Raw genomic sequence first — 245,490 nt, forward strand, 5'->3', positions numbered from 1 at the left:
ACCCCTTTTGGTTTGCCAACTTAAAATCTGATTGGTTAGAAAACACTTTTCATGGCCATAAATTTTTATGCGACAAGGCCTGCAGAACTGATTTTGAAGACATACAGGTAGATTTCTGACCCTAGTAACAGATGATGACTGAAATGTGATTGGTGAAATGCTTAAATACAAAATCACACACCGCGAAGCAGTGCAACAGGGGAAAAGTAATGAAAGGAAGATGAAATACAAGTTGGAATTATTTAATAAAAATTCAAGGACAAAATATAATTAACATCAGCCCGTGATTCTGATATTTTTAGGCAAGCAGAGAAAGCTTTTCAGGCCTTGACGGTCTGCCAGTGGTTTTAGTCAGGGTGTGATCAAGTCATTTACTTTTGGCTATTACGAGTACAGTCAGAATCGTTCAAAAGAATCAATCATGTCTTTTAGCGGTACACGAGGTCATGTACCTGGTCAGCCTGGATCCAAACGTGCAGTCGATCCACAACGGGTGGAATGGTGACAAACATCAGCATCCGTTAGCAAACAAAGTCAGCTTACACTGTCTCCATTTTGCCATCACCGGCCGTACACCGTATGCCAAGTAAGAAAAACATCTTGAAGTCATAAACAAAGTCACACATTATGCACACACAAAAACAGATACACGTGGGGCGGAAGGGTTAAGTGTGCACCTATGGGCGGTGTTGCGGGGTGTACCTTTGCGCGCTGACCTCGGGGGGGTTATCTGTAAGCTTCCTCCACACCTTGCCGCTTGCGCAAAGCAACACAGTCGCCATGGTAACAGCAGCAGGGACAATATGTGGCCTGTCTTTCCTCATGCGCATCCACACACGCAGCTTCTCGTGACCACATAAATGCACAGAGGTTTAGTATAGCGGACAGACATGATTCACATACACGCGCACACACACACACACACATTAATACACGCACACCTCACCATTCACGGGTCCTCCCACTATGCTCTCTTAATGAAATCACAAGCACGGCATACAATCAAGCCTCTGGGCCTTGTAAGATGGGTGCACACAAACCCATTTCCAGTTGTTATTAGCATGCTGTGACGAGACAGCCGTGGCACACATTCACAAACAACACAACGGCACATAACCTGTCATCTCATCACCGCTGGATCACCTGGATTTATTTCCGAGAAGGTACGGATGTGCCTGTGCAACTTGACATTAAATTAAGGCATCATATACTCCAGAGAGGCAAATCATGATAATACACTCAAAAGAAGAAAAAAAAAGTTAAGGATGGCGAGTGGAGGAAGAAGAGGGAAACTCTTCAGTGGTGGCGGCTAAATAAATACATGGATGGATGTCGAACAGAAAGCATCGAGGAAGGCAAGAATTGGATGGATTTGACACGCTCCTTCTTCACGTCTGCTCTTCATGCTTTTCTTGCTTGAGGCTTCTCATCCATGATTGGTCGGTGAGATCTGCAAGACAGAAACGGAGGAATACAAGAACAGAGTGCCGCATTTCAAAATCTGACACGAGTGAGCAGCACAAGAACTCGAGTAGTCAAGTGCTAAATATGATTGTGCAAAGGAGCTCTGAAAAACGGGGTCAATCAAAAAAGCTCGAAAAGACTACAGCCTGCTTTTTCAGTGGCTTACCAAATCAACCATAAAGTGGAGAGCTTCAGGCTATCTTAACTAGTTTATTGGAACGCTTCGTCCACGGCTACACAATGATGTGACAGCCTACTCATGAAGACCGCCGCAACACGAGACTGTGAATACCCAACCGTGAAGTGTTACTTGATGTAAATGTCGATCCATTGCCTGTGCATTAAATAAAATGCTTGTGTTACCGAGCAAAGACATAATCAGAAGAAATATTGTCTTGAAAAAAACATGAGATGGGTATTATTGCACACGGAAAGGGGTATGGTTTATAATACTAATACTAATCATAATAAAAAGAATAATAATAATAAATAATAATCGGAATGCCTTTCATAGTCCCACAGTGGGGAAATTTGCAATCTACAGCAGCAAATCTGAAAGGGGTACGGTGGGGGGGGGGGATGGTTGAAAAGAAGAAAAAAAAGTCTTGCATGTACAAAAAAATGACAGAAGACTGAACAGTACAACTGCACAAAAATGTTTCATAAAAAGAAATGTACATAGTGCAAAGTATAAAAATGCAGTATAAAGCATATGATATATGTAAATGTATTTGCTCTACATATGGCTGTGCATGCTACCTCATAGTAATAATAGTAATACTACTACTACTACTAATAATAATAATAATAGTAACAATAGCAATAAGAAGAAAAAGAAAAAAGATAAGGAATATTAATAATAGTAATACTAATACTACTACTACTGGGTGTACTACTACTACTACTACTAATAATGTAGTAATAATTATAATAAAAAAAAAGATACAAATACTAATAATAGTTACACTATTACTACCACTACTACCCCTAATAATAATAATAATAATAATAATAATAATAATAATAATAATAATAATAAAGGAAACACATTAGCTATCTAGCTATCTATTAGCGACCTGGCTCGCTATTAGCTAGCTAGCTAGCTATCTATCTATTTGAGTTATTCCGGGTTGAGTGAATGCTGGCACGTATGGCTGCCGCTGCCCCAGAAAAACTTTATCCTGTGACTGTAAAGTGACCTTGAGAGTTTTGAAAAGTCATAATAATAATAATAATAATAATAATAATAATAATAATATAGTTACGAGTAAATGTAAACTGTGCAAGTGTAGTGTGAAAAGGATGCATGAGCTATAAATATATATTAATAATAATAACTATGATAATGACAATGATTGTATTACGAGAGCGGCAAGTTAAGTGAGGAACAATATATTTTCACCACTTGCTCTGCCACAAAAAGTTCCAAACCGGTTGCCTTCAACCTTGGAAACGCTGCTGTCGCTGGGTAAAAATAAATTTAAAAAAAAGAGAGATCACCATTAAGAACTGCGCTAGTTGCTGCCGAGAAGAAGCAGCTCAGAGCTGAGCCAGTCGCTGCAGGGTGCGACTAGTCACAGCCTGTGTCAATACACATGCAAGCGCACAATCACAGGAGGAGACGCAGGGTGACAAGGTTAGTGAAGCATTAGCTTGTGGCTGCCGGGGAGGCAAGTTGGCATGCAAACTACCTCCATGCGCGCCTGGCAAGCAGATATGCTGGCGGGCAGGTTAGTTGCTTGCTTGCCAAGTACATCGGAGGGCATCGCAGCCCGTGCCACCGAATTGGAGATGAGCGGCAAATGTGACAACGACACTTAGTTTTACTGTTCCGCTCGCGTTGGGAAAAAGAAAAGGCAAAGTGTGCTTGTTTGCTTACTTGCTAGCAAGGGCAGTGTTTGTGTGGAGGCGGTTTTATTTGAGGGTGAGCGCGAGGGCGAGTCACCCGGATACGCGACGATTTGATAGGATTTTATGTCTCATGCATAGTGTATGAAGTTGTTCCGAGATTTTTAAGTGACCTCAAGCACCACAATTGGCCCATCGCCATCCACACTTGGATAATTTAATGACAGGGGACTTTTTTTTTTGCCTGACATCTCCAGCAAGGGAAGAGGGCAGCTCAAGGTGTGCCCTAGATTAAAGTCTACACTGCTCTGTTATGTAAACGCCACACACTGAAACACTTGAACAAAACTGCAAAAGTCTACTGTGGTTAGAGGGGTTGGAGTGTTAAGATTGTGGATTTGGGGTCCAAATTTCATCACATTAACTCATTTGCTGCGATTCCCAAATTTATTCGGGAATTGAAAAGTGTGACATGCAGCGAGCGACATTCCCCGAATTAGTCAGGTTTTGGATTTTCTTCCGGGGGTGCCGAAAAAGCGCTGCTCATACCTCTGTCAATGTTTTTCCCTTCCACGAGGAGGCAGCATTTGCCTTTTGTCCATGTTAGTGCTTTGTTACAGCTTCAGCTGTTGTTAAAGCGCTATATAAATCAATATACAGTAAAGTCTCGTTATATCGATATCGGATATATCAATAGTCCCGGTTATATCGATATTTTTTCGGGCTCCCTTGAATATCGATATAACGAGACTTTACTGTATGTGTATATATATACAGTAAAGTCTCGTTATATCGATATCGGATATATCGATAGTCCCGGTTATATCGATACTATTTCTATGCACGCACGGAGAAAATTACATGCAAACAGGGTCGGATATATCGATAGTCCCGGTTATATCGATATTTTTTCGGACTCCCTTGAATATCGATATAACGAGACTTTACTGTATGTATATGTATTGTATTGTATTTTGTACAGTCGCTTCCATTTCAAGCTCAGATAACTCCAGACCAATATAATTTAGGGATTAACTCTTTCTTTCTGATGAAAGAAGAGAGTCTATGGTTGCTTACGCTGAATTGAATGTTTATGTAGTACTAAAACTCAATATTCTGTGGGTCCTGCAATTTTAGTGAAAATGACAACAACCCTGGCACTGGAGTGGACACATTTTTGCACATCGTCAGGCAAAGAATGAGTTAAATTATATGTAGTTCCAAAATGTAAAGTCTCGATTTTGTATTATAGATTAAACTCAAAAGTCGAAAGAAAAACTTTGTTTTGATAGCACTTTTTTAAGATGAAAGTTTGTTCATATTAGATGGAAACAGCTTACCCTTATTTTTTTCCCCACCCCCACCCACACACAACAAACACACAGCAAAGAAGCAATTCCTCCCCCTGCTAGTTTCAATCCAATTAGTGAGCGATGTGAGGTGTCGGAGAATTGTTGTGTTGGTTGACTGGAAGTCTAATTCAAACGGCAGTGGTGTCAAAGCAACAGGATTCACGTTGCGGGCTGCGTTAACACTTCCGCTGTCATCAGCTAACAAGCAACAGAGACGTGGGCAAGCACACCTGAACACACACGTGGCAACATATAAAGAGACATTGACACTGACATAGGTGATGGGGAGAAAATTAATAAATAAATAAGAGACTCGCTCACTCGACCCTTTCTCTGTGAAAAACAAAAATAATAGACAACTAGAAAATCAATAACTGTCTTCTCTGCTCAGGGTAAAAGGCACTCAGCTTGGTTTTCTCTTGGGAGGCCAAGAGACAGTTACCAGGCAAAGATTGTCAATCAGACACTTTTCGTAGAGCTATGGTTGTGTGTTTTATTTATTTATATATATCTTTTTTTAAACTAAACACAAGGTCACTGATTAGACTCGCTGTTAGGCCATGTTGTGAGTCAATTGGTTTTGTCCTTTACAAGCACAGCACACAAACAGGTCTTCAATCATTTTGGATGTATGCTTGACGCACGCATTGGTTTGATTGGCTGACCTAATTGATTTCATTTTCACTTAGGGCAAAAATGATCCCAATGTAACGAGACAGGAAGTTGTTAAATATGGAATATGAAAACAGATTTATATTTTGGTTGTTGAACATTGGAGACTGTTTTTCTAAATTAGTTTGAAATGTTGCTAGTGTAAAAATGACCACACTTATCCATTCTTTTTTCTCTACCACTTGTTCTAATTGTGGTTGCAAATTAGGGCACAATCATAATTTATTTTTTCACTTTACAATGAGATTGGTAATATTCAATCGAGGGTAACAACAACAAAAAAAAACAACATTTGAAACCCTATGCAAGCATGCTTGGGACACCACTTTGTTAATAATAGTAAATACAGTATCACTAATTCGATCTGCCGGTATGACTAAATGAACAAGTTTGGCCACCGCTGAGTCACAACTCTCCAATAAAGTGTGCCTGGCTTAAAATGAAGAAAAGAACATGGTAGCTGAAACGTGGCAGAGAGAAATTGATCACGCAATACATTGAAGTGGAAAGCAGAGGCAAAAGGCGAGACGTTTAGCTGGCTGTATGATATAGCTTTCAGCCAAATCTGTGGACTGTGTGTGTGTGTGTGTGTGTGTGTGTGTGTGTGTGTGTGTGTGTGTGTGTGCGTGTGTGTGTGTGTGCGTGTGCGTGTGTGCGTGTTTGTAGGAGAAAACTTGATGTGGTCTGTGCCTTCACAGGATGGTCGCCTTGGTGATGATGGATGACGGAGAGGTGGGATGGAATACAGAGAGATAGAGACACAAATATTGATATTCACACATGCTTGCCTAGGTCAATTTTCTACTTTCAAGTGTGTCACCAAGCGCAGTAATCTGAGAGGAAATTCAATAAATAACAAGCTTGCTGCAGCGCCATTGCAGCTACAGCAGCCTAACAAACAGCAAATCAAAATGCACATGCGCACTCACCCCCCCCCCCCCCCATTCCCCAAATAAATACAATTGCAGGGTTTTGGTTATCGAGGACTGATCAGATTCTGCTAAGCCTAAAAATTTCAGCATGTACAGTATTGATTGTACATGTATCGAGTAATCCAAGAATATTCGACTGTATTTTGCTTTTTGGTGCAACATGAGGTTTTCAGACCAGACAAGTACAGCAAAATACATTGACGTGATGGAAGGACTGCTACAATGTGGTTTTTTTTTTTCGGTCAGGGGCGTTCCTTCAGTGACGTCACGTACGGACTCGTCACCAACTCAAAAACAAGACTTCCTGAATATTCAGTGCAAGTCTTAAAGGGTAAAATATAGCTATATGCGGTGGAATCTTTGTAAAATACGCTCAGTAGAAGTCATTTGAAGCCATTTTACAAATTATGGACACAACTTGTCCGGAGACGTCGGTTGTCCTTTAACTAGTGCATCCAAAAATTGGTCGTAAACATCGGCTTTAATGATGACAACATTGAAGTCTATATTTGTCAGTGACATTAAATGTCACTAATCACCAAATCAATTTTGACTTATATGTGCGTTTAGAAATCCCATTCACTTGTGGCAGAGAAATATTCCATAATCACTGTAAAACTGGAGTGGCACTTAATCGTGCATCTCTGAGGACAGCGTGCACTCACACACCGGACTGGACAAAATGCTTCCTCCAGGAGACTGATGGCTTTAAGTGGGTAAAGCGTGTGGAATAAAAAGGCAAGTGTCTCTCAGTTGCTGTGCGCCCCCGTACATTATTTTAAAAAGGCGCAGCGATACCATTTGCGTCCAGCAAATGGTTTCCAGTGGAGCCTCATTGAGTGTTGTGGAGGAGGGTGATGACACTTGCAGAAAGTGGTGGTCTGAGAAACATTTGTTCTTCAATGTGACTTTGACAATGGGGGGTTTTTGTTAGATGTTGAAAGAGAATAGATAAGGACAAGAGAAAAGCCTTTCAATTCATGGTCTGATAGTAAGATTTTCCATAAACGTGATTTTGACAGAAAATTAACAGTTTAAGATTTAAAGGACAACCGACACCATTTTTTGTTTCCTAACTGACATCAGAAAAACGTTTCATAGCATCGAAAATACCCAAAACACGCAGGATGATATTTTTAGTTAAATGCAAAACACCAATAAAAACGATAGGGCCTAAACTACCAGTAAGACTTTAGTTTGCTGACGAAGGTTCTTGGATAAGAAACGAAACGTCCGACACCTTCAAAGAAGTACAGATGACGGCTGCAGAAACCTTGTCATCGATGGACCACTCCTGTACGACTGAGAGCTTACACAGACGGACCAATAAAAATGAGTTAAAGTGTTGATAGCATTTTATGCTTGTGTGAAAATGAGAATAATAGTATTCATTACTTCTCGTCGTTTGTAATTGCACCGATACTGCATCATGATTTTCCAATGATCAATATTTGACTTCTTTTCACCGTATGTAATTAATCCAGAAATTCTCTTTCATACATTGCCTTGGGTTCTTCATCTTCCCAAAAATTCCAACATGACGATTAACCACATAGTTATTTCATGATGTATAATTTAATTTGCTCCTCATTACAAAGAGTGAAGTAGCAAAAAAAGAACCTGGCTCCTTTCGAAAATCCTTCGGCACATACACAAGAACATTGCCTTTAAACTGTCAGAAGGCTTGTAATGTAAGCTTTTGTGTCGACTTAACATTCAAATCATAGTTGAAAAAAAGTGTCATTTACATACACTGTATATTACATAATTATTTACATAACACGTCAGGTGTTTTTGCAGGATTAAAAAAAAAGTTAATGGATTCAGAATTAAGCTATGAACTCAAAAGTGCCTGTCACGCAATAATAAGTACAATTAATCAAATGCTTATAGATAAAACCAACAGTGTGATAATAAAGGGCAATTAACTTTATTCATAATCTAGCCAAAGGATCTGGGGCTTGTCATCACATTCAGTTGAGCTTTAATGCTTCATCTTATCCCGATGTGTCACAATACTGAAACTTTTATAAAATTGTAAGTGCTGTTTGAGTGTCGACTCAGTCAAAACTGCAGTATTAATAGAAAGGCAGACTGGACACACATACATACTGTATGTACATACGTACATACATGTGTGTGAGCATGTAGGGGCAGGTAGCACCTGTCATAGTAAGCAAACCTTGCAAAGATGTGACAGAGTTCCATGGCCAGCAGTGCAGATCAGAACTAATGCACTGGCTAATGTGACAAAGTGTGAATTGACAGGCAGTGGAAGAGGTCTTAATAAGGCTAGATGGTATGCGGGGGAAGGGAAGTGAAAGGAAGAAAAAAAATACATCAACAGTGACAGCAGCAGGAATATTCGATGGCCTGCATAATGGCGAAAAGTCAGTTGTGATTCATAAAAGCTTTGAAACAGTCAACAGGTTACATTTACTTCACAGTATTTTCAATCTCACCGCATTGACCACATCTTTTTAAGTTTGAGCCGAGGATAGTGCACTCTTTAGAAGTGTAAAGGTCAATTTGAAAGTCCAACTGTTCAAAAGATTAGCGCGAGTCAGTCTGGGAAATGACGATATCATCTCATGGCTTATCCTCCTATAGAAAGGTTGAAAAGTTGGCGAGAATAAAACGATTTTGACCTTCCAGGCCTTTGGAATTTTAAGGAAACTTAAATGATTTATCATCCGTGCCGTGCGTGGAAAATAACAGCATGAAGGACAACCATGAAAAATTGTCTAACCTCGTAAAATATGGCGTGACATACATCGATTACACGGCTGCTGTCTCATGTACGGCTACAGAATTGTAATTTTTTTTATATGATTGGTTACATTGGAAAAAAAAAACAATTGACAGAATACTGTATTTTCTGGGGTCTAAGGCGCACCTTTAATAAATGAAAACAAAAGTATATAAAAGGTTTCAAAATATATGGCACACCACATTATAAGGTGCTACACTAGAGGCTTGGGTTACACCCCCTGTCTGAAACTCATGACAAAAAGTTACCGGACCTGTTGTTTAAGAATCTGTTGTAAATTAGATGTAAATTCTTGCTTGTTTGGGGTTAATGTGTAATGTCATCACTACCACTTTGTTTACTTGAGATGTGCACAGAAGAAGGTGGAACAAAAAAAAAAACCAACTGTGAAGTCAAAAGCATTATATTGCTTGCTGGAAATGTAGCTAGATACAAGAGCTTGCCTTTATGAAGTCTTAATTTGAATAACCCCCATCACTCCCTCCCCCAAATAGCTGCATTTAAAAATACACATAAAGTGCTTTATCACAAAAGAACACCATGCGAGTGGAATTCTTTTTGGAATTGGAAGGCTTTGAAAACACAGAATGTGTTCATCATGAGTGTTTGTCGTCATTTTGTGTACAATTTAAACAACCAAATTCCCCAGCTATTGCTTTGTGCCTTTTATCTCCTTCATATCGTTGGCTTTTGTCATTGGTATTGTTTGTTTGATGGAAAAATGGGTGAAAAATAAGCACTTTGGAGATAAGATGCGAGTACGAAAACTAATAATGAAAGTGTCACGAGGGAGCCGAATGCATCTCTCAAAGCCTGAATAGACAAAATTGATTTCGATAGACAAATAAGGGTGTAATCTTTCTATCAAAAAAGTCCAAACACAAGAGGCGACTGGAGATTTAAAAACTGTCAAATGAGCAGTCCCCCTTGGAACTAACCACAGATAAAAGACTGTTGGATAGAAAAAGTTGCAAATATTGAAAGGATTTGCTGGTGTCTGAGTATCAGCGTCAGCGGAGAGCGCCGATGCGTATGTGGAACTGTCGCGGCTTGGAATTGAGGCGGATTTACGTGGGAGAGGAGATGTGAGACAATCTCTTCTCATCAACGGATGCTACAGCTTCGCGTTTGTTTGCAAAGCTTAGCTTATAGCAGACCTGCACATTCCACCATAACATCCCTGATCTGGTGAAAAGAGGCTTTTAGCCTCTCCTCGTTCATCTAGAACTGCTTCATGCAACGAAGAGGGTGCAGAAAGTGCTCAAGATTGAAGACTGTGTCTTTTGTGTTGTGTCACATTATTTGTTATATTGTTTTTTTTGTTTTGTTTTTTTTACTTCAAGATGGCGCCGCGAGAGTGGTTGCCTTTACAGCAGCTCCTGTATTTTGTTTTTGCTACTGTGAAATGTAAATTTCTTCACTGTGAGACTAATAAAGGCTCATCTAATCTAATCTAATCTAATCCAATCTAATCTAATCACTTAATGTGATGAATGTGGTATCATTTTCAGTTAATAGAAAGTCTCTTCCTCCTCAGGAAACTGAGGTCTTTTGGAGTTCAGGGGTCACTCCTAAAGACTTTCTATGACTCTGTGGTGGCATCAGCCATCCACTATGGCATTGTCTGCTGGTCAGGCAGCATCACCACCCGGGACAGAAAAAGACTGGAGCGCTTTGTCAAGCGGGCCAGTTCTGTCGTGGGCTGCTCGCTGGACTCTCTTGAGGAGGTGGGCAACAGACGGACGCTAGCTAAACTAAAAGCTATGACGGACAGCCCCTCCCACCCCCTCCTGCCCATCCTGACAGCTCTGGGTAGCTCCTTTAGCCAGAGACTATTACACCCGCGCTGCAAGAAGGAGAGGTACCGCCGCTCGTTCCTACCGACTGCTGTCAGGCTTCACAATTCCCAATGATCACATGTGGAAAAAAAAAAAAAAAAAAAAAAAACTGGACACTTGTAAATATGGGTTGTTGCAATATATCTAAATGCATCTCTTGATTCTGCACTATGTACAGTCTTGTTTATAGAACGGTTTTTGCACATCTACATTTGCACAGTATACAGTTGACATTTTTATTTTGTTATGCTTAGAATATCTTGTTTTCTATCCTTTCACTCCCACCCCAACCCCATCCCTCTTCAATTGCTGCTGTGGACTGCAAATTTCCCCATTGCGGGACGAATAAAGGTATTCTGATTCTGATTCTGATTCTGAAAATGGCTGCCTCGTGAGATGGATTTAAAATGAGTGAATTTTGCTGCTAAATTTCTATTCATTCATATTGTCTTCTTTGGACTCGTGAAGGGGCATAGAATATAGTGAACTTTTTGATGTTGACTTCCCCTTTAAGACTAGCAGCTTCCGGGTCGAGTAAACGCTGGCGTGAATGGCTGGCGCTGCTCACCCGCACCAAAAAATCTCGCGAATGTACAGTGTCCTTGAGAGTTTTGAAAGGCGCTTGGAAATTAAATGTATTATTATTTGAAAATGTCCCCATTGTGGTATAAATAAAGGTTTTCTGATTCCGATTATTATTAGCAGCGATCGGGGTTAGCCTCAAATTGTTAGCTTTTGGCTAACGTTGTTCTTGCCTGCTAGGTCCTAATTGCGAATGTGAGAGCACTGTCCCACTGGAGCATGCTGGTAGAATGATTTTTAGAATATCGGTCACAATCCGTATTACGGGGATATCTAGTTTAGCATACTGTGATTTCTCAAAATACCGACAATTTGTAGCAGTCAGAAGCTGTTGTAAATTAATATATTTTCACACTCATGTGACAGTCATGACGCTTATCTTAAAGTGCCGAAACAGTAAATAAAGGTTTAATCATCAACATTTTGATGCTGGAATGAATATTTCATTTAGCATGTCCTCGATCAAAATTATGTGGAAGTCCATTGCAGATAATCTTCAGCACATAAAGTAAATCTAAAAACTTAATTGGATGACAGTTTTGCCGATGCTTCTGTCACGGGTTACCACCCACACAGGAAGCCTTTCGCCTACCTTTCTGGCCTGTTGCACACACGTCATGTACTGTTTAGCCAAACTGGAGCACTGCAAGGTTTGCTGAGGGTTTTCTTTGTAACACTGGAGCACTTTGGCCTGTAGCTCGGTGCACACTGGCACAGTCTGCCGGGGCCTGCGTACACACAAAGACACGCACAGATCAACAGAATGTGGGGCAAAAAATGGGTCCCCCAATTAGTTCACAGGTTGTCCAAGTGACAATTTGTTGGAGTTCTCAGTTTTGTAAGAAGACAATACTGTATATGGGTATGCAAATGAAATACACACCTGCTTGTTTGCTTATTGTATTTCAAGTGTGCTCGTGAGAGAATTATCAAAATGTGGATGGAACAAACATTTTAGATTGACACAGGGTGGTTAAAGTGACACAATTCAAACATTTTACCCCAAATGACGACATTAGCATAGGTGGCGCAATAGCGTAAAGAGAAAAAGCAGAACAGGGTACAAAATACCCTCTAGTTACAATGATGACAAGTGGAATTTGTGTTTAATTGGATCCAGAGCTGCGTGGCTTCATTTGATGTTGTGTGACAAGCTGACTTCCTTTTGACCAACATTTATTTACATACTCTTATCTGCCTGTTCAAACACTTTGCTCATAGCACCACACGAAGCAATTGCCAAATTATGCATCTGTCACACATGAAGGAGCGCAGGTCTCCCTGCATTCACTGACAAATACACACAATTAATTTGTTAGCGTGCGCCCGCGAATTACGTCTGTGTGGCGAACGCGCCAGATAAAGTGTACACACACTGAATGGGGGAAGAAATTGCTCTGCAGCGGCATGTGTGTTGCGCGTTGCGCGTAGGGTGTGTATCTGCGGTTGTGTGCGCGAGTGCGCAGTGGAGGGTGGAGAAACAGGATTAAATTAATCATTGGAGGAGAGAATATTCATGAAATGAGAAGTGAATGCAACCTGAGCGGAGGTGAGAAAGAGAGGGAGAGGTGGAGGAGTGGAGGTAAATGTGGCAGTGACGTATTAAACCACAAACTATTTCAGCTTTGCACAGCCCTTAGGGGAAAAAAATGCACTTCACATCTGCTACATTCCTTCATGCACTTCTTTGCATCATCTGACAAGGTTATTTGGGAAGGACGTTGTCCAGGAGACGTTGTGTTGAAGATAACATTACATTTGTGGGCTTGCAAGCGATTGGCTGCATATTAACTTATTCACTGCCATGTCTCGTCACGTCAGTTCAAGTTTGTGGTACTTCACCATCGGGCCTCTTCCTCAGCCTTTAATAATTTTGTGTCACCGTTTAACTCATTTACTGCCATTCCCGCATTTATTGGGGAATTGAAAAGCATGGCATGGAGCGCCATTCTTAAATTTGTGCTGATAAAGTGCTGGTCAGACCTCTGGCAATGTTTTTCCCTCTCATGAAGGGGGCAGCATTTTCTTTTTGTCCATGTTAGTGATTTGTTACAGTTTCAGCTGTTGTTAAAGCAATATATAAATCATTGCATTGTATTTTGTACAGCCACCCTCATTTCAAGCTCAGGCAACTCCAGACCATATAATTTAGGAAATAACTCTTTTTTTTATGAAAGAAGAGAGTCTAAGGTAGTCCTAAAATTCAATATTCTGCGGGTCCAGGAATTTGAATGAAAATGACAAAAAAAAAAAAAAAAAAACTGGCACCGCAGTGGACACATCTTTGCACATGGTCTGGCAGTGAAAGAGTTAAAACAACATCTATTTATATTTCTTGAGACAGTTCCTGATAATGACAATGGTCCCCAACATAACACGGTCCACTAAATGTTTTTAATGGAAATGCTGTATGCTCAAAAGCAACAGTGGCGATATGCCTTAACCCTCAGTCTCCAGATCTGAAATAGATGTGTAATATTGAAGGAAGCACTGACGTGTGAGATGGTATTGTTGTGTTTAAAATGCCAAATGATGAAATGCAGAGAGTAAGATAATGTATTCACACATACAGTAAAGTCTCGTTATATCGATATTCTCGGGAGTCCGAAAAAATATCGATATAACCAGACTATCGATATATCCGATCCTGCGCGCATGTAATTTTGTCCTAGCGTTCATAGAAATAGTATCGTAATAAGCGGTACTATCGATATAACCGATATCGATATAACGAGACTTTACTGTATCTAAAAAAGACTACAGTCCATTTCGTTTTGTCTCAGCAACATCCCAGATTGACAAATCCAGCTCAGGTTTGTGTATCTTCCACAGTGAGTTTAAGATGGAGCTGCATCAGGTGTGTAAATAGTTTAAAACATTGATGCTAAGGTTTCCGCGGTTTACATCAGGAATGCCAGTAAATGTACGGGCAGATGAGCACCGTAAATTTTGGTGGGGTATGGAGGGGGGCACAGGATGAACCATGATATAAGGTAACACAATCTAATACTAACAATACAGTGATGATGTTGATTGTGGAAGTTTAGTCATCTGAAACCTCTTTGGAAGAGTTTTTCAAGCATTAGAATGATTACAGCAGGGCTTGATGTCTGACTTTAAATTCTGACAGTTGTTCCGTGTTGTGAATGAATCACTAAAAGGAGGCGATAACAGCTACAATAGCCCCAAGGTAATAATCCGAGCTCAAGAGGGGAGTAGGGGGGGGGGTAAATCTTTTCTCTATTCATGAAGAGAAACTTTATGACAGCAGGAGTGTTCTAATAATGGAATCTGAAGCAGAAAATTGTCTCGCCTAATCTGCAGCAACTGCCTCGTTTGACTGAAATTAAAGGTGAGCTCTTATTAGAAAACTATTGGGCGCTTGGGTTTGTTTGACAGCGACGATTTTGCACCAAAGAAGAAGCAAAACAACACATGGGCGTATTTCCGCCTGTGATGTTTTGCATAAATATGTGCAGAGTTGGCGGAAGAAAGATGAGCTTCCAATCATTAAAGTTTCCCATTCTTATTTGTCTCACCTTGGCAGCGTGTGGTTGATGCAAAGAGAGCTTAGGTTTCTAAATTGGCACAAGTGTGACATTGGGGAATAAAGCAATAAGAGGAAAAGGCAAAGACTGTTAAGGCGTTACATTTGATTATTCCTTCTTTGTCTAAGTTGCTGCTGTTTGTGTGTGAACGGTTATTAACGTGAGATGACAAGGATTTGCACTCCTTTCAAGCAAGAGCCGTGGCTTTCTATCTTGCATTTTTTCATATTACGCTGGGTGAAGGGGAAGAAAGAAGAGGATCAAAGATGTCAGGGCAGGGACGAGATTAAAAAGGAATTAGGGCGCATGCATCTTTTTTTGTACAAAAGCTTTGAAAGGAAGTTAGGCGGTCGTGTCAAAAGGATAACATTGGAAACAATACGTGTCAGTTATGAAAATTCCAGCTTGCAAACGCCACATAACATCACTGGCTAATACATAGTTGTGAAAACTGTCTGAGGAGTCCCCACAAAGTACGTTAGGGTGCGACGACTGATTTATTTTAGGGAAGTCCAATTGTGATTTCTCCCACTCTTGCCAAGTGATGCACTTACGAAATGTCAGTCTCCAGGATTGGAACAGGTAATAGAAATGTTCTGCCGCGGGTCTAAAAAAACGTTGAAGCCAGCAAAGATTGTGAATTGATTAGCGATGCAGTTTTGCAGAGCTGCCAGCCTTGTGGAAGTGAAAACATTGCCAGAGGTCTGACCAGCACTTTATCGGCACCCCCCGCAAGAAAAACCAAATCTCGAATAAATTCGGGAATGGCGCTCCATGTCATGCTTTTCAATTTCCGTATAAATTCGGGAATGACAGCGAGTGAGTTAAGTTTGTGTTGACGTATATTTTGAGTTGAACACATTTTGTATTTAAAGGTTCAATGGGGGTCTAACTTAACCCATTTAAAACAGTCAATATGGATGTCATGGACAGTAGGAGTGCGGAAAGAAGATAGTGTAGGAGGACAATTTGCACCGTTAGCTGCACTGATTGATCCCCCACCAAACTCACTTTGAGGGACTGTAGGGAAGTGCGGCGATGGAAGGGGATAAGAAGAGGGTTTCATTAAAACAGGTGACATTCAGGAACAAGATAAGGTGCACATGTCGCAGGCCTGTTTGCGTGTGACATCTATTTGCTGATAACATTTCAATCAGTAGAACTTCAGTGGTCGACCGATTCACTCAAATTGAGCCTGACTATCTGGCATCACTTGCCTTTTTATTTTCGAGCATTTCAATTCCACGGCTTGATGCTGTATTTTAAGCATCTACCCTTGGAACAGTGCCTCGGAAAAGTGGCTGATATATATGAAACATCTTCCACTGTCAAACGCTGTTTTATAAATATAAGGCACACAAAAATGGAGGAAATGGAGTCGGTAGCTGCTGACAGTAGTTGCGAGACCTGTTGTCACTTAATGACTTGACATTTAAGGCGCACTTGCGTACAGTATAATGTTTTGAGGAGAATTAAGGCTTTTGGGTGTGCCTTATACACCGGGAAATACGGTATGTCTATTTTTGAAAAAACTTGATTACGTCACTGATTTTTTGATGGCCAAAAAAAAGTGCATTTTTTTGGAGGTATTTTTGTGTTCCTGGCCAAGATTCATCCAAAAAAATGACAACATAGGTAAACAAATGTCATTTTGATTTTCTACTTTTAAATCAAAGTGAGGCACTCGATGAACACCAAGCCTCATTGAATGCATCGGTTCAAAACAGGCACGCTAACAACAAAAAAAAAAAAATTAGGGATATTTTTTAGGGATATCAGCGAATTGGGCATTTTCAGAAAGTCCCGCCCGCAGTTCGTGACCAAGACGTCTTGCATTGCTAGTGAATCAAAACAATGGCTTCAGATTCGGAGAATATGCTTTCTTGTTACATATCCAGTTATGAATATGATTCAAATAGTTCTGAAGAGGAAAGCATACATATTTGCAATCGATTAAATAATTTATTTGTGCCATTTTGAGGCAACATTGGGGGTAAATCTCTCACCCAAAAAAGAGGCACAAAATGGCGGCCTCCCGTGGCTACCTCCGTTTCCACAGGCTTATAAATTCCTTATATGGCGCTTGGATGTAACACGAGGTGCAACACGAGTGCTTGGGTGCAACACGAGTTCCCCAGACCAAACAAGTACAGCAAAATACATTGACGTGATGGAAGGACTGCTACAATGCGTCTTTTTTACGGTCAAGGGGGCGTTCCTTTGGTGACGTCACGTACGGACTCATCACCAACTCAAAAACAAGACTTCCTGAATATTCAGCGCGAGTCTTAAAAGGTAAAATATAGCTATATGCGGTGGAATCTTTGTAAAATACGCTCAGTAGAAGTCATTTGAAGCCATTTTACAAATTATGGACACAACTTGTCCGGAGACGTCGGTTGTCCTTTAACAAAGCAGCATGAGCAAAAAAAAACATTTGCCAAGTAGAAATGGGAGCAGCAGAGAGAATGAAAATGTTGACAAGTGAAATTGACGTGATAAAAGATGAATTTAGAGCACAAGTTGGAAATGGAGGCCAACACAATGCCAGAAGAAAATACGGAGAATACGGCTTTTCTTAGCCTTTCAAAACTTCACCCATCCTTCTACGGCGAGTAAATAGAATAATTACTGGATGGTCAGCGTAGTGTGAAATGACAGTGACCACGGCACAATGAATTGCTGACCAAATGCAGACAGAACATGACAAGCATACAGACGCCTGAATACAGTGTGCCCTTGTGCAAAATTGTCAACGTTGGCACTGCAAAATAATAAATAATAAGATGAAGATTGTGGCGACACAAACTGTCAGTAAAATTGCACTCAACTTATCTTGTAACCTTTTTTTTCATACAGCAATGAACAGTACCCTGACAAAACCTGTCTAATCGTGTCAAACAAATTTTTGGATTAAATTGTGCGGGCGATGGGGCAAATTGAGTGAATAGCCATGAATGCTAATGAAATGCAAGAATGTGAAAGTAGACTTCCTGTCTGCAATTGTTTTTTTTTTCAGGCATCAGAGGAGCACGATGGACAAATAGATGTCAGCTTATTAGCTGCTACATGATTATCATTGGCAGATACACAGAAAAAGGGAATGTGAACTGGATTGGCCTTTCTCTTCTTTCCCAGAAATGGCTAGACAGGGTGAAAACTGGCATCGCCTGCAAACGGGCAGTGCCAGTTCGGCAAGATTTAAGCAGTGGATGAAGCACTTTCTTTTAGTTTTTTATTTTGAAGCAGGTGAGCTTGCAGCGCCGCTATCCCACGTGAAAACATGTTTTTTTAAGGGATATCAGCAGACTGCAGCTTCGCACTGACCCAACCATTGAAAAGACTGACTCTGTTGGCATTTTAATGCTATATGGGCAAAAAATACAGATGACGCGAGATCAATCAATGTTGAAAATTAGTTCATGTCAGAACATTCTGGTTCACAGATTGGGATATTATGTCAAACGTCTCTCCAGAGCAAAGAAATAATGTTCATCACCAACAAAGGAAATTGAATAACAACCCAAAGAATAGGGTGGGACATTCCAGAAATATACTTCATCAAGTCATCAAATATAGAAAGTTAACCAAATTTGGCCCTGCCGTAAAAGTCAGTAGGGTTACCTGATGTGAGCCTCTGCTTTGGTGGCTGTCCGGTTGTACTGTTCAGCCGTCTGCTGGTAAGCTTCAAGGTTCTGGTGGCAAAGAAAGTGACATAAAGAAGTATGAGACACAGATCATATGAAATTACTGTTGATATTCTACCACTGATATCACCCCGAGCATACGCAGCTTTTCATGATGCGAAGACTTCCATTGCACATAAGAGAATATCACCGTACGTGTTTACATGAAAATGAATGAAATGACAATTGGTTTTATGATAGAATTTAATATAAGCATGAATAAGGTAACAAGATCAGATGCTCACGCATCCTCAAAAGAATGTCAAATGCTCCCTAAATTGAAGACCTTTGAATCCGCAACAACAACCAGCAAATGGGAATGCCGATGGGCAGCTGATATGCCAACAATGCGTTGATTCATGTTGGGAGAGTGGTATTTAAACTGCAATTACAGCACAGAAAGAGCTTTTGCCATGCGGGCAAGGTCAGATGCAGGCCTCCTTGACGTGAATAATCAGCAGTTTCAGCGTTTAGTGCACTACATTCTAATCTTAAACACTCATAAGAGAATTACAAGGAAAAATACAGTCACTTTCTATCTTGGACAACGTACCTAAACGTCACAGTCAATTAACCAAAAGATGTGATGGGGAATTTTGTCAAAAGGCTTTGGAAAACAATGCCTCCATAAATTTATCACTATTTTAACTCATTCTTTGCCAGACGATGTGCAAAAATGTGTCCACTCCAGTGGCAGGGTCTTTCTCATTTTCACTCAAATTGCAGGACCCGCAGAATATTGAGTTTTAGGACTACATCAACATTTGATGCAGCGTAAGAAACCTTAGATTTTCTTCTTCCATCAGAAAATGTTAGTTAATTTTATTTGGCTCTAGTTATCTGCAATGGAAATGCTGTACAATGGAAAATGCTGTCCCCTTGTGGGAGGGAAAAACATTGCCAGAGGTCCGACCGCAATTTGACGCCCACGACCCCACAAGAAAAAACAAAACAATTCGGGAATGGCGTTCCACGTCATGCTTTTCAATTACCAAGTAAATTTGGGAAAGGCATTGAATGAGTTAAATTCATTAAAATTAAAATGTTTTAAATATTTCAAAATGGTGTCATAGTGCATCACAACACATTTTGGTTTATCCCTCTTGTCATCACCCCACAGCATTCGCACGTTTAAACAAATAAACGTGGCCCTGGTGCTTTTACTTAATTGTCCCCAATATTCCTATACACATGCAGATAGCAAAGGAAGATAATTGAAATAAGTGAGCAGGCAAAGAAATTTGATCAACAAAATGTTTTTTTTTTGCTTTCCCCCTGTCTTCCATTCTCCGAATTCCCCCTGGTTATTCTCATATTTTTTTTTTATTTCACACTGATCCACAGATCCCAATGTCTGGTGTTGGAAAAGATTTCAGTCATATCACAGATACAGTTTCCTTAATCCCATCGGCAAGTATGAACTGCGATGTAATAATCTGCCCTTGATACTTGGCTGATCTCTTCACAGGTAGTGATATTACAATTCGAAATTATTTAGTGACCACTTTTCGCGCAGGATAGTGAAAGTGTCGACATAAAAATTCCCTTTTTTGTTTTAACCATTGAAAATCCTTCAATAACTACTTTCAAAGAAAATTGTGTTAGAAAATAAATATCAGATCAATCACAGAGTTATTTAAAATAAACCTTTTTTACAAAGGAGTGAATAGGCCTGATATTTGGAATGCCAACAAGCAAAAATCAAATGTAAAATGGGCACATTTTTGCTTGTTTAAAAATGGCTCATTCATTAATTTCTGAGTGCTGAATAAAGATGACAAACTTTTAATGTTGGTTTATTTTAAAGAAACCAATTAGGGGGTGTTATAATTAATATAGTACCCATTTTTGTATTGTTTTTGACCGAATTTATTATATTCATTTGAACCTAAAAAAATTGGGTCAAAATGGAAAGACCCATTTCCTGTGTGTGTGTGTGTGTGTGTGTGTGTGTGTGTGTGTGTGTGTGTGTGTGTGTGTGTGTGTGTGTGTGTGTGTGTGTGTGTGTGTGTGTGTGTGTGTGTGTGTGTGTGTACAGCGAATTGTGTTGTCGTCGATTAATTTCTTCTGCACCTGTCTTCATTAAGGTCAAAGGTTCGTTGAGAGGAAGGATACAACTAGTTCCTGACTAGTTCCTAGTCAGGTGTCGAGGAAAAATAACCATGAACGCACATGTTCTCAACTCTGAAAAAAATGATAACTCGTTCATGTCATGATCTGGTTGGCGAGCAACGGGTGGCGCTATCGGCCCCGCCTGCACCTGCACAGGTGCTTGTCGTCCCGATCAGTGGCGGATTGCCACGTTCGGATTGTCGACCAACGGATAGCGCTCGCAATTACTGGTCGTTCCCAATCAGTCACAGTTAAAAGGACTCCCAGCACGACCATTCAGTGTCGGGTCATTGTATGCTTTGTATGCAATTGTATGCATTGTGCAATTGGATGCATTGTATGCTGTGCATGTGTTTGTTTAACCTTGGCGGACTTTTACACTTGGTTTTCTTTTGATACTTTGTATTTTTCCCGTTCAGATGACTTTGATGTTGTACATTTTGTTCCTGATGACTTTATTTTAACACAATTTGACAAACACGACCTCCTGCTCCCTCCTGCCTGCTTTTTGGGATCCGCAACCGCCATCACCACCTTGAAAAACGTGACAGTTCATTACCCTGTCAAGCATGTTTTGGGATAAAACTCAAACTCGCAAAGTGAGATTGTTTTTTTCTTCACTAGTTTATGACCTTGACTTTCTGCTAAAACTGAAATTTCGGGAAGGACACTATGATTGTGTTGACTCCCTGATACACAGTATCTCCTCATTTGGGAATACCAAAGCAGAGGAAATGGGGGATGTTTGCATGAAGCGACATTTAGCATGAATATTATTATTTTTTGTTGTTGTCGTGTTAGCCCAAAAACAGACTAACAACCCATGCTCAGCTCTTTGACATCAGAGGAATGTCACCGCTATCAGTAGCACGCACAAAAACCAAGCTCTCCACGGTCATTTGCACATTTGGGGACAAAAGCCCAAGAGAGACAGTCAAGAGGAACGATAACCCTCAACGGAAGGAGGCTATGATTTTGGTGGCGGGGGGGCGTAGGAAAAGCTCACGGAGGATTAGTGTGGGTGCATGGTAGATGAGTGTGTGGGTGTAATCTTGCATACATGCAGGTGTCTGAGTAAATCTATATGTGCGTGAACGCTTGTTCCAATGATGCTTGCATGCAGACGACACTCCAGCAGTTTTGGATTGAGATAGGATGATGTCAGAGTGTGGCGAGGGTGTTTTTTTTTCCTCTCCAAGCTCCCTATACTCGGACGAAGACAGATTTTTTTTCTCACAGAGGAAGGTGCTAACAAAGCAGGGCAGAGGGGATTAAAAGAGATGAATTTTAAACCGACACTTGTTTACAGAGTCACAGGCTTTGTTGTCACAGGAAGACATGCTGAACCTGAACAGATTAGGAAGTCCTTCATGAATACAAAAGAGAGCAGTAGTGCTAGGGATTGTCTCGTTATGTTTGGGGTTCTTGAGGTATCTATTCGTAAACTAACCTCTACAAATGGTGGCAGAAAGAGATTGATATATCACAACTACTTGGGCAGTGACAAGTCAAACCCGCCACTATACAAACAAATACTGTAAGCAGTTGCACACACTCATTTGTGCTCAGGTGGACCCAAAATCCATCTATACCAAGCTATAAACAAGCTAATGTGCGTTATCATTCATCCCTTTGGCAAACTCAAACCGCAGCATGTTTTTATCCATCTATTCAAACACAGACGTGCACAGCTATTGGTTATACTAAGTAAAATGTTGATTCAGTGAAAGATCACACAACAATTTGCAAGGAAGTCTGCAACTAATCTCGTTGCTCTTATCTTTTGACATACGCATATGGGTGAATATGTACCGTAAATTCCTTACAATTAACCATTACCTTTTTTTTCTCCCCTTGCTTTAAACTCTGCGGCGTGAATGATGCGGCTCATTTACGGATTTTTTTACAGGCTAACGATCGTCATGCTGCCAATACATTTAACGCCAATACCAATACTTCCCATTAGCATTTCGTAGTGTGCATTCACGAGAATGCACACTTATGGCTTTGTCTTATGGCTTATGGCTTTTCTTATGGCTTGGTCTCAATGAATTTAGAGACAAAACACGCTAACTAGCAACACACACCATCCATCCAGTTTCTGTACCGTTTATTCCTCATTAGGGTTTAGACACGTACAATTTAGGAATGAACTCTTTTTTTCTGATGAAAGCATTGAATGTTTATGTAGTCCTAAAAGTAAATACTCTGTGGGTCCTGGAATTTGAGTGAAAATAACAAAAACCCTGGCACTGGAGTGGACTTTTTGCACGTCTGGCAATGAATGAGTTAATCTTGAGAAATTACAGAAATTAACTTTTTTTTTTTTTCAAAAATCTTTTATGAGCATCTTTCTATAAAATTCGAAATATAGTAAGTGTGGCCTATACAATTAATTTATTATTACTATTTTAAATTTTGTGGATGTAATTCATACTCGGATGGGTCCAATAGTCTGGAAATTACAGTAAATATATGGAGGTTTGTGTATTATTCATCACTGTCTCAGAGAAAAATACTGAAGGTGGGGCATAGTTGAAACGTATCTTTGCTGAAAAATGGATACGATGAGCATGGATATGAGTTTAGGACAGAAGAAAACTTGATGCTTTGCTCTTTTTCAGCATTTATGAGCGTGACCCAAGACAGTAGATCACAATTGAATTTTTAAGAGGCCATTAATTTCATTTTAAGGGAATTTTCCACAGGTATGGGAAAGTGAAGATAGGCGGAGAAAGGTGGAGAGGGCAGCGAAGGAGACCTGGATGAATTAAGTGCTAGATTGAAAATGGAAGAGAAGAGAAGGAGGGCGATAGATGCCTGCTCAGGAGGGACTGTCTGCTTAATTCATAGTCTATATAGCTTCTTTATCTCTTGCTTTCAGTCCCCCTCTTTTTCAACCCCCCCCCCCCCCCCATCCACATGCAGGTCAGCTGCGAGCAAGCAGGGGTGGAAAATGTCTAGGAAAGGGGACTATGGCAGCAAAAGCAGAAAGATAGAGCATCCTTCACTCTTCTGCCAATCATTCTCCTCCGTCAAGCGCTGCTTGGTGTGCCGCTCGCATGCAGGGAGCCATGCCATCTGACTTAACTATGGAGACGGATTTTTTTTTCTTCGGTGGGTTCGAGAAAGCTCGTGCCAGGGACCAGATAAGGTCCCGAGATGGGTCCGTGCCGGAAGGCGCAACAGCTGGTCTCAAGTGAAACACTCAAAAAACGGGTTAAGAGTGGAAGTGAGGACATAGGATGAGCGGGGTAGCGATAACGTGTATCAAGGTACCAATGGAACAAATGTCATATCTTGGTTTATTCCAATTAATGCTAATGATTGAAAATATGCTAACATATTTAAGTATCAACAGCACTTTTCCCCTTCAGCAGTCAACTCTTAAAGTATACGTTCACATTAGCAATAACCTATATCACGGGTGTCAAAGTCAAGGCGCGGGGGTCAAATCTGGCCCGCCACATCATTTTATCCTGTCCGTAAAAGCAAATGAAGCATGTCAAATTCCATGATGCTGGCTAAAGTACAAACTAAAAAATGTAAAAATTTCCCATGTAAACCACAATCACAGATCTGACAGGTAGGTCACGCCCCGATAGCAACATCAGCTGAAAATGGCGCGTCACAACAACATCCGTGACACTCTGACGAAGGCGGAAGTAGACGCCGAAACATGTCAGGTATTTGAACGCCGACAATTACACTGTCTGTAAGATAAGAATCTGAATTACACAATCACAGTCATTACTTTTATGGTCAAATTTGAAAACCAGTTACCCATTAATTTGTTGTGCACTCTACATGTAATATGTGAAGGGGATTAAACACTCTAATGGCTTCCCCAAATTCATAACAGCCCACGTGAGGAAACAGTCACTACAATGTGGCTCGTGGCAAAACCCTTGACCTATCTGGTATTTACTTTCAGTGTTTTATATAATAAAAAAGGAACACCACATTTTGCTTTGGCATCTACTTCTAAAGGCCACCATCCATTTTTAGACTGCCTTTCTGTGCTCTCATGTCCCCTTTTTTTCATTCCCGTGTGCTGATTTCAGTCTCTTGCATCTTTTCCTTTACTTTGTTGTCCATCCATCACTAAGAGCACGAAATCATCCACCAGTTTCAACACCAAAACTTAACAGCCATTTAACAAATGTACCCGGTAAAATGGAAGTGCGTACGTAGCCGCTGTGCTTGTGGCTTTTACAGGGAGCAAAATATGAACATAATAGTGTTCGAGTGGAAGAAAAAAAATGTCAGAATTGTTTAAAAGCACCCCACAAAGTGTGTCTTTTATTCTTTGCGACACATTTTCAAAGAAAGATTTCAGGGTCGCTAGCTAAAGGACAAAGTAAAGAAGTACATTTGATTAGGCAACCGCGGCTTTCCCAGTGAAACGGTCTCTTGAGTGCTGGTTTATCGGCACTGAGTTCTGACTCTCACACTCTCATCTGCCCGCTGAAACTTTCAGTTCATTTACATTTTGACTTTGCGAGGGAGGCTTGACAATCCGAGAGGGAACAGTGTCTCTTCTGTCTTTGGGTGAGATTTCACTCTGCGGGGAGTTAGAATTGATGTGATACTCTCAAGGCATGATGACGTCCCTGTGAATCCCTGCACCATTTTTGTCTCATTAGAGGGAGAACACGTCAACATTTAAGAGAGCAGTGGTCTTTCTTCATAAATCAGGCACAGTTTAGTTGAACGTATTGTTTAGCTGAACGTATTTCAGACTGTTGCTGCGGCAATGTATTCCTTAAACATCTTTTGCACATAAGATGTTCATTGGTGAAGAACACGTCAATTTGATGAAAAGGTTTCTTCAGCCGTCATCTGTACTTTTTTTGAAGGTGTCGGACGGAGCAGTGTCCGGCGCCGCCATGTCTGGACATTAGGGATATATATATATATATATAGGGCCGATACTACCAGTAAGACTTTAGTTCGCTGAGGAAGCATCTTGGAAAAGAAGCGAAACGTCCGACACCTTCAAAAAAAGTACAGATGATGGCTGAAGAGACCTTTTCATCGATGGACCACTCCTGTACGACTGAGAGCTTACACAGACGTAAACACATCAATTTGTTTTTAAAAAATTGCATTGAGGTTAAAACACTTTTTTCTTAAGAAATGAGTACTGATGCCTAGTTTAAAAAAAGAATTATGACTAAAAACATGGAAAATGTAATTTGAGAAGAAAAAAAATCTATTTCTGAAGTGCTCAAACTGATAACCTCCCGAATTAATCAATACCCAAGAAATAGCTCACATCAAAAATAAAAAAATGTCGCAAGCCAATCAGGTGGCTAGCGGATATGCTAACACTTTGGCTAATGCTAAATGCTATGTTGGTTGATAGTCCAACAGCTGTAAACAAATCACTAAACTTGCCCAATTCTTTGCTCACCATTTTCCAAGACAGATGCTCGCTGACTTGGTCTTGGATACTATTGGAAGTTGGATGGTTTGTATCACTCTTGGGGGGCAGCGGGGGCTATCATAACACGATATAGCTTTGAGTTCACATTTTAAAACGATACAATGTGGGAATAAGTGAAAGAGACGATGCTTGTCACTTGTGCTGAAATTGTCCAGTCCTTTTACATCGTATAAAAAAAGTGACATTTCAGCCGCTCGCACCTGAAAATGGCTGTCATGCCCCTGCCGATTCATTGAAACATGGCGTACATTAAAGTGGCGGAATCGAATGAAGTAATGAAGTCAAATATCAATGTCGTTCTTACTTTCTTCTCTAGTATCTCAATTTGATCTTCATAGAAGCTGGAAATGCTGGCCAACTCTTGTTCCTTCCTCTCCAACTGCCTGGCCTGTGGGACAAAAATAAAGCATAAGAACCTGATCTTGAGAAGGAAAATTAGGAAAACTGATCAAACCCGCGACCTTCAGGATGGAAGAAAATGGGATACAGGGTGCCACCCTGAATATTAATGAAGCTAAAACAACGTTGCAAAATATCGGGTGTCCCATTTGACACCATTTGAAAATGTCAACATTTGAATAACAATGTGTCCTTGGCAAATGACGTTAAATGGACTTTACATTAAAGAATACTTACGGATCACTTTGAGCATAATCATCACAACTCACCATCTAATATGTTAATGCAAAACACTTTTGGTGGAATCAGATTTCAGGAGGCAAACATCCTATCCAATTAATACATCTATGCAACTGTCCAGAAAAGCAAGGTTGGGTGGGTTTAGCTTCATTGGATTGCCTAAGTAATATAAATCTAATCATGGGATACATTGTTGTTGATTTTGTTTTCACCATTGTTTATTCTGAAATGATAACCCTTGTCTGGACCCAACAACACAAAACATACAGAATGTGGCCTGTGATGACAAACTGAATCACGTTTTTCTTCTGAGCACTAAAAACATCTACTGAATGCAACATGACTTACATAACGACTTGCGGTGAGATGAAACGCTTTAACATGACCAGTGAGTCCAACTTTTTTTTTTACAGGTGGGAAGAAGGCTGAAGAAAGAGACGTGGATTTTGAGGCAATGGCAACATGCAAGCCAAGCAAGATAGAGTGTAAATGTTATTGAGGCTCTCTGTGTAACTCAAGATGGAAGTCTAACTGAAGGCACGACCGTGTGACGGACGGATACCCCCAGCTGCTGACAGATGACGAATGACGGACTGGCAAAATTTAGTAAAATGCGTACTTTGAATATTTAATTATAAGAAATAATGATATGACACAATGTGCTGCGTGCACATGCACAGGTAATGATCCACAAAAGGGAAGTGCTTGCCCAGCTTTCTGCGCTCTTTGTTGATAACATGCTCACACAGAGATTGACATTACACTTATTGTAATCCAGTCTTATCCCAATTTAACAGGCATCTGCATCCCTAAAGAGCACATCTGCAAATCCTTATACTGTGCTGCTCACTGCACTTTTTTTCCTTACCACAGAGGCTGTTTGATGCTGGAGAACCCGTGTGTCTGTGTGTGTGCGTGTATGTGTGTGTGTGTAAAATCACCTCTGCCAGCAGCACAGATGATGTGTAATTTTCTGGCTGAATACCTCCCAAAGTGTTGTTGTGTGGAATGGTGCTGGAAACACACTCACAGCCTCGCTTTAATGCACAATGAAAACATGACATTTGGATAGAGTGCGTGTGGGTGTGTGCGCGTGTTTGCCAAAGAGAGAGAGAGAGAGAGAGAGAGAGAGAGAGAGAGAGAGAGAGAGAGAGAGAGAGAGAGAGAGAGAGAGAGAGAGAGAGAGAGAGAGAGAGAGAGAGAGAGAGAGAGAGAGAGAGAGAGAGAGAGAGAGAGAGAGAGAGAGAGAGAGAGAGAGAGAGAGAGAGAGAGAGAGAGAGAGAGAGAGAGAAATAAAGTGAAAGAGATAGATGTAGGGATGGACCAAGAAAAGGCGAGAGGCACTGACAATAGCAGTGTTTCTTACCCAGGCATCTAAATCGGCAGGCTAGGAGAGGAAAAAGGTTCAGGGTTGAGTACGAAAGTAGAATAAAGTCAATGGGATGAGAGAAATGGTTGGGGTAGGGAAATAACCGATGGGAAAAGCATCAAAAAAGGTATCATTTTAAAAAAGGAAAAAGTTGGGGATGATAAAAACAACCATTAAGAAGTCTACTGAAAGAAATGTGTCAAATTTCGTCAATTGTATATCATCATATAGTTGAGAAATAAAATGGTTTGGATCCACATACATTGCTGCAATGATTATATTTTGGGCCAATAATCGACTAAATAAAATTTACTAAATTCACCAGATTAGTACAGGCAATTATAAAATAACCAACGGAATAGTTTGGACATTTAATGGCAGTTTTATGGGCATAACAATCTTTTTTTTTTTCACTAATTACAAGGGAAAAAAGGGGTGAATGCTGTGTGACTTACTAGACCAATTGATTACCTGTTCATTTGCTCCAAAAAAAGCAGTGTGCTTCACATAGACGGCTGATTTGGTGCAACGCCGCAAATGTAAATGCATCCATATCGTGAAATGTTAGTAATAGTACACAATAATAATACTATCTGATTTAATCAAGAGTGCGTCCATCCGTGTGCACCCGGCATGGCAGTGAGCCATCCACCTACGCCCCCGCCGTAGTTAACCTTCTGTCTTTGCTAATCCGCTTTGAACGAAACCCACCTCCTCACACTCCAGAGATATAAACATCCGCTAATATAAAGTCGACAAGATGCAAGCAGATACTTGATACTCCATATGTGAGACTCCTTTTAAACATGGGCTAATAAAGTCAATGTTGGCTATTGAATTATTTTGTGGCTCAAGCATACAGTATAACTAAAAGGCCACCCAGCCGACAATAAAAAGAAAAGCTGAGCTATCACCTGCTATGCGCATACACAGCTAATAGCCCCCAAGACAGTTGAAGTCCACGTTTTGGATCGGCATGATTGTACGCTTCTGCGTAAATGTAAGATATACCCTTACTCTGGGAAAACCGCAGGCCTGAAAATGGTTTTTCAAGCATTGTTAAGCAGTAAACGTCTTTGTTTTCTGACAAAACACACTGCTGACAATTTATAAAATATAAAAATTAAATTAAATCTACTTTTTCCTTTGATAACTTTGCTGCTCTGAATTGTGAATTTCTCCCCTGGGAGACCAATGATGTTATCTAATCTCAACTAAAACTAAAAATAAAATAATTAAAAATAATAATAATAATAATAAAATAAAAATTAAAATATAATACACATAAAATAACATTTTAATAGAAATTAAAGTAAATTACAATCAAATACATAACATTTAATGGGATATATAATGAAGATATGAATAAAGTTTCCATTGATATACTGACTAAAAGACAATGAGTATGTCATTAGAATATTTTTAAGTTTGCAGTTTTGGGAGAGTTTAGGCCATTTCCAGGCTTTTGAAGAGACTATCTTTTTTTTCTACCGAATACGCACCTGCTTATACGTGTCTTATCGATTTAGTATGCATTGTTTGTGGTCAAGAAGCTAAACTTCAGGACTCACTTTACAATATCTAACAAGGTCGGACCAAAAGGTCACGCATGTGTGGGTGTGTGGGTGTGTGTGTGTGTGTGTGTGTGTGTGTGTGTGTGTGTGTGTGTGTGTGTGTGTGTGTGTGTGTGTGTGTGTGTGTGTGTGTGTGTGTGTGTGTGTGTGTGTGTGTGTGTGTGTGTGTGTGTAATGAAGGACACACCCTGCACTTGTCGCCCATTCTAACTTCTCATGGCCAGTTGCCACTATCATTGTTCTTTGTACGATGAGGAACTCTTGATTAACATGAGACACACGAATAGAGATGCACAACAGAAAAAGACATCAGCTACATATGAAAAAGTGGAACATCGGAAATGAAACCGGACAAAACAAGAACAATTTTAGCATCGAGTAAGTGTTACCAACCAATGTCCAAATCCGACCCTTTATTTCTTTCCATGTCAACAATTGCTCAAATGTTCAAGTGAGTTTTGATTCTCCAGCAAGGCAAGACGTCTTGGGGTGACACCACAAACAAGGGGGTGGGACCTTCTGAAATTGGCCACTTCTGGTTTCATATTTTTGCAGTTTCAGCTCACTTTCAGTCATTTTTATTGGTGTTTTGCATTTGAATAAACATATCATACTGCGTGTTTTGGGTATTTTAGATGCTATAAAACGTTTTTCTGATGTCAGTTAGGAAACAAAAAAGTGATGTCGGTTGTCCTTTAAGTGTTCCAGCTCAATCAATATCACTTAAGGGAAAAGTTCCAGAACAACAGGTCTTACCCTGCTGTCATCTCACCGATGGGAGATGTATTCCACTCCTACATGTTTTGTCCTTTGAGCCGCCAAGATTTGTGCCGGGGCGCTACCCGCCTCCGTCACAGCGCCGCACCGATCGAAATCTTACTCTTCCTCGTCAGCAAATCACGTGTGATAGACCGAGTGCGTGTACAAAGGGTTTAGCGGCATTAATATGAGAAAAAAAATGTCACACCGGTGATTAGAGGGGCTGATAACACCCGGTTTCACCATGTGTGAATGAGTCTGGATTATTGTTAGAATTTAGTGGCCGCGTGATTCACGAGTTGAATCAGAATCATTTCAATGAACGACAATGTTACCAGTGTGTACTTGAATGTACACAACGCTTTCCCCCTCACATGTTTTCTTTCGTCTTTCCCCTCTCTGTTTATTCTCTCTCCCTCACCTGCACCCTAGCCTGTGTCTTTTCTAACAAGCAACGCGGGCTATCTAGCTGAATGCCTGTCGGATTCAGACATCTGAATGGATTATATAGTGTGCGAGATAGCCCATCCCTGATGGGAGTCTCAATTTGAATCCTCTTGCCAGATGCTTCCAAGTGATTGCTTGTTCCAGCCACTGCTGCTACCTTACTAGGTTTACTAGAATGCTCCGATGTTGTCTCTATCATAGCAAAATGTATTGACTTATCATCCATGTGGGATTCTAGCAGGGCCCCGGTATGCTGATTTGTGTGACCAATTTTGCTGGAATGCGTTCCTCTTTTGTGTTGTGTCACCCAGAAACAAAATGCCACCAAGATGGTATTGTCAATTTTGAGGGAATACATTTGTGGGTGAAAAAAATAAAATAAAACAGGGAGTATTCGCGTGTTTTATGTGTTAGTAGTATGGGGAGAAAGAAAATGGAGCTTTGGTTGTATCATGTGTCAGTGTTGGGATGTCGCTTTCATTCATCAACGATGTTTCATGATGACATGTACCTGGAGAGAGCGGCGAGACACATTAGTCTCACATTTAAATTTATCATCCTGAATATTTGGCAGGCCGCATACTAAAAATATGCCTTTGGTAACAAAGAGAGGACAATCGGCTAATTATGCGCGGCTGTGGCGGAGGCACGTATGGAAATTTCAGTGTCTTCAAACATTTTTTTATATAGCTTTGTTCGTATCATTAGAACAAGATTTTTTTTAAAAAAGGTTTGGATTTTTCAAAAATGCAAACAAACAAAATCTCCATCTTGAAAGATCATTCACATGTAAACATGGACTTTGTCAAATGCCCATCCTTAATTTCAACTGGCGCTTTTCCACCGTGTGGTGTGTGTGTGTATGTGGGCCAGATGGCGATGGCTGTGACAGCTATGTAAATAGAGTGACTTCATACCAAGACAACAGAGTGTATAACTCTCCTGTGACTTCAACAAAGAGGACGAACCTGACCCAGAATACTAATGTATGCAGACGATCATCTAGACACAACTACAAATGGCTTTTAATACTTTCTCCATGAGTTCCCTGTATGATTGTCACACAGATGATGAATTAACTAGCCATTTCGGTCTAAGAAAAATTAAAATGAATATTCTTTGCTGTCTAATACATACCCATGTTTGGACAAACGGAATGTCACCACATTCATCCACATAGTGTGCAGTACATTTTTGGTGATGCTTGATTTCATTTGATTGACGGCCATTATATAACATATATCAGGTAATAGAAGAGATTTTCAGTGAAACACACACCAGTTGTGCCCAGCCTTGTTTTCATGTGCCCAGAGGCGTCCACCCGCTACTTAACTGTGTGGCATCACAGTGTTTAATCATCGTCGGAGTGGACAATGTCACACGCTTTGATCTCAGGCATAGCTCAAAGACAAGGGCACAAGGACAGGTGGGAAAGGCACATATAAAAAATGGAGAGGACACTGCCCAACATCACATGTTGCTGTGCAGAAAAAGAATTCAGACCCTTTATGAGAAATGATTACATGATTTAATATCGCCATCTAGAGGCTACTGACGACACTTCAACTTTTGCATGCCTTGCTTCCTCTGTAATTTTTCGGTAAAACATTGAGGTGAAAAAAGTATGACTTCCGTCTGACTACAGAGACAATTAATTTGCAACTTTCCAAAGCTGTTGCAACACAGTGAAAATATGCGCTGACCAAATCGACATTTAGCGACTTAGCACGGTGTGACTGAAGTACCCAATTTCCCATCAACTGCCCACACAACAGTCTGGCTGAGGTGTTAAAAGGAAAGAGGACGTGTGAGCGAGAAGGGACATCATTATGACCAAATGGGCATGTCACCTCTCATCACATGCTTCATCTCGAACAGAGAACAGTCCTTTTTTTTTTCCTTCTTTGATAAGTTGCGACTGCAAGTTGTATGGAATTTTAGACATGTTTGAAACAAGTCAGTAATATTTCAATGCTACATCAGATCAACCACCAGATTGAAGCAAATAGCATCATGACAGAGACACAAAGGTCTTGTCATTCATGCTGTTGAACCTTTATTTTCAGCTTCGAAATTACTACACGGTAATGTATGCCTCCCTAACCAAACAAAAAGCCTTTCAGACTTTCATCTATCCATTTTCTTATCCGCGTATCATCACATGGCATTTGGAGCCAATCCCAAGTGTCAGAACTCGGCGAGGTAAGGTTGCCAGCCAATTGTGAGGCACACATGGACAAACAACCATCCGCGCTCATACTCACACCAACCTCCAGGGACAATTGAGAGTGCTGCATTAAAGGACAACCGACATCACTTTTTTGTTTCCTAACTGACATCAGAAAAACGTTTTATCGCATCTAAAATACCGAAAACACGCAGTATGATATGTTTAGTCAAATGCAAAACACCAATAAAAATGACTTCAAGTGTCCAAAATATGCAAAAAAATTGAGGTGCGAATTGGGCGTTTTCAGAAAGTCCCGCCCCCAGTTCGTGACATCACACCAAGACGTCGTGCCTTGCTCGAGAATCAAAACAATAGCTTCAGATTCAGAGAATATGCTATGTTGTTACACATCCAGTTATGAATATGATTCAAATAGTTCTGAAGAGGAAAGTATAAATGTTTGCAATCGATTAAAGGTTTTCTGGGTCGTTTTGATGGCTCAAGACTGATGTGTAGTGTCACAGAAAATGCAGAAGATGGCGGCAGAGCTCCGTTGGAAATAGGTGTATTATTCAGCTTGGAATTTTTGTCAACGAATATCAAAGAGTTGTCTCGGTGTAACATACAACGATTCACCATTGCGTTATTTATGTGTTTTCCTTCTAGTTTTGCCATCAACACTGATCAAACACTAAGTTTTCAGACCAAACAAAGTACAGCAAAACGCATTGAGGTGATGCAAGGTATGTCCTTTCTCAGTCAGGGGCATTCCTTCAGTGACGTAGGGTGAGTACTCATCACCAACTCAAAAACAAGACTTCCGGAATATTCAGTGCAAGTCTCAAAACGTAAAATATAGCTATATGCGGTGGAATCTTTGTAAAATAAGCTCAGTTGAGGTCATTTGAAGCGATTTTACAAATTATGGACACAACTTGTCCGGAGACGTCGGTTGTCCTTTAACCTGCCATGCATATTTTTGGAACGCCAGAATATATGTATTTTTTTTCTTGCACAATTTGGTGATACGGTCTGGAATGCAAAAAAATATTGCAAAGACAACAGTCAACGCTTTTATGGGGTACTTTATGTCTGCTCGGCTTGCGTAATTAAAATAAGGGAGATGAATCTCTGCCATTGATAACAGTTTGGGGAACTGTTTCCCTTTCAACTGGACTCAAATGCATTCGAAGAGCACATTTAAAAAGAATAGTTGACCAGCTTACTTGGCAATAAAATTATTTGCAAACATAAGTGTCCAGCCAAGCTGTGGGAACACTCAAAATGAATTTAAACAGCTGCGATAAAATAGAAAAGGCAATGATGCTGTATTCGTTCTGATCATTACATTAGGGAACAATTTTGATTTTTTTTTTCTCCCCGTGCTGATTAAAATTAAAATTGCCGACGCCAAAATCGTTTTTTTTTTTCGAGGACGTCTAGTTTTTCATTCAGAGATGACCCTCGGGATGAAAACAATTCTGTTGTAAGAAGACCTGATTACGACTGGATTAATCTACCTCTAGCAACTTTGTGCAGTAACAATTGCAATTGCAGTTCCCTATAGGTTAGAACTCTCTTAACATGGTATCAATGGGCACAGACTTATAAATTCCATTTCATTTTATGCAGGGTTTATCTTCATTTTTAAAGCTTGAAACGATGTCATCTTGGTGTTTTATTTCTATGCATATATAGATATTTCATTGTTGTTAAGAAAACAGGGGTCTTGTCATTGCAAAATGTGATCTGATAGAGAGAAATAGAGAGCAGATGGCGCCGCAAGAATGGCTGTCTTTACAGCAGGTCCTGTATTTTGTTTTTTTCCTTTATTTCTTTCTTTCCTTTCCTCTTACTTTCATCACTGCGCTGCTGTGAAATGTAAATGTCTAATAAAGGCCAATCCAATCCAATTCTGCACTGAAAAAAAATCAATTACAATCGTTATCAGACCTAACTTGACCAAACAAAGATGCATTCCCCCATGTAATCTTTGTTCACGATATAATGCTGTGGATAGTGACATCGATGCAAATGTGAATGATTGAAAGTTCAGGATTCCAACATACAACATCGAAACAGAAGAGGGAGCTGTTGTTCAGTAAGTAAAATGAGATTTGACAAACCATGACTGGTAATAACTCCAAAAATGTACATTGCATGTACAATTATGGTGTGTCTGATAGAGTTTTTTGTAGGGTTTGTTTATTCTGCATTTGGGTTCTGTATACTTCTACGTGTTTAAGGAATGTTGTAGGGGAACACACTTGATATTCAGCTAAATTTGAAATCAACAAAGTCAAAGTGACCACAGGAAGTACCCTGAATTGTGTTCCAGAAAGACAGAGTGACTCACCAGGAGTTTTGCTTTCTCTTGTTCTTCACGGGCCTTCTCTTTCTCAATCATGAGCGAAGTGCTCAGACCATCCAAATCCACCGAGGTTGCAGTGCCTCTATCCCTCTGGGCCAGTGCTGACATTTGCTCTTGCACCAGTGCCTGCTGATTCTTAAAGCTGAATTCATAAATATAACCCAAAGATAGATCATCTACAGCCGGCTGGTTATCTGGTTAGATGGCTCGATAGATAACACTTACTTTCGACGAATTTCTTCCTGTAGTTCTTTGGCAGAAGGGCCGGGAGATTTTAAACCTGGAAACGAAAAGGTGAAACGTACAATGGTGCTTCGTATTACAACAACACAGCTAAAAGGAATAACAAATAGAACACAAGAAGAGGGAAGATAGAGAGAATATAAGTGACAGCGACATACTTGATGTTTTATGATTGTCTTGCTTAGTTGGCGGCCTGTTGGTACTGGAAGACCCTTGAGCATCTCTCATCCGACTGAGAACATCATTTGACAGCTGGAAAACAGGAAGCAATGGACTCTTTGCATCATGGTACAGTATTACCAACATCTTCATTGTACTTGCAGCAAAACAGGACTTCACTCAACCACTCACACATTTAAATGGCTGGTCATTTAAAGGACAACCAACATCCCTTTTTTTTGTTTCCTAACTGACGTCAGAAAAACGTTTTATAGCATCTAAAATACCCGAAACACGCATTATGATATTTTTAGTCAAATGCAAAACACCAATAAAAATGTCCAAAATCTGCAAAAAAATTGAGCTGCGAATTGGGCATTTTCAGAAAGTCCCGCCCCCAGTTCGTGACGTCACGCCAAGACGTCTTGCATTGCTGGAGAATCAAAACAATGACTTCAGATTCGGAGAATATGCTTTCTTGTTACACATCCAGTTATGAATATGATTCAAATAGTTCTGATGAGGAAAGCATACATGTTTGCAATCGATTAAAGAATTTATTCAGTGCCATTTTGAGGCAACATTTGGGGGGAAATGTATCACCAAAAAAGAGGCAGAAAATGGCGGCCCAGCTCCTGTGAGGAATTAATCAGCCCGTTTCCAAAGGCTGATAAATTCCTGATATGGAGCTTGGTCGCCCTCTTCTGGCGGCTTTTTGGTTCAACACGAGGTTTTCAGACCAGCCAAGTACAGCCAAATGCATTGATGTGATGGAAGGACTGCTACAATGTGTCCTTTTTTCGGTCAGGGGCGTACCTTCAGTGACGTACCGTATGGACTCGTCACCAACTCAAAAACAAGACTTCCGGAATATTCAGCGCAAGTCTTAAAACGTAAAATATAGCTATATGTGGTGGAATCTTTGTAAAATACGCTCAGTAGAAGTCATTTGAAGCCATTTTACAAATTATGGACACAACTTGTGCAGAGAAGTCGGTTGTCCTTTAAATGTGTGAGTTTGTCTTGCTGGTTGGTGTCTGAGCCATCTAAATGAATCAAAACTGGTGACCATGGGTTTGACAGATTATATTTTGTTTTGTTGCTTCCGTGAAAGCTTTATTTGCCCTTTATTTAAAAACACCTTTCATGTTCAGTAAACAACGTAAAGGCCCCCGTTTCAGCGTGTTAATCATCATGATCCAGTGCCCACGTAATGGAGGTCAAAGCCGCAGTTTACTTTCACTACATGGTAATCGTAGCCTGACCGAGTCATTTGTCGATTGTGCCAATTCGCAAGCAGCAGTTGTCAATAAAGGGACGTTCGAGTGCATGAGCAGGTTCAAGTGAGGACAAAGAAACCCGTCAGCCAACAATGATGAACAACAGTCCACTCAAGCATCAGAACTAAACAGTGGACAGTTACCTTCACTCCTTCAATAACAGTGACCTTCTCTTCGTCCAATTCGAATGACACTTTCCTCGCGGCGCTGCCATTTCCTCCCATTTCAAACGATTTCTACGTTTCACTTCGCGCGTGTGTGTTTGCGTTCAGCTTATTATTTTTATTTAAGTTAGCTTTATTTCCCGTCAAACTGGCATCCACTTGACAGCGGCTTCACTCGGCCGCCAGCTGGTCAAAACGGTCCAATCAAGGTCACTGCGCCCACACTATTCTCAAAGCCAATTGGTTGGATAAAGTCACATGACAGGTGAAGGGTACGACGGGAAGTGTAGTATTCAGCTACAGTCCACGTCTCTTTCCGGAGCGGTCATTTGTTCGATCCAACAAGAAGAATTTACGCATTTTACAGATATGTTGACCAGATACGAAAATACTTTTGGAAGGCCAACCATTTCATTATTTGGATGTTAAAATAACTTTGACCTGATATAAATGGAATACTGTGCTGTATTGTGATTTCTGGTGATGATAAATATGGGGGTTTTGTTAGTTGTATATAATTATCCAAATCATATTTGGAGGGAGAAAAAAATCGCAATAATTTAACACTCTGATTCGTGCTATTGATTTTATTTTATTTTAAATGCCCAGGTAAAAAAAAGAAACATTTGAAAATTTCATAAGGGACCACAGAGTATTACTTATTTTTATTATGTATGTCACATGAATTCATTTAACGGGAAAGTGTTATTTTACAAACAATGGAATCAAATTTAGAGAAGCATTGTAGAGCAAATCTGCAAAATGATAAAGCAGATAATGTGTACTACTCCAGTTAAGTAGCATCGTTCATCTTCATATGAATCAAAAACGTATTCGGCCAAGTCGAGAATGTTTTTTTCTTTGTTGTTGCTCCACAAACAAATACATTCAAATGTAACCTTGCGCTATGTTTTCACCATATCCTCGGGTTTCCACTGTGAATACTATGTAGCTTTAATACAGGGATCTTTTCACATTTTCAAGCACTCATACAAACAGTGATAGATGGGATAAATAAAAAGCAACTTTTGTCCTTGAGAGAGAAAATGCAGTTAATCAGGCATTTCCGGCTCAGGTGAAGAGTACAGGGTGGGTGAAAAGGTCTAAGACCATGGCTGGTAATTTATTTTTGTTCAATGTCAGTCAACAGTCAAGATGGTGTAAACTAAACCGCAGAATCTATTTTAAATCCACTTTCTTTTTACACAGCAACACACAACACGTTCACTGAAGAGAATAGTACTTAGTTCAAAAGGTAAAATATACCTGTCAATACTACACGATGTTGCCATGATTGTGGAGAAATGGCAGTTTGGACACACAACTGATACCTGGGAGCATATACTGTTTTGAAAAAAAAAAGGTCAATGGGAATGTACAGATGATACCGTGTCTCAAATGATGTTAAAAAAATGTAATGAAGAAATTTTCCTCACTGAGGACAAAGTGATTGCTGAAGAAAAGCGGAATGAGTGACCTGCTGAGAAAAAGTCAGCTTGAACGTAGAGTTACAGCAGCGTGGTACACTGGCAACAGTGCTTCAAAAAAACTGTCAATTAATCAGGAGCCACAACATAAATGGATAGAAAAGGATCTCTCCTTTTTTCATCCAGAATAATACGGCCTTGGTCTCATAAAAACACCACATTTACACTTTACTTTTCACTCTTCATTTACTCACACTGGAGTTCAAATACTTGACACCACCCCCTATAGAGGAATTAGACGTTAATTGGCCTCCAATGATCAGCTTCAATGCTGTTGATGCTGCTAGATCCAAAGGGTCCCGAAACAACGTCGTCGAGATGAGCGCCAACCACTGAACTGCTGGGACCCGAGCCGTCAAATTGAGTGGAGGAATAGTACAAGCCTTGATCAGTGAGCTCCCGGCGGCCAAGGGTTGATGCTACAGTCGGTGGAAGATTGACATCGCTTTCATCTGCCTCGTCCACTTGTGACTTGTAGGAGAACAGGATCTTTGGTTCTGAGCTGCGGGGAAAGACAAGACAGATAAATGTGGGGAGATACGTTGTTTTTGTTCATCTATGCAGCTCGTTTGTTACAATGACTCTTTTTACATACCCAAAGAATCCTTTGAGGAATGTGATGTAGATGAGTGGTGCGAAAGCAGAGAAGTAGAGAAAGGTGGTGACGTCAACACAACTGAATCAGAAAAAGAAACAAGAGTAAGAGTTAGGACTTAAAGGACAACCGACGTCTCTGGACAAGTTGTGTCCAGAATTTGTAAAATGTCTTCAAATGACTTCTACTGAGCGTATTTTACAAAGATTCCACCGCATATAGCTATATTTTATCTTTTAAGACTCGCGCTGAATATTCCGAAAGTCTTGTTTTTGAGTTGGTGACGAGTCCTCACCTATGTCACTGAAGGAACGCCCCTGACCGAAAAAAAAGGACACATTGTAGCAGTCACGTCATCACGTCAATGCATTTTGCTGTACTTTGATCTGAAAACGTCGTGTAAGACCTAAAAGAGGCAGAAGAGGGCGACAAAGCTCCATGTAAGGAATTAATCAGCCTGTGGAAATGGGCTGATTAATTCCTCACACGGAGCTTGGTCGCCATTTTCTGCCTCTTTTTTGGTGATACATTTCCCCGCAATGTTGCCTCAAAATGGCACGGAATAAATTCTTTAATGGATTGCAAACACGTATGCTTTCTTCTTCAGAACTATTTGAATCATATTCATAACTGGATGAGTAACAAGAATGCATATTCTCCGAATCTGAAGCCATTGTTTTGATTCTCCAGCAAGGCAAGACGTCTTGGTGATATCACGAACAAGGGGGCGGGACCTTCTGAAACTGGCCACTTCCGGGTTAAATTTTTTTGCAGATTTTTTTTATTGGTGTTTTGCATTTGACTAAAAATATCATACTGTGTGTTTTGGGTATTTTAGATGCTATAAAACGTTTTTCTGATATCAGTTAAGAAACAAAAAAGTGATGTCGGTTGTCCTTTAAGGTAGTGCATGTAGTTGTAATTGGAGATGTAATAATTCATGGATTTTCCAACGAGAAGGGTGTGTGTGGTGTTCCTGCCTGCCTATCAAGTGTAAAATTTGACAACCAGGTCATTTTAGTTTAACTATTTTAGAAAATATGCCCATCAGTGAGCAGCTATTGTTGTGTACATGAATGGCTAATTTTCATAATTAACCACAACCACACTAAATTCTGCCCATGGCATACTAAAAATCCACAGACAAGTTTTTATACTAACCAGAGCCCCTCGATAATTCCTGCACACAGAAGGGCACTGCCCAGACCCTGGATGAAGTTCAATAAGGAGAGGGTGGCAGCATAAACATAGAAACTCTTCTTAGCTGCAGACGAAACACAATGAAAGTTGATCACAGCACAATTTAGGGGGAAAAAATGACATGCTCTTTTGTCAGTGTTACTCGAAGACCTTATTTATGTACAGTAAAGTCTCGTTATATCGATATTCAAGGGAGTCCGAAAAAATATCGATATAACCGGGACTATCGATATATCCGACCCTGTCTGCATGTAATTTTCTCCGTGCGTGCATAGAAATAGTATCGATATAACCGGGACTATCGATATATCGAGACTTTACTGTATTTATGCAGTAGTAAAAAAATATGTATTGATCTATCTATCCATCCATCCACTTATTTTTTTTTTTTACTTTATGCCCATAATTCATGTGCAGTGTGCTTTCTGTCAACAGAATTTTCAGTTTGTTAGTACACTCTGTGTGTTGACGAGAAATGTATCATTCACAAGCCAGAATGTATGACTGTGTTCACATTTGGACACAACATTATTCATGGTATTGTTTGTTCTGCTTTTGGATTGTTTTTTTTTAAGGCGCATCCTTGGCTGTTTACTCAGCAGGTCTACGAATACACAGGCTGAGCACAAAGAGCATATTTTGTTCTAACGGCGACTCAATCCATTGCAAAGCGACACTGAGTGTCGCTCGATTGAGCCGCCCCACTCTGTCCTACAACCGCACAGTATCGCTAACATTGTATTTGTTCCCCCCCACTTTTTTTCAGTATTCATGTTGTCTTACTGAGCCGGAAGCAAACTGAATCCTACTTTGCCAATCGGTGGCATTTCAGAGTGCTTCTCGGGGGAGGGACAGTGCACATCGCTCTATTCCAACTTACATGGCAGAGATATCCTCTCCCTCACTGGAGTTTTCGGCAAGATCACAATCAGAGAGTATACCTAGGAAAGACAGTGACAAGACACGTATTTCACCCAAATGATGCTCAAGAGTGATATCCAGCATGTCCATGTAGTTTTGCTTTTCCCCCTGATTACTAACCAAGAAGAAGAAGCAGGAGCTGGCCAACCAGAAATGACGCCCTCCATGTCCATAGATGTTGAAGTCCTCAGCGGACAGGTGACTGTCCGGGTAATAGATCTCTAAAGTGCCCTTGGTGGAATGCATTTTTATATATACTTGGTAAGGTTGGAGGTAACTGATTTCATCACTACATAACAGATTTCAGTGGAACATCTAACATTGAGATCCCTTAAAGGACAACCGACGTCACTTTTTTGTGTTTTAACTGACAACAGAAAAACGTTTTATAGCATCTAAAATACCCAAAACACGCAGTATGATATTTTTATTCAAATGCAAAACACCAATAAAAATGACTTGAAGTGTTCAAAATCTGCAAAAAATTGAGCTGCCAATCGGGTATTTTCAGAAAGTCCCGCCCCCAGTTCGTGACGTCACGCCAAGGCGTCTTGCATTGCTTGTGAATCAAAACAATGGCTTCAGATTCAGAGAATATGCTTTCTTGTTACACATCCAGTTATGAATATGATTCAAATAGTTCTGAAGAGGAAAGCATACATGTTTGCTATCGATTAAAGAATTTATTTGTGCCATTTTGAGGCAACATTGGGGGCAAATCTCTCGCCCAAAAAAGAGGCACAAAATGGCGACCTCCTGTGGCCACCTCCGTTTCCACAGGCTGATAAATTCCTTATATAGCGTTTGGATGCCCTCTTCTGGCCTTGTGGCAGCTTTTGGGTGCAACACGAGGTCCCCAGACCAAACAAGTACAGCAAAATACATTGACGTGATGGAAGGACCGCTACAATGCGTCTTTTTTACGGTCATGGGGGGGGGGGGGGTCCTTTAGTGACGTCACGTACGGACTCGTCACCAACTCAAAAACAAGACTTCCTGAATATTCAGCGCATCCTAAAAAATAAAATATAGCTATATGCGGTGGAATCTTATTAAAATACGCTCAGTAGAAGTCATTTGAAGCCATTTTACAAATTATGGACACAACTTGTCCGGAGACGTCGGTTGTCCTTTACGGTTGTAACATTCAGATATTTTACAAACAATTCATAAATATATTTCTCATAAATTATACGGTACTTTGAGAGCCTAAAATGCTTTTGGGTACCATGTTAGCGTACCTCACATCTCAATGAACATTGAAGGACCAAGATTGATCAAATGAAGGACTCTGGCTTTGGTCGATAAAATAAGAAAGTGGACTGTGTTTGTCTTTCGATGATCCACTGGTAACTTATGTATTAGATAATACTGTCAGCGTTTGTCATGTGAAGTTACCTGTGTGATGGAGTATGCCAAAGCGAGCACCGTTGTGATAGCCAGCACCCGCTTTATACTAGATCTACTCTCCAAATGACCTGGAAATGCAAAACGAGTCACACGACACGAAAATGAAACCTGCAATTGAACACTGGATCAAAAAAATTAAAAATACAGTGCCTAGAATACTCGACATGTGAAATGCAAAGTGAAACTATAAAGCAAACCAACCGAATGCCAGTCCGAGAATGACAACGCTGAGTTCAATGGCCAGTAAGAAGAAGCGGGTGATTTCCCATAATACCTTTGGGGGGGGGGGGGGGGGGGGGGAAAAAGAGAGAAAGAAGAGCAACAGAGACCAGGAGAATGCATTGTTGTTAAAGAGCTAGCTGTATGTTGTAACTCACAAACAGCATCTGTGTAACCAACTGAACAGCTGAGTTCTTCATCTATTTTAGCAAGTCCAGCAGTGTACATACCGCAGATAGATCTGTTATCGATAAATGTTACGTGAACAAGTCACACAAGTCTTTTCTTATTTATGCAACAACCTCACAAAGTCTTCAGGAGACTCCGATCAGGCCCATTGGCTGACATTACATGAAAGAAGCAAATGTCTATATCATGAGACAGCTGCTTGGAATTATTACACAATGCAATATCACCACCGAAGGCGCTAGCGCCGAAAAAAAAGGTGGGAGTGTTTAAGAATTATACAAACTAGCCATTACATGAGCTATACTTGTACAGTATAATCATATTAAAAGGAAACAGCAATTTATACTTGAATAATGCTCGATTTAATAATAAAGGAGATTTATTATTATTATTATTGTAGTTTGCAGTGGTATAGAGCGCTGCACTGCTATTTCCTTTCCATGTCCTTACTTTGTCGATGATGGTAGCAGAGCTGGATGCACTGACAGTCATTGATACAATGGCCCGGGTAATCCCAACTGCTGCTACGACAAATACCTAAAACGAAAAGAAATTCTTAGAAGACCAAATTAACAATGTAAGGTAAAAAAAAAAAAAATCGAGGTTTTGATCCCCGCCAAGTCTACCTGTCAACCGGTTATGAGCATATCTTTTGTATGGTGGTAAAGGTTTCATGAAGGTAATAGTTTGAGCTTGAAACAAATTAACATATGTTTCTGGGGAAATAACTTTGAGGCCAACCAGGCTTGCATTTTAGTTCGGAGGAGCCACTGTATTCGATGCTAGATTTTACGTTTAAAAACCTACCAGCAGGTAAAAGGTGATGAAGATGGGGCTGGACGTGACTCGTATCTTTGCCCTTGCTGATGGCAGCTTCCACATCAAGAAAACAAAGAAGGCCACATTTGGTATGAGGAGGGTGATGTCCCAGAAACGTACCCTAGAAAAGAAACCATACAGACATTGAGCATCATTATCGTCTGGATTTGGCTTTTTTTTTTTTGGTGTGGTCATTTAATACCTGGAGTCACCAACATCTTCATACAGAATTTGGAGACATTTGTGTGGCTTGCTGATGTTAGCTTCAGAATCAGGTAGCCATGTGGAGAAAGTAGACGTATTCCCTGGTGGTGGTGTCACGATGCTGCCATTGTATTGCGCAAACCTAACCACAGGAGTGGCTAGCATGGTTTTTCGCCTGAGGGACGGAACACAATACAAAAACGCAACGGAATAGACAGCAGGTCAGGTATTTTTCACATTGAATTCTTTGTTGATACCTCCCAGCAATGCACACATCATACCATGCATTCTCATCATTCATACAGAGGAATGACTTTCGGCGTTTTGTACTGCGAATGCACCTGCTCAGATCTGCTTTAAAACGTTGTTAGTACCCCTAATGTTCATGCGAGTGCGGCAAAAACAAACTAAAGGAAAAATGTCAGTCGTTAGGCTTCTACTTTGTATTATTTGTGTATGAGAACGATGTCGTAACAAACAACTTCCTCAAAAGATCTGGTGATTTAAACGCCCCATAATGTTGCTGTAATTGACCCAAAACTAGCAAAAGGAGCATAATCGTCACTCCATTTGCACAGTTTTGTTTTTGGACACATTTGGTTTTTAGACAGCGTTCACTGTTAGCCGACGTTGCCAGCCCGCCATGTTAGCCATCTAAACGCACTTTGTTAAATGGCATGATTGATTTTAGGACTGATCTAATAGCAACAAACATGAGAGATTGCGTGTATGATTCTCTGGCGCTTTCGTTTGTACTGTAACAAAAACGGAAAATAGATTGTAAACGCAACGACGCTAATTCCGCGATACAAGTTGTTTTACCTTTTCGGAAGACTCCGTTGTGCTGGAAACGTTGCAGTAAAATGTAGTGTTATCACACGGTTCACATGTTGCCCTACTAAATACACACGTCACTAAAATGGTCGATAAACCGGGACATGTTTTTTTTTCCTGGCGAGTTCGCTGGATTAATATGCCCGATTGTCAAATGATATTTTGCAAAACATCGTTGCAAACCTCGCGAGATTGTACAGTGACGTCACTCTGAAGTTTCGTCATGGTACCATATGAGGCAGACGTAAACATGTGAAGAAGTAAAAACGTATGGCGTATTATCTGATCAATCAAATTTAAACAATACGAATTAAAAAAAAGTTCGTTCTAAAAAAGGCTCTGACAACAATAGATTTCAGGTGATTTAAATATGTTCATACAATCTCCAGCATACCCCCCACCCTCGTGACCCTAGTGACTGGTGAGGTAAAGCGGTTCGAAAAAGGAATGAACGAATAAATAATTATTTGGGTCGTTCATTCAAATCGTATCTTTAAATTACAATTATAAAAACATATCTAAATCCTTCCCCATTCTAAACACTGAAAACAGAGATTTACAGAAACAAAAGTTGCCGATAAATTATGCTTACCACTCGTATGTTCAAAATTTTAGAACATACGAGATTTCACTTATTACAGGTACTTTTTTTAGAATCTTAAAAAGTATCTGCGCTAAGTTAAACCTGTAAATGAGTGTTTTTTTTTTACAATTATCACTTTTGAGCTTTTAAACGGAGAGGTGTATAGTGCAGCCCACTCACACATATTTTTCATAATAAAAAAAGCATTTGTGTCATTTAATTTGCGTCAAAGACAATACCTGTATGTCATGCATATTAGCATATTTGACAATAAAGCTGACTTTGACTTTTTTGAAAGCGCTGATTTAATGCAATCGAAATTTGCAGGTAAACCGTGTTTGCCACACCGTTTCAGTAAACCGAATATTACGTTGGATGCTAAGTTCAGTAAACGCGAGTCGTTGAGGGGTCACGTGTTACTTTATCTTAGGTTTCGCCTTCCAACTAACATTGACTCGGACAAATCTAAACGTGCGTTTGAATAAATCAATAAAGACGTCATCATTGTATACACTTTGTACGTGTACAATACCTCTAAATTCTCTGGTGGCAAAAGTCTGTTTACATTTTGCTGCATTTGAAGCAACGGGTGTGTCGGTCACTCATTTAAAACATCATCCACGCAGACTGTGCCCCCGCGACTGTTAAAATGAATAATATACATTTTTTTAAATTTAGAAATGCAAACTCACTGATTGAAAGAAGCCGTGGAGTCGTCGCATCAGGTGTCTCATGAGGAAATAGCTCATTCCATGTGTCGTTCGCGAAGAAACCGGCTGTAGGAGCCGGCTCTTCGAAGTAAACGACTGGACCCGATATTGATACACATACGTATATAGACATACTGTATTCATCATTTATTGTGTGGTAATCGAAGCTTACTTAAGTTGTTTTACTGTAGTTGCAAGTTTAGGAATATACAGCATCATTGGAAGTATTTGTTGGCCTTGTTTTGAGATGGGTGTTTGTTTATGTACTTTTATTTTTTGTAGTACTCCATGTTTTATGTTCAGAAGAACATAAAGCCATATACATTTAAAGAAATGATATATTGTATGTTTTTTTACATTAGTAATTCGTTTTACATATAATCTTGCACAATTTTTTGAAGTAAATTATTTTAAGCAACAAAAAAAACTGAGGATCCATTTGGGAGCCGAAAGAGCTTTTCTTTTTGGTGACCCAATCCAAAAGAAACAGCTCTCTAAAAAGAATTCCCATCACTACCGTTGACACAGACACCTGGCGATCAGTTTATTTAGGTACAATCTTGCAAAGTGCACTTCATTCAAACGTATGAAAAAGGCCACAAACTTTTATTAAAATCGATATATTTATTTCAAATTCATCTATTTCTGTACACACATTTCGTTTTCAAAGCAGCACATTTAACCAGCTCCAATACATCCCACCTTTCTGTTATGAAACGCATGCACAGAAAAAAAAAATATTAGTGTCATTAAATAATCTTAAAAAAACATTGCAGTTTAGCTCAATTCTTGGTTCGGTGGCAGTAAGTCACTATAAAAGCATCTCCTCATTCACAGTTTACAAACATTTCGAAAGGTCGTAGTACAGAAGAAAAAAGCTTCCTTTTCATTGAAATGTGTTGTTTGGTCACATTTTTTTTTTCTTTCAATTTGCTATTAGAGTCACTCAGTCTCTATTCCATTACAGTGTATATTGAATCAACCATTCCCAGGATACAAAACAACCATGCATTTTGTCTGCAGGAATAAGAATGTTCAAATTTAAACTCTACCATGTCTATATCCCCAACAATTAAGAGACAAAAAAAATCTCAGATAACATAAAATAAGTGAATAGTAGATGCAACACAGAAAGAACACAATTCCATATGCATGCAAGTTATAAACCATCACCTAAAATGGAATGTCATGTCACTGCTTTGTGCTTTATTGCCCCACCACATCACATTAATCGATAGTAGCTACAAATTTGGCATTGCATAACCCCCCCCCCCCCCCCCCCCCCCCCCATGCTGATAGATGTGACGCTGTTAAAGCATAATTGGAATGAATGTCAACGCAATGAATAAAAAAAGGCAATATATTGCGTGAAATTTTGCATCTTGAGGATGGACATTGAACTGACGGGAGGTTGATTTGACTGGTGAGTTCACTCAAAGGAAGGTATTAGGCATTCTAGGACAAAATGTGTCGTGACACATTGCTGTAAATTTCAAGGCAGACAATGGTTGCATATTTTTGGCAGGGAATAAGAATGGTGATGCTAGAGTAGTGTGTTGAGGTCCACTTGTGGCAGGGGCTCCTTCCAATAGGTGACGCTGCTAAATTCAGGACACACAAAAGTGGAAGAGCCACTCTCATCCAGCTCGGGGAAGAAATGCTCAACCAGCTCACCGAGGTGACTGTAACTGCACCGGACAGTCAAAATACGGTCAGAGATGGATGTTTCAAAGTGTTCCTTTACTACGAATATGCCGGATGAAACTTACGAGGACTTGTTTCCTTTGGTCATCTCTTGAATCAACTCTCCTTTCGGATTGACAGTAAATATCCTGGTGTTGAGAACTCCCACCTCCGTGTAGGCGTAAGCATCCTGCACAAACAATTCATAAGTATTCAGTATTACTTTCAAATCAGCGAACACGCTTCCTTAAAGGACAACAAACGTCTCCGGACAAGTTGTGTCCATAATTTGTAAAATGGCTTCAAATGACTTCTACTGAGCGTATTTTACAAAGATTTCACAGCATATAGCTATATTTTACGTTTTAAGACTCTCGCTGAATATTACTACGTCACTGAAGGAACGCCCCTGACTGAGAAAGGACATACCTTGCATCACCTCAATGCATTTTGCGGTACTTTGTTTGGTCTGAAAACTTCGTGTTGATGGCGAAATTAGAAGGTAAACACATAAATAATGGTGAATCGTTGTATGTTACACCGAGACAACTCTGATATTCGTTGACAAAAATTCCAAGCTCAATAATAAACCTCTTTCCAACGGAGCTCTGCCACCATCTTCTGCATTTTCTGTGACACTACACATCAGTCTTGAGCCATCAAAACGACCCAGAAAACCTTCTTTAATCGATTGCAAACATTTATACTTTCCTCTTCAGAACTATTTGAATCATATTCATAACTGGATGTGTAACAAGAAAGCATATTCTCCGAATCTGAAGCCATTGTTTTGATTCTCGAGCAAGGCAAGACGTCTTGGCGTGATGTCACGAAGTGGGGGCGGGACTTTCTGAAAATGTCATTTAAGTCATTTTTATTGGTGTTTTGCATTTGACTAAAAATATCAGCCTGCGTGTTTTGGGCATTTTAGATGCTATAAAACGTTTTTCTGATGTCAGTTAGGAAACAAAAAAGTGAATTCGGTTGTCCTTTAAATTGCAACCTTTTGTCCGTTTGCCAAATTGTCCTCGGTCATCATCTAAAAATAGAAAATAAGACACACAATAGATGGCGCTGCTTAACCTGACTATGACTTCTACCACCAATTGACTCGTTTGAGGGAATTAACACTTGGGATGACTGAGAGGGAAATGTTGCAGCGTTGCATACATTGGTCCTGTTCCCAAAGGCTGCGTAGAAAGGTTGTCTCTTTGGGTTGAATAAGTCCCTGATGTCGCTGAGGCAGGCGATTTTAAAGACTTCAGGCTTCTTCTCAATCACCTCCCTGCATCATAGATAAAAGACAATTCACAGGCATTTAACTTCAGATGGAGCAATAGGTTTTGCTTGCTGTACAAACAAGTGTTAGAATTACAATTTTTTTACAAAATTCTCTCCATTTATTTATTTTTTATCCTGCTTATCCCGTTCAAGGTAGAGAACGTTTGCACCTGTGCAGTGCAGAAAAGAGACTGCTTGGAGCCAGCAGTACCGGGCCTTTGGGAAGAACGGTGCCTTTGTCGTTGACCCACTGTAGGTAATTCTTCGTGATGGCGGCCATGCCGATAGCCCGCGCAGAACAATACAGGAATTTGTAGCCATTTCTGCAATGACACAAACAGTCATTTAAATAGATCTGCAAAACCGGTGTCTTACATTATAGTTGACCTACTGATGAATTTTGTGGTAGAGTTTGGCAATATCTTTGTGCGTCCAGTCTTTGCCAAATTGAGGCAGGATGTGTCCCAGAGCATCAGACCTGTCAGGGAAAAATAACATAAAATAAAATAAAATAAAATAAAATAAAATAAAATAAAACGTCTTTGAGCATTATTCGGTGCGAATATGCTTGAGTCGGAAGACTCAATTTGATCTATCACGCGTGTAGAGACAGCTGCGTTTACTTTGTGATTGTGCCGTCTATGTCTGATATGATGATGCGATCGTCCCAGTTCCACAAATAGATGGCGGCCTCACAGCGACAGGTGCCCTGGTACTGAGTGGTCACACTAAATATCACCTTGTTGACTCCTTCGCGCAGATTTAAGTTCTCCTGTTATGAAGTATAGTGACAAAAGAAGTGCGGTGAGGAGTCTCAAGGGCAAGCAAACATCATTATTTCATTGAAGGGGGGCATGCGGGCGACTCACAATTTTGCACATAGAGGAAAAATGTTATGAAGACACTGAGGCATTGCAATAAAATGTGAAAAAAAAATGTGTCTACTTACAATCTGTTCAGATGTCAGACGAAGTGATTTGCGGTATATTTGAGTGAGACACTGAGTGGTGCGAAGTGTCTCAGTTGACATGCTCGAAGTCAGAACGGCTTTGTGGCCAAGCCTTGCCATCGCATCTTGATCCGCATCATCCGTTATGGCTCTTGTAGGGGGTGGAAAAATTAATGCATTAAAGCACAGGTGTCAATGTCAAGGCCCGCGGTCCAAATCCGGCCCGCCACATCGTTTTTTTCGGCCCGCGAAAGCAAATCAAACTTGTTAAATTCCATGATGATTGCTAAAATCTGAGCCAAAATTTCATATTTTTGGATGTCAACCACAATAAGTCATTATTCTTGACTTCAGATTTGAAAACGAGTTATTCATTAATTTGCTGTGTGCTCTATATGTAATATTTGAAGGGATTTAAACATTCTAATGGGTTCCTCAAATTCATAACGGCCCTCTAGAGGAAACCATAACTACAATGTGGCCCGCGGCAAAAAATGACTTTGACAACCCTGCATTAAAGTGATTGGGCTTGTCGTCAATTATACTGAATGATATTTAAAAGACAATTTCCTGTCCTTTAAGAAAATAAGGTGAGCGAAAATATTTGACAAACTGAGTGCGTCATTCTACAGCGCTGTGATTGATGAAGCTCTTTCATTAGATGTTACTGCTGTCAACTGAGGATTTAATGAACCCTTGGCTTAATTGGATGCCAAAATATGTTCCAGCAATGGAAGTACACATTATTAAATGTTACAGGTTACATTGTTGATATAAATAACCATACAATACTGCGTTAGGGTCCCCGCGCTGTATTTCCTGGTCGTCTTTCTTCGAGGACTCTTGCTGAAACACCAAGAAGAGACACCAAGAGGCATTGTCAGTAAATGTGCTATGAGCAGTGGCCTCCATGTTTTAAAACACAAAGAGAGCAACCTGGTTGTTGTCCATGTCTCGTCGCCTCCAGGAAAACCACCATCTTCCAGACTTCTTGGGCATTTTGTACTTAACTAGTTTCTGAACAGTACTCTGAGGATGGAGAATAGAATATTCACAAATAAGTACTATCACATTGAGTGAATTGTGCATTTGTTACATCACATTATTAAAGAGCTTTGTCATGAGATTGATTGAATTAAAGCTAAAGTCCAAACCAATATTTCAAATTGTCGTATGTAAGTCACAATAACCTTTTACTTCAGATTTGAAAACTAGTTATTCATTCACATCACTTGCAGGGCGCTGGGGGTTGAAGTGCTGGTCAGACCTCTGGCAATGTTTTTCCTTTCCACAAGGGGGCAGCATTTGCCCTTTGTCCATGTCAGTGCTTTGTTATATAAGCGCGATATAAATCAATATGTATGTATTGCATTGTATTTTGTACAGCCACCCTCATTTCAAGCTCATATAATTCCAGACCCATATAAGTTAGGAATTAACTCTTTTTTCTGTTGAAAGAAGGGAGTGTAATTTTTTGTGTGCTGAATTTAATGTTTATGTAGCCCTAAAACTCAATAAACTGTGGGTCCTGCAATTTGAGTGACAATGCCAAAAGCCTTGGCACTGGAGTGGACATATTTTTTTTGCACATCGTCTGGCAGTGAATGAGATCAAAACAAACCAACCTTGGGTAAATTGTTCTGGAAAGCTGCCATCGACAAGACCATTGGAGCAGCCACCGCCCAGTTATAATAGCTGTCAAACATAGTCAAAATTTTGACTACAGTTGAAGAAAATATATGTGTATTTTCATTGATGATTAAAAAAAAAACTCTTACTTGGAGTTGATACGTATCACGAGGCTCGGATCATCGACGATCCCAGGATTGCTGACAAAGTCCTCGTACGACACCGAGTGCTCCAGAAATTTCTCTGGATATACAGAAAAGGACATACAGTAAAGTCTCGTTATATCGATATTCACGGGAGTCCGAAAAAATATCGCTATAACCGGGACTATCGATATATCCGACCCTGTTTGCATGTAATTTTCTCCGTGCGTGCATAGAAATAGTATCGATATAACCGGGACTATCGATATATGCGATATCGATATAACGAGACTTTACTGTATTTGATAATATGAGTTGAAGCGTCAATGCTGAAATCACACCAAAATCACACTTACCTTTGGTGATTTGGCTGGTGTTGCCCACGTGTCCGCAGAGTGACATGCTGACCTCTGTGGCGTAGGAGGCAGAATCGGACAAGTATTCCGTACCGCTGTCCAGCGCGCCGACAGATTGCGGTGAATGACTTGGTGAGCCAAAGCCTTGCTCGACGACAGGAGGGAAACTCTCCGTTTCACTGCAGATATCACAGAAAAAATAGAGGAAAATACTTTTTCATGACACTGTACACAAAAATCCAACTTTGGCCATCTTACTTCTTCGGGAAGTAGAGTGCTGCAACCTCGGGGTCAAGTGAGGTCAAATCATCCAGGTAAATGCCGGTTTGTCCGAGATGATGATTTCGTCTACCTACAAAAGTATGAACATGCTTATAAAATCCTGACTTCATGATTGCATATGAGCAAAATCCAGGCAAAAAAATACTTTGCCGCTCACCTTTCTTTTTGTCTTGCTGCTCCGGTTTGGTAGATGTGTCGGCGCAGTTTCCTAACACCTCATCGGCTGTCCAGCTGACCCCATCGTCTCTGGCTTCATCTTTTGGAGTGGTCAATTCTGCCGTTTCAAGTCTACCGTCCTCCTCCCCTCCCTCGACGCAAGGATCGATCCCGCTGTCGCCCTCACTGACGGGCGCGCTGGCAGTACAGTATTGATCCCTGTTCTCGGTCTGCATCATGGCGGAGGATTCCGCACAAGCGACAATGCCGTTGTCAGCGATGTTTCTTTCGACCAATGTGTGTTTTGTTTGATGACTGTTCTTATCATTTTGGTCTTCAGCTGCTTCTTTCATGCCAACATTTGGGCCATGATGGACTGTATGATGGTCTTCATGGGCAACGACTTCCGAGTCATCCTTCTCTGACTTTGAAATGTCGCAATGGGGTGATGTGGTCAAGATTTCATCAAAGTTCAGGGGCAACGTTTGTAAAGCGCAGTTACTCAGGTCAAGTGATTGAGTCCTAGGTTGCGGTCTGACCACAGTAACCTGGCCCGCTTTGCTACAATTGTCCACAGGCTCGTTGCCCATGTCAAAGGAGTCTTGCCGCTGAATGGTGCGAAAATGAGACGAGTTCGACTGCTGAAGCTCCACGGATGGTCGTTCCGATTGACGTGGCTGGACAAGGTGAAAACAGACAAATGGATGTTGTCTATGAGCGTCTGAAGGACTTTTTCACGGCACATAACTGCGTCGAGTCTTAGCATACCGTAGGAAATCCTCCCCAGTTCCACTGCATCAATACCCCAGATGACTCGTGGTTTTTGACCACAAGCTCGGAATCACTCTTGGGAGAAGACGGCCGGCTGTCAAAAACGCTGTCGGGATAAATAGGAGGAAATGTAACAGCCTGGCAATATCAATTCTACACATGAAGAGGTGACTTTCCCACTTTTCAACAGGTGACTGATCTCCATCCGAGTGTCGATGAGTATCTCTGACCCCCGAATCCTCAGCGGGCTCCTCAGACAACGAATAGTACACTGACTTACTTGAACGCACAAAACAAAGCACAGTGACGACAGTGAGAACAAACATAACACAATGTATGGGTGGGCCATGCTATTTTCAGCCAAGCGATGAATATGAAATGAGTTTTGGTGTGGAGCGTGGAGTCATATTTTGAAGCAAAAAGCATACATTTAGGTCATTAAGCAATTTGAGATATCACGAATGATGATGTCACAACTCTGCCACGTGGAGTGAATGAACAGTAGGCTACTATCACCACAAATGTCTAATTTATGCTTTGCGTTTCAAGTGGGTTGAGCAGTTTGTCGAAGCGCAAGATAACGTCTAGGTTGGATATAACCCTGAACATTCAGACTTCGGTCACATTACAAAACATTCCATGCAAATCTGATAATATGAAAAATGTGAAAACAAAAACATAACAAAATAAAACAAATAAAAACAAATAAATAATGAAAATATAAAAAGAGTATTTAAAAAAAATTATTTAATTAAAAATTCAAAATAAAAATATAAATACAAAATAATAAACTTCTTTCTTTTCCTTTCGGCTTTTCCCTTTAAGGGGTCGCCACAGCGAATCAGTGTCCTCCATCTTAAGAGGTTTTGGCCAAGCTTTAATAATAAACTAAACATTAAAAATTAATAAACACTTAAAATATAAAAAATAAAATACACAATAAAAAACAAAAAGTAAAAATAAAAAATAAATACATAAAATAACTACAACATACAAAATAACAAATAAAACGTTACATAATCTAAAAATACAAAATAAAAATAGTAAATACAAAATAAAAAGAGTAAATACAAAAGAATAAATAAAAAATCATAAATTAATAAATTAAATAAAATAAAAAATAATGTTAAAAAATTAAATATATAAAAACATAAAAAATACGTTAAAAAAATAAATAACAAAAAATACAATGAAAATAATTAAAATAAAAATACAAAATACATAAAACATAGTAAATACAAAATAAATTAAAAATCACAAATTAATACATTAAAAATGAAAATATGAAAACATTGAAAAAAAAAGCATGAACAAAAAAATTACTATAAAAATACAAAATACATAAAAAATACAAAATAAAAAATACAATTCTGAGCCACTCATTGTTCACTGACCTGACTTGCAAAACTGTGGCATGGTTATCTCTATCTGGACTATCTTGTCCGCTCTGATCTTTGTCCCACTCCCTGTCTTTTTCTTGCTCGTCCGAAGAAGAGATACACTCTTCTCTCTGGTGACTATCTGAGCGCACGCGTTTACGTCGACGCCTCTTCCTGCGTGTTCCTGAACCAGAGAGGGAGAATCCGTCGTTGGTCTCCTCGTTGTCTTCGGGGGCATCAAAGGGAATTGGGGAAGTGCACAGATGGGCTGGGACTTCGGACTGTAAGAAATGAGGAAGAGCGAGAATTGAACTCAGAATCTCAGAACTATTTAGAGTCATGTGATGTATATGTATGTATATCGAGCCGGGCCTTATATATCTTTGATCTCACCTCAAAGTTTTCATTTTGTTCAACAAAAAAAGCTTCTCCATTGTCTCCTAGCTTCATGTGCAGGTCCACAGATTCTCCATTGATCTCAATGTCCACCTAACAGAACAGTGAGGGCCATCATTAAAGCAGAAAATAGCCACTTTAAAAATGGAACAGAGGGGTGCTCAAACAAAATGGAGAGAAATTGGAGAGAAACTCAACTTACTATTTTCTCTTTGGAGCGAAGCACGCCGAGTTTGCCGAAACGGACATGAAAGGGGGAACACTGGAATGAGCCATCGGGTTGACGCACCACGATGACGTCGATTCCCCCAGTGAGAGTGGCGGGGTTAAGGCCGCAATATAGCTCCTTGACCGTCACATATACGGTCTCTGCCAACTGGCCCACAATATTCATGGTTTGGGACTGTGTATCAAAAAGAAGACGGAAGTCCGTTATGAACGGGAATAACACAAAATGACTCGTCCGTTGACAGTAATCTCTTTTTGAAATCAATTTGAGTACCTCCAAACAAGTCTCTCAAAAAGTCAAATTATAACCATAGAAACAGCTATAGAAGACATTACTGCGCCAGAGGAAGAGACCTACATCTTAGTTCAATGTGTATATAAAATACACTAAAAACACATGGGTCAAAAATAGCTACTTAAACATTTAACTTAAAGGACAACCGACACCATTTTTTTGTTTCCTAATTGACATTGGAAAAACATTTTATAGCATCTAAAATATCCAAAACACGCAGGCTGATATTTTTAGTCAAATGCAAAACACCAATAAAAATGACTTAAAGTGTGATAAAACTGCAACAAATTGAGCTGCGAATTGGGGGTTTTCAGAAAGTCCCGCCCCCAGTTCGTGACGTCACGCCAAGTCATCTTGCCTTGCTCAAGAAACAAAACAATGGGCTCACGTTCAGATTCGGAGAAGATGCTTTCTTGTTACTCATCCAGTTATAAATATGATTCAAATAGTTCTGAAGAGGAAAGCATAAATGTTTGCAATCGATTAAAGGAGTCCTCCCATATCAATTCGAGCCGTCAATGACAGGAATGTAGCATACCAGACAAAGGCAGAAGATGGCGCCCAAGCTCCGTTGGAAATGGACTGATTTGTCTGCTGGGAATTTGTGTCAGCGAATATCAAATAGTTGTCTTGGTGCAAAACACAACGATTCACCATCGCGTTATTTATGTGTTTTCCTTCTAATTTCGCCATTAACACGCATCAACACGAAGTTTTCAGACCAAACAAAGTACCGCAAAATGCATTGTGTGTCCTTTCTCGGTCAGGGGCGTTCCTGCCGTGACGTCACGTAGGGGATCGTCATCAACTCGAAAACAAGACTTCCTGAATATTCAGCGAGAGTCTTAAAACGTAAAAATAAGGTATTATATATATATATATATATAGCTATCAATCACAAGCCAATTTCGCCATCACGTAATTGTTCGGCTCAGAATTCAGAATCGCCAGCATTCCCCTCAGCAACCTACAACAAGCTTCAACAAGCTACTCCACATCTTTGCAAATTTAGGATACTGAAATTTATTGCTTCCGCTATTTCTGTCATCAGATTTCATAACTTAAAATTTTTGTTTTAACTTGAAACGTATCATTGAAAAGAATTGGATTCACGCTCACAATAAATCAATGTTATCTAACCACTTTGCATTACAGTGTGTCATGAGATATATCGGATATCCAGGAAATGTTCACTTCACGCAAAAATGATTTGAGCTTTATTTCAGCTTTTCAACCATGACTGACATTCAGCGATTGAGCTGCTGAAGCCAAGTCTCTCGGATTTGTGCAAGTTTATCCATTTTTGCTTTCAAGTAAACGAGGCCAGATTTCACTTTGAGTACATGTTCTGCTTGACCACATCGTTTTTATATGATGCAAAACTCAGGTCTTACCCAAAGTGAAGGATGCAGATGTTCTTTCTCAACCGGGCTACAATTCTTTGACCTTCTCTCTCCCATACCGCAGAACCATTAAAATCCCTCACCCATAAACCACACCGAGCTCCGATTGCCAAGATAACCCTCATCTATATTTTTCATATTACTCGAGAGTACCCTAATGATAACTTTTGACTTGCTTGAATCACTCTAACGTAAGACGAAGGAAAGGTTTTTCCCACATGCTCCACTGGAACTCCAATTTGCCCAATTGCAATGACACTCCTGTCAAACTGGTGATCAGTCCCGTAAATGATGCTGTATCGTGAATTCAGGGTAAAATGAGGCGGCTATGAGAGAGGCCTAGCACATTCATCCAAACACTTTTGCTTCCTCTGTGTTGAGCTATTTAACGCAGCACCCAAAGACACCCACTCTCCTGCCACACATGGCAGCTAAACCAGCATTTTCCGAGAGGCTTCGACATTCTATTCAAACCAGGCAAGCGTGGAAATGCGGCCCATACAACTCATCAGTCAGTCATCAGTTTCTGGACTTGACTACAGCTCTCCCTGGGGGATGAGTGATCCGTGGGAATTCTCGGTCCATTTGGGAGGAAGTCAGGCAGATATTTGGGACATAACAGACACCGCTGCTACTTAAAGAAGAAAATCATTAGAGCCAGTCTAGACCAAAAAAAAATATATATAGCACTTTCATAGCTATGCATGAGAATATCAGTCCACTTGAACAAACCGACTGTGGTATTTAAAGATAATGAAATAAATAACCTGTATTGTGAAGCAGTTTGTGTAGGTTTTCTTTTTTGAATAATAAAATTCACATTCAATCAGATTTTATCCAGATAAAAATAGTAAGACATCTTTTAATGGCTTATATAACACCAAATCAGTAAACAACACAACATAAATTGACTGTAGACCTACTTTGTTTTTTTAGCGTTATTATTGATTTGTTGGTCTGTTTGGTTTAGTTCTCTTTTTTTGGTGATTTGTTTCCCCCCTGCTGTGTGAAATGTTATTGTTTTGTTTCATTGTTTATGTGCTATGTTTTGTTTTACACGTGCCTGTTGTGTTTAGTTTTACTTGTGATGTATTTGTTTTTGTGATTGGTTATATGTGGCTGTGTTTTGCACTTCAAGGCCACCAGTGTATGAATCAGTTCAGATACTTAATGATGAATATAAGTAACGATAATAGAGATTACCCCCACCACCGTGGTATCCAACTTAAAAACAATTTATGAAACTTGTTTTGAATAACGCCACATACATAGTGATTGCAGGTGAGGTTCGACAACCAATATTATCATTCAACAAGACTAAAATGTGTTCAAACTAACTAACAAACTGCCCTGCAATATTCGGCGCTAAACTGATTACAGTACACGACACAATAAATCAAAAGTTCAGTCATAACCTCTTATCACACCTTCAAAGCTGGAGCCACATCAACGGTCATTTGCACCGTTACAGTACGAAGATAAAGGGTCTCAGAACAACGTTGTACAACGTAATCGCTGATATTTTGACTATCAAATGTCGAACAAGATCCAGATTATTGGTTACCAAAAAATGACCGAAGAATGGAAAAGCTTACCTTTTGGAAACGATGTTCAGCTTGTGAGGGCGTCAGCCATTGTAGATACTTCCGTGTGTACGAGTAAGACATGTGACGCCAGGAGCCAATGAAAAACCGGGAATGCCTTCGGACACGCCCATGAGTTTTAAGCGTCAACAAAGCGTCTTAGCAGGAGTTTGGCCTGCCGAATTGGCTAATGACTGAAAAAAACAACACTTCTTGCTCGATAAACGCATTTTTACCACATCTACATAAACACCTCACTAGCAGACATAGGTTATAATTTTTAAAAGAACATCAAGTTAGTGTATTTTAGAAGTGTGATTTTGACTGCAGTGTTGTGAACCCAACTCATTGTGTGAGACAGAAAATGAAGTCATGCTTCTTTGTACTGAACTTTGTGACGTTCCACATAGTGTATTATTTCTTTCTTTCTTCAAAATGCTGCCTCTTACAAAAATATTGTCTCATTTTTTAATTTTTTCGAATGGCCACTTGGCACATTATGAGAAAACGGCAGTAATAAACAATAGGAATATAAAAAATATAAGCATCAATACCATCGCAAAAGAACAAGAAAAATGTCAGACCAAAGATCAAAGGGAGGATAAAATTAAGATTATCTTACTTTTTCTTACTTTTCAGGTGAATGCATTTGGATTGGATATGCCTTTATTCGTCTCACAGTGGAGAAATTTATTTGCAGTTACTTTATAACCGTTTGAATGACAACTTTGCATTTTGATTTAAATAATGCTGTTATTTATGTATGATGAGTGATATAGTTTTAAATATTAATACGCCTCCATTGGACATGTGTTGAGATTTAGCAATTGTACTAAATCAAACAATTAATCTACTCTGTCCTATGTTTTACTTGTTTGGATGAACACTTGTAACCTACCGTAATTTCATGTTTGTCATGTTGTTGGGGAGATAAGTGTAGTTATGTACGATGCTGTCATGTTTGTAAATTGTTAAACTATTTTATCCAGCAGAGGGTGTTATTGCTTTTGAAGAACAACCTAGACTCGTTCATTGCCGTTTTTTTTTTGCAGTGGCGGAATCTTACTGCATACTTTTAGTAGTAGTATTTTTATTATTATGCTTTATTATTATGCTTGTTAATTAATATTTTTATTATTATTGTTGTTAGTAGTACTTTATTATTATTATTATTATTATTAATAATAATAATAATTAAATTATGTATTATTGTTATTATTGTTGTTAGTAGTACTGTAGTAGTAGTGATAGAATGATTATATAGCAGTGCTATATTGGAATTAGTACAACATATAATGCAATAGGGCTCTTTTATGCCCTAGAGCAGCATTGCTCCATGGCATAAATCAGGGGATGTTCATGTCACAGTGGTGGCAAAGCAAGGTGCCTATTTAAAGGACAACCGACGTCACTTTTTTGTTTCCTAACGGACATCAGAAAAACGTTTTATAGCATCTAAAATACCCAAAACACGCAGTATGATATTTTTAGTCAAATGCAAAACACCAATAAAAATGACTTAAAGTGCCTAAAAAGTACTTCAATTTGAAACCGGAAGTGGCCAGTTTCAGAAGGTGCCGCCCCCATGTTCGTGGTGTCACGGTAAAACGTCTTGCCTTGCTCGAGAATCAAAACAATGGGTTCGGAGAATATGCTTTCTTGTTACTCATCCAGTTATGAATATGATTCAAATAGTTCTGAAGAAGAAAGCATACATGTTTGCAATCGATTAAAGAATTTAGTCCGTGTCATTTTGAGGCATCGGGTGGGAAATGTCGCACCCAAAAAAGGCAGAACATGGCGACAAAGCCGTGTAAGGAATTAATCAGTCCGTTTCCAGCTTTGTCGCCCTCTTCTGGCTTTTTTTTTTGGTGCAACATGATGTTTTCAGACCAAACAAGTACAGCAAAATATATTGACGTGATGGAAGGACTGCTACAATGTGTCCTTTTTTCGGTCAGGGGCGTTCCTTCAGTGACGTCACGTATGGTACCAACTCAAAAATAAGACTTCCGGAATATTCAGTGCGAGTTTTAAAACGTAAAATATAGCTATTAGCGGTGGAATCTTTGTAAAATCTGCTCAGTAGAAGTCATTTGAAGCCATTTTACAAATTATGGACACAACTTGTCCGGAGACGTTTGTTGTCCTTTAAGGGAACTGCTGTCCTGATAACTCAAACACTGATGCCTCACATAGTGTCTCTGCATCTGCTCACAACACGACCACGTACCGCACCTCCTCCTCCTAAATATTTAGGCCTTCTTCTCTAAATAAGGCAGCCTTATCGTAGTTCCTGTCATGTCAGCGTAGTCTCCCCCCTACAACCATCTTCGCTTTCGTCTGTGTGGCGGTCGCAAGCTGCAGCCTGTGCATTCTTTTGCCTTGTATGGAGAAATGGCCTGGCCCTGAGATGTCTTTGTACAGGCCGGGCCGATCTCTCCATTGGCCGGAACAGGAAAGGGGAGGGTCCGATGCTGTGAACAAACTTTTCAGTGGGACTGCCTGCTTCCCTTCCCACATAGTGCTGCGTCTGGAGCGGTGGACAAAGAGCGTTGGAGGGAGTCCCGCATAGTTCTACCTGAAGTCAAGGTCAGAATGAAAGTGGTTTTCCTACTGCATCGTACGTGAAGTGTTGAGTGTGCTTTGGATTCTGTGGGAATGTGCCAAGAGTGAAGATCTGGTGGTTGCAACACGGGGGGCACGCGGATGGGTGGCATTGTTGTTGGGAGACTGGATGAAACGGAGCGCGCACTACTCTATGTGCATTTGGACCCTTCCGCTGTGAAATTCCTATGACCCATTTAGATCTCTTTTACTCCCCCCCTGGCACTCCACACTTTAGTGTTTTTGGAACTCCTGACCTTTGAACTCCACTCCTCTTTAGCAACATCTGTGAGTGTTGCTTGTGTCCGAGGAGTTGCGCTCGGATTAAAAAGATAAAGGTCAAGAGCTGTCATTCTCAACTGGTGGGTCAGCACACAAATTTGGGGGCCACGCACACACTGTCGCTATGAGTTTTGTCATCTACTCTGTCTTCTTCATTAAAAAAATGTATTCTGCTGAACTAACTTCAACTGTGATGGAGACAATAAAGTCCTATTATAGTCTATAGTGTTCTCGACAGTGATACGTTGGCTTACGAACTTAATTGGTTCCCAGACAGAGTGTGTAAGGCGAAAAGTGTGTATCCCAGAAATTAATTTCCCATAGGGAACCATTAAAATGAGAACAATCCGTTCCCAGGTCCCCATAAACATAATTTTCTACTTTCTAATTTTCTAAGCCTTAAAACTACACAAAATATACATTATTTTGTGTATAATAAATGTGCTATGATATTATAATTAAAGAAATAAACTGTACTGTATAATAAAGTTGTTTTATTTACCTTTGTGATGGTCGTTGATGGCTTGATGTAATCGAGTGGCCGGTTTCATCAGCATTGAACACTTGATGAGGAACGTAGCCTTCTTCTTTCACCATCTTGAGGAATGATACCTTGTAGGTGCTTTCTCTGTGATAATTTTACCTTATTCCTCATCAATTGTGTTCTGTTTAGCTGGGTTGATAGCTTTTTGCATCAAGTGTACAGACAGCTTGTGCGGGTTATGTGTGGAGCCCGATTGATGGGTATTTTAACCTTGAAGTCTACACTGTGCCTTTGAACTACCAAAGTTGAAACGAGTCCAAATTTCACTGTTTCCTATACATTTTGTCACTCTTTCTCTGTCGTCTGCCTGTGTCAATAATGTTTAAACAACCTCCCCTCACTACTACATTCTTGACCAATCACGTGGCTTTAATCGAAGACTAGGGGCGGGGAATAGAGAACACAAACAAGCCGGCTGCCATTTTCTTGTTAGGAGAACGGGCTCGTTCGCGAACAACACATCATTCATTGTGGCAGCTCCGTGTGTATCCCGAAAAATAGTTTGTATGCCAAGGTAAAATTTTCATAAATTTAACGTTCGTAAACCGAAAAGTTCATAAACCAAGGGGTTTGTAAACCGAGGTAACACTGTAGTTCATTCTGGACCCTCCCTAGTGCCTTTTTTCCCCAAGTGTAGCGTCCCAAAATGTGATCAGTTGTAAACGGTCTGTTCTCGCCACTCCAAAGCATTGATGAAGGCAAGGCAAGCCAAACTTAGCTCTGTTGCCGAGGTTGAAAAGATTAGCAGTCCTGTTTGTTGACCCACCCCACCCCCATTCTGCATAGCTGAGCCTGACTATATCGGACTGCACTCATTGATCATACTCTATCCCGAAAACAGTCTTTTACTTGTTCCACTACAGCCAAAGCGATAACACAATTAGAAGGCCTCAAATTGGATTGTTTACATTGGTGCTATTTCAACTTTAACACACGCACGTATGGAGCAGTGATAAAAATCTAAGTGGATGAGAGACGGTGTTATCTGATTGTGGAATTTCATGGTTACTCAAGGGATAACTTGGAAAGTAGATGCAGGTTTATTTCCAGTTTAATGTAATCTTGCAGTGAGACCTTCGGAGACTTGCACAAACGTCGATTTTGACCAAATAGGAATGAATCGTCATTTTTTTTTATGTCTGCGTTATTGCAAGGAACGTATGGAAGTAGAACTGGTTGTCCTGTGTTAATTACACAAGAACAAAGTTTGAAGTTAAATGTTATCATGTGATTTTTCACATTTCCTAAATTAATATTAGCAGTCTGAAATAATGGAAGAGAGCAGGAAAGCATAACAGGAAGAGTCTCGCTTTGCAGGCCAGCAGTGAGTTCAACATTTTGGTATGTACTTTCATGCCAGTAATCAAATTATTTATTCAAGCGATAAAGTCATATCACTGGAAGCTATTTTTTGAAAGCATTTTTATGATAAGATGACAAAAGTAGTATAATAGTTGAAGTGTCCAATACGGGTTTTGCTAAAAACGAGCAACCACTGCTTATTTATTGATTGAACATGAAAACCAATGATCTTTAAAGGACAACCGACGCTTCCGGACAAGTTGTGTCCATAATTTGTAAAATGGCTTCAAATGACTTCTACTGAGCGTATTTTACAAATATTGCACCGCATATAGCTACATTTTACGTTTTAAGACTTGCGCTGAATATTCAGAAATTCTTGTTTTCGAGTTGATGACGATGCCTGACGTGACGTCACGTCTGGAACGCCCCTGACTGAGAAAGTGACACACAATGCATTTTGGGTACGGTGTTTCGTCTGAAAACTTTGTGTTGATGGCGAAATTAGAAGGAAAATACATAAATAACGCGATGGTGAATCGTTGTGTGTTGCACCAAGACTACAGTATTTGATACTAGTTGACACAAATTCCCAGTAGACAAATCAGCCCATTTCCAATGGAGCTTGGGCGCCATCTTGTGCATTTTCTGGGACGCTACATTGGAGTCCTGACGGCTCGAATTGACACGGAAGCACTTCTTTAATCGATTGCAAACATTTATGCTTTCCTCTTCAGAACTAATTGAATCATATTCATAACTGGATGAGTAACAAGAAAGCATCTTCTCCGAATCTGAAGCCATTGTTTTGATTCTAGAGCAAGGCAAGACGTCCTGGCGTGACGTCACGAACAAGGGGGCGGGACCTTCTGAAACTCGTCATCCCAAGGTCATTTTGAAGTAGTTTTGGGACACTAACTCATTTTTAGTGGTGTTTTGCATTTGACTAAAAATATCATATCCATTTTGGGTATTTTAGATGCTATAAAACGTTTTTCTGATGTCAGTTAGGAAACAAAAAATGGTGTTGGTTGTCCTTTAAAAGTCCGCAATGCAACGTATACTTTTCCAACTACTTATGTCATGATTCGCTTGATCAAGTGTTCAAATGTATAAATATCAATCATCTCGGCAAGTCTCCTAAAGTTGAATATAACCTAGGAGATGTAATGTCAGGCAAATTCGATTGTTTCAGATTCAAATCACCGTAAATACTTTACAAAACCACCACCATACAAAAAGTACATACTGTATATTATTGGTAGAAAGGTTAAAATGCCTTTGAGGGCAGAATGGGAGAGTCGCCATCTTCTTGATCCGTAACTAGTTGAAACTGAACACAGTGGTCCTGTTCGGGGACACAAATAGGTTGATGTCACCCTGGTGTGACTCATCCAATAAAATGGACCCGCTCCGTCCTGCATATACCTGAATGTACTCTTTTGGCCTTGACAGCACACACATCCGAGAGTCGAATATGATTGACAGGTCTATTTGTGGGTGGATGTCAAGTGAAGCCGCCGTGGGGATGTGTCATTTTCACACCAATCACTGGAGAGAGACTGTGAGAAGATGCGACAATGATGATAACCTACACTGTGCAGTGCATTAAGCACTGCACAGTGTTGGCACTAGGATACGTATTGGCAATTCTGTTCACCTTGATTAATAGATTTAATTCGATTAGCTACAATAAAGCAATCATATTGTGCTGTACAAGTGGATAAAGCTAAGCGAAAAAGGTTGAGGGCAAATCCGCAGCTTATCATGTCTATACCCTAAAAAAGAAAAAAAGAGGACAAAATTACATGGTATAACTATTTTTTTTACGTAACATCATGACAGTCACACCCACAACACTGATTGGACAAGTGATGTCATGTGATCAACTGCAGTCTGTGATTGTCAAACGCGTGTCATAACAAAATGACATCTTGAGTGTGTCGAGTGTGTGATAACATCCATGGCAGATGGTTCGTCCAACCAAAGACTGATTCGAATCCTGAATGCTCGATCGAACCCAAGTTAAGAACCACTGCTCGAAACACAGCATCTAAAATGTTATGCAGAAGAAGAACTTCTTTAATCGATTGCAAACATTTATGCTTTCCTCTTCAGAACTATTTGAATCATATTCATAACTGGATGAGTAGCAAGAAAGCATATCCTCCGAATCTAAACTTTTCGACCATAATCCGTTTCAGAAACCTGTTCGAAAACCGATTTGTTCAAAAACCGAAACAGCACTTGCCATTAAAATCAATGGTAAAAATCTTAATCCGTTCCAAGTCTAGAAAACAACTTTTTAACTATTTTATCGCATAAACCGGATACAAACTTAATAATAGAGCAGGTCATGTGTAAAATTCTATAAAAACAAACTTATTTTCACCAATTTTCTTTCTGCCATGGGGCGTGTTGGCACCTATCCCAGCTGTCTTTGGGCAAACACAGGGCAAACTAACTTTTCAAACCATCCTCTGCTTGCTTTAAAATCATACTACGTATTCAGGAGATCTTAACCAAATATGTCAGTGTTTTCGCAAAAATAAAACAACAATATTAATGCGTCGGTCACAATGAGGAAGACGTGACATATAAGGAAGTGACGTATAAGGAAGCAGAGGGTAGTCGAGTGATGCATTCAGATGCACTCAGTTTGGTTTAGTACCAAATTTCGGTTGTATACCGGGGCATAAAAATATGACATTTTTGGTTGAAAACCGAATGGGATGACAACCGAGACCTTCGAAAACCGAGGTTTGACTGTACTTAAATATGACTAATTGTTCATATTCAGGCCAAATTCAGCTGCCGCCATGTCGAGCAAGCGCGCCAAGGGGAAGACGACGAAGAAGCGCCCCCAGAGGGCCACTTCCAACGTGTTCGCCATGTTTGACCAGTCTCAGATTCAGGAGTTTAAAGAAGCCTTCAACATGATTGACCAGAACAGGGACGGCTTCATCGACAAGGAGGATCTGCATGACATGTTGGCCTCTTTGGGTACACGCCTTTCAATTTCTTTGGACAACCTCGATATCACCCATTGTTGGTTTCATCAGATTGTCATTTTCTTGCCATCAGGCAAAAATCCATCTGATGACTACCTGGAGGGCATGATGAGCGAAGCACCGGGACCCATCAACTTCACAATGTTTCTCACCATGTTTGGAGAGAGGCTCAACGGCACCGACCCAGAGGACGTCATCCGCAACGCCTTTGCCTGCTTTGACGAGGAAGGGTCCGGTGAGTCGATAGGTTTGGGTCACTGAAGTCAAACGTATTTCTATGAAGGTCGAAAATCCTGCACAGAGGCATGTTAGATCTGGTGTTTTGCAGATAACCACACATCGTTCTTTCCTTTCCTCTTCCTTTCATTACTTTGCTGCTGTGAAATGTAAATATCTCCACTGCAAGACTAATAAAGGTTAATCTAATCTGTGAGGAATGAATCAGCTCGTTTCCACAGGCTGATTCATTCTTTCCATGGAGTTTGCCTCTCTCTACTGGCGGCTTTTGGGTGTAAGACATGGTTTAAAAAAAAAAACAGTACAGCAAAATACATTGATGTGATGGAACGACGCTACAATGCGTCTTTTTTACGGTGATGAGGCGGTCCTTTTCTGACGTCACGTACGGACTCGTCACCAACTCAAAAACAAGACTTCCTGAATGTTCAGCGCGGGTCTTAAAACGTAAAATAAAAATGAGGCCCAGTAGACGTCATTTGAAGCCATTTTACAAGTGTCTTACGCCCTTTGGGTGGGTGCTGACACACCTTTAAATTAAATCCAAGCACCTCTATAATTTGAGAAATGTTCCTGAACCTTTGCTTTTAACAAGCAAAAGATCTGTTAAACCCATTTGATAGTTTGTCGAAACAGAATATTTGATCACTAAATACACGCCCATCTCTTCCTTACATTTTTAGGTAGCCAATTTTTGTTTTTTCATTTTGCCCCATAAAGGTGTGATCCACGAGGACCATCTGAGGGAGCTGCTGACCACCATGGGCGACCGTTTCACAGATGAAGACGTGGACGAGCTCTTCCGTGAGGCGCCCATTGATAAGAAGGGCAATTTCAACTACGCAGAGTTCACCCGCATCCTCAAACATGGCGCCAAAGACAAGGATGACGAGTAGAGAAGAATGCGAATTTGACCACCAACTTGCCTTCGTTACCCCGACACATAATCGATTTCTATGTCCTACTTTTATGAAGTCATATAAGTCATATCATTTTATAAAGTTTGGTAATGCGTTTGCTTAAATATTTGAACCCGCACGGCAAAGATATGTAGCAAAAAATGAGTAGTATATTTTGGCAAGATTTAGTCGAAAATAAAAATAGAAATGGCCCCTGATGGGAAATATCCCTGCACTGTTTTTTGTATGATAATCAAATGTGGACTTGATGGGGTGGGATTAAAAGAGTTTGTAGTTAAAACTCCAATTTCACCAGCTGGTTGGATGCTTTCGGTCAGGATCGATCATGTGTGCCTTAAAATTGTGAAACCGTAAAGTGGAAATTGCTCAGATTTATTTTTCGCCATCTGAAGCTTTTTTTGATTTATTAAAACAAATGGATCATGTCTGAGAAGCAAGACACTCAATTAAAAAAATATATATATATAAAATTCATCATCGCCTTAAAGTGATTTTTTTGTGCAACTTTGTATCTCTTGTACGGTAGAAAATTAAAATCAATTTGGTGACTGAGTGGGATGACTTTGATCACATTATTAAAGGACAATCGACACCATTTTTTTATTTCCTAACTGACATCAGAGAAACGTTTTATAGCATCTAAAATACCCAAAACACGCAGGCTGATATTTTAAGTCAAATGCAAAACACCAATTAAAAATGAGTTAGTGTCCCAAAACGACTTCAAAATGACCCCGGAGATGCTGAGTTTCAGACGGTCCCGCCCCGAGTTTCGTGACGTCACGCCAAGTCATCTTGCCTTGCTCAAGAAACAAAACAATGAGCTCACGTTCAGATTCGGAGAAGATGCTTTCTTTTTACTCATCCAGTTATGAATATGATTCAAATACTTCTGAAGAGGAAAGCATAAATGTTTGCAATCGATTAAAGGAGTCCTCCCATATCAATTCGAGCCATCAATGACAGCAATGTAGCGTCCCAGAAAATGCACAAGATGGCGCCCAAGCTCCATTGGAAATGGACTGATTTGTCTGCTGGGAATTTGTGTCAGCGAATATCAAATAGTAGTCTTGGTGCAACACACGATTCACCATCGCGTTATGTGTTTTCCTTCTAATTTCGCCATCAACACGAAGTTTTCAGACCAAGTACCCAAATGCATTGTGCGTCGCTTTCTCGGTCAGGGGCGTTCCTGTCGTGATGTCACGTCAGGAATCGTCACCAACTCGAAAACAAGACTTCCTGAATATTCAGCGCAAGTCTTAAAAGGTAAAATATAGCTATATGCGGTGGAATTTTTGTAAAATGCGCTCAGTAGAAGTCATTTGAAGTGATTTTACAAATTATGGACACAACTTGTCCGGAGGCGTCGGTTGTCCTTGAAATGAGACTCTCCTGTTTTTTTTGGGGGGGGGCATTGACTTGAGGTACCGGAATTGACAGAGCCTTAATATGACCGTCTTAAATTATGTATTTTCTGAATCTAATGCTAAAATCAAAACACCACCCGTTTTATTTGCGATACTACAAAATGCAATGACAGCGACTGTATGAAAAACTGAGCTTTTATTCCTTTGAAACTCTTATACAAAACACACTTAAAGTTTAAGGCATATATTGCACAAACTATTGAATCAATGAAAGATCATAAAAACAAAAAAAACAGGGTGTCTGGGGGGACATCAATCCCTCAGTCAAAAGTTTAAGGCACAAAAGCCCGTCATACTGCTAACGGCCAGTAACATTGCGAAGATGTTTGAATGGGTTTAGCAGTGAGGAAACGACAATCTTTGAGATAAATATGCCATGACCAAACTACAATGACTTGACCTTGAAAATATTTACATACAAAACCATTTTTTCCAACTGGAATGTCAAGCATCTAAAAGATACAAAAAAAAAATAACATGCTATCTAAAACCTGTCCGTCTAATTCTTTTCACCAGACATTTCCAGAATCACAAGTCATGTAGTAGTAAAAATAAAAAATAAAACAAAAATGATACTTTAATACTTAGTTCTCTACGCAAGACCTAATCCTGGCGTGACCGGTGTAAAATGAGGTATACATGCACATCTGTCGACAACAAGAACAAAACCTGAATAGAGCTGACAGTAATGAGATTCAAAAAAATAACAAGAAGGAACTGGATGATGAGAGGACAAAAAAAAAAAAAATGTGTCCATCTCGGCGCATATGCAACATACGTAATGGTACAAACTGGCCATGGTTCAATGATTGTGGTAAACAGGAACCTCGCAATTCGGCTACAGTATCACTATGCTGTCGACGTTGAGTTCTCACAAAATATATTGCAGGTATTCTCAAGACAGTTTCATGGAAACTACAATTTCATGAATGACTGGACATTTCTAAAGCACAGATGGGGTTGTAGGAGGTGGGACGTAAAGAAACGTACAATATACCTCAATAAACAAAGTCAGTTGTGACAGTCAACTTTGGCTAAACATGAAAGATCACAAGAAAAAAAAAACACACTTGTCAATTGCCTCAGACAAAAAAAAAAAAAAGGCGCCAAGTGTCACGGTAAGCTGCAAGAAAAGCATGATGTCATCAAGCGGCAACACTTGACACCACGGTTGGCTTCAGTAAACAGAGCCTATGTGACCGTCCGTCCTTTTCATTCCGCAAGCACCCCCCCCCCTGTCCATCCCTTCAAGGACAATACTGTTGGAATGGATGACAATGCATCACAGGCACACACAAAAAAGAAACTCCTTTGGCTATAAAATAAAAGACATGGCGACTGTAGAACGAGATCCAAGTGGTACATCGTCAAGGGACAAAGTCATTATTGACTCCAGTTAAACCCCATGAGAGGAAAAACATCCAATGAGGATGATTTGAATTGTAAAAAAAAAAAAAAAAAAGAAAATCTTTTTAGTGTCACAACACTGAGTAAAAAAGAAAAAGAAAAATATAACACGTTTGAAGAGATTTTGATCCATTGGAGAACGATTGCTACCACAGGCATGGCAAACCGCACGCGGCTATTCGTGTGCACCGAATGGAATGCTCAGAGTGACGCTAACAGCAAATGTGTGATCCTGAAACACTTTAAAGAGGAAGCAAAGTCAAAAATATGTCTTCATAATATGTGCGAATATGAATTCTACAGCAAAATCCATTTGGGTTTATCCAGTACGGTGGTAAGGGAGGGGGGGGGGGATCCGAGCCAAGATTCGGCCACTCCCACAGCACGAATGAAAATTGGAGGATTTCATATTCCACATACATGGACGAATGAGGGGCACAGAGAACCGATTGAGAAGATTTTTTAGGGGAGGGGCTTCTAAAAAGGGGTGAAGTTGCTTGAACCAGCAGCTTGATAAAAGAAAAAAAAAAATCGCTCATCTAAAAATAAAAGTCCCGGATCTCGTAGGACTCAGCGAGAAGTGGTCATGAAATTCAGTCCGTTTTCTGTTTTCAACAGTCCGCCCCCACCCCCCCAAAAAAAGGGAAGCCCCTCCGTTCTACTCACTGTGTGCAAGCCGTGTGTTGGGGGCCCCACGTCGCACCAGTGATGGGCGCCGTCACAACCTGTAGCGGGCCGGACTGTCTGGCGTCGGCGTGGACCATGCTCCACATGCTGGGCATCACCGCCGAGTTCCTCTGTGAAGCGCCGCCGCCACCGCCGGCCGCGGTGAGGTGCGAGGGTAGACCCAGGAGAGGCGCCACCGTCGGCCTTGACGCTTTGAGGACTTGAGGCGGAACCTGGCCGGAGGTGGCGACGGGCAAGGGCAGAAGAGAATGCGGGACGGGCGACTGGACGGTGAAGGGGAAGAGCTGGGACTTATGGAAGGGCAGGAAAAGCGGGTTTGGCAACGAGGTGACGGTTGGAGAGGCGGCGGTGGCGGCGGCTGGAACGAGCGTCACGGCCGCTGGTACGGCCTGGTTTGCGGAGGTAGAACCCGGAGCTGGGACCGGTACTGGTCTCGTCACAGGTACTGGAGGACTATTGGCGGTTGGAGTGGGATCGGTTGAATGTTTCTCAGACTTTGGTTGCCCAAATACCGTCACCAAGGTTGGCGCGTGAGCTGGGATGAGCTGCGACTGCTTGGGGTCCTTCTCCGGCGGACTCCAAATGACTTTGGGCGCAGGCGAGGGGGATAACGTGGGGGCCGAGACCAGGACTGAAGCTGCCGCAGGAACGGCGGACGACTCTGGAGTATTTGAAGCTCTGGCTGCCGCCGACACAGCCATGGCCTTTTCCATCAGACTCTGCACTCTGCACGGATCCAAGACTTGCTGGCTGTCTTCGGGAGGGGGCGTCGGACCCATGTCGCGAGCGCAAGGGCTACATTGCGACTCCAACTTCTCAGTCTTTACGGGTTCTTTCGGGATCTTGGGGCTCTCCTGGATCTGGTTCAGGTTCTCCTGCTCCGCTGCCCTTTGCAGCGCCGCGTCAACCAGAAGCTTCAGATCGCTAAAATCATGAGTGGGGATGAGCTCAGGCGGCGTTGGGGGAGGGGTGTTGAAGAGACCACCAGTTGTCGTCGTTGTTGTTGTTGTTGTTGTTGTTGTGTTGGCCCTTTGCTCCTCGGCCTCCATCAGCAGTCTTTGTGTGTCGATCCTCATCAGCGCCTGAACGGAAACGTCCTTTCCGGGATAGCCCGCCCCGGTCAGAATAGCGGTAGCGGTATTTCCCAGGACGCTGAGGTCCAACGCCGGGGTCGAGTGGATGACAGACGGGCGCTGTTGAGCGGAACCGGTGGTTGAGTGGCTGTCGGCGCCGCCGGCGGACAAGTGGCCCTCGTTTTTGCCGCTAAACTTGCGTGAGACGGTGAACTTGGTGGGGTCTTTGCCATCTTTTCTCAGCAGGTCAGGCAGGAGACGGCGACGTGCGTTAATGAACCAGTTACATATCTGGATGAGAGGAACATGGAGGTGGACATTAATACGAGTCTTGAAACGGGATTGTAATTAACTCATTCACTGCCAGACAATGTGCAAAAATGTGTTCACTCCAGTGCCAGGGTATTTGTCATTTTCAATCAAATTGCAGGACCCACGGAATATTGCGGATTAGGACTACATAAACATTCAATACAGTGTTACAAACCTGAGACTCTCTTCTTTTATCAGGAAAAAAAAACAGTTAATTCCTAAGTTATATGGATCTGGAGTTATCTCAGCTTGAAATGTCCCCAGACAGAGTGTGTAAGGCAAAAAGTGTGTATCCCAAAAATTGATTTCCCCTAGGAAACCATTAAAATGAGGATAATCCATTCCCAGGTCCCCATAAAACATAATTTTCGACTTTCTAATTTTCTAAGCTTTAAAACTACAAGAAATATACCTTATTTTATGTATAATAAATGTGCTATGGTATTATAATTAAAGAAATAAACTGTACAGTATAATAAAGTCGTTTTATTTACCTTTGTGATGGTCGATGGCTTGATGGAATGGAGTTGCCGCTTTCATCAGCATTAAACACTTGATGAGGAACGTAGGAAGTGTACAGATGGCTTGTGCGGGTTATTTGGGGAGCCTGATTGATGGGAATTTTAACCTTGCAGTCTAGACTCTGCCAAAGTTGAAACAAGTCCAAATTTCACCATTTTCTTACTCTCTCTTAAACCATTTTCTTAAACCACCTCCCCTCACTGATGCGTTCTTGACCAATCACGTGGCTTTAACCGACGACTGGGGGCGGAGAATAGAGGACTAAAACAAGCCGGCTGTCATTTTCTTTTTGGAGAACGGGCTCGTTCGCGAACGACACATCACTCAATGTGGCAGCTCTGTGTGTATCCCGAAAAATAGTTTGTATGCCAAGGTAAAATTGTCATAAATTTAACGTTCGTAAACCGAAAAGTTCGTAGGCCAAGGGGTTCGTAAACCGAGGTATCACTGTATAGCGCTTTAACAACAGATGAAACTAGAACATGAACAAAAGGTAAATGCTGCCCTCTTATGGAAGGGACAAAACATTGCCAGAGCTCTGACCAGCACTTTACCGGCACCCACCCCACAAGAAAAACCAAAACCTGAACTAATTCGGGAATGGCGCTCCACATCCCACTTTTCAATTCCCGAATAAATTGGGGAATGGCAGTGAATGAGTTAAATCGTGACACAAAATCATTAAAGGCTGAGGAAGAGTCCCGATGGTGAAGTAACACAAAGTTGGGCTGACGTGACCAGACATGACCTCGCTCCCTTTTCGCAGCGCAACCTTCCTGAAGACACATGGCAATAATGAAAGCCTGCGCTCAAAATATTGAACCGCAGGGAAAAGCAGGCCAAAAGACATTCCAGCGAAGCGACTACATGATGAAAACTTGTGGCTCAAGCACATCTTGATGATGAGACGGGGAGGAAATGAAACGTCGAAGGGGCTTGCTGAGCAGGGTCTGACTCATGAATGCTGGTTATTAAATCATTAGCTCCGCCGATAATGCATTGAATGCAGTCTTTTCAAACATTAAAGGACAATCGACACCATTTATTTTGTTTCCTAACTGACATCAGAAAAACGTTTTATAGCATCTAAAATACCCAAAACACGCAAGATGATATTTTTGTCAAATGCAAAACACCAATAAAAATGACTTAAAGTGTCCCAAAACTACTTCAAATTAAACCCGGAAGTGGCCAGTGGCATCTGGACTGAAATGTAGTGTCCCAGAAAATGCAGAAGATGGCGCCCAAGCTCTGTTGGAAATGGGCTGATTTGTCTGCTGGGAATTCGTGTCAACTACTATCAAATACTAGTCTTGGTGCAACACACAATGATCCACCATCGCGTTATTTATGTGTTTTCCTTCCAATTTCGCCATCAACACGGATCAACACAAAGTTTTCAGACCAAACAAAGTACCCAAAATGCATTGTTTGTCGCTTTCTCGGTCAGTGACGTCACGGCAGCTATCGTCACCAACTAACGTCTGTGTAAGCTCTCAGTCGTACAGGAGTGGTCCATCGATGAAAAGGTTTCTTCAGCCGTCATCTGTACTTTTTTGAAGGTGTCGGACGTTTCGCCTCCTATCCAAGAGGCTTCGTCAGCAAACTAAAATCTTACTGGTCGTATCGGCCCTATTTATATATCCCTAATGTCCAGACATGGCGGCGCCGGACACAGCTATGATAGGTCCCTACACTCAGGTTGGGGGGAGCAGAGGACCACTCCCTGTGACCCCACTGATTGTTCCTACATTCCTGACTAACGACTGGCCTGTTTGCCCCCCTCCGCTACTTTCTTCTTCAAAGAAGTACAGATGACGGCTGAAGAAACCTTTTCATCGTCACCAACTAAAAAAACAAGACTTCCTGAATATTCAGTGCGAGTCCTAAAAGGTAAAATATACAGTAAAGTCTCGTTATATCGATATTCAAGGGAGTCCCAAAAAATATCGATATAACCGGGACTATCGATATATCCGACTCTGTTTGCATGTAATTTTCTCCGTGCGTGCATAGAAATAGTATCGATATAACCGGGACTATCGATATATCCGATATCGATATAACGAGACTTTACTGTAGCAATATGCGGTGGGCTCTTTGTAAAATACGCTCAGTAGAAGTCATTTGAAGTGATTTTACAAATTATGGACACAACTTGTCCGGGGGCATCGGTTGTACTTTAAAAATTCAGAGTGACAAAGATTAAAGCGAGTGTATGGGCAGCATGACGTCATCCGAAGGGGGCGTATCATGATTTAGAAACTGCGTGTTCAAGGTTAGCGCAAGGCTAGTAGAGGATGTTTCCCCAAAGTCGAGAGAACTGAACAAAGCAAAAACTAATCGAAACTTATCTGCAGAAAAAAAAGGGGGGCTGCAATCCTCATCATTTCATCTGCATCTCTCAGCCAAAACAACAAAACCCGCCCGCCAGAAGCAATCCACAATCCAAACATTACTTAAAGAAAACGTTTTGAGTGAGAAAAAGTGTTGACAAGATCACTATTTTGATGAATCTACGATTAGTTGGTGATAGTTTTGTTGACACTTCAGAGGCGTGGTCATGTGTCAAAGCTGAATTGATTAAAGGTTCGCTAACAGTTAGGGTGGGGTTTTTTTTTTGTGCTGCTTCAAAAACTATTGCAATTCACTTCTCCTTGGTGTCCCTCAGAAACTTCTCCACAAACTTTAACTTGTCCAGAATTCTTCAGCGCGGATCATCACCAGAACCTCATCCTTTCACCACATCACCCCGCGTCCTCCAAGAGCTCCACTGGCTCCCGGTCAAATATACAATCAACTTTCTTCTTTATACATTTAAAGCATTTTTTTGTGTAGCTCTTTCTCTTGTTTGTATTTATAATTATATTTTATTTATTGTATTCTATTTGTGATTGTATTTTATTTATCATAGTACCTATGCTTGTCTGTAACTGTAAAGTGTAAATGGCATGGCTGGGAGAAGTTTTCAAGTGATTGTTGGAGTAGTCTGCAACAGTAGCGATGTCAAAGCCAACGAGCAAGTTGTGCTGCATTGAGCTTTTTTGGGGATGCATACATTAGCATTAGCTAACAGTATTAACGCCTAATAAGCAAGTCACACAGGAGTTCGTTGTTTGTTGAACTTGTACTACTAGGTCGGTAACTTCTTTTCCTTTCGGCTTTTTACCTTCAAGGGGTCACCACAGCGAATCAGTGTCCTCCATCTTCAGAGATTTGATTTGCATGTTTGTTTTGGCCAAGCTTTAACGTCGGATGCCCTTCCTGACACAACCCTCTGTATTTATCCGGGCTTGGGACCGGCACAAGAAGACACTGGCTTATGTCCCCTTGTGGCTACAGAACAAGAAACTCTATGAACTTAATAAAGATGAAGATGCTCAGTAAAAGATTCCCAAAAACAAAATGGTCATCGACACAACAACATTAAAAAAAAAAAACTACTAGGGCGGCAACTGTGTGGCGGAAATATGGTCCTTACATTCACATTTTGTGTATTTTGTGTATTGTGAGCACAAATAGTTTTTTTTTTCATGGTGAGCATTTAATGTATTCACTGCCATTGAAAATATGACAGTGCGCCATTCCCTAATCAGTTTGGGTTTTGTTTTTCTTTGCATGGGTGCCGATAAAGCACTGGGCAGAGCTCAAGAAATGTTTTTCCTTTCACAAGGGGTCAGCATTTCCCTTTTTTCCCCATGTTAGCGACGGTTACAGCTTCAGCTGTTGTCAAAGCGCGATACCAACCAATATGTATGTATCGCATTGTATTTTGGACAGCCGCCCTCATTTCAAGCTCATATAACTCCAGACCCATATAATATCAGAATTAACTTTTTTTTCTGATGAAATAAGAGAGTCTAAAATTTCTTACCCTGTATTGAATGCTTATGTAGCCCTAAAACTCAATATTCTATGGGTCCTGGAATTCGAGTGACAATGACAAAAACTCTGGCACTGGAGTGGGCACATTATCACATCGTCTGGCAGTGATTGAGTTAATCATTTTCATGAAACAGAACCATCGCCAGAAAAACAGCCCAACCTAGAAAGGATGATCTTGATACTGTATAAACTTGAAATGGACTTCCTACCTGCAGCACGGAGAGGTTCGTCTGGCTGGACAAACTAAGTTTCTCCTGCTCCGAGGGGTAAGCGTAGAAGCGGTGCTCGTACAGCCAACTCCTTAGAATCTGCACCGCCTCTTTGGGCAGGTTGCCACGGCGACGGCGCTTCCCGAAGAGTCCCCTTCCTGACAGGTCGAGGGGGGAGCCGTCATCGCTGTCCGACACGGCAGAAGATTGCTCGTGCTCCATATGACGCTCTTCTTCTGCAGCTACGAAAAGGTGACAAATGATTAACCAGGTTGAGTGATACCGCATCCATTATATACAAACAAGAAAATAGCTCGTTACATTCATGCTAATGAAATGGCTTTCCATCATCAAGTACCACCATCCAAACCCCCGATAGGTCTTAAAAAACCACTTTGTTCCAAGTAAAGATGTTGCGTTTGTCATTGGGATTTTTTTTGGTGGCCAATGGAGGGGAATCTCCACTTCAAAATGGAACATGCCTGATCCCATGGGGTGGGCCACAGAATGCACTAAATGTCTCCCTCTCTTTCTCTCTCTGCGGCTGAGTGAAACCTGACCCCCAGGGCAGCGCCTGTCTTCACAAAGGAGATTGTGTGCATATCAACATCACAGTGGCTGCAGGCCCAGGAGTCCATTGACCATGCGATGGGAAGAAGCAAGTCGTTTTCGCCTTGTACTGAGGCTCAAACTCAGCCATAATACAAACTTGTAATTCTGGGTCGTGTAGTTTTTTTTAATAAAACTGGATTTGAGAAATTATTTTTACTACAACTAATTTGGAGAACAATAGTGTCGCTAGGTGTGTTGTGGTAGTAGTATGGAACTGTTCAAAATAACATCATAAGTGGGAGAAGGAGCATTTTACCTGTGCTGCCACAAATAAAACCCTCTAAAGCTGACGAGTTTTGAGTGAAACCTACAGCCTGGGGGCAATACTCCCGACTTGTCAAACATTCTAAAAACAGATAAAACTTAGGAAGGAAATTCGATTAAGATGTAATCTACAAATGCTCGAGATATTGAACGTTCGTGCGTTAAATCGTTTTCTCGTTAAATTGTGTTGCGCCCTCTGACATAAAAAAATCAATACATTAAAAAAAGTTCGTGATTTGGATTAAATTGACTTCATTTTTAGCTATAAAAAATGTCAGACTTAATGTCTTTTCTTTGTCAAGTTCGTGTTGTCGACTCCTTGCTTCTCCCAGCTGCAGCCCAAAAAACGACATTGTCTGCCATTGGTGGCACCTCGTTGTCAAAAGAGAGACCAAACTTTTGGGGGGTTGTTTTGTTTACAAGCTCACGCTGATTTAAAAATCAGCTCAAACGCGGGCCGTGTCCCTTCGAAGCTTTTCTTCAACCCTAAAAAAAGAAACTAAAATTATGTTAAAGCGGCGTTTTGAGCCATTACTGTTTAAATAGGTCGACAAAAAAATCTCAGCATCGCACGAGCCCTTTAGCCGACCCCAATAAGTTTTCATGCTAGCCCGTTTTTCAAAGACATCCACGTTTGACGGATAGCGTTTCTTTTTAAACGGCCAAAAATTGTAGTTTGGGATACAAAGGAGACAAACGCTGTGCCGCGTGTTACTCGGACAGATGGACGCGATGCCTTTGGGCTAGCGGGCTGCCTCCGGAGATAACTAGCTGGCTAGCTGTCCCTCTACAATTAAACACAAACACGCCGCATTGGCTGGCGACGCACGCTCACAAAACACGCATTCCATACTAAACCAACAGCAAAACCACATATGGGTCACGAGAGACAGCGAGTCCTTGCTTAGAATCGGAAACACAGAGATTGCTGTAAAAAAAGAAATACAAAAATAATACACTTACTTCGTTTGAAGGCTTTCATTCTTTGTTGATGGCTGGCTGGAAAGCGCGCAGCTGTCCAAGTTGTTACTGTGAGGAAGCGTGCCCGAGAGACAAACGACGGTTGACACAACAGCACTTTCTTCCCACGCGCTCCTTTTCCCTCCCGTATTCGCTCCGCAAACTTAAACGAGTCGCATGCGTGGTTGGTTCACGCGAAGGGCTTTATATGGAGAGCCAGTTCCCATCCCACTGTTGGCTTTCGGGAAAAGATTAATGTTTTCTTTCGGCGTCGTTTGTTCTTTACCTGCACGCAGCAAGCGCAGCTCTTTGCCAATCTTGACAGTCGCCACTGCAACGGTCCCGCCTCATTGACGGTTGTGGACCAATCACGAGCGTCCTTTTTGCCTCTTTGGCAGCAGTCAACCAATCGCGGCGCTTGCCTGGACAACAGCCAGGCTATGTCATCCAAACTGACGGAAAGACCATTCCATTCAAAATGTAAAACACATGAGATTGAAGTTGAAGATTCGAATCATCAAAAGTCAATGACTTACTCGAAATTGCAAATTGCAACGGTGGCTTTTCCCAAGGCTCGGTCGTGCTTCGTGGCGGCATGACGTCTCAGTGGGACAAATGGTCTTGTCCGAGAAATTCTAAACACCGTCTCGAGTAGACTCGTGTATTGCGAAACACGTTGGAGTATACTTAAACGTATGAGCAATGTTATTTACATGAAATGCTTGGTTCAAAATAATATTCAAAGAACAAAAAAACTTTACATGTACGTTTAAAATACATCGTGTTGGCGGTGATATGGTTTTGATGATTGATATAACCCCCCAATTCTGTCCTAGTTTAAACTTGCACTCTCCCCCCCTCCACTCACACACAAAACAACAATGATTGGCCTTTTGAGAAAGTAATTCAGAATTTTATTGAACCTTATTCCTTTCCATGTTTCATCTGAAGATCCTTAAAATTGTATAAATAGAGCTACAACATTGTAAATTAATCTAATTTATATACACGGGTATAGCAAGGGGATGCTAATAATAATCTCAATTTCAAGTAACATTTTCCATCCGCACACAGACTTTAATACTGCCTTTGGCGACAAAATTAAAAGTTGGTTTTCAAGGACAACAATACCTCAAACATAAATATACCAAATAGATCACTTTTCTTAAAAGTGCTTGCTTCTTGAAACAATTTTTTGCTACATCATTACTGTGGTGAGGCAGAGGTTTGACCCCTCACCCAGTAGGACAAAGCTAAAGATGCAAATGAACGAGTGTGACCGAGGTAAACTATACAGTTGATGGACGGTACTTTCCTGCACTATTAAAGTGATTGGCATATGACTGCAGTCTACATGCATGTACAGTAACTACAAAAATAAATTGTAATCAACATAAAGACACCATTCTTAAAGTCTCAAGGATATAGAGAAACACAAATGAAAGTACATTATTGCTTAAATCAGCAGAGGGGGGACCTTAATTTCACGTTACATCAGTCTTGAATTGATGAACAAATAATACAATGATTTTTTTTTAAAGCTAGCATTTGTTGTCAGCATTTGTGGGTCATTATAATTTTTTTGTTCTTTTGACTTCAAGATGGTGCCGCGAGAGTGGCTGCCTTTCCAGCAGCTCCTGTATTTTGTTTGTTGATTTCATCCTTTCCTTTGATAACTTTGATGCTGTGAAATGTAAATTTCTCCACTGTGAGACTAATAAAGGTAAATCCAATCAAATCTAGGGCTCCATTTGTTTATATAATTTATTTGTAGGCTCAATCAAATCCTCTTTTACAACCCTTCCCCCCAAAAATTGAGACTTTTTGAGGCCCATATTAAAGAAATATCAAAAGCTTTAATAGTAAATGCATATCAAAACTACAGCTATTTTTTTTAGCTCAGACAAGCCCAGGAAATGGGCCGACATATTGAGGTTTTCCCACGTGGTATCAGTGGGCCAATTGTGTATTCGAATGAGACTTTGTGTAAATGTTTGTGTTTGAAATATCATGATGTCTCCTTATTAGATTGATATTTTTGTTTGCCACAATATCTCCTTCTGTGTCACGTCTTGTACTCATTTGACTTAAACTTGTGCTTGGTAAGGTCCAAAAGGGGGGAAAAATATATAGACCCTCAAACCCAAATCGTTTTTTAGATAAAGCTGGTAAAAAATGTACATGGGGATGATATTTGACTCTTATTGTACACAATGTTGCACATTGGCCCTTTCAAAATGCATCATTCCGTTCCCTATGCAGCCCACAGCAAAACATAAAGTAACGAATGTGACACAGGTGGTATAGGGTCTCATTTGCTTATCCAATGATAATTTAAATAACCGGTCAGACAACTATTCCCTATCAGTGAGAAAATCAAATCAAGTCAACGACAGAGATTTCAGCTCAAACAAAAGACCTGGAGGTGATAACGATGCCATTCGCCTCAGTTGAAAAAAAGGAAGGGACATTCCCCATTGGAACAGGCAATTCCTCCCCCCCTCAAGCCCTCACCGTGCTCATCCCCAACTGGCAAACCCAACAGCAAACAAAGGCCGACCATCAATGGAAAGCTCTCATCAGGTTAGAGAAAGAAAGGCGCTCGTTGAGACATTTCCAAGTCAAAGACCCCGGGCCACAGTTTTGGGCTGAAGGTGTTGACGATGACGAAACCAAAGTGATGAAGTGATACTGCAGTGCATGGGCTGAAATCATTAGCCGAGGGGAATTTGTTGACCATCTGTAGGGATAAAACTGCCTTGGAAGACATGTAAACAACTGTAGTTTGTTTATAGGTGTTGACTTAAAGGACAACCGACATCACTATTTTGTGTCCTAACTGTCATCAGAAAAACGTTTTATAGCATCTAAAATACCCAAAACACACAGGCTGATATTTTTAGTAAAATGCAAAACACCAATAAAAATGAGTTAAAGTGTCCCAAAACTACTTCCAAAAGACCTCAGAAAGTTTCAGTTTCAGAAGGTCACGCCCGCTTGTTCGTGATATCACGCCAAGACGTCGTGCCTCGCTCGAGAATCAAAACAATGGCTTCAGATTCGGAGAATATGCTTTCTTGTTACACATCCAGTTATGAATATGATTCAAATAGTTCTGAAGGGGAAAGTATAAATGTTTGCAATCGATTGAAGAAGGTCTCCAGAGTCATTTTGACGGATCAAGACTGATGTGTAGTGTCACAGAAAATGCAGAAGATGGCGGCAGAGCTCCGTTGGAAATTGTTTGATTTTTCACCTTGGAATTTTTGTCAACTAATATCAAAGAGTTGTCTCTGTGTAACATATAACGATTCACCATTGCGTTATTTATGTGTTTTCCTTCTAATTTCGCCATCAACACGGATCAACACGAAATTTCCTTCAGTGACATGACGTGAGGACTCGTCACCAACTCAAAAACAAGACTTCCGGAATATTCAGCGCAAGTCTTAAAATGTAAAATATAGCTATATGCGGTGGAATCTTTGTAAAATACGCTCAGTAGAAGTCATTTGAAGCGATTTTACAAATTATGGACAAAACTTGCCCAGAGACGTCGGTTGTCCTTTAAACATTGGCCACTGTAGTAACGTCGAATGTGTTTCTTACATTTCAACAAGTTCCATATTCCAAGTACAGTACTTTCAAATTGCTGCTGTGGACTGCAAATGACCCCACTGTGGGACGAATTAAGGTTTTCTGATTCTGACATGTTGATTTTGGGGGTGAGAAAAGTGAACGATTTGCATTTGATGATGTGAGTATCGTTATCTTGCATGCTCTCAAGTCAGGCGGGAAGAAAAGCATGCTCAAACTCTGTTTGAAAGAAGACTTAAACTTGCAAACGGATGTTTACATTTGTCTTATCCGCACGATTTTTATTTACGACAATGACGCCGGCTAGCTTTATGAACTCTTATGCTTGTTGTATTTTGCACACAGCAAGAGCTCCCTTGTGCTGACATTTATAGGCATGGGATGAATTTGAATGAGAAGGAATTTGGGTGAAGCGGTGTTCCAAGGGGGCATGCAACATTTGAAGAAATTATGCAAACACAGCTGCTAATGGGTTTCATACTTTAATTTAAATAGGCTTTACCAAATAAAAAAAGCAAGTAAAACGGCTAGAAATATAATGGATTTTTTTAACGGTTGGGAAGCAAAACAACAAGAAAAAAGTTTGATATGTGGATATGTGGATGCTAAAAAAAAATATTGAGATCATTACCGAAGAGATTTTTATCCTGCACACCCATCCTGGCTTTTAAAAGCACTTATCATACACGGGGAAGCATCGAACAGAAGGGTGAAACCTGAATGTACTGTTTTGCGATTCTCATCACGTTAAAAGCCATTAAGCAGCGAACCTGTATAAAGCCTTACCACTGCTTTTTGACACGAAAACATTTGGACAGACATATACTTGCTAGGAACTATACAAATTGCCCCTTGGGAATTGGCTTTCCTCATATAACATTTCAAAAATATTTTAAAAAAACCTATCTACAGTAAGTCAACTCTTAAGAAAAGTCACCGAATCAGTACAAGGAAGACAGGACATAAGCAAGTTTTGTGTAGCGACTGTGGTGGCCACAAGGCGGTGTTGTGCAAAGCTACAAAATGGCCAGTCCGGGGAAGAAGGACGATGGCAATGTAAAGCAGAAGAACAAAACGCTCTACTCTGTCCTCTAAATAGATCTTGTAACCAATCTAGTTATATTTTTAAACAATTTTCAAATACATCGAGGGTGTGATCGAAATACGGCTATTCATTGAATTCTTTTCATGGTCAACATTATCGATGAGAAGGTTTCTTCAGCCGTCATCTGTACAAAAGTGAAGGTTTCGGACGTTTCGCCTCCTATCCAAGAGACTTCGTCAGCGAACTAAAGTCTGACTGGTCGTATCGGCCCCATTTATATATCCCTAATGTCCAGACCTAGTGGCGCCGGACACAGCTATGATAGGTCCCTACTCTCAGGTTGGGGGGGGGGGGGGGGGGGGCGCGGGACCCCCCCCTGTGGCCCCACTGATTGTTCCTACATTCCTGACTAGTCAGGAATGTAGGAACTAGTCAGGAATGTAGGAACAATCAGTGGGGCCACAGGGGGGGGTCCCGCGCCCCCCCCCCCCCCCAACCTGAGAGTAGGGACCTATCATAGCTGTGTCCGGCGCCACTAGGTCTGGACATTAGGGATATATAAATGGGGCCGATACGACCAGTCAGACTTTAGTTCGCTGACGAAGTCTCTTGGATAGGAGGCGAAACGTCCGAAACCTTCACTTTTGTACAGATGACGGCTGAAGAAACCTTCTCATCGATGGACCACTCCTGTACGACTGAGAGCTTACACAGACGTATGGTCAACATTAGTAAAAAATAATGACAAAGTTAATCTGCAGAGGTCTTCATTGGCGACTTTCATAACACGGAAGTAAACTACACAAAAGTTCAATATTTATGTGCCTGTTTCCTTTAGGACCAGCCGACAAACAAGGGAGTCCAAACACCCCACGTGGACGCCCACCCCACCCCACCCCCACCCCAAGGAGGCATTTGGCCTTTCCTCCCCCACTTGATCCCACTCTTGTCATTTGCATTGCAAAAAGAGTGTCCTCTCTCTCGCATTTGCAGGTATTTTTCAGTGCCACTTATCCGTTCTATGATCTGACCTTGCATTCCTCTCTCTCACTGTCTCCCTCAAAGGCGCGTCTGTGCTTCTGGAACGTAGATTTCAATGCTGTCCGCGCTCTCGGTGGCAGAGTTCTGGCGGAAAGAAGCAGCCTTCTTTGCGGCCAGCAGACGCCTGCGGGCCTCTTGCCTCTGCTTTTCCGCCGAAGCTGAAGAAGAGGTGGAAGAGGAGTCTGCGCTTTTCTCGCGGACCAGTGACGGGCGTCCTTTAGCGGCCTTCCTTGCTGCCGGAGTAGGGGCCTTCTCCTCGCCCTGGAAAGATGGGAACCATGGCAGATGACAGACAAGGAGAGTGAGTGATGAGAAAAGTGACTGGAAGTCAAAGTCTTCAGACACTTCCACCAGGTTTGACAGACAGGGCTTGGACAGAAAAGACTCATCATTTTTGGTATCAGACATAAAAAAAAAAAAAAATACAAAATTGACAAGACATTTGAGACAATCGGCAGACAAAGAGAAACAGTCCGTGAAGATCCTTCGACGTATATGGTCACGTGAACTGATATGGACGTGAGATCAAACCTGGAGCACAACAGTATACGACAAAACAACACGTACACATTGCAAAGCAACAGACAGGAATGTGAATACACGCAAATTATGCTCTTTTTGTTTATTAATGCAGGTGTTGATTTCTCTGAAATATTGTTCACTGTTGAATCAGGAACGTCACTGGTCAACTAACTTTTTTACAGAATCACTATCTTCCTGATAGTGTGCACTTTTTGTCATGCCATGACTTACGACAACACAACTGGTGCGTTCATGGTGGTATCGGCCACTCAGTGGTATCGCCTTTTTACCCCCCTTCCCCTTTAACTCATTCACTGCCATTCCTGAATTTATTCAGGAATTGAAAATATGATGTGGAGCGCCATTTCCAAATTTGTTCAGGTTGTGTATTTTTCTTGCAGGTGGGGTTCCGATAATGCGCTGGTCAGACCTCTGGCAATGTTTTTCCCTCCCATGAGGGGGCAGCATTTGCCTTTTGGATAGCCGCCCCACTTGCACCTCATATTACTCCAGACCCATATAACTTATGAATTAACTCTTTTTTTTCCGATGAAAGAAGAGAATGTAAGGTTTCTTACGCTGCATTGAATGTTTATGTGGTCCTAAAATTCAATATTCTGTAGGTCCTCCAATTTGAGTGAAAATGACAAAAACCCCGGCACTAGAATGGACACATTTTTGCACATGTCTGGCAGTGAATGAGTTAATGAGTGGAGAGCGGGAGAGAATGCATCTATTTGGGACGTGTCCCTTAATTATTTATGTGGACTACATACAATTAATTGGGCCACCGAGTCTATTCCACAATACTTTACGTGCACTTTTCTATCACAGTGAGTTCAGGGGTTGAGGGACAAAACAAAACGCAATAAACTAAAAACTAAACTAAATGACTTTTGTCGTCAAGTACAGTACATATACTGTAGGTTTGAATTTCTATTCATAAAAGGAGCATATGTCCGGGGTGTTTATATACTGTAAAATCAATATGTATTGTATTGTATTGTCTATAAGCACATCTATAAGTGTTTATATGCAGCGGATGAAATGTATACATAAATATGTGGTTATAGCTAAGATTATACAGTCAAACTTCGGTTTTCGAACGTCTCGGTTCTCATCCCATTAGGTTTTCAACCGAAAATGTTTTGTATGCCCCGGTATACAACCGAAATTTGGTCTCAACCAAACTGAGTGCATCTGAATGCATCACTTGACTACACTCCGCTTCCTTATACGTCACTTCCTTATATGTCACGTCTTCCTCATTGTGACCGACGCATTAATATTGTTGTTTTATTTTTGCGAAAACACTGACATATTTGGTTAACATCTCCTGAATAGTCTGATTTTAAAGCAAGCAGAGGATGGTTTGAGAAGTTAGTGTGCCCTGTGTTTGCCAACACGCCCTGTGGCAGAAAGATAGAGAGATATTTATGTACTGATGTTAATGTTGATGTTAAAATTGGTGAAAATACGTTTGTTTTTATAGAATTTTACACATGACTTGCTCTATTATTACGTTTTTATTCGGTTTATGCAATGAAATAGTTAAAAAGTTGTTTTCTAGACTTTGAACGGATTAAGATTTTTTACATTGATTTTAATGGAAAGTGCTGTTTCGGTTTTTGAACAAATAGGTTTTCGAACAGGTATCACTGTACATATTATGCTTGTCTGCAATCAACACCTGATCTATCCATTAATCAATCCAAGTAGTGAAATCAGTGATGTAAGAGTGTATGCCACAACACACAAACACACCACATGAAGCAAATAGTTCCAAAAAGGTTACACGAGCACAAACATTTGACAAGAAGGAGCAAAAGCAAGAGCGCACGCCTTTCACGTGGTTCAGTACCGCTTAGCCATGCTCCACTACGAGCACAACACATGCATGGATGCCCAAAGCGGGGCTTCAAGACACACCAACTGCCCTCTTTCAGATGAACTGCTCCATGCATGCTGAAAGGGAATCTGTCTGCTCCCTTTCTGTCAGATCAACATCGTATATCCCGCACAGGGACGTGGAGTCAAAGGAAGGTAAAAGAAGGTGGGCGAAATGGCGGTGGTGGTGGCGGTAGGAGGAGAGAGGCCGGTTTCGGCGGCTTTCCTACCCCAGCCAGGGCACTGGGCAGCAGGGGTGGGAAGTACCTTCCGCTCAGGGGGCGACTGGTCAGCCGCAGATGGCACAGGCTGCCAGTCATTAGACTTGAGATGGTAGAGGTCATCAAATTTGAGGCTGATGTCCTCGATGGAGAGCTGCAGCAGGTCCCAGAAACCAGCCAGGTCCTGCGGTGTGGGCCGCGGATTGGCGTTCACATTCTGGCCGGGACGGACACAGTGAATAAAAAAATAAATACAGATAAGGTGAGTGTGGTTATAATAGATCAGACCATTTATAGGTAATTTGATCAAGAATATGTTATATAACTTGTACTTTCAGTATGGCAACGGGGAGTAAAAATACATATTTATTTATTGGTGCTCTGTAGCCAGTTCAATGTTACATTTACTTTACATGGTAAGAGTTTTGTACTTTTTTTAATATGTTGTGGTTTAAAAAAACTATTGCGTGGTGAATAATGCATCATATGTTCTATCCTTATTGGTAACCAGTTGAGGTAAAATACGTTTAGTTTATTTATATTATAAACAAATATAGCCAAATATATAATGTAATGCTGAGAATCACAGCTGTCTGTGTACAGGCCATTGAAATAATTGCCACTAGAGGGAGCCATACTCTAGCTTGCGGTAGTCAACTCCCAGCATTAAAAAAAAAATCACACACAACTGTGTCTTGACGTGGGTTAAAGGACAACCGACGTCCCGTTTTTGTTTCCTAACCGACATCAGAAAAACGTTTTATAGCATCTAAAATAGCCAAAACACGCAGTATGATATTTTTAGTCAAATGCAAAACACCAATAAAAATGACTTCAAGTGTCTAAAAAAGTACTTCAATTTGAAACCGAAAGTGGCCTCTTTCAGAAGGTCCCGCCCCCATGTTTGTGGTGTCACGGCAAGACGTCTTGCCTTGCTCGAGAATCAAAATAATGGCTTCAGATTCAGAGAATATGCTGTCTTGTTACTCATCCAGTTATGAATATGATTCAAATAGTTCTGAAGAAGAAAGCATACATGTTTGCAATCGATTAAAGAATTTATTCTGCGTCATTTTGAGGCATCATGGGTGGGAAATGTCGCACCCGAAAAAGGCAGAAAATGGCGACAAAGCCGTGTAAGGAATTAATTAGCCCGTTTCCACAGGCTGATAAATTCCTTCCATGGAGCTTGGTCGTCCTCTTCTGGCGGCTTTTTGGCGAAACACGAGGTTTTCAGACCAAACAAGTACAGCAAAATACATTGGCGCGATGGAAGCACTGCTACAATGTGTCCTTTTTTTTTACGGTCAGGGGCGTTCCTTCAGTGACGTCACGTACGGACTCGTCACCAACTCAAAAACAAGACTTCTGGAATATTCAGCGAGAGTCTTAAAACGTAAAATATTGCTATATGCAGTGGAATCTTTGCAAAATACGCTCAGTAGGAGTCATTTGAAGCCATTTTACACATTATGGACACAACTTGTCCGGAGACGTAAGGGTTTGTGTGACATGGACAAGGTAATTATGGTTGAGGATGTTGGTCACATTATGTTACATATCACATTCATTCATGATCTATACTGTGAAATAGTTGCACAATCAACTCCACTTTACATTTTGGGAATGTGAAAGTGATTCCACCCAAGCAATGGGAAATATTTATTGAATCTGTGTTTACCCTCTTGGTGTGATGAGATTAGATGGTTGATGTGGGACGCTATTAAATTGCATTTGGCTTCATTTTCCATAATGGCGGTCCAAAAGTATGGCTAAGCGGCTTATTATAAACTCATTTTATTTGGTGTTGGTGTACAAAGTTTTGACGTATTCATCTTAATGGAGGTGTATGATGCAACCTAATGTATCATAACAATGTCAACTGTAAGATGAGACAGTGTTTGTCAGTTTGTGAGCATTGGCGCCGGGGCAAAACCCACCAAGTTTTGTTCACACAGTCCACGGAACTGCTGGAACTTCTGCGACATTAAGAGTTGAGCACTTCCCACTGCGCTGCGGACTTTACCCAAGACTATATGACAAAACATATAGAAGACAAAGACACATGTAAGTGTGCATTTTAGATATGTCATGAAAAAGTACATTGTGGATTGAGAAGACAAAAAGTCCATCATGGTGCTTTCTGCAAAGTAAATACCGAGGTGCGTATTTGTGCATGTAGTGGAACATGTAATCGTATTTAGGCAGCCTTTATCCTCTTTGAAGTAATCTTAGACAATATAGGGTGAAATACGCAAGCTACTGGCCAATGAGTGGGTGTTGTGTGAAAACCAGGACAGGCGACAGTTGATATTGTGACAGAATTGATCACAGCATCAGGATTACAGAGGTATGATAATGGACTCAAATTTACATTTCACATGTTCACTTTTTTTAAACACTTTTTTTAAACGCGATAATTTAATCTGGAGATTTAATCACTTCCCAAACTGATTTGTGTAATTCTGGGGATTACAGACATGCTTGTGTGCGGTAGCCTCAGATATTACCGCTTCATCCCCTACATGCTGTGGATGTCTGATCGCATGATTGTCGCGTCGAAGGGAGAACCTGAGAAGTGAGCAGTGAAATGTGCACGAAAGATTTAAGATTCATTTATAGTGTCAAAATGCATATTTTACTATTTATCTATTTATTTTAATAATAAATTTTATTTGTATGTGCCTGTCAAAACTACCCATCTGTCTATTTGTTTATTTATTTGTGTATTTATTTTTGGTTATTTACTTATCTATCCACCGATTTATTAATTTATAATAATACATTGTATATCTATGCGACTTTCAAAACTACCCATCCATCTATTTGTTTATTTATTTGTTTGTGTATTCTTTTATTTGTTTATTTACTTATCTATCCAGCATTATTCATTCATTTATGTATTTACGTATTTTTATAGAATTGTTTTTATTTATGTATTTATTTATGTATGCGTTTATGTGTGTTTATTTATTCATTTATTTATGTGTTTATTTATGTATTTTTATTTATTTATTTAACGAGGCAGGGAAATCTCTCTCTGAGTATTTATGGAACCTCGTTTTAACACCGGTGACATATTTTAAAGGAATAAGAGGAAAGTGCCACTGTGGAAGTCGCTTGCAAAAACGAGTAAAATAGTTGTGAATGAATGAACAGTGCCTCCGATGGTGGAACCGAGTAGTGCACTCCATTTGACACGTTAAAAATGTTTTTCAGGAGTTACACTGTTCATGACAGTAATTTATTGTTTTAAAATGTCTATGAAGAAAAGCAGGTCTCGATGACGTAAATATTGAACAACATAAATTGTGACAGTAAGATGGTGACTATTTCAATGCGGCCATGCTAGGCAAGCTTACCCTCCTCCGAGAGTTGGTTGTCTCTGGTTTCCTGATCCATCTGCTGACACCACCCTTCCATACGTCCCGTTTCAGCCTGCAATAGCTTCAGGAACCAGTGTCCATCACTTCGACATAATGTCCCCCCTCCACTAACGCTCTGGGGCGCAACGCTGCTACTCCCATTCCCGCTCTCGAGCCAAGGATCTGGGGGCGGTAAGGATGAGGGGTCTAGTGCCGGGTCGAGGCTTTCTGAGAAAGAGGAAGAGCTACTTCGTGTGGTGGTGCGGTTGAGGAACTGCCTGGGAGGTGGAGGGGAGGAAGCGTCACCAGGAGTGTCGCCGTTGTCTAAGGAGTCCTGTTCGGGAGGGGAGCTCAAAGATTGGCTGGCGCTACTGACCATGACTTTCTTTTCAGTGGGTTTGGCCTGACTAACGTGGGGAACGACGGTGATGTCCCGTTTATCCGAGACTGTGTCTTGTTTGGAGGCCATGCTAGAAGGGTGATCGGGCCTGAAATAAACATAGTGACAATGGGAGATGATAGAACAAGAACTTCATTTCAGCCCCAAAAATGATATGAAAAGGACAAATTATTCTGATATTGTCTCTAAAAGGACAACCGACGCACAAGTTGTGTCCATAATCACTTCAAACGACTTCTAATGAGCGTATTTTACAAAGATTCCACCGCATATAGCTACATTTTACGTTTTAAGACTCGCGCTGAATATTCAGGAAGTCTTGTTTTCGAGTTGGTGACGATTCCTGACGTGACGTCACGGCAGGAACGCCCCTGACCGAGAAAGCAACGCACAAAGCATTTTTGGTACTTTGTTTGGTCTGAAAACTTCGTGTTGAGCCGTGTCGATGGCGAAATTAGAAGGAAAACACATAAATAACGCGATGGTGAATTGTGTGTTGCACCAAGACGACTCTTTGATACTAGTTGACACAAATTCCCAGCAGACAAATGATCCCATTTTCAACGGAGCTTGGGCGCCATCTTGTGCATTTTTTGGGAGCGACATTGGACTCCAGGTGCCTCAAAATGATACGTAAGGACTTCTTTAATCGGTTGCAAACATGTATGCTTTCCTCTTCAGAACTATTTGAATCATATTCATAACTGGATGAGTAACAAGGAAGCATCTTCTCCGAATCTCAAGCCATTGTTTTGATTCTCGAGCAAGGCAAGACGTCTTGGCATGATGTCACGAACAAGGGGGCTTCATTTTGAAGTAGTTTTTGGACACTTTAAGTCATTTTTATTGGTGTTTGTCATTTGACTAAATATATCAGCCTGCGTGTTTTGGGTATTTTAGATGCTATAAAACGTTTTTCTGATGTCAGTAAGAGAAATTACAAAAAAAAATTACAATAAAATTAAAGTAAAAAATGTAAACACATTTAAATATAACAGTTAAAATTATTTTAATAAAAAATAAAGACATGAAAAATTAAAAAATAACTTAAAAAATTAATAATAATAAAGTACACATTTAAAACAAAAAACAAACGAAAAAAGTAATAAAAAAATCAAAGTATCCAAAAATCGTAAAAAAGGAAAAAAAAAAAAAAAAAATTAAAACAATTACAAAATAAAAAATCCTAAAATTAAATAAATTACCAAAGAAATTAAAGTAAAAAAAACACACATTTAAATACAGTAAAGTCTCGTTATATCGATATTCTCGGGAGTCAGAAAAAATATCGATATAACCGGACTATCGATATATCCGATCCTGCGGGCATGTAATTTTCTCCTTGAGTTCATAGAAATAGTATTGTAATAAGCAGTACTATCGATATAACGGATATCGATATAACGAGACCTTACTGTATTACAAAATGTAAAATTATTTTAATTAAAAAAAAGAAAAAAATAACTTGAAAAAAAATAATACTAAAAAATGTAACATTTAAAACAAATATCAAGCAAAAAAATAAAAAAAAAAAAATCAAAATATCCAAAATCTAAAACGTAAAAAAGGAAAAAAATTAAAAAAACAAATTCAACATTAAAAAAAAAAAACATTACAAATGAAAATGATAAATTAAATAATACAAATTAAAATCAAACAAACAAATAAACAAGTAAAAAAAAAACCTACGGCCAAATTCTTCTCAAATGAATGTAAGTTGTTACAGATCCACTTCTATAGATGTAATGCTTGAGTGTCTCACACAGAATTTATGTTATGTCCGTACAGAGTTAAAACTTTGAGTTGAGAGGGGAAGTTTTTCCATGTATTTTAAGTAGAAACTTTTTGATCCCAAATACAAACAATTCATATATATGCCAGGAAGATATTGCTTGAAGAACAGACAGATTGGTGTGTGCAACTATAATATAAATTCCTCACGTTGTTACAAGGACAGGAAGAGGACTTACTGCCACCCGTCCTCCACCTGTACTCCGATGGACTGAAACTTGGTCAGTGGTGGGCTCTCCTCTTGTGGAACTTCTTGTATACAGTCAACCTCAGAATAGAAAATGATATCAAATCATTATTTCATGAAGAGTTTCATGAGCCCGCTCGTGTGATTGCTTTTCTATTCAAATGTCTCGTTCAGAGGTGTCAAAGTCATTTTTTGCCGCGGGCCACATTGTAGTTATGGTTTCCTCTCGAGGGCCGTTATGAATTTGGGGAACCCATTAGAATGTTTAAATCCCTTCAAATATTACATATAGAGCACACAGCAAATTAATGAATAACTCGTTTTCAAATCTGAAGTATAAAATAATGACATTTATTGTGGTTGACATCCAAAAATATGAAATTTTGGCTCAGATTTTAGCAATCATCATGGAATTTAACAAGTTAGATTTGCTTTCGCAGGCCGAAAAAAATGATGTGGCGGGCCGGATTTGGTCCGCGGGCCTTGACTTTGACACCTGTGGTCTAGTTCATTTGGGAAAAAAACATTTAGACGGCATCTTAATTCATTCACTGCCATTCCCGAATTTACTCGGGAATTGAAAATATGACACTGAGCACCATTCCAGAATGTTTTCAAGTTTGGGTTTGTCTTGCTGGGGTGCCGATAGAACGCTGGCCAGACCTCTGGCAATGTTTTTTTACGTTCCACAGGGGGCAGGTTTTCCCTTTTTCCCCACGTTTGCGCTTTGTTCCAGCTTTAGCTATTGTTATAGCGCTCTATTAACCAATCCTTCCAATCATTCAACCAATTCATTCATTTCATCACTTTGCTCCTGTGAAATGTACATTTCTCCACTGCAAGACTAATAAAGGCAAATCCATCCATCCATCCATCCATCCATCCATCCATCCATCCATCCATCCATCCATCCATCCATCCATCCATCCATCCATCCATCCATCTGTTCATCCATCCATCCATCCATCCATCCATCCATCCATCCATCCATCCATCCATCCATCCATCCATCCATCCATCCATGTACTGTATGTATTGCATTGTATTTTGGACAGCCACCCTCATTTCAATCTCATATAACTCTCCACCCATATAATTTAGGAATTAACTCTTTTTTTTCTGATAAAAGAAAAGAGCCTAAGGTTTCTTACGCAGCATTGAATGTTTATGTAGTCCTCAAACTCACTATTCTGTGGGTCCTGGAATTTAAGTGACAATGACAAAAACCCCGGCACTGGAGTAGACACATTTTTGCTCATCTGGCAGTGAATGAGTTAAAGTGTGAGCACTTTAGGTTTTCAGTAAGTTCTTTCTTTGCTAGTTAGTATTAATGAAAAAAAAAATGGCGGGTAGTTGAATCCGCAGAAAACTGTGCCATGAGGTGACATTCCAGCACACCACATGGCATAAATCTTAAAATGTCTTGACGCTCAGCATGCTGAAATACCAAATTGTAAACTACCTGGATGCCAATGGAAGAGAGTTTCCGTCTGGGCACTGGGACCACAAGAGCTTCGTCGGCAGAGTTATTCAATCCCGACTTCATCAACTCATGCAGGACTAAACTGGAGTTGCTCGTTTCCGTGGAAGCGTTGGCTGTGATGGGGACAAGCGGCTCTCGGGGGATGGCGATGGGAGTTGGGATGATGTGAGGAGGGCGAGGTAATCCCCGGGCCAGACTGTTGGCACGGGTGCTGTCGAGGCTGTCGGAGGAGTTGCTGTGCGCGTGGCTTGACTGGCTGTTGACCTCTGACCTTTGTTCCAGGTAATTGTCTTGCGCAGATTCGGTGCTGCTCTGCACCGTCACGGAAATGAAAGGTTTGGAGGTCGTGCGTGGTGGCACGGGCGGCGGAGCGGCCCTCTTACTGGTGGTGATGCATGAGACTTAGAGAGAAGAGACACAAAAGCAAATCGCATTCAATTCAGAACATTGACTACAAGAAAAAGTACATTGGATTCTTGATTGTGACTTTATTGTTTTCTTTTGCAGGTATCAAAGCTTTCACATTTCTTGGAAGACCTCCAAATGTGTCCCATGATGATGTCATCCACACACTGTATCCGCCTCATTTTCGTTGGGCAAGATTGTGAGTGGAAACTGTGAAACCTTTGTAAAATAACGCCACCTAATGAGCTTTTGAAACGGCTCAGAAAACACGTGAGCGGTTGTGAAAACGCAGAAACAAAAGAGTTGCTGTGCCATGTTATCCATTGAATGTTTTCATCTTAACTCGTTCACTGCCATTCACGAATTTATTCGGGAATTGAAAATATGACGTAGAGCGCCATTCCCAAATTTGTTCGTTTTTTTGTTTTATCATGCTTGGTTGCTGATAAAGCGCTGGCTATGGCCTCTGGCAATCTTTTTTTTTTGTTTCCACAAGGGGGCAGCATTTCCCTTCTTTCCCTGTTGGTGCTTTATTTCTGCTTCAGCTGTTGTTAAAGCGCTATATCAACCAATATGTATGTATTGTATTGTATTGTATTTTGGACAGCCGCCCTCATTTCAAGCTCATATAACTCCAGACCTATATAATTTAGGAATAAACTATTTTTTTCTGATAAAAGAAGAGTATAAAGTTTCTAACACCGTACTGAATGTTTATGTAGTCCTAAAACTCAATATTCTGTGTGTACTGGAATTCAAGTGACAATGATAAAAACCCTGGCACTGGAGTGGACACTCCAGTTTCATAACTTTGTTGCTGTGAAATGTAAATTTCTCCACTGCGAGACTAATAAAGTCTAATCCAATCCAACTAAATATCATCACATTATTTCGGGGTGCTAAAAATCACACACACACAACAGTCTGCCATGAAAGACGACTTTTATATGGGCTTTCTTCACACCACAGATCAGCCAAGAAACTAATGAGCCGAGGATAAAGTTGCGTTGCGTTGCAAATTACTTACAAGGGGGCGATGGTGCATGGATGATGGGGTGAGGGGGGGTGAGGTACCAGTGAAAATTGAAAATGTTGGCTTTCAGAGAGACAGCATCTTTGCAACTCCAACCTCAACAGCTGTGCAAACAAAGCAAATGCTTGATCAACTGACAAACATTTGCAATATTGGCAAAGCTACACAAAATATTGCTATTATTAAAACCAGATTATATTATTATTCCATTGCCTCAAGGTTAAATTGGTTCAATTGCAAAAAAAAAAAAATGTGCGAGATTCCACAGAAAGGAATCCAGCCACCCCAAACAAGCAGGTGCTTTGTTGCCAAAATCTCCCTCAAATGGAATCTGCAGTGACCACTAAGCACTGCTGTCAAGTTGACTGGACAGTCCTGCTGTTGTCTTGCTCAAAATTCCTCAATGTTTGTCCTTGTTTGTTGAAACCACGGTAAATATTGCTTGTTGTGAATGAATTTACTGTAGCTCAGCAGGTTGAGAGTTAAAAAAAAATGAGTGTTTATTTTCAAAGGACAACAACTTGAAACTTTACCAGCATCACAGTGATAGAGAAGTTATCATATTTAAAGGACAACCTACGTCACTATTTTGTTTCTTAACTGACATCAGAAAAACGTTTGATAGCATCTAAAATACCCAAATCACGCAGGCTGATATTTTTATTCAAATTCAAAACACCAATAAAAACGACTTAAAGTGTCCAAAATCTGCAAAAAAATTGAGCATTTTCAGAAAGTTCCCCAGTTCGTGACGTCACGCCAAGACATCTTGCATTGCTTGTGAATCAAAACAATGGCTTCAGATTCGGAGAATATGCCTTCTTGTTACATCTCCAGTTATGAATATGATTCAAATAGTTCTGAAGAGGAAAGCATACATGTTTGCAATCGATTAAAGAATTTATTCCGTGCCATTATGAGGCAACATTGAGGGGAGGTGTCTCAACGAAAACAAGGCACAAAATGGCGACCTCCTGTGGCCACCTCCGTTTCCACAGGCTGATAAATTCCTTATATGGAGCTTGGACGCCCTCTTCTGGCGGCTTTTGGGTGCAACACGAGGTCCCCAGACCAAACAAGTACAGCAAAATACATTGACGTGATGGAAGGACTGCTACAATGTGTCTTTTTTTCGGTCAGGGGCGTTCCTTCAGTTACGTCACGTATGGACTCGTCACCAACTCAAAAACAAGACTTTCTGAATATTTAGCGCGAGTCTTAAGACATAAAATATATACATGCCGTGGAATCGTTGTAAAATACGCTCAGTAGAAGTCATTTGAAGCCATTTTACAAATTATGGACACAACTTGTCTAGAGACGTCGGTTGTTCTTTAAAAGTTTCATGCTGTTGTATGCTTAGTCAACACTATGACAATAATCGCTATTGTCATCATGATCACCCTCATTCGAGAACAGCATCACCCACAATATTGTATTTGAATGATACAGTACATCAACAACCAATCAACTCTAATTTTTAGAATTATGTACAATCTAGACATAGGAAAGGGCATGTTTTGGGGCCAGAGGGAGTTTGACTCAAAAGACATGATGTAAGGCGGGGTTGCGTGGTGATTATAGTATAATTTGAAACTTTATTTCATAGAAAACATTTTACTAAATGACCAAATTGTGATAGTATTTTGTCTTCCTTTTTTAGCATGAGGTCAGAGATTAAGTAAAGTATCATGTTCCCCATGTCAGATAGGTCAACATTTTAAAGTGTAATGTTTTTTTTTAAATCTCAAACCATATTCAATAGAGCTTCTATTAAACGAACTTTTGACAGGACTGGTTCTTACCTTTTAGTCAGAAACAAACTGGTTGTCTTGAGCAAAAAAAGTTGTAAATGTGAGGAGAATGATAGAAAACGTTGAGATTAGTGTTCCTTTTGTTTGAAGCAAAAAAAAAAAACTGTGAGGGGGCGTGGTGGCATCTGCTCATGTCGCATTCATGTTCAGCTCGGATTTTTAATAATTTATGTAAAATAATAATTCATAAGAAATAATAATTCATAAGAAAGATATACATAAAAAGTGTACTGATATAAAATACGATAGTTCCACAAAAAATATACATAAAACGAAGATCTTTGGCAACAATTTCGAACAGGCTTGGAATATTCCCGATGTTTATGAAAGCAACAATGGAACTTTTGTTGATAGTGAGACATGTGGTAACTAGCGCCACTATATGGATGTTTGTAATCACGTCAACAAACGCGACAGTCATGGCGAAGCTAAAATGCGTGCAAATATTTAGCCAGTAACCACAACATCCACCGGGATTCAATGCACAACATATCCAACAAATCAAACTCGTACATTTGAATTGGAAATGCAGACATAAATAAACAGTGCAGTAGTGTAGAGTAACAAAGAAAATGTCGTTTTAGTATTCTTGTATTGGAGCTGTAACATAGTTCCACAAGGTCCACACGAGGGAGCTCTCTCCAATCAGTTAAATTATATTTTGTATTGTATTCCAAAATCAAACAGCAAGGAATGCAGTCATGGATACTTTAATCTGAGTGTGTGATATTATGTGTACATGAGTAACGGAGCACGGAAATCCCAAACAGTCACAAACAAATTGACTGTGAACCATAGAAAGAGCATAAGTGTGATGTTATGAACACCAACCAACTGTTCCAGTCCAGTAAGTGTGAACAAGTTTAAGGACGGGCGAAGGAGCTGGCTTGAATTTGTTACCTGTGTGTGGGGGTATGATGCGCGGTCTGTCTGTCCCCAAACGTTGCAGAAAAATTGCAAGTTGTTTCTCCTTTGGAGCTTTATCCAAGCCAGTGGCTATCAGGTAAGAGCCAAACTGTTCTTTCCATGTCTTCCATTGTGTAGAAAGGCCGTCTAGTTTGAGCAAAAGAGGCTGCAATTCAACTAAAATTGTGGTGTCTTTGAGTGTTGTGTGTGCATTTTATTGGATCCGTTTGCCCCTCACTTACTTAACTCAATGAGTTAAAATAAAGGTTGTGTCATCTTTTTTTTTTGATTGGGTTATTAGAATACATATATTCCGTGTCAACACGTGTAAAGTCTATATTTTTCCATTCAGTGACTCACCAGTGCTGTTGCCGTAGGTGCGAACAGTAATGTCAGTTGGCGGAAGGGAGCCTGAGTCTACGGAAGCCACGTCATCATCTTGAGAGCAACCCGCCTGGATGGCTCTCAGGTAACTGTGGCTGCGGGAGCGGAAGCAAGTGGGCATGTCTGAAGGATCTGGGTTGTCCTGAGAATGGGAACGGGAATCTCGGAATGTGGAGTCAGAGCTACGGTCTTCATAATGATGACTCATGTCCAGATCCCGGAACTGTGCGGAAGCAGATGGAGGAAATGGATGAAAACATTCCGTTAATTTAAACACTGAAACCGTGGATATTAACATGTTTTTAATTTTAGCGGTCAATCCATTGTGTGTACCGCTTGATCTTATTGAGGTGACGGGTGAAGGTAGTTTGGATTAAGTATAATTACCATATTTTCCAGTGTAGAAGGCGCACCAGAGCAAAAAGCGCACCCCCATTCCAATGAATGGGGTATTTTCAAACCTTTTCCATATACAGTATAAGGCGCACCAGACTATAAGGCAAACCTTCAATGAATGAAAAAGTTTACCAACTGTAATACGTATAGAAATAGCTAAAAGTTTTCTAACTATAATACGTATAGAAATAGCTAAACGTTTTCCAAATATAAAGCACACCTCATTATATGGCGCTACAGTAGTGGATGCGGTTACATAGTACTTCTTCTACAGGGGGAAATGCAGTTGATGGCTGCTTACGGTAGTTGCGAGACCTGTTGCGGCTCAAAATTACTTCACATACAAGGCGCACTAGCGTATAAGGCAAAGGGTCATCTTTTAAAGGACAACCAACACCACTTTTTTTTTCCTGACATCAGAAAACCGTTTTATAGCATCTAAAATACCCAAAGCACGCAGGATGATATTTTTAGTCAAATGCAAAACACCAATAAAAATGAATTAAAGTGTCCAAAAAACTACTTCAAATTGAACCCGTAAGTGGCCAGTTTCAGAAGATCCCGCCCCCGTGTTCGTGATGTCACGCCAAGACGTCTTGCCTTGCTCAAGAATCAAAACAATGGCTTCAGATTCAGAGAAGATGCTTTCTTGTTACTCATCCAGTTATGAATATGATTCAAATAGTTCTGAAGAAGAAAGCATAAATGTTTGCAATCGATTAAAGAAGTTATTCCGGGTCATTTTGAGGCATCTGGACAGAAATGTAGAAGATGGCGCCAAAGCTCCATTGGAAATGGGCTGATTTGTCTGCTGGGAATCAAATAGTTGTCTTGGTGCAACACACAACGATTCACCATCGTGGTATTTATATGTTTTCCTTCTAATTTCGCCATCAACACGAAGTTTTCAGACCAAACAAAGTACCCCAAAATGCATTGTGTGTCGCTTTCTCGGTCAGGGGCGTTCCCTCTGTGACGTCACGTCAGGAAACCTCACCGACTCAAAAACAAGACTTCCTGAATATTCAGTGCGAGTCTTAAAACGTAAAATATAGCTATATGGGGTGGAATCTTTGTAAAATACGCTCAGTAGAAGTCATTTGAAGCAATTATACAAATTATGGACACAACTTGTCCAGAGGCGTCGGTTGTCCTTTAAAGAAAATTAAGGCTTTTGGGTGCGCCTTATACACTGGAAAATACGGTAATTCATTTATTCCAATCTCAAACAGTGGCCTTTCTCTGAGCTACTCAGTCTATGTTTTGAGTCCCATTTTAACAGTCGTAACTGATTTATACTATAAATGCAATTGGACGTTAAGCACTGCGCAGTGTCATGCCAGTCTCATTGTCATGTAAGATGGGCTCTTTGAGCATCTTTAGGGATCACTTCATTTCGCGTGGAAAGGTTTCGCTCTGAGATAACTTCATGAAATATTCATCTGATATTGTTTTGATAAAGTAATAAAAATATCGGCTTAGCAAAGCTATGAAGAATAAATTAGCCCCAGGAACACAATTTTGGGTCTCACTTGGCTGATGAATAGCACATGAAATCCAACAGCCAAATATTATTTTGAATCACTGACCTGTCCCATACAGCTACGTCTGGCCAAAGTGCTGGAGGCATGTCCAAAGTCATCATCGTCCCAATGTGGCACAGGAGAGCCTGTACCCCCAATGCAGTCAAGGTTATCCAGGCTGCGGTTATTGGCGAGCTCTCTGAGAGATGGAAGACAGCTGCAAAACAAAACAAAACAAATGGACTCGTGTTTAATTGGCAGCGCAAGCGATATGAGGAGATACATTGGCAAAAGGCAGGGTGAATAGTCAACATTGATATTTGATGATGGTGAGGCAGCAAGAGAAGGGATCCAAAACCAGATGTGCAGCAATTGAAAGAGAAATGAAACAAAAGGGAGAGTGGATGATTATTCAAGGCATCACTTTTACTTTCTCATTGCGTGGCGTCCATTTTTCAATTTCAAATATCCCTTACAAACAATGTTTTTTGCAAACTTATGCGCCGCTGGTTCCAATTTGCTTCATGTTGTAAGTACACAAGCAAGTACTGTACACATATTTTTGATGTCAAATGAAGAAAAAATACACTTTTTGAGAATATTAGACATTATTTGAGAATATTACCATCGTAAAAGCAAAAAAAAAAAAAGAAAATTACAGTATGTGCTAAGCATAACTTATACGTACTCATCTACCCATCCATTTTCTGTACTGCTTATTCCTCATTAGGATACTGGAGCCAATCCCAGCCGTCTTCGGGCACTAGGCAGGGGACACCCTGAATTGGTTGCCAGTCAATGGCAGAGCACACAGAGACAAGCAACCAGTAACTCTCACACTTACACCTCGGGACTATTTAGAGTGTTCAATCAGCCTGCCATGCATGTTTTTGGAATGTGGGAGGAAACCGGAGGACCCGGAGAAAATCCACGCGGGCCCGGGGAGAACATGCAAACACCACACAAGGAGGCCGGACCGGGTATTGAACTCACAACCTCTGCACTGTGAATCCGGCGTGCTAAGCACTCGACTACCGGGCCGCCCTAATACGTACTCATAACAACAGTAATAATAAATTACACAATCTATTTTTATATCAAATTTACAAATACAATAGAGAAAACAACAGGCATATAATTTACAAAATCAATTTTTGGATCGGCTGGGTTTGTACGAAGTAAGTTTTTTGTAAGGGATTTGCGCGTCAAAGCATGTAAAGATAGTGATGCCGGCTGACATATGGTCTGCTCGCTCAGTCGTCATGATGCCAAACAAGCAAAAGAAAAGGGTTATGTTTCCCAAAAGCCAACGTTGTCAACGTTGTCATAGCTGGCGTCACAATGTTCATAACAAGAGCACGAATATGTAAACAACTTCTTCCCCAGAGCCAAACCACAGAATAGAAATTTTCACCGAAAAGCGCTGGGCTGATGCTATTTACAAACTTGCTGGTGGGCAGCTGTGATTGGCAGCAAGGCATGGTTTTGTCACCTCCGGGAAGTTATTGCTGGCTTGTCCGCAAAGCAACAACAGGCCCCCGGGATGTGTCTTATTCGGGCCTAACACTGACCTGCTCATTGACCTGCCCAGTTGGTTGAGGGAGGACACACTGTGGACGGGTGACCACAGGGCATCCAGTTCCCCTTGCAATGAGGAATAATCCAGGGTTCTGCTGCTCGCATCAGCAGGCCACAAGAGAGCCGCGGGTTAGTCATTCATGCATGTTGACAATCCTGCACAATGCGCTATTCATGATACCTAACAGTGTTAGGCTAACACGTATCAACATGTTATCTGCTGCATCGACCAACTTGACAACTATCAAGATATCAAGCAAACAACACGTGAAGTAAACAATATGACTGTTGTTTTACAATAATAATCATAAAAAAATCCATTTTTATCTTTACCCTTAATCTGTCTCTCTGTGCCATCACAATGAGGATAAAAACACATACAGTACATAAATACACACGTGCATACACACATACACATACATATGTACGTACGTACAGATCGACCTACCTACCTACCTACCTACCTACCTACCTACCTACCTACCTACCTACCTACCTACCTACCTACCTACCTACCTACCTACCTACCTACATACATACATACATACATACATACATACATACATGTATTGTATTATTTTATATTACTCAATTTTATATTATTCAAATTTCTCCCAGTTGCTTTGGTACATTTCTCCCAACTTGCACAAACAGAAAAAAAACCTGAGGGTTCCCCTCCAGAAGCCACTTTCTTTCTCAAAAGCCTTACTACCTCACTCAAAATTTAATACAGTAAAGTCTCGTTATATCGATATCGGATATATCGATAGTCCCGGTTATATCGATACCATTTCTATGCACGCACGGAGAAAATTACATGCAAACAGGGTCGGATATATCGATAGTCCCGGTTATATCGATATTTTTTCGGACTCCCTTGAATATCGATATAACGAGACTTTACTGTATTTGTGGCATTTGTGTCACCATTGCATTGCAGTGTTTAAATAAACATTAGATTAAAAAATAATAATAAGTCGATGATCTGATCTCCACAGCAGATGTAGCTGGAGGCAAAATCCGTGTCAACTTCAAAGAGAGCATCGGCATGTGCCCCGCGGCAAATGTTTTGGATTCGGTGTCGACGTTAAAAGACATGGCGGCTCCGTCTTGCTTCCATTTTCACCATATTGTCATTGCTACAAAGAAAATGCTATCTTTGCACATTTGATATGACATTCCCTAAAATGTTTTTCTGATGTGCCTTCATCACATATCATGTCTGTTTTCGAAAGAGGCAAGAGAGGGCTTTTCCGCTGTCAGTGATGGGTCTATGAATAAACATAAGCAGGTCAAATCCCGATAAAACTTTTATGAGGAGGATTAGATTTCTGCTACCTTTGCACAATCTACAGCAGGGGCGACAAACTCATTTTTGTCACGGGCCACATTGTACTTTCGGTTTCCCTTGGAGGGCTGTTTTGAACTTTGGGAAACCAGATAAATCTTTCGCAACACAACTAATTAATGGATAACCAATTTCAAAATTGAAAGTCAAGAATGATAATTGTTATTGTGGATTTACAGAGGACAATGGGAAATGTTGATTCAGACTTTAGCAAGCATCAAGGAAGTTGACATGCCTGATTTACATTTATTTATTTATTTATTGATGCACATACATATTTTTAGTATTTTTTTTTAAATTTAATTGTTTATCTATGTGTTTATTTATTTATTTATTTATGCATTTATTTATTTTTATTTACAGAGGACAATGGGAAATTTTGGTTCAGACTTTAGCAAGCATCAAGGAATGTCTGATTTACAGTTATTTATCTATTTATTTATTTATTTATTTATTTTATTATGTATGTATTTATTTATTTATGCACATACATATTTTTATGTATGTATGTATGTATGTATGTATGCATGTGTGTATGTATGTATGTATGTATGTATTTATTTATGTATGTATGTATTTATTTATGTATTTATTTATTTATTTATTTATTTATGCACATACATATTATTTTTTGTTGATTTATTTTTTTTATCTATGTGTTTATGTATGCATTTATTTATTTATTTTTATTTATTTGTGTATTTGTTGATTTATGTGTTTATTGGGGTACAGTACAGCATTTCTTTGGCAGTACAGCATGTCTTTGTCACACTTTGCTCTCTACATTAAAGCGGACACACACTCAGGCGTAAAAAGCGTCACGGCTTCATCTTTGTGCCGGCGTAAGTCTAGTTCAAGGTGTTTTGCAATTTGGCAGACCGTGTTACAAATCGCCTGTTTCAACTGTCCGAAAAAGACAAAAATGCCAAAGGAAACTAAAATCCACTCATGCATATAGTAAGACCGCTTTTTGAGCTAAAATTGCGCTGGGCACGCATATTAAACCATTTATGCGAGTGTATTTTATTTTCTCACATGACTCATATAGAATGTGCATCATGAATACAACATTTATGCAACTAAAATAGAAGCTAGCTTGGCCCCTCTCAAATGTAAAAATGTGATGCCAATCAATTAACTGCACCTTGTAACATAAATAAAACTAATCAGACGACTAACTACATGGAAATGGCTTTTTAAGTGCCCTCGGGTGTCTGCCTGTTGTCAGCGCACTCTGAAGAGCTTAATTAGATGTTTGTCCTGAAAGCGCACACTGAGACTCAAACAGGCTTTTTCATTGTCCAATTCTGATTGGGTAGGCCAAAATGTCTTATTCCTTTCAAAGTTCCTCACAACTCCTGGCCACTCCCACTTTATTTAGCGCATGCTGAATAGAAAGCGTAAGGCTATCCATGAAAATTATGCTGGCCTTACTTGCGTGGGGGTAGCTGGTCACTCAGAGAATGCTGTGTGGCCCTGAGGTAGCTCTGGCGGCGAGCGGCACTCTTTGGTGAGGGTTTGGGGCTTCCCTCCGAGTCGTCGCTGTCCTCCATGTCTGCCATTGCCTTCACGTAGCTTCCGCTGCGCATGCGCCGGCATGGAATTTCATTGGCGCCCCCACTGCGGCCTAATGAGCTGCTCCAATCCCCCTACGGGCAACAACAAATGGCAAAATGTTGTTTCCAAAGCGACTTTGGTGTGTCACACCACTTTTGTTTCACTGCAGTGAGTGATGTTCATCCTATTGGGTGACGATTACCGTATTTTCCAGTGTATAAGGCGCACCCAAATGCCTTGATTTTTTATTTGATTTTAGTAATATTGAGCCACAACAAGTTTCACAACGACTGTCAGAAGCCACTGACTCCATTTCTCACTGAAGAAGAAGTAGTGCGTGGTCCTTGCTGTGATATATGTAACTTAACACCAGCCTCTGCTGTAGCGCCTTATAATATGGTGCACCTTATGAATAGAAAATGATTTGAAGCATGTCATTCATTGAAGGTGCGTTTTCTAATCCGGTGCACCTTATACAGTATATGGAAAAAGTTTGAAAATACACCATTCATTGGGGGTGGACTTTACACTCTAGTGAGCCTTATACACCAGAAAATAAATTGCGGTAGTAATCGTGGCTCCCATTCGAACCAATTGGTGGGCTTTACTTACCCTTCGGCCAACCTGCAGGTAGTTGCAAGTCAGCTCTTGTTGGCATGATCTGGATTTGAGCAAGGACCGATCAAGAGTAGCTGAGCCTTTCTGGATGACTTGTTTTGGCTGACCCATAGTCAATGCGGACCAAGATCCTCCTTTCATATTATCATTTATAAGCATATTCCCTGGTCCTTCAAGTCCATTTCCTCCTCCACTCATCGCCGCAGCGAGTGTCTGATACTTCATGTCATTGCTGCTTTTCGACAAGCTGATGGTGTTATAGCCGCTATGAATGTATTTATTCTGGCCCGCGTTGATTTCCTGGCCAGTGGGGCGTCCTAGGGTCATCATCGCCATCGTGTTGTGAAAACTGCTCATGTCGTTGCTGTCCAGATCATCAGAACTCCAGTACCCTGACATGTTGGAGCGCGGTCGACGCTTGGCGGTCGCTTCCGATTTGGTTCCTCGATCTTTACTTTTGGCTCTGCGGTTATGCTTCCCTCCATCGTCAGTGCCCAACGAGCCTCCGCCGCTACTCGTTGATCGTCCGTTGACGTTTCCTTTCATGTGGTGGCTTTCCAGCGACTGGGACTTTGCAAAGAGCTTCTGCACCGAGTGTAGCATGTAACGTATGCGACCCGGACTGTCCGTACGCTGTTTTCCTGCAGTTACCGCAGATGTTCTATGGAACTGCAAAGTGCTGAAGCCATCCCGACCGCCAGCAAGCTGCTTATTTAACTCCAGAAGACTGTGCGGGGCCTGATTCTTGGTCATGTGATGCGATATCGTAGCCGAGCCACTTGTAATCATGGATGGTCGTCCACTCAGCTCAGCCATGCCCATACCCGATCCCATGCCCATGGACACCGACGCTCCCAAAGTCCCAGTTCTCATCCCACCAATGCCCTCCATAGGCGGGGAGAAGTCCGATGGATCGTAGGAGTTATAGTGAATCCTGGGGAAGGTGCTGCTGTTTGACAACTGGTTGTTGAGGGGGAGCAGGCATTCTGGTGGAAGGGAACCTGGGTTGACTGATGGGTAAAGATGGGGATCCATCGCGCCATATTGGTCCATCGTTGGGCTGAGCAGGTAAGGACTCCGCGGCATGCTGCTGGTCTTCTGAGGGTAAAGAGCCTCTAAGTGGCCAGCGGAAGGGTCACAGGAGCCAGACAGGTGTCTGGTATGGCTGGTCCCCAGCCCTTTCATAATGGCGAGGAGGCCCAACGCTCTAGAAGACCTCCAAACCGGTAAATTGACTCCTAAACAAAAGATGGAGGAAAAAAGGAGAATTAGAATGAAACATACATAGGCAGTCACATATTCGGCTCTGCCAGAGATACGTACGTTCCTACTCACGAGGCCAAGAGACGACAAATAAGATCTTGCCGGCTACAATCAACAATTGTGCTAGAAAGCGATGGAACAACAACATGCGTTCCAATGAAGATCTTCAGCTAGTGGGCACAATTGCTGGCAGGCCACAACAGGCACTACCACAACTATGCGGACTGAATATTCTCATTCAGAATCTCTTCTTTCTGTAGCAACTGCTTTGAAGGTTTGAAAGCAATGTAGAATTTTGCCTATTGTCCATTTTGATGGATTTATATGCCCGTGATTGCAACATTTTTGTGTCGCTTGTTAACAATTCAGATCTCGTCGGATCAGCGAGCATGAAATTCAGATAGTGATTTGTGCGATGCAATATTAATAATGTTGCCAGAGAGCAACATACTTAGCAAAAATAAACTTCTACAAACATGCATTCGTTGAATAATTCAAATGGTTTTACTTTTGGCTCAATTTCGTCAAGAAGGCATTGCAGCTTAGGAAACGGATGAATAGAAAGCGCATATGCGATGCATAAAAGTTCAATGTTGAATTCCGTTGCAAGCTGATCAGAGAGCTACAGTAAAGTCTCGTTATATCGATATCGGATATATCGATAGTCCCTGTTATATCGATACTATTTCTATGCACGCACGGAGAAAATTACATGCATACAGGGTCGGATATATCGATAGTCCCGGTTATATCGATATTTTTTCGGACTCCCTTGAATATCGATATAACGAGACTTTACTGTATTAAGTGTGGGCTATGATAATTTGAGCCAGGAGCCGCTAGGAGGGGTCCTTGAACCTGAAATAGAGAAGAAATACAGACGGGCGTTTCTATACTGAATCATCTGAAAGAAAGCAAACCTAAAATAATAACTTCTTAAGAAAAGGGAGGAAAAATGATAAAATGTGCATGTAAGATATTAGCGTCTTGAGCCTCCAAGTTTGTTTCTGTGTGTGCCTTGGTGTCATTAAAATAATTCCGTCGAGATAGATCAATATGATCCTAATGACGTAATAGCAGACACAAAATGCATTTTTTGTCCAATTTGTGTTTGTTAGTCGCTATTATTTCCGACCAAATGGAGACCGATATGCTAGCTTTAAAAAGTCAGGGGGGGGGGGGAATATAATAGTGTACTCTGTGGTATTTGGTGTATTAAAGCAGATTGGATCAGAAGCCGGATTGTTGCAAACATGCCTGACTGACTGCGTTCTAAGTAAACAACAGACACAAGCCGATGGAGTGATGTGGTAAAGGTATTTTGTACCCTGTGGAACAGCTATTCAAATTTTACAAGGAAAAGCAACTCATTTTGCCTTAATTACCATGCTCACCTTTACCTCAACCAAAACCCGGAGGAAGCAAAGATAATTGCAAGCCGGACGCTCATTCATGTGATGATGCTACGAGGTGATGTACGTAATTTAATTTTCTAACAAAGCTTCGGGTGAAGTCAAATGTAGCAGGTGTCGCATGACCTCCATCTTGAATTTGTAATCCAGTGTTTCTTCGGTACATGAATATCAAATAGCTATTCACCACCCCCTTTAAAAAAAGTCTGAAAATCATCTGCCTTGCTATCAAGCCCCCATTATTAGCATGCTGAAAGCACAGACTCATTTAGTGTCATTAACACAGCTTCTCTGAGTGCCATCTTTGCTGATAGGGTCAAATCCTCTAAATCCTTTTACACAACACGAGCTAACTGCCTCAGATCTCATCATGGCACGCCACTCAGATAAGCTTAACACATCATCTTCAATGTGTCACCTATAATATGGTGGCCGGTGCATTATCGACGGAGGAAGGCATCGAAGCTGTACACCGCCGTTTCGCAGAGTAAACGGATTCGGCACATTTAAATGCAGATGTTTTATCTTTGGTGTGACATTGGAGGGCATATTATTGGGAAAACTGCTAGATTGCTTAGATCGCGCCGTGGAAACTGGCAGACAGATTCTAAGATTTGCATGTGGTGGCTGTCATTATAGTTCTTTCATCAATATGAAATTTGTATGCATCAAAACCTCTGAAACAATGTAGAGGTCTATTAAGTGACTGAATTATGATTATATGTATTTATTTTGTTTAAGATTCATATTTATTCAATAAAAAAACAACTATCCTTGCAGTGGAAATGCTGATGACAGTGGCCAACTTTGCATCATCCTGCCAATGGATGTACAGGTAATTTGCATTCTTCAACATCCCTGTATGGACTTCAGCAATTTATTTTCTGCTTCCAAAATTTCAAGGGGTCATTTGTTTAACTTGATTAATGGCGGAACAAAATGGTTGGGTTCAGACCCAAAACGGCACAAAACACCCATTCTTAAGTGTGCCAAACTGTCCCCATCAGGAGACATACCCTACAATGTCCTACAATGCCCACTGCGACGTACCTGCAGAAACTGCCGATTGTAGAATTGATGTATGTGAGAAAGAGATCAAAACGAAGCAGCTACTATTCATGCCGGCAATCATGACATCCAATGTAACTTCAAATAAAACAGCCAGACTCTTTATGATGCCCAGAAGAGACATTCAGTCATCAGAAATGGAATCATCTGGGTCAGGCGTCTGCATACCGTGGTTAGTTACAACACAAGATGTTTAGTGCGCAGTGCAAGCAACAATGTGAGTGTGAGCGTTCATGGTGTGTGTGTAATATTACACCCTGCATGGAGCGTCTGGTGGCAGCCGAGTGCACTGGGAAGCTGCAATCTGTTCCTTCAACGGGAGTGAGGGGCATTATGGCGGAGTGTCCAACACATGACCTCAGTCATTGTAGGCCAGTAAAACAAATAAATAAATAAATAAATAAATAAATAAATAAATAAATACCCACACACAAATAAATAAATACATAAATAAATGTCACCTTTCACTTATTTCAAATATTTTCTAGAATGTGTCAAAGTTAAATAAAAAGAACAAACACCAAAGTACATTATTTGTGAGGACGAACTTGTTTCCAGTCCATTAACAAACAAACAAACACACACACACACACACACACACACACATAGAAATAAACAAACACACAAATAAATAAATAAATAAATAAATAAATAAATAAATAAATAAATAAATAAGCACGCAAATAAATGAAGAAATAAATAAATAAATAAATAAACACACAAACAAATGAAAAAATAAATAAATATATGACTAAATAAATAAATACATAAATATATAAATAAACACACAAATAAACACATAAATAAATAAATAAATAAATAAATGAATAAATAACCACACACAAATAAATAAACATTTAAATAAACAAAAAAATATTTTCAAAAAAATAACAAACACCAAAGTATATTATTTGTGAGGATGAACTTGTTTCCAGTCCATTAACAAACAAACAAACAAACAAACAAACAAACACACACACACAAAGAAATAAACAAATAAATAAACAAACACACAAATAAATAAATAAATAAATAAACACGCAAATAAATGAACAAATAAATAAATAAATAAATAAATAAATAAACACACAAACAAATGAATAAATAAATGAATAAATAAATATATGACTAAATAAATAAATACATAAATATATAAATAAACACATAAATAAATTAAATAAATTAAATAAATAAATAAATAACCACACACAAATAAATAAACATTTAAATAAACAAAAAAATATTTTCTAGAATGTGTCAAAGTAAAAAAAAATAACAAACACCAAAGTATATTATTTGTGAGGACTAACTTCTTTCCAGTCCATTAACTGACAGAGAGCATAAAGAATGCTAATGATGAGGAGTATCGCATGCATTCTCATAGATTAATTTTCACCCATGAAATCACCTCTGGAGCTATCATAAATATGGAAATCCGCATTTTCAGGCTGGAGTTGTGCAAGGCTGATGTTAATTTGTCCACAAACTCGTTGAACCCTTGTGTAGGCTATTAATACCGCATACACAATCAGATGAGATGAGAGACAAGAGCTGGACCAGAAATTTCCACCTTAACAAACGTTGATAATTTTAAATTTGGAATGACCTAAGAAGAGAAAGTCAGCATGGTGTAATACCGGGGTATTTTATCTGAAGTTCAGGGGGCAAATGTGAGACCCGCCCTGCTTTGTGGAGCTAGCTTTGTGTGTATTCAGGCTGTCTCTCACCTTCCCAAAACAAACAAATTAGGGTCATTTAAAGGGATTGAGGTCAGAGTCGGCAGGGTGTAATGCAAACGAGTACTCATTATAACAAAAAAAATAATTATTTTGGTACACTTAATTTCTCTAACAGCAAATCAGTGGGTGGGTGGGTGGGTGGGTGCAAAGGATATCATCCACTCATCTGAGCGTTGATGCACGGCTCAGTCACTCAGAAATGAGTCCATCTGCTGTACTGGCCTGGAACACATGGGGCAAATCTCACGCGTCTGTGTGTGTGAGCTCGCAATTATGGGTCCCAAACTTTGGAGTGTTAAGGAGGAAGTGACGTGTGAAGCTGCAGCGCGAAGTTGACGCCGGCGAAAATGAAAGCGATCCAGCGGGAATGAGGCGGCTTCCATGGCAGCAGAGGAAGATGAGAGATGAGTTGGAGGAACAAAGATGGGGTGGAGGTGTGGAGGGGGATACGCAGCTTGGAGAGTTTATATCTTGAAAAACATGTCAAACTAAAATGAGTTTCTTTTCAGCTGAGCTTCACTTTATGGTGCAGAAATATCAGGGGGTGGATGCAGAAAACCTTGGAGGTACAGGTGCTAATGGATTAAAAAAAAGGCACATGGAATAAAAATAAATAAATAAATAAATAAATAAATAAATAAATAAATAAGAAGAGGAAGAATAAATTAACCCTTTCAATTGATAGGGTTACAAGCTGCATGAAAAGATTCATATACCAACAAAAAAATTATCATAAGAAAAATACATAAAAAAAAGACAAAATTAAAAAATGGACAATAAATAAATTAATAAATTCAAAGTTAAATATTCAGACAATACAAAATAAACATAAAGAATACACAAGACAAACAAAAACCAAGAATACAAAAATAACAGAAAATAAAACAAATTAAAATTAAAATTAAAATTAAAAAAAAAATTAAAAAAAAAAACAACAATAGAAAAAAAAAATAAAAATAAATGAATTTTAATAATTAGTAAAAAAAATGTGGATGAAATTATACTTTATGGCTATACACAAGAAATTATTACCATAGTTCACTACTGAACAGTTGGCGAGCAAATGGAGACCTCTTTTGATTGAAATTATAATGTTTGGGGAGGTAGCAAGAAAGGAAGGAAGGATCAATGTCATGTCAACACACAAACGTGCATCCAAATTTAATTCAAATGTGACAAATTAAATAAATGATGAGAATGGGAAGGAGTCTAACCTTGTCCTAATTACACCTTAACTATGTCATCAGTCCTGCTCTGTGGCCTATTTTCATCGCTAAAAAATTATCCCCCTCCCTTCTGTTGTCAGAGATAACCCACACTCGCTTTAGTCCATCTCTGAAGACCGCCAGGCGGAAAGGAAGCCAGTGAAAGGCTGGTGGCAGGGTGTCACTGCCTCCGCCGGCAGCTGAGCTCCGCTTCCATGCCCCTGAAAAATCACTTCCGCTGTGCAAGTGAGCATTCGAAAAGTGCTTTCTGTCACATACAGTGGAAACAATTTGCATGATTCCCAACCCGGATTATCGGTATTTTTTCCTGAAATTGAAGTCCACAAACTGTGAAGATCCATTATATTTTCCCTCTATGTATCTATGTATAAGGACAACCGACGTCGCCGGACAAGTTTTATCCATAATTTGTAAAATGGCTTCAAATGACTTCTACTGAGCGTATTTTACAAAGATTCCACCGCATATAACTATATTTTACATTTTAAGACTTGTGCTGAATATTCCGGAAGTCGTGTTTTTGAGTTGGTGACGAGTCCGTACGTGACGTCACTGAAGGAACGCCCCTGACCGAAAAAAAAGGACACATTGTAGCAGTCCTTCCATCACGTCAATGCTTGTTTAGTCTGAAAACCTCATGTTGCACCAGAAAGAGGGCGTCCAAGCTCCATGGAAGGAATTTATCAGCCTGCGGAAACGGACTGATTAATTCCTCACAGGAGGTCGCCATTTTCTGCCTCTTTTTGGGTGAGACAATTCCACCCAATGTTGCCTCAAAATGGCACGGAATAAATTCTTTAATCGATTGCAAACATGTATGCTTTCCTCTTCAGAACTATTTGAATCATATTCATAACTGGATGTGTAACAAGAAAGCATATTCTGCGAATCTGAAGCCATTGTTTTGATTCTCTGGGAGCGGGACTTTCTGAAAATGCCCAATTCGCAGCTCAATTTTTTTGCAGATTTTGGACACTTGAAGTCATTTTTATTGGTGTTTTGCATTTGAATAAAAATATCATACTGCGTGTTTTGGGTATTTTAGATGCTATAAAACGTTTTTTTCTGATGTCAGTTAGGAAAGTGACGTCGGTTGTCCTTTAAGACAGTAATCATTAAAATACGACAAATGGCTCTATCAAGAATAACTCAATCCTATAGCGACTTAATTGTTATTTTCCGTTTTTTCTTGTGCGTATCGGAGGCATTAATTCAAATGTCAGAAAGACATTCAGTATGCGCGAAAGCAGCCACAAGCATGTTTTTACGAATGCGCGTATATGGCAATGCTCGACCGCACCAACGAAGACTTCTGTGACACACACATACAGACAGAGACACACACCGCTTGTAAGTGAAAGTGCTCAAAGAGCCATCATTCAGAGGGCACTTAACCAACCAAGTGTTGCGCTTTGATTGTTAAACGCGGCATTGTCTTGAGTAAATCTTTCGGGCTATACGCAAACAGTATTGAACACATTGATGCCTTTTAAAAGGGATCTAACTTGTATCTCCGCCTCTGTTTGACCTTTGACGTGAACATCACAGTGAGGCTGCTGTTTTTTTATTTATTTATTTTTATTTAAATGAAGACTGCCTGAAGCATTCTAAGATCCAAGCAGCGTTTGATTCTTTTTTCCGAAAGCTGGAGCTCAAGTTGCATTGCGTCTGCCTGGACCGGGCCCACTAGGATAATCCTGAAATCTAATCCACTTCAAAATGCCCTTGGAAAGACACGCCAAAGCCACAGTTCAGTCGAAAAGATCTTCTAGGCTTCACCCCGACACAGGAAGCAGTAACGCAACAAGATTTCACGCCGCATGATGAAATAGAGGACATCAAGTGGGTCAAATTCCATATTCAGGCCTTTCAATCCCCACATGACCTGACGTCACAATAATACTGTAATGGCCGTCTGTCAATCCGCCAACCTGTCGGATGCACTGGGTGGGAGCTGTTGCCATGACAACAGCCATAAAATCAGCAGGACGGGCCAAGAAGGCACACGGATACATTTAATATGACATTTAGGAGATGCGATCTGTAAACCTACGGCTCACGTGGCTTATCCCCCAAAGTCATACGGAAGGCTTAACACACAATACATCCTTCGGCAATTTACACTAAAGGTCCTGGGTTGTTTCTAGTTGCAGCTTTCTGAAAAGTATGTTTATAGTACACATGCGCCATAGATCAAGCATGCATAGTAAATAAGAAAGAAAAAATAATCATTGGCTTTCTGTGATAACAAAACCCTTTACGGGCTTCAGTGGCAGGAGGAAGAACTACCAGGGTTAGCAACAATAAAGTCATGCAATAAAACACCCAAAATGGCAACCCCCAATCTCTTCAGTGCAGACATAACCTCACCGCAGTCTCACGCAGAGGTAGTTCAACTTTGATGGCAGACTCGCGACACTTTGTGCCTTCCGCTGAGCTCATCACCCCTTCTTGGCTAATGATGCCTGTCACATTTAAATTGCCAAGTCTGAATTTTGATCATCCGCTGAATTACTCCACACGGACACACAAAAAATGGAAGTTTCAGATCCATTTCTATCATCTCCACCGGGGGGGGGCTTCCACTCTCATCCACCATCCCCGGGAGAGTCGCCTCGGAGGCCTCACTGGAGGGATGCGCTGGATCTTTCTGCGATTGGAGCATTATGTTATCGCCTCGACACAGCTACACAGCCAGAAGCGGCCCCATTTCGACAGGAAGCTACACAGCTAGCTACAGCTACTTCCGCCTTCCGTCAGAGTGTCTGACAAAGTGCGTCACTCTGACGAAGGCCGAAGTAGACGCCGAAACATGTCAGGTATTTGAACACCGACAATACACTGTCTGTAAGATAAGAATCTGTTTAAAATAACATTTAGTATAGTCTCACATATTTTCTTTATATTGACATCGCCTCAAACCCTCCTTGTGCTCAGGATGAAAGATTTCGAAATCAGGATATTGACAAGAATTTCGGTATTTGAAATGGTTAAATGAAGGTTAAAATCTTAGCGAAAGAACATAGATGGTTTGAAAGGGGGGTAAAAGAAGCGATTCTTATAAAACAACAAAATCCTTCATTAAACCGGTCTGGTGGAATGAGGTTCAATTTGGATCGTTCATACAATAGCCTGCTTAGGCAAAACAGGTTAGGCAACATTGTGGGAGTGGGGGAAATGGGCCAGTCGTTAGTCAGGAATGTAGGAACAATCAGTGGGGCCACAGGGAGTGGTCCTCTGCTCCCCCCAACCTGAGAGTAGGGACCTATCATAGCTGTGTCCGGCGCCGCCATGGCTGGACATTAGGGATATAGTCAGACTTTAGTTCGCTGACGAAGCCTCTTGGATAGGAGGCGAAACGTCCGAAACCTTTAAAATTTGTACAGATGATGGATGCAAGAAACCTTCTCATCAATGGACCACTCCTGTACGACTGAGAGCTTAAATGGGAATTTGCCGTTCTCTTCCTCCAGTGAGTCCTCTTTGAAGTCTGTCAGCGCGTTTGCCGAGAATCGCAATTAGCTGCTAAAATTTATAGGCACCCCGATTGAAGGTGAAGGCGCACCGGCATCGTTCCCTCACGTTTGAGCTTCATTAAACCAACAATAACAACATGAGCGGATAAGGTCGAGTGAAAGACTTACATTGGCAGCTCATTTCTGTGAAGCGTCGATATGAACGCGTGCGAGGTTGGTTCCTGAAAAAAAGGAAACAGGACGGCATCAAACTAGATCACATTGTCACAGTTTACTTGCCACAGCGCTCATCTGAGGAAAAAGCATTTTCACGCATATTACCAACCCTGTTCAAATCATCAAATGGTGGGTTCGAGTGCCCGAGGCCAAGCCGTGTTCAGGTTCAGGCAAGGAAAAGTCTACTTTTACACTTGTTTGACCTACTTTCCACCTCGCGTCTCAGTAGCACATTTCAATCACGGCAGGCTCCCACTCATTCATATTCCGTTGGCTTTTATAGCACCTGCAGCGTTTGAGACGCTAGGACAATGTTGAATGTGGACTCCCGTCATTTCCCCACAGCCCCCGCACCGTTGCAAACGCTCTCACCGAATGTCCTGTATGATAACACCGCCGTGCACGCAGGCGGGTTAATACACAAGATTAGGCGTATGCATCCATATCTGTGTGTACCTCAAAATGCATTGGACTACGGAACTATATATTCCTCCGTATTCCACATATTGTATATGTGTGTTCATTGCATCCCAAGCTAACACAGAATTTAAATCCCATTTTTAAGATCCGCTGTATCCTCATGAGGGTCGTGTGGGGGAAGGGTGAGTACTGGAGCCTATCCCAGGTGTCTTCGGGCAGTTGGCAGAGGACACCCTGAACCGGTTGTTTGCCTCTGTCTATTATTTAGGAAGGTGAGAGTTGGCCACGCTACTACCGATGGTAGACATTGTTAAAACATCTTTCGCCTCGCTGTGTTTACTTTGATTTTTGAGAGTACTGTGACCTTTGAAAAGAAAATGTCAAGAAACAAAGCCATACAGTATCGACACCTCTGAGCTATGTTAACAGTGCTAAAGGTCATCCTCAAAACAGCTTTACAATGCATGTACAGAATAAAAAAAGAATCATAAATATATATTGGATGACAATATATTACACATCTATTTCTTACAGATTACATACTAATTGTACACATTTTATACACTAGTCTGGTGGCGTGGTTAATGGGGAATATACATATATAGAAGGAGAGGGGGAGAGATACTATATATATATATATATATATATATATATATATATATATATATATAGTATCTCTCCTCTCCTTCTCTCTCCCTTTCTCAATCTCTCTCTCCCTCTTTTCCTGTGTCCCTCCCTCTCTCTCCCTCTCTCACTCTCTCTCTCTCTCTTACTGTCACTGTCACTGTGTATGTGTGTGTATGTGTCTGTATGTAAGTCTGTCTGTATGTATGTATGTATGTACTGTATGTATGTATGTATTTTTTATTTATGTATTTATGTATTTATTTATGTATTCATTTATTTATTCATTTTGTATCGAAGTGTAAGTCAATGATATCCTATCTGAGGTGTATTTTTCAAAACTTATACCAACGATATTCAATCCGGCATCCACCCTCCATCTTATATTATTCGAAATAATAAATACAGTAAACATAACACAAAAAAAACACATAAAAAGTGCATTAACTTTAAAATTGAGTCGTCAGCTAAAAACTCCAATTTAAAATAAATAAATACTCTCTTGGTTCAGTATATAATTATGGAATCCAATTACTCGTTGAGGTTACAATGCTGAGATACATTTTTTTTAAAATGCTCCCTCAATGCTTTAATGAAAACACGGCCTAAAAAGACAACGCTTAGAAGCTCACCAAAACCAAAACGATAATGTTTCCTTTCAAGCAGTTTGTGGTGTTCAACGAGCAGATGGGAGACGACTTGAGTGTGAATCTCCCAATCAAGGCAGCGTGACGTTTTCCGAGGGAATTGCATGCTCATTCCAAAAACTCTCAAAGGTGTTGGGTTCACGTCTCATGACTCAGTCTCTTGGCGACAACTGCAGTCATCAGATTAATTAATTGCAGATTGCCTGCAATATTTGGATATGTGTGTGTTTGTGTGCGCAAAAATGTGTCCACTCCAGTGCCAGGATTTTTGTCATTTTCACTTGAAATCAATGATCCACAGAATATTGAGTTTTAGGACTAGATACACATTCAATACAGCGTTAGGAACATTATACCCCCTTATTTCATCAGAAAAAAAGGAGTTAATTCCTAAATTATATGGGTGTGGAGTTACATGAGCTTGAAATGAGGGCAGCTGTCCAAATTACAATGCAATACATAAACATTGGTTTATATGGTGTTTTAACAACAGCTGAAGCTGGAACAAAGCACTAACATGAAAAAAGGGAAATTCTCCCCTCTTGTGGAAAAGAAAAAAACATTGCCAGAGGCCATGACCAGCGCTTTATCGGCACCCAAACATGAAAAAAACAAAGCCCGAACAAATTTGGGAATGCTGCTCTACGTCGTATTTTCAATTCCCGAATAAGTTTGTGAATGGCAGTGAATGAGTTAAAGAAATCTGACGGCATGACTAATTTTTGCACATATCAGTGGCAAAATCCAGTGTTTCTGTAATCTCTGGTGTCTCAAATACAAAGTCTAAAATAAATTGGCTCAACGATGACTCGGGGAAAAGCATATATGACAGCTAATTTGTCAGTAGCTAGCTAGCAAGCAGATCGACATAAACAGATGGTACACAAATGCATACTGGAAATCTTCCAAACACATTTCAAGCTTTACCATAGACACCTACCAGGGACACTGGGAAAAAAATTAAACTTCCACTAAATAAATACATAAATAAATAAGTAAAAAGTCTCACGGTCAAGTTTTTAGCAAGCCTCCAGCTAACTGAGCTAATCGATGAAGCTGCTTTTCCGTTTTATTTCCTCTGGAGGAAAGAGGTCATTGCCGCAGGAGATTTGTGTTGTTTGCTTCTTGGAGTCTATTTATGATTTTAATCAATTCAAAAAATAATCTTAGTCTTGCCACATTGTGCCTTTGTCGCAAACACTTTCCAGCCCTTTAGTTGAATCAATAAATTCATCCGGTGCCTTATTTAAAGAACACGGTGACACTTTTGAGACACCCCCCTCTTAGTGTCTGAATGTGAATATGCGTTTTAGAATCAAGGTGCACTAACTGTTCAGAGAACTTGCGCGCATCATGTCGCCTTCAGTAGCTCATGTCAGATGTGGACAGTCAAGCGGCAGACGGTGTAAATAGGCTGCTAGAATATAGGCTGACAGTGAACACAGCATGTTTGCTCTGCAGGACACTGGCTCCAGAGAGACGAGTACACACATGCACACACACGCACACAAACACACCCAGAATGGTGTTCATGCATGAACGGATACCCATAAAGCTCACTCATAGACGCATGTAGCAAGGGAGCGGGAAGACGACACCTGTCATTCACGGATATCACTCTCGGGGGGGATATGGAAATGTGAATAAACGCCACATGCCTGTGGAAAACAATAATGATGGGTCTCTCTGGACGAAGTGATCAAATTTATTACCATATTTTTTAGTGTATAAGGCGCAACCAAAAGCCTTGATTTTCTTCAAAAGATGACCCTGCAATTTGTAAAACCTTTATATACAGTAAAGTCTCGTTATATCGATATCGGATATGTCGATAGTCCCGGTTATATCGATACTATTTCTATGCACGCACGGAGAAAATTACATGCAAACAGGGTCGGATATATCGATAGTCCCGGTTATATCGATATTTTTTCGGACTCCCTTGAATATCGATATAACGAGACTTTACTGTATTTGTATAATATATTTGGAAAACTGTTTTCATTCATTTCTTATGGTCAGGTGCGCCTTATATATGAAAAAAACTTTGAAAATACACTATTCATTGAGGGTGCGCCTTATACTCCGGTGCGCCTTATACATTGTAAAATATGGTACCATTTGACTGTTTTTACATTTTTGGAGAATCCTTTCAAATTGGTGTGTGGTGCCTGTGTGAATGAAATGCTAAAAGGATAATGCCACATTACAGGGCTGAAGGTCGTAAGATGAATATAATGGCGATAAAAGCTCCCCTATATCGCCATTGTGGTTGAGAATAATCCAAATGTACTGCATGAGATTTTCACTTGGGACTTTGAAACTTGTGACATGAACCCCTGTATTATTTCTCATGACTTATCGATACTTTTGAATCTTCTCACAGGATCACTCTTCCCCACTGTAGAAGAAATAGTGCATAACCACAGGCTCTACTGTAGTGCCTTACAATGTGGTAGACCTTATACAGTAAAGTCTCGTTATATCGATATTCAAGGGAGTCCGAAAAAATATCGATATAACCGGGACTATCGATATATCCGACCCTGTTTGCATGCAATTTTCTCCGTGCGTGCATAGAAATAGTATCGATATAACCGGGACTATCGATATATCCGATATCGATATAACGAGACTTTACTGTATTTTGAAAACTTTTCTACATTCATGTATTATATTTGTAAAACCTTTGTCATTCATTGAAGGTGAGCCTTAGAGTCTGGTGCGCCAGCAAAAAGTTTGACAATACACCATTCATTGGGGGTGCGCCTTATACTCTGATGCGCCTTATACTCCTGTGCACCTTATACACCAGAAAATACGGTACTTCCGTGCAGGATTACTATTTGTCTCTTCATTCATTACACCTTTGAGGATCGTCTGTACTTCCTTTTGAAGCTAAATTCAGGTCAAATTTAATATTCCTCTTGCTAATCGTTGGTTGTCATTTTCAGAGTGTAAGCTACACTGCGGATTGTCCACATTTTATTACAGATACGATTAAACACTATGACATAAAATATCATGAGCCGCATTGATTCAAAAGGAAGAAAAATACATGTCCAGCAGTTTTAATGTCCAGTCGCTGCTCGTCTTGATTTTAGATTCGTCTTAATGACTGGGAAGGAGGTCAGTTGTCCCTTTACGTTGCCAAGTATCGTTAATGGTTGGCTGACTTATAAGATGCCCACATATCGGCGTGGATGTGATGTGGCTTTTGGCCAGCGTTGTGTCTCGTTATGTAATGCTGTCAAGCGATGAGCTGAGCAACAACAGGTTACAGATGCACACCGAGCCCAACAAGATGAGTTCATGACGGATTGATTTGCTCATTCTGGGATGACCCTTAACTCGTATCTCACAAACGCAGTACTCAGCAGAATGCCATGTTTAGACTAGCGGAGGTGTATAGAACATATTGTTGAGACATTTTTCGGGGAGGTGGACTTCCCTTTAATTATATATATAACTGCTTATCCACTTCACTGTAGCAGCTCAACTGAGCTCGACCATGTTTGAGAAAAAACAAAAGGACTAGAAAAAAGTATCAAACGTTTTCATTGATGCAAATAGGAGTCATTACACTAGCAGGATGACTCCCAGGAGACTTTTTGCAGACCTCCAGTGGCACAAACAGTTATATGGACAAAGTTGAGGAAGTCACATTCAATAATGGTCCACTGAGGGCCACAACATTAACAATGATATGATTACCGTTGTCTGGAATATGGCCGACGGTACTGTCAACAATCTGTCGATGGCAGTAATTCTCAATTTAACATCGTGTTGATCAAGTTAGATCAGTGGCTGGCGGCAAAAAGTCGAACTTCATTCCCTCCCTGCCACTATGATTTCGTTAGCCTTGAACACAACGGCTGTCTGCGCCGGCCCGTTCAAAATCAAAGCAGGCTGTAGGCATCAAACTAGAGGTAACAAATGACGGGCTTGGCAGAACCTGACCAGATGGCCCCAACGAACAGGTGGCAAAAGATGGATGGATGTTACTGGAGATGCCTGCACCAGACGAGGGAATTGGATTTTTTTTATCAAACTAAAGAAGATGGATGGCCACATACCATAGTGTCTCATTGCAGTGGCTCTCAGCTCCGTCAGAGAGCTACTTGGAAAGAAGGCCAGCCTGTCACATTTAACAGACAAGTAGGAAAGTGGAACAAGAACACGGCAACCTACTGTAAAAACCCATGGGATGCTTTCAGATGAGACAGATGCAGCAGTCGTAACCAAATCTGTCCAGCAGAGAAATGTGCAAAGATTGTCATGTTTTATATATCTTAACCTTATCTTGCTCAAGAAGAACTTGCAAGCAGGAATCTTGGACAATCCAAAGAATGGGCAGACAAACACAGATTTTTCCCATAGTCAGACAAAATTTTCCTCCATCTTTTCACACCACAAATATAAATTGTGGGGCCTGTCATGAACATCAGAAACATACACGAACCAGGAAGTGAGCTAACTATGGATTTTTACCAAACAATTGAAGTCAATATACCGTATTTTATACGGTTATACTGCATCTAGTGGATGCATCATAGATTGCATCTTATAATGCGTAATGCCCAATGTATGAAAAATAAAAACTAGAATAATATATTATGGATCGATGGATGGAGGGATGGATCGATGGATGGATCGATGGATAGATAGATAGATAGATAGATAGATAGATAGATAGATAGATAGATAGATAGATAGATAGATAGATAGATAGATAGATAGATAGATAGATAGATAGATAGATAGATAGATAGATAGATAGATATTTTGTGTTGTCTTTCATCAAAAAAGAAGAAAAAAATCTGAACAAGGAGATCATATCACTTCAAGGACAATATTGAAATAAAAAAAGTGAAACACTATATTTAGCACTTAAATCTGACATCTACCACACTACCATGCAATTAGCATAAATCGCTTCAAGGTCATCACAGTTCCAACTCCCGTGAGAAAAGTGTTGTCAGGTGTACGTTTTCATGCTCACTTGACCACCAAAACGGGCGCTTGGTGTAAGCACGATACAGTAATTCAATAAACACGACAATCCAATTATGTCTATCTCCCCATTTTCTCAGAGATAATGTCGACATAATACACAGCGTGAGTTAAACATGATAGAGGAGTAAATTGGGATCGAAGGGCAAGGAGAGGAATCTAGGCTAAGCACAAAGTGAGCTCAATATGTTTTTCCCCTCGGAGGGAGTCTATAAATTCTGCACGGGTGCCCTGCAGTTAGCTCGCAGTCTTAGTACTCCCCTTTAAAGAACTGCATGAAATGACATCTGGAGCGTTTTCAACCACTGGCAAAAACATCTGTGATGGCGCAGTGGCAACAACAATTTGTGTGTCCAAGCATGCAAATTGTTTCTCAGTGAATACACAAACACCTATCGGATCACGCAGGGAAAAAAAACAACAATTCCACCATTTGTTTTTATCTATTGTTGGATATATGCACTTATATCCAATTTGACTTTTGACACAATCGGAGCACACAATTCTTTAATCATCGTTTTGGAGTACAGAATCTGCTGTCCAAGTCCAGAAAATGGGAGGATTTGCTTTAACCTAAAGTGTGTAAAGTACAGTGGCGGTTTCTAGCCATGGATTGAATCGCTAGGCCTTCAGTAGTGCTACGTCTGAATCAATCCAGACTGCAAAAAGTGTAGTGTGATTTATACAAGTCCACGAGAGGGTACCATTAGCCAGGAAATAACTGACAGAGCTTTCTTAATTATGTCCATTTTTTCTTGAAAAGTCCGTCTTGAAAATGGCTTTCACAGTAATTCTGTAGCCAAATCCATTTCTTCTCCTCAATCAGCCATTACGGGTTGACAAAACTACTATTAAATCAACACAATATATTTTCTTATGCAGCTGGCTACCAAGACAGTGCGCTAGCCAGTTAGCCAACTATGATTAACCAATCATAGTTTGCGAAAACTCTGACGTTAACCAGCGCCTTCAAAAAGGCATTGGTACCACTTTTCGGGTTGCCAACTCGAAATCTGATTGGTTAGAGCAACAGCATGAACTGATTGTCAAGGCTTACAGGCATATTTCTGACCGTAGTATCAAATGATGGCTGAAATGTGATTAGTTAAATGCTTAAATACGAAATCACATATGTGGAAGTCGTGCAACAGGGGCAAAGTAATGAAAGGAAGCTGAAAAGCAATTATTCTGAATATTTTTTTTTTAAATTTATGTTATTTTGTAAGAATTCATGAACAAAATACAATTAATATCGGTCTGATTTTTTTTTTAGGTTAGCAGAGAAGGCTTGCAGGCCTTGATGGTCTGCCACTGGTAGAATGGAGTGTCAAAAATGGTAAATTTTGGAAAATGTCATCATAAGAAATGCAGTTCTGGAGCCATAAATGGAATTAATTTGAGGGAAAGTACAGGATTTAAAGAGATGAATTAGTATTTTCTAACTTAAGGCAACTTGAGTCGTTTTTCTTATGCATACATATTTTTGACTGAAAAAAAAAATCATATTCCTGCAATTTAAATAAATAGGACTGTTGTTGCCCTGGGCTCCCCTTTAATTTTCCACTTAGCAAACGGGACCAAACTAAATAAATAAATATATAAAACACGGCGGCCTGTCGCATCACCTCCAGATGTGGTGGTGAGGATCTGGAATGAATTCATTGATTGGAAGGCATTGACCTTTGACATCACTGGCTGATTAATAAGCAACGACACGTAACATGATGATTCCCATGCTCGTGAGCAACACGCAATTACCACTAGCGATGAAAAGGTTTCTTCGGCCGTCATCTGTACTTCGTTGAAGGTGTCGGACCTTTCGCTTCTTATCCAAGATGCTTCTTCAGCGAACTAAAGTCTTACTGGTAGTATCGGCCCTATATATATATCCCTACTGTCCAGACATGGCGGTGCCGGACTCTGCTCTGATAGGTCCCTGCTCTCAGGTTGGGGGGAGCAGAGGACTACTCCCTGAGGCTCCACTGATTGCTCCTATTGTCCTCACTAACGACTGGCCTGATTGCCCTCTTTGCTCTGCTATCACCTCATCAGCATTACTAATCCTATGTTGCCTAAGAAGGCTGTTGTGCGAACGATCCAAATTGAACCTCACTCCGCCAAACCGGTTTAGTGAAGGATTTAGCTGTTTTATGAAAATCGCTTCTTTTGTTACCCTTTCAAACCATCTATGTTCTTTCGCTAAGATTTTAACCTCATTGTCGTCAAATGAGTGGTTGTAAGCTTTTGGGTGCATATGTACTGCCGATTGATGACCACTAGTATTATCCCTGCGATGTCGATAGTCTTTTTTTTTTTGAGAATTTGTTTAGTCTCCCCAATGTATTGCTCTTTACAATTTTCATTCTTATAATTCTAAGAAGTACAGATGACGGCTGAAGAAACCTTTTCATCGATGGACCACGACGAATTACCACTAGCATTCATGTATTTGTTCACGCATTGTCCCGGTCGAGGCTTTGTGCAAACGTGATGCGTCCTCCTCCGCTAAACAGGCAGCACGACAGCCACGAGCTCGACGGGAGCGCTTTCTTTCGCCACCCACCGCGACTTAACGCGTCACGTTTAAATTGGTAATCACAAGTGAGTATGTCAGACATATCTCCGCACACTCTATTAGTCCATTTTAAAGTAAATCACAGAGGCAGCGGGGGTGTTTCTTTGAAAAATGGCGCCCCGGAAGGAAAGCCTCGTCATTTACGTTTTCTCTCCTTACAACAACTGGCTAAGTCTTGAACCCGAATAAGAGGTCTTCTCGGCTGTTTGTGTTGTTGTGTCACGAAAGTCGACCTCCTGCCCCCAAACGACTCTCTACTCTGCAATGTTGTTTCTACTCGAGCGTTTTTACCCCTACGTGGCAGCGGAAAGCTCTTTAAAGATGCCCAGGGGCTTAAGCACTTTAATATTATTACACGCACATGTCTCACTCAAAGCAATCCCAAGCCAATTGAGAGGCTTACGTCCTTAGCCGCAGTAGCTTTACTTTTAGAAGAAGGTCCTGGTTTCCCAACAGAACCAAACAATCAAGTCTTGCTATCATGGTGTATTTTGGAACAAGCGTGGGGTTTTATTTTACCGAGAGGTGTCGCTGAAAGGCAATCTTATATAATCCTATGATTAAAAATGTTTCACATAATCTTTGCTTTCACGAGTCAATGTGGCGTGTGCAGCTAACATGCCAAGTTTGCATTTTCCATGCACTCATGGTACTTCTTAAGGATTTCATTTACAGATGCACACACAAATGCTTCTAAATTGCTGACACTGTTTTGATATATAATATATAATATTATACAGTATATATATACTGTGTAAAAAACAAGTCTCAGTCTTCAGAGCTGTATAAAAAGGCAAACACTGTGTTTCTTTGGCGAATATTTCATGTTAACTATATGATAATTGTGCTAGTCAGTCCAGCGGGAGATTTATGTCGTAAATTTGAACCTCATTTGAAGTGTTGCTGTATATTTTGCAGCATGTAAGCAGGGTGTGAACAATCATTGCTTGAAATAATTGGCAATGGGAGTGAGTTAATTAGAATGCAATTTTGAATGAACGTGTGCATTTGTGACTCCAAGGTCAGGTTTAAACACGCCGTTGGTTTAATGATGAGTACGCACTATGCAAAGGATTGATACGGAGCTAATCGCATCCCCCCAAAAAAACTGCAAATGGGGATTACAATATTTGAAATAACACAATAATTATGTATCTATTTCTGATCACCTTGATATAGAATAGACAGAATATAAGTTATCATATTTAAAGGTTTCATGCTTAGAAGAGCCACAATGGAAGCATACAAAATCTGGGGTCAATCTGAGGTGAATAGACACAGCCTGTTAAACTTTCATCTTGGATTGGATTGGATTGGATTTGCCTTTATTAGTCTCGCAGTGGAGAAATTTACATTTCTCATCTTCATGTAGGAGATCTGACCTTGGACTAATTTACAACTTGGTAAACTCCTTCACAGGAAGAGGTCATTAGCCAGGTTACAAATCTATCAGTTCATGGAAAGGACAACCCATTGAAATGTTTACGTTCTGTTGATTTATGGATGTTGGTGCTTGGGATGTCCAGGGGCATGGTATTCATTCTTATCCAAGAAGCTTCGTAAGCAAACTCAAGTCTTACTCATAGTTTCGGCCCTATATATATCCTTCCTGTCCAGACGTGGCGGTGCTGGGCTCTGCTATGATTGATCCTTCCTCTCAGGTTGGGGGGAGAAGAGGACTAATCCCTGCGGCTACACTGATTACTTCTATTGTCCTGACTGACGACTGGTCTGATTGCCCAATTTGCCCTGACACCACCTCACATGAACCTCACTCCACCATTTCAATTTGGATCGTTCGTACAATAGACTGCTTAGGCAACATAGGCTTAGTTATGCTGATGAGGTGATACCAGGGATATATATATAGGGCCAAAACTACCAGTAAGACTTTAGTTTGCTGACGAAGCTTCTTGGATAAGAAGCGAAATGTCCGACACCTTCAAAGAAGTACAGATGACGACTGAAGAAACCTTTTCATCGATGAATTTGTTCTTGTGCAGTTAAAACAGACTGAGTTATTATTTGAGTTTTATCGGGTGTCAGTTATAAATAAGACTCATTTTGGAGTTTCAGAATCGAAAGTGACAAAAAATTGATTTTTGCACCTCATGGGGATTTTGGCTCCCTAATTCAAAGACTGACAATATAGAGAATGTGAAAAGAATCTTAACAGACAAACACAAATCATTGATTGGGGTCCTTCGGAGTCTGACAGGTGACACGTATGATTCATAACTACTCAACAGATATGCAGCAATGCACAGTACATAAAATATTAGGATGCAAAATATGGTTTTCAATCTATTCACTTTGGTTTTGTGTCGTCAACCATTCAAATGTGCCGTGTGAGTTACAATTTTAAAAAGAACTCTGCTGCGTTTGTCGGGCTTTAACGTGCATTTGTGTCTTCACGAACCAACTGCATTTATCGCTTTTGGTGGATGGATTTGCTGTCAAAGGGGATCAAAAATATATCCCGCTCAAAAAGGACTTTGGTCCAAACAAAAATTTCCAGGGGAGTGAGTGGATTATGATGGTATGAAAGAAAAAGTCATTCCAAGGCTCCATGTTTGTCAGAGCACACTGCGTACAATGGAAATGTCAGCTCGAGTTTTTTTTAAATGACCAACATTTTCATGCACGGGAATCAAATGCAAAGGCAGAGGCAAAGTCATAGAAACAAGAGAATATCATCAGAACATGTTACTTTCTTAGATAGCAAGAATTTGACATTTACCTTAAAACGTCAGTGAACTAAAAATTTGTCAGTCATAGCTAGAGCAAGAATAATTCTATTTTATTCCATTAGTTTGATACGACTCCAAGATGGAGTCATGATAAGGAGTCATCAACATGTTCTCATGTTTTTTTACATCAACGAAAAAGTGGGCTGGAGAGATACACACCTTAAACAAGTTAACCTACATAGTGGGGACAATGAAAAAAAAGGGTATGTGAAGGTAATTTGGAAGTTTTGTATATGAAATTTGTTTGGAAAGTCAACCAAAACTTCAATCAACCAACTTCTACTGTATGTCAAACTTTATCAAGAAATTGGGGCCTTTGGAATGTGCCTTGGAAGTGTTTTTTTAAGATGCTTTAACTTCAGAATATCTGTAAACTCACAAAGTAATTCATATGGGATTGTTTTGAACTACTTTGTAATCTTTGGACTTGGTTCAATGGTACCCACTAATGATGTACACGAACCGTGTCAGCGTGGGTGCCAGGATGAGACAGTTACCGGCATCCGACAGTTATCCACCCCCATATATACAAACACACGACCTGAGAAGCACAGAAACTAACAGTCACACTAATGCAGTTGACACTATTTGTGAGTGGAGCTCTATGCGTACAGAAAAGATCACGCAGTTTCCCCCAAGGTTCAGCGATAAGTTTGTATAACAGTCAAGCCTTTCTGATTCGCTTTATAACATGTAGAAGATTTATAAATTGAGGGCTGTTTTTTTGGAACATGCCAGTTACCATTTTCTATTTAGTTTTAACTAGCAGAAGAAAAGCTGTCATGATATGGTTGGCAACCAACAGGTGGCGCTGTCGGCCCCGCCTGCAACTGCACAGGTGCTGGTCGTCCCAATCAGTGGCTGACTGCCACGTTCGGATTGGCGACCAACGGGTAGCGCTGTCAGCCCTGCCTGCAGCCTCGCAGGTGCTGGTCGTTACAATCAGTGACAGTCAAAAGTACTCCCGGCACAACCATTTGGTGTCGGGTCATTGTATGCAATTGTATGCATTGTGCATTGTGTATCCATTGTATGCTGTGCATGTGTTTGTTTCATCTTGGCAGACTTTTACTCTTGGTTTTTCTTTTGATACTTTGTATTTTGCTGTTGAAATGATTTTAACGTTTTAGATTTTGTTCCTGTTGACTTTATTTTAATACAACTTCTCAAATACAACCTGCTGCTCCCTCCTGCCTGCTTTTTGGGATCCACAACTGCCACCACCACCTTGCAAACCATGCCAATAGCAATCTCGCGGTAGCCTTTAACCCTTTCATGCACCCTGCCCTGTAACTTGATATAATGATAAACTGTCCACTGGACTAACCGCTGTCTCTGAAAGGGATATTTTAAAAACATAAATCTTAATCCTCATTTTTAAAAACTGTTCCCCACATCTATGTCCTCGATTCAAGATTCCAGTTCACATTCCGTGTTGACTGCCTCAAAACAAAAAACTGAACAATTTGCCTGTGCCTGCAGCTCTGGCTAATTTAATGTTTTATTCCTTATTTACAAGGCCAGATGGGATACTCTACTGACACACAATCATGACGGGCGGTCACACAAACATCCAAACACCAGATGTGCTTCTCCATCCCTTTGCTACAGGCCACTGGAATACACAGCTGCACTTGCCGCAATCGCGGGCGGCCAACACAACGCTGCCACCACATCGTCGTCGTTCAACACGTCATTACTCATTCTCCCCTCTAAACTCACAGATATGGAGCAGACGACAGGTGGTTGAAAATCCCGAGCCAGACACGGTCAGTCATTTCATATCCGGAAAAGCTAAAGTGCACCATGACGATGCCTCCTCAACGGCGAGTGCACTTTATGGCACGGATGGAACAGGAGGCGATAGAGAACAAAAAGACAATCACAGATAGAGAGACGTGGATGTGGGGTTAGGCAACAAGACAGGGAGGAAGTGGAACAAGGTCGGCTTGATGAGATGGCAACAGCAGGAGGATAGAGGATAAGCACGGGGGGTAAAACTGGGATCTGACCCAATGACCTCAGGTGGTCGATCTAGTGCTGATGGTTTGTCAGTCCGCGGATGAGTAACTTTGTGATATAAAGGCAAGGAGATCCAAAATTGGAGTGCTTTGATAAAGCTTTGCGCAAGGCTTGATGTGCCGCGCTGACATGTCGATGATGCCAAAGCTCAACTTGTGGCCAGATGACGTGGCCTTAATCTGCCCTGTTGGGTTTATTTACCATTTCAACACGCTTGCCCTTTTGCGAATCGCAAGCACCGTACTCACACTTTGGAAATCGCAATCAAGGACAAGAAAAAGAAATGGTCTAACACCATTTTGAGATTCACGGATCATTGGCGATATTCTCACCCTCTAAAACACCAATAATGATAAGTTGCAAACTGATATCATGATAATATGTCTACGGTAGTAAACGCCATCCTTGAGTTAAAATATATTCTCTGAAGCCAGTGTAGTGATTTCAGGACAGGTTTATTGCAGCTCAGTTTCCTGTTGTAAATTTTTTGAAAAAGAGACCCCGTAAAAGAGACCGAAACTGAAAATAAAAGCATCAACTAGTTTTCGTGTGTCTTTTTGAGACTATTATTATTATTATTATTATTACAGTTATTCTCGTTAATCGAATAAGGGAGTGAAAAAAATCGAAATAGATAAAATAACATAAGAAGTAATAATAATAATAACTATCGATAAGTGCTATCGATTCGAGACTTTACTGTATGATTATTATTATTATTAGATTTGGTCGTTATTATCAATTCAAAATAAATGAATAAGTAAAATAATAAACAATAATAATAATAAGTGCTTCTTCAGACGTTGAAAGGCAGATTTGGTCGTGGCTTCAACGGATTGTAATAATAATAACAATAATAATAATAAGAAGAAGAAGAAGTAGAAAAGAAGAAGAAGAAGAAAAAGAAGAATGATGATGCAATACAACAACAACAATAATAATAATAATAATAATAATAATAATAATAATAACTTGTGTTTTTTCATGGCTTTTAAGTGACTGTTAAAATTCAGGTCTGATCCAACACAGCAGCTTATTATGAATTTCCACATCACGTTCATATGACCATTATGTGTGATCCCTCCACCCCCACTCTTCATCTCTCTAAGCCTCCATCTCTTCATTCGGGAAGACAAAATATGCTTTGAACCACAGACATCTAGACCAAGTAGGGAGCACCACATGACTTCATAGATTGCGGCGCGAAAAGCACAGACCTCTCCGCTGCTAAAAAAGAAACAAAAGATAGCCGAGGAGATTCATCGATTTTTGAGCAATGAGAAAGAAAGCGTGCAGGACTTGGAGGAAGAAGTATTTGCAAGAACGAGACATGCTGAGGCATGATGAAAGAGAACGGCTCTTCGGTACGTCGTCTTGGCACTTCCTTATAAATTATGTTTTAGTGGTATCAAATTCACGGCAACAACAAATGCAGACGGAATGAAAATGGGGGACGGGGGATTGCATCACCAGTAAGCATGAGAGTTATATGATACAGCAAAATTCACTTGTCAGCTGAATGCTGAGGCCACGTCTCACTGTGAAACACAACTCGTCTTCCAGGACCAGAAACTCGGCAAAGCTAAAAATAACAGGAAGAGCAGTCATATTGTGGGAATATCCATAAAAGTCAGTGGAAGAATAGAAGGCAGCTCATAAATAAATAATCGGACGAATAAAAAGGGGCCTCACACGTCTTGGTAATTACTGCCATAGAAAACCAGGTAGGAACATTACCGGCACTGCTCTGCTCATTTGGAATCAATTACTACAGCCAACCGTGGATAGCTGGTGAAAAATGTGAAGTCAGCAGGGCACGACATAGTGTAAATATTTAATTTGTAATTGCAAACAATCTTAATGTAACAATAATTAGTCCTTCACTGTATGGAATGTGACTGTACGCTTTTACCCTGATTACAAGTTTGCCAACAGCTGCAGTAATTCAAACTGAAGTATTCAAACTGAAGCCACATTTGTTATCATCTTTGTCCGAGAAATATATCCAAGCTAATCAGACGTTTCTAATAATGACGAGAAGCGAACATAATGACATTTGCTCATATTCTCAAAGACAAAGGACACAATTCCTAGCTCTGTTCAAAAGGATCATATTGTGCATTGCTTACAGCCGTGGGCGAAGACGTTTGTGTGAAGTGAGTCTTTGTGCTAAGCACAATGTGCCCGCATGGGAAAACATCTCACACGGATGTGTTTCTCAGCTTCCAAAGAGTTCCTTGATCTTCATTTTATTCATTTTAATTATTATTTTTTTAAAGCTTTATCTATCCATATGAGGCAATTGACAAAATAATTTTCTTTGCATTCTAGGCTGACAGCTGATTAACGAAATAAAATGCTAAAATGCTAACAAGCACAAATCGACCCTGTATGTATGATAGAGATTAGACAGAATAAGAAGTTATCATATTTAAAAGTTTCATGCTGTTGTATGCTTAGTCAACACTTGTAACTCAATACACAATTGAAGCACAGACAAACTGGGGTCAATCAGGTCAACAGACACAGCACGTTAAATGGTCAGCTTCACAGGAGTAATTTAGGACTTGGGGAACTCCTTATCACAGGATTAATTTAGGACTTCAAACTCCTTATCACAGGAAGAGGTCATTATAATGCCTTGCATGCTGGGTCCGAGAGGACAGTAATTTCATCTGTGCTGTATGTCATGCATATTAGCATATTTGACAATAAAGCTGACTTTGACTTTTGACTTTGATTAGCCAGTACAGAAACTTATCAGCTCATGGGAAACACAATGTTTTATTGCTTACAGCTGTTGGTGCTCAGAACGTCCAGAGGCGTGGTATTATAATCAAGAAAACTATGTTTTACTAATGTATCACTTTAATTTGCATGTGTTCTTCTTCTTTTCCTTTCGGCTTTTCCCCTCAGGGGTCGCCACAGCGAATCAATGTCCTCCATCTATCCCGGTTTTGTGCATCCTCTTCTCTCACACCAGCTACCTTCATGTCCTCTTTGACCACATCCATAAACCTCTTCGGTCTTCCTCTCGGTCTCCTGCCTGGCAGTTCAAGACTCAGCATTCTTCTCCCGATATAGTCACTCTCTCTCCTGTCCAACATGTCCAAACCATGTCAGTCTGGCCTCTCTGACTTTCTCTCCAAAGCCTCTAATATGAGTTGTCCCTCTAATGTACTCATTCCTGATCCTATCCAACCTGGTTACTCCCAAAGAAAACCTCATCACTTTAACTTTAATTTGCATGCACGCTCAATAAATAGCTTGGAAGAGGGGCGCAGAATTCAGACGTATGTCATGGGGGACTACGTTTCCTGCCGGCAGTAGGGACAATCTTTCTGGTTCCGAGTCTCTGTCCACAGTGTCTTACTGTCATATCTCTGACAATGTAGCATTACACGTAGCGGCATACGCACGCTTTGATATGGCAACACAGAACAAATACTGATCAATAAAAGATACAAACAAAAATACTGGTGTGTTTTGTAGATATAACAAAGAACGCAAAGCCACATTTTATGTAACTACTTTAGCTAAAATGCGCCATCATAGCAAGACACCACAGATCCCATATAAAGTACAGAGAAATACTGTGTCGTGGTGAATCTATATTTCAAGTCATTTCCTTGGATTGCATTGCCTCACCATTGGGCCTTTTCCCCCATTGTAAAGGAATTTTCTAAACATGTCCGTCTTTACTGATTTTGCTACCGAGTGGGTTGAATATTGGCGTTACACACGTGTGATATTAGCGTCTTGACTTGTGTCGGGAGTCTGCCATTGAAGAATGTAACGCACACTGACAAAAACGGCGTGTTGATTTCGCGCCGTTTTATTCCACCAAGCATTCGTTAAAATGCGAGGTAGCAACAGAAATGAAACAGCAGGAGCTTTAAAAGCTTTTGGTTGGGGTGGATTTGTGTCCAATAAGCCTCGCCGAGGATTAAAGTATGTTAATGCAATACCAAGACAAAGTGGACGCAGCGCACACACAAGCGCACAGTAAGAGGGGTTAGCGCACGTGAACAAAACCGAGGCAAAAAGATGAAGCCTTGTGAAAAAAAAAAATGTGCCATTATTGGTTCTCACAAGTTGTTGATTTGCTCCGATCACTGTCACAGAGCAAGATCTAATTAATATATCGCTCATCTACTTGATCTCTTGCGATCATGATGCAATTATTCGTGGAATAAGGAATTTACTCGCTCACATAAGTGATTTTAATGAATTCATATTTCATACATACACACAAGAAAAATATTTTGCCTTTAACTGGAGTATCCGCAATAGTTCTCTTGACCATTAGTTCTGCAATTTAAAAGCCCAAACACAAAGCGGACAGAAACTCCCTGATCATACTTCAAACTGGGGATTATTTTTTCTTCAACGAGGCTTCACATTCACTTGAAAATTGGAAGAGAAATGCAGCCTTGGAATCATTTTGTTGTGAATCAGTGCTCATTAAGGACAACACTAGGATGTTAAAACCGGAGGGGCATGCCTTTTATTTGGCTTTAAAATGCAACACAGTAAATAATGTGTGTTCATTTGACATTTCTAAGACTCTTTACGTTATATTCGTTTGCCGTTGAGCAGTTTTGTGCCATCCTTGAAAAGAGCCTTCAGAATCATCAGAACGTCTTTAATCGTCGCACAATGGGTAAATTTGCAGCCCACAGCAGCAATTTCAAAGGGGGTGAGGGTGGAGGGTGGAAACATATTCTAAGCATAATAAAAAGATGTCAGAAAACTGAGGTGTATAGTGTAACTGTGCAAAAATGTTTCAGAAAAAAAACTGTACATAGTGCAAATATGAAAAAATCATATTGATATATGTAGCTATGTTGCATCAACATAAGGTGGCTATGCTATTTCCAGTGTTTTTTTTTTCTTTCATAAACAAACTCACAGGGGGTACATGCATACATCCCACAGGTAGAGCTTGAGCAGTGGACTTCATCACAGTGAGGCTCGATTCCATTTTTAAAAAAAATTACAAATTCACCACCCTGTAAATACCATTGTAATAAAAGACATGGAGACTTATTAGTTGCGGTCGTATGGGCTCGAGCTACGGACGAGCGCTTGCAGAGTGAAATTAATCTGGTGTGAAATGATGACCACTGATGTTCCTCGGGACAGAACACAGAGGACACTCGTGACGCCGAGCACTGCGACCGTGTTGCATCAGTGCTCGCTTCTCTTCGGGCAACACTGTGCACGCCATGCTGCATAACCAAAAGTACCCTTTCATCCACGCGCCAACAAGTGCCGCACTCGTCTTGCATTCAAAATGTTTCACATCAGATACGTTGACATTTCCTTTCTCATCTTTTTTTTTGCCTCCACAACAAAAGTCCTGAGAGATTTATTAGCCCGAACAAAGGACAAGTTATGCCCCCGCCATAGCTCAATGCGCGGATTCTGTCTGTTGGTGTGCCTGAAAGCCTTCAGCATCCATACTAGTGCCAATCCGCACAAGACAAGGTCAAGATGCATCACGTCCCTGTGGCCAATCAGCTAATCCCTCTCCCCCGAGCCGATTCACATATCCTATTCTCCAACACTGAGTCGCCCACTCCCTCATTTGCATGGTCCCATTCCCGTTGAATGAAAAAAAAGACAACAATAAGGGTGTTAGACAGAACATCAACACACTCTACCTTATCACTTTGCCGCCCAGGTCAGACAAGAGTTGACTCCGAGAGAAGTAAATCCTGCAACACAAACAATGAGCTTTAATCATCAAACTAAAAACACATTGAGAGCAAAGGGTATCTATTTTTCCATTTCAGTTGAAGGAAAAACATGAAAAACCCATATTAGCACACTATTTATTTTAATGAAGATTTGTACGTCGGACTGCATTAACCGAAGAAGTCAGATGGTGTGATCTTAATCGGAATCAGAAATCCAATTTAAAAAGATCAATTGCAGATTTGAGATAGGCCAATTGGACTAAAGCTTATTTTAATTACACAAGACTGATTAGATTCGGGTTTCTTCCTGAAGCATGGGGGAAAAAATGGTCGGTAAATGGGGAGAAACATGACTTGTGGATCTAGTGCAGTGTGGATCCAAATCAGAAATAAAATACAACAACAACAAAAACGCCATTTCTTTGTTATTGCCACAACGGAAAATTCCATTGACACTTTGTCCAAATATATTGACTATTGTTAGATTCTTGTCACTATCTGGTTGGCGACCAACGGGTGGTGCTGTCAGCTCCGCCTGCACCTGCACAGGTGTTGGTCGTTCCGATCAGTGGCAGACTGTCACGTTCTGGTTGGCGACCAATGGGTAGTGCTGTCGGCCCCGCCCTCAGTTGCACAGATGTTGGTCGTCTTCATCAGTGGCAGTTAAAAGGACTCCCGGTACGACCATTCAGTGTCGGGTCATTGTATGCTGTGCATGTGTTTGCTGCACCTTGTCAGTTTTGTTTCATCTTAGCAGATTTTTACTCGTGGTTTTCTTTGATACTTTGTAATTTTCTTTTTTGATCATTTTGATGTTTTGGATTTTGTTCCAGCTGACTTTATTTTAATACAATTTGTCAAATACAACCTCCCGCTCCCTCGTGCCTGCTTTTTTTGGGATCCACAACCGCCATAACCACCTTGCAAACCGCCACAATTATATTCCGAACTTGGAGTAAAAACAGCACAGAGAAGCCATACCGGAAAAGAAAAACAAGCCCATCATTTAAGAAATAAGTTGACATTCTATTTACTAAAAATAGTTTTGTAAAAAGATGTTGATTATAATTCATGCTTACCACGTCCATGTTTCGCATGAAAAGAACTCAGCGGGCGTTAATTCACAAGAGCAAGCCCTTTGCCAAGGAACCCTTGAGACAATCAATAAAATCATTGCAGCACCTGACCTGGGATAAGCCGATTAAAAGCATTCGTTTTTGTTTATCGAGACGGCAATCAAACGAACTGTGACACTACCTGATTGCGTGCCACTCAGTTCAGCGGCTCAGCCATCTCAACTGACCTTTACTTGACCTTCACTTAATTTGAGAAACCTGAGCTGACCATGAGCTGCGGGCTAACAAGATCACCATTTTGGACATTTTCCGTCGCGATTGATCTTTCATGTGCATGAGGTCATTTGAATATGGCCACGGTAAGTTCATTGGGTCCACATGTGAATAGCTACGGTTCTCCCGAAAAGTACAGCGATCCCTCGTTTTTCGCGGTCGATGAGGACCGGGACCGCCACAATCCGCGAAGAACAGTTATATAATAATAACCCACGTGATAATACAGCCCCTGAGAGGAAACCGTAACAGCAACGTGGCCCGCGGCAAAAAATGACTTTGACACCCTTGCTGTAAATTCTTTCATTCTCTTTAACAGGAAGCCCTTTTTAAATCTATTTGACACATCGTGGTTGCTTGATCAATATAGTCATGAATAATAACAACATTACAGAGGACGCATGCCTTCTGCGATCCCCCCCCCCCCCACCACCCCCTCCTGTCCTACTCATCATGCTGACAACCCCTAATAACCCCTAATTGTGTCAACGGCCGTAGTCGTAGCAACGGTGTGAGCGTAACTCCTCCAAAAGGAGAGCAGGGATGAGAGGACCGAAAAGGACAAAATGTCTCTGTCATTAATGCAGAATGAATATGATTACATTTCTTCTTGAAACACACAAAAAACAAACAGCCAAAAAAAATCGACAACCCAAAAAAAACAACAACAACATGATCACCAAATTGCCTCCTTCCATCAACTCATTTTCACTCACCCATAGCGATCTTTCCTCTTCTCCCATTTTCTGTTTGATTATTTCTCCATTTCCACATTCCCGTAACTGACCCTCCGCTCCGGCGTGAGTGTTTTTACACGGCTCTCCTCACTCGTCCTCCTCCCGCGAGGCCTCTCCATCAGCAACCCCCCCCCCTCTCCCACCACCACCACCGCACACCACTGAGCTCTCGGAGTGTCCCGTGGACCCCCACATGGAGCAAGAGCGCTAAAATATTGATTGAAGCCTGATGAAGGAAAGCGCTAGCACACTCCGCGGGGGGTCAGTGGGGGGTGGCGTCCAGGCGGGACCACTGCCAAGAGGAGTTTGAACTAAGTGAGAAGGATGGATGGAGTTTGCTTGGCAGACGGCAGTGAAATGATGTCGTGTGGAGGTTTCTCATGGACTGACCGATGAATTGGTCTTGATGAGGGAAAAGTAGCCAACGCTGTTTCTTATAAAGCCCCCCAACCCCACCATCTTGCTGCCATGCCCATTCGACTCCCTATGCTCCGCTTTCATCTCTTTTCCCTCTCATGAAAACATTTCCTCTAACGTCATCTCCTCCTCTCTTAATGTTGACACCATTTGCCCGGAGTGAGGGGCTAATTTATCATTTTCTCTGGTGACTTTGCTGTTTTTTTTTTTTGTTTAGGTGACCCCTGGATCTCTTTAAATGAGGGTGACCTTGCCAAAGAGAACGCTGAGAATTGCCATGGAGACAGCAATTTTGCTCAGTGATGCTCATGGAGTGGATGGGGGAAGGGAAAACACACACACACACACACACACACACACACACACACACACACACACACTGAAAACAAAAAAACTATGGCTGACATTACAAGTATGCGAGCACACCTTTTGATCTGTTTGATCTGTTCGGAACTACGACAATTAAATTTGCTTTGTGAATGATAATTGCAACTGTTGCAGCAAACTGGTTCATCGACATCAACTTTAATAGTAATAATTGCATGTAAAATGTAAATATTTCCACACTGGTTTAAATTGGTGAGATTGATGTATCTTTTGTGTGTCCTTCCTCAACCCCTAAAAAAACTTCAGTTTTGTAGAAAATGCAAGTTTTCCATCTTAAAAATGAAAAGAAGCAAAAAAAAAAAGTACAATTCAGCGATATTTATATTGCGCTTTCTCTACCACTATTGCTGGAACAAAGCACTTTACAAAAAATGCGACAACCATAATATCCAAACAAAAAATGCAACAACAAAAAAAGAAACGCAAACAAACACAAAAAACATAAAAAAGAAAGTCCTGAACATCAAAAAATGCGAAAACCACAAAAACGCAAAAACTGCCAATCCCGAACAGTAAAAAAACACAAAAAGAAACTAAAAAAAAATGCAAAAAATTGTGAAAAATGATTAAAAAGTGTGGAAAACGCAAAATATGCTAAAAACCCACAAATCATTAACCGCAAAAAAAAAATAGAAAAAAAAAATCCTGAACTGCAAAATTTGAATCCTGAACTGAAAATTTTGAATCTTGAACTGAAAAAAAAGCGTTAAAACCGTAAACCCCTTTAGCGCGATAACCGGGGGAAAAGTGATAAACGAAAAAACTGCGACAACAACAAATGTTAAGCCGCTGAGTCTTGAACGGCGAGTTTTGACCCGTAGCATGGAGATAACTTTTCCGATCCACCGACAAAGAAATATCTCTTCCCTGAGCAAATGTTTCTGGCTTTGAGCCGCTGAGGAGTGAAGATGCAATCAGGCCTGCAATGCGTCACTCACACAGCCGTAGGCGGAGCTAATGACAGCTGCCTGTCAAAATAAGGGCCAGGCAACTTTCTCCGAGCGTTGATTCAGAATGTATGTAAATGTGTTACATCTCCGCATAAATAAGGCTCTTTGTCAGTGACTCTTCTCCGCTCGCGACCTCTAAATGCCACCGCAGAGAAAAGCTCATGCGGTTGTTAACTACTGCACTACAGCATATCATCTCCATTCAATTAGCCCGAGCTTCAAATTCAGAAACTCGCGGCTTCCGAATTAGTAGTACTGTACATTGGTACAGAGACAAAACTATGCCGTGATGGTTTCCAGAGAAATAATTTTGTTATTATATTTAAAGGACAACCGACACCATTTTTTGTGTTTCCTAACTGACACCAGAAAAACGTTTTATGGCATCTAAAATACCCAAAACACGCAGGATGATATTTTTAGTCAAATGCAAAACACCAATAAAAATGACTTAAAGTGTCCAAAAACGACTTCAAATTGAACCCGGAAGTGGCCAGTTTCAGAAGGTCCCGCCCCCTTGTTCGTGATGTCACGCCAAGACGTCTTGCCTTGCCGGAAAGACTTCTTTAATCGATTGCAAACATTTGTGCTTTCCTCTTCAGAACTATTTGAATCATGTTCATAACTGGATGAGTAACAAGAAAGCATGTTCTCCGAATCTGACGCCATTGTTTTGATTCTCCAGCAATGCAAGACGTCTTGGCGTTACACCACGAACAAGGGGGCGGGGCCTTCTGAAACTGGCCATTTTCGGTTTCATTTTGAAGTCGTTTTTGGACACTTTAAGTCATTCTTATTGGTGTTTTGCATTTGACTAAAAATATCAGCCTGTATGTTTTGGGTATTTTAGATGCTATAAAACATTTTTTCTGATGTCAGCGAGGAAACAAAAAAATTGTGTCGGTTGTCCTTTAACTCTTGCTGGAGGAATACTCTACACAAAAAAAATAAATAAATAAAACCAACCTTAAAACTAATAAAAAAAAAAAACTTAAAATAAAACACATACAGTACATACAACAAAATAAAACCTGATGGCACGATAAGCTGTCCACTGTAGTAACGGCTGACCCCATAAGGGTTTTCTTTTTTTTCATTCAAAGGTCTACTTCTCCTCCGCCACTCCCATTTGGTCCGACAGCGGCGCAGGCAATGAGGTCGGAGTTTGGCCCATTTTTAAAAGTATGAGGAACACTGGACCTAGATTTGCTCTGTCATTTTAGAACATCAAGGACTGGCCTAAATCACACATCGGTGACTTCCAGAAATCCTCTCGAACGAAATAGAGGACGTGTCTTAAAGTGGGTGGAGTTATGTAGTACATTTACAAGGTCAAGTTGGCGTTGACATCAAATATGGATGCGGCCAACGTATGAACAATAACAAGGTCAACCATTTTTTTCCCACAGCATTTATAATGTGCACTTTGGCTGTCCAGATGCTTCTGCAGACTGAAGCGTATTTACATCATCCGAGGTCTGCGCTATTAACTGTGCTATTCATGACCTTGCTCCCTCCCGCAACATGAAGTGAAAGAATTTAATGTCATTGCTGGATTCATTTGAAAAGTATAGCTCACTGCGATGTTCCATTTATTGTAAGATATGTCAATTTCAAATTAAAAGACTTTCAAAATGTATTTTACCTGTTTCCTGTCACTGCTCATAGAACTGATCTTTGCACTTTGCATTCCACCACCTGGATATTTTGGGGAACTTGTTATATATGTATAAAATAATTACATCAAATATTTTTTAAAACTTTATGTACCCTTTAAAGGACAACCGACGTCTCCGGACAAGTTGTGTCCCTAATTTGTAAAATGGCTTCAAATGACTTCTACTGAGCGTATTTTAATAAGATTCCACCGCATATAGCTATATTTTTCAGACTCACGCTGAATATTCAGGAAGTCTTATTTTTGAGTTGGTGACGAGTCCGTACGTGACATCACGAAAGGACCGCCCCCTGACCGAAAAAAGACACATTGTGTCAGTCCTTCCATCACGTCAATGTATTTTGCTGTACATGTTTGGTTTGAGAACCGTGTTGCGCCCAAAGGCCGCCAGAAGAGGGCATCCAAGCTCCATATAAGGAATTTATCAGCCTGTGGAAGCGGAGGTGGCTACTGGAGGTTGCCATTTTGTGCCTCTTTTTTTGGGGGGTGAGAGATTTTCCCCCAATGTTGCTTCAAAATGGCACATATAATTCTTTAATCGATTGCAAACATGTATGCTTTCCTCTTCAGAACTATTTGAATCATATTCATAACTGGATGTGTAACAAGAAAGCATATTATCCGAATCTGAAGCCATTGTTTTGATTCACCAGCAATGCAAGACGTCTTGGCGTGACGTCACGAACTGGGGGCGGGACTTTCTGAAAACGGCCAATTCGCAGTTCAATTTTTTTTTGCAGATTTTGGACACTCTATGTCATTTTTATTGGTGTTTTGCATTTGAATAAAAATATGATACTGCTTGTTTTGGGTATTTTAGACGTAACGTTTTTCTGATGTCAGTTAAGAAACAAAAAAGTGATGTCATCCCCCCCCCCCCCATGATGTCATCAACTGAGGCAGGCCACATGCGAGCCACCGATCTGCCTGTAAGCCAACACATAGCGTACCATGAGCGGAGAGAAATCAGGTCAATGCCATTAAATATGAACGTTACACAGCATAATGCAGCAACAAAGACTAAAGGCACGGCTGACATGAGATTAGCGGTAATGGATATTGTAAAAATAATGAGCATGTTTTCATCAGTGTTATTCATTCATTCCGTTTAAACGGTTACGTGCATCTGAGCCGTCAACGAGGTCGATTTCAGCGTAAACCAGCTGAGGTGGAGATATTCTCGATTTCATCTAGACAAATTCATATATGGACTGAAAATGTTCATTATACTCAGTGGTAATCTCCGCTGGAGTATGAATGACTGTCATAAGCAGAGTGAAAGCTCAGATAACGTTTTTGTCATAAAATTATATTAAAAAAAGCACGGAGTAGAGTTTAAACATACGGTTACGGTCTTGCAAATGATGAGTTAGAATTTATTGCGTGTGTTTAACTGCGAGGATGCTGTTCATGGGGCGATGAGATGTGATGGCTGTGGAACTTTTCACTTCGGTTGGTCACAGTTTTTGTGTCAGCCAAATATTTATTCTATATCATTTAAAAAAACATATCTTGTGCTTTTTTTTGGCATAAATGTTTTCCATTCATAACTTGCATCGGCATAACTTTCGATTCAATTCAAAAGGGCTTCCTCTTCTAGTGCGTCTGTTTATCCTTCGGCGCCTTTATTTTTTATTGCATTTTATCGCCAAAGTCATTCCATTCACCGTATGTCAACAATCTCATTTGTTGAGAGTCATGAAAATCACCCCCCCCCTCAAAAAAAAAAAAAAAAAAAAAAAGAAATAAGACTGGGACATCATGTCGCTCTCCCTGAAGGTGCAATAACAGTAGCAATCCTTTTCTCTGGTGACTCATGATGAGACATCATGCAAGAAAGGAACATAATTAACCACGAGGAGGGAGGCCTACCTCTGTGTTTTTAATTTACTTTTTTATCTACTCACTGTCAATGATAATTTGGTGAAGATTAAATACAGGCAATTAGATAAGAACATTTTGTCAATCCACATTGTTTGGATGAATGGATGGATGGATGGATGGATGAGTGCGGATTGATGGATGTGGATGGATGGATGTGGATGGATGTGTATTGATGGATGGATGGTTATGGATGGATGGATGGATGGGTGGGTGGATTGGTGGATGTGGATGGATGTATCAATGTATGGAAGGATGGATGGAAGGATATGGAAGGACGGAAGGATGGATTGATGGATGTGGATGGATGTGTGTTGATGGATGGATGGTTATGGATGGATGGGTGGGTGGATTGATGGATGTGGATGATGGATGTGGATGGATGGATGTGGATGGATGGATGGAAGGATATGGAAGGACGGAAGGATGGAAGGATGGAAAGATGGAAGGATGCATGTGGATGGATGAATGCATGGATGTGGATGGATGGATCGATTGATGTATAGATGGATGTGGATGGAGGGATGGGTGGATGTTGAATGTGGATGGATGTGGATGGATGGATGGATCAATGTATGGAAGGATGGATGGATCAATGTGGATGATGGATGTGGATGGATGGATGGAAGGATATGGAAGGACGGAAGGATGGATTGATGGATGTATCGATTGATGTATAGATGGATGTGGATGGAGGGATGGGTGGATGTTGAATGTGGATGGATGGATTCTGACGGATGAATGGATGTGATTGGTTGGATGGATGCATGTGGTTGGATGGATGTGGATGGATGGATATGGAATGGATGGATGATGGAATAGGAGTGGGTGGGTGGATGGATGGATGTGGAATGGATGGATAAATTGATGTGGAATAGAGGGACGGATGGGTGGATGGATGAATGGATGCATGAATGGATGGATGGATGGATGTGGTTGCCAAAACGCTGACAAAAATCTTTGAATGTAATCCATGGAGATTTGTTGTTAAATGTCACGCCTACCTTATCTCCTGCTAATTATTGTTTCTTGAATCGACCCACATTTCATCACTATTGATTCCACCTTCCGGCGTGGCATAATTTTGCCTGAATTTAGGCTTATCTCTGCCTCCTTGTTGGCCTTCACTTGGAACGTTCCGATTGACTGAATCGACAGCTTGATCTTTCCTCATTGAGAGACATTTCCTCATTCGGGCCGTACTCTCATCATGATGGCTTCCTATGCCAAGGACGAGGGGTTTGCTCGCTCTTGTGGTAATCATTCATTGTGGAGAGGCAAAGTATTTGGATCGATGAGGGGATGAAAAAAAAAAGTCGGCGAGAGTGTTCTGCATCTTAATGCAGGGGGCTACTGTGCCTAATAGCCTAGTTGCGGTGGATGAGGCAGCTAATGCTAATTGTGTGGCTCTGGGGGATAGAGAGGGTAAAGCTCCATGTGACAAAAACATACAGAGTACACATAATATAGGTCACAAACAGGTTGCCAAACGTTTTCTTTTCTTTTAAGATGAAGATTACCACCCGAACATGAGGTTAAAGATAACATTCTGTCTGTCCAAATAAGATGAAGGATGTACATCAGATGACAATATTGCACAATATTTGCAATCTGGAGGCGATGTAAAAACAAATCAACATCAATTCTTCAGAGAGAAGTCCGGAAGCCTAAACCAGAGGTCCCCAACCCTCATGCCGCGGACCGGTACCGGTCTGTGGGTCATTTGGTACCAGGCCGCGCAGAAAGAATAAGTAATTTACATGAAATGAAAACTGAAAAATTACCAGATTACATCCGTCTATGATTTAATCTTGACGCATGTCAAAACGCTCGTCTAGGTCACATATCGCTAAAATTAGCCCACCGTAAACTAGTAAAATGAGTAATTTTATTTTGTTGTATTTATCCGCCCGTCCGTGAAAATACTGTCTGACATTAAACCGGTCCGTGGCGCAAAAAAAAAGTTTGGGGACCACTGGCCTAAACAACCGCAATGACGTCTTACTTGACCAAATCTTATGGATTAATTCGTCTTCTGAGTTTGAATGAACCTCTGAAGAATAGTGGGCAAGGATATGTTGAAAAAAAAAGTGATCCAAAGAGTTAATGAGAAAGAAAGGCAGCAGTGATAACGACTTGATCATTTTCAAAACTGACGAAAGGAATTGTGACATCTCATTTAAAAGTCATTCTATGCTCTAAAAGCAATCAGTGCCATGTTTTAACACCAAAAATTTGACTAATTTATTCTTCAGTGAGCATAATAACACGACACGACCCTACTTTGTGATCCCTACATGTTTATTTGTGACTGCAAAGTATTTATAGGACAACACAATGTCATGATCTGGTTGGCGACCAACGGGTGGCGCTGTCAGCCCTACCTGCAGCCTCGCAGGAGCTAGTCGTTACAATCAGTGGCAGTCAAAAGGGCTCCCGGCATGACCATTCGGCGTCGGGTCATTGTATACTTTGTATGCATTGTGCATTGTGTATGCATTGTATGCTGTCCATGTGTTTGTTTCATCTTGGCAGACTTACTCTTGTTTTTTCCGTTGATACTTTGTATTTTTCTGTTCAAATGACTGATGTTTTAGATTTTGTTTCTGTTGACTATTGTAATACAATTTCTCAAATACAACCTGCTGCTCCCTCCTGCCTGCTTTTTGGGATCCGAAACTGCCATCACCACCTTGCAAACCGTGACACACAACAAAGTGGTTATTGTCTCATATCTCCCTGCCCAAATGATTCCATTCCTTTGTTGCTCATTCTTGCATTGACATCTCTGGACCGCAAATAAAAACCAGTGTGATCAAAAATTGCAAACACTGTTACGCCACAGCTACTTGCGCCTGTCACATGAATACTGAGACGCTATGATCTGGTTCTATAAAAACTTCTCAAAGATGAAGTAAAAAAAGATGGTGCAAGCAGAAAGAGGTGGTATGAAAGATGTTCCAATCCAACCCAAGGGAGGATAACATCTGTGTATCTCCAGGAAGGAGGTTTAAATATAGACATCTGATACTTTTTTTGTTGTTGTCACTTTTGTGGCTAGAAAGTGTTGTGTATGTTTGGGGAATTTTCATACCACGAGAACCTGACTTAGTGATATAACTCATTTTTTAATGTCCCTTAAAAATTAGCAAAAGAGGAGAAATAGAGAGAAAGTGATTTTAAGGACAACCGACACCATTTTTTTGTTTCCTAACTGACACCAGAAAAACGTTTTATAGCATCTAAAATACCCAAAACACACAGGCTGATCTTTTTAGTCAAATGCAAAACACCAATAAAAATGACTTAAAGTGTCTAAAAACTACTTCAAATTGAACCCAGAAGTGGCCAGTTTTAAAGGTCCCGCCCCCATGTTCGTGACGTCACGCCACAACGTCTTGCCTTGCTCGAGAATCAAAACAATGGCTTCAGATTCGGAGAACATGCTTTCTTGTTACTCATCCAGTTATGAATATGATTCAAATAGTTCTGAAGAGGAAAGCATTAATTTTTGCAATCAATTAATGACGTTCTTCCGGGTCATGAAGACTGATGTGTAGCACCTTGAGAAAATGCAGAAGATGGCACCAGAGCTCCGTTTGTGTCAGCGAATATCAAATAGTTGTCCTGGTGCAACAGACAACGATTCACCATCGCGTTATTTATGTATTTTTCTTCAAATTTCGCTATCAACACGGATCAACACGAAGTTTGCAGACCAAACAAAGTACCGCAAAAGGCCACACAATGCCCTTTTGCGGTCAGGGGCGTTCCTTCCGTGACGTGACGTCAGGACCCGACACCAACTCAAAAACAAGACTTCCTGAATATACAGCGCGAGTCTTAAAACGTAAAATATAGCTATATGCGCTGGAATCTTTGTAAAATATGCTCAGTATAAGTCATTTGATGCGATTTTACAAATAATGGACACAACTTGTCTGGAGGCGTCGGTTGTCCTTTCACTGCTATTGTTAACAGCAAAAAAATCTGTCCATATTCTCCTGTCATGTGATGCACTCCCGAGGAAACCGTCCCACTCTGGATACAGCGCCCGCCACTTCAGATGTTTAATATAGGTCTGACCTATACATTATTAAATGACCCGGTGGACTATATTTCGCTTCTTTCTTAACTTAGTCGGGCCGCAAATAAAAAGAGAAAATGGAACGCGACGCCCTTGAACTCTCACTCTCGCACTGCCGTTTTAACGTGCGGCCATTTTTTTCCCCCCCTTCTCTCGAATACATGACGCGCATAACTCTAAACCAAAAATCAGTAAACAGTAAACTACTGCCTCATGCACCAATTTATGATTAGATTGCCTTTCTAAGCAGAGGGACTCTGGATGTTTGTTTGACTGGACAAACATTGGCGTCAAAAAGTCCAAATGACCATAAAATGGCGATATGGTGATGAGCTTAACACAAAACGCTCCAACGCTAGCACACACACGACATCATCCAACAATCCAAGAAATCAGACACAAGCAAACATTCAATGACGCAATCTAAGCATCGCATGCACATGGCGTGGCGATGCACGGCGAGACGTGGCCGCGGGCCTTTGCCTTTGTCAGTCTTTGTGTGCGTGCGAGGGAGATGAGCAGTGGAGGGCAGAGTGACGAGATGTGAAGAGACACAGTCTGAGTGAGTGCATAGCGGCAAAGAGAGAGTGAGTACAAGAGAGGTTAGATGGACTTAAATGGCTCTGAGTAAGCAAAACCTACAATTTTTTTTGCCTTCCTTTTTTGAGGGGGGTTGGGGGATGGGGAGGGACGAGAATCAAGGCCACTAACAGTCTGCTTTTCAGGTCACTCCAAAAAAAAAAACTGTGCTAATGTGTACACTAGTCCTGAATCCATTGTTAATTTGATGGCATGACAGAGTGCCGGCTTTGAAAGGATCCAGCTGTTGTGATGCCAATAAGGCTACGTTCAACACCCCCGGGAGGTGTTGCCCAATTCTTGTATTTGCTCATACAAGAAAAGCAAAAATGACTTTAATGAAAGCGTAATATGGAAGTGGCGTGATACAAATGCGTGATTTCCAGCAGCTCCTGTGTTTTGCTTTTCTACTTTCATAACTTTGCTGCTGTGAAATGTAAATTTCTCCACTGCGAGACTAATAAAGGCAAATCCAATCCAATCCAATCCAAATCATGAGGAGTGACATATAAAAAAAAAAAGACACAACATGGCCTAGTGTTAAAAATCCCCCGCTAAGGAGAACATATTTTCATCTCTTCTTCTCAGAGTAGCGAGGCGGGAGGAGATAGTAATGTTGGAGATGCATGTGAGGTGATGCTACTCGATCTCCTCCTTTTCATCGCGAGGTCTACTATAGTCGATGTGACGCTCACAAATGTACCATCCATCCATGTACCATGAACTATGACGAACAAGGTCCACTTTTTGCTTCATTTTCCAACTGGACATGAATTCATATCAAATATAAAGCCAATAGTGTTACTCTTTTTACTTTTTGATGACATATATGTCGAAATGTGCGAATGAGCGTTCATCCTGAAGACACCTCGAATACATAAACTCTAAAAAAAAAAAAAAGAGACCCTGCTTGGATTTGAAAACGTCGTAATTGAATCATTCACACCATGTGAATGAATGAATAAATAATTAAATAAACACATTTAAAAAAATACAATAAATAAACAAATAAGTAAACCAAATACATAAAATAAACGCATAAATAAATAAACAAATAAATTCATAAAATAAATAAATACATAAACAAAAACAATTAAATCAACAAATAATTTTAAAAAATACAACAAACAAATAAGTAAATCAAAGACATAAAATAAATGCATAAATACATACTAAATAAACAAATAAATAAATAAATTCATAAAATAAATAAATACAGAAACAAAAACAATTAAATAAACAAATAATTTAAAAAAATACAATAAATAAACAAATAAGTAAATCAAAGACATAAAATAAATGCATAAATGCATAAATAAATTCATAAAATAAATAAATACAAAAACAAAAACAATTAAATAAACAAATAAATTCATAAAATAAATACATAAATAAACAAAAACAATTAAATCAACAAATAATTTAAAAAAATACAATAAACAAATAAGTAAATCAAAGACATAAAATAAATGCATAAATACATACTAAATAAACAAATAAATAAATAAATTCATAAAATAAATAAATAAATACAGAAACAAAAACAATTAAATAAACAAATAATTTAAAAAAATACAATAAATAAACAAATAAGTAAATCAAAGACATAAAATAAATGCATAAATAAATTCATAAAATGAATAAATACAAAAACAAAAACAATTAAATAAACAAATAATTTTCAAAAATACAATAAATAAACAAATAAGTAAATCAAAGACAAAATAATGCATGCATGCATGCATAAATAAATAAATCCATGTTGTGACATTTTGTCACTAACTGTTTTTTCTTTCCCTTTCAGCTTTTCCCTTCAAGAGTCAGGATCAATGTCCTCCATCTCAGCGGTTTGATTCGCATGTTTATTTTGGTCAAAATTTTACATCGGATGCCCTTCCAGACACAACCCTCTTTGTTTATCCGGGCTTGGGACCGGCACAATAAGACAATGGCTTGTATCGCCTTGTGGCTAAAGAACAAGCAACTCTATGAACTTAATAAAGATGAAGATGCTCGATAAAAGGCTCCATAAATGCTTCAAATAGTAACTGTCCCTTTTAATGGATTATGTGATAGATGTTGATAACGACTATTGTATGTTGAATATTACTATTTGCTCTCTGTTGCAAACCAAAACAGCGGGATCAAAGCACAATATCTCAAAGTTCCAAAAGAAAAAAAAAAGCATCACGATGACTAACCGCAAGTTGTAAACAAGCTCGTGCGCATGCAGTAAGCGTCGCGGCGCCAGGTCTTGAATGACAATTAGCGTTCTCGTGGACTCTGACTGTGTCACATTATTTCAACCCAGTCAGTTCTCACTCCTTTTTTTGTTTTAAACGCCATTTCCACTTCACGTGTTTAATACGATTTAAATGTTACATACAATTAAGACCTCTACGCCATCTACAGTAGAATAAACACAAGTGAATTTCTCCTGGCTGCTATTTGAAGAAATATGGTAATAAATGCCACTTGTTCTTGTCATTATTATCGCGCCCATCTGGTTGAAGAGAGCCCAGCTGGTCGCGTGGCTATTTAAAGAGGTGACAATCAATACAGCAATTCTTTTTTTTGGGTGGCCAACAACCAGACAGCCAATAATCGCTTTCACTTGAGCAGCTTCATTACTGTAGGATGTTGGGCACTCCAGATGATGTAGTGACTCATATACAGTAAAGTCTCGTTATATCGATATTCAAGGGAGTCCGAAAAATATCGATATAACCGGGACTATCGATATATCCGATATCGATATAACGAGACTTTACTGTAGTTCTTATACGCAAAATAAAATACAATAAAAAAAATTATATAGATGAGATGATATATCCTTTATTCGTCTCACATTTGACAAACGATTAACCATCGTGATGGAGTCATAAAAGCTCGGACAAGAAAATATGATTGCTACTTTACTTCCAGTGGGTATCATTTACCTGTGGCCAATTTCAACTCATCTGTCATTGGAAGGATACCTTTTACCAGACATTGATATAAGGAGGAGAGAGAGAGAGAGAGAGAGAGAGAGAGAGAGAGAGAGAGAGAGAGAGAGAGAGAGAGAGAGAGAGAGAGAGAGAGAGATCATGTGTGAGAAATTGAGAGAGAGAGAAAGAGAGGGACAGAGAGATAGTGTGTAAGAAATAGAGAGCGAGAGAAAGAGAGACAGTGTATGAGAGAGAAAGAGAGAGACAGAAAAAGAGGAACAGAGAAAGAGAGGAGAGAGAAGGACAGGTAATGAGAGATAGAGAGAAAGAGAGGAGAGAGAATGCGACGGAGTGTGTGTGAGAGAGAGAAACAGAGAGACAATTTGCGAGAGAGAGAGAGAGAGAGAGAGAGAGAGAGAGAGAGAGTGTGAGAGAGAGAATGAGAGAATCAGAGAGAGAGAGAGACAGGTAGAAACAGAAAGAGAGGAGAGAAAGCGACAGAGTGTGAGAGAGAGTCAGAGAGACAGAGTGTATGTGTGAGAGCGAGAGAGACAGAGCGAGAAAGGGAGAAAGAGAGGAGAGAGAAGGATAGGTAATGAGAGATAGAAAGAGAGGAGAGAGAAAGCGACAGTGTGTGTGAGAGAGAGAAACAGAGACAGTTTGTGAGAGAGAGAGAGAGAGAGAGAGAGAGAGAGAGAGAGAGAGAAACAGAATCGAGAGAGTGAGAGAGAGGGGGGGGAGACAGAAAGAGGGAGAGATTGAGAAAGGAGAGAGAGAGAGAGAGAGAGAGATAATATATATATATATATATATATATATATATATATATATATACAGTAAAGTCTCATTATATCGATATTCGCGGGAGGCCGAAAAAAATATCGATATAACCAGGACTAGCGATATATCCGACCCTGTTTGCATGTAATTTTCCCCTTGCGTTCATAGAAATAGTATCGTAATAAGCGGTACTATCGATATAACCGATATCGATATAACGAGACTTTACTGTATATATATATATATATATATATATATATATATATATATATATATATATATATATGAATATATACATATATATATATATACAGTGTGTGAGAGACAGGGAGATAAACAGAGGGAGAGGGAAGCAGTGAGAGAGAGAATGACAGGGAGAAGAGAAAGTGACAGAGAGAGAGAGAGAGAGAGAGAGAGAGAGAGAGAGAGAGAGACAGCGTAAATTTGGTACACTTGTAAATTCGAATAAAATCAATTTAAGAGATGTCCCAAAAATGTCAGGAAAACATTGCTTCCCATTTAATCTTTCACTCTTTAAGTGAACCAAATTTGATGATGCACAACTGCGCTGCATCATGCGTGATGTTTCGAATAATTTGGTGATGAATTCTTTCTCCTGATCGTCTAGCTCATTTTTGGAGACATCTCTTCGATTGGATTTTGATGAGTCGTCGATGATAATCATGTCGATGAATGAACAGGCAAAAATTGGCAACATTTTGCAAATGGAACTACCGTTTAAGCACTCGTGGACTCAAGGGAATTATGACTTCAGCAAGATTGAGGAGTCACTGCGGCTATCGAAACGCAACATTTCCTCCAGAATTAATTAATATATGAAATAGGAGTTGGAATGTCTTTTTTTTTTTACCTTCTCCTGAAGCCGATCCAGCTCCCAGTTGAAGCAACGACAACCACTTGAGGTGCTTCTATCCACGCACTGCAAATAACTTCCAAAGATACGGTGACAACCCCCCAAAAAAGAAGCATTTGTCCTGTTTGACTTGCGCGGCGAGTTTTGTTTTTTTTTTTTTTTGGGTAGGAGAAAGGACGACAAGCAACAGAGGCGCTTCTGCAAGCGACCGACTCATCCGTCAGAAACCGCACAAGGCAGGAGGGGAGAGAGTTGGCCATAAATTCGTGCTTGGATGAAGAAGAGAGCGAGGAAGGGAGAGAGATTGAAAAGGAGAGGAGTGCCTCTGCGTGTCACAGAGGATGCTGCCGCAGACTAAAGAAGGCAGTCCAATCGTATTTGTCTTGATTTTTAAGCACTTTTTTTTTTAACCGTACAGCAAAAAAAAAAAAAAAAAAAAAAAAAAAAAAAAAGCAAGCACTTTTGTGTTTCATGTTTAAAGGACAACCGACGTCTCTGGACCATAATTTGTAAAATGGCTTCAAATGACTTCTACTGAGCGTATTTTACAAAGATTCCACCGCATATAGCTATATTTTACATTTTAAGACTCGCGCTGAACATTCAGGAAGTCTTGTTTTTGAGTTGGTGACGAGTCCGTACGTGACGTCACTAAAGGAACGCCCCCTGACCGAAAAAAAGACACATTGTAGCAGTCCTTTCATCACGTCAATGTATTTTGCTGTATTGTTTGGTCTGAAAACTTCATGTAGGACCAAAAAGAGGCAGAAGAGGGCGACAAAGCTCCATGTAAGGAATTAATCAGCCTGTGGAAACGGGCTGATTAATTCCTTACACAGCTTTGTCGCCATTTTCTGCCTTTTTTGGGTGTGACATTTCCCATCCCTGATGCCTCAAAATGACACGGAATAAATTCTTTAATGGATTGCAAACATGTATGCTTTCTTCTTCAGAACTATTTGAATCATATTCATAACTGGATGAGTAACAAGAAAGCATCTTTTCCGAATCTGAAGCCATTGTTTTGATTCTCCAGCAAGGCAAGACGTCTTGGGGTGACACCACGAACAAGGGGGCGGGACCTTCTAAAACTGGCCACTTCCGCCGGTTTCAAATTGAAGTACTTTTTAGACACTTTTTATTGGTGTTTTGCATTTGACAAAAAAATATCGTACTGCGTGTTTTGGGTATTTTAGACGTTTTTTTCTGATGTCAGTTAGGAAACAAAAAAGTGATGTCGGTTGTCCTTTAAAGAACTCAACAGAAAGAGTTCAGCGGCAATTCTCCAGCGCAACACACCCGTTGTCCTCTGCTCAATGTTACCACATGAACAGCATGTCATCCCGCGCCGGTTGCAAAGTGTTTTCTTCACAGGTAATTGGATTTTAAAAGTGGTAATTTCCTGGAAGTGTCCAGGACACACTCACACTGACATACTGCAGCTCGGGGAATGAAAACATGTTTGATTTGCTTTAGGGACACGGAGCTGTGAAGTACCGACGAGTTAGCTTGACCTCAGCGTGAGTGAATGGATTTGTGCTTCTCAAACAAAACAAAATAAACTTAGGATTTACACATATATGATTCATACTAAATAGTTAATGAACAGTAGGTGAGACATGATGAGCACCCCGTAGTATGTGCAAGGTAAAAGTCACACTATGCAATATGTGTGATTCAAGCTAAGTGTGATTGCGTCGTCTTTTCAGAATCAGAATCAGAATACCTTTATTCGTCCCGCAATGGGGAAATTTGCAGTCCACAGCAGCAATTGAAGAGGGATGGGGTTGGGGTGGGAGTGAAAGGATAGAAAACAAGATATTCTAAGCATAACAAAATAAAAACCTTTTCAAAACCTCTCTCATGGTACAAAGACTCTTTCTTCAGTCTATGTTGCTGTTTTTTTAATCTAATTGTAAACGTAGAGACACACACACAATATCTCTCACAATAACTCTCTTCAGTAGTGCAATGTCTGAATGAATCCACAGCTCTGAGTATGGTGTGATTCACGAGAGGTCCACTAGAGGACGCTGTTAACCAGGAAATGACTTGTAACTTGAAGATACTGTTATTAAATTGTTCAAATGTTTACTATGAATGTGTGGATTCATGATAACCTCATAACATTGCAATATCATTTGCTAATTTTGCTAGCTTCGGACTGTCCAATCTTAATGATGTCCATCTATTATCGGAAAGCCCGTCTTGAAAATGGCTAACAGTACATCTCCAACCAAATAATTTTCTTCTCTTTAAGCCATTTTGGGTTGACAAAACCGCTATTAAATCAACACAAAAATATATTTGCTTATGCAGCTCGCTACAGATACAGTGTGCTAGCTACTTCCAGTATGCGCTTATCAGTAGCAGCTAGTGATACTATGATTAGCCAGTGATGAGCCAATCATGTGACGAGCAAATCATAGCTGGCAAAAACTTTAATAGACACATTTGATGTTGCAAGGCCTGCAGAACTGATTGTGAAGGCGTCCAGGTGGCTTTGTGACCCTGGTAACAAACGATGGCTGAAATGTGACTTTGGTTAAATGCTTAAATACGAAAACACACATCTGGAAGCAGCGCAACAGGGGAAAAGCAATGAAAGGAAGCTGAAAGGCAATTTAGAGTTACAGTAAAGTCTCGTTATATCGATATCGGATATATCGATAGTCCCGGTTATATCGATATTTTTTCGGACTCCCTTGAATATCGATATAACGAGACTTTACTGTATTTAATAAGAATTCACGAAGAAAATATAATTAACAGTTTGTGATTCAGATATTTTTAGGCCAGCAGAGAAGGCCTTGCAGGCCCTGATGGTCCACCACTGATATCGTGATACACATTTCACCATACCCGAACCGTAGGATTTCAAATCCAATCGTTATCCCAATGATGCAAACTTAATCAAATCATTCCAATATTTTTCCAACTTTATGTATTGAACACCGTATCAAAACATCTTTTGTGGGGAGATGATCACCCCTAATTCGTATATACATCTATTTGAAGTCTTTTTTTTTGTGATCTGTAATAAGATCTGGGCAGCTTTCCATATCTGAAAAATTGCCAACACATTACTCGTGTGGCTGTTGGAAGCTGGCGTTTTCCTCCCTGCGCTGCGCAGATGCGGATTGTGTGAGATTTCTTTTGCCTACCACCGAAACAATGTGAGCAAATGCGACCGGAAGCCAATGATGGGATCACAGAGGAGTTTATGGGCCCTCGAGGAAAAACCGTTGGCTGAGAAGGGGAAGACTGCCTGAGACAAAATTAGGGCAGCAATCAAACTGCATTGTCGCTTGGAGCAGAACCTGGCATCTTTTGTTTATTCTCATACAACATTAAATCACAGATGCACAAATCCCCTTATACGGTATATTCAGATTTGAAAGGGGCTTTTATATAGTAAAAGAGTGCAGAGAACGGCTATTGTCAAACTTTAAAGTGAGTTGATCTGCATTGTGCGTGCGTTTTCAGTGGAAATGAAGCAATAGCCATCTTGTTTCACTTCCCAACAAGAAAGCCGATCTTCCATACAAATCTAATGACTACTTCGGAATACTTGATTCCAACAAACCCACACTTACAGTAAAGTCTCGTTATATCGATATTCAAGGGAGTCCGAAAAAATATCGATATAACCGGGACTATCGATATATCCGACCCTGTTTACATGTAATTTTCTCCGTGCGTGCATAGAAATAGTATCGATATAACCGGGACTATCGATATATCCGATATCGATATAACGAGACTTTACTGTATTTGCTTTGCTGACATTTACATCGGATAGGCACTCGCATTGTTTTCACACCAAAACAGATAATTGTGCAATGCTAGGTGCAAGGAGGTCATGCTAATTGTGTGAAAATCTAGCGCAGCTACTGACGCGCCGCCTTCAACGCTTCGTTACGTTATTTGGTTTTCTCTCTCTTCTCATTAACATGCTGACCTATGATAAAACACAAGATCACGACCCGTGTCCATGTCTCATAGGTAATGTGGTTAACTTTGCTTTGTTTTCCAAGCAAGCTAATAAAACTGATTGTGTGTGTCTGTGTAAGCTATTTTTAAAATGTATTTTCTGTCTTTTAAACATGTTCCTGCATACAAACAATAACACTTAATGGTAATTTCAACTCGCACTCTTCTTTATATTTATGTTTCACACAACACAGAGTACCAGAGCACACATAGCGCGGAGAGACGTCAGGCGTGAAAAGGGCACACGAACAATGCCGCACCTTTCGAGCCTGCGTGGGATTTATTCCTTACTCAATGGCACCTTGACCGTTGTCAGGAAGCTGAATAGCATCAAACCAGATAAACAATCCGTTGCTATTGCTTGGGTCGAACGAACCATAATTGTATACAGAATTTGCATGTAATAACTATTGTTTTGTCGTCTCAGTTAAAGGACAACTGACACCATTTTTTGTTTCCTAACTGACATCAGAAAAACGTTTTATAGCATCTACAATACCCAAAACATGCAGGCTGATATTTTTAGTCAAATAAAAAAACACCAATAAAAATGACTTAGTGTCCAAAAACTACTTCAAATTGAACCCGGAAGTGGCCAGTTTCAGAAGGTCCCGCCCCCTTGTTCGTGACGTCACGCCAAGACGTCTTTCCTTGCTCGAGAATAAAAAAAAATGGCTTCAGATTTGGAGAAGATGCTTTCTTATTACTTATCGAGTTCTGAATATGATTCAAATAGTTCTGAAGAGGAAAGCATAAATGTTTGCAATCGATTAAAGGAGTCCTCCCATATCAATTTGAGCCGTCAATGATGCAATGTAGCACCCAGAAAATGCAAAAGATGGCGCCCAAGCTCCGTTGGAAATGGGCTCATTTGTTTGCTGGGAATTTGTGTCAGCAAATATCAAATAGTAGTCTTGGTGCAACACACAAGGATTCACCATCGCGTTATGTATGTGTTTTTACAAATTATGGACACAACTTGTCCAGGGGTGTCAGTTGTCCTTTAAGACCTGTGGTTGAGTGAATGTACAGTATATGATTGAGTCAAAGTTTGCTCGCTTCTGCCTTACAGGTAATTTGTCACATTTCAGTTGGGCAACCAACGGGTGGCACTTTAGGGCCCCGCCTGCAGCTGCAAAGGTTTTGGTTGTTTTAATCAGTGGCAGTTAAAAGGACTCCCGGCATGATGATCCAGTGTCATGTCATTGTTTGTTTCACCCTTTCAGGTTTGTTTCATTTTGTCATGTTTTTGTTTGCTACTTACTACTTTGCTACTACGACGTTTTTTTCTTGTGATTTTGTTGTTGGAGATTTTGTTCCTGCTGACTTTATTTTAATACAATATATTGTATTTTTTTTACTCGTGGTTTTGTTTGCTACTTTTGACCTTTTTGTTCTGGTGATTTTTGTTGTTGGAAATTTTGTTCCGGCTGACTTTATTTAATACAATTTGTCAAATACACCCTGCTCATCCCTCCTGCCTGCTTTTTTTGGGGTCCACTACAACCACCTTGCAAACCGTGACATAATTCCAGTGAATTTTTTTTACATTTTTATTTCCTTGTTGCCATAAAACATTCAAAGTGTCGTTATACATCTTCCCTTGCTTCTATTTAAGACACAGCCTTGAGCCAGTAGCCAATGCAACACCGCCACAGATGGTTGCTTAATGCTAGCGTGGACATTTAGGCATGATGGGGGGCAATAAATGAAATCAGCCAAATGGGAGCAGGAGCATCTTTTGGAAGTAGAGGAAGTGATGCTAATGTTGGGGGCGAGATGGCCTTTCTCTTCCTGTTGGGTAATTTTGCATGATGACAATGTTGGTTATCTGATTCTCAGTTTGCATCAACTGGCGCAGTCTTATGCCTGACTGATGAGCTGGTGTGTTTTCAAGGAGACATCTGGCTACTTATTATACTGTGGGCATGAGAAAGTTATAATTGGATGGCTAAATATTCAGAATACAGTGAAATCTCGGTTTAAGAACCCCTTGGTTTTTGAACGTTTCAGTTTACAAACGTTACATTTATGAAAATTTTACCTTGGTATACAAACTATTTTTCGGGGTACACACGGAGTGGCCACAATGAGTGATGTGTCGTTCGCGAACGAGCCCGTTCTACTAACAAGAAAATGGTGGCCACTGTTGTTGTCCAAAAAAACAAAAGTGTGAGAATAGTGAGAAAATGGATAGAAAACAGTTAAAATATCCCATCAATCAGGCTCCACAAATAACCCGCACAAGCCACCTGTACACTCGATGCAAAAAGCTATCACCTAAAAAAGCTATCACCTAAAAAGATCACAATTCACAATAGATACAATTATCACAGAGAAAGCACATGCAAGGGATCATTCCTCAAGATGGTGAAAGAAGCCTATGTACCTCATCAAGTGTTTCATGCTGAGGAAACCGGACACTCCATTCCATCAAGCCATTAATGACCATCACAAAAGTAAATAAAATGACTTTATTGTATAGTACAGTTTACTTCTTTAATCATAATACTATAGCACATTTATTATACATAAAATAAGGTGTATTTTGTGTAGTTTTAAGTAAGTAAGTCAGTAGAAAATTATGTTTTATGGGGACCTTGGAACAGATTATTCTCATTTTAATGGTTTCCTATGGGAAATTAATTTTTGGGATACACACTTTTCACCTTACACACTTTGTCTGGAAACCAATGAAGTTCGTAAGCCAAGGTCCCACTGTACACACTTTACTAACAAAGCCAGGGTGTTATTTTGATGGCATTCGACGTTGTGCGATAAAGTCAGTGGATGCGCACAACAAATTGAATGTGATGTTGAACTTTGCTCGAGACAGTAGTGAAATGGCTAATAAATATGCAGAACATCGCTCTCTCTAATAAGGTGTGATATGGCACGACGGGCACCGTGATATGCATACACAACATGACCTTGTTGGTATATGGCCATAGGCCTGAATGTACATGTATTCCTGCCCCCACCCCTCTCTCTCTCTCTTTTATTTTGCGGGGGGAGGGGAATAATGGGTGTACACACAACAGTTAATAAATTAGGGCGATACCATGATCACTAGTCTGAAAATGATTTGTTAGTTTACATTCATGATAGATGTAGACCAAGGTGGCCATTTTGAGTGCTGTTCAAATGTGTTGCAAGCAGATGTTTATTCTCGAGACAGCGCTCAGCAAGAACACTTAAAGGCATTCGATATCGCTAGAGGCAGCGATTGAACACCAGGGGTGGTTAGAGGGCCAAACTAAGAGCTCTTAGAAGTGAGCTCTTAGAAGTAGCTGGAACGAAATGCAAAACAGGAGCTATGGCTTGATCCACAAAATTGACTTCAATCACATTTGCCACAAGGTTATGTTTTTGGCCATTTTGGTAAACTTTAAGGCCACGCCAAATTGTTTTGGCAGTAAGCCCGAGAACAAGGATGAAATGGGCTTCTCGGAAGGTGTGAGCCAAAAGCAGTCTCAAATTACATTTTTGGCTGGATGCGGGCTTGTTTCAGTAGTGCCTGTCGTTTTTCGAATATTACATCCTTACAACAAATCGCGTGGCATTGCCGGTTTCCCCGGAACTGACTGACTATCTGGTGATAAATAATAAAATTGTATTGACACAATGTTGAAAAGCATGGTACATCCATGGAGTAGCCCAACGTGAAGAAACACCTTTTACTTTGTGGTTGTGAAAACAAAGTGCTATCAAGACTATATAAAGGATACTGCTTTCACACAGTCAATGATGACAAGGTCATAATTCCCATAAAAAATGATTTGTTATGGTCTCGGTCTCACTTCCCTGTGCTCGTTTTGGCTTGTGTGTACAATGAAAGAATTGGAGCAGACCTTCTCTCGCAATCTCAGGAAAAAAAATAAACAATTAACAGAGCATGTTCAAATAAATTGCTGGAGAAAGAGCATCATTAGTAGCAACACCTTTTCGAGGGTACATTTGTTTGACAATTAGAAGTTTGAAGACAGATGATGTTTAAAACTAAATACAATAATATGAATATCTCTGCTGAAGACAAGGCAATTTATCCTGTTAATAAGAGAGGAGCTGTTTAGGATACTTCTTTTCCATTTCTAAGATAAGTGAGCATACAATTAGGACTTGGAAGAGTTGACCATGAAAGTGAGCAGAGCTTCTCAAAATAAAGCATCGCTTAATTGAGAAAGTAGATAAAATACGACATCTAGTGGTCAAACGTATATCCTGCAACAACGAATAAATTTGGACACAAGAGTAGGGAAACGGAAGACGTTAAAAAAAAAAGAAACAAATGTATTAATTTTCCAAAATAGGAAATGGGACTCATTTCCTAAACAAACATACATATGGAAAAAGATTTCGCTTGACTTTGTCAACTCACACAAAACGGATACACCATAACAAAACAAACAAAAAAAAAAGAAACAAGAACATCTGCGACAAAAATTACTATAACCGCATTAAACATGAAAACAACACCAAACGATCGAAATTTACCACTTTACTGCTTTTATTGTCAGGGTTCCAACTCGTTTCACAGCCATTTCTTGTCTGTCTCGTCAACCGCAGTGACTTGAACACCTGCTCCTCATATTAGTTGATCTTGGAGCAGCTAAAGTTCGAACCTCCAAAATTGTTCTTCCTTATAGCCAAAAACATGTGGAAATGTTCACGCGCCTTGACCGCGCAGCATTTTTACATCTGTATGTAATTGTGGGAGGGGGGACAAGGGGGGTAGTAGCAATTAAGTCTGAATCAAAAGCTTTCCTTGTTCTACTGACATAGAAACAAAACAAAAAAGGTTTGGATCTCAATGTATCTCTGCGAGAACGATTGTGTTTCAGATGAGCACTGGGGTCATTGTTAGCTATGATGAAGATTGATTTCAAATGGCGAAACCACATGGAACCCAAAGTTCTCCCGCTGGATGAACTTCCCCAACTTTGGCAAGAACTCGATCCTGTTCAACAGTGCACTGGCCCCCCGTCACCCGAGTGATGACAAAATGAGGCTTCATGAAGCAATGAGGCTTTCCATCCAAACGGTTTGCTTTTTGGGCACATCACTACATCACCCCCCTTCCAATTCATTGTGATAAGCTCTTGACCTCACACAATACCCCAAACAGAGAGTGTATAGACTGCATTGCTTTGGACTGAAATGTACAATGGAAGAACATGGTGCTCTAAACGGCATTGAAGCTTGTGTTGTGGGTTTATGATTCAACGGGAATTTATGAGATAATAACATGAGAAGAGAATAACTGATAACTAGGCTGCTTCGCTGTGTGTCAACAGAGTACATTAGCGCACCGTGTAGGCAGATTTATTTATCATCATGATTTTTGCATCGTTATTTTCTTTTTTTTATGAATACCACCAAATAAGTTACACTGACAACAACAAAAACACATGAAGTCATTCACTACCACACGATGTGCAAACGGGTGTCCACTCCAGTGCCAGGGTTTTTGTCATTTTCACTCAAATTGCAAGACCCAGAGAATATTTAGTTTTAGTACTATGTAAACATTCAATGCAGCGTAAGAAACCTTGGATTATCTTCTTTCATCAGAATAAAAGACGTACTTCCTAAATTACAGTAAAGTCTCGTTATATCGATATTCAAGGGAGTCCGAAAAAATATCGATATAACCGGGACTATCGATATATCCGATATCGATATAACGAGACTTTACTGTATATTGGAGTTATCTGACATAGAAATGGGGACGGCTGTACAAAAGGTAAATGCTGCCCTCTCGTGGAAGGGAAAAACATTGCCAGAGGTCTGACGGCTGCTTTATCGGCACCCCCGCAAGAAAAAAAAGGAACAAATTCAGGAATGATGCTCCACGTCATAGTTCCAATTCCCAAATAAATTCGGGAATGGCAGTGATAATAAAAAAGGTTCTGAGTGTTCAAATGTGATGCAGTTTCACATGTGATGATAATCGTGAAGCATATGAAGTTTTACTTTCACGCCGTGACATGAGTGTGATATAAAAAAAAAAAAAACAAGGATGGGTTTTACTCTTCCAAGAAAGCTCAAAACATTTGGTAACATTTAAAGACTCATCGCTCATAGTTGGCACACTTCTTTTACTGCCCTGGAATGAACACCAAGAGAAAAGCGCAATCGCAGACATCACTCACAGCTATAGTTGCCATTGCCACGAAACTCAAATGTAACCTCATTCATAAATTGAAACCATAACGACGATTTGCCTACACACAAAGCTAATATTAATCTGACCTAGAAAAAAAAAAGGTGCGGCAGAATTTCTGGAACACACACAGACACACAATCTCACTTCACCCCGTTGGAATGTCCCTTATATTGTACACCTCTTTCTTCACATCACACTCATTTTTCTCAAGTGACATGCGGCTTAAAAGACTACCTTGAAAAGAAGAAAAAAAATCAAGAGTACATGCTCACGTAAAGGGAACATCTGCGGTGGAGACAGATGCCTCTGTTTGCTTAAGGTGGTTTATACAAGCAAATATCCCCCCCTGTTCTAAACTGATCTTGAAAGCTCAAATCGCTCAGGAAATGATGTCATGGCAGCAGTAGATCTGCACCACGATAAGGTCCGAGAAGGTCTTTCATCCTGTCACAGGAGTGAATGATCCTCCATCCATCCATTTTCTAACATGCATAGGTATCTCGGGCATGCTGGAGCCTCTCCCAGCTGTCAACTGTTGGGCAGTATCTAGGGGACACCCTGAACTGGTTGCCAGCCAATCACAGTTCATACAAAGACGAAAGAATCACCGAAGGGGGTCCTGTTTGCTCCCACTAGGATGGAGAGTTGAGGAGGGTGCTGGGGGAGGATAAAGAATGTCTGCTGTCTAGGGCCTGTTTGCTATTGTGCATTGTACAGTGCGTGTTTATGTCTGAAATTTATTGTAGAAATCTGCTGAGCATGTTTATACGGCTGCTTAATGAACCCACTTGGGTGTGTTATTCAAACTTCCTGCCTTTGGCTCTCCGTCTGGAAGTCTCGCTCTATCTGTGTGTACATTCCCTTGTCTGGTTTACTCTGCCTCCCCCCCTTCAAGTGTGTGTGTGTGTGTGTGTGCGGGCAAATGCGTATACATATGTGTGTTTATGTCTGCATTTTTTGGGGGTGAGGGGGTGAGCCGTATCAAATCTCCAAAAATGACTGAGTCACAAGACATAGAGCAGCTCCCCTGCCACCTTCGGCACCAAGTTTTGTTGGTTTAGATGGACAGCCCATCTGGTTTCTATGAAAGAGATCCAAATATCGAGACGACCCGTTGTGGGCTACTTTCAACTTTCTCATCAGAAATGTTGCTGTCACCATTGTGGTGGACAAGCAGATGAGATGACTCTGGACCTTGACAATGAGTCAAATTTGACGAAACAAAGTGGAAGATGACATTTTTCAGCTGGACTGGTATCTCACCAAATGTGACCAACATGATTACATATTTTCAATTCAAATCTATTAATGGGCTGTCTCATAGAGAAATATTAAAAAAAAAGAATGATAAAAGAAATCGCGATTGCCATAGCATGGCAGAGTGCCAAGTACGCATCATAAGAACACGCTGGTGATTTCTATCACCCCACAAATAAATTTCAAGACTAGATAGAAGGGCCTCTTTTTATTTTTCCAATTGTTCAAGCAACATTATTTACCAAAATAAAACAAACACAAGCAAACAAAAAATAAACATTTAATTTTAAGCAGATTCTTTACTTACAGGTGTCAGGTATTTGAACACCTACACTGTCTGTAAGTAAATAATCTGCTTAAAATTAGACATCAAGTAGACAGGATGAACTTAGTACAACAAAAAATAAACATGCCAATAAATGGAAAACTTTCTTGGCCGAAGTATATGTTGTCAATAACAGTGCTAAACTCATAGAGACAACAAAAATGACAAAAAGCAATGCTGAACTCAGCACAACGGACATTTTTTGTAACGAGCAAGAAGAAAAAAATGTGTATCGGCAGCTCAACAAAAGCCCAATAGAACTGTCTGAAACAATTGTAAGAAACGGAAATGGATCGAATTTGAAGTAAAATGCCCACTGGGAGTTCCAAGCACAAGTGAACCGAACAGGGGGGGGGGGGAGGGATTAAATAAATACACGAAAGTCTTCAGCCTTCCTGTGTAAGGTTTTCATGTCCTCACACATGCTTTACGTGGATTTTCTCTGAGTACTCCAGTTTCCTCCCACATTCCCAAAACAATGAAATGAAGACTATCAATCGTCCTTAAATGGGAATATATCTACAAACGCTTAGCTGTTTGCTATGTGATTAGCGGGCGTCAAAGTCAGGGTCTAACATGCAGTTTAAAGACGGACAATTGATTCTTTTCTTCATGATCAACAAATTGATCGATGAAACACATCGCCTGAATGTTTTGAACTCCTCAGTGCAGTTAGCACAGTTGTTTTGAAGTAATACAAGTTTTTGTTGCGCACAAAATGGCTGCGGTTGATCGGAGAGAACCATTTATTTAGCCTCTACTCCGGGTGTTTTATTGAAGTGGGTTTTATTTGTGTTTTAGCCTCAAGTTCTTCGCCTGATGCTGCTTAGATGAGCAAATTCTTGCCAGTTAAGTTGGATTTTACGCAAGCACGGCCTATTTGGATCATTCCCACAACAGCGATATTTGTATGCGCGTAGTAGTACGCTCATATAATAGAGAAGGACACTTGCAATCCATTCATCTGTTTACGGTATACCGAGATGAAGGAAACTGGATACACGGGCACTTTTCCCCAGAGGATTTTGTGGAAGAACAGAAATTGGCAGAGCTTTACATCTTGCCAGAAATTCCAAAGACCTCGTGAGAAGCAGAAGCGCAGGACTGAGTGAGGTTTGATCTCCAGCTTCAGCAACTAAGTACCCGCTGGATTAAATGAAACAGCGCGTCCATCCCTTCATAACAAAAATATTCACAGAACGCTCAAAAACTGGACAACAGTTCAACTTTGCATCCATTTTTCTGGCAGCCAGCCGAGAGGGATAAGCTTCGGACCTGTCAATCTTGTCTTTGCGATATGCGATACGGGCAGATGTCGCGTTCAAACACCGAGCCGTTTTCTAAATCCAGATGTTTAAAAAGTAGACGTCAGGAAGGGTACACCACAACATTCTTCAGGTCAAATGTGAAGGCCCGCAGCCCAGAGGCGAGGAAGCCCCTCTTGTGTCTTTGATTGGAGTCAAAAGCTGCACTGTATTGCCCTGAGGACAATCACCCGAGGAAGGAAATGAAAGAGCCCGAAGGGGACGGCCCCCGTGCGCGGAGAAAGGCACGCTCATTTGTCCAAAAGCTCCGGCCGACGAAAATAGAATGAAAGGGGCCCACATTGAAGGGGGTTGTTTTTGCTCTCTCAATGAAATGTGGAGACAATCTGTGTGTTTCTATGCGCTGCGATTCTCGTTCAGTTGCATAGAGTCACGCATGCCATCCGTGGTTCTCTTGGGTGATGTTATGTCTCAGGGTGAGCGATAAAGCCAGCATGGACTGTCTGTGTGTGTGTGTGTATACAGTCTTATGATGGACAGCTAGAAGTGTGTGAGACCGAAAGAGAGACAGAGAATGAAAGACAGAGACAGGGAGGGAGACTAAGAGAGAGACAGAAAAACAGAGACAGAGAGAGAGAGAGAGAGAGAGAGAGAGAGAGAGAGAGAGAGAGAGAGAGAGAGAGTAACACAGAGGGCGAAGGAGAGACAGAGAAAGAGAGAGCGACAGAGAAAGAGTGAAAGAGAGAGACAGAAAAACAGAGACAGAGAGAGAGAGAGAGAGAGAGAGAGAGAGAGTAACACAGAGGGCGAAGGAGAGACAGAGAAAGAGAGAGCGACAGAGAAAGAGTGAAAGAGAGAGACAGAGAAAGAGAGAGACAGGGAGGGAGACTAAGAGAGACAGAAAAACAGAGACAGAGAGAAAGAGAGAGAAACAGAGAGAGAGAGGGCGAAGGAGAGACAGAGAAAGAGAGAGCGACAGAGTGAAAGAGAGAGAGAGAGAGAGAGAGAGAGAGAGAGAGAGAGAGAGAGAGAGAGAGAGAGAGAGAGAGAGAGAGAGAGAGAGAGAGAGAAAGGGACAGACAAAGAGAGGGACAGACAAAGAGAGAGCCATCGAGAAAGACAGAAAGAGAGACACAGACAAAGAGCGAGAGAGAGAGACAAAGATAGAGATAGAGAGACAGACAGACAGGGACAGAGAAAAAAGACAGATACAATGAGACAAAGAGAGACAGACAGAGAGACAGAGAAGGAAAGAAAAAGACAAAGTGAGAGACAGACAGAGAGAGAGACATAGACAGAGAGAACGAGACAGAGTGACAAAGAAAGAGAGAGACAGAGACAAAGACAGTGAGAGACAGAGAAAGACAGTCAGAGAGAGAAACAGAGAGAGAGAGAGAGAGAAAGAGAGAACCTGAAAAGCCTCCAGGGGGATTTCCTCCAAAAGGGAAAGCTTCTCTCCTCCCCCTCTTGAACAATCTTTCTTTGCCTTCCCTCTCTCTCGTTCGCTCTCCCCAGTTCACCCCCAGCTTGCTCCAAACACTCTGAGAACATTAGAGACTTGCGGTGAACAAGGAGACTTGCGTGACAACTTGCTTTTCGTCCTCGCACGGCAAGTCCTCTAAATTCGATGAGGGACTTTATCGGTCTTCCATCAGGACTGTCGCGGGGATGTACGCACAGAGATGACAACCCCGTCCGTCTGCGGCTCCTCCAAACATGGCTCGTCTCTCAGCGCAGATCCCCGGGATTGTCTCTGCGGAGGATTCTGACCAAAGTTGCTGCCTGAAACTTCAGTGAAGATGGTAAACGCATATTATTTGTCTTTGTGGGTCATTGTTCGAGTCCATTGGAAGAACTCCACTGCTCCACTGACCTAGTCGGAGAGCGCATGAGTGTTGAAACGTGGGCATGTTAGGCTCTTTTGTCTTTGTCAAGTGGCTTTGCAACTCAAGACAGATTCGTCTGTGTAAGCTCTCAGTCGTACAGGAGTGATCCATCGATGAAAAGGTTTCGTCAGCCGTCATCTGTACTTCTTTGAAGGTGTCGGACGTTTCGCTTCTTATCCAAGATGCTTCGTCAGCATACTAAAGTCTTACTGGTAGTTTCGGCCCTATATACAGTAAAGTCTCGTTATATCGATATCGGATATATCGATAGTCCCGGTTATATCGATACTACAGTAAAGTCTCGTTATATCGATATCGGATATATCGATAGTCCCGGTTATATCGATACTATTTCTATGCACGCACGGAGAAAATTACATGCAAACAGGGTCGGATATATCGATAGTCCCGGTTATATCGATATTTTTTCGGAGTCCCTTGAATATCGATATAACGAGACTTTACTGTATATCCCTACTGTCCCGATGCGGCGGTGCCGGACTCTGCTATGATAGGTCCCTGCTCTCAGGTTGGTGGGAGCAGAGGACTACTCCCTGCAGCTCCACTGATTGTTCTGACTAACGACTGGCCTGATTGCCCCACTTGCCCCTCATCAGTATTACTAATCCTATTTTGCCTAAGCAGGCTGTTGTACGAACAATCCCAATTGAACCTCTCCCCACCATATCGGACAGATTGCATTTGTTTTTTTATGTTTGATTTCAACTCGAAAAAAAAATCAAAATAAAACACACCCATGGACTACAAAACTATCTAAAAATTGAATGTCAGCCAAAAAGGTGATCAAAAAAGTTTTTGTTGTTCCGAGAAGAGTTGGCTGGTTCCCATCAGCAGCCCGAAGCATCTCGAGCCGCTGAAGTGTGAGAACACTGACAGAGGTTGCCGCACAGGCTCTGTTGTTAAGCTTCTTCAAGTCCTTCACATTTTTTTTTTTAAAGGCTTCGATTCATGCGGACGGGCCAAATTCTTTCATGAGTGGATGAGGAGGAGGGATGCGGGGGTATGAACGCTTCTGCAGCTTTGCAGTTCAACAGTTCATACCGCCGAGGAGCAAACTCCTCCTTTTTAAAAATATGCTGCAAAGTACAAATCAAAAGTGTGCATGTTTTTAGACAGAGTGTCATTATTTTAGGGGAGAGCACAGAGGGACATCCAAAACTGAAACCTAATCTAAGGTTGACTACAGAAAATTAACTCATTCACTGCCCGTCGATGTGCAGAAACGTGTCCATTCCAGTGCCAGGGTTTTTGTCATTTTCACTCAAATTGCAGGACTCACAGAATATTGAGTTTTAGGACTACATCAACATTCATTGCAGCGTCAGAAAGTTGACAGTCTCTTCTTTCATCAGAAAAAGTGTTCATTCCTAAGTTATCAGAATCAGAATCAGAATACCTTTATTCGTCCCGCAATGGGGAAATTTTATATGGGTCTGGAAGTTATCTGAGCTTGAAATGGGGTGGCTGGACAAAATAATAACAATAATAATAATAATACATTTCATTTTTAAGCGCCTTTAAAAACTCTCAAGGTCACTTTACAGTTACAAGATAATTTCTTCTGTGGGTGAGCAGCGGCAGCCACACGCGCCAGCACTCACTGAATCCGGAAGTAACTCAAATAGAATAGCAAGACAAATAGATAGAAAGCTAGCGAAAAAGCCAATAGATAGCTAATAGCTAGCCAGCCAGCCAGATAGCTATTCCTTCCTACGCCTTCTCTGACAATGTTCGTCTTTGTGAGCGGCCGATTGAAGGCCGTCAGTAGCTTGTTTCTTTGCCAAGAACTCGTCGTCACTTCTTCACTTTAAATTATTGCAGTTCCCCCTGGAAGCAAAATTATACTTCCTAGCTCATTTTGATTATTGCCAAATTCCTGCTGCCAATCCATGAAAACATCTGCTTGGAATTAGCGGCAAATGGACAGTACTTGATGTAACTGAATGAACAGACGTTTTTGAAATTAATGTTCAGTCTGAAAAACAAACATTTCCGAACTCTGGGCAATCGTTTGACCGTGTTTATTGTCTCGGCTTCACAAAAAGTGGGTCAAGTGCCGTGCAGTGTTTTCAAAACAGACGCATTGCTGAGTGAATAGCCGATGGAGTACAGTACCGCATATGTTGAGACGAGAGTTCTCGGAGTGGTTCGCCTTCCCTCAATGTTTAAAGTTTGTTTTAAAACAAATAAGATTACAGTACACGTTGGCCCAGCCAATGAATTGTGTAATCCTTTTTTTGCTAGTTCAAGACAAACATATTTCATGCCGTTGGATTAGCCAGACTGGACCAATTCAGCTTCTATGTTTGAGTAGGCTTTGCTAGGTATGTTTTTAGTTTAGAATGTACCCAGTGTGGGTGTAATTCTTCGTGTATGTAGAATACATACCGTATTTTGCGGTGTATAAGGCGCATCCAAAAGCCGGTCGTAACCCCAGCCTCTACTGTACGGTCTGTACTGTACTGAACGGTCATAAGTCAAACGGTCGTAAATCGAAAAGCATTCAAAATGGCTGACGCGAGGTTTGTACGACAGGATATTATACGATGTCAATCTGTTTTTTTAAGCAACGTTTTCTGTTGAATACTATTATATACCAAAATGTTGATAGTTCATTTATAAATCTTATAACTTTTAGTGCCATTTTATATTTCGTATTACCGATCTTTATTACTGTGTCGGCGAACACGCTTTCTGCTGACCCAAATAGGCACGGTTTCCCACGCATGCGAGCTGTCCAAAAATCACTCTCCCTGCTAACAGAGAAGTCACCCAACACACACGCTCGGACTCAGTCGGCTTTGCTAGGTATGTTTTTAGTTTAGAATTTACCCAGTGTGGGTGTAATTTTTCGTGTATGTAGAGTACATACCGTATTTTCCGGTGTACAAGGTGCCCTGCTTTTCTTTGACCCTGCGTCTTATACGCAGGGGTGCCTTATATGTAAAGTATTGAGCCACAACAGGTCTCGCAACTACTGTCAGCAGCCACTGACTCCATTTCGCCCCATAGAAGTGGTGCGTAACCCCAGCCTCTATTGTAGCTCCTGATGATGTGGTGTGCTGTATATTTGGAGAAATTGTATATATTTCTATATTATATTTGGATTTTTTTCTCCATTCACTTAAGGTGCACCTTATAGTCCGGTGCACCTTATATATGGAAAGGTTTGAAAATACCTATACTCTTGGTGCGCCTTTTACACCGGAAAATATGGTAATATCCCAAAATAAATAAATTGCAAAATCTCAACGTTATTTACAATGCATGACAGTTTCACATTTTGGTCCAGATAATGCAAGTTGACTCACATGATATTCTTTCGCGGGCTATATAAAATGAGGTGACGGGCCAGATCTGGCCTCCGGGCCTTTTGTTAGACACTGGTGTCCTACAGCATGATAAAATGCAAAATGAAATACAGTAAAAGAGTGCAGAAAACCGCTATTGTCAAATTTTAAAGTCAGTCGGTCTGCGTTTTGTGAATTCAAACGTAAACTCATCCACGTGGGCGCATGCGTTTGAATCTGGCAGCCATTTCGTGTTACAAACTGCACCACGAGTAGAAAATAAACAAATGATAATCAGAACCATCACTGAAACAAAGAAAGGAATTTGCTTGCTTTTTGACAGCTGGGGCACCGAAGTAATGCAGGCACTTAGGCTCAGATGGGTTTTTTATCAACCAAAAGGGCTTAAGATGTCATCTCTGAATGGAGTGTCTGTCTGCTGATGTTAATAAGAAAGGATCACCCATAACGACAACTGTGACTCCCTTTCACTCGGGGAAGGCAATAGTGGAGGAGGCCGAACGGCATGTAGGTTCCCTGTTACATGTTTATATGAACATATGAAGGCGGGCTCGGGTGACATGATATATCGGACACGATTATTACTGCTGTATTTGGACTGCAATACATCAAAACGCAATTCTGGGTTCTAGTGTTTTTTTTTTCTTTTTTTTATCAATTCATTCCCATGACTGTTCCAAAACCGTTCACTTTATTTGCAAGACAGATACACAAAAAAAAAAAAAAAAAAAAAATCACATGAAAATTTGTCGCCAGTGCGTCTAAATCAAATCCCTAAAGGAACATCTTAATACACTTCATGTCATATATGCAATGGCATCAATACCAATGTGGTTATCAACATAATTCACAGATGAATAATGAGTCCTTTCTCCATCGTAGCGAGCAAGAGCAATGGATGCTTCACTACAGGGAACAAACTATTCCAATTTCATGAATTAAAGAATTTATCTTGCCTCGCCATAATAAAAACGAAAACAATTATGATACATTCTCCTCGCTACATTTATTTATTTAAGGTGACTTGGAAGGAAACCAACTTTGGAATACCTGGGTTCAAATGAAGGAGCTAAGTAGTTATACACACACAGGTAACATCCGAGTTCCGACCAGTCAAAAGGTTGTAAATCGAAATGCATTCAAAATGGCTGACGCGAGGTTTATACGACAGGATAGTATACGATGTCAATCTGTTTTTTTAAGCAATGTTTTCTACTGAATACTACTATATACCAAAATGTTGACAGTTCATTTATAAATCTTATAACTTTTAGTGCCATTTTAATCATTTTATATTTCGTATTATCAATCTTTATTACTGTGTCGGCGCACACGCTTTCTGCTGACCCAAATACGCACGGCTTCCCACGCATGCGAGCTGTCCAAAAATTGCTCTCCCTGCTAACGGAGAAGTCACCCAAGACACACACTCGGACTCAGGAGGACGCCAAAGCAAAAAAGTTCTACCGGTTGCCCTCTCCACGTCCGTACCGCGCTCCGACGGGCGGCCCGACATTCATATTAAAGTATGTCGGAGGCCCATGTCAACGAGAACAATTATGGATAAAGTTGGATTAAAAAAAAAAAAACAACAACAACAACTTTCCGAGTGGAGTTGTTGTCATGTACTGACTATATACTACTGCACCTCTATCTGTCGTACTGCATACTACTGCACCTGTATCATGATTAATCAAAGGGTCGTTAAAGAGTTGAAAAGGGACCCTGGAAAGAAGTACAGTAAAGTCTCGTTATATCGATATTCAAGGGAGTCCGAAAAAATATCAATATAACCGGGACTATCGATATATCCGACCCTGTTTGCATGTAATTTTCTCTGTGCGTGCATAGAAATAGTATCGATATAACCGGGACTATCGATATATCCGATATCGATATAACGAGACTTTACTGTAATTTCAATTTGCTTGAAGTGGTGGCACACCAGGTAGTAAAAAAAAAAAAAAAACTGTTGACCCTCTGACTCCATTTTGGACACCTCCAAGTTCCTTTCTGTTTAGCAAACATGCCCAGGCGCCACACGCCATCAGCACTTTGTTGCCACACTCACGGTCTGTCGCCATGGCTGAGTTGCTTGTGTTTTCATATATGACCTTTGAATGTATGAGCTTGTCCATGCATGCAGACTTACAACACAGCCAGTCAACGTTTGTGTTGTGAGCTAACATTAGCCTGGAAGGTCACTTTCTTGACAGACTTTTTTTCTTTCTGGGGCGGAGTTGGGATAGTGATGACATCAGGCAAATACATTATGAGTCACAAGAGTTTGAGTCCATTGAGTTAATCTCTGCAATCAAAGCACAGCCCGTTTGCCTCCTTTAACCTTTTACCTCCTTCGTGACTAATGGTAGAAAAGGGACTGCTATATAGCGCTTGACTACATGTTTATAGTGGGGCTTAAATCTGCTTGTTTGACCCAAAGCCAGAGGCAATATGAAGAAACAAAGAGCGCGATAGCCCCCGGGGTGAGGGGTTTTCTTAAATAGCAAACAAGACAAAGAGAGCCGGCCCGGACCCTTCATTGCAAATAATTGGCCGCTCCAGCATGTTAAATCAGGATCCACAATGATCTTTGCTGCAGACCCAATATCCCTTTTCCGAGCTAAATCACATGCAACGTCGGCAATAGTGGGCCGAAAAGGAGGCAGCTGTGGAATGTGGTCATCGACGGGCCAATCCTTGCTCTCCAGGCAAACAAGATAAAGGCTGGGATAGAAATCCTGTGGAACGTAGCACACGGACTGTTTGTGGGAGTGAAACTGTGAGAAGCGGCCACTATATTTTGCCTCATAACCCAAAGAAGGGAAATGCCTAAGAGCGACATTCTGAGTTTTTCGACCACGGTGTGTGTTGTTCCGAATGCTGGGATAACTTGATACGTAAAACACAATGTTGATGTGATCGTGTCGAAGAGTGATTAGCAAGAACATACATTCAACAAGGAAATGACTGCAGGTCAATAAGAACATGTATAGGAGTGAGGTCGATAAATAAATACGCATAAATGTCACGGAAATAAAATGTGATGAAAAATGCAAAATATCCCATATGATAGAATTGATCTAATCAAATCACTGTAAAGCAGGGGTGTCAAATTCATTTTTTGCCGCGGGCCACGTTGTAGTTATGGTTTCCTCTAGAGGTCTGTTATGAATTTGGGGAAGCCATTTGAATGTTTCATTTCCTCCACAAATGACATACAGTATGCACGACAAATTAATGAATGACTAGTTTTCAAATATCAAGACAAGAAAAATGACCGTTATTATGGTTTACAGACAACAATTTGAAATTTTGGTTCAGACTTAAGCAAGCACCATGGCACTTGACATGCTTGATTTGCTAACGCGGGCCGAATAAAATGATGTGGAGGGGCAGACTTGGCCCGCAGGCCTTAACTTTGACACCAATGGTGTAAATCTACTATAAATAAACTTAAGGCGAGTTGAATATATTATACTGAGAATGTCGGTAAGTAACAAATAAATAAAATAATTAATCAATAATAATAACAGTAATAACCAAGAAAGGATAACCGACAAAATACCATAAATTAGCTTAAATATTCATACACATTGTCATGACTGTGCCACACACATAGTCTGTCAGTAGGGGAAACGGTAAGTTCTCGTCTTTTTCTTCACTGTGAATTTCAAACAAAACAAAGCTATTTACTCCCTTGGCTGCCCGGAACGTGTGATCTGGTTCTAAAAGAAAAACTAACACATCGTAAATCTCTCCAGTGATGCTCACTTAATCACGTGAATATCATCCGCCGAACCACCCACAAAGGTCCACCCAGGCTGCAAAATATCAGGTTATAAACACTTTTGTTTGAACACGAACTTGACCCACATTGAAGCTTTGTTTTGACATTTCCATACTGAACATATTTGGGGCTCAACTAAACAAAAAAGTGTCATTTGCACACGGATGTCTGTGTGAATCATTATTGACAAGGCTACATGAAGACTGATGCTACCGAATCAAACTTTGAAGGAATTGAAATCTCCAGAATGGGAAATAAAATATCTTAAACCACTTTCCCGGCTCTATGTTTTAATAGCTGTGACATCAGGCACACATGCGCGCAGTCGATTCTCAAACAGCTGTGATCCATTAAAGTTCAAGAGCCAGACTCGCAGCTATTTTGTTCTCCTTTAGATAATATATTGTTACAGATGTGCGCACAAAAAAAGGAAACATTCTTTTCGACTTAGTAAACTTTGTCTACAAGAGTTACTAAATCCTGACTGATCAAATGATATTAATTTGACAAAATACCGAGCGGAGTGGGGCAAAACCGAATACTTTCCCGAAACACTCAATGAAAAACAGCAATGACCTCAGTTCCCGGTATATCACGAACGTGCAACGTGGTCGCACCAGCATCGGTCCCGGCCCAACCAGTGTGAGATCTTTAAAGTCGCTGCGCTGTGTTTACATTGGGTCAGGCCCTGGTCCTTGTGTGGCCGTCAGCCTAAATGAGGAACGGCCGTAAACAGGTTCCTTTCCACGCCAGGAAGAGTAACACAGCAGGCCACTGTGAACCAATACTCTGAATAGAAAAAAAAACATGCAGAGTTAAGATGCTGAAAGATGTACCAATGTTGAATTTTTATTAACCCTGACATTAAATCTGGAAAATGGTTAAAAAGGCAATCGTTGTATCTGCCTGCGTCCCACATATTGAGACGAAAACAACTCGATAGCCGTTCGCGCAGTTTTATACAGAAAATCGCGGTGAATAGAGGATGAGCTAAATTTTTCAAACTCAACTTTTACTTTGGTTGCATCGCAAGGTGTTCTAAACAAGATGGAATTAAAACAGAAAATGGAGGGGAAACGAGATGCTGTACACAAAATGTTCCAATTCAGAATGAGCCCGAATTGGCAGAATGACACATCACTTTATTCGTCGGCGTGCGTATCTACTGCGATCGAAACGATATCCATAATCGTTCATTTCTACATCGACAATAAATAATCCGTTTGACAAGGCATTGAACAGAGAAGCAGGATATAACCTACCATGTGCAGCTTGTTAAAGCAAAATGAATCTAAAATAAAGTCGAGCGGAATGGTATTGATTCGACTCGATCGCAAGGTGTCTTTCTCTAGTCTTCCGCCACACGTGACCTGAACCGGAAGCGATCTTTGAGAACATACAGTATTTTTATTACTTCTTTTTGAAGAAAAAAAGAAGAAATGTCAAGGTTATATGGAAACATAAAACACTTAAAAAATCAATAACCTCAAATAAATTAAATTCCAGTTCTCTTGGCAACCCATGGACGCGGCTGGATGGATGCATGGCTGGATGGATGCATGGCTTGAGGAGCCCGCAATGAGAAGAACGGAGCGCCGATGCGTATGTGGAACTGTCGCGGCTTGGAATTGAAGTGGATTTACGTAGGACAAGAGATGTGGGACAATCGCTTTTCGTCAATGGACGCGACAGATTTGTGTTTGCTTTCAACATTTAGCTTGTAGTAGACGTGCACATTCCACCATGACGTCCCTGATCCACCAGTGAAAGGGACACTGATCCTCTCCTCTTTCATCTAGAACTGCTTCATACAACAAAGAGGGTGCAGAAAGTGCTTCAGATTGAATGACTGTCTGTGTCTTTTGTGTTGTGTCACATTATTAGATTTTTGTTGGTGTTGTTTTGACCTCAAGATGGCGCCGCGAGAGTGGTTGCCTTTCCAGCAGCTCCTGTATTTGTTTTTCTACTTCTTTCTTTCCTTTCCTCTTACTTTCATCACTTTGCTGCTGTGAATTGTAAATTTCTCCACTGCGAGACTAATAAAGGCTAATCCAATCCAATCCAATCCAAAACTGGCCCAAGTTACAATGTGCCCAGCACAAAGTTCTGTCCTCGAATTATTAAATATTGATTCAAGCATTTATGTGTGGAATTTGCTCATCCCTCCCGTGCTTCGAGCAGACTAAATGTTTAAATTTGAAAAAAATTGCAAGCACATTAAATTGATGATTTTAATTACATCAAGGTCATTGAAGGCATTTGTTAAGGGACGGCTGTGTGTTTTGTATCACTTTCACAAATGTCCAGCTGGTTCTGGTTCTTTTTTTTTGAAAATGAAATAAGACCAGAAACAACGTGCAAACACATGTAAAATTAATTCACTCCAGATACAGTTAAAAATGTTATTGATTAGTCTCATTTTGTTTTTACATACATTGACTTGGAATAAGGTCATTTTGGTGTGATTGCTCCAGTTTCACATGTTGGGGGACACAGCATATTCATTTCTGGGGTCTTTTTGGGGTGTTTATACCGGTATAGCATACCCTCTTTGGGGTAACAGGAAACTAAAGCTGTTACCAGTGAGGCTGCACCCTAAACTGGACATCAGCCAATGGAAATGAAGCAAACTGGACCAAGCTCCATTCATGACATTTTCTTAAAATGGAGACGGTTATCGAACTCAATCATTTTTGTTGTTGTGGTTATGCAGAACCCAGAATCTCTGGACTCATCCATCCAGAGTGCCCTTTCGGCCCTCTTCCCACCTTTTGAGGCCACGGCGCCCATCGTCCTCAGCCAACTCTTCCGTACCATCGAGGAACGTTACCGCGGCGATGCTTTGCAGTGCTTACTGGATTTCCTTATCCCTTCCAAACATCTGCTGGAAAGTGTACAGCAGGCTGCATGTGTAAGTAACGCATATTTATGTATTGGGTGTTTCTAACACAACAAACTCAAAGCTTTGTGGAGATAAAAATATGATTCCAAGTTTCTATGTTCATGAAAAACCAGATGGAGACGCTCTTCGGGAATGTCACAGTAGCAAAGGAAAACATAAAAATCTGCTTCTGTATTTTCAGGCTGGATATTCAGATGTGGTTTTCCGCTGTGAAGGCTGGCCTCTCTGCCTCCATGACAAAACTGTAGTCCAGTTAGCATCCGTGAACCCCTTGCTGCTGCGTCCTGGAGACTTTTATCTACAGGTGGAACCTTTTGCTGATCAGGCAGCCCGTATCGTCCTCAAAACTCTTCTGGAAGCCGGATGCCGGGAAGTGGAGGAGACCCTAATACCAGAGACTTCCTACCCGTGCATCTTCACTGAAAACTGGTTGAAGGATATCAACGACGGACGTCACGGGACTCCTCTTTCTCGTTGCTTACTTTGCACTGACCAAGGAGTAATCAAGTTGCCATGGGCGGAAGTGGCCATCCCGGAGTTTTTGGACAAACCAAAGGTGATAACCACTTACCAGGATGTGCCTCCAGAACCAAAGCATATGTCAGTTCCATGTACTTACGGCGTATCCACTCTGCCGCTTGGGGCTCGGGTCGTGCCGTTAAAAGATCGGATGTCTGCATCCCTAAGACCCCTGGATAGTTCTACCAGACTTGTCAGATTAGAACATTATCAAAGGATCCCCAGATCCTATTCTAAATCTCAAAGCAAACCTGTTGGGTGGGTGTCCCCAAACACCTGGGACAGCCGCAACTATCCAGAAATTGAAGGTGATTATGTGGACTTGGTGGATGTCCCAAAAGGGAAGGGGTTTGTCACAAAACATTCAAATCCATCCAATTCAGTCTTGGTGGTCAAACCTGTCAGACCGCCGGCGACACTGATGCAGCTGCCGAGGAGCGTTTTCTGCGGCCGCACCCTTCAGTACCCAGAGGACCGTTGTCTACCATGCAGCCAAGAGAAGCTGGGGGAAGACTCCTCAGAGCAAGACATCAAGTGCAGATACCGGGACTCATACCTAGCGGCGATCCGAAACCCAGTGCCTTTTGAAAAAGGGAGCGTTGACTACCTTTCGGCACTGGAAAGAGGTCGGCCTTTGTGAAGATCTGGAAGAAAACGATGAACGTGGACAGTTTTGTAACCACTGTAATACGCCCTTGTCAGGCCATGACTTCAGCCAATACTGCTGTGAGCAAACAGCACACATTTTTGGCTGCGCTCACAAAAAGTTTCTGACAAGCCCTGAATTAGAGTCCAATCTAAAGGAATCCCCCGTTATTTTGACATCAACTCCCGGCTCAAGTTACAGTCCTAAAATACAGAGCAAACCTCTTTCTCAATCTGAGCATGTGGAGCGACATGGATTGCTCTTAGAATCACGTGATGATCTGGACAAGAAGCCACACCAGAAAGTCGATGTTATGAAATCATCGGCCAAGCACAAATCTAAGATTAGGTCTCTATCAAGTGTATCCGACACTCCGAAAGGGAGTCCACTTTTCTACAAACACAATAACAGGAGCCACAGTGATATTTGCCCTGAGACAGTTAGCAGCATGATGCAGAGCACGAAAGCTGAACTGCCAGATGAGACGATCCAAACATTGGAAAAGCTGAAATTCAACCAGAAAGGTGAGAACTAAAAAACAAATGTCCTAATTTTAAATGTTGCCATTAATTGTGTCGCATTTCAAAACACTAGAAAACCCCTAGAACAGAAGACTCTTGTAATTTTGCTAGCATACACACTACCATAATTGATGATAAAAAATGGCATCCCATAAAAAATGACATCCCATTTAAATGGGGAAGTTGTGATATATTGATACAATGCAATCCATTGTGCAGATAGACATCAAAGCAAATTTCCCCATTGTGGGACCATTACAGGTTTTCTGATTCTGGGTCCTGTGCTCTCAGTGGCATATGATCCTTTGCACGTTTAGAGGATGCATGTCCAGATCTTGACCGGAGATATGCATGTCACGGGTGATTAAAGCAGAAAAGGCAGAAAGCACCGGCAAGCCTTTGTAGGCTCAGAGGAGAGAGCAATTAAGATTTTTGGAATCAAAGGCTGGTTTAGTGACTGGGCCATTGCACACACATCGCTTTTGATGTGACTGTGTAAACGTGCACAAGTTGATCGTATAGTGGCTCACATGGAATCAAGTCCTTGTCCTTGTCCAAATATTACGAGTAGTGGTCGTGGTCTTCCGGTATGGAGTTTACACGTTCTCCCTCGGGCTTTTGTGGATTCGTTCCGGATACACCAGATATCCTACTACATTCCAAAAACATGCAGGTTAGGGTCATAAAAGATTATTTACTGTCCGTAGGTCTGCATGTGAATGTTTGCCTGTAAGCACATTCTAATTTCCGAGTCAGCTGGGATAGATTTCCGATTGTCCACAGTACTAATGGGGAAAAGGGACAGACAGATGGATGGATGGTGGTAATAGAGGATTAGTCATACTAGTAAGAGTAACAGTAAAATTAGGAGTATATTACCCATTCACAATTGCAGTGTAATTGGCAGTTTTAACCTCTGACCCTGAACAAAAAAAATGTATGGATGGGGTGTTGGATATTTGTCAAATTGTGGGTTTACTCCTTGTGTGGTGGCTTCTTCACGATACACGTTCATGTTTACTGACAGATTCCCAGCCAGGCGGAAGTGAAAGTCTCTCCACGACAGATGGAGCGCACCTGAGACTCCCAAACTCAAAGACAGAAGACAAATACTCCTCTCAGGTTCCATCTGGCAGCTGTTTGCTCCTGACGCCTCCTCCATGTCTAAAGTCCATTCACCAAAGCATCCGTGGTTTGCTTGAACTCTCTGTCATTTGTTTACCAGGTACTTTTAGTTCCTGAGAAGTAAATAGGTTCTCATAAAAGGCAGACACCATTTTATGAAGGCCCAACATTAAACTCTTCAATTACCCTTCTGGAGAGTTTATGTTGGTACCTTCCTATACATTCATGATATTTTTATTTGCTCATCCGCAGGAAGCCGGGACAAGACTGGTCGGGCAGTGGTGGAAGTTCACTGTGAGAACGAGTGGACCTCACCTCCATTATCCGCACAGAATATCTGCGAGTTACTTCTCTACCTTCACTCCATTCCCAGGTGCTCCAGGCAGAATGAACATTTGAACAAAATTGAATCAGAGTACTATTTTTGTCAATAAAAGGGCAGACATTGACAATGAATATTCCTTTCTTGGCAAAGTAGAACAGAAACTCCATGCTAAGCTAAATCGGCGGACATTGTTAGCTTGATTTCTCAGTCCTGTTGGAGTGTAGTGACCTCTACTGGTCCAAAAATATAGGCACACTGAAGCGAGAACTTTAAACTCTCACGTTTTGTGAATCTAAATAGTTGCTGTATGCTTACTATTCAAAGTGACATGTAAATTGAACTGTAGTGGTTTGTAGGCATGTACGGTTTTGGGGAAACACCAATGGGCTGATGGTGTAATAATTGTTGCGACCACCAGAGAGCAGTAGTAATCCAACGATTTCAAAGCCAGTCAGTGCATCCCAACTATGTGCCTTGAGTACACTCACTTAAAACTGAACACACTATGCATTATACCAAACAACCTAGCGATAGTTGGCCTTTGTTGACCTCCCGCTAACACTTACTCTCGACTTCAACACTTTTTATGTTGAGAGTGACACTCACATTGTTATTGAAGCTCAAGAACCAATTGAACTAATGTGATAGCATCCTTCTCTTCTGTGGAGACACAGCTCATAAATATGTACTGTAGCCAGGCCGGCGGCCAACTGTCTGGTATGCACACCCTGCTAGAATTAGCACAGAGACCTGACATAGGCTCAACTCCCCCAAGACCGTCCAGGCCATTATGATGGGCGTGTGAAAACATGACCATGTGAGGATGTCTGAGACGGAGCGAGATGATGTGATGAAAGATAATTACCGATTTGGTGGGAAGCCGCTCTCTCACAAAGACCCCTGTGATGAAGAGGACGTGTTTGGATGTGCCCTAACGTGAGTCATTGTTTTCTTAGGAAAGATGTTCAAGAACTGGGAATGACTTTGGTCATCGATGCCAGGAAGAAGGCTCCTCCGCCTCATCTCTACAAAGCTCTGCTCATGGCACAGGTTCAAATAACAACAATAGGAGAGATAAGACACAAAAAGTGGAAGATCAAAATGTCACTTAAATAAATACAGTATCCACATGATCTCATATAAATGTACTGACCAATTTACATACAATTTACATGTGTGGAATCTGTTGCGATAAAACATAAGACATTGTTCTGTGGATACACAGGTTAATTGTATCTCCTGTCATCCTGTGGACATGCGTTTGATTAGCTCATGTCATTCAACTTTGCGGAATGGATAGATTAAAAAAAACACACAATATTTGCAAGAAAATACCAAACCAATCAAGTGATTGTGGATCGTTTCTCGTGGCACCTTGTTAAGAAGTCAAGGTTGAAGGAAACGAATGGATGCATGTTTTGCCAGGTATACTCTAGGGGGCGACATCCCCATTTCAGATAGGCTCAGAAGAGATTGTGGCACACTTGAAAAATGAGTGGATAAAAAGTTGTAAGGCAAAGTCATAAACCAAATTTGTTTACAACAGGAACAAGCACTTCATGCCGTCCACAGTATCATAATGCTGGTGGATAAAGACTCATGCACACGCCCTGAAAAGCAGCCTGGTCTGCAGGTAAGAGACGTTCAAGTCAGTTGCAGAATACAGATTCCTGTGCCCATCCCCCCCCCCCCCCAAAACGTTGCCGTTGTCTGCTAGATGGACTTGGTGACGTCTATGAAAGCCCTCAACAAAACAGTGGACGTTTCCCAGCTGACCTCAGAACTGGGAGGAACCTTCACCTACAGCCATACGGATTGGCTGCAGTTCCATCAGGTAACGTGCAATAATCGGACCAACCTCAACTTTATCATACTGAGATGTTCTAAAAATGACTAAGACTTGGATTCCACGAGACGAGAGTGTACATGACACAAATGTGCGCTTAAAAAAAACATTTAAAGACACATTTTCAGACAGGAGTCAGCAACACGGTGCTGGCAGGCACATGGTAGCCTCCTAGAACAACATGAGTAGCCGGATGGCCTGTGTTTGCTTCAGACAGATGCCGTGTGACAGCGTGCTCCACTAAAGTTTCATTCCATTCCATTTCAGAGACTGGTTTCTTTCATAACGGACCTGCAAGAGGCAGACAGTTTGTTACAGAGGGCGATTACTCAAGTCCATGAAGGCCACGTCATGGACACAGCCCAGGTTTAAAAAACAAATTCTGTTAAACTGAATGCGGACAGTTTCTTTTGCAATTGTGTCCACAGCAAGTGTTTTTACCGTTTCAGGAAGTAGGCAAATGCATTCAGGAACAGAAAGATTTGATGAAGAAGGTGCTGGAGGACACTCGATTGGTGATGCTGCAGCGAGAAGGTGGGGCGGTGCTGGCCAGGATGAGGAGGGAAGAGTTCCGCTTTCCACAATCTGAAGATTATAGGTACCACATATATTGTCCACAAAGTCATTAACGGAAACTGTCAAGACAAGTTTTTGGTTTGGGTTGGATTGTTGCTTTCCTGTTATTTCACTTGTGTTTTCTTTCAATTACATTCAACTAGCCTTTCCCTGTACCATGATGTCTCCCCTTTTGGTTTTGACCCAAACAATGAATCTCTGTGGTTTGCAGAGATGCTCTGGAGTCAGTGACACATCTGTACAACCAGGTGGAGGAGAAGCTCCACGTCCTGGTGATGAGATCAAATGAGTCGCTTCAGCAACTGGAGCTTCTTTTCACGCTCAGGGACATGGATGCAAAAATCAAAGAGGTACGTGTTTGGCAGTGTGTGGTGAAACATCAGTGATATCATCCAATCATTTTGTGCTGTGCGCTTTGCAGTTGGCTGTGTGGTTCAGTGAAGAAGGTGAACGCAGACTGAAGGACTTTGACCAAAAAGATAACTTGTACACTGAAGACGTGACGCAGCAGTTTGATGCGTTCCTTCTACAGGCAAAGGTACGGATGTCCTTTACAAGCAAACTCAAATTGACTCATCGAGGGCAAACTGTTTCTGTTGAGTTGTTGAAATGTCAAATAAATAAATAAATAAATAAATAGTTGGAGGGTGAAATAAAGAAATAAATTAATAAAAATGTAATAATAAAATAAGTGAATACAAAATAATTAAAAAACTAATATAAAAAAGTAAATATATATTGAAAAAAATAAAAATAAATAAAAATTAAATATAAACAAATACATAAATATAAAGCTAAAAAAAATACAATTTTAGATAAAAAAAATAAATAAATAAATAAATAAATAAATAAATAATATTATTTTAAATGAACGTATAAAAATAAATTATTAAATAAACAAATAAATAAAAATACAATTGTAAATATACATCTAAATATAAATACAAATAGATAAATAAGTAAATAAATAAACATAAAGCTAAAACTAAAAATAAAAACAACAATAAAAATAAAGTTTTCCATGAAAATAAATAAATAAATAAATAAACACTTTTTTTCCTCCAGGAAAAACAACAACATGCCTTGACTCTCGTGACTGAGGCTGAAAAAAATGTGGGTTCAAATGCATCCAGTCCAGCGGCAGATGTTTTTCAGACTCTTCTCAGCACTTTCAAGTGCAACGTAGATGACTTCATGTCACGTGCAGAGCAGATGCACAAAGACCAAAACACGCTTGTCACCGTGCATCGCTTCTGTGATCAGGTTCGATTTGCTAGCTTGATTTCATGCTCCTCTCCCAGTTTGACTGACAGGAGCGAACCTAAAGGTTGCATTTGTTTTTTTCTCTCTCTCTGTAGGCATCAGCTTTGGCCAAGGAATGCAGCCATTTTTTGGAGCAGGTAGAGCATGGGTGTTACTTAGCTCAGGCCACTCTCAGCACACTGCAGATGTATGAAGAGAGATTAGGTGATGAATTCTCCACCCGGCATTTCCAGGCCTTGAAATCTAAAGCCTGTTCTTTAAGATCAGGTTCCTGCGGGGCGATGAGCGTGTGGAATGTGGCTTGGGTGCGTTGCCAAGAAGTCAGACAGCGTCTTGAGAAGATGCAGAAGAAGAAGGCATGCAAAGATAAGAAGCAAAACCAACAGACCCCGGCTGTAAGCACTCGTGGGGAAAGTGGAGGAATGGAGAAGAGGACTGAAATGAGGGAGGCTGAATTGTCTTTGACCCTACAACCAACCTCTCAAAAAGATGGAGCTTACATCTCTGGAAGTGAAACCACCACAGCTGCATTCTTGAAAGAAAATGAAAATAGAGAACCTCCAGCTTTGGAGCTTCGACCACAAAAAAATGGAGAAGCAACTGTAGCACAAAATGTCCACTTTGATCTCGACACAAAATGGAAACCAAGAGGGCACCACAGTGAGGCTGACCTGAGGAAAATGGCTTTAGTTCAAGGGGACGCAGACATTTCACAGCCTCGAATCTTGGGTCGGTCCCTGAGTGAGGGATCGCGTATAACCACTTGGACACCATTTGCAATTGATGTTTCACTTTTTAATGTAAAAGAGTCGATCTATCAGGGGAATAAGGTACTACTGACACAAAAGTCTGAGGCAGTCCAAAACCGGCCTTCATCCCAATTTGAGAGTCTGAGCATCAAATCAAATAATGACAACAAGGAAAGTCCCACCAAAGAAGATTCAGCTTCAACCCAAAGCCCCGAAGAGTCAAATGAGTCATTTTTCACGTCGATGGAAAACAATGGAAACAATGTTTTGTAAGTAACGCTCCGTTCCTCCCATGAAAGAATCGCAAGGTCCTTTTCAGGAAACTTGAATCATGCTTTGTTTCAGGAAACTGCGTAAGATCATGGAGGAGCTTCTGTCCACAGAGAGGGAATACGTAAAAGCTCTGGGCTATGTTCGGGAGCACTACTTCCCCGAGTTGGAAAGGAATGACGTTCCGCAGGACCTCCGGGGTCAGAAGGGGAGCGTTTTTGGTAACCTGGAAAAACTGCATGACTTCCATCGGCATCATTTCTTGAGTGAGCTTCAAAACTGCATGAACGAACCCTTTTGGGTGGGACGCTGCTTCCTACGACATGTAGGTGACACAATCATTCATTTTCTTTCACACCATCGCAGTGATTTGCTATTTGGAACAGCAATTGTTAAGTTTTACATATTGTGGAATGTTCTAGAGCAGCGGTCCCCAACCTTTTTTGCCCCACTAGCCCGTTTAATGTCAGACAATGTGTTCAGGGAACGTCTTTTCTGGCAATACAATAAAATAAAATAATATGACCTTTAACATAGCGCTTTAACAACACCTGAATCTGGAACAAAGCCCTAACATGAAAAAGGGAAATGCTGCCCCCTTGTGGAAGGGAAAAAATATTGCCAGAGGCCATGGCCAGTGCTTTATCTGTACCCAAACAACAAAAATCAAAACCCAAACAAATTCGGGAATCGCGCTTAATGTCATATTTTCAATTTCCGAATAAATTGACGAATAGCAGTGAATGAGTTAAATATTGTGTAGATTCCAAAATGAATGATACGGAAGTAACATATTTTATTTAGTCTTCGTACAGCCCGGCACCAACCACACAGGGGTTGGCGACCGCTGTTTTAAAGTACACTATGAAACTTGTCATCATGACACACTGGGTGCGTGATAATGCTTTTATCTAATGGCATTTTGTTCTCTCGTCCCCTTTTAGAGAGAAAACTTTGCTTTGTATGCCCTGTACAGCAAAAACAAACCGCAGTCTGATAGTCTTCTCATCAATCATGGAAAGGCTTTCTTCAAGGTGAATAGTATTTTGCTCTGAATTCAATCTTTCTTTAAAGGGAGTGAGATACAAATGGTTTACTTGAAGTGTGTTATTTAAAGGGGTCATGATGCACATGTTTTAGCTTATGGGCTTGTGTTATCATGAAAGCACATCAATCAAGCAGGATTGGTGGTCAGCTATTCTTCAAATGTTATTTTTGTTCGTCAGCCCCAAAAAATTTAATAAATAAAAATAACTCTTCACAGAGGTTTATTATCTCAGGGTATTTTTCATTGGTTGCTGCTAAACTGGCTTTGTTACAGATCCAAATGTAGGGCTTTAGGAAGGTCAGGCAGGTGTGCATTCCAAAAATATCCATACATCCATTTTCTGAACCGCATATCCTTATGAAGACCTCGCATATGCCGGAGCTTATCCCGTCTGTCTTCAGGCCGTCGGAAGGGGAGACCCTGAACCTGTTGCCAGCTAATCACAGGGTGCACATAGAGCAACAACCATTCCTACTGAAGGAACAGAAGTCCAAAATAGAAACATTTAAAATACAGAAACAAACAAACAAAAAAATATATCGACTTGGACGATCAAATGTTATTGTCTTAATTGTCAAGGCAAAAACTAATTCTCTGTGGCAATGAACGAGTCTACATTATAGTACTAGACCACACAGAGAAAGATATTTGCACAATATTGTAGCAACCTGAATGATAATCTTGCGTTTTAGACCGTGTCAATGTAAATTTGAACAAATCCACCTCATGTTTTGCTGCAGCAAGAGATAACTTAATAGATAACATCGGCACATTGTTAGACACCTCTTCTTTGACACCTCTCTCCTGTGTCCTTTCCCTACCAGCAAAAGCAGCTGAATCTCAGGGACAAAATGGATCTGTGGTCCTACTTATTGAAACCAGTGCAGCGGATCAGTAAGTACAGCCTACTGCTACAAGACATGATGAGGGAATGTGCACCCGGACAAGTCAGAGAGATGGCTGAACTCAAAGCTGCCTTGGAGGTAGTACACTTCCAGCTCAGACATGGAAACAATCTACTGGCCATGGACGCCATCCGCCAATGTGACGTGAGGACGACACAATTGTTAAATATATATATATTAATAATTTTGTGTTCATCGGCAACTGGGAAAGTCCTTGGGTGCAATATTTAATTATTGATCGAAGGAGAATTCTGTCATTTTGTTGATGGTTCAGTCCCAACTTGTTTATCAGATCAAGAAGAGCAATTTGTCATCACCAACTGAAGTTAAGACACATTCTCAGAGACGTCAACTTTGGCCGAACAGTTTGTTTTTGATCAGAGCACACCAAGATTTCGCCAAAAGACTGTGGGCGAGAGACCAACAGGGCGAGAGACGGCGGACACCCTGGAACGGTTGTCAGCTACTTTACGTTTGTGGACAAATCAGAGCAGGGTGTGGCTAGTATCAGTAGACATCAGGTAGCCTTGAAGGACCAATTGTTTGATTCGGACCTGTCCTACGAGATTATCCCAAAAGACTTTGGGCAAGAGACAGTGTACACACTGGAATGGTTGTCAGCCACTTCATATTTGTGGACAAATCAGAGCAGGGTCAGTAGACATCAGGTATCCACGAAGGACCATTTGATTAACTCGGACCTTTCCCAAAAATATCTTACCCGAGCTGATTATTAGGACGATTCAAAAAGTGATTACTTGAAAATGTAAAACATTTGTAGAGATTTATAGAAATGTACTGTGACATATGTATATTGGTGAATCATTGCCGACAATTATTGTGACAAATCTACAACATGGCCAATATTGTTCATACGGGGTGTATAAAATAAGTTATTCTGAGTAAAATTTGAGCATGTTTGTTGCATTAAAAATTTGGAAATTTTGTAAACTTTTAGAAATATTGTAGAGGTGTTCACGATAAATTATGGAAATGACTGATAAGGATGAGAGGAGGCTTAGGCAGGATCATGATCAATCCTCGATCATCTGGGATGGGCCAAATTGCATCAAGTTGAGATTGCAAAACTTTCTTCCGTCTGCTCTGTGGAATTTAAGGTGCTGTGCCCTGAGCAGTCAATGTCAATTCCCATCTAAAGTTATTTTTCAGCGGAAATATTCCATCTGTTTTGTGAATGAATGGCTTGTGTTACAGAATATGCAAAAATAAGAGAATTCCATCCCCAGTGAGGTTTGGCATTATTCTTTGTATATCCCCTGCAGGTTAATCTCAAGGAGCAAGGACAGTTAATTCGTCAGGATGAGTTCTCTGTCACATTCAGGAAGAAAAAATGTTCCCGTCATATTTTCCTCTTTCAAGAACTCATCCTCTTTAGCAAAACCAGGAAGACAGATGTGGGGAACGATACGTACGTCTACAAGCAGTCATTCAAGGTACACACTTTCACTGATTTTTTTTTTCTAGCAATATGAAGTCATGGAATTTTACTAACAGATGCCAGAATATGCACATAACTGCACATTATATGTGTTGCCTGGTTGCCTTCACTTCCTCTTATGCAACAGGTTAGTGGACTGAGGTGGTCTGTGTGTATGTGCTTGCCTTCACGTGCTTGCCGCAATAACAAAACTTTTTTCTGAACTTGAGTTTGAGACATGGTGAGACATGACCAATATCCTAGAACGCCATGTTCACTACGTGCCACACACGCATATTACTGTTATTGTGACACACGGGCCTAATGGCAAACTGCAGGTCTAGTGTAGTGACGAAACTGAGCCACCCCAGATAATTCATACTAATGATCCTGGTGTTTGTATTCAGACGTCAGACGTTGGCATGACCCAAAACACTGGCGACAGCGGCCTTTGCTTTGAGATTTGGTTCCGAAAACGGAAAACCCAAGACACATATACACTTCAAGCATTTAGCCGGGAAGTGAAAGAAGCTTGGACCAAGGACCTGGAACGGATCCTCTGGGATCAGGCACTACACAACCGAGGTAACACACATTCTAAAATGCATCATGGCTTTTGAAAAAGTTACCATCCAGAATATTTTATAAATGATAAAAATATTGTGATTGATAATGTAACAGATGTTTTATTCATGATGGTTGCAAACAAGCTAAATAAATTCCAGGGTTAAAATTATATGAAAAAAATCTTCCATTTTGTTGCTTAGTGCTATAAAAGATATACATTACATATTTTTAAAACACACAAAAAATATGTTTTTGTCTTTCATGTTTTGTTTAAGTCTTCAATCAATGAATATACTGTAAAATTTAAATTGATGCTAATATCAGACACACACACACAGGCACGCACATACATGCATTGTATTACACCTAATTATAAAACAAAAACATGCTTTCGTTAGTTAGTTAATTGGATAGGTAGCTAGCTAACTAGCTCATTAGTTAGTTAGTTGGTTAGTTAGCTCGTTAGTTGGCTAGTTAGTTGGCTAGTTGGTTAATTAGTTAGCTATTTATTTATTTATTTATTTATTTATTTTTGTGCTTGTGCATGTATATGTGTCTGTTAAGAGATCCGTATGCAAGAGAGAGTCTTTATGGGAATTGGAAACAAACCCTTCATGGATATCCAACCTAGTGAGGCAGCTATCAGTGACAGAGCTGTTGACTCTGGGCTGATGGGAAGAGGTACACACATACTATATTTGCTATTGTGTCACATATCTTCGATTATTTCAAAATAATGCCCATTATTTTATTGGACATTCTAAAGTTAACATAAATGTGAATGCAATGCTTTTATTGTTATGTGACCCCTGTGTTTGTCTGGTGAACAGATCAGCTGTATAGGAAATGGATGGATGGATGGATGGATGGATGGATTATATAAAAATATATATTCTGTTATGATCAAATCTAATTGTCTTTTTGTTTCTTTGTTTTGTTTTTTCTGCCCTACTTAGAAAACAAGGTGCTGCCCAACGTCGGACCGTATGGACCACACAACGCTCACCCTGGATCCCAAACCAAATCGTCAAGTTCACGGAGAACTTCATCCTCCTCCTCTTCCTCAGGACTGGGCTCTATGTCTCCGACAGCGTATTTCGGTGGGCCAAAGCAGAAGGCGATAATAAGTGGCTTGGAAGGATACGTATCACCGGCGGGGGTTCTTGAGGAGGACGACCTCGATCTACAAAGTGCGAGTCACAACTTATTGTGTAATTGTCAATTGAAACCATCCAGATGATGAATCCAAATGTACAATGTGCTCCAAATATTTGGACCGTGAAGTGTTTAAGGTTTTGTCTTTCAAAGTCAACTGCTATGGAATGCGTATCATGATTTCCCACTTGAAAACTTTCAAGCACGCTGCAACCTGACAAACACAATTAGCTGTCCACTGTAGCTACTGCGGGCCTCGAAAGGGTTCATTTCATTATCAACGCAGCATTTACCATTTAAAAGTTACTGATATTGATCACTTCATCCTTTTATCCTACCCTGACTTGGTGTTGTCTCTGTGCAGTGGACAGCTCGGAGTCTTCAGGAGAAAGTGTCAGCGGCCTCAGCAGCTGCGCTCACAGTTATCGCTCTGCGCTGGAAAGGGAAGCTGAGGATGCATCTTCAGTCTGTACCTCCGCCACCATCAAAGAGGAGGTGGGATGCATTCCAACTGGAGCTTCTGAAGAAAACCAAGCAGAAGTTTCACTTCAGACCAAGAATCTGTTGTCTGCTAAGGTGCAGCACTGAAATGACATTGTCCAATAATCTTTCTTCATTTTGTCTGCAACCGAGCTTCGTTTTATGTTTTTACGTTTGCAATAAAAACTCTTTGTCACAGAACTCCAAAGTTGGCAAGTCCACCGAGGTTTGAACTCTCACACGAGGTACGGTAAAAGTGTGCGCTAGGACATCAGTCTAGATAACGTTTTCTGTTTGTTATTCTGATTATCTTTGTCCATTTTTCCCCACCTGCAGATAGAGTGTACCCAAGAGGGCTGTGGTTATTTGTAGCAGGAGATAATGCAATCAATCACTCTGTATAATATTGTATAGGTTAGTTTTCTAACCTCTAATCACACTTTTAGAATCGATCTGTGTCAGAGATGTTCGATCGGACACCGTGGACAAAGACTCGAACCTGGAAAGATTGTCTTTTACTGCCGGCAGGAGACGCAGCCATTCATGACAGATGTCTGAATTCTGCAGCCCTCTGCCAAGCTATTTATTGAGAGTATATGCAAATGTAAGTGATACGTTAGTAAAACATAGTTTTCTTGATTGGAATACCACGCTCCTGGGAGTTCTAAGCGCGAACAGCTGTAAGCAATAAAACTTTGTCTCTATCATGAACTGATAAATTTGTAACCTAAATTTGTAATGAGCTCTTCCTGTGAAGGAGTTTCAAGTCTTAAATTACACCGGTGATAAAGGAGTTCCCCAAGTCCTAAAATCTGTCCGAGACCAGATCTCCTTGATGAGATCAGTTTAACAAGCCGTGGATGTTGACCTCAGTTTGACCTCAGGTTGTCTGTGCTTCAATTACGTATTCGAGTCACACATGTTGACTAAGCATATAACAGTATGAAACTTTTATAACTTCTAAATATGATAACTTCTTATTCTCCATCATTCTGTTAGTACACAGCTTGATTGAAGTGAACCAATGTAAAGGCAAATTAAATAACCATTGAAGAATCCTGTTAAATAATAAAAATTGATACAGACATGAATCGCCGTATGTGTCTTGAAAAATGACACTTTGAGGGTACAATTATAAAGACGTATTGTTGTCTTATTGTATCAATATTTTGTACATATGTATCCAGCTTCATGGAAGCACATGACTTATCATCACTAATGTTACTGATGTTGAAATGTTTCTGTTTGACAATACTTTTTTTTACTGTTTTTATTTGCACCTCATGTTTTTCTAATAATAAATCAAATGTACATAACTCAACCTTTGAATGATTAGTTTGGGTTTCCTTTTATTTCTTCCTTTAGTGAGAAGGTACACTTATTTTGTACTATACATAATTTATTGGATCGAACACCTCCACAGCGATAATCACATTAAACGGACAACCGCAGTCAAAACAAATTGTGCTGACACATGGCCACTGTTTTTGTCACGACGAGATAAAACATAATAATTTACTTCAGTCTGATTCATCTTCCCTTGTGGCTGTTTTCTAAATAATTCATCGAAGGGGGAAAGAAAAAAAAAGATACAAATTACTTGCCAAAGGCTTCGTTGGCAAAGCTCTGAAATCATTTCCACTGTGCGGCTTTGGACACAAGCCTGGCTTTGGCTTCACTGTTTGTGTGATGTAACACTCATGTGTTACTACGAATCAGCCCTCGAGTGCCTCATCGCAGAAAGGCGCATGTGTCTCATTGTCTCTTAACGAGTTACGATGAATGATCAGCATGAACGTTCAGTCTTGCCTTGCTGTGACACGGTGGTTTACTGTTTGTTTTTTGGTAATATTGAGTTTGACACCTGCTTTATAAATACAGTAAAGTCTCGTTATATCGATATCGGATATATCGATAGTCCCGGTTATATCGATACTATTTCTATGCACGCACGGAGAAAATTACATACAAACAGGGTTGGATATATCGATAGTCCCGGTTATATCGATATTTTTTCGGACTCCCTTGAATATCGATATAACGAGACTTTACTGTAATTTAAAAAAAATCATTCAGCATTTATGTGAAAAAATATGTATTATAGATAATAAAAGAACATTTTGATTTTCACATAAATGCTGTATGATTTTTTTTCACATACATGCTATATGATTTTTTTATTTCCAACCAGGTGTCAAACTCAAGACCTGGGGGCCAGATCTGGCCTGCCACATCATATTATATGGCCCACAAAAACATATTTTTACAAAAATTGGTGCGAAGTTTAATTTCAGTGATTTCATCTGTCTTTTTTCAGCAGTAATTGTCCATCTGGAAGTCATTTTCGCTGATTACGAGTACCTTTGATATTCTCCCTCATGCGTTCGGATGGCAATCGGAATTTAGTCTGCTTCCATTCCCCATAAAATGGAAATAATGCTTTCATAAGTCTTCTCAGATAAGTTGAAGCCATTTTACCTTCTTCAATTTGTCGTCCCTGTGGGTTGAGTGATCACATTATTTTTTGGGTGTGATTTCTTTCCCAACCCATCACTGAAGGATGCCCTGACTGCTCCACATGAATCTGAGAAAATAATTCCTAATATATTCAAGAATATAAAATAAAGGGGGGACCGGGGGGCTGACTGTAGCTACAGAGATTTCTGATGGGGCGTAGCGCAATCGCTGGTCAATGGCGTCCATTCGAGTAGCGTTGTGTAAATGAATAGATGAGTAATGTTCACATTGCAGTTAAAAGGTGGAAAGACGTCCACCTGAGAATTAAGTAAACCACTGTGTCGTCTGCGACTGCCAGTAATTTACCAGCCCGTTAGTGCTTTTTAAAAGCCGTCATGACGTCACCGTTGAATCATCCAAACAAGTCTGCCTTGTGTGGCCACTGTGCAGCGACTGAAAGCGCAATACAAGCACACTACTTCAGTGCAGGGAAGTTTCACTCTAACCCAATTGTGAATTGACTCAGTGGGAATGGCTTTCCTATCCCTCTCATTTCTTTTTGAGGGGAGGGTCACGTCACGCCTACACAACACACTGGCACGAGGAGGCGGGGGGAGAGTACAAATAACATGCAGATCAGAGCAAATACACACTTTATTTCCATTAAGGTGGTCCACGTGTGACATTCCTTCTGCAAAACACAGCCATGGCTCAAGGTAAGGCATTGCCACAGCAATTGGTTTATTTGCACTTTAGTCTTGATCATTCATCATGAAAATTAATTTATTCTTCTTGTATCTTTATCTTAAAAAAAAATTGCTGTGTTGTTTAATATTCATTTCAATTTAATTATTGAATGGCCTAACGACAAAGACGATTCGGTAATGTTGCGCATTAATATCACTGTTTTTTTTTTTTGTATTTCTTTCGCTACATAAACTTTTGGGATGCTGTAACTTTGTCTGCATGTCCTGCATGCAACTAACATTCCTCGAAGCATGTACAGTATGCACGTTAAAAATAAGAATAATAAATCATCCAGCTATTTGAACTTTCCGAAACTGGAGCCCTTAGAATAGAATCCAAACAGCTGGGGACTTAGCCGCCTTCCGCTATCCAGCAAAGCACTCCGAGCATGCCCACTGCCCCTCACCCGCCACCACCATGGGAAGAATTCCAACACCTCCCTGGAGAAATCACTGAAATTGACCTTTATTCAATGTGAACAATTACTAGCATGCAATCATCTATTTTTAGTTTTTTTTGGGTTGAAAATGGAAGTGAATTGCCAACTGGATTCCAGCATGACATCATAAGGTATAAATAAAGTTATAGTGTCGAAAAAAATCACATCATGAAAAAATTCAGATCTTTGGGGGGTTGTGGTGAGATGAAGTTTTAATATGAGGATAAACATGGCATAATGGTAAAGATACAGATAGAATAAAGTCAGATTATTGAAAAACTGCTTTATTTCTTGTATATGATAGTTGTCCATGTGAAGCGCTTTGTTACAGCTTCAGCTGTTGTTAAAGCGCTATATAAATCAATATGTATTGTATTGTATTGTAAAAAGTGCGGCTAAAGATCAAATGATCAACGGGATCCCTACATAACCAATTTTTACATAGATACCAACTTTTATCAAGGATAGTGGTTTTATTTTTCGATTTTTTTCCATCTTGCATTTCAGTAGCTCCACATGTTCAAACAACATGTTGTCATGTTACACTTGTTTTTAGAGCTGTCTCACCTGCTTTGCTGTTATGGGATTGCAGCAAAAAGCAGTCTCAGGCTTTTTTCTTTTTAATCATTGTACATTTCCCAAAATTCATGTCGTGTTTACACAGAAAAGCTACATGCATCTAGTTTCTAGATCAGGGGTGGGCAAACTTTTTGACTCGCGGGCCACAATGGGTTCTAAAATTTGACAGAGGGGCCGCTAGGCCAGGAGCATTTGGAGGGAGTGTTTGAGCCGGATATACTAAAGCATTGAATGCAGTGTGTGCAAACCTCATAGCACAGTAAGAACACTACAAACCAATTTATAAACTGTCTTTCAAACGTGAAAAATAGCCCTTATCAGTTAATAAATGTGTCTCAATATATATGATAGATATGGCATTTACATACTATTTCGCAGATACCTGGAATATGGGGCAGGCAACCTTAATTCCGGGCAGGCAACTTTTCAGAGTTGTCTGCCTGCCCCGGTGTCCGTTAACTTTTGGTCATGAGTTTTAGACACAGTTTTTACTATAATTTGGACAAATTCAGCGGGCCGGATTAAAAAGTATGTGGCCCGCGAGCCGTAGTTTGACCATATCTGTTCTAGATGAATGTTGTTTTTTTTTCGCCTTATAGGGTAAACTGGTGTCAGCCGCTCTTATGGAAGTTCCACTTGTGTAGATGATAGCCAGTGAGTGAGAGCGGATTATGCCTTTGTATGCTATACATGTGCAAGTAGATTAGATACTGTATATTTAAACTTGGCTCCGGTTCATATCATTTTTTTAAATGGCCTCTCCTGTGTGTGTGTGAGTGGAATTGAAAGTGGATCTCATCAAAAGAATGCATAAAAAAGCAATTTGTTGGATGAAATGCTTCATGATTTCAGATTGTATGTGAATTCCCGAACGCCGGCGCAACAGTATTGCAATATTTCCACCTGACGATACAGTAAAGTCTCGTTATATCGATATCGGATATATCGATAGTCCCGGTTAAATCGATACTATTTCTATGCACGCACGGAGAAAATTACATGCAAACAGGGTCGGATATATCGATAGTCCCGGTTATATCCATATTTTTTCGGACTCCCTTGAATATCGATATAACGAGACTTTACTGTATTTGTGTGTATAAACTGAATTGAAATGAGCCATAGCCGCGCGAAGGGCAAACAGCAAAGCCAAGCCTCGTTTCTCGGCAGCGACGTCATCCCGGGAATTTCGTTCCAATCGCAGAACTAACATCTGTTCAATGAAGGTACGAACCAAAGTCAGTAAAACAGTAAAACCGCAATGTGTAATTGGGCAACGCTCACATCGCATCCCTCTTGGGTTCATATAAAACAACAGGAAGTCTTGAGAGGTTTCGTCTGTGTTTACTTTGGTCTTACTTGAACGTAATATCACAACATTGCGTTTGTGTGCAGCCAACTCAGACCAAACAGACGCTGCGGTGGCTAGTAGTGGCTTTGTTAACTTTCGGACATGTTATGAAGTGGCCTGTTTTGGCTAGAGACCAATTACCAAAACATTAAATACAAATTGTTTGAACAGGAAATCAGAGGGTGGGATAGTTTGAGTCACAGCTCACCCTGGAGAGAAGGAGCGGCTCTACAGTGTGTGTGTGCATATAAGTGTGTTTGCCTGTGTAATGGAAGCAAAATGTCCTCCACCTTCATTTGTAAAGGAGTCCCGCAGTGCATTGTTGTCATCATAAAAGAAACGAGAAGCTTTGGAAAGTCCCAAAATGAACCTAACCTTCTATTCGTAATATGAAAGGTCATACTGAAAATAAAATAAAAGAAGACTATCAAGAGAAAATATGACAGTAAAGTAATGCGATATTAAGAAGCCCAAGGTGGCGTAGGCAGCCGTCAACAAGTGCTCTCACGAGCCTTGATTTTTTTGTTCTTCTCTATGTGTTGTTTTTGTGTTGTTGTGCGTCGTGTGGAACGGGTACTGATTATATTTCAGCATTTTTGGCCACAATATTCATCAAAGAGGAGACTGTAATGAACTGTAATGAACAGTTTGCTTTTTGATTGGGAGGAATGTCGGTGCTATTTGATTGTCATCGCTGGACAGCTCTGGGGTGATTGCGCTTTTTTGCGCCTGTAATTTTCACAGCCCCGCTTTGTTCAGTGGAAAGATAGCTGTTGGACAGTCTGCGGCTGAAAGGAGCGTCAGCGCAGAGCGCCGATGCGTATGTCGAACTGTCGCGGCTCGGAATTGTAACGGATTTACGTGGGACATCAGATATGAGACAATCTCTTTTGATGCTACAGTTTCATGTTTGCTTTCGACATTGAGCCTTGTAGTAGACGTGCACATTCCACCAAGACATCTCTGATCCACTGGTGAAAATGACGCTTTGATCTTCTCCTTTTTCATCCAAGAATGCAACAAAGGGTGCAGAAAGTGCTTAAGATTGAATGACTGTTGTGTTGTGTCACATTATTCGTTATTTCGTTCTTTGTTGTCGCTGTTGTTTTGCCAAGATGGCGCCGCGAGAGTGGCTGCCTTACAGCAGCTCTTGTATTTTGTTTTTCGACTTCTTCCTTTCCTTTCCTCCTTTCATAACTTTGCTGTTGTCAAAAGTAAATTCCTCCACTGCAAGACTAATAAAGGCTAATCCTTTCCAATCCAATTTAAATGTATGTACATCGTACATGCAAAATGTGTAGGATAGGGCTACTGAGGAACCCCAGTTCCCAAATGTTGATTTTGAGTGTACTCTTAACCTCCCTGTGCATATTTGTGGAATGTCATAAAGACCACACAGAAAAGACCAAAGCTTGGAATCGAACACTGCCCCTCCGCACTGTGAGACGGACGTGATAACCACCCACACAATGAGCAGACCTGTCTTGAATCAATGCCTTTGCCATTTGTTTACAAATGTTCCTTGTCTTGTTAAGCTCTCGACATTGATCGCTGGAACTTGGACTGTGACCTGAACAACACAGAGCATTACACTGACCTCAATGGTGTGGACCGTCTAATTGTGAGAAGGGGCCAGGCGTTCACCATCAGTTTGTATCTTCGCTCAGGAAGTTACCAGCCAGGACTCAGCACTTTGGATTGCATCGCCGAGACAGGTGACGCTTCGCTTGGCCACTTTTATAATATGAGGCAGAGGGTGAAAACTCAAGTTAGAATCTCAGCTCGGGATTTTAGCTTTTTTTTCTGTCAGCAACGAGTAGTTAGTGCTGGACATTTGTCTCCAACAGACCACCAGATTTGGTGTGTTCAAAATGTAAAGGGGGCAAATTTGGCAGATGTTCTTTACATACAAGAACAATTCATTTTAATAAATTTCAGTGAGGCCTTCTGTGTCTCACATTTGCTGTTTTATTTTTATTTCAACTATCTTAAGCATATGTTTTGGTTTATTTGAAACATGCATATCAAAATTTAATTGACATTGAGAGTCAACTTTCCTCCTTTTGTTGATTATCGCCATTTTAGAAAATTGGGGGGCTAATTTGGTTAATTACTAATTTGCTATTCTTAATATAGCCTCATGATGTCAGCACTTAGCACACGCAGGTAACAAACACCGCAACTGCCCAATGTATTCATTCTGCATCCGGTCCAGATGTTATTGATTTTATGACAGAGGCTGCGGGCCGGATGAAAATTGACCACGGGCCGCATTTGGCCCCCGGGTCGGACTTTTGGACATGTTTTTTTACAATAGCATTAAAAAAAAGCTGACACTAGCATACAATCCAGCATTCAAAGGTGCAAAGTGACCTATTGTGATTGACATCCTGTTCGGATGTTCATGGAATTGTGAACACGCCCACTTCATCACCGCTCCATGCTGACGCAGAACCATTGTCACTTGATGCTTGGAAAAGAGGAAATGAGATGTGACGTTGATGGATGAGAAAAAGGAAAACGGCTCTTAATTTGTGTTTTATATTGTACTCATTTAGTAAAGGGAGCCACCTTTTATTTTTACACTTATTTTATGAAACGTAGCTGGCTGTTATTTACTCAATCACATTTTTCTTTCTCCAAGTACAGCAACGTATTATCATTCATCAAGTTCCCCTTGTCATCGAACATTTTAGTCAATGTGTCACGCCTACGTTGAAATAACGCGGCTTGCCAACAAATCATCAGGAAGCGGCGCTTGTCAACCGGAGACGCGTGTTATGAACTGATAACAGCGTCTGCCATTTCAAGTTCAGCGTTATTTTCACAGGTTTGAGGAGGAGCCCTGATGCCGTCAGACATTTGGTTTCGTGGGGAGTGAAAGATGTGAAGGAATTTAGCATGACCAGACTGAGGCTTATATAATTGACCACAACAGCAAATCCAAAAACATTGACCATATAAGGACACGAGTTTCAAATCGTTGGGACTCCTAATAATGTTCTATTTCATTGTTTATTCACATTAAGTGATTTAAAATTTGGGCGCGTTTTAACAAAGTTCCCTTGAGGATCTTTGGCAAGACTGAAATATTTCACTCCTCTAACCGTAATGACTCCACCAGGTCCTCAACCTTCTGAACAGTATGGCACCCGGGCCTCGTTCGGCTTGTCTGCCAAACTTGACACTTCCCGCTGGAGCGCGGCGGTTGTTAGCCCCCCCGGAGACACAGTGGCGCTGTCCCTCTGTGCCGCCCCCGATGCACCCATCGGACGTTACATCCTGGCATTGGGACGATCTGTGCGCATTGAGTTTATCCTGTTGTTTAACCCTTGGTGCTCAGGTGGGTAAACTGAACCTTCTATGGCTTTTTGCACCCACATTTAACGCTTTCACTGCCAGATGATGTGCAAAAATGTGTCCACTCCAGTGCCAGGGTTTTTGTCATTTCCACTCAAATTGCAAGACCCACAGAATATTGACTATTAGGATTACATAAACATTCAATTCAGCATAAGAAACCTTATACTCTTTCATCAGAACAAAAGTTACTGTAATTCCTAAGTTATATGGGTCTGGAGTTATATGAGCTTGAAATGAGGGTGGCTGTCCAAAATACAATGCAATACATACATATTGGTTTATATAGTGCTTTAACAACAGTTGAAGCTGTAACAAAGCCCCAACATGGAAAAAGGGGAAATGATGCCCCCTTGTGGAAGGGAAAAACATTGCCAGAGGTCTTAACAGCACTTTATCGGCACCCCCGCAAGAAAAAAACAAAACCTGAACAAATTCGGGAATGCCGTTCTATGCCATATTTTCAATTCCCGAATACATTTGGAGATGGCAGTGATTGAGTTAACCACAAAAAAAACCCAGACAAACATTGATTCAGTTTGTTTGGGGGTGTCTCTTGGCAACAGGTGATGCTGTATACCTGGACAATAAGGAGAGTTTGGAAGAATACATCTTGTCCCAAGATGGTATCATTTTTCAAGGCGATGTCAATCATCCAATAGCAACGCCGTGGAACTTTGGCCAGGTACCAATACCAACATTTAAGTCGCCAGACTCCCCTCACACGTGCGTGGTCTTGTTCGTTCTTCAAAGAACCGCAGCATCGAGCACCTTTGTAAAACTTTCAGATTCAAAGGCATGTGTCGCGTTATATAACCGCCATTATTAAATCAATGCTAATGAATCTGACAGCAGGCAGGGGAATGTTATTGTTTCTAATTTTAATTCTGCTCTTGGCATCACCAATCTGCGACTTATGTGATGACTGAAGCACCTGTTCAACGTTTTCCAAAATAATGGATAGCACATATGTTGTAGTACAGACAAATGGTGTCAAAAAACGTTTTTTTTCTCCTTCAATGCAGTTTGAAACTGGAATCCTGGATGTGTGTTTAAGGATTCTGGATATGAATCCCAAATGTCTGCGGAATCCAGGGAAAGATTGCTCGGGCAGAAGGAATCCAATCTATGTATCCAGAGTTGTTAGTGCCATGGTGAGGTACCTCTTCTTATTTTGTTTTCCATCCATCCATCCATCCATTATCCAGACCACTTATTCCTTATTCGGGTCGCAGGGGTGCTGGAGCCAATCGCAGCAGTCTTTGGGCACTAGGCGGGGGACACCCTGAATTAGTTGCCAGCCAATCACAGGGCACACAAAGACAAACAACAGTCTCTGTCAAACTCACAGCTGGGAACAATTTAGAGTGTTCAATCAGCCTGCCATGCATGTTTATGGTATGTGGGAGGAAACTAGAGTACCCGGAGAAAACCCACACCGGGTCTCCAAAAACATGCAAACTCCACACAGGCAGAACGGACCAGGTCTTGAACTCACGACCCCTGCACTGTGAAGCCGGCTTGCTAACCACTCAACTACTTGTTTTATGTTTCCCATTAATTTTTTTCAATCTTTCATGACTCCGTTTTGCCTTACAGGTGAATTGTAATGATGACAAAGGAGTTTTGTTGGGAAATTGGACAAATGACTTTGACGGAGGAGTGAGCCCCATGTTCTGGAAGGGCAGTGTGGAGATTCTGCGGAACTGGCAAACGCAAGCTTGTCAGCCTGTTCGTTTCGGACAGTGTTGGGTGTTCGCCGCTGTTGCCTGCTCAAGTAAGATACGGCAATGTGACCTATCGCGAGGAAGCATATTTTGACTTGCAGAACTGTATGGGAGAGAGATGGGTGATGATGATGCACAGTGCGCTTTTGTGTTCATGCGGTGCCGTATTGTGTTACGTTGTAGTTTCCAGGGCTCTCGGCATCCCATGCAGAGTTGTCACCAACTACTACTCAGCCCATGACGTGAACCGAAACTTGGTGATTGAACGCTACGTCAATGAAAATGGGGAACTCCTTCGATCCAGAGAAATGATCTGGTATCTGTTTTAAAATTGTGAAGTGCTACATTTAATTACAGTAAAGTCTCGTTATATCGATATTCAAGGGAGTCCGAAAAATATCGATATAACCGGGGCTATCGATATATCCGACCCTGTTTGCATGTAATTTTCTCCGTGCGTGCATAGAAATAGTATCGATATAACCGGGACTATCGATATATCCAATATCGATATAACGAGACTTTACTGTACATTAAAGTCTCGCTATATCGATATTCTCGGGAGTCCGAAAAAATATCGATATAACCGGGACTATCAATATATCCGACCCTGCGCGCATGTAATTTTCTCCTTGCGTTCATGGAAATAGTATCGTAATAAGCGGTACTATCGATATAACCAATATCGATATAACGAGACTTTATTGTATTTAATTGTTATTATTATTATTTTTTTATGGTGATGATGCCTTTGCCCATATTATGGGAGTTTTGTGATTAGGCTGATATGAGGATGGGAAATAGATTTGGTGGATGCTGACAGTAGTTGCAAGAGCTTTTGTGGCTCGATATTACTTCACATATAAGTTGCACCTGTGTCTGAGGCGCAGGGTCATCTTTTGAAAAACAAAAACACGGCTTTTGGATGCGCCTTATACACCGGAAAATACTGTAATTCTACATGCGGGCCAGACGTGATTGATTTTATGACGGAGGCTGTGGGTCGGATGAAAATTGACCACGGGCCGTTTTTGTCCCCAGTGCCGGACCTTGGCATGGACGATCTATTATATCAGTGATGGTATTTGCAGGAACTACCATTGCTGGGTGGAGAGCTGGATGACCCGACCAGACCTTAGCGGTTCCACTTACAACGGCTGGCAAGCCAGCGACCCCACTCCTCAAGAGAAAAGTGACGGTAAATGACCGTTTTTTTGACTTTGTGTATCAAACGATTTGTCTCTCCGAACAGGGATGAGGAACAAGTCTCAACGCAGACGTTTGTCTTCTTTTCAGGAGTATTCTGCTGCGGCCCCATCCCAGTCCGGGCCATCAAGGAGGGTGAGCTCATGTACAAGTATGACGCCCCCTTCGTCTTTGCCGAAGTCAACGCTGACGTCATCACCACCATGATGAAAAAAGATGGTAGCACATCCAAAGTCACCTCGACCCAATTGGTGGGAAAGAGGATAAGCACCAAAGGCATCGGCAGCGACTATAGAGAAGACATCACTCATCTCTACAAGCATCCCGAAGGCAAGTGACAAATGCCGACGTAAAGGGCCACGTTCGTTCATTGTGAAATTTGACACATTTTGGTACCCTCAGGCTCCGATGAGGAGCGTGAGGCCTTCAAAAAGGCCAATCACCAAAACAAGCTCCTGCAGACGAATGAAAGCGAAGGCCTGAACGTGAGCATCAAAGTGTCGCCCGAGATGAAGAAGGGTTGCGACTTTGACGTGTTTGCTGTGGTTACCAACAACTCATCGAGTGACAAGAAGTGCCGCCTGCTCTTTGGATCCTGCGCCGTGTCCTACAACGGCATTCAGGGAGGAAACTGTGGCTTCAAAGATTTGCTCAATGTTGAGCTGTCGCCTGGAGGAGGTGAGCAAACCTGACAATGGTCATTGTAGCTAAGTTTTGAAAATATAACCTCACAACTTTTTTTCCCGTGCGAGAAAAGTGATGACGATTTTGATAGTGGCCCAAGAAAAATACCAATACAGTGACACTTCAGCTTACGAACTTAATTGGTTTCCAGATAGTGTGTGTGGCGCGAAACATTTGTCTTCCAAACATGTATTTACCATAAGAAACCATTAAAATGAGAATAATCCGTTCCCACGTCCCCATAAACTTTTTTTCTACTAAATAAGCCTTAAAACTACAAAATACATCTTATGTTATGTATAATAAATGTGCTATTGTATTGCAATTAAAGAAATAAACTGTACAGTGGATAGTAGCAATGGTTGACTTAGCATAATGGTACTGGGACAGCTAAGTCACACAAACGCACACACCGTTCGTGTTTTTTGATGATTTTCTTCTGCTCCACCGTAATTTTCTTTTGTCCCCTCTTCGGCTTAACACTAGCCCGTGGTGGGGTCTTTTTTGGTCCCATAATAGCAAACATACTCCACTCGATAACAAACCACGTCAGCACTCAAAGAAAGGGGGTAACAAAAACTGGTGTTCATCCGCCAAAAACTAGTCCGCCAGCCACGTTCGTCCGCCCAAAACTAGTTTGTTAGCCAAGGCTAAATGCGTGTGAGTTTAATGTTAGTGAGCGAAACATTCGTGAGCTAAAGAGTTCGTGAGCTGAGGTATCACTGTCTCTTCAAAAATGTTTAGTATAGTAAAGACAGTGAATTGTTTCAATCAAACTATCAATTTGGCCCAAACGGAATTTTTATTGTCTTCTAGCCAGGAAGGTTCCACTAAGGCTCAACTATTCAAAATACGGTGAGATGCTCACTGAGGACAACATGATCCGTCTGGCGGTTCTCCTGTTCGACTACGGCACTCGGGAAGCGACGCTAGCAGTGCGAAATATTGTTCTGGACAATCCTGAAATTCAAGTCCGCGTGAGTGTTCTGATCTGGACCGTCGACGAAGCGCATGTTTGGACTGCAGTCTTCGGAAGATCTCTTTGACTGGTGGCCTTTTTTCAGATCCTGGGTGAACCCAAGGAAAATCGCAAACTAGCAGCTGAGATCACACTAAAAAATCCTCTGCCGGAGCCGTTGGAAAATTGCTGCTTCAGCATGGAGGGGTCCAACCTGACTGGAGGAAGGGTCATCTCTGAGAGGTATGAGATCATGTCCACTTTGTCATTGACTGGATTTACAGTAATCCCTCATTTTTCACTGTGAATGTCGACCAGCACCACCCTTGATAGACCAAAATCCGCAAAGTAGAGTTATATAATAATAACCCACGGCGGTTGCACGGGGCAGAGAAGATGCACAAACAGTCAACATGGCTGTAAACCATGAGACATTGTGCTGTCATTGCGTGATGTTAGCACTGGGAACCAATCAAGCTAAAGCCATGTACAAAACCTCCGAGTCATTTGACATTTATTTTAATTATGAAAGGTTTTTTTCCCCTGAAAAACAAATTCAACCGCGATAATTAAACCTCGAAGTAGCGGGAATCGCTGAATATAACAATCTTACTTGCACATTGGCCCAATTTCCACCCAATAACACTTAAAAAAGTTATCCAAACTGCATAACAGTTCCCATTTTTAGAGAAATTTACCTTTAATTTTTAAACGGGTATATTTTACAATAAAAAAAAAAAAAAAGCAAGCCTCACCCGAATTAGTAAAAATTTGGTTAAAGAGCACTTTTGGTTAAAAAAAAAATATATACAAGGAACATTTGCCTCTGTCTTTTTTATGGTGAGCACTCCCGTTCAAAGCATTAACAACGTATTTGTACTTCATTGCTATGAATGAACGAATGTTTGTCCCCACTGTGAAAATGGGTGGGTGAATGATATCAAGTCGCAATCAATACCGGAGGCAAACACACGATTGCCTATTTACTTGCTGAGGATAACGTTAAATGGTCCACATTTTCTCTTATCGACTTCAGGTCTGCTCATTTCAAACATTATCACTCTGTCGTCTTTTTTGTAAACACTGTAACAACCACGATAAGACAATGAATGATGATTCGTCACGGAAATATTTAGCTTACCGGACGCCGGTGAGATTTCTTGGCACTAATATTTACTTTGGTCGGTAGGCTACACACCGCGGTGGGACCAGGAGAAGACGCCAAGGTGAAAATGTACTTCACGCCCACCCACAGTGGACTGAGAAAGCTGGTGGTCGATTTTGACAGCAGCAAGTTGTGTCACGTCAAAGGCTACAAAAATGTTATCATTGGGAAGTGACCGACAACACTTCCTCATGGGGGAGACAAAAGTAAAAGGAAGCTTTCGTCATCGACCTTTATTTTGCACGGAGTGTAAAATATCGCCCCATATATTTTTCTGAGATAAAATGTGTAATGTGACTTAAGAATTGTTTAACGTATATCATATTTTTGTATGTAAAGCACATAATTATTAAAAATGCATTTCTTTGAGATGCATATTTAGACTGGTGTGGCATATTGTTTTTTAAAAGTGCTACACGTTGTCAATAGGCGTGCATGAGGTATTTTTTCTAAAAAAAATGCCTTTCAGTGTTTTCCCCTTTCTACAAACATTTTAAGCAACCAATAATAAATTATAATGGGGTGTAATCGACAAAGTACACAAGCCATTCTATACAATAAAAACAATACATAAAACAATAAAATCATGAATAAAACAATAAATAATAAAACTGCAGATTAAACTAGACCATGAAAGCAAGTTTAAACAGGTGGGTTTTGAGGTGAGATTTGAAAGTAGGAAGGGAGTCAAAGGGAGTTACTGTAAAGTATCCTTGGGTGTTCAGAAAGGCACTTGTAAATTAAATGTACGTAAATGTATGTATTATTATTATTATTACACAAGCCATTCTGTGATTTCAACTGACTGACATTGTAATTTCAAAGTGAATGAATTTGTTCCTGGCTCACACTGGTGTTTACAAAGCGATGCAGGATGTCATTTTACATTAGCATTTGATATGTACACTCCATTTGTGTACTGTATGTAATTAAATATGTAAACAAACTACGTATGTCTATTGTTACATTACTCATTTCTGGTTCAATGGTTCCCATCACATTTTAACATGTGTGGAGGCGTTCAGCAAGCACATAAAAAATGCACAACGTTTTTTATCATAAACGAAGATATAGTTTAAATTCCAATTGACGTTTTTATTATTTTTTTTATATTTGCTTAAAACGACCATTTTTAAAAACGTCGTCAGCTCCATCGTTATTTGACAACAATGCCCTCTACTGTCTGCAAACCGCAACTGCTATTTTTGAACTTGAAAATATGTAGTAGTTGAAAATAAGACCATACCAGTTTGGAGCAATCGTGGAATAAGTAAAATATTTAATTTTGGGGAAAAAAGAAACACGCCAAGATGATTCAGTATGGAATGTGTGGCGAAAGACAAGCATAAAAAGTCGGCATAAGAGGTTTGACACATACTGTTTTGCAGTGGACAAAATGAATTACAGTAAAGTCTCGTTATATCGATATATCGATAGTCCCGGTTATATCGATACTATTTCTATGCACGCACGGAGAAAATTACATGCAAACAGGGTCGGATATAGCGATAGTCTCGGTTATATCGATATTTTCCGGGCTCCCTTGAATATCGATATAACGAGACTTTACTGTAATTACAAGACACACATCTTGATGAAAGCAATTGAAAGAAACCCCATAATGAACAAAACATCCATCCATCCATTTTCCATACCGCTTATTCCCCATTAGGGTCGCGGGGGGTGCTGGAGCCTATCTCAGCTGTCATCGGGCACGAGGCGGGCGACACCCTGAATTGGTTGCCAGCCAATCGCAGATGAACAAAACAACTAACCTTTAAAAAAAGTGCAGCCTTTGACAGATATTGGATTGTTTTTTGTCATTGTCACTCAAATGTTAGGACCCACAGAATATTGAGTTTTAGGACTACATAAACATTCAATACAGTGTAAGAAACCTTAGACTGTCTTCTTTCATCAGAAAAAATAGTTAATTCCTAAATTATATGGGTCTGGAGTTATACGAGCTTGAAATGAGGGTGACTGTCCAAAATACAATGCAATACATACATCTTAGTTTATATAGCGCACAGGTGTCAAAGTCAAGGCCCGGGGGCCAAATCCGGCCCGCCACATAATTTTTTTCGGCCCGCGAAAGCAAATCAAACTTGTGAACTTGTCCATTATACTTGCTAAAATCTTAAGCAAAATGTCATATTTTTGGATGTAAACCACAATAAGTCATTTTTCTTGACTTCAGATTTGAAAGCTAGTTATGAATTATTTTATTTAGCGATTAAACATTCTAATGGCTTGCCCAAATTCATAACGGCCCTCGGGAGGAAACCATATCTACAATGTGGCCCGCGGCAAAAAACGTCTCTGACACCCCTGATATAGCGCTTTAACAACAGCTGAAGCTAGAACAAAGCGCCAACACGGGTGAAAAAAAGGGAAATGCTGCCCACTTGTGGAAGAGAAAAAAACATTGCCTGAGGCCATAGCCAGCGCTTTATCGGCACCCAAACAAGAATAAACAAAACCCAAACAAATTTGGGAATGGCGCTCTGCGTCAAAAAGATTTGTTAACGGCACGCTGGAGAGACTATGTCACCCATCTGGCCTGGGAACACCTTGGGTTGCGCCGGGAAGAGCTGGATGAAGTGACTGGTGAGAGGGAAGTCTTGGCTTAGTGACTGAAACTGCTGCCCCCGCGACCCAACCTCGGAAAAGCAGTAGATAATGGATGGATGGATGGATGTATCAATGATGATGATGATAATCAACTTTCCCTGCTCAGTCATAAACATTTTCGTCTCTTTTGTGCCGATCTGACCGCTGCCATGATCCGTGGACTCGGCCGTCGAATCCTTGACTTGGCTCCACGTGCAGGTAAGCCTGAACGTGATGGTGCTGGGCCACAGAGCCGCTAAAGTCAACGACGCGACACTCGTAAGTGCCTTCGTCTGAAGGCTTGACGCTGGACAGGCGCAGCTTGTGAGAAATGTTGCTGCCGGCCACTTTCACCACCTGAGAGGCACACCAATGTCTGTTTTTTTTTATGATGTTGTTAAAGGACAACCGACGTCTCCAGACAAGTTGTGTCCATAATTTGTAAAATGGCTTCAAATGACTTCTACTGAGCGTATTTTAATAAGATTCCATCGCATATAGCTATATTTTCCGTTTTAAGACTCGCGCTGAGTATTCAGGAAGTCTTGTTTTTGAGTTGGTGACGAGTCCGTACGTGACGTCACTAAAGGACCTCCCAATGACCTCGTGTTGCACCCAAAAGCCACCAGAAGGCCAGAAGAGGGCGTCCAAGCGCCATATAAGGAATTTATCAGCCTGTGGAAACGAAGGTGGCCACAGGAGGTCGCCATTTTGTGCCTCTTTTTTTTGGGGTGAGAGATTTCTCCCCAAAGTTGCCTCAAAATGGCACAAATATATTCTTTCATCGATTGCAAACATGTATGCTTTCCTCTTCAGAACTATTTGAATCATATTCATAACTGGAGGTGTAACAAGAAAGCATATTCTCCGAATTTGAAGCCATTGTTTTGATTCTCCAGCAATGCAAGATGTCTTGGCGTGACGTCACGAACTGGGGGTGGGACTTTCTGAAAATGCCCAATTGGCAGCTCAATTTTTTTGCAGATTTTGGACACTTGAAGTCATTTTTATTGGTGTTTTGCATTTGACTAAAAATATCATACTACGTGTTTTGGGTATTTTAGATGCTATAAAACGTTTTTCTGATGTCAGTTAAAAAACAAAAAAGTGACGTCGGACCTGCGCTTTTCTTAACGTTCCGACGAGTCAGCCGTTCCTGTCACGCTCAGAACGTGACAAAAACAAGGAATTATTCCAAATATGCGGAGGTCAACGGAAAGTCGCAAGGTGAAAATGCGTCCTTATACTTACGCTGATTTTAGTGGCATCTTTCAACTTCTCCTCAAGAGGAATGACCTGCACACAAAAAAAATACACATCCGTTCTTTATGTGTATGGGGTTTGTCACTGTGAGAGACAATGCAGACACTGGTGAGGAAAACTCGGGGCGGGGGGGAAAATATGAAAATAAATATCACGATTCTCCAGATCATTATTTTCCTTACATTGCTAGCTTTTCTGCTAGCTGATATTTGTGTATGCTTTTTCCCACACTCACACGCATTCCCATATTGCATAACAACATCCACCCACTTCTCGCTCCGCCAAATATGTGCGCGCAATTGACGCATTACTTTCGGGCATCGGTATGAATTATGCAGGGCAAAGACGTTTTCCAAATCGATGTATTTTTCTGCGCCAATTACAATGTCAGAAGACGCCGGTGAAGAGCGTAAGTTAACACTTCTTGGGTGGGAGTCAAACTGTTCTCCGAGTGCTGGCAACAGCCAATTAGGAAATATCCACTCTTTTGTGTGCTTGGGGGTTTCATGGTCGATATTGGAGGATTGTTACATGGTAAGCACTAGTCTAGACTTCAATCAAGCCTCGGGTCTCAATCAGTCTCTATGCAAGATAAAAATAATACTTACTAGATGCACATACCAATCTTAAAATCCAACATTCAATCAAGATATGTTCTCTCCAGAACGCTCTGTTCATCCAAGTGGACCCGTGACGTCCTCATTTCACGATGGAAATCATTTTATGGCCCTCTGTTCTTTTATCTCAATTTTTACTGCCTCATAAAACCAAGTTTGGTAGCTTTGTTAAAATTATAAACATCGACCACACCATCGATTGGTCCTCATTGACGTCAACAGTTTGATTCCAACAACAACAACAACCTGTGCTTACATTGTTTGCGATCTGTGCAGGCTTCTCGGGCCAGGTACTTTGGCTTTTGGTGTACCACCACTGGATCTCCAGGGAGGAAGGCGAACCCGCCCCGCGGAAGGAGCACGCCATCTCGACATCCTCACCGCTCTGTGTTGTCATGTCTTGGGGTACCTCTGTGAATAGAGCTGGCCAAGCCATTGGAGAGAATGAGCGTATATATGTATATTCACCGATTGACCCTTTTCTTTCAACCTGTTCCACCTTCTCGTTAAAAATACTCTTCCTTCAAATAACTTCTTTGTCTTATGATCTCCCCATTTGAGCGTTGTTCTGCCATTATTTCCATCCATATCTTCTTCTCTCTTTAAATTCTGCTTCTCTCCTGTCCGACACACTCTCCGAGTGGCTAGGATTGCATGCGTTTTAGATCTCCGAACTCTGACATTCAGAGATTACCCCGTTACACTCTCGGAATTGTTAATACGTCTGCTGGTGTGTTGCCCGGTGGCACTATCACATGTCGAGCATCCTGGAAGCGTTTCATTTGTGTGCAGCAGGATGTTTATTCATCAGGCATAGGCTGTCGCAGAATGTGTTTGGTGGAATACGTACCCATCTATTCTACATTTTAGTTGAATGTTAGAAAGTAATGAGGAGAAAGCATTTTACCTTGTCCTGGATCTGCCTGAAAGCAGAAGAATTGTTCCTATCTCCCTGAACCGTTTCCTCCCCTGTGGCAGGTACATTTGATATACACCTTCCGTCGCACATAGAAATCAATCAATGCGTCGACAGACAACAGCGTCGTGATTACAGTGTGATTAAGTCTCAATTGGGTCGTCGCTCGCTGCAATCTAATCATGAAATTGTCTCGGTCCGTCTTTCCTTGGTTAGTACCACCAGGAAATGTTTCACTGAGCTGCCTCTGCTGAGGAAAAATACATCAGAGCTTGATGAACAACATTGCTGCTGAGAAACCTTTTCTAACGGGGTGAATTCTTCCAATCTTAGTCTTTGGTAGTGTTAACAAATGTCATCCCATTCGATTGTTTCCAGACTTTAAAAGCATCTGTAAAATATAAATAAATCACTAGACAATCGCACATAAGCACGTTAAAAATCAATGCAACAACACACTAATTCAAATTGAACACTGCCTTGTTTCAGGCACTATTGCGCTGCCACAGAGGCTTGCCAAACTCACCTTTTAAGCACATACAGTATTTTAGGAATGCTTGTTTCATAACGCACGTCCACAACATGCATTTTTAAAGTGTTCCTTGGTGGCATTTTTCACTTCGCTGCATATTGAACTCCAAGAGAGAGATAGAGAAGGAGGGAGGCATAGAGAAGAGACAGCAAGGACCCGAGAAGAGGCTCCTTGTTGGCCACCATAGACTCATTAAAAATGAAAGAAGGAGAGGGAAGCCCGAGAATAAATGTATACACAGATGAACACACACACACACACACATACGGCTGAAGCCCAAAATCACACATTTTTCTCTTCAAGTCAGAGGGAAAATTAGTTGGATAAATCAACTTCTTCCAGCGTTTTTCTTTCAGTGTAGCTTGAACCCGTTTTTCCTTTCCGAAAGCACAACATTGTCTTTTTACTCTCCAGGCGGCTTGCCGGCCTCACCTATGCTTGGCTGAGTTTATGAGTGTCGGAAATGTGATTGGTCCGTATTTCTTAGCTGTTATGATCAGAGACAGTGCCGTGCGAAAATGAGATAAGGTTAAAATAGCGGCACTGCAAATCATTTTTCCTGGTTGACTTAAAAACGTTCATTAATTTTGAATCCATATTAAAAAACACCCAAGTCCATTCTTAGACATCTGTCTTCAAAAGTCATCTGAAAACAGGTGCTGCTTGCGGGTGCTAGCATTTCTTTCATGCCTGTGGGCCAGAGAGGAGAAGAACTGGAAGTAAAAGAACAAAAACGGACCATGTGAAAACACGAACACCAGTTCACGCTCTAACTTTCACCAAGGTGAGCGTAAATAACCCGTGAACAGACTCCCTTTGGGAGGCGTTATTTTCCTAATTTGATGAATGGCTTTCATAATGAGGGCAGGCTGAAGCGAAAAGTTGAGCCAGGCATCTGGAATGGCGAGATTTTTTTTAAAACGTTTTTACTTTGTATATGTGCAAGTTATTGGTGGATTAATAATCTAAAGCCGTTTGAACATGTTTAGCCAATGTGACTAAAAATCAATTTTTTTGGAACGAGTATAGATGATGCCAGGATGTATACAGTGAGGCTCTTATGAAAACATTTTATCACTCTTGGTTCTACTCATACGAGTATCTTGTACTAAGACACAGCGAAAAAAGTCATTTGGGAATTTGGTACAAAGTCAATAATGTTGCATTAAGTTGAGATTCAGCGGCTGGATAAAAACAGCCAGCAAGGTCTTCTGGGAAATAAGTGGAGGCTGCGAGCCCATCAGCCTCCATTGCGGTTGGAAGGAAGGTAAAAATGATGAACTAAAAGGGGAGCAGCTGTCTACCCGTCGCTGCAGATCATCCAGACCCGCGGGACGTATCCTTCATCGCCCTGGGGGACGGATTGACTTTTTCTTTCTCTTTCTGCATCTTTGTGTTGTTTGAGAACCCGACTTGTTGACATATCATATGCAGATTGATCTCCCAAAAGATGAATATGAAGAGTCATGTTATTTACAGTACAGACGCTCCCCACCTTACGAACGAGATACGTTCTGAGCAGTCATTCGTAAGGTGAATTAGTTTGTAAGTTGCTTCAGTACTATATTTTGTATGGAATGTATGTTTAAGTCAAACACAGAACGGGGAAGTATAAAACATAGACACTAACAGTCGTAAAATATATTTTCACCTACTGTAGTACAAAGACATAGACAAAGACAGAACGACTGCACCTCAACGCACCCAGCTGTCAAATTCATAAAGTTCGCAGACGACACCACGGTCATCGGTCTCATCAAAGACGGCGACGAGTCTGCGTAACGACAACAAGTGGAGCAGCTGGAGCTCTGGTGCAGCCGTCACAACCTGGAGCTGAACACGCTCAAGACAGTTGAGATGATGGTGGACTTCAGGAAACATCCATCACCACAGCTACCCCTCACACTATCCAACTGCCTGGTGTCAACCGTTGAGACCTTCAAGTTCCTGGGAATCACAGTCTCCCAGGACATGAAGTGGGAGGTCAACACCAACTCTATCCTGAAAAAGGCCCAACAGAGAATGTACTTCCTGAGGCTGCTAAAGAAGCATGGCCTGCCACAGGAGGTGCTGCAACATTTCTACACGGCTGTCATCGAATCCATTCTGTGTTCTTCCATCACCGTTTGGTTCGGGGCCGCCACAAAAATGGACAAAATCCGACTTCAACGGACAGTTAGGACGGCGGAAAAAATCATTGGCACCGCCCTACCCACTCTCGAGGACTTGCACACTGCAAGAATCCAAACTAGGGCGCGGAAAATCCTACTGGACCCTCCGCACCCTGCCCACCACCTTTTCCAGCTACTCCCCTCAGGCAGGCGCTACCGATCCATGCGCACCAAATCCAGCAGACATTTAAACAGCTTCTTCCCCCAAGCCATTAACTCTTTGAACTCTTTCAACAGTAGCCAAAATGGAACTGTATAGTGCCACTTAGCAGTTTTTTTGACAACGATACTAGTGCAGCGTGTTCTACCGGAAACAAATTCCTTGTGTGTTCTACATACTTGGCAATAAAGATGATTCTGATTCTGATATATCCTTGAGTCTTCGTTAAGCCATTGCTGAAGCTGCTGGCACGCAATTACTGAATTACGTGCCAGCAGCCATTACTTTTTGTTATACATCGCATACTCCTGGAGCATCAACTGGGAAGAGAGCTTTCCACCCCGCCCACATACCCTACGCAGCCAATCGTAAGCAAGCTCGTCGGATCGGGGCCTGAGCACGTTGGCACACTTCAGCATAGCCGGGTGCTGACTGGTCAGCCTTGTTGTCCGTCGCGTAAAAATCCAGCCCTTGTTGTCTCCAATGTGTCTGTGTGCGTGAAACACAGTACGCAACCAATCGCAAGCGAGCTCGGCTGGAAAAAGGCACGCAATATGGGAGTTAACTTACAGCATTTCTCTCCGAACATACCCGCAAAAATGTTCGGCTGTACCGTTATTCGTAACTTGAATGTTCGCAAGTTGGAGAGCGTCCGTATGCCTCAGATTTCCAGTTCAACTCGTCTAATTATAATCAACGACAAAATACGGGCTCTTTCCTGATGGAGGGCAACTTGCCAAATATGGATTCTTTCTTGATCTGATAATGTCACCTAAAAGTTACGAATCCAAAGGCAGGTCTGCTGATGCATTCATTTGCACAGTCTCATTTGATAACACCATTAATTGGAAGAGCACTTAATTCACATGACACTCCTGGTGAAGCCTGACAAGACGATTGCAGGCACCAATGAAGCGGCAGACTCCGCCACACAGTATTCGTGGGATAACAAGATGAATCCCGCCAAAGACGACCAACTCTGCATTTTTCCCTTCAGCAAACGACAACAAACAGAATCTAAAAGCAAGACTATCATTCCACTTTGTTTGAGCAAACTAACACTTCTTTGTAAAGCCTGATACTGACCAACTCATCCTGCTGATTAATCTTCACAGAGCACCGATAGCTTTCGTTTTGGGAAGCAATTTGATTTCCACTTGGGCTCAAGTGGAAACTGGGCAGCTGGGAGTTGAACGGTCCTCAGCCAGATGCACTTATCTGGAAAAAAATGGATCTGGCTCGCATCTAACAAGCGCTCCAGAGAGCAGCACTTTCGGCCTTTGGATGAATGCTCCATTGCTTTGGAGATGTGTCACCCCTCCCTTCCTAAAAAAACTGGAAACATGAGTGGGTTTATTATTTTTTCCCCTCGAAAGTAGGTTTTTTTTTTTTAATCATTGCTGGGATCATCTGTATTGAACAATCCAGGTCTTGTGGTCATAACCCCCCCAGTCCCCACCGCTGCCACTCTCATTTCATAGCCAGTTTGAAAGCCCACACGAGTGAGAACACAATAATTATCGGCAATTATAATTCAATCCCAATGGAATAAATGTGTCTAATTGATTTTCTCACCTGCCGATCACAGTTCATCTGTTTGGGGCCGCTGTTTCTGGCACTCATTAAGAGTGACTGGGCTAAGAATAGCAGGAATACACCAGAAGTTATTTTTACAATTAAAATTGTTCAGGCCATATATTTTATATCTTTTGTTGTACATCTCTCACAGAGAAGTTTCTATCACTTTAAATTATTTTATTGATAAAAGCCTCAATCTGAACATAACGTATGAGCCAACATTCATGGCAATGAGAGTGATTTATATATAGATGTATATATATTTTAAATAACATTTTACCAAATACTAATAAAATAAAATAAAACAATGGCTATCCATATTAAATTGTAAGCACCTGAAGCTATCTCCCCTTGAGTGAAGTGAATATTTCAAAATCATTCAATTCACTTTGAGACATCAATGTCGTTTGTACAAGTGATTAATTGGGGTTACCTACCTGCTTCCGTCCCACAAAAGTTGAAAGATAACCCATTGACGCAATATTTGTTCAGTGGCTCTTATCAAACGGTTTTGTTTTCACAATACTTTTGTGTCTGGCTTACTTAATCTGTCATTGTTGTGTTTTTTTAAGTAAAATGATATTATTGGGTTGCACACACAACTCAGCATACACCATTTTTTTCGGTTTCTTTGCCATCACATTCAATGATAATTCGGGATTTTTTTTTTCTTCATGTCAAAACATCATTTTAATTTTTTAAAGCCCCGCTAGAACCAAAATAAATAACTAAAAATGCTTTCTAACCAACACATTGTCATCTTGTGTCTTCGTAGAAACGTGGTGGACGAAATCAAAGGCAGTTAATGTTTTATAAGGCCCTAAAACGAAAGATTGGCCACCACACACCCAAATTGGAAAACGGGATCATTTTTGTTATTAGTGGTGAATAAATATTACTATTTTTAATTTCGAATATTATGAATGAAACTGGTAACGAAAGCAAAAATTATCACAGTAAAACAATGTTCTCCCGGTACACAGTGCACATTTTGCATTAAAAAATAAAGAATTCAAACTTACCATTTCCGAGTAAATGATTATCCAGCTCACCGTGTTCGTTCGAGAACACCGCGTTAACTTGAACGCAAAGTCCCACGTAGTGGACGAAGCGCACTATGCCTCTCATTGTTTCCAAATATGTCGCCGATTGCAAAGGAAATTTCACATCAGGTGGTGGGCATCGGTAAAGATGCTACGCACCGCAGCAATCGTCACGGGCGTGAAACTGAGCAGTTGTGGGCAGAGCCACACGCTGCGGCACTACTCGGCTGCTCAACCAATCGATGTGATGAAGCAGTTGCGGAAGGAGACACACGGAGGTGCTAAAGTGAAGCGGCAATCATTGGCGGACAATTATGCGGAGTAATCTCAAAACATTTTCTTGTAAAATGGTTGATTCCTACGATTGTTAAAATCCAGACACCACTTTTTGGTTTCCTAACTGACATCAGAAAAACGTTTTATAGCATCTAAAATACCCAAAACACGCAGGCTGATATTTTTAGTCAAATGAAAAACACAAATAAAAATGACTTAAAGTGTTCAAAAACAACTTCAAAATGAAACCGGAAATGGCCTCTTTCAGAAGGTGCCGCCCCCTTGTTCGTGACGTCACGCCAAGACGTCTTGCCTTGCTCGAGAATCAAAACAATGGCTTCAGATTCGAAGAAGATGCTTTCTTGTTACTCACCCAGTTATGAATATGATTCAATAGTTCTGAAGAGGAAAGCATACATGTTTGCAATCGATTAAAGAAGCTATTCATTTTGAGGCATCTGGACAGAAATGTAGCACCCCGAAAATGCAGAATATGGCGGCAAACAAAATTGCAATTTGTAAGTACTGTAACACGTCTGTGTAAGCTCTCAGTCGTACAGGAGTGGTCCATCGATGAGTACCTCATATTCAGAAACTCAACATAGAAAACCCTTTCTTCCCAGACGTCTGTGGAGGAAAAAGCATTATTAAAGTTGGAAAATACATAAAATTTCCTTCAATTATGCCATACAAATGCACCAGACTGCAAACCATTTAAAGACATCAATTGTTTTCATGTCATTTACCCCCTCGAGGTGTTTTCGCACCCCGCAGAATTCATTACTTTGCAGCGAGACAGATGATTGGCCAGCCTCTCTCCTCTCTCACTGTCATCTCGCTGACCATTTAGGAAGAATTATATGATGGCCCAAAACCCCCCAAAAAACACGGCATCATTTCCTGGTTGACTGGATATGGTTTTGCGCTTCACTAAATCTCCACTGTTCATTCTTCGCCACAATTGTAAGTGACAGCCGGTGGAAAGCGAGGATGTCGAGAAGCCTGTCGGCCTAAAGCAGCTGCGCCACGTCGAGCATGTCTCTCCGGAGGCTGATTTTCTCCTGAGGCTAATGTAGCTTGACAGAAACATGCAATGAATAGAAACGTTGCCAGATTCAAATCGCTCTTGAGTCATGTGCTCCTCTTGCAGAGATGCTGTTGTAGCACAAAACAATCGGAGTGATTTATCAATAAATAATTGAATACCTGACAATTTCCTCTGAAATGAAATGACTGAGCCCCCTCGGGGTGCTTTGTGAACTCATACACCACGGCGGTGGTCTGTGAATTGGGAGCCAGATGGGGAGTTTGTATCCTTGTTGTCAAGCTAAGCATTATAACATGGAGCTTTTTTGCACAGGAGGAGATTTAATTATCTTCCTAAATTCTCACTCTCTTCAGCCTGTGGCATTTCCGCACAGTGGGCACAGATTGCAGTCCACTGATGTGTAATCTTCTCCTAATTTTCATCGGCGGGCTCTTGCAGATTTGAGTGCTTTCAACATTCACGGCCTTCCAATTGACAGGAATTGTAAATGGTCACCCCTTGGATGTTTTGAACAGGACAACCGACACCATTTTTTTGTTTCCTAACAGACATTAGAAAAACGTTTTATAGCATCTAAAATACCCAAAACACGCCGGATGATATGTTTAGTCAAATGCAAAACACCAATAAACATGACTTAAAGTGTCCAGAAACTACTTCAAATTGAACCCGGAAGTGGCCAGTTTCAGAATGTCCCGCCCCCTTGTACAAGACGTCACGCCAGGACGTCTTGCCTTGATCGAGAATCAAAACAATGGCTTCAGATTCGGAGAATATGCTTTCTTGTTACTCATCCAGTTATGATTATGATTCAAATAGTTCTGAAGAGGAAAGCATAAATATTTGCAATCGATTAAAGAAGTCCTCCCATATCAATTCGAGCCATCAATGACAGCAATATAGCGCCCAGAAAATGCACAAGATGGCGCCCAAGCTTCGTTGGAAATGGGCTGATTTGTCTGCTGGGAATTTGTGTCAACTAGTATCAAATAGTAGTCTTGATGCAACACACAACAATTCACCATCACGTTATTTATGTTTTTCTCATTCTAATTTCGCCATCAACACGGATCAACATGAAGTTTTCAGACCAAAGTACCCAAAATGCATTGTGTGTCGCTTTCTCGGTCAGGGGCGTTCCTTTGGTGACGTCACGTCAGGCATCGTCATCAACTCGAAAACAAGACTTCCTGAATATTCAGCGCGAGTCTTAAAAGGTAAACTATAGCTATATGCGGTGGAATCTTTGTAAAATACGTTCAGGAGAAGTCATTTGAAGTGATTTCACAAATTATGGACACAACTTGTCCGAAGGCGTCGGTTGTCCTTTAAGTCCCACTTTTTTTAATTGACTGTATTCAGCTTCCCTCTAACGAATATGAACAAATGCTCTGCTGCAGTGCTCCCAGATGTTAAAATCGTAAAGTCATGGATGGAATCGAGGTGATCAATTATGAAGTTTCTGGCTAAAAGTGAATTGAAATAATAATAATAAAACTGAAGTAAAACGATGGCTTTGGGTAGATGAAGTGCAACATTTGAATCATGACATTTTTCCTGATAATTTCTCTTCTTAAAGAATGAAATGCATCCAAAGAAAGCTTGGTCTGTTTTTTTTTTTTTGCTGTTTTTTTCCCCAACACAACTACCCAAAAGCGTCACAGGCTCTTGATCTGTTGGGATTTTTCACTTAATCTGTCCCCAGGCAGACAGAGAGACAAATGAGCGCTGTTTAAAACATGACCCAATTGCTGGAGGTAATGATGCTACAAGGCACAGCCCTATCACTCTTACATGCAAAAGTAAACACATTTCAACTTGAAAGGTTCGCATCTCCTGTCATTGTGTGTCGAATTCACAACACTTCAATGTAAGGATCTTCCAAGCCTTGAATTATGGTTTTACTGTCTGAGTGTTTGCATTTGCAACGGGCTGTAGATGGCCATAAAAATGCCAACACAGTGACAAGGCTATTAGTACAGATGAGCTTTGAACGTTAAAAACGAGGTGATAATTTCCTGAGGCTTGCAGCTCTGTTGACATTCTGATTACCCTCCGCTTCCAGGTATTTAATGACCTGTCACTGCAGCTAATCCATTACATGGACAAGATGAGCATTTCCTCATTGGCCTGCAAGATCTTCTCAAGCCGAGCAGAAATACTGCAGAGGTATACATTATCTTAGTTAATATGTCATTAGAGATGTACTGTATTTATGTGTATATGTAGGAAACACGGTGACTAGCTGGGTTCCAATACTGGATGGTTATGGATTTTAATCGCCCCCGAGTCTCTCTTCGAGTTTGTACTACGGTAAATAAATGAATTTATTAAGTGAAGTCTCAAAAATGCCCTTATTAAAATCAATGCATCACTGGGCCAGCTAAATAGCTATATAGCTAATAGATAGCTAGCCGGATGTGTGCCTGGATGTTGTTTTACATTTGAGCTTGTGAATAAATATAACATTTATATTACAGCTAAATGGACGTGTCAATATACCACAGGACACTACCCAAAAATGGCTGATGCTAACCTAGCTTTAGCATGGATCCCAGTTGATAAATTTACTGTACAGCCAAAACAATTAAAAGTGACCACCCAAATAGTGTAATTAAAAAATACAGTAATTTACACTTGAATCTCTGGAGTCACGTTTATTTTTTATTTTTTTTTTATAAAACAACCTGCCTGTCTAAATCAAAGTTTAGCTGAACTCGGACAGCCGTGTGCCCCCTTTATGAACAACAGAGGGAGCTATAACACTAATTAAGAAAAGCCAACCACACGCTGTTAAACTGAAAAATTAAGTGAACGGTTTGGGTAAAATACAAATAGCGATCTACAATTTACCCAAAAAAAAAAAGATCAAATATTTCCTGTCTGTTCTGTCACCTGTCCATGATGATGAGCCTCATTTCCAACATAGCTGGTTTGTTCAGCAAACATTTAATTAACATTTCACTTGACGTACCTTTTTCCCAACCAGTTCACGAGATACAAAGCACAGGGAAAATTTTAAATGACTGTATCTTGGGTGTTCGAGAACTTCTTGGCGAGTAAACTTGTGAAACATAAATGCTGAGGAGGACTGCTGAAACATATATATTTATGATGACGAATATCTTCAGACCATTAATATAGGCTGCTACTTTAAAATGGAAGAACTCCTTTTTTAGTAGCAATGACAACTATTATACAAGATAATTTCTGGTTCTATGACGTTCGTACAGTAGATGCCCTCGGTGTTTCTTCTTAAACTTGCTAATTCATCATTTTAGTTCTTGGCAGAGTGGAAACCGGACTTTTAAAAAAAGACATGCAGTATGTGTTTTTTCCACCTCACTACCATCATTTAAAGGACAACCGACGTCACTTTTTTGTTTCCTAACTAACATCAGAAAAAAACGTTTTATCACATCTAAAATACCCAAAACACGCAGTATGATATTTTTAGTCAAATGCAAAACACCAATAAAAATGACTTAAACTGCCTAAAAAGTACTTCAATTTGAAACCGGAAGTGGCCAGTTTCAGAAGGTGCCGCCCCCATGTTCGTGGTGTCACGGTAAAACGTCTTACCTTGCTGGAGAATCAAAACAATGGCTTCAGATTCAGAGAATATGCTTTCTTGTTATTCATCCAGTTGTGATATGATTCAAATAGTTCTGAAGAAGAAAGCATACATGTTTGCAATCGAGTATACCTGAAAAAGCCACTGTCTGTCAGAAAAGAATCTTTTGTAAATTAGATAACAAGTAGACAGTCTGGACCTAACACAACTATGTTTTTACAGTATAGTTCTTTCAGTGGTTAAATTGGCATTTTTTTATGGGTTTACAGTGTTTTATGCAGTGAGCCATTCTTCATCATGCCCTCCATACTGCTGGGCCAATGGGCGAGTTGTGCTTTAGTCCACTTGTATCTCATGTATAAGCGGAAAAGAGAGGTGATGTTGTCGAAAACCAGTGAGTCCTCTCTCGAGACTCGATCACCTTTGCCGCTGATGCATACCCTTAACTCATCGACCTGTCAGCGACTCTTTGCTGCCTCATCCACACACGACGCCTCCCTCCCTGTGACACGCTCTTATTTTCCCCTCCAGTGGATTGATAAAGCCTGTATGTTCTTAACAAAAGGCGCTGTAGCAACTCTTTGAACTTGCCGTGACGGTGCAGTCGACATTTTCATTCAAGATTTATCATTTTGATCCCCTGTGAAATGTATATTTCTCCACTGTGAGAGTAATAAAGGTAAATCCAATCCAATCCAATCCACATCAAAACAGGTTGGTTTAAACGGACATGATCCGGTATCCAATGACATGACAGAGTTTACTTTTTATCACTCTTATTCGATCTGACTATAAATATATTACCTACAAAGAAAATATAAAGAAGCATAGTTACTTATCGTATTTCTTGTGCCACACGATAATGTGCATATGGGACGCTTGCCAAACCTTTGCAAACAAGACAAACTGGTTTCCTTTTGTTGCGTGTCAGAACAGCGACACAGACTTTGACAGGAGTACTTATGTTAACAAGTATCGGGAGAGGCAAAGTGACCCTTTAGCTATTTGAAACATTCCCTTCACTGCTGATCAAGACAAAATAATTGGTGCTTAGAAACCTTCCATGATTTATATCTAAAGTGAAACTCCATGGATTGTTGTTGCAAACTGTAAAATGCATTTATGGATATTACACTAAGGTAAAGGGTAAATGTGAGGTGAGGGTAAATGTGACGAGGAGAGAAAAAAAATCTCAATTATGAAAAACGTCCACGCATGTACAAAACGAGTTACGTTCATTGTAACTTTTGCTCATGACCTGAAGTAACAGACGACATACACCCAGAATTTATCAATCTCTCACTGGCCTTTGTTCAGAGAAGCTCAACAAGTAATTTTTTACCGCAATAGAAAATTCAGCAGGCCACAAACGACACTAAACTGCCTCCAAAGCCACGCCCGGGAGAGTTCTTGCATATGACAAACACGAGAAGTTCGCTCTGCAGGGACGAGGCGCAAACTCAGCGATGACCGTCAAATGGCACAGACAGTCCTCCCAATCAAAAACAGTGCTAGCATATTGGTGCTGCCGAAAAGGTGCAACCGCTCAACAGATTCTCCTCCTTGGAAAAAAAATGCAAGGCTTATGAGAGCCCTTGTTGACAACGCCATCTTGGACTTCTTTACCATTTTGAACCCTTTTTACAATATGGAAAATATTGATCTAACTCCATATTGGATATCACTCTAGATGTTCAGGTTACGCCCAAAAAGTAAAATTCTCCGAAAATGTATTTGGAAACAATCAACAGTGTAACATGGGCCGTTACAATGAAGAAAGATGCATTATCACAGATGAGCTTCACATTGTAAATGTCAACGACACTAATTGTCATTGGCAAGTCGATTGTTTTATATTTGTCGTGGGCGTGTCTAATAAATGCTCTCAAAGTCGATGGTGACACATCAAGATGTTCCATATGCAACAGTGAGTCTGTGAGTACATCTTTTTTGGAATTCTAATAAAATCTTGCAATGGGTGGATGAATATGACCTTGGTATTGCGCAATTTTAGCATTTTGCTAATCATGGGCAAATGACTCAGCATCAGCAGGCCCATGACCCAAAAATGTTCACAATCCTCTTCAAGTATCAACATTACCCACATGTGACTATTAAAAGAGCTCTATGGACATTGATAGAAAGCTGAGATTACGTCTTATGACTCCCCTCCTATTCTGCGGTGATCCACAATCACTTCTATTCACATGAAGTTAGTTTCCAAACTTGATCATGAGCTTGAAAACATCGATCAGTGCCTAACAGTACCTAATCAGTGTCAGACCTCTGGGCAAAGACACTCGGCCTCCGCTTGCTTCCACCATCTATCAAAGAAACGATCCTGCAAGACGGTCCTAGTTTGTTTGTTTGCAGCGAGTAAGAATGCATAATTGATATGATTGCAGAATTGTCCAGCAATTATACAAACAAAGGAAAAGCAAAAAGGAGTGTGTTCAGATGTATTTATTACTGTGTCAGAAGTCATCAATCATCTGGTATTTCTACAATAGTCTTGGGAACTCTTCGGTAATGATGAATGACACGAAAAAAATACATAGTGAGGCACAACCGGGCACTGTGTAAGCTGACGGACCATAGAGCCTTCTTAGATCTTGGATAGTACACTTAGAGGCAAGGGGAACTGCTCCTTTTCTTAAAGGTATCTTCTGGAGCTGGTCGTAGATACAGTGGACTTGGTGACAGTTCCGCCGTAACCACCGGCCATGCTGCTGCCACCGAAACCACTGGCCATGCTGCTGCCGCCTCCGAAACCAAATCCACCAGCGGAGCTGGAGCCGGAGTATCCTGAAATGGAAGAAATGATGTTGATACATGTCTGTTTTTGTGGAAGAACTGCGAATAAGGGAAAACTTACCGCCTGAAGACTGCTGCACGTGAATAGTTGCGCTAGCAGGTCCAGACATCAGTCTAGAGGTTGCACATTTTAAATCAATCATTGACTGTATAATTCAGACCCTTGACTGAGTAGAGAGGTGCCATTTAAAATGTTGACCCTACCTCATCTCCTCTCCTTCCAGCAGTTTCCTGTAGGTGGCGATTTCAATGTCCAGGGCCATCTTGACGTTCATCAGCTCCTGGTATTCACGCACCTGGCGGGCCATGTCTTGCTTGGCTCTCTGAAGTGCTTCCTCCAGATCTTTAATGCGGAGCTTGGCGTCCTTTACAGCCAACTCACCACGCTCCTCAGCCTCTGCAATCTGAGCCTCCAGGCTGGCCCTCTGCGGTAGAATAGAGAAAGAAAAGTTGTTTCGCATTGTCGTCATGAAGTGAGAACCTGAAGATATTCTGGGGAAGCACGGTGTACCTGTGCCTTGACAGACTCAATCTCATTCTGAAGACGGGCAATCATGCGGTTCAGCTCAGCGATCTCAGCCTTGGTTGTGCGAAGGTCATCACCGTACTGTCCGGCAGAGCTCTGCATCTCCTCATACTGTTGTGCAAAATACATTATTTATTGTTTTCAGCCTGTAGTGGAGAGGGTCAGATTGGATTGTCGTCATTGCTCTGACCTTCTGTTTGTACCAAGACTCTGCGTCGGCCTTGCTGCGGTTGGCAATGTCCTCATACTGAGCACGCACTTCAGCAACAATGGCATCCATGTCCAAGTTGCGACTGTTGTCCATCTCCACAATAACAGAGGTGTCCTTGATCTGGGACTGCAGCTCCCTGAGCTCCTGCAGAACCACAGATTGTCACAAAATAATCCAGTCTTTGGCCAAGTTGAAACAATGGAAATATGTACTGTGTCTCATAATTGTACTTACAGCTTCATAGATAGCTCTGAGGAAGTTGATTTCATCCTGAAGAGCGTCAGCTTTGGCCTCCAGCTCCACCTTGTTCATGTAAGCGCCGTCAACATCCTAGAAAAATGATTTGAAATCAAATTCACACAAAGAGGCGTAAAATACAAACCCATTTCATAATTAATTAGTTAATCAATTAACAGATTAATGTATTTTTTTTACCTTTTTCAAAAGCACAAATTCATTCTCTGCAGCTGTACGTTTGTTGATTTCATTTTCATACCTGGTGAAGTACAAGAAATTTTACACCACATTATCCCAGTATGATTTTTCAACATTTTGTTTGAATAACTAGTCAGAAATCCACACAATATAAGAATCCTCTCAACACTCACTTGGTTTTGAAGTCCTCCACCTGGAGCTGCATGTTCTTCAGTTCTGACTCCAGTTTGACTTTCTCGTTACCCAGCCCATCGAGTTGCCTGCGCAAATTCGCAATGTAGGCCTCAAACATGGCGTCGATATTGGAGCGGGTCGTGGTCTGGTCTTGCAGAAGGCTCCATTTGGTCTCCAGCATCTTGTTCTGCTGCTCCAAGAAACGTACCTAGAAAGACAGTTCATTGAGTTAGATTATTGAATAACTTGCTATTTTTCACAAATAATGTTTGAAAATCGTGTGTTTCTTTTTGGTTAATCATGATTCTTCTAGCTTTATCACCATGGCTGCAAATTCAGCCTCCCTGTGTGAATAGCCACACCCTCCTGTTGCAAAATTTTAACCCAGCAAGACCTTTTATGAACCCTGCTCAGGATTTTGAGCGGGGAATGAGATGTATCTCACATTTCTCAACTAGAAGCGCCCAATGGCAGTACCAAAAAAAAATCGGATTTGTGCTATGTGTGATTGTTGATCCCAAGTCGATCGCAATAATTTTGAGCCTCCAAAATGAAGGCTGCAGGTAAAAAAAATACACTCAAAATTTCCAACCTTGTCAATAAAGGAGGCGAAGCGATTGTTGAGTGTCTTGATCTGATCCTTTTCTTGGGTGCGGACGGCCTGGATGGTTGGGTCAATATCCAGACTCAGGGGGGTCAGCAGACTCTTGTTGACTGTGACTGCGGTGATCTGCGGAGCCACGAAGCCACCTCCACTCCCGAAATTACCACCAACCATGGAGCTGGAGCTCATTGAAGAGACAGCACCAAAACCGCCAGCACCAAAACTGCTCGCACCAAAACCCCCGGCGCCAAAACCGGTACCAGCTGAGGAGCCAAGAGTATAGCTGGATCTAAAGCCCGCCTGGGGGCCTGCAAAGGATCTCCTGGATCCGCTGCTGGAGCCTGAGACTGAGTAGGACTTCCTGGTCATCATCTTGTGGTTGTTGAGGTGGTCAAGCGGAAGCAGAGAGCTGAAGATGTGCGGGCTTCAAAGGAGAGTCTGGTCCCTCTGAGTGTGGGACTGAAAGGTCTGCCTGCTTTTATGGCCAAGCTGAGCTGACAGGGGAGGAATGAGGACCCTCCCCATTACAACCTGTCCTCTCATTTTTACTGGCCAAGATGCCTCCCTCCCACCTTGCATGCCTCTCGTTCTGTACAACAGGACTTTCCGGTCCTGAAAACACATAAAATGTCCTTCTCCAATAAAAACAAACACTCCTTTATAGAAAATGTCGTTGTGGAAAGTGTTGGTTGCTTATCGCCTTTCGATACTCAGAAATATCAGTCTGGAGACAAAACCAAAAACTCCTCCTTCAGGTCATGACAATCGTATTACTGTAGATCGGCTGCGTTCAAGATATGATCAATCATTTGTTTGTTGCGGTGCGGAGGTGTGCACACTTTGTCAAATCTGGTCGAGTCATACAGGAGTTATTTACATTTCATTGGCCTGACAGAATGCAATGAGTATCACATCACAATGCAAATTACTCATTTTATTGCATTGCCGCGCTCAGTCAGGGTCGAAGAGGCCAAACCGCTACGAAAGAAAACCAAATAAGACAAGCCTGACCAAATTCAAGGAGGGGTCTGACGGCTGGGCTAGTTTAGTCAGTGCAGATCTTGGGATTTACTTGCCTGGGTGAAAGAAAAACCAACTCGGATTGTGTTTGTTTTAGTACCACATACCGAGGTAAACGCACCCAAATGAATAAATAAACAAAACGAGATAGCTGACAGAATGCAAAAGCTCTGCTACACCTCTGGATGATTGATTTTGTGTTATCTTTAAAATGAAAATAATGACAAAGTGTAACTATCGTGATAACATTTGACAAATTCATAAAGGGACTTAAATGACGAGCGACACCATTTTTTTTTTTTTGTTTCCTAACTGACATCAGAAAAACGTTTTATAGCATCTAAAGTACCCAAAACACGCAGGCTGGTATTTTTAGTCAAATGCAAAACACCAATAAAAATGACTTCAAGTGTCCAAAAAACTACTTCAAATTGAACCCGGAAGTGGCCAGTTTCAGAAGATCCCGCCCTGTGTTCGTGATGTCACGCCAAGACGTCTTGCCGTGCTCAAGAATCAAAACAACGGCTTCAGATTCAGAGAAGATGCTTTCTTGTTACTCATCCAGTTATGAATATGATTCAAATAGTTCTAAATAGGAAAGGATACGTGTTTGCAATCAATTAAAGAATTTATTACGTGTCATTTTGAGGCATCTGGACAGAAATGTAGCACCCAAAAAATGCAGAAAATGGCGACAAAGCTCCGTGGAAATGGGCTGATTTGTGTCAGCGAATATCAAATAGTTGTCTCGGTGCAACACACAACGATTCACCATCGCGTTATTTATATGGTTTCCTTCTAATTTCGCCATCAACACGGATCAACACGAAGTTTTCAGACCAAACAAAGTACCGCAAAATGCATTGTGTGTCGCTTTCTCGGTCAGGGGCGTTCCTTCCGTGACGTGACGTCAGGAATCGTCACCAACTCAAAAACAAGACTTCCTGAATATTCAGCGCGAGTCTTCATTAAAAAATTATGGACACAACTTGTCTGGAGGCGTCGGTTCTACTTTAAGACACCTATGGCGTCCATTAAATTCAGATGATGTGCACGTCAACTTACAATATAAATGGAAGTTGGTGTCTACGTGCTATCTTAAAACTAGAAAATGCAAATTGGGTTCTGGCATCGTTGGGTTCATACAGCAGGGCTGTGAAATGTCTTGCTGTGTTGACAATCAGCAGGTAACGTATTGCTCTACTCATCATGTGTTGTCGTCATGTGTTGCCGCCATGGCTGGGTCCTGTGCGCGCTGTGTGTTGGAGAAAAGGAGATGACTTTTTGAAAAACATGCGCGGCAATGATTTATGATGTCAGCTTGCCATCACTATGTGAAATTCTGTACGCTATCTCAGTTTGCCGAGTTCGATGTGTGACATGCATCCACATCCCCGCTACCACTCACTGCTTCCACAATTCCCCAGCACTGATTTAAAAGTTCCTAGCAGCTACTGTTAGCTGACAACTTTTTTCCCCTCTGAAATACTGTTTATCGATTGTGATTGAAAAAATAATGAATTAGAATAAAATATCTCAGTTTTTAAATTGTTATGCATTGCAATAACCTCAAGCCTCCTTTTGAGTGAAGATCACCAAGGGGGATGTAATTGTTTAATTAGAATATTTACCAACAGCTTCTAACAATGGCTACATTGATGGCCATTTAATATACTATTTCATGTTATTATTATTATTATTGTCTTGTTGTTATTAATATTATGATTTCAAATTTCTCCATTGTGGGACAAATAAAGGTTTTCTGAGTATTATTATTATTATTATTATTATTATTGCAAATTTCCCCAGTGTGGGACAAATAAAGGTTTTCTGATTATTATTATTGCAAATTTCCCCATTGTGGGAAGAATAAAGGTTTTCTGATTATTATGATTATTATTATTATTATTATTATTACTGTATTATTATTATTATTGCAAATTTCCCCCTTGTGGGACGAATAAAGGTTTTCTGATTCTTCTTCTTATTCTTATTATTATTATTACTGTATTATTATTATTATTATTGCAAATTTCCCCATTGTGGGACAAATAAAGGGTTTCTGATTATTATTATTATTATAATTATTATTATTACTGTATTATTATTATTATTATTGCAAATTTCCCCCTTGTGGGACGAATAAAGGTTTTCTGATTCTTCTTCTTCTTATTATTATTATTATTACTGTATTATTATTATTGCAAATTTCCCCCTTGTGGGACGAATAAAGGTTTTCTGATTCTTCTTCTTCTTATTATTATTATTATTATTATTATTACTGTATTATTATTATTGCAAATTTCCCCATTGTGGGACAAATAAAGGGTTTCTGATTATTATTATAATATATGTTTATTTATAAATAAATTAATAAATAAATAAATAAATAAATAAATAAATAAATAAATAAATATGTTTTAATGCGACGCCCATACTGATTTAAATGTGTAAGCATGACTGAAATGAATTCATTCAAATTCTAAATGCACACGTTCTGTCATTGGCCTGCGATAGGCGTGCGATATTGTGCACTATCCGAACTTGATTGTTAAAATTGCATGCAGCATTTAATTTACGTCACAAGGGCTATTTTAGGTGGAGCTTCAGGTGCCCTTGAACTGCCTAACTGGAACCCAATACCGAAAAAGCTCATCTGAAGAATCTCTCTGCCAGTGCAACCTTGCAGTGGGTGTGCCTCCCCATGAGGAATGCATTCAAATATGAGAGTAGAATTGCAAAATGGATGGCCTTGCCACACCCCTTGTCCCGCAACCTCCCTTGACACACACCGCAACTCCAAAGTCGACACGATTCTTCGCCCTACATGTGCCCCATTGTGATCCATTGTGCCTGGCCATTGGTGAGGAGAACCAACTCACAAGATCAAGAACAGCTTTTTGTCATTTACATAACGCCGTAAAAGTCTTAAATTCCTTGCCACCGATCAATGGAGGGAAACAAGTTCTGCAGCTTGTCTTGAATGCTGCTACACAAGTGCTTTGTGCGGAAAAAAAAGAGAGATCTGGCTGGCACTGTAGCAGTTCCTCATAGCCATCTGCTTCCAGTGTAGGACAGTATTGAAAAGGGGAAAATGGTTCAGATGATTTTATGAATGGAGCCATATTTTATAATGCTGGCAGGGATGGCCACGCCTTTGCGATAGCGCTGTTATTGTTCATTACTCTGATACTGCTGTCAATATTTTTGGTGTTAGCATAGCCGACGTACAATCCAGCGGGTGGGTTTTCCTTATTGTCTGCGCCACCTACAAAGCTTTCTCATGCAGCAGTTTGGGAGTTCTTTTCAACTGTTTGGGATTATACTTTGATTTTCTTTCATGCGCGTATAGCACGGAGCAGTTTTTACAATCCAAAATGGCGGTTAGCGGGTGTTCATGGTGCTCTAACTTACCGTTTTACATCTTACCTTTTTATGTTTGGTTTGTTTTCAGGTTTGATTTATTGGCCGGTGAAAGAATGAGTGTGATGATTCATCAAGAATGAAATCAATTTACTCAGGCATGTAAGGCAGGCAGTGTGTTGAACCAAGAGGAAATACTTTTTTTTCTCATTTGTCATGTGTCATCATCTTACACAAAGAAAAAGGAAGTAGGAGATACTACAGTATTTGTTGTATTTGGCATGAGACTCGACAGGAGTTATTTTAAGTCAACCTATTTTTGATTCCAGAAATAATATGCGGCAACACTCCGCCTCAGGTGAAGTTTATAAACCCTTTCGCAGGACATGGAGAAAATAGATTTGTCTCTTCAAGCGTGTTTAAACAAGTCCCTACCAGGTAATTGTTTGGGTGTACCTTGTTAGAGGTACCTTGCGATTCACAGCTTGTTCTGAATGTTGTCCCGGAAAAAAATGTTCTAATACAGATCATTAAAATGAGATTGCAAAAAAAAAAAGTTATGCAACTGTATGACTCGTCAACATATTTCTCATGTAAAAATGAGACAGACAGGATTCTGGTACTCAGATTTATTGGTGATGTTATGTTGCTAGGAGGCTCTTTCCAAAATAAATCCGGTTTCAACATTACTGAAGCATAAAGGCACGGAAATGTTAAATGAAGAAAAGAATTATCTGACAGAAGCCCCTCTAAAAAAGATCAAGGCGCTAACCTTTGAACACATCTTGTTTCTTATTTGTAAACATGTAAAACCCGTACTTATGGATCGTCTCCAGCTCTCTTGACTGGCGTTGGCACTGACATTAAAAGATTGGAGACTTTTGGTGAGAACTGGAGCAGTTTCCTTGTCTCTTTCAGAGGATCTATACTTCTAGATTGTGTGTAGAAATGTCAAATAATTCCTTTGCATTGTTCCAACATCCCGTACCTCTTTTGCTTCTCTTCTCCAATTTCTTGGAAGTCAGTGCACAGAAATGACTCGTTTTGCATTGCAGCTGACAGGCACCGTTTTGAGCCACGTTGACTTTCAGAAACTCTTAAATGAGGATGAATGCCGCATATGTAGAATTCATAAATGGACACAGTGATTCTTGGAACACTGCCGGTAGATGTTTTTTTTTTAACTGACATATTTTGGCAAAATCTGATGTTTTTTGGGGGGAGGAATATCATGCCTGCAACGTTGTTGTATGTGCATAGCATTGTGAGAGGGTAAACAGATGTTTTTGGTCAATTTAAGATTTTCAGAAAGGGAAGAGGGACTGCTCTCCTTCTTAAATGTATCTTCTGGAGCTGGTTGTGGACACTGTCGATTTGGTGACGGTGCTATTACCACCATAACCTCCAGAAACGCTGCCGCCATAGCTACTAGACATGCTGCTGCTGCCGCCATATCCACCGCCAATTCCCATGCCACTACTAATTCCAGAGCTACCCATAGCACTGGAATATCCTGGAGAGGATCATGGAAGAGATGATTTTAAAAAATGACAATGTCTGGATTCATTCAAGTGTAAGTACAGCCGATGACCATCGAGGACTGATAACTTACCGGATTGCTGCACATGGATGGTTGCGCTAGCGGGTCCAGAGAGCAGTCTAGAGGTTGCACATTTTAAATCAAGCATTGAATGTGTAATTCAGACGATTGGCAGAGTAATGAGACGACATTTAAAATGTGGACCCAACCTGGTCTCCTCTCCTTCCAGCAGTTTCCTGTAGGTGGCGATTTCAATGTCCAGGGCCATCTTGACGTTCATCAGCTCCTGGTATTCACGCACCTGGCGGGCCATGTCTTGCTTGGCTCTCTGAAGGGCTTCCTCCAGATCTTTGATGCGGAGCTTGGCGTCCTTTACAGCCAACTCACCACGCTCCTCAGCCTCTGCAATCTGAGCCTCCAGGCTGGCCCTCTGCGGTAGAATAGAGAAAGAAAAGTTGTTTCGCATTGTCGTCATGAAGTGAGAACCTGAAGATGTTCTGGGGAAGCACGGTGTACCTGTGCCTTGACAGCCTCAATCTCATTCTGAAGACGGGCAATCATGCGGTTCAGCTCAGCGATCTCAGCCTTAGTTGAGCGAAGGTCATCACCGTACTGTCCGGCAGAGCTCTGCATCTCCTCATACTGCAAAAGTCAACATGATTTATTGGTTTTATCGTGTAGTGAAAAGGGGCCAGATTGGATTGTCGTCAATGCTCTTACCTTCTGTTTGTACCAGGCCTCTGCGTCGGCCTTGCTGCGGTTGGCAATGTCCTCATACTGAGCGCGCACTTCAGCAACAATGGAATCCATGTCCAAGTTGCGGCTGTTGTCCATCTCCACAATGACAGATGTGTCCTTGATCTGGGACTGCAGCTCCCTGAGCTCCTGCAGAACCACAAATTGTTGCAAAGGGATCATGTATTCGGTCAGGCTGAAACAATGACAAAAATATCATGTGGTAAGGGCAACATAAAAAAAGTGCTTGGTGTGTTCATGGAAGATTGGAAATTGACCCGAGGTCTGAGTGTGAACGTGGATGGTTGCTCGACTACGTGTTCCCTGTGATTGGCTGACAGCCATTTTAATTGTGAGGATAAGATGATTGCAAAATGGATGGCTATACATATCAATTGTACATACAGCCTCATAGATGGCTCTGAGGAAGTTGATCTCATCCTGAAGAGCATCGCATTTGGCCTCCAGCTCCACCTTGTTCATGTAGGCTGCATCAACATCCTGGAGAAATATATGTTATTAACCATGAGAATATATCCAGAAAACAACCCGATCTCCATCAATGAATGCAATGTTCATTCATTCTTACCTTTTTCAAGACAACAAATTCATTCTCTGCAGCTGTGCGTTTGTTGATTTCATCTTCATACCTTTGGACACAGGATATAAATCATTCAATCTGCTCCATTTGCTCTATAAAATATCAAGGGTGAGTGAAAGTGACTTCACACTCACTTTCTCTTGAAGTCCTCCACCTGGAGCTGCATGTTCTTCAGTTCTCCCTCCAGCTTGACTTTCTCGTTGCCCAGCCCATCGAGTTGCCTGCGCAGGTTTGCAATGTAGGCCTCAAACATGGCGTCGATGTTGGAGCGGGTTGTGGTCTGGTCTTGCAGAAGGTTCCATTTGGTCTCCAGCATCTTGTTCTGCTGCTCCAGGAAACGTACCTGGAAAGATACAGCAGTGCAGAAAATGGTTTGTTGTGTTTTTTTAAATGACTTGGCTGAATTTCAACCGAGCATATATAAGTGTTATACTTTTGTGAGCTACTATCAGTGGTGAAGAATTAATCATTCTTTTTTTTTCAATCTAATCAGTGAGATCGAGCAGCAGGGGGGGGTGTGACATTTATGACACGACTCTTTCTGTCATAATAATTATCAATCATAATTATCACAGACAAGCAAAAGTTGATTAGGCTTCAGATTGACATGTCTGGCTGCTTGCGGTAGGTAACCCAAGGCTTGTATTATTTTAAAAATGCCTCCGATCCTACAAGCTGTTACTCATTGACGGATATGACGCCAAACAGATAAGCGGAAGGCGTTTGTTGCTTAGTCACTGAAAGACATGTCAGCATTTGGTTGGCTGCCTTCTGCAGATATCGGTGCAGTTACTTTATCTATCGGAACTGATACTTGCTGCAATCATTTCAAACATCTCAAGGGAACCAACCTTGTCAATGAAGGAAGCGAAGCGGTTGTTGAGGGTCTTGATCTGCTCCTTTTCCTGGGTGCGAACAGCCTGGATGCTGGGGTCAATATCCAGATTCATGGGGGTCAGCAGACTCTGGTTGACTGTGACTGCGGTGATTTGGTTGGGGAGAATTCCGCCTCCATAAACACCACCGCCGCCGAGCATTGAGCCAGAGCTGAAGGAAGTGCCATAACTCAAGCCTCCACCGGCAGCACTGCCGTAAAGGCCCATATTGCCACCATAACCACCAGCAGAGGAACCAATACTGTAGCCGGTTCTCTTGATAGTGTAGCTCCCAGACTGGGGTCCTGCAAGGGACCTCCTGGAGGAGCCGCTGCTCCCTGCAATTGAATAGGACTTCTTGGCGTACATGGTGTCGTTGTTGGGGTTGTCAAGGCTGGGCTGAGAACTGGAGATGTGCAGGCTTCAAAGGAGAGTCAAGTCCCTCTGAGTGACTGACTGAAGGGACGGCTTGCTTTTATGGCTAAACTGATGGGGAGGATCCTCGTCATTACAACCTGTCCTCTCACTTTTACTGGCCAACCCCTGTCCCTCCCAACCGATATGCCTCTGGCTCTGAACGACAGGAGTGGCTAATCCTGTAAAACAGGTAGGAAGGGATTGTCAGAAGATAAACTGTGACACACCCTACCTGGGAAAGGCTGAGAGAGAAGCGAGTAAGAGGTTAGTGGAGGGAGAAGGTTGTTATGTAAGGAAACAACTTTACATTCATGCAGAGTGTATATAACATTCATGTTAGGCCTCAAGGTCAATCTTATTTGGACCAGCGCCGAGATGCACATGTTTCATATCCAGGAATTTTGTCTTTAAAAGCCATGCATTGTTAGCATCGAGGAAATGTCAAAAGTATGTCATCTTTGCTACGCACACTAAAGTGTCTGCACAGAAAACATCACGGAGTCTTCGTCCATCTTAAACTAATCAATAATAATCAAGGTGAGAAACAATAGGGCTAATCAAGCATGCAGAACTCAAGCGCTGATCAGAATTCAGAAGATCGACTGAATTTTTCACAAATAGATGTGTTCAGTACTTATATAATCAGAGAGCTGCATCTCTTTTGTGCTTTCCATATTAGGGCCGGACTAGGAATCAGAGTATGCTAACATTCTCATTCCAGGAATGTTTGCACTCGATCCAAGCCCTGTTTTCAAATCTCATTAACTCAGACGCATAATTACCGTTTAAATGGTCCCTGACATATCATTGCAAGCATCAATATAAATTGTCGTTTTAAAAAGTTGACAGGAGATGATGAATTTCAACCAATTACAATGACACGATTCACTTTGAGAACGCCTGATGATCTGTCCACAGTTGTCCATGCCGCAACACAAACGTACTGTACTTTAAAGCCAACTCGAAGCCAATGTCCACATTCCGGCAAACACACTAGTCCAATTCATTTTCGTTTTCTCTTCCTTTCATAACTTTGCTGCTGTGAAATAGGAATTTCTCCAATGTGAGACAAATACAGTATCTCATCATTGCCTTGAGGAGGCTGGAAGATTACAGTTTAAGGGATGTAGTCATTGCTAGCTAGCGTGATGTAGTCATTGCTAACTACCATGATGTAGTCATTGCTAGCTAGCACGATGTGTTCATTGCTCACTAGCACGATGTAGTCATTGCTAGCTAGCATGTCACAATTGTCCCAACTGTCATTGCAAACAAAGGAGTCCAAGTTCTTAAATCACAGTGGAGGGGCAATTTATTTCGTGGGCCAAATGTGTTATCAGATGCATATGCTTGAAACGGTTAGCTGTTAGCTAACGCTTCTCTATTCAAATACTACAACGAATTGTGTCTTTTGACTTGAACATGATGGGGCTTTGCTGTGGAATTTTAGCCTAGCATTGTCTGAGAATGTCTGCATGAGGCTGTAATGGTGTTAACTGTCCACCCTTTTGTAGTGGTGGGGCGGCGCAATAAAAGCTGTTGTTGATGTTAATGCTGGAGTGAGATTGAGGTACAATAGACACCCAACTTAGATTAAATAGTCCATTTTACATCCTGCTCAGAGTGTCATCACGGGGCAGAGAGAACAACACAAGAGACGGCAAACATACTGTTGTGATGGCTGTTGAGCTCAAAGCCTTGAGGCAAGCGATTGTCACAAAAACACGTCGCTGCAAGTCGCAAATAAATCGTGCCAAGGAGTTGCCCATTAACTGTATTTCGTGCTGATGGTATACTGCGGAACTTTCTGGTTCCGCGGAAAACAAAAACGATCCTCCTCAAGAGTACATTTAAGGTGCACTGGCTGCATGAGTTGGCATTCAATGTTGCCACACCCAGTTGTTCCAGTCTCAAAACCTACCTCAAAAGTTTATTCCCTCACTTCATATATTTGGTGTCATTGAGCTCTTCCTCCTTTTTTCATTCTTCCCAAAACTAGTCACATGAACCCATCTTTCATTTCGGCCATTGTATGAAATGTCAGCTTTTCACCAACTAGCTGGGGAAAATGTATGCACAAATTTACTCAGTGTAGCCATTTGAAACTGTGCACTGAAGGCAAAATGAATGAAATCCGAATGTTCAGTGGCAAGTCATTCCAGAGAGTGGGACCAGCAACAGAAAAGGCATGATCCCTTCTGAGCCTCTGATTAGTTTTTGGCACATCATATAATGTCTGTTCAGCAGACATGAGGCGTCAGGAAGGTGTGTAGACGTGGATGAGCTTGAAGAGGAAAGGATGAGCGAGGCCATTTAAAGATTTGAAGACAAATAATAACATCTTGACAATCACTCTAAAATATATAGCGAGCCCCTGAAGGGATGCCAGAGTAGGAGTTGTGTGCTCCCTCTTACGAGTACCAGTCAAGAGGCGAGCAGCAGCATTCCGGACCAGCTGGAGACGCTTCATGGAGGATTGGCTGACTCCAAAGTAAAGTGCAGTAGAGTAACAAAGCCGATATGTGACAAATGCATGAATTACTGCTTATACATATAATTAAAAAGAGGAACACTGTCAATGAAAAAATTAATGACTATCACCACCAAAGTGGAATTTGGAGTGTGGAGCAAACACGAGCGGCCATTATCTTTGAAGCCTGGCGTCCATTCAAATAATCACCAATGAATCAAAACAGGAAGGAAATAGGCAAAGCGATCCGAAGCTGGCTGAAAACGAAGGGCCAAATTCACAAAAACAAACAAACAAACAAACAAACAAACAAAACAAAAAACTGTTTTCTCTGCCTGAACACCCTTCTCACAAAAGATAATGAACTCACAACATATCAGCACAAACACGCCTACAAAGTATGACAGCTGAGTGCAGTTTGCACCTCATTTTGCAATAAGCCACACATAGCCAAGCATAAATGCTGGCTTTGTTGCTCAGAATACCGTTGCAGAAAAACACATTAGAACGATGACCACCTAAATCTCTGAAAATCTCAAAACGATCGCTCAAATCAAAATGCTGCTGTTTATGGTCCTTATTATGTAACACACTCAACACTTGTTGATGAAAGTGCATAAAATCTAAAATGCTGTGGCGATTGCCTCAATATTTTCAACAGTTTGCAGGGTAGCGTTGACTTTACACCAACTTTTGAAATACAGTAAAGTCTCGTTATATCGATATTCAAGGGAGTCCGAAAAAATATCGATATAACCGGGACTATCGATATATCCGACCCTGCGCGCATGTAATTTTCTCCGTGCGTGCATAGAAATAGTATCGATATAACCGGGACTATCGATATATCCGATATCGATATAACGAGACTTTACTGTATGTTATTTGTTACGCTCAAAGTGCATGTGGCTATTAGCGCCAGGTTGAGTACATTAGACGTGAATCAATGAGGCCCGTTTGCAGGAAGGTAGGCAATGTCAATCTCCACACAGCAGCGATATGGGTTCATGTGTGTCATTTTTCATTTATCACTCCCATATAAATAACATAACTTGGTCTGCATATTTCCACGTCCGTAATATCAATCGTCTCCGTCCCTCTCTCACCCCTCACACCAATGCTATCCTTATCCACAGTCTCGTCACCTCCCGTATCGATAATTGTAACTCACTTCTTTTCGGGGTCAATCAAAAATTTCTCCATAAACTTCAACTAGTCCAAAATTCCTCTGTCCGCATCTTCGCTAAAACCCCCTCCTTTCACCACATCACTCCTGTCCTCCAGCAGCTACACTGTTAAACGTCGTATTGATTTCAAGATACTTCTGTTTCCATTTAAAGACACCCATAACCTTGCCCACCCCCCCTTATCTGTCTGACCTACTTGAAATCTCCGGTCCCTCCCGGGCCCTCAGATCCTCTTCCTCCCTCCACCTCTGTATGCCCTCTGCCCGTCTCACCACGATGGGGTGCAGAGCTTTCAGCCGCTCCGCTCCCAAACTCTGGAACTCACTTCCACCTAACATCCGTAACATTGACTCCCTTCCTACTTTCAAATCTCACTTCAAAACCCACCTGTTTAAACTTGCTTTCATGGTCTAGTTTAATCTGCTGTTTTATTATTTGTTGTTTTATTCGTGATTTTATTGTTTTATGTATTGTTTTTACTGTAAAGTGTCCTTGGGTGTCCCGAAAGGTGCTTGTAAATTAAATGTATTATTATTATTATTATGTGTTTGTTACTGAATAGATTGAACTCAACTAGCTGAAACATTGACACATGAAAAAGCATTACCGTAAGTATTATACCCCAAATGAGAAATGCAATTTTTTACAGATGTATTATCTGCATGCATCTAAAGCAAAATCAATTGTATTTTTTTCGACTGAAAATGAGTATTAAGAACACTGCTGAAAAACCTTATGAGTTCTTTTGAGTTGATTTGACAAAAAAAAAAAACGAATGCAGGCATGATGACATTGTTGAGTTTGTTCCATTAAAGTACAGTATGTGTAAAGTGGGTGTGGACATTCTTTTGAGCTGCAGTTTAGCAGGCTTGGCTTCCTCATACTGAACCTTGTTTTTGAAGAGAAAAAAAAACACCTCACATGACATGGATGAATATTTGTGAGGGAGACGGTGTGTGTAAATAACTGCAAAACACGTGTGGCAACGTCCATGTTACACCTCCATAAAGCACCATATCGATGCCCTTTTTTTTTTAATGGAGTGAAAATACTCTGAAATATTCAAATGCTTTTTTCTCTCACCGGACCACATTTTTAATTTTCATGCATACTGCGCCTCATTCACAGGTCACAAGCTGATGAAATGCTTTTTTTTTTGCTGGCACGGTTGGGCACAACAATGCTCTTCGGTATGCGCATTACGAAAGGTTTTGTCATCCTTGCAATGCCAGACGCTACTACGATACAAAAACACCTATGCACAGCTCACGGGATGAGTCACAGCCTCTCTCGCCTATGAGAAAGTGATATTGCTGATGCCGATTGGGTTAAACTTGAGAATTGTTTGCTACCCATTGATGTTGGTATCCATCAATTTGTTTTTATTTTTCCTCACAAGGGGTCGCGGGCGTGCTGAAGCCCATCCCGCTAGTGGGCGTGGTACATTCCGAACAGGTTGCCAGCCAATCATCGGGCACACACAGACAAACCACAGTTCACATTCACACCAAGCGACAATTTAGTGTCCCATTTAACTACCATGTATTGGTATTTTTTTAATGAGGGAGGAAACCGGAGTACCCGGAGAAAACCCATGCAGGCATTGGGAGGACATGCAACGATCACACAGGAAGGTCAAAGCTGGAATCGAACATACGAGCGCTGCACTGAGCTGAGCTAACCCCCCCGGGCCGATGTTTTTAAAAACCATTCTCAAAACAAAAGAAGCAACGACAGGTTCTCACGGTTGCATTTCTTCCTTGGTCGGTAGACTAATTTGAATCTGTGACATGGAAATACAGTGAGATCTCAACTTACAAACACCTTAACTTACAAACTTTTCATCTTACAAACATCAAATTTATGAAAATTAAACCTTATAATAACCACTATTTTCATAGTACACACCCACCACGGCTGGCGGAGTGATCTTCGGCGGAAGCACACGACCGAACAGCACCAGAGGTTAAGTTACCAACAGTTGTTGGCTTATGGAAGGAGAGTCACCTTCCATAAGGCCATCAACGACCATCAAAAAGATAAATAAAACTTTATTTTACAGCACAGTTTATTTCTTTAATTACAGTCCTCATGTAATGCGCCTCTCTTTCCAAACAGCAATTCCCTTTGACCTTCGACCTCCAATACCATTCCATCAAGCCATAAATGACCATCACAAATGTAAATAAAGTGACTTTATGATACAAATCAGTGTATTTCTTTCATTACAATACAATAGAACATTTATTATACATAGAATAAGGTATGTTGTGTGTAGTTTTAAGGCTTATTTAGTTGAAAAGTATATTTTAAGGAAACCCGGGAACGGATTATTGCCATTTTAATGGTTTCCTATTGGAACATTTTTTTTTAGATACACACTTTTCGCCTTACACAATTAAGTTCGTAAGTTGAGGTCTCACTGTACTCTCACTTATTGGCTATAAAAGCGTGAGCTGACTTAAAAGTGAAATATACTTCCCTCCCTGTTCTCTATCAGCAGCTTGTAAAGCACAAAGCCACTGTGGTGATTCATTCAAAGCCAAAGGCCTGAGATGGAAAAAGGCTCTTTGCTGCTTGCTTCTAGTGACAATTTTTAAAAGAAGCAACACCAGACGTTTGGCGATTTACATTTGTTTCTTGTTCATGTGAATTCAAATGTTGAGTGAACAAACTTGACAAGAATCCTCAACTGGAGTCATAACAAAGTGATCACTTATCACTGCCGCGCTGCATTGATGCATGCATTCAAACGCAGAGTCTATTGTCGCAACCTTGTGGAATTCACAATAGTTTTTGCTAATGTTTTTTTTTTGCCTCCATATTTAGTAAGCGTCCTCTTTTCAACTAATTTGAGATTGTCTTGGCTCTGATTAATGTTATTTTAAAATATACAAAAGTAATAATACCAAGAATACATAACATCACACAGGCTAAATATAAATGTGTTGCAATACATACATGGACATGAAAGCAAATTCCAAAAAGTATTGAAATAAGCTCTGTAACTGTCGGGTATCTTGTCATTACAAGCTCTTAAAAGCGAAATGTAAAATATTCCGTTTTATGCAACAGCACAGCGTGACAGGTTGGACTGGTATTTGTAGGACATCGGCAGGATAAAACATTGTTGAAATAAAAAAGGTTTTGCAAACTCTGTCGTGTTCATTCCGTCATAGCAAAAAAAAAAACAGATTTTTTTGTATCATTTTAACTCATTCACTGCCATTCTCGAATTTATTCTGGATTTGAAAATATAACATGGAGCGCCATTCCTGAATTTGTTCGGGTTTTGTTTTTTCTTGTGGGGGTGCCGATAAAGCGCTGGTCAGACCTCTGGCAATGTTTTTCCCTCTCACAAGTGGGCAGCCCCCATTTGCACCCCATATTACTTCAGACCCATATAACTTAGGAATTAGCTCTTTTATTCTGATGAAACAAGAGAGTCTAAGGTTTCTAACGCTGCATTGAATGTTTATGTAGTCCTAAAACTGAATATTCTGTGGGCCCTGCAATTTCTGTGAAACTGACAAAAACCCTGGCACTGGAGTGGACACATTGTTGCACATAGTCTGGCAGGGAATGAGTTAACAATAGCACTGCACCAGGTGAGGTGCATTCTGCATGTTTGTCTTCTTTACTAAATAGTGATTTATAACCTTGAAAAAAGTGTACCCCAGAGTTTAAGTGCATCTCTAGCAACCCCCAAAAGGATCAAACAAAATTAAGTGTGCCATTTTATCAAGCCACAATCAGTTCATTGGCTAAATGACTCATAAGGTGAAAGAAGTGGACTCACGTACACACCCCTTCATACCTGCGTCGGCATCCTGACGTGGGTGTGTCTACGAGGGAGTGTTGCTGGTTTGGATAGTAATCTAAACTTCACCGTTTCGCCACCTGCAAAGAGGGACACGCCCTTACAACACAGAGGCCGCGAGTCATGTGTGGAACTAACTTATGAGGGCCAAGTTCAGAGAATGTGGTTAACCTGCATGAACGATTGGATCGTTAGCATTCATGAATGCGGTATAAAAAGGCTTCCATTCGGGTGACGTCCAACAAGCCGGGCCGCATTGCTGAGTTGTCACTTTGAACAGATTTTCACACATCTTGCAGAGTTGACAAGTCGACAGAAAAGGCATGCCGACACAATTCCATCCACTCTGCTTGCAGGACTGGACTTTAACACCTTGTCGATGCATCTAAACCCTTCCCTCCACCCCAACGCGCACGCACACACACAAACAAACACACACACACACAGTGTAATTGTGATAGACATTAGGCATGGGAAACTTGGCACAAGCTACAGTAAAACTGGATGATTGACTTTTCTGCAGACAATTTGTGAGACGTCTGGCCAAAAAGTTGTATCGAAATGTGGGGTATTCTTGTGTAACCAACAAACACCTGTGTTTGCCTCATGCACTATCTGTTTTGAGTCATAAGGCATCGGCACTTTCTGTGTGTTTACTATCACCAACTTTGTAATAATGGTGGACTTAGCATTTTTCCTTCTCAGCTGAATTATTTTGTGAAATATGTTTTTGGGCTTTATATGGATTGCAGTGTCATGTGCTTGACCTTTGGACAATGGATAAAGTTGACATTAAATGTATTTTTTTTAACAAATGATTCTATGATGGTGCTTGTAGTTCAAGTTGACATTTAAATGTAATGTAAAAATCAATATGCAGACTGCACACCGGCCACTCAGAAGTACACGCCAGCAACTTTTTGGAGCAGGTCCGTCCGCTCAACCAGCACTTCACGCATTCCGTTTGGACACCGCCCAACCTATCAGTCTGGTCTTTGGCACCATCTCTTGCCTCTCAGTGACTCAATGGCGCTCCATGGAAACCATGCACTTGTCTCAATGTACACACCTATCACCAGTTGGGGGAGAAAGAGAGTGAGAGAGAAGAAAAAAACAGCCATAGCTGTATTTCAGTCAAGTGAAAACTTTATAATGCTGGCAGTGGGAGGGTGTGTCTGCTTAAAGCTGCTCAGTCAACACTGAAACCTGTTTGGTTAACGCAACCAGAATTATATTCGCATATACCGTATGTGAGGATCTATGAAGGAATACGATAAAACACTTCACATGCGTGGTTATTCACATTTTTTAATGAGCAAAGTGGTCAGGAATGATCTCTTGTTTGTTTATCGTCAGCAGAAACGCGACTGATGATTGTGTGTGTAGCATGGGCGAAACAACACCAATATGCGACAATGACAAATGAGGATGACAACATTCTCTTCCCATCATTCTTCCATCCTATGTCTTGTGTTATTGCGGTGGCGCCTAGCAACCGCAGTTTTGTCACAAAACAACCATTAACATAAAAAATCCCGAGACTCAATTGATTATAAAATGGAGGCAACAATGCAATGTCGATGTATGAAAATTGAATGTTTTTTTTTAAATGGCTACTAACTAAATCAATGGGTTGCTTTATGCATACCAGTAGTGTGCACTGGCGTGTTGAAACAAGTGAAAGTCGAGTGAGTTACTTGTCATGCGCTCACCGCACCCAGTCAGCTCCAACCTTCTCCCAGCGTCACTTTGATAGTAGTGAATAATTAACCGCCATTCTTACGCAACAGTCAGCGAACAGGATGAGAGAACGTAGAAAAGCGGAAATGGCAGCAACATTTACAACGGCCTTACGTACGGACAGTCAAGTGGCCGTTTTTTTTTTTACTTATTCGTCGAAATAAACAGCACTGACTCCTGCCGCAAGGTGTCCTGTTGCACACCAGCGCCCTCTGTTGATGGAAATGATTACTTCAAGGATACGAGTTATTTTTTTGTCATATTTAATTCGCTTTTTTTTGTTTTTCTTTAATGTTGCTGTGCCGATGACCATTTTGTGTTTGTGTTCATCCTGTCTACTTGATATCTAATTTAAAATAGATTATTTTGTTACAGCCAGTGTATTTTAGGTGTTCTATTACCTGACATGTTTCGGCGTATACTTCCGCCTCGTCAGAGTGTCGAAGACGAAGGCGGAAGTATACGCCGAAACATGTCAGGTATTTGAACACCTACAATACACTGTCTGTAAGAAAATAATCAGTTTTAAACATGTGAAATCATGTAGTTTTCGACCAAAACCTCCCTTGCTGCCCATCTTTAAAACCCGTCTCAAAACTCACCTTTACTCTTTGGCATTCGACTCAGCATGATTCCGACTTTATTGCTTTACTCCCTGGTGCTTTCTACTATCTTTGTGACTACTTTATTTCCTGTATATGATAGTTGTGCACGTTAAGTGCTTTGTTACAGCGTCAGCTGTTGCTAAAGTGCTATATAAATCAATATGTATTGTATTGTATTGTATTGTATTGTAAAAAAAAATAAAGACGTTTTTGAGCACTTGGATACGTGGGCCACCTTGTCCT

The 245,490-nt window shown here is 40.8% G+C and overlaps 11 protein-coding genes and 1 long non-coding RNA gene across 21 annotated transcripts; 3 read left to right on the forward strand and 9 right to left on the reverse strand.

Annotated features, from left to right (window-relative positions):
- Positions 1–226: 226 nt before the first annotated feature.
- Positions 227–37,631, reverse strand: chchd6b (coiled-coil-helix-coiled-coil-helix domain containing 6b). Of its 2 annotated transcripts, XM_089010324.1 has the most exons (9): positions 37,408–37,631; positions 35,984–36,077; positions 35,808–35,862; positions 35,568–35,724; positions 28,259–28,279; positions 26,558–26,641; positions 18,631–18,701; positions 12,051–12,186; positions 227–1,450 (listed from the first exon to the last, which is right to left on the reverse strand). In XM_089010324.1, exons 1-9 carry the CDS (start codon positions 37,486–37,488, stop codon positions 1,427–1,429), a joined length of 723 nt encoding a protein of 240 aa, XP_088866450.1. In that variant the 5' UTR covers positions 37,489–37,631; the 3' UTR covers positions 227–1,426. The 2 variants fall into 2 exon arrangements, with proteins under 2 accessions (XP_088866450.1, XP_088866451.1); XM_089010325.1 differs by lacking the exon at positions 28,259–28,279.
- An 899-nt stretch (positions 37,632–38,530) lies between these two features.
- Positions 38,531–45,483, reverse strand: tpra1 (transmembrane protein, adipocyte asscociated 1). Its single transcript, XM_089010964.1, has 11 exons — positions 45,295–45,483; positions 44,471–44,647; positions 44,257–44,389; positions 43,900–43,986; positions 43,243–43,315; positions 43,030–43,109; positions 41,752–41,862; positions 41,591–41,651; positions 40,672–40,774; positions 39,511–39,591; positions 38,531–39,417 (listed from the first exon to the last, which is right to left on the reverse strand). Exons 2-11 carry the CDS (start codon positions 44,635–44,637, stop codon positions 39,150–39,152), a joined length of 1,164 nt encoding a protein of 387 aa, XP_088867090.1. The 5' UTR covers positions 44,638–44,647; positions 45,295–45,483; the 3' UTR covers positions 38,531–39,149.
- Positions 45,484–48,038: 2,555 nt separating this feature from the next.
- On the reverse strand, positions 48,039–59,203 carry LOC148889990 (phosphatidate phosphatase LPIN3). 2 transcript variants are annotated; one of them, XM_089010322.1, is made up of 20 exons: positions 59,146–59,203; positions 55,827–56,027; positions 55,622–55,717; positions 55,244–55,509; positions 54,030–54,128; positions 53,847–53,955; positions 53,080–53,755; positions 52,899–52,992; positions 52,641–52,819; positions 52,291–52,384; positions 52,138–52,207; positions 51,449–51,541; positions 51,300–51,358; positions 50,513–50,663; positions 50,187–50,335; positions 49,955–50,041; positions 49,734–49,886; positions 49,453–49,567; positions 48,369–48,472; positions 48,039–48,287 (listed from the first exon to the last, which is right to left on the reverse strand). In XM_089010322.1, the coding sequence occupies exons 2-20, from the start codon at positions 56,016–56,018 to the stop codon at positions 48,143–48,145; spliced, it is 2,931 nt and encodes a 976-aa protein (XP_088866448.1). In that variant the 5' UTR covers positions 56,019–56,027; positions 59,146–59,203; the 3' UTR covers positions 48,039–48,142. The 2 variants fall into 2 exon arrangements, with proteins under 2 accessions (XP_088866448.1, XP_088866449.1); XM_089010323.1 differs by lacking the exon at positions 59,146–59,203 and adding an exon at positions 57,542–57,622.
- A 2,373-nt stretch (positions 59,204–61,576) lies between these two features.
- On the forward strand, positions 61,577–68,510 carry myl9b (myosin, light chain 9b, regulatory). The gene is made up of 4 exons (XM_089010085.1): positions 61,577–61,725; positions 66,669–66,871; positions 66,953–67,114; positions 67,837–68,510. Exons 2-4 carry the CDS (start codon positions 66,688–66,690, stop codon positions 68,010–68,012), a joined length of 522 nt encoding a protein of 173 aa, XP_088866211.1. The 5' UTR covers positions 61,577–61,725; positions 66,669–66,687; the 3' UTR covers positions 68,013–68,510.
- Positions 68,511–69,593: 1,083 nt separating this feature from the next.
- Positions 69,594–79,804, reverse strand: tgif2 (TGFB-induced factor homeobox 2). Its single transcript, XM_089011073.1, has 3 exons — positions 79,401–79,804; positions 77,562–77,803; positions 69,594–72,924 (listed from the first exon to the last, which is right to left on the reverse strand). Exons 1-3 carry the CDS (start codon positions 79,417–79,419, stop codon positions 71,536–71,538), a joined length of 1,650 nt encoding a protein of 549 aa, XP_088867199.1. The 5' UTR covers positions 79,420–79,804; the 3' UTR covers positions 69,594–71,535.
- Positions 79,805–84,763: 4,959 nt separating this feature from the next.
- Positions 84,764–153,448, reverse strand: dlgap4b (DLG associated protein 4b). Of its 4 annotated transcripts, none has more exons than XM_089010857.1 (14): positions 153,295–153,448; positions 136,616–136,669; positions 116,851–116,903; positions 106,493–107,736; positions 105,758–105,972; positions 101,464–101,614; positions 99,455–99,701; positions 99,089–99,241; positions 94,916–95,337; positions 93,446–93,534; positions 91,073–91,563; positions 89,651–89,742; positions 87,757–87,927; positions 84,764–85,341 (listed from the first exon to the last, which is right to left on the reverse strand). In XM_089010857.1, exons 4-14 carry the CDS (start codon positions 107,681–107,683, stop codon positions 85,099–85,101), a joined length of 3,465 nt encoding a protein of 1,154 aa, XP_088866983.1. In that variant the 5' UTR covers positions 107,684–107,736; positions 116,851–116,903; positions 136,616–136,669; positions 153,295–153,448; the 3' UTR covers positions 84,764–85,098. The 4 variants fall into 4 exon arrangements, with proteins under 4 accessions (XP_088866983.1, XP_088866984.1, XP_088866985.1 ...); XM_089010858.1 differs by lacking the exon at positions 153,295–153,448 and adding an exon at positions 138,717–138,777; XM_089010860.1 differs by having other exon boundaries at positions 85,163–85,341; positions 87,720–87,927.
- A 14,281-nt stretch (positions 153,449–167,729) lies between these two features.
- Positions 167,730–192,975, forward strand: quob (quattro b). Its single transcript, XM_089011304.1, is given in 23 exon segments — positions 167,730–168,105; positions 178,025–178,222; positions 178,395–179,354; positions 179,356–179,902; positions 180,927–181,124; positions 181,277–181,397; positions 182,306–182,399; positions 182,896–182,982; positions 183,067–183,183; positions 183,463–183,561; positions 183,645–183,793; positions 183,983–184,121; positions 184,193–184,309; positions 184,837–185,034; positions 185,130–186,052; positions 186,129–186,378; positions 186,998–187,087; positions 187,926–188,150; positions 189,290–189,460; positions 189,852–190,029; positions 190,576–190,692; positions 190,968–191,201; positions 191,531–192,975. Coding segments are annotated over 23 exon segments (5,439 nt in total). The 5' UTR covers positions 167,730–168,102; the 3' UTR covers positions 191,755–192,975.
- On the reverse strand, positions 170,807–206,436 carry LOC148889995 (uncharacterized). 4 transcript variants are annotated; one of them, XR_016116761.1, is made up of 5 exons: positions 206,296–206,388; positions 201,743–201,848; positions 198,817–198,953; positions 191,505–191,686; positions 191,060–191,194 (listed from the first exon to the last, which is right to left on the reverse strand). It is a non-coding gene; the product is annotated as an uncharacterized LOC148889995 (long non-coding RNA). The 4 variants fall into 4 exon arrangements; XR_016116759.1 differs by lacking the exons at positions 191,060–191,194; positions 201,743–201,848 and adding an exon at positions 170,807–176,100 and having other exon boundaries at positions 206,296–206,422; XR_016116758.1 differs by lacking the exon at positions 201,743–201,848 and having other exon boundaries at positions 206,296–206,422.
- Positions 194,617–207,268, forward strand: tgm2b (transglutaminase 2b). The gene is made up of 13 exons (XM_089011305.1): positions 194,617–194,819; positions 198,755–198,934; positions 200,344–200,562; positions 201,146–201,264; positions 201,605–201,733; positions 202,179–202,356; positions 202,490–202,622; positions 203,398–203,504; positions 203,603–203,842; positions 203,915–204,190; positions 205,013–205,173; positions 205,261–205,397; positions 206,344–207,268. The coding sequence occupies exons 1-13, from the start codon at positions 194,810–194,812 to the stop codon at positions 206,492–206,494; spliced, it is 2,040 nt and encodes a 679-aa protein (XP_088867431.1). The 5' UTR covers positions 194,617–194,809; the 3' UTR covers positions 206,495–207,268.
- A 301-nt stretch (positions 207,269–207,569) lies between these two features.
- On the reverse strand, positions 207,570–217,508 carry vstm2lb (V-set and transmembrane domain containing 2 like b). 2 transcript variants are annotated; one of them, XM_089011306.1, is made up of 4 exons: positions 217,192–217,491; positions 211,069–211,235; positions 210,184–210,228; positions 207,572–209,289 (listed from the first exon to the last, which is right to left on the reverse strand). In XM_089011306.1, exons 1-4 carry the CDS (start codon positions 217,295–217,297, stop codon positions 209,056–209,058), a joined length of 552 nt encoding a protein of 183 aa, XP_088867432.1. In that variant the 5' UTR covers positions 217,298–217,491; the 3' UTR covers positions 207,572–209,055. The 2 variants fall into 2 exon arrangements, with proteins under 2 accessions (XP_088867433.1, XP_088867432.1); XM_089011307.1 differs by lacking the exon at positions 210,184–210,228 and having other exon boundaries at positions 207,570–209,289; positions 217,192–217,508.
- A 7,050-nt stretch (positions 217,509–224,558) lies between these two features.
- On the reverse strand, positions 224,559–227,340 carry LOC148889998 (keratin, type II cytoskeletal 8-like). The gene is made up of 9 exons (XM_089011277.1): positions 226,863–227,340; positions 226,270–226,478; positions 226,097–226,157; positions 225,896–225,991; positions 225,641–225,805; positions 225,436–225,561; positions 225,129–225,349; positions 224,986–225,038; positions 224,559–224,915 (listed from the first exon to the last, which is right to left on the reverse strand). Exons 1-9 carry the CDS (start codon positions 227,244–227,246, stop codon positions 224,764–224,766), a joined length of 1,467 nt encoding a protein of 488 aa, XP_088867403.1. The 5' UTR covers positions 227,247–227,340; the 3' UTR covers positions 224,559–224,763.
- Positions 227,341–231,871: 4,531 nt separating this feature from the next.
- On the reverse strand, positions 231,872–235,463 carry LOC148889999 (keratin, type II cytoskeletal 8-like). Its single transcript, XM_089011276.1, has 9 exons — positions 234,985–235,463; positions 234,268–234,476; positions 234,122–234,182; positions 233,938–234,033; positions 233,518–233,682; positions 233,314–233,439; positions 233,007–233,227; positions 232,870–232,916; positions 231,872–232,770 (listed from the first exon to the last, which is right to left on the reverse strand). The coding sequence occupies exons 1-9, from the start codon at positions 235,375–235,377 to the stop codon at positions 232,592–232,594; spliced, it is 1,497 nt and encodes a 498-aa protein (XP_088867402.1). The 5' UTR covers positions 235,378–235,463; the 3' UTR covers positions 231,872–232,591.
- Between the last annotated feature and the right edge of the window lie 10,027 nt (positions 235,464–245,490).

This window comes from Hippocampus bargibanti, linkage group LG12 (assembly GCF_051943395.1).
Source record: "Hippocampus bargibanti isolate YZ-2025 linkage group LG12, ASM5194339v1, whole genome shotgun sequence".
In the NCBI taxonomy this organism is placed as follows: Eukaryota; Metazoa; Chordata; class Actinopteri; order Syngnathiformes; family Syngnathidae; genus Hippocampus; species Hippocampus bargibanti.

Excerpts from the sequence above, each read along its gene's own strand:
- chchd6b (XM_089010324.1), bottom strand. The coding sequence starts at position 37,488 with ATGGGAGGAAATGGCAGCGCCGCGAGGAAAGTGTCATTCGAATTGGAC. Across the intron at positions 36,078-37,407 it reads CTGTTATTGAAGGAGTGAAG|CTGTCAAATGATGTTCTCAG; the intron begins GTAACTGTCCAC and ends CCTGTTTTCCAG. Across the intron at positions 1,451-12,050 it reads GTGTGCAACAGGCCAGAAAG|ATCTCACCGACCAATCATGG; the intron begins GTAGGCGAAAGG and ends TCTGTCTTGCAG.
- tpra1 (XM_089010964.1), bottom strand. The coding sequence starts at position 44,637 with ATGCTAGCCACTCCTGTGGTTAGGTTTGCGCAATACAATGGCAGCATC. Across the intron at positions 44,390-44,470 it reads GAAGATGTTGGTGACTCCAG|GGTACGTTTCTGGGACATCA; the intron begins GTATTAAATGAC and ends TTTCTTTTCTAG. Across the intron at positions 39,592-40,671 it reads GGAATTATCGAGGGGCTCTG|TTGTGTTGACGTCACCACCT; the intron begins GTTAGTATAAAA and ends TTTCTGATTCAG.
- LOC148889990 (XM_089010323.1), bottom strand. The coding sequence starts at position 57,607 with ATGGGAGAGAGAAGGTCAAAGAATTGTAGCCCGGTTGAGAAAGAACAT. Across the intron at positions 51,359-51,448 it reads GAGACATGGACAACAACCAG|CAAGAGTCCTCGAAGAAAGA; the intron begins GTTGCTCTCTTT and ends TTGGTGTTTCAG. Across the intron at positions 50,336-50,512 it reads GTCTGACATCTGAACAGATT|GAGAACTTAAATCTGCGCGA; the intron begins GTAAGTAGACAC and ends ACTTCATAACAG.
- myl9b (XM_089010085.1), top strand. The coding sequence starts at position 66,688 with ATGTCGAGCAAGCGCGCCAAGGGGAAGACGACGAAGAAGCGCCCCCAG. Across the intron at positions 66,872-66,952 it reads TGACATGTTGGCCTCTTTGG|GCAAAAATCCATCTGATGAC; the intron begins GTACACGCCTTT and ends TCTTGCCATCAG. Across the intron at positions 67,115-67,836 it reads CTTTGACGAGGAAGGGTCCG|GTGTGATCCACGAGGACCAT; the intron begins GTGAGTCGATAG and ends TGCCCCATAAAG.
- tgif2 (XM_089011073.1), bottom strand. Across the intron at positions 72,925-77,561 it reads CGAACCTCTCCGTGCTGCAG|ATATGTAACTGGTTCATTAA; the intron begins GTAGGAAGTCCA and ends CCTCTCATCCAG.
- dlgap4b (XM_089010857.1), bottom strand. The coding sequence starts at position 107,683 with ATGAAAGGGCTGGGGACCAGCCATACCAGACACCTGTCTGGCTCCTGT. Across the intron at positions 93,535-94,915 it reads TCTCTTCCATTGGCATCCAG|GTTGACTGTATACAAGAAGT; the intron begins GTAGTTTACAAT and ends TTCTATTCTGAG. Across the intron at positions 89,743-91,072 it reads CAACCAACTCTCGGAGGAGG|TCTTGGGTAAAGTCCGCAGC; the intron begins GTAAGCTTGCCT and ends TTTGTCATATAG.
- tgm2b (XM_089011305.1), top strand. Across the intron at positions 204,191-205,012 it reads TGAGCTGTCGCCTGGAGGAG|CCAGGAAGGTTCCACTAAGG; the intron begins GTGAGCAAACCT and ends ATTGTCTTCTAG. Across the intron at positions 205,398-206,343 it reads GGAAGGGTCATCTCTGAGAG|GCTACACACCGCGGTGGGAC; the intron begins GTATGAGATCAT and ends TTTGGTCGGTAG.
- vstm2lb (XM_089011306.1), bottom strand. The coding sequence starts at position 217,297 with ATGAGAGGCATAGTGCGCTTCGTCCACTACGTGGGACTTTGCGTTCAA. Across the intron at positions 211,236-217,191 it reads TAATCATTTACTCGGAAATG|CTCTATTCACAGAGGTACCC; the intron begins GTAAGTTTGAAT and ends TGGCTTGGCCAG. Across the intron at positions 209,290-210,183 it reads AAGATGCCACTAAAATCAGC|GTGGTGAAAGTGGCCGGCAG; the intron begins GTAAGTATAAGG and ends TGTGCCTCTCAG.
- LOC148889998 (XM_089011277.1), bottom strand. The coding sequence starts at position 227,246 with ATGATGACCAGGAAGTCCTACTCAGTCTCAGGCTCCAGCAGCGGATCC. Across the intron at positions 226,479-226,862 it reads TCGCCTCCTTTATTGACAAG|GTACGTTTCTTGGAGCAGCA; the intron begins GTTGGAAATTTT and ends CTGTCTTTCTAG. Across the intron at positions 224,916-224,985 it reads CGTGCAGCAGTCTTCAGGCG|GATACTCCGGCTCCAGCTCC; the intron begins GTAAGTTTTCCC and ends CTTCCATTTCAG.
- LOC148889999 (XM_089011276.1), bottom strand. The coding sequence starts at position 235,377 with ATGTACGCCAAGAAGTCCTATTCAATTGCAGGGAGCAGCGGCTCCTCC. Across the intron at positions 234,183-234,267 it reads GTGGAGGACTTCAAGAGAAA|GTATGAAGATGAAATCAACA; the intron begins GTGAGTGTGAAG and ends CTGTGTCCAAAG. Across the intron at positions 233,683-233,937 it reads TCAGAGCCATCTATGAGGCT|GAGCTCAGGGAGCTGCAGTC; the intron begins GTATGTACAATT and ends GTGGTTCTGCAG.